A 236,832-nucleotide genomic window follows, 5' to 3' on the forward strand; every position below is an offset into this window, starting at 1 on the left:
GAGTCTCTCTCAGCCGCTCGGCTGTAAGGTTTATTCTACGCATGAACCTGCAGCACTGTGCAGCATTGTGCTGCTTAACCCGACTTCTGATTTATGTTACATACGACCAGCACTTTGCACATGGGAAACGGATGACTGTTTACAAGGAGGTGGAAGCTAAGGGTCATCAAGTTATAGAATAGTTTGCTTAAATATTATAGGTCCAGAGCAACGAACAGAGATAGCGCTTACCCAGTTTGGCTCTTGACTCGTCCAGTCTCTGGATCTGGTTCTCTATCAGGAGCATGACCACTCCGAACGCCAGGACGGCTAGCAGCTGGATCTTGGGCGGCATCGTGCTCCTCAGCAGCCCCATCGAACAAGCAGCTGAATCATTCCGCGGACACGGCGAGCTGCTCAGGAGCTCATTGAATCACTGCTACCACCAACAAAGAGTCTCTGCTGCTGGCAGCTTTCCACGGCCGATGCCGCTTTTATTGTACTGGCTTCTGCAACTAAAAGCAAAAAACCGCAGAGCGCCACTAACTAAGAGAGCAGCTACACAATACAACAGTTACTGTAACTCATTGTTAGCAAAACAAACCAACACGGGCTAGCTTTGAGCTAAAGATAACCAGCATCAGGGAGCCCGTGCCAGCCTAAAATTTTAAAAAACGAGGTGTTTTTATTCTAGTTCATGTCTTGTTCAACAGCACAAAAATCCGTCCTGATAACCCCAACATGGTTTGTGATAGTTCAAATAAATTTCGTTAAAATAAAACAAACTATTATCTCAGCAACATGCAGCAGCTTACAAGCTCGGAGCAGAAACTACTTCTTCTACTATCTCTATTAAAGTTGTATGCCGCCACCTGCTGGACAGCAATATATTCCTCTAAGCAAGAAGAAAGCTTAATCTTTCCACCAATAAATAATAATACTTGAAAATATTTGAATATTTGTAAGAATTTCGCATGGAAATGTTACTGTGCTTGAGCCAAAGAGGCTTAGTCATGTTGATTAACAATTTAATGGAATAAATGTTCCCAAATATTTATTGAAAATGTTTTTCTATAAAGGGAAATGCTTTGAAGAGGCTGGGCGCTGCTAGTTGCAAAGCTACCATCAAGTTTAACATTGTTTTATGCTGGACGTATAGTTCAGAATCATCTTCTGACAGATCACATACAACAAATACATTTTTATTCTCATGTTTTTTGCGGTGATCTACAAAACTATCACAAACTCAATGGCTGCAATGTAGCAAAAACAATGCAGCCTGTTCTGCCTACTAAAACTTCTTAGTATTTTTTTTAAATATTACAAACTTAATTAGGGTATTTACACTGAGGAGAAAATTACTGAATAATTTGTTTGTGTTTGACTATTTATATCATATTTATTTATATCATTACTTCTCACCTGTGTGTATCTTAGTTTTTTGCAGTGTTTTCTTTCCATTGCACTTTAATTTGTTTTCATTTTATCATTAAATCTTGATGGAAGACACATGGTGTTGCTTCGCATATTAAATGTGCCTCACGAAGAAAGCTTTTAGGTTGTTTGACTGGAAGACACTAACAAACCTCAACAGCGAACTGGGATCAGTAATGCACATCTTACCCAGCAGATGGCGGCAGCGTTTCACGAATAAAGCTTTGTTAGCTCTGACACATGAACCAAGTTGTTTCATTCCATGTAAATTTGTTAGAACTCGAAGTCTGAGGGCCAGATATAACTAGTATTAACATGTGTCATACACATATCAGAAATTTTTAACAACTCCCAGTGTGACATAAAAAAACGACAGTTAACTGGCAATAAACTATGCTTCATTTCTACCACCTCTAACAATAGAATCTAAATTTGACATCAAATTCATCCATCCTGTTCATTTTTCAAATGAATAAATATAAACATCAAATAAGCAGTGCAGATATATTTTCATCCATGTTGATGTTTATTATTTTATTTTCTGTTTTGGCATAATGTAAAAACAATCTGAAAGATTTTTTTGAAATATATTAATCTTTGTTGCTTGATTAAAAACAATGTATTTTCAGTTTTCATTAGCGCCTATGTCAAATGGTTGTTAGTCTTTTTTCAAATTTTTTCTGCACATAAAAAAATTGACAAAAAATGTAAGAAACTATTTATACTGTCTGAAAACAAAAACAACAGGAAGCAAGAACAAAACAGGAAGCAGATCTCTGCAGTACCGTACAAAGAGGGGAATTTTTCTGAATTAAAACCTTTTCATATTTAATCTCCAGAAAAGCAGGGATTTACAAACCTTCACTTAGGATTTAAATAAAACAACTGGTAAACGTCACATGACCAGTATTAATTCTATCAGTTCGTCCAATTTAGCTTATAGTTTTAGAGATAACCTTTGACCTCTCGCTAAACAAGCACAGAAGCTCTGTATTTCTGTGGCCTTGGTCTGACAGGAACTATTAGCTTTATTAAATTATGCTAAAACAAAGTGGCAATTATTTTATTTATCATGTGGACCTGCAGGGCTGCAGATAACAGCTATCTAACGATGATAAACCGTTGACCACTGCATTTATAGTAGATAACGCTAACAAGGATAAACAACAACAACAACCATCCATCCATCCACACATCTGCTTATCTTTGCAGGGGACTGCTGCGTTTCTCTAGGCAGGAGAAGCTGCACCCTGGAAGGGTTGCCTGTAACAACAAATATATATTCTGTATAGACTTCTTTTAAAATATTTTCTAATCACAAAAAATAGACTAACATTTTTCTTTCTCTTTAAAATAATACTTGAAGGTATTTTGTTTGGGGTCATGGAACTTCACTATAGAAACGTACAAGAAAATAATGATGGAAAGCTTATTTTCAAACTGTTTACAGACAGAGTCACACTGTTAAACTGTTTATTATGCTAAAATGACTTCACATATTTATTACTGATTATGTGATATGAAGACTTTCAGTATTGTAGGTTCTAAGTAATTAAAATAGAGTTAAATAATGTTTTTAAAGGCCCTCGATGTGGGAAGTAGTACCACCCAGTGGCAATATTGGAGACTACATGATACTAAATACCCACAGTCGCATCCTTTAAAAAACACTCTGAAAAAAAAAAAAAAAAAAAAAAAAAAAAAAATAATAATAATAATAATAGTGTTTTTGTACCTTTATTCATGTTTCATTGAGATCAAAAATCTCTTACAAGGGAGACCTGGATAACTATATTATTGTTCAATCAATCAATCAATCAAACTTTATTTGTATAGCACATTTCAGCAGCAAGGCATTTCAAAGTGCTTTACATCAAATCAAACACAAAAATACAATGCAACATAGAATCAACAATAAAAACACAACATAGTCAGATTCCGTCAATAAATTTGCAATTGATTACGTTTCGAATACAACTCTAAACAAGTGGGTTTTTAGTTGAGATTTAAAGGAAGTTGGTGTTTCAGCTGTTTTACAGTTTTCTGGAAGTTTGTTCCAGATTTTTGGTGCATAGATGCTAAATGCCACTTCTCCTCATTTGGTTCTGGTTCTGGGGATGCAGAGCAGACCAGAACCAGAAGACCTGAGAGGTCTGGAAGGTTGATACAACAGCAGCAGATCTTTAATGTATTGTGTAGTGATGGTGAGATGAAGCCTCATGAGGCATTGAACCACTTGAGCCAACTGGTTCGAGAAAGGGTTCATTTCTTGAGGCTTCATGTGTACACGAAACCACCTACTGGCCAGGTGTATAATCACAACCAGCTGTATCTTAACACGTGTGATGAATTGAATGTTTGTCTATTATGGCTCTTGGGAATGACTTCACAAAAGGTGAAGAAAAAAAGAGACAAAGAGAGAGAGAAAGAGATATATAGAGATAGAGATAGAGAGAAATATATATACAAAAAAATCCTATCCTGTCCCACAGCTATCTTAAAAATCCTAATATAAAAATTAAGAACTTTAAAACTAACTAACCAATCCTATTTATAATAGTGAGATTATTAGTAAAAAGCTCAAATTAAATAAATAACCCAATTATAACTAATAAATAGTAAAGTCTAAAAACATTAAATATTAATCCCAGAAAAATAAATAAAGGGGAAGGGGGAAAAAATTAATTTAGATCAATACCTTGCTTATTCCAGAGCAAATCTGCTTATGATGTGTGTGATGATGGTATTGGAGTTCAAGGTAACTCAAGTTAAATCAAGTGGTGAAAACTCACGTATCCTTAATATTAGAATTAAAATTAAAATTAAAAATAGGATAGCTGTGGGACAGGATAGGATTTTCTCTTTTTTCCTTTCTCTGTGTCTCCCTCTCTGTCTATATATATATATATATATATATATATATATATATTTCTCTCTCTCTTTCTCTCTCTTTGTCTCTGTTTTTTCTCTTTCTCTCTCTTTTTCTGTCTGTATGTATCTATCTCTTTCTCTCTGTAAATATCTATTTTTTATTTTTCTGTTTCTCTCTATTTCTAGATCTATATATCTTTCTCTCTCTCTTTGCCTGTGTCTTTTTTCTCTCCCTCTTTCTGTATCTGTGTCTCTCTGTCTCTGTATTCTCTCTCTCTCTCTCTCTCTCTCTCTCTCTCTCTCTCTCTCTCTCTCTCAGAGGACGAAGAGTTGTGGACGACGTGCGGCGGCCCGTGCTTTCGACTTCCTAGTGAAACTGCCCTATTGGGTGGGGGAAGTTGTAGTGTTTATATATATATATATATATATATATATATATATATATATATATATATATATATATATATATATATATATATATATATATATATATATATATATATATATTCTCCCTACCTGTCTCAAACTAAATAACCACAATCCAAACTATCAAAACTCTATCCACTCTCTCAACTGACCGCAACTCGCCTACAACAACCCACATTTTGAATGAAGCCTGTGGGGTTTCCAAACCCCGCGCCAAAATCTGAGCCACTTCCCGAAGCAGTCACGTGGTACAGCCGGGCAGCGAGGCTTCGGATGTCATCGTTTTCGGCTCCTCCCCTAAATGAAGCAAGCCTCGATACGCGCTTTACGGAAACGCCCCCTCCATTACTCGACACACGCCTCGAAGCCTCGGCTCATCACGTAACATCACTAGTATTGTGGTGCTAAACCATTCAGTGATTTATAAACTAACAACAGTATTTTAAAGTCTATTCTTTGAGCGACAGGGAGCCAGTGGAGGGACTTTAAAACTGGTGTTATGTGCTCTATCTTCCTGGTTTTAGTGAGAACACGAGCAACAGCAATCTGGATCAGCTGCAGCTGTTTGATTGATTTGTTGGACAGACCTGTGAAGACGCCGTTACAATAATCAATACGACTGAAGATGTTGTTACCATTTAAGACACAGAACAGATACTTAAGTCTTCCCATTGCATTGAAAATCATGACCAAAAAGTTGATCTTACCACTGGTGGAATCCTCACTCAACAAAAATATAAACGCAACAATTTTGTTTTTGCTCCCATTTTCCATGAGATGGACTCAGAGATCTAAAATTCATTCCAGATAAACAATATTACCATTTCTTTCAAATGTTGTCCACAAATCTGTCTAAATGTTTGATAGTGAGCACTTCTACTTTACTGAGATAATCCATCCCACCTCACAGGTGTGCCACATCAAGATGCTGATCTGACATCATGATTAGTGTACAGGTGTACCTTATACTGCCCACAATAAATTTGTGGGCAGTATAAGGTAAATTTGAAACATTTAGACAGATTTGTGGACAACATATGAAAGAAATGGTAATATTGTTTATCTGGAATGAATTTTAGATCTTTGAGTCCATCTCATGGAAAATGGGAGCAAAAACAAAAATGTTGCATTTATATTTTTGTTGAGTGTAAATCAGATGAATGTGAGCTCAATTTTGAGTGTAATAGTGCATGAATACTTATGTACAGATTATGTCGGAATGTTTATGTTTTATGTTTTAGATAAATCTGAAGAAATGCTCTTTGTCAAAACTACCAATCAGAGCCAGGAGGACGGTCTTAGCGCTGTCAGTCATCCTTATGTACTTGCTGCGAAATGTGCTAAAGGTGGAGAAATAACTTACTGTTACAGGAAATGTTTATCCACAGTCAGTGGTGACCATGCTATCCAACCTGAGCATATCAGAGAATAAGGGGGGATCGAGTGGAGGATGAGCAACAGCGCACGAGATTGACCCGCCTCCTGGTTCTGATTGGTTGTTTCGAGTTAGCACTGGGAAAAGGGGAGGAGCTAAATTCCTTTCACAGATTATGTCTCCTACCACACAGTTACAACATAGTGACAATTTCAACATATGTGTAAAAAAAAAATATATAAGTGACATACTGCAGCTTTAAAAATATATATAGACAAATCGTTTTTCAGAGTAACTCCCTGATATTACAGTACACATTCTTTGTCTTATGCTAAGACAATTCCACTTAAACTCTTAGTATAATTTATGAAACTCCACCTGATTTTTGTTCTATGTCTGATGAACAACCAGTTGGCAGGTGGATTTTATTTTTCCTAATGGAGAGTGTCTTGGGGAATGAGTACTCACAAAGGGTACCCGCTGCAGTTCTCTAACTGTAGGACCTTTGACGCGATTAAATAGCAGAATTGTGAAAATTGAAGGTTGATTACAAAGTCATTGTTAGCTTATACAGCTGCAAATGTAACACATTTATTCCAGGGCATCCACTAAATGTGTGACGCTTTATAGGTGAACAGTTTTCTTTGGAGACCCAATTCAATGCATGTGAAATTATTTGATAGTTCCAAGAATGCTGAATTGAAAACCAGATCTTTCCAATAAGTGTGCAAGTTGACAGTAGTTAAGAAATCTGAACCCAAGCAGCGTTGATTTCAATTAAAGTTAAAACTGTTAAAGAAAAACTACGTTTCTGTAGCTATTTCCTAACAGCTGCGATGTGCAAACCTCCTAAGTCAAAGCAGCATGTGGTGAAACATCCCATTTTTCAGTGTCCTGAGATAGCGTACCTGTTTTTAAGCCTTTAAACCCTCACACACAATATGCTCTACACCACATTCAGCTGTTAAGCACTGCGTGTGGAAATGTACTTTACATTGTGTGACACTCTAGTAAAGCTTGTGCTTGCTCAGCTAAGCTTCGGATGTCTCATCAAATTTCCATTTGATTCCGGAGAGACACCATCTTTTCTGCAGTCGACGGCATTTTTATGTGACGGGGGGCAGAGAGGTGTGTGGGGTGTAGAAACGGAGAAAATCTGCCCTGAACCTCACGAATATTCTAAAGTACCCTCCAAAACATACTTTGGAAAAATGTTCTCCCTAATCCGACATGTGGAGAAATGTTTGATAAATGTCTACTTTTCTCATCCTCCATGTGTAAAAAGCCTTTACCTGGCAGTCCCTGTGTGAGGAAAAGGGCCTGCATTGGTTGGTGCTGTATGCTGTACCAACGCTTTCCACCACAAACCCAGATTTACTTTGTCACTGCTGTAAGATATTGCTGCACAAATCGGTTGAAGTCCTTTCCCAACGTTTCCTACCACGCCACATATGCTGATGGTTTCAAAAACTCATGCTACGTGGGTCTAGATGAGGATAGGTAAAAGGGATTTTAGCGAAACATCAAGTCGTTTCTGAACTGTACATCATTTTGTGATGTACTTCTGTTCTACACCAGCTTTCAACACGTCAAATGAAAGACTTTAAAAGGCCTTTTTATTGCCATTTTGAATTAACTTTAACTGTAAATATCAGGGGTGGTTGGGGGAACTTGATGCATTACAATCAAAAATAGCAAAACTGGGAACCTGATTTCCAACCATAACCCCCATAGTGTCAAGCTTAAAAGTTGTTTTGTGCCTAGCCTCGTTTGGGTTGTGCAGCAGAAATCAGCCAGTGGCAAAAATGAACGACCATAAATTAGCACTCAACCATAACAGAGGGGGAAAAAAAGCTAACTACCTAGCTATGTAACAATGGTCATTGCTAATTCAAATCTTGCTTTGACAGTAAACAAGCTTTCTCCTCTGGTAGATTTTCAACCCAGCTCAGCTATCAACACAATTCATTATATTGACACAATTATACGGCATCATTTTGCCATTTCAACATTTTGTTTCATCCTGTGGAAGGGGTTCAGTTCACCTCAGTAGGTTATTGCAAAATTCAAAATGGTGGTCAAGTTTAAACAATGTGTCTGCCCAGTTGATTTTTTTTTTTCTTTTTGGGGGGGATTTTATTGTAATACGTAGGGGGGCCCAGAAGAACATTTTTGCAACCAAACCTCTGTACCAGCAGCACTAACTCAACATTTTCTTTTAAAGAACTGACCTGGCAATGTGTCATATGTAGCTGGCAACATTTTTTATTTAGCCTTGGCGGTGGTCAGTGAAACAACTCAAAACAAATTCTTGGTGTCATTGTTGCACCTGAGAAACATTGCCAGATGCACATCAAATTCTGCCTGTACTGCTATAGACCTGGACTGACCCAATTATTTCCACTGTATGTTGAAATTGAAACCTTGGAACAACTAATTATATGGTTTTTAAAAAAGAAATCATCAGAGAATATAAAATTTCATCTAGCACTATGGCATAAAAGAAAATCAAAGGAACTAGAGGAATCCATTACCCTTTTAAATCATAAATATTTCTTGATAATGTAGCAAATCTCTACAAAAGTTGGTAGAAAGTCTAATAATGCAGTCCCACATGTCATATAGCGGGTAGCATAATCTGCTGTCATTTTCTCTGAGTTTTGCTGGAGCAAAAAAAAAAAGAAAAAAAGGGGGAAAAAAGTTGGTGTGACAGAGCTTGAAAGAAAATTTCCCCAGCTTCTATTTAGAACTCCATTCAGGAGCTTCCATTACTACTCAGGCAACAATGTGAAAACACTAGAAAGAGGTGTGCTGAAATGATGAAAGGCTGTCCTGGAAAATGGTAGAAAAATGGCCCATTTACTTTCTTGAACCTTTTGGGGAGTCTAAATGGATTTTACTGAGTAATCACCGCAATACCTCCTGAAGCCCGCTAGAGGGCAGAGTGAGCGCACGGAACAATTTTTTATTTTTTATTTATTTTTAAAAATTTATTTATTTATTTGCCGCCGCCGCAAGCAGGAAGCAGAATTGCCAGGAGGATGATAAGGAGCCCTTTGACTCGGTGGGAATGTTTGTGCACTTTCTTTGCACTTTTCACAAAAAGTAAGCATGACAGGAAGAAGACAATCACAAACGTGGCTAAAATAAAAGTACCATTTTTATCTTTATTTATCAATTTTTTTTAAAAAAGAGGCTTAACATGAGGTAAAGTACAGGCCCGGTTCAGCAGCAGTAAATGAATCACCGAACCTCGAAACAATGAGCCCTACCTGGGCAGCCAGGGAGACGTCGGCCACAAATCTGCCTGGGCTTGAAGAATGAGGGGAAAACTTCAAAAATCCCCGAGCAATTAACCAATCACAGCCCAACAGGACAGCGTGATAGAGTGCGCACATCACCGGCCGACAGGCCCGCATCCGTTATGCTTTCAGTGGGGCGAGATCTAAATTAGAGAGCCAATTAACTCTGCTAATAGCCCCTCTCCTATTTAATCTGGAAGACAATGGGGATTGAAGAGGAAGCTTTTACAATATCCTCTTTCTGCCACGATTCCGAGGGTCTGCGCTTGCCTTCTTGTTTTCACTTCAATTAGCCCAGCGCTTTCTATGATTAAGTACCTATAATTATTTTTCAATTAAGGCTTTGATCTGCTGTGTACCGTATACAGCTCCTCGGCGCCGGGAAGAATGAGGATGAAACAGTAAATTTGTTCCCTTCTGTGTCGCACTGATGAGGGTGCAAGCTAGATTAAGCTGCTGGGGGTGGGGGGGGGAGAGACGTGCAGCCAGAGAACTTGTTTTGAAATCTGTGTGTTCTTTGGAAAACTCATTCGTGCCTTTGGAGTTTCTTTTGCATCGACCCATTAAACTGTAGAAAAGAATATCAATAATGTTGGTGTGTTTAAACTAGGGATGCACCGATACGAAAATTTGGGCCGATATTTTCATTTTACATTTGTATTGATGTTATGGCAATAGTTACCTTTATTATATGTATTTTCATGATCATTTTCACCTTTGGGGGGAAAAAAACCAACCAGAAACACACTGCAACGAGACAAAAAAAATTTATCAGTTGTTCGATACCGATATGTTAAAAAATGACTAATATTGGCCGATATCGATTTCAGTGCTGATGTATCAAGGTACCTCACTGAAATTTTGAAAAACAAAGAGGAGGTACTCTCATTTTAAAAAGATATCAAAACAAAACACAAATAAACAATGTGTGGCGTCAAAAAAACTTTGGGAAACAAGAAAATATTTATATGTATTTTTTGCCCTGGCAAACCTTTGTCTTTTGTTTCGAATGTTGCGGTAACTTTTGGTATCTGTTTTGTTTTTTTTCTTACGTGCTTACTTCCTCGTAAAAATATTCATACCCCTCAAAATCCTTTGAACAATTTTCAAACGATTTCATATCTGATGAGGATGTTATGAGAAAGACCAACCGAAAACTGTGGATCGCAGTAAAAAAGGGGAAATGATACAAAGCTTTGAAATATTTTTTTTCCAAAACAAATATCTGAAAAGTGCGGTGTGCATTTATATATCTGAGTCAATACTTTGCAGAACCATCTTTTCTTCCAGTCGTGGAATATTTGAAAAATATTTCAAACCATCCTGGCTCAAACCATGAAGTAGACGACAGCAGGAAGTAGATGGAGGACCATGGCGTCACATATTTTTTAATGACAGGGTGCGTGAATAAACTTATTCATGTGTGTTTTTAATTGCTTATTTAATGGAAATACTGCAATTGTCATCCATACCCACCTGCTGTAGTAGAACAATTACAAACTGAATTCTGCAGCACATCAACCTGTAAAAATGTTCAAAGTCAACCTAGCATAACTGACCTACTACATTCTCTAGCCATTATTATTTGATTAATTGACCTGTGAAATGTGGTACCCTTCAACCTTGTTATCTAGTTTGTAAACAAACTAGATAATTATTAGCAAAGCACTGCGTCACATTTTCTTTTACATATTACACATAAATTTCAGATTTAGCTTGTTTTGTTGGCAACTTGACAGCTAAAACCAGTTGGAGTCATCCTTGATGACTTTTGCATGCGACGTCACATAGCAACGTGTTTATAATCCCACAAACTCAAATAATGCTCTTAAAAAAACATACCCATTCATAATGTGTAAAGAAGTGTGACTTGTATCACTAAATTGCACATAGTTAGTGTATTTTCAAAATCATTGTTATTTGTTGACGCTTTCACTGAGCAAACAGCGGCAAGCAGAAATCTATCTTGACAATTGGGACAGTTTAAAGGGGTTATAAACATCACTATCTGGAATTTATCATGACAACAATAAATCAAAATTGTTATGACAAACGAGGAGAAGCAGCATTTAGCATCTATGCACCACAAATCTGGAACAAACTTCCAGAAAACTGTAAAACAGCTGAAACACCAACTTCCTTTAAATCTAAACTAAAAACCCACTTGTTTAGAGTTGTATTTGAAACGTAGTCAATTGCAAATTTATTGACGGAACCTGACTTAATGTTGTGTTTTGATTGTTGATTCTATGTTGCATTGTGTTTTTGTGTTTGATTTGATGTAAAGCACTTTGAAATGCCTTGCTGCTGAAATGTCCTATACAAATAAAATTTGATTGATTGATTGAAGACATTTGTCAGGATAAATGATAAACAGTACATGCCTACCTCATGTGAGTGTCATTAATGCAATTACTGTGAAATAAACATTGTTTACATTTTCTAAAATGGTTAGAAGTACACATTCGTACACAAGAATCCTTTGACGGTCCCTCTGCATACTTGGCTGCATATTCAGGTTTGTTGCTGAAAGGACATTCTAAAGTGTTGGCCACCTAAGCAGGGCTTCTTCCAGAACTGATCTATATTATCTTCAGTTCGAAGCAACTTCTCTTTACCTTCTGAAGAGAAGCCTCCCGTGCAAAACAGCTGGGGAAACTTGGAGCAAAGTTCCTCCTCAAAACTCCAGATTCCAAGATTCCAAGCTTCAGCCTCACAGAGCGGCCCTCCCCCACTCAGCTCCTTCAGACTAGCCAGAAGCAATTAGCAAACACCTGGTGGAACAGCATGTCTGCTGAGCTCATTATACAAGTTACATTTCAGTGAAACGCAAAGGGTTAATAGAGGAGCCATGTTGTGATGACTTCCTAAAGGCGGAGTTTCAGAAAGAGCAGAAGGTTTTAAAGAGACGGATGCCCAATTTGAAGGTGTTAAATTACAAAGTTAAATTTCTTATAAGTTGAATTATGTATATATATAGAATTTTATAACATCTGAAGTTAACATAGTCACTTGATTGTGGTATAAAATGGCACTATGTGGCTGAAATACACATAATACTGCCCATTTAGACTGTATAGCTCCAGTCAGGTAGCCAGTCCAGTGCAGGTAAAAAAAAAGTTCACTTTTGCAAGGCCTCACATCTGCATAATTACTAATGACTCATAACACTAACTTGTCAGTGAGTAAATCTTGACCTAAATCCCGAATGTCAGCTCTGAGGTCCAACATGACGCTGGAATACAATGAGATGCAACGCATGAGCTGTTGGTGAAGGCCTCCACCAGCTGAATATTAACTTAGTCATCAGCAGCATTGCAGCCTTTCTGCCTCGCAGAGCTCGCTTCATTCACAACGAGAGGCTCTCTCGTTTCACAGCCAGTCCTTCAGTCCGTGAAGTGCCTCCCCTACCACCCATTGTCGCCGCATTAACCGTAGGCTAGCATAAAAGTAATTGGAAAGTGATGCCGAGCCAAAGCTTCAATTAATGCCCCACCAAAAGTCCCCCGTTCTGTGTAATCGGCAATAATGGTTTCATGTTTGGGAGGGCGTCTGGTCACTCGCATTCAGCGCTCACCTCCTTGACAGAGAGCGCTAAAACCCCTGCTCAGAATCCCCACTCCACAGTAATCTTCATTTCACTCATTTTCCTTCTTTTTCCATCTCAGATGACAGCTCCAGTGTCTTCGTTTCGCTCGCAGTCAGATCGTGCGCCCGAGTGAACGGGAGGTGTAATTGACTACTGACAACTCGGCGACAGGATTCTTAATTATTACTCTAGGGTATGGCGGCTGGCTGGCCTGAGTTCAGCTCTCTTCCAGAGTATGCTAAGAGTCTTCTTTTTTTTTTCTTTTTTTTTTTTGCTCCAATATTGAAATGCAGTTTTTGCTTGCTGCATCTCCGTGCCAGACCCAGACACTTTGAATTTAGGCAATGATTGCAAATGAAATGCATGTGCTTCCTGGTTTAATGCTTAACATATTTTACACAACAGCACTGCAGGCTACGAAACGGCTAACGCATCCGATTGTTATTAACTAGATATTACAGCTGTCCGTAGAGAATTACCACCCAAATATACATATTTTATTAGTGGATGTTGTCAAAAAAAATACAACCTTCCTGCAAAAATGAGAAAACAAAATGCCTTTTGTTTTCCTTTGCTTTTGTATGGCAGCAGTTCATGTTACCCTTAAAGTGATAAGATATTACACTGAGGCTGCTGCTGCTGGTGCTGCAGCAGAGCATAATTCCTCTGGTCGTTGCGTGTTTGTGTCTGCTCCGGGCCTGCTCGACGAGATAGAGAGGAGGAAAGAGGGTGAGCTTCGCTTTGTGCTGCAGTCGCTATCTTTTGTGCGGGCGGATATGGAAGAGGGTGTGAAACAATTGGACAAAATGGCCCTAATGTGCTTAAAGAATCTTCTGTCTTTAATCAAAGCTCACACACATGCACGACAAAAGCAGACAGAGCGAACCTGATTCTCCGCTGCCTCTGCCGAGCGGCTGCTCTCTTCCCTCTCCTCCTGGCTCCCTGCACCAGCAGTCGGAGTCAGGTCGGCTTTGTTTGGTGTTCGTCTTTGGCTGTTCATCCCTTCGCTTGTTCTTACAGATACGTTGCCTCATCTCATAAGTGAGGGGCAACAAGGTTCGGCTTGGATACGGCGCGGAAAACTTTGTCAATGTTGTTGCGATTGTGTCGTAATAAGATTATGAAGAGAAAAGAACAAAATTTATGGTTTTCATTTCTTTTCTTTTTTTTTGTCTGAAAGGTGTAGCATGCATTTGTATTTAGTCTCGTTTTCTTTCATACCCCATTTTAAAATTTGGAACCAGTTGTTTTAAAGCTGCAGTGTGTAACTTTTGTAAAAAAAAAATATATATGTGTATTTGTTAAAACTGACACTATATCCTGACAGACAAATAAACTGTGAAAAAAAATTCAAACTCCTCTGCCTCTTTCTGTGATCCTTCTGCCATCTGCAGAAATACAGCACTGAAGCTGTGGCCAAAATAAACCTGAACTTAAAGGGACAGTGTTATGTAACAACAAGTTTAAATTAGAAAGTCTAATTTCTTCTAGGTCTTATCATTTTTAAAACAACTCAAGGAAACAAAAACATTCATTGTGCTATAAAATGCCAAAATTTGCCTGGAAAATACATAATACTGCCCCTTTAAAAAGCAAAGGTCAACTTTCTGCAGTGATATGTTTGGGTTCATGACTCTGAACCCAAACCTGTGTTGTGTATTTTCCAGGAACATATGTCATGTTACAGCGCCATCAAGTAACTATGCTAACTTCAATTGTTGAAATTGGGCCTCTGTCTCTTTAAAAACGTCTCTTTCTGAAACTCCGCTTTCAGGAAGTCATTGCGACATGGCTCCTCTATTAACCCTTTTTAGAAACGTTGCACTGAGAAGTAGCTCCTATAATGAGCTCAACAGATAATTTCTTCTGGCTAGTCTGACATGATGATGTAAAGTTCAAAAAAAGTTCATTTTACACAATACTGCCCCTTTAAGGCCACACAGATAGTTTCAGTAGGCTGGATTTGGCCCGGAGGCCTTGAGTTCGACATGTACTCCACCTACGTCTAGCTAAAGCAAGTTTTGAAGTTACTTTTAAAGGTATTCAGCTTTTGTTTATTACCGGGTCCGGCATTTTCAGTGGTCCCTCCTCCCCCGTGTCCCACTGGGCTCCAACTTCTCTCCTCCCCGGTCTGCATATCTGTCACAGTTAAGAGATCAAGAGAGTGATCAGAAAAGGCAGCTCATCTCATCTGTAATTTGATGGTGAAATGGATGGGGATGAAAAGCGGGGTGCGTACCTGGGAGCGTCGAGAGTGTGACGGTTGCTTCATGACCGCTCCTCTTGCCCTTAGTGTAACATTCAGGGAAGAGTGTCCCTTTGTTATCGCCCCCCTTTTTCCCTGGCAATTATCACAAACTCCACTTCCCCTTGCCCTGCGGATGCCGGAGAACTGAGCGGCCGGAGCGGGAGACTAGCTACATTTATAATTTTTTTTTCTTCTTCTTCTTTTTCCATAGATTAATTTTCTAGGAAGCCCTGTCACTTCTGTACAGGAAAGCGGACGGAGGAGAAGAAGGGGGGAGTCGGGGGGGAATGAGTGTAAAAGGAGAGAAATGGGCGAAGGGAGGTGGAGATTGGGGCTACAGTGCCCAAGCCTTCTCGCTTTTCTCGCTCTCAACCCCCCTCCCACCCCCCTTTTTTTTCTTTCTTGACAGATCATTTTCCATGCAGAGGTATCAGGGGGTCTGGCCGATAATTGGCATGCAGATTGCAGCTGATGGCGTCCCGCTGCAGAAGAAAAGAACTGGCTAGTTAGAATAATGAGCCAGCCTGCCTGATGGATGGGCGAGAGAGGAGGTCACGCAAAATATTTCAGACACAATTCCGAACCGCCCCCCCCACACGCCCTCACTCCCTCCCTCCCCGCTCGCTTACCTGCGCCTCCCCATTTTTTATTTTTCTGTTCCTCACAAAGCCCTGATATTGCATTATTTCCCTTCTAGGGTAATGAAACCATCCCATCTTCCTCTTTCTTCCCCGCTTCTTTTATTTCTAGGAATTTTCTTTTCTTCTTCCTCTTTTCACTTGCACTGTTGAGCTTCCTGCCTTTTCTTCAGGTAGCACAGGATGACAGTACAGTTTTTGATGTCACAGCTCATTAGGAGCTCGGCACCCTTTTGAGACTTGGAGTGTTTTAATTACAGTTAAAGGAGTTAATTACTGGCCTCTCAGCGGATTTCACTTCCTCTTTCTCTATTAGCTCCAAGACAAGTTTGAAACGCGGGGAAGGAGCTGAAAACAAAGAGTGTGACATGGTGGCAAATGTATTGCGGTACATACTTATATATAATTTATTTTAGTGTGAAACATTAAACAGAAAATAAATGTTCACATTACTCCTTCACCTGAAAGCCGACCATGATACGGAACAAAAACTGAGCGGTAACGAAGGACTGCGTAGAAATACAATGTTGGATAAAATATGGAAATATACGGAGCCAAAAACAAAAAGTACTGAAGAGAAAATGAGAACAAAAGAAACAGAAAGGCCCCTGAAATAGGACCTTGAGGAACACCTGAATGAAGTGAGCTTGAAAGAAACTGTAATTTGAAACAGCTACAGAAAGATATCTGTTCCATAAACATGAAGCAAGCCAACTGACAGAAGGTCCTTATGCTCTGACCCGGTACATCTGCCTATCGGACCGACAATCAATCAGTCAAGTTTAACTAAAGATAAAGGCAAGGATGAGTTTCTCTAGGCCTTTAATCCTGGAAATGTCCTTCAGGTGGTAGAAGGCCGACTTTGTAACTGTCTTTGTAATTGACCTTAACTTTATCAAATTTTTAGGATTTCCAGTGTGAAAGGGTAAAGGCCTCTGCATGACAGGACCAAAGTCCCAAAATCAATTCTTATCGTAGCAGTGGAATGATGAAGATTGGATTGGATCATTTTGTTTTCAGCCTTATGTTGTGGGTGTGTATATTTCTGTATTTTTTTTGTAGGTTTTAATGGGTCCAATAAACAGTCGTCCAGACTCTCTGGACGAAGTACGGCGTAGAATAAGGAGCTGTTTTTTAAGAAGCTTGTCTTCCCCAGATAAAAGCAAATACATTCCAGAAGAAGTCAGGAATCCCAGTCAAGGCAGGTTGCCCTACTTCACAGGCCAACAGTCAAAGCTGCAGCTGAGGAGTCAGGCCAAGCTAGTTTTGTCTATTCCTTTTTAAAGTTAAAAATACCTGAAGGAGCAACAATTCTCACATCTACAAAGGGGCTGTTTAAAACCTAATGCTACGAGACTTGTTTTACCACAAGGCACAGGGAAATTGCTCCTGGCACTTTTGTTCTATGCTCCTCTATACCTGAGCAGAAAGAATCCCTCAGCAGAGTTTTCACGTTTAAAATCGAAAGGCAGAAAGGGGTCGTGGAGTGTCTGAGCGCCCCGCTGTGAAAAAGGCGTCAGCTCCGCCATTTGCCCCTGCTCAGCATCTCTCAGATTCAAGCACATCCAGATTTTTATCACCCTCCGAATTAAACCTTGATTTTCTGTCCAGTCAGCAAAGCGAACTCCACATCATTTCGCAGTCTGGACAAGCAATCCGTAAAAAGGTGCGCAGACGAACACAAACCCACTTTCTTCTTCTTCTCGCCAGAGATGGACTCAGAATTGCAATAAAGGTTCCTGACACTGATTTAGATTTATTTCATTTTTTCTATTATTCCCAGGTACACCCTCGTTTTCTGCCCTCTTTTTTTTATTTTTCGCATCAACCTGGGTCTCTGTGGATCCAAGCTAGCAGGAAGAGAGGAGGGGGGGGAGAAAATTAAAATCCATCAGCTAATGTGTCGTCTAGTAATGAAATAAGAATCTGACACTCTCCAGTATTGAAATGCAAAAGAGGTGTCCTGGCCTTACCCTAGCAATTTATCATAAAAGCCAGTGAATTTCTACTTAATATACATGAGGTACAGTGAATTATTATAGGGCTTGCCACTATAACAAACTTCTCAAAGTGGACAGACAAAAGGGTCAAGTATATTATTTTCCCTTACATCACTCAGGCGGTCGATCTAAATGGCTTTCCGAAGTTGGAAATTTCATACTTTCTTTGAATATGTTTTATGATTTGTCCCGTTTTTGGGACAATGCGAACCTTTTTGCCCTCTGTTCCCTTTTTTTCAGCAGACAGAAAATGGGGAGAGTGAGTACAGAGAGGCAAGGCAAAAAAAAAAAAAAAAAAAAAAAAAGTCACCTGAGTGCTTTTCCTCAGCTCTACTTCATCTCTCTCCGCTTCGCTTTTCCTCCCAAACTGAACTCGAATGACTCTGATTTAACAAACCTGCAGCGACTTAAAAGAACAAAAACAAAAACCCAACGCTAAACAAAACAATTTCCTTAAGAACTCCCTCTCCGAACACGTCCGTGATTAATCATTAGCTCTTGATCTCCACGTTCCGCTCGGTTGAATTAATCGGCGGTTAACAATGCTTGTGATTGATATATGAGCCAACCACAATTAAAAAGTGGAGTCGTGGACGGGGACAATGGTGAATAATGCTTGATGGTATTAAATGTGCTTCACTGCATAGTGTGATTGATGACTTTTATCAAGCAGCAGCCTAAACAGTTTGCACACGTGTCACGTGTATATATGTATGATGGATGAAAAGGAAGTCTATTTTACTTTCGACAAGATCTGCGCTAATGTTAACTTTCACGATGCTGTCAACACGTCCGCTGCATAATGGCAAAAATAATGACGTGCTAAAGCTAAGTAAATTCTATGTGGACCTAGATAAAGTACGGCTATTTTTTAATTAGGTGTCATTTGGCTTATTGCTGCAGTGAGTGTATCATTAAAATTTTTAGTAGCCACATAATTAAAGATCACGCTTAAGCTTTAAAAGTTAATCTAACTAAAGGCAAAGTGAACGAGGAGGAATGAATTTTAAGTGACACAGTCGGGCGAGTTTCTTTGGCCCGGAGACTGTCCCGTCAGCCCCGGACGCATGTAGCCGCCTGACAGTGTGTGATTTATATGACAACGTTTATACTGAGGTGAGCATAATGTCATTATCATATTGGAGAATGTTTTGGGTTCTCCCTGGGGGAAGTGCGCACAATTTCACTGTGTCTCCACCTAACCAGGGCCAAAGATTAATGATAAACATGACAAGGACAAATTAGAATATGCAGAAGTGAACATGAGCCCGCCACACCAAATATCCCTGAGCGAAATAAATACGCCTCCGTTCGGATCCGTTTCTCCCCGCCCTGTTCTCCAGTTTTAGGGAAATTTCTTTTGACGTATCCATGGACTATTATAGCATGGGCTGTCATTTTAGACAATGGCATTAGCTTTCAGATGTAATAACAGCACACACACACAGCTGGACACTAGGTAGCCCAAGCCCTGTCTAGGATTAACATATTTTGTACACACACACACACAAATTCAGTCAAGAAATTGGTCAGATATTTTAAAAAGCTATTTATTTATATTATTCATATATTCAGTGTTTCTCTGACTCTGTACCCTCCCACACTTATGAATGCAGACTATCAACAGCAGGTCTCTAGAAATGGCTTAGAAGGGCCATTATCGTATCGTTTATCATTAATCATGATAAATCTTTTATCATAAGAAGTTTGATAAGAGATTCCAACTAAAGTTTAAAACCTCCCAAAACAGTCGGTATTGTTGGGATTGATTGTTTTACTCTTTTCACCACAGTTCATTCAATAAAAGCATCAATAAATAACAAAAACACAATTAAAGTTACTGTATAATTAATGATGCAAATCACACACTTCCTTTTGTGGCTGCTGTCCTAAAAAAATCGCCTTAGAAATGGGAATGTTTTTTAAGAGCATTAATTGTGTTTGTGGGGCTATAATTTCCGTGACACACAGGCGGTCATACAGTTACCTGATAAAGAAGCGATAAATAGTTTGTAGCGTCACTTTTATCGTTATCACAATAGTACCACAACATATCACCCACCTCGAAGCCAAAGTCAAACTCTTACCCAGACACTATTTTTATAACCTCATGAGATTGTTAGGAAGTTTGTGATAAACATCGTCCGGTAGGGTGTGTGAGCATTTCACAGAAACCCAGACAGGAGTTTTATTCAGATTAATTATCCATTTCGCTTCTAATGAAACATAAACGTCAGTATTGATAATTGTCAAATTCGAATTTCATTATTCAATGAAATGATCACATGCTTCAGAGAACAAGACGACGACTGAATGTGGGAACGCCAGATGTCATGTTGTTATTACAGTTAAGGTAAAATACAGCTACGGCCCAATTTATTCAGATTTAGAGTTGGAGTAAATACTTTTACCATCACCTTTCTTCTGACTGGAAATCAATTTAAGCCTCTTTTGATCAGTAGTAGGCCACGCACCCACCTCCCTACCGATATTTTGAGTAAATGTTTTGTAAATTCATCACAGGATAAGTTCTGCCAGTGTGTTGAAAGTTTAAACAATCAATGAAAAATGGATTAAATACATTCCCTGATGAATTTGAACCATTTAATGCCAGCTTACCCTGGATATTGAGTGCAGTATTGCTTCGGATTGTGGGCTTCAACCTTGAGAGTAAAATTAGCCAAAATACACCTCAAGGCAACATGGGGTCATGATGCTTGTATTGTGGGTCCGATACGACCTAATGGTCCATTGGGTTGTGAATTCACAGAGTAGGACATTAAAAGCCAGCCGAACAGCAGGAGTTTATTGAAATAAACATCTGCAACCTCTAAGACGGAGGTGTGGGCAGTGAACCAGCTGAGGCCAAGATGTTTGCTCCAAAACAAAGTGAAAGAAGGTAAAGGACACTATAGCATACTATATTAATTTAATTTGAGCCGACACATTAAAGTAGCTCCATCAACTCCACCTCTTTCCTCTTCCAAACTTTCCCATTTGTGTCGGTAATTTAGAACTCCTAATTATTCATAAATATATAAAAAGATTTGCTTGCAGAAGCATTGAAGCGCTTCCATCAATATGAGTCAGCATTCTAGCAGTTTGTAACAAAAAAAGGTTTGGGAACCGACAGTCTATTCTGAAAATGCTGAAAAAAACACAATTTCACAACTGCAATGTTTCAATTAAACAAGACGTTCAATTTCAAATCACATGTCAATACGTCTGTTCATTAACAATCATGGCAGCGTAAACGGCTACATGAGAAAGATTCAAAATTCAGCCAAGGCGCTAGCACTCATCATCTATCAGCCAATCAGAGGAGACGTCTTATTCAGCTCCTTATATGTGGTAGTGGCAACATGTCGTTTCGGGGAAATTGTGATCTGCGACTTTACATCATAGCGATGGACTCCACATGTTGGAATGACACACAACTTTTTATGAACTGTGCGATGCTGTGAGATCTGGTGGAGCCAGATGGACGCTGTCCAAGGAGGCATGTGTGTAGAAATAAAAGAGTTGTTGTTGTGTACAAACTGGCCTGATGAGAAATAAGTGCACTGCAGTTTTGCGAAATACACCAATTTTGATACGGCTGAAAAAAACTCGACCTCATCCTACTGCAAAAAACATTTGACTGAAAAATGTGAGTATTTCTGAAATTGGCGTGTTTCCATTAACTCAGTTTATTTCCGTCATTCCAGTTTGGTCAGTGGAAACGCAGACAGTGACGGACTAACGGGCACTAAAGTTGATATCTCCTTCTCCTATTTGCTCCAAACTAAAGGAACATTTCATACTTTCTGTTTCACTTACCTTCAAGATCTAGAATACTTTGATCAAAGTTGAACTGGAAAACTGAACCTTGAAAAGATCAGAGTGTGAGATTCTTGAATCTATCAGACAAAAAAAGTCGCATTTTCAAGTTTCTTTTGAATTACAGAAGCGTAAAAAAGCAAAATAAAGGAATGAAAAATTCTACTCTGAGAACAGCTTGAGAATCATGACTCCATCGCGTTCTCGTGAACACAGTGTCGCATATCAGCAGTGTCTTTAATACAATAAGAGTGCATTACTTTTTTTATGAAAAAAAAAAAAAAGCACCATGGCTTTTTTCTAGTAGTTACAGACAGGTAGCCTTATTGTTTCTGATAGAGAACATAAATCCTAATAGCCAGCAGTAAGGACAACTGAGCCATTAGGTCCCATGAGTGACTGTCACATCCGATGGTGAAGCCTCTCCTCCATCCCCGAGCCGAAGCCCCGGAGATGGATGGGCCGCCGCAGAAGTCGGCGCTGATTAAAATATCCACCCTGACTCCTTATTTTCTATTACAAACCCACTCAGGCAGGCCTAGACCCTCTCAATTAAAGAGCTCGGTCCCGGATGAATGGTGATGAGGGGGTGAACGGTGGCTGACACAACGCCACACTCACTATTTATCCTCCTGACAATTAGGGAGCAATTTGTTTCATGCCAACTCATGCTTAAGGTTTTTCAGAAGGTCTCATTTGATACCAACAGGACTGGCAGCGGCTGACACAACCCACTAAAGTGCTGCCCTCTGTTTTGATTATGCGCAGATGACTTCACCTCACTGTAACACTCCGTCGTTCGCCATAATTAGATCGCTCGGAATCTTGTTTCAGAAGTTGTTTCACCGGATGTAGGGGATCGTACCACGACTTGGCCTCAGGGACGCGGATTTAATCTTAACGCCTCTGCTTTGATTCACAAAAGTAATTATTATAGGAGTTTAAAAGATCCTAATGTAAGCATTTACAACAAGCCCTTTAACCGCAGCTTAGGAAAACAAAAAAATAAAAATAAAAAAAGGGGGAAAAAAGTGAGAAACGGTGGTGAGTTTTCGGAGAGGATGTCTTAGGCTCCGGGCACAATGCGCGACAGCTCTCAGCGACTGAGCCACGCTCTCCGGCGGCAGCGGCTAAAACTTCTGTGGCGATATTCCCCCATTGTGCTTTGAAAAGGGGCTTTTGAAATGCATTAGCCCTACACACTTTCAGAAGAAAGAGTGAGCACGGATTTGAAACACAGCGACGGCGCGCAGAATGAGGAAGAAAATAAGAAATAAATGCGTTTTTAAAAAGACAGGAACGCAATCGCTTTTCAAAGATCCGCCCCGGCCCTTTCAGATCTCTCTTTCATTGTTCGCTGACGACTTGATGCTTGCAAAGTTCTAAATAAATAAATATATATATATTTCCATTCTTCTTCTTCTTCTGTTTTTTTCTCTTCTGCCGTTGCAAATTTGTTTTCAGGCCGCATAAAACAGCCTTTTCTCATTTCAAGCAGCAGTGTATGCAGTGGAAAATCTTTCACATAATATATCCTTAAAAGCACATTACTGTGTCCCATACACCGTAAAGAGTTAAGAACACAGTTAATATTTACAGTTGGAGAAGGAAAAGAAAAAAAAAGAGAAGGAAACGGAAGAAAAGGAACGGATTTTGCCGGGGAATAAAACACCCCCACCCACGTATACACACTCACTCTTGAGTGCAGCACTTGAACAATTGCTATTCACAATCCTATCCTTAATGCCTAAGACCAACATAAAAGAGGGGAGTTTAAGAATATAGGGATAAGCCCTTTCAGCTTTTCTAAGTCTTAAGGCTGGTTTATGCTCCATGAATACTGAGCATCGGCAGCCAGTGCTGTTGCCACTCTAAATAGATATTACAATGATTTGGGAACAATGCGTTCCACTGATTCCCTCAGACACAAAAATACATATATGTGTATATATAGTGAATAGGAGGCAAAACATTAGCGCTCCATGACAATACAAGCATTTTTTGATGTCGAACGGCAGAGCAAGATTAATGTCTGAGCGAGAGAAAAGGCGAGATACCACTTTGGGTGTTTGCTGGGAAAGCTGCGGCGAGAAGATGCTTTGAGAGCCTAAATCCCCCCCGGAGTACAATGCAGGGCTGCTGATACAACCAACAGACACGGGGTCACCTCCCCTCAGGGAGACAATGCAGGCACAACAACAAGCCGGAGTGAGGAAGCACCGGGGACTGCGGCGGGCACAAAGGCATCCAGAAGAAAGGGGAAGAAGTGTGTGTGTGTGTGTGTGTGTGTGTGTGTGTGGAAAATGAAAATGCAATTTGCCTTCGTTTTTCCATCATGATTATTATTGCTAAGAAACGTCAAGGGCTGCCCAATGTCAACGGAGGACAGTGACCCACCGTTCTCTGCGATGTACAAGAGCTCCATGAGCTTCGTTACAAATGCGCCAAAAACTTTGTCGATAATCCGCCAATGTGGAAAAAAACAAGTTCACGATTGGGTTGTTTCCCTTAAATAAGAAACTCAATTAACAGTCACACATGAATATTGTTCATGCAAAAAGTTATTGAAAAGAACTTATTTTGGACATACACCATTATGTGAAATATGTTCGTATGTCAGTCACGGCTCTAGCCTTCATCAGCAGCCATCAGAGGAAATGGCGGCGTCTTTTTGAAAAGTTGGAGCGACAAACTCCTACTTGGTGGCCATGTTTACAAGTTTGATGTCATTAAAAACCATGGCATGTTGTTGTCCCCCTACATCTTCCTATCATATTCTTCGTTTTTTCCACCAGTTGTCGATCACGTGACTCGTGTGATGTGAAGCGTTTTTTCATCACAGTATGGCGAAATAAACTTCATTTGCATACAGACAAAACACCATCTTATCTTTGCGGGAAAAACTTTTGATCAAAAAAGCGAGTTTTTCCAAGATGTTTGTGCTTCCATTAGGGGTGGGCACTTATCATTTATCAAGATGCATTTTTGGTCAAAATAAATTCCAATTAATGATGTTTCAACCCCCTCTGATCTGTCCATATTATCAGGAGACATTGTTTTACTATTTTCCTCACAGTTTGTTCAATGAAAGCATCAATAAATACCAATAGATTTGAAAATACACTTATGCTTTTAAGTAATGCGAAGAACACTTTTTCACTCACTAGAAATGAAAGGTTTCCCAAGAGTATTTTTAGTGTTTGTGGAACTATAAAAAGGAAGTAATAATCAGTTTGTATTGTGACTTTTATTGTTATCACAATACTGCGGGCAAAATTTTGCGATAAAACTTGAAGTCCATATCGCTCCCCCTGATTCAAGCAAATTTGTTTCCAGAATCCCTGTTTGTACCGTTTTATGGTCAACGCAGCGAGAATTTCAAATTCTAAAAGATGCATTGCTTGATTTAGATTTTAGAAGGAGGCCGTCTCACAGCACAAGAGAAGTACGGATAAGCAGTTTTTTTCTCTCTCTCTCTCTTTTTGCCACTTAAGCTTTCCAACCGGCCTCAGGGCTCCGGAACAACTCCGACCCTTGTGTCTCCTTTCCCAATCCAAGATTAGCCTGTCTTCTTGTCTTAATCCAGCAGAAACGCTGCATCCTGACTCCAACACCTCTCCACAATTACTGCACTCCATAATCCCCTGCCTGCCTCCATTTTCCCTACTGCTTTAAGAGGGGGTAAAGATCAGGGGTGAGCACTCATCCCCGAGCCCTCCCCTGCCTCTCACCATGGCAGTTAAGTGTCTGTGGAAATCATAGAATGAGTAAGCCTTGTGACAGCTTATTAATACTCCTCTCTTCTCCGAGGGTTTACCAGTGGTCAGTCCTTAAGTACACTGTACTGGATTAGAAGGATTTGCTTGTATCGTAGGTTGGCGCCGGCGAAGAGGTAACCCCCCGCCACAGTTCTGCCGTTCTAAGGTGTCACTCGAAGGGTCTGCGGGTTGCATTGTGAGCCAGGCCGATGGCTCGCGAGATATAACGCGGAAACACCAGGCCAGGGTCTTCGAGAGCCCCCTTGATCCGCTTTCAGGAGCCGCGGCATTGAGCTCAGGTCTGGAGAGGGTTTTTGAAAACAGTCATTTTTATTTCAACTTTGAGAGTTTCTGCCCGTTCCAAACGGTGACCACCACAGTTTTCCCCTTCACTCCGAGGCGCTCTTCGTCGCAACAATGGCTGCGTCGATCACAGAGAGACGAGCTTAAATGAATCATCCTGCTGGCTTAGCATAGCTTGGCTGCCTCTGTGCTTCTGGATGCCTTTAATGCGTTTGTTTGCCTGCGGGCCCTCTTTCTGATTCTTTCTCTCCCTTTGCTTTCCAGCCCGGATAGATTATGCGTTTCTATATATTTATTTCAAACCCTAAATGGACTCGAATCGATCAATACCTTTATTGTGCGTGTGACGAAAGCGGCGCAGGAGGGGCGGTGGGGGGGCGCCCAATGTGACAGATGTTACAATTCAGATTCTCTTTTCAATCTTTTGCGAGTAAACACAATGGCATATCGAAAGGCATTTCAAAAGCTGTTCAAATTGATTTAAGTTAGCTCCTTGTCATAAAGCTGTGTGTTCACAAGTATCACAGAGATGACTGGGAACGGGGGAAAGAGAGTAAAAGAAAAGCAGCCTCCTCCGAGGAGTCTAAGCCATTGTAGGCTTCTACCCAAGCCTTAGATTTAAAAAAGGGACCAGGCCTAGACAGATTTGCTCAGAAGTCTTTTCAGAAGATTTTTTATTTTTTTCCCTGAGATAGAGATAGTCATCACGGAGAATAAACAACTTACTTTCAGGGAAGAAGGGACATGAAAGAATACGGAGGCAAAAATGTCCCACTGGTAACGAAATCAAGGAAACTAGAAGGGCATCGGAATCCTCTGAGCCTCCATATCAAATGTCCCACACGATGTGGAATACACAATAAAAAATAAATGTAAAAAAAGACAACACTTGTGCATAATATACCGATTGACATGACACATCAGTACGACAGAGGAAGTAAGAAAGAAAAAAACAGGGCGAGAAAGGAGCCTGAAAACGATATGATTGGGATTTTGTCATACAGGAAATCACAGCCCCGTTTTCCTCCACAGCAGTAAAAGGTGAGATCTTAAACATGTCTGGTCCAAAGACATATCTTCAAAAATATTACTGCAGCTCAACTATATTAAGCGATGGAAGTAGGGCTGGGCATTTATCGTATCGTTTATCGTTTAAAATTGATCATGATACAAATTTAGATTTATCGCTGCCTTGATAAATTTCAGGTAACCTTAAAAAAACTCGACTCAAATGCCATTTTTACTATTTAGTCCGCTGCTTTTTTTCCACAAGAGCAACAATAAACATCTGTAAATTCAAATATATGATTAAATGATTTGATATGAATCACACATATTTAAGCAAGTAGCCTCCAAATGAAGCATATTTCAAATATGGATGTGTTTCTAAGAGCAGTTTTTGGGTTTGTGGATAATGAATGATGCGTCATACAGTCACAGCCGTACAGTTACCTACAAACGACGTGATACACAGTTCTTATGGTCACTTTAGCATTATCGCAATAGATTGCAAAATTTTGTGACAAAATTCGAAGTCCTTGTCACCCACCTTTTGATAAAAATACAACTGAGTTGGATCCTCTGCTGCCTCGGTTTCATTCACAATCATCTGTTCTGTTTATGGGTTGCTGTTTTTTTTGTTTGTTTGTTTTGTTTTGTTTTGGAGCTGCTGATCTGCCCACGCGTCTTTCAGACAGAGTTGACCACAAGTGTGCAGCAGCATGCTACCAGCTGTGATGGATGGGTGAGGATGAGGAGGAATGAGTTTCTCCGAGAGGGGATGAAGGGTAGAGCTGGGTTCCACTCCGAGTCGGCAGAGAGCCTCCTGAAGAACAAAACAGGCAATTAGAGCCGCGGCACACTGTGAAGTGGTCATTACTAGAGCTAATGAGCGCCGCTATCTGTCCGCACATTAAAGTGCTCGCTAACGAGGGCTTGTTCATCATCGGGCGAACACAAGTCATCGCATAATCCTATCTTCTGTCCTCTCATCCCCCAGAGCAGGCCGGCGGGGGGGTTTGGAGCGCGAGGCTCGTTCTGAACAAAAAGACCCAAACAAGCTTTTGGCTCTGGACTCGTCAAAACTTGAGTTTCTTCTTCTTGTCACTTCTGCTGCTTTTTATACTTATTCCTATTATTATTACTGCAAAGGAAGCTTTTTTGCTCTTTAAGTGTACTTCCATCTTGCACTTGTGCTTCATTAATTATTTTTTTTTATAGCTTAGCACCACTACATGCCCGGACACTCCTCAGAGGAACTTACAGGACTTGATCCTGTTTGAACTCAGAACTTGGCAGTCACCACAAGAGGGCACTGCAGCCAAGCATTTTCCTCAGCGGTTTCTGCTGTGTGGCATACCGAGCTGTGTAAAACATGGAGAAAAGACAACCGATGGTTGCGTGAGATAAAAGGAGAGGGAGTGGGGTTCAGAGATTCTTAAAGACTTGTTATCAGTTTGATTCATTCCTGATTAGAAAATATTTAAAATCTTCCCGGAGGGCGAGCAACCTCTGGCTGCTTTCGCATTGCAGGAAGAGGAAGAACGAAAACGAGCCCCTAAACCTTTCGTGACCTTCCGTCTGCCTGAAGGAGGGAGTGGCAGAAATAGGGGAAAAAAAGTTTGGTCTGTCTCCATTTGATCAAAGGAGAAATGAAATTTTTGGCACCTGAAACAGGAAGAAGAACCTCCATGCTTAAAAACAAAAATCATCAAGTGGGTGTGTTGAGAAGACAGACTGAAATCTTGTGAATAAAGAAAGTGAAGACATAAAGAGTTGAGTTTGGATTTATTTTCCCCTCCATGCGTTTGTTTCCCTTCAGCGTCTCCACCGGGCGATGTTCTGGCAGTCGCGATCGGATGAACAAGTTTTCTTCTTTTGTCGTTGTGGAATCTGAAAAGCTCCGCCATGTCTCATCTCGTACTCTGTAATTATGTTGGGCGGAAAACAGACTTTAATTCTCTTTAATTGTTTAAGGCTTTCGCAACAGAACGCAGCTGGCTGACAAAATGTTTCACCTTGGGCTGGTAACACACCAAGATTAAAAGTGTCAAACAAGGCTTTTATATAAAAGATTGAAAAGTTGACAGAATTGGTTCTGATCAGTGAAAGCGCCATTTGTTAGTCCCGTTAATTCCTCAGACTACACTGTTCAAGAGAAAAAATCAACTTGGCCACTTAGGAAAACGGTGGGCAAATCCAATCAAAACATTAATAATATCAATACATTTTTTTTTTATTGGTACTGGATCAATGCATTGCAAGTTTGATACTTTCAAATTCCCTTGACATTTTCTTATTTTTATGCTGTAGTTTCTCAACTGTACATCAAAAAAGATTTTGTTTTAATTTGCTCTCAAATTATAATTTTTTGCACTTTTTTTAAAAGATAAAATACACACAAATGAGTTTTTTCTATTGTTTCCATTCATCTTATTAAAATGTCAAAGCATTTTGTAGACATCTATAAACTTTGAACAAATTCTGTACTTGGCTTTTAACAAAACAATTCAAAGGAAAAAAGCACAAAAACATGAAAGGTTAGAAGTTTGATAATTTCTTGAACTGAAATCAGCAGAGGTGTCAGTATTGGTGATTCTGGCCCTGTATTTGTTTGATACGTGATCAATACTAAAATAAGTTCGACTCCACGCCTCTATTTTCCACGACATCCTGAGACATATCTGCTCATTCAGACTGCGAGAGGAAAACAGGAAAGCCGAATAAAGTACGGTGAAGTTTGGGAGTTATTTCTTATTTTGAGCTATCAACCTTTGTCTGCACTGCAAAAGGACAAAATCAAACAAACAAAAGTATTTTTGTTTAGTTTCTAGCACAAATATCAGGCTGCACTTAAAGTAAGACCAAACTAACTTGTTTTAAGTTAATAATTCCTTAATCTTGATGAAACAATACTAGTTCCAATGGTGGATTATTTCACTCAAAAGACATTTTCAAATAAGTAAAATAATCTGCCTGGGGTGATGGTATGTTTTCATCAAGATTAAGGAATTATTAACTTAAAAAGCCAGGTATTTATCTCGCTGAAATGTTACTTGTGAGTCAGTTTTGCCTTATTTCATGTATACTTAGATATTTACGCTTGAAACTAGACCTAAAACACTTATTAAGATTTTTCTTTTATTGCAGTTTGTTTCAGAACGTCAGCAATCGTTTGGAAACTGGTGGGTTTTCTTTGACATAAATAACTCAGAGAGAGTAATGCTATCTGTGCTAACCTCACCAGCTGCACTGCTAGCAAATATAAGTAGCTGAAAACTGCTTAAAACGTGAACTCTGGAAAAATGTTTGTCCCGGTTTCAAAATAACACTAAAACCGTCTTTTATTGCTCTCACTCACAGGTGGCCTGACTTCTTTGCCTGTAATATAAACAACTCATTACTGCTATTTATAGCCAAAAGCACTTTAATTGTTGTTCGTATTATCTTGCACCTAATATCTGCTGATTTTAAAGGCAATGAGCTGAACAGAAGACTGTCGATTCATCTGGGCTTCTTTTCCCTGACATATTACGTTTTAATAAGAAGATGGCAACTAATAAACTAATTGTTATAAAGGACTGTGGTGGACCCTGTGGAGAGGGGAAGCATATCTGCTGTGCATCTCAAGAGCACTTGTGATTACTTCCTCTCTATTCATCATTTTGTCGCCTGGCCCCGAGGCGTCAATAAACTACTGTCATGGATCCAAGTGATGGCAAATCAGTCAACATTTCCCAGCACGAAGCAACTAATGCACTTCTATTGTTCAACGCTTTATGAAGACACTCTACTGAAGTACCAGAACGGGACGCCCCGCGTTAGATCACCTGAGGTGAATGTGTGTTCCTGCAAAGCAGATTATCATCTCCACTAAAACCTGCTCCTATCTCGGTCTGGTATATTTTTAACGCCCACCGTTCAGGTATCAACCGTACCGGAACCATGAGTCCACGGTTTGAATGCTTCCACGCCTAGATAGATAGACGCACAAACAGATGCATGGACTGATGTGCTCATCAGAAGCATCAGAGGGCTTAGCTGCAAGCAAGTAAGGCCCCCCTCCCTTTGGCCCCTGAGGGACCGCCGATGTTTGCCTGTGCAAACATGTGGACATCACTCTGCCACCTGGGAGCGCCAAGAGGGGAAGACAATCAAGATTAGCTGGCCAGATAATCTTTGTTTAGGACACTACAAGCGTTCGGGCAGAAATGTGAGACTGCACAGGAGTTTGGGGTTTTTTTGTGTTTTTTTTTCATATGAAGATGTTTGTTCAGTGTCTAAACCAGGCGGGCGGTGGATACCGGCGGAGGAAGAAGTCTGGAATGTCGGTGCAAACAGAAGGAAGACATTTTCGAAGTGAGATCACGCGCTTTTGCTCATATTGAGTTTTAATGAATTTACTATTTAATGGGACAAAGGCCGCATGCAGAAGCAATTTCAAAGCGTTCCTATTTCGCAGGTCGGCCTCATCTCAGCTGCGCTCGCCGGCAATTGCGCTGCGAGCGCACAAGCGACGCTTAACCACAATTAACCCAGAGGGTCCACCACGCACACTGACACCATTCAATCTCACTTTGATATCGCCAACAAGTTAGAAGTTGGGAGATTGTCTTGGCCCCCACCCTCATCAGGCATCAATAATTGATTGAGGCCTCTGGGACGCATTGCGTATTGTGTCATTCGGCGCTGATCAGGATATGGACACTTCGGGTGGGAGGAGAGGGCACCCAACTGGTGCTGCGCTTGACCCAACCCATCCTCTATTATTTATTACAGAAAAAAGGATCCTGGTGGCTGGGTTAAGGAGGTCAGTCCACATTTAGTGCTTCCTCAAGCGACGTCCCTACGGTTTAGATTGAGCATTTCGCGCTACACTGCCTCTGATTTGATATTAATAACAATCTTCTTTTTACCACTCTCTTCATTGAGATTAGCACCTTTTTTCTCCCCTTACCTCCTTTTGGGTCTAAAACAGGCGTATTATTATCCTCTCAAATGACAAAAGCCGAGGTGTCGTCGAGACAACTGAGGTCATCGCAGATAAATCGCTTTGAAAAATATTCATACCTCTCGATCTTTTTCACCTTTTTCTTCCAATGAAGACCACAAACCTCAGTGTATTAAATAGATTTTCTTATGTGATCTGCCAAGATAAAGAAATGCATATTTGCAAAGTGTAAATATTCATTTGTACATAGTCAATGCTTTGTAGAATCAACCCCCATGACTAGGTTTTTTGCACATTGTTTTTTGCAGAATAGTTTAACTTCAGTCAGAAAGGATGGGAAGCATTTTGGAACAATGATGTTGAAGCCTTACCACAGATTCTGAATTGGATTTATGTGTGGACTTTGATTAATCCTCTCTAAAACCTTAATATACTTTGATCTAAAGCTGTTTGTTTAGGGTTTTTCCCCTGTTTGAAGGACAACTTTCAAACCAGTCTCAGGTATTTCCATGCCTAATTGATTTTATCCCGTTGCGTTCACTAGTTATTGCAGTGACCGAGTGATTGACAAGCAAAATGGTGACCAGATGGACATTTTCAACATGTAATGACCTTATCGTGGCTTTTCAACTATGGCTTAATCTATGAAACTCTTTCATAAAGGCCAGCCTGGGCCTCTGAGTATTGCTGTCCTAACCCACACTGTCACTTACGGTAGCCAGTCATTTAATGCTCAGTTTACAGTTTATGTCATAATTTCTCTTTTTTCAGATGATTGATTGAACATTACTTTGTGAGATATTCAGAGATTATTTAAAATCTAACCTTACTATAATCTTCGTCCTCCCTGATCTGTCTCTTGTGTTCCTTGGTCTTCATGATGCTGTTTGTTCTGTAATGTTGCGAACTGTAGTTACTATCACAGTACCAGTGCGGGCAGTATCACAATCACAAAGGAATATTTGGATGCAGTAATTTAAGTGCAAGGAATTCATATGGTATATTTCCATCATGTAATTTTCAGTACTGATACTTTGTTTATGTGTCTTTCGTAATAAAACGGTCTAATATTATTAAACATACATTGAAAGTTTCCATATAGACTACAATCACTGTACAACATCATAAAAATCAAAATGTATTTTTCAATGCTATCACTGTTGGTCTTCATGACGCCGTTGTTACAATGTAGTTGTAATGGTAACTAAAGTGAATATGTTCAACCTTACCATGACCTGCTATCAACTTTTTGATTCCCAGATGTGCATGTGTGCAAGTCAGAAGTTATCTTTGGCATTCAGTTAACTTAGGACTGAATGAAAATGGGGTAAGAGCAGCTTTTAGCTAAAGGTTTATTATGCTAGTAGCACTGCTGACCAGAGGTTGGACCATGTGCTGTGGGGCAAAAGCTTCGACCACAACATATACAGGTCTATGGCGTCATCCCTCCATTGTTCCGGGCTGACACTGGCAACCCGCTCAGACATGAACAAGGTCAAAGTTCCAATCCCTAACACTCGCTAACAAATCACATCTAAACATGACCCCGGGCCCCGGGGCTCCAACAATGAGGCGATACAACACGGTTCCTTGAACCCATTGTGCCTGAGTGTGGTGATAATTCCACATGAAAAAGTTGGACCTGGGAAATAATGACATGAAGTCATCAATCAAAGGCTAACAAAGCCGAGGCCAAAGCACTCGGAGGAAATCTGAGAGAACAAACCTTTAAGTCTCTTATCAGCTGATGAAGGAAATTACACGGCTGCAACCCTGAAACATTTAATTAGCAATTTATGTACAATCGTGCTGTATCACATCTCTTCCACCGCTTCTCCGCCGTCGCTCTCAATGCCTGTAGCAATTTACTGTTGCCGAACACTTCTCTCAGCTCTTTTGTTTCTGTTGGTATCTCCCTTCTGCCGCTGTCTCATTGTCAACTCCAACCAAAAGTTCCTCTGTCAGATATCCTTATTCCAGAGTACAACAGAACTCATAACAACTGCAACAACTGAGGGCACTCAGCAAATTAACCTCAACGACGTAACAGATTTAGGAGATTTTCCAAAGGGAAGATCCCATCTTCACAGCACAGCTTCCCCCCCACTCCTCCCAGTGATCACAATCGGAGTTGTGTGTTCATTGCGGCTGAGCGTGCACGCTCAGTGCGCGGCTGCTAAATTTGTCTTGCCGGGTCACCTTGAGCGTTGCGGCGCACATGGCATGAGGGTCCCGACGCTCTCTCTGGCGCGCTTCGCTGAGTACTTCCTCAAGCGCGACACTCCCACTCCAGCAGGGATTTCCACACACCAACACTCGAATCTCCCTTTTGGAGCCCATTGCTAACCATTAGCGGTGGATTAGGAGAGCTGGTAAACGGAGGAGGAACAGCCCTGGGGGTCCGGCTATCAGGTGGCTCTAATAACTGATTTCCTCACATGACCATCCAGGGTTGGAGACTAGATAAGTTGTGGATTTAAACTTGCTCGTATCTGCCTCCATTTCGACAAAATGTTGGATGAAACATGGCAAAGAACAGATTGTGGCTTTTATGTCTTTCAAAGAAAAGTCTTAACCTCCCATCATGAGAGGGAACCAGTTGACTGTTTTATTAAGTGATTGTCCTTACACTCCTAAAAATATCTTGACATTAAGGCATGTGCAGACTGACAAGACAGAGTAGGTGGCAGTTGATGATTATGATGATTATCGTACTTTGCGTTTCCCCAAAGTACGATAATACAAAAACTAAGCTAAACAAAAGACCATGAGATAAAATGTGTTTTTAAAAGAGACTTAAAAACAGGATGCAAACACGCCAGTCTAATATTTAATGGCAATGTACGCCAACATATCAGAGCAACAACTGTCTACGTTTCCGCCTAGTTTGTAGGAGTTTATGGCCTAATGAGTTTCATTACAAGAGTAAATACCTCACAGGGTGTTCTGAAAACAGACTTCTTCTTACCCCGTCTGAGTTTGCCGTTGTGTCTTTGGGTAAATCCCTGCACTGCTTTGCCTGTTGGTGGTGGTCAGAGGGCCCAGTGGGGCCGACCGAGTGGCAGCTTCGCTTCCATCAAACTGCCCCAGGGCAGATGTGGCTGCAAAGTAGCTCAAGGCAATCACTGAGTGAATGGATGAATAACTGATTGTTGTGTAAAGCGCTTTGGAGTCCTCTGACTTAAATCGCTGTACAAGTGCAGGTCATTTACTATTTATGGCAGTAAGTTAACAAATTGTACAGAAAAACTGTTTACATGCTTTTGTTATCTTCTGAGAGGCATATCTGTCATTTCCTTTTAAGACAAAAGAAGTGACTGAATTTTGTTCATTCAGCAAAATTATTTGTTGACTGAAAATAATCTTCAATCAAAATGTGCCAGGGTGTGAATGATTGTGAGTTTAACTGTTGTCTCGGTTAAAAGAAAAACATCTGACTAAGACGTATGAGTGGGTTCCTCTGAAGTAGATCACTTTCCTTTGCCCTTTTAATCATTAGTGTATAATTAAGTCTGTCAAACATGCAGTGTTGTAAAACTTCTTAGTGAAGAGGTTGCTAGAATGTAGAATGTTATTTGCTTTTTTTATTTTTTTAAACTTGATATACATAAAGCAAATCCACCGTGTCGAAGGCAGTGAAAGAGTTTATACTCCACTAATGTTGAAAGAAACGTAATTTGGCAATTTCAGTGTTTCCATTAAGGGAGAAACGCATTTAAATCACACATGAATAGGTTTGTTCAAGTGATAAGTAATTTAAAAAAATATCATCTTCCATCTACTTCCTGTCGTCTTCTTCGTCTTTTCCACCAGAGTAAAACATTGCAATAAATTCTGCCCATAAAGACTACTAATTAGGGACACACAATATTGGATTTTTGGTCGATATCAGACATGCCAATATATTAAAACCCAATAATAATGATACCAATGCAGATTTTTATCCAAAACTTGTAGAATGGACGACTTTTTGCCACTCCTTTTTGTATCATTGATGTTGAGCAGTCATTGCAAATAGCAGTTCTGCTATCAGTTTCCGACACTTTAAAAAGAACTTCCACACCACTAACATTTTCACGTCATGACGTTGTGCTGTGCTGCAGGTTTGCCTTTTACATCGGTGACTTATTTTGACAGAATGGCCAATGTCTAATATAAAATTTTATAGCTGATATCGTCCGATACCGACACCATGCCCATAATTTTGTGGATCCCTACTGCTACCTTTTTATTGCTTAAGTCTATCAGCCTATATAAAACACATTCATTTATTTATTTATTGAATTCACTGTCCTAGTCAAACTAAGCAAGTTTTCTTTGAATTTACGTTTTAGGATTTGAACTTTTTAGCTTCCATTTTTACTACAATAATTGTGTTTTTCTCTTAGCAAATAAAACTTTAGGAGTGCTTCGGGCTTTACGTTGGTTTCTGACCAATTTATCTCCAATATTTTCAGATCTTTTTCGGTTGCCACATGCTGGAACATGTTGCTGTTCCAGCATGACTCCATCGTACTGTTAGCAGGCTACACAACCGCTGTCGCAAAAAGAAAAAAAAAGAAAGAAAAAACTGTAGAGTTAAGTGGCAAATGTCTTACTCTAATAAGAGGGTAAACATGTTTTAAGATAAGAAAAAACGAGTTAGATATGCTTTAGATTTTTGGCTCAAAAATCAAGGTCAGAAAGCAAAGCTGTCACTCAAGCGTCTTCCAGAGGCTGCTACATTGTGACGGCATCAGGAGCCCGCAGGCCCCGAAACCAGGGACCACTGAGGTGTAACCGAGTGAATCCAAACGTTAGCCTCCATTTGTCAGGAAGACAAAGGCCTGAATTTCACACCGAGGTCACAGTTGCATGGAGAAGAAAGCCAGACCCCGCCAGGTAAATAGGATGTCATTGTGTCATGACAAAGGCATAGTCTTAACCCTGTGACCTCATCAGCTTCGGGGGAACGCTCCTCTATTCACAGGCAGCCATCAGAAGAGGGAGCCTTGCTCCTTTCACAAGTATTAGTCCCCTCAGGCCAGACCGCTGCACTTACAGGACACAAGTACTGCAACCTGTGAGAACAGCAGCTTTTCCCTTAACGGGTTAATGGGACACAGGCAAAATGCTAGAGGGGAGAAAATATTTTAGCATTCAGCTTGTTGTACATCTTAGATTTCAAGCCACACTTCAAGAAAAACTGTTCACAAGTAATAGGAGTGGCTCCCTGTTTCTTTCTTTTTTTCTTGTTTCTTTGCTGCCCCACATTTTAAAATGTAGCATCACTTGTTCTCTGATCACACTAATCGGAGCGCCTTAGCAGACGGGAAGCTTTGAAAGCAGCAGCAACTCAAGCTAAAAAGGCTTTTTTTTTTTTTTTTCTTCCTTCATACAGCCTGCAGCCAAATGGCACTTGTGTTCTGACACGGCACATAAACACGCACAAAGGAAGTTATTAGCGTAGATGCAAATCAAATTACTAGCAGTGTAAACTGCTATTCCTCCCTGCACTTGGGCCTGTAATTACTCCCGCTTATAGGACTTTAATGAATGCTAATGACACGCCACTGCAAGGCCATCAGCTAACTCTTATGCGAGGTTGGGTGATTTTCACTTAAGTTATGAAAGCTTTCGTTTTCGTCCCGCCGGCGCCTGTGTGTGAGACTGCGGCGCACGAGAAAAAATATAAAATCAAAAAATCTTCTTAGCACGTAAGACTTCACCTCCATTACGTCTCAACAGCAAATTGTTTCAAAATTAAAGGCCGTAATTGCATGCAATCAAGCATATCATATATAAAGCGCGTTTTTGCATTTCAAAAGGGATTACACATTCAGCTACACAAAGACTCGCTTGTGGGAATGACAACGGTTGCATGTGCCTTGGAACCAGCGTCTGTCTTTGTTTCTTATTTCTCTGGCTGATTTTGAGTCAGATCCTAGCAACTAAACAAAACGATGTACATGTCTAACAAAATAAGTACTCTTATTACACAAGGTTTTTCTTTTAAAGAGAATTTTTAGTGTAATTACCAGCACTACATGGGTACAGGAGAGCAAAAAAATTCAAATATGTCTCCAGTTGCAACCAAAAAAAAAAAGGGAATTCATATTCAACTTAAAAAATTGTGTTGATTGGTCACAAGTAATTGAATATAGTTTATCATACTAACTTTATGTACATTTGTTCACCTTGACGGCTTAATAAACTTCATAAATTTGATTACTTGTGACCAGTTAAAGCATTTTTTTTTTAAAGTTGGAGCTACATTTTCTTTTTTTGGTGTATAAACTCAAAACACATACTTTGGATCAGAGTTAAATTCATGTTCAACCTCAGGCAACTATTTAGTTTTACTTAGTAAGAAAAATATGAAGTAATAAATAGATATTTTAATTAACCAGCTAGACATATTGACATTTTAAAAAAATTGATAAAATGTAACATATATTTTATAATTATTTAATACAATTTTTTCAGATCAAGGGAAAAAAAATAGAGTTTTTGTCTCTTTTGCACTTTTGAAAACATGCGCACAAATCTAATAGTGCTAGAGAGACACGCATTTAAAAAAAGGGAGTTACTGCAGAACATAAAGAGCTGCTGCATCAGGCCAAGTGGCAGAACAAATGGCCCAACCAGAGAGGTCAGGGGGAAGAGAACTTTAAAACACAGAACGGTGTTGTTGGCTCCCAGCTGCTGCGTCTAAAACCTGAAACAAGTACAAACAGAACAGGGAGGCCGTGAAAAAGGAAGTGTCCAGGTGGCCAAGGGAGATATCAAAGCCTCAGGACAGGGAACTCCAAAGCGACTTACAAACAGAAAATGCACAACAAATGGAAAACAAACAGAAGTCGACGTGTTTGAGGGAACTGTAAGAGACAAACTGCAGAAAATGGGATTTACAAACAGAAAAGCCGGATTGGAGTCGCCGTTTACACCAAAATGTACGGTGGAGCATTTCATAAAAGATGTACGACAAATTTTCATCCTCCTCTGTCAACTACTGCTGGAGAATTTTAGGACCTGATGAAAAAGGAATACTGTTTTGATGTTTTATTTAACCTTTATTTTACCAGGAAAATCCAATTAAAAATCCTGAATCCTGACCAAGACTGGCCGCAAAAGGTTACAGAACCTCAACGAGGAAACGCTGCCAGAAAACCAAGAGAAGCCATTACAACGTGTTATTGTTGTCTTTTTTAGATCATACTTTTCTAATACAGTTTTCCAGGAAATGTACGTTGTATCTCTATTTAGCAGCAAGTACATGAGCATGATGGACAGCATTAACACCCTCCTCCTGGCTCTGATTGGTTGTTTCTGATGGTGAGCGGTGAATTGGTTTTTTTGCCGATAAGGTGACAAATGAATATAAAATCATAGATTGGTCATCATTGGCTAGAGGACCTGTTTTGTCCTAATTTAACATATTTTCTTATATATTTCGATGTGAAAACTTTTCAGTTTGCATTTTGTTTACCTGCTTTCTTCTGCAAATATTAATACAAAGGGAAAAAAACTGTCATACTGAACAAAACTAAAATACATTTCCACAGAGACAGTAAAGCTTTAGAGGCCATAATTAACACTGATCACCTGAGTTTGAGAAACCTGTAGCCTATAATAGTACCGTGCTGCCGTAGCAACGGTGTACTTATCGATGTAGTATTGTACATGTCATGTTTCCTTCTCGTTCCGCCTTCTTTATTAATATTTATGTTTTTTTGCATCGCCTGCAAGTGCAATTCTTTGTCATGTCTCACATCACATGTTATTTATCGGCCCAACTGAGACATCACAGGGAACACCAGAGCCGTGAAAACACCTCCTGTCCCCGCTCTCGTTAGGAGACCCGTCGCCCGTGGCGAGGGGAAGTCCAGATATGTCCTGACAGGATCCTCTGGGAAGGGATACTGGAGGTGGTTGGGAACATAAAAGAGATCAGCAGCGGGTCAGGAGAAGAGACTTCAACAAACAGCAGTTCAAGATCAACTAGATCATTGGTTTACACTGACTTAGAAAAAGGTAAGACTGCAAAGATAATATACAGACCAAAAATAATAATAATACGCTCCTTAAAAATATTCAGAAATTGTTTACGGAAAGAAATGAAAGATATGAGCTAAGATCAACAGTGTCAAAATAAGACTGAAATAATAAAACAAAATTGTTGAATGTAAGAAGAAAAATAAAGAAAACTACTGACCATCTTTGGTGATATAGTTAATCAATCAATCAACCCTGCTAACTCTAAATACCTTTACCAATCAAAACTGTATTTTTTTATGTTGGCACATAATACGAGAAAGTGGCAATTAATGAAAAAGTAACCTAGGGTTACTATTAAAGGGGTAATGTTATGTGAAATCAACATTCTTGGTTTTTACATCATAAACATACTTGGAGTGTTAACCTCGATTCTTTCACGCATGTTTGAGAAATCCTTTCATCTCCATGGCAACCATTCAGCTGTTCAACCTGGGTGGTGGTCGCCCCGCCTTCAAGGAGCTGCAGTTTCTATGTTTCCAAGCTTCCACCTCACAGAGCCCCACGACTCCCCCACTCAGCTCCTGCAGACTAGCCAGAAGCAATTAGCAAACACCCAGTAGACCTGTGCGTCTGCTGAGCTCATTATATGAGCAGCTTCTCAGTGCAATGCTTGTACAATCTTTGCTAAAGGTTAAATAGAGGAGCCAAGTTGTGTGATGACTTCCTGAAGATAGTATACTCAGAAAGAGCTGGAGGTTTTAAAGAGACAGAGGCCTGATTTCAAGATGTGAAATTACAATGTAAATTTTCTTTTAAGTCATATTTGATATACGTAGCCTTTTTATAACAACTGAACATAACATACTTGGTCATATTATAGAATGGCACTGTGTTCCTGGAAAACATAATACTGGCCCTTTAAGAGTTCTATGAATCGGAGTGTTGGGATCCCAATTTAAACCTGCTAGGTTTCTAGCAACTACAAGTTTGTTCCCACAGACGCAAAATATATATTTTTTAATTTTCTCAAAGATTTCACACCAGTCACCTGTAGATTCTGTATCTATTTCCATGACGGTGGAGAACCGGCAGCCTGGTAGTGAAACAACCTGTCAATGAAAAAAACTCAGATCTTCAAACAAATCTGGATCAGTTGCCATGTGGGAAATATCCTCTGCAACAAGAACAATAATCCTTTTGAAACAAAATAGATCTGAGTCAAACACTGAGAACAATGTTAAAAGCGATGAGTAAAACCACCTATTTAATCCTCTTTTTTTCCCTGAAAAATGAATCTTTTCTCTGTTAAAAAAGAAACTATATTTAACATCTAAGAAGCTTAATGCAGAACGCCTTGAATCACATTCGGTATTTATTCACTCCGCACGTCTTTATGTGTAAGTGGCAGATTGGATTTAAATCAGCAGAAAGATGCTGACATGCTGGTCTGATGAAAAACGATGGTGCTGACTTACATCCCAGCCGGCCGCCACCTCTCTACGTTTAGTTCAACCTAAAGACTCGGGGTACAGTCACGCCTGTCAAACTTTGATGGCATCACGTGTGTTTTCAGCTGGTCCTCCACTCTGAAAACATTACAGGAGGTGATGACACTGGACCTGTCAAGAGCTGTGCTTTTCCAGCAGTTGCTGTTCATCCGCATTCCTTTTAATGGTAACACCCACACCTGCAGAATGCCTTTCCTCTGTCAGACGGCAGTATACTCCGTGTTTGTAGCTGCCACTTAATGTGTTCCTTTATTAAACTGTAGTAAACAGTTGACGAAAGACACGTTTTATCCTCACTGAAAAACTTCTTTTGTTTTAGGCCAGTTAAAAACGATTTCTATTTGCAAAATGCCACAGCAGTGAGAGAAATAACCTGTTGCAGCTTTGCGGTCTGAAACGATTCGGGTCACAGTGTTATCCTTAAAGGGTCAGTGTTGTGTTTCCCAGGCACATAGTGTCATTTTAAAGCACAATCAAGTAACTATAAAAGCAAATATAACTTAAAAGGAATTTGACTTTGCAATTTCACACCTCGAAATTGGGCCTCTGTCTCTTTAAAATCTCCTGCTCTTTCTGAAACTCCTCCTTCAGGTGTCATGAAATGAGGTGGTGATGTGGTGAGGCAGACGCTTGAGACCCAGGTAAAGATGATTAATAACGTTTTTCCATGAAGAAATAATCCAGAATAGTCCAAAAACCAAGGCAGCCCTGCTGAGCAGAATCCAGGGCTCAACGCAGGTAGCAACAAGGCACAAGAATGGACTGAGAAACATCAGACGACAGTTAGACAAGGACCAGACAAGGAACAAAGGACACAGAGGGTAATCAAGGAACGAGTTACACCTGGGAACTAATCAAGGGGAGACCGGACGACACAGCGACAGAGACACAGACACTCAAAATAAACACAGAGAAACTCAAATCACAACATCAGGAAGTCATCAATCACAACATGGCTCCTCTATAAACCCTTCAACAACATTTTTAAATGTGCACTGAGAAGGAGCTCCTATAATGAGCTCAGCTGATGTGCAGGTCCACCAGGTGTTTGCTAATTGCAGGTGGCTAGTCTGAAGGACCTGAGTGGGGGAGTTATGGGAGAGAGCTGCTCTGTGAGGTGGAAGCTTAAAATCTGCAGCTCTGAGGAGGAGCTGCGTCTCGAAGGCGGAGCTAGGCCCACCCAGGCATTTTGCACAACTGAATGGTTTCCATGGAAGATTAAAGGAATTCTCAAACATGCATGAAAGCATCAGGGCATGTTTCTGATAAGGGGATAACATTAAAACATGATGTAAAGCTCAGAAAAGTAGATTTGACATGATACTGCCCCTTCAAAATAAATAAGAAAATTGGAATTTGTTTGAATTTGAAATGTTGAAACCCAACATTGGCTGTGACTCATTCTGGCCTAACGTACAAAAATAACTTAAAGGTAATGTTACCAGTCTTTAAAAAAACAACAACAGAGGGTTTATTTGGACTGTGAAAGTGTTGAGGACTTCTGAAGAGGCGGCAGCGTGGTCAGCACCGGCCTGTAGCAGGGTGCTGTACAAGCCTCTTTTGTCTCTGTGGAAAATGTCAAGGTGTAATTGATATTTCTCGCCGGGTCCTTTATCTTTGTAGCATGTTTCAGGTTCTCTGATCTGGGTTTACGCTGACTTTTACCGGTGCACTCTTTTTCTCTGGCTTTTTTCTGAGGGGGGCTCGCACTGAAAATAGCTCAATAGGATTTCAATAGGGTGTCTTTCATTTGAGACAATCTTCTCTTCCTTCCCCCAGCAGCAGCCCTCTTTGGCGGCAGCCATTCAAGCTGAGACCCAACTTTTTCAGGATGTTGTTTGATCCGAGATTTGCTGCGGATTCTTTGTCTGCTGCGTTTCAAAATGTGTCCCTCGACAGTGGCAACATGGGCGTGTTCCTGCTGTTTTCTCCGGCCACTCATCTGCATTTTACCTCACTTTAGAATTCCTGCTCCTCATTTGTGTTTAATATTATCGCACTGGTCAACCGCCAAAGAAATTGTCTGGGGTTTTTCCAACTGTTTTTGGGGTCATTTTGAAAAATCACATTGGCTTTGCTCCATCAGGTAAACTTTCTGAACTATGAATGCAACATGAGCAGGGTTCCACCCCCACCGTTGTATCATAAGCCTGGCGGGAACCAGGCTTTACTTGTTCCCCCCACCAGGCTAAACATTACTTATTTATTTATGTCTTTTTAAAATGTTTGCATTTTTTAAGACTTTATAGTTGGTGTTTAGATATTAATCTTCCAATCTTCCAATAACAAATAATTATCAAGTGATATTTTCAAATTTCATGTCAACTTTAAACCTTTTTTTAACTCAAAAACATGACGGACCACTGGATGAATGACTGCCAGGCTTGGCAGGTTTTCAGGGGAAAACCTTGATGAGCATCAAAATGCACATCTGCATCAGTTTCCTGAGAACCTGGGATCAATGAGTGATGAGCAGGAGGAGAGATTTCATCAGGACAGAAAAGAGACGGAGAATTTTACACAATGAAGACGTCATGTTCCATTCACATGCACTTACCCTTATCAGTGTTTATTATTCAATTTACAGAAATCCAACTTTGTGACATTTAATTAATACAATCTGTTAGAAAGCATTTTTCTTTTCTCCTACAACTTTTTTTGGGGATGATAAATATCAAATGAACTGATAATGTCACAAAAATGTCATCAATTTAGTCAGAAGATTGGATTTCTCTAAATCAAATTAGGATAAAAGCCTGACCTGGAGGAGAAAAATCACTTTTGGATTCAGCGGTGAAAAATAATCCTAATTCGGTTCAAAAAGCATAGACGACTTCCAGAAAGTATTCTTTTTGACACCCAGTGTTATCCTTGTACTTTATGGCAGGAAGCTGCAAAACGAAACCTTACGCAGTTCATTAGTAAACACCAGCAGCAGCTCGCAGCAGCAGTGCTGCTGCTGTAGAGCCAGTTTTCCTCATCAAATGCTGAGCTTCAGACTCAGCAGTGGATGTATTAGCAGGACAGCTTTCACGGCTAACAAGCTTTTTTCTAAATATATTTTTTTAAACTGTATTCGAATCTCTGTGTCTTTGCCGTTTATGTTCACTCGTTCACGGCTTTCATTCGGATTTTTGTTACACTGGTTTTAATCCCGAGTTTAACCGCCGCCGTACTCCGCGTGTTCCTCACTTATCTGTTTCAGGATTCATGGCACTCTTTCGCCGCGCTCTGACAACCCCGATTTGTTCAGCTTTATTTAAAGGATGCGACTTGTTTACTGTTGCCCCGAGCTCGGAGAAGGAAAATGTTTCATTTTCGTTACATCAGAAAGTATACTGTACTTTCAGGAAGCGTTAAGAATCAGATTCTCTAACTGTATTTACACACTGGTAAAGCAAGATAGATTGGGATATGTTGCATTCTGACATTTTTCTGTTACATCTTTTCTAATAAAAAGTTTAAAACAAAGCTAATTCAGCCATTCAACTTGTTCGCCATGTGCAGAGAGGCACCTGAGTCGCACCTTATTCAACAATGTGTTGAACCGAGCTCCTCTACAAGGCTGATAATCTCATTCATCTGCTGCTCTGCGCTGCTTTCTGCGTTTGCTGGGATAATTAGTTGGCATAATCAACTCTGTTCGGCTTTGTGTTGATAACCGTGTCATGTGACGCATATCGTTTCCTTTTGCGATCGCTAAATTAACAGTGAAGGGGGCACCGCTCATTCAGGGGCTAGGTAAATCTGTACTGTAAACCAAAGAGTGTGTGTTTTTGTGTGTGTGGGGTTGTGCCTGTGTTTTAAACCACACATCTTGCAAACACCGTGAAAAGCATTTTGATTCATTTCTAGAGTATTAATTTATCTTTAATGTTAACATCCATCCATCCATCCATCCATTTTCTGTTCACCCTTGTCCCTAATGGGGTCAGGAGGATTGCTGGTGTCTATCTCCAGCCACATTCCGGGTGAGAGGTGGGGTACACGCTGGACAGGTCGCCAGTCTGTTGCAGGGCAACACAGAAACATACAGGACACACAACCATTCACACACACACTCACACTTAGGGAGAATTTAGAGAGCCCAATTAAGTCATGTTTTTGGACTGTGGGAGGAAGCCGGAGAACGCGGAGAGAACCCACCATGCACAGGGAGAACATGCAAACTCCATGCAGAAAGACCCCCGGCAGGGAATCGAACCCAGGACCTTCTTTCTGCAAGGCAACAGCTCTACAAACTGCACCACTGTGCAGCCCGCAGTGTTTTGTGTTGGTCTAAAAGATGAAATACCTTTGAAATGCATTGAGGTCGTTGATGTTATCAGTTTGCATCTGTTGGCATTTCTGCAGTGTAGCTGTTTGAGTTGCCCTACAGCAACACCTACTGTTTCAGGATCAGTGAAACCACTGAAAAAGCAGCTATGCTACCGATAACAGCAGACCTGGTACACCAGCAGCCTTAAGAACCAGTATAAAACTCCAAAATGTGGTCAGTTGGTCAAGAACGTAACTTACACTAGTCTAACACACAGCGTACTAGTGTGTTAGTCCCCTATTTTGTTGACCAAACAATCCTTACTCATGTCAGTGTAGAGTCCACTAGACCACTGAAGGTGTGCTGGAGTATCTAGTGCTAACATTTTAGAAGCAGATCCAAGTCCTGAAGGTCATGACTTAGGATCTCCACAGATCAGATTTACTTGTCAAACACTCCCAATGGATGCTTCACAGGACAGATCAAATCAATACCCCCAATTTTGTTGATTGCTGCATTCTCCTGCAGACAGAGGCCACAGCTATCAGTTAGCAGTTTCCAAGAAAGGGAGTGCATGCAACAGTACCTGGAAATGTACCATGCATAAAAAGTAACTCACAGACAGATGGAAGAACAAAAGATTTCCTAGAAGAACATTTCTCTTACGCCTCACACTGGCTCTGCTGGTGTGCTTGCTTCCCATGATGCATCTTGGTGAGACACACCCAGTCATCTGAGTTACGCAAATAAAAACAATCAGACCAGACATGTTCTTCTATTGGTCGATGATCCACTTTCTAATGCTCATGATCTCAATGTGGGTTTTTACCAGGATGTTAAATGATTTGCTTAGTCTGAATTCTCCAAGTGTTTTACACTACAATCAGTCATTCATGCACTCATACACATTGTAGTAAGGCTACCATTCAACCAGGTCCTCTGACTGTCACCACCAGGCAAGGCGGGTGAAGTGTCTTTGCCCAATACTATGACAAAGTGACTGTGATGGACAGAGCAGGGGTTCAAACCAGCAACCCACCAGTTACAGGATGAACCCTTATCTCCCTAGCCACTGTAGCCCCTTGTCCGGATCAACAGGGGGTCAGCATGGGTAGCATCAGAACCAGCATTAACCTCTTCAACAACTTCTTGGAACTTACCCAAGTGGGAGAGCCTCCCCTCATCCATCACCAAGTCTTGGTCATCCATGATCCATTTGCCAGTTCACCATTGTTCCTTCCTCTGACTACCTTTGATAGAGAATGGCAGCTGCAGGCAGAGACCAACCCCACAAGAGGTACTGGTGTGCAGATGTTCTGGTCCAGTAATGTAACCGTCACAGTTTGGCCCTTTGTGTCAAACTTGCTTGAATCCTTAGACTTGGAACATTATTTTCTGCTGCTAGTACATTGACTTTGAGAACAACATGTATATTTGCTACCCAACATATTTCATCAACCATCAGGTGTAATAAAATTATTACATAATTATCATTGGATCATCGGGGCGTAAAAGATCTTTGAGAGCTAGGACTTCAAAAACGCTGGATGGAGTTGAAACCAGAAGTTTACATGCACTGAATACAAAAGACACACACCACTTTTAAATCAGATAAAACTTTTCTTGTTTGGTCTGACGACTAGTGTTAGGTCAGTTAGAATTACCAACATTATCACATATTTGAGCAATTCCACTATAATGATAGAAAAAAAAATATGTCAAAGGTTTAAATATTAGTGTACGAACAAGCATTTTCAGAGTCTTCTCAGGGAGCTCCTATCTTGGCCTGAAGACGTCATGGCTTTGGAAACTTCTGATTGGACACATTTGAGTTAATTGTATTTTTAAGGAGCTTTTTGGCTTTAATGGCCTTCATTTTGATGGAGAGCGGAGACAAGAAGTAAGGTTTTGCAGCCTTTTTGTTTTTGTTTTTGCACCATTTTATATTTTCGCAACCTATTTCGGCTATTTTGTCAATCTGGCATCTTAAGCTTCAAGGTTAAATTTATTTTGTTTTCTCTAGAGAATAAGAGATAAACACAAGTCAGCCATCAAGTATCCCTCCTAGAAACGGAGATTAATTTTGAAGGTAATCATAAGTGTGAAAATTGCTGCTATCTTTCTGGTATTGCCTTGAATGCTAACGGCAGTCAAGCTCTGAAGCCCCTCCCCCTTTCCCTCTGTAATAAATATTCATTTACCTTTCAGGCTCTTTGTTATTCTGACTACCTTCCATCAGCCTGATCTGTTGTGGCGCGAGAAACAACAAATGGTGGAAATAAATTAGGAAAAATAATGGTGGTAAATATATAAATATTAAAGACAATGAGTGAAGTGGGGGTGGGGTTATGTTTGGAACATCAAAGGCTCCTCTATCTTTGCAGCTTGTAAACAGTTCATGCCTTCAGTGAGTGGAAGAGCCCTCTTTCCTTAATGATCCCATGGAAGATTGCCACGTCGACAAGAATCCTGTAATGAATCAAATTAACAAACATTTCTGTAGGGTCTGTTCAAAGCAATAGAGAGCCTGATGTTGTGTTTGGCTTTTTTTTTTTTCTTCAGATAAGTGGTCCATACATCCCCTGCTCCTTTCTGATTAGTCTAATCCAGTGAGAAGTGCATGCAGGGTTTTGATTGAGTCAGCCGTCGGAGGAGCCCAGGGGGAACCCGCCTGATAAGTGCCTTTACCTTTCACCTCCTGGAACCCCACGCACGTCGTTTTTTTTTGGTTTTTTTTGCCGTATCCCACTCCCTCTAATCTCATTTGGCCCAGGAAGACACGCTCAGGCACAAAACGCTCCTGATTAACGTCCCATTTACCGAGGGATTCCATCGGCTCGGACTGCCCTCAACCTGGGCTGCTGGAGGCGCTGCATCAGCCAGGTAGCAGTACGAGTGAGTATGGGTGTGTGGGCGTGTGTGTGTCGGCATCCACTCTTTCCAGAACTGTGTTCACAGAATGGTATTTGAGGTTTTTCTTCATTTACTTCTACACAAGGCCTGGAATGTTCAGTACATTAGGACTAGAAAAGTAGACAGATTTTTAGACATAACGAGGCTTAGAAAGCAGAAATCTTTGATCTCAGGGGTGAAAATTTGCTGAAAACGACACCAAAAAGTAAACAAGAATTTTTGTCTAAATATAAAATTGTAATTATAAAGCAGAATGATGAAAACACGGCGACCTAGAGATGTCTGTTGGTATCTAAATATCAGGGATGCACCATATATCGGCACTAACATTGGGATCAGTTAATCATTTTTTAAGTATATCATATCGGTCTGATGGATACATTTAGGCCAATATCAACAACCAATTTTTATTGATTGTCAAAAATTGACAATTGAAAAAAATTGTAAAATCTGACTCAGTTTTCACCAACTTGACTTCATTCGTTTTGTCATTAAAAAGATCTTGTTGGTGTTTATTTCTGGAGCGGGAGGGAAAGTAGGTTTTTGTTTGGTGATGTGACAATGAAAGTGAAAATTAAGGTAATGCAGCGCAGGAACATGGCTAGCTTAAAGCTTAAAGCAGTAGTCAGCGGTGTGTATATATATAAATTTTTTTTAAGTTTTCAAAATGGTGGTAAAATACATTTAATATCGGTAAATATCAGTTATCAGCATCATATCGGTGCATCCCTACTAAATAGGTTTGAATGGTGATTGGAATTGATCAAACTTGTCTCTATTCTGAAAAAGTAGTGTTTTGAGGAAGTTTCCCAAAGCAAAATAAAGACTAAGGCATCCTAACATCAGAAAAGATGCCCAAACTCTGAACATGTGTAGCTGAAGAGCTTCACCAATCCTCTCAGATTTAGCTTGTATAATTTTTTTAACATCTTTTTTGATTCTGACTGTACCTAAACCTTCCAAATCCCCGGCAACTGCTGGCCAGTGACAGGTCGAATTCAGACCGGTTCAGAATTCCCCTTTAAAAGCTGTAGCCCAACACGAGGCTCCTCTTTGCAAAAATGCGATTACATTCATCTCTCAGTTCAACACACGGCAGCAACTGCAGCCTTCACTCCGGCAGGAGTTTGTGTGCGGCGTGACATACGGGCCGAGGCTTTCCTTTTTTCTTTTTTTTTTTATCCACCGGGGGTATTTCGGTGGAGATAATTGGAAGGGATTGTTTGGTTAAGGAACCAAGACCTGATTAAAGAAGGAAAGTCATGTGAGCTGATGCAGCAAAAACCGTCTGGTGATTACCAATCAGACTCTGTCAATGGAACGTGTGACGTGTGCAGAACCCAGAATTTGCCTGACATGTAAACACAAAATGTCAAGTTTAGTTAGGAAAAAGAGAACTTTATTGTGAAATGATGGATAAATTAACCCTGGAGGATTCTACTTGAGAGACATTTTTTTGTTGGGGAATCAAAATTGAACATGTCCCTCATAAATGTAGCATTTTATATTTGTATTTGTGTGAGGATCTAAAATAAAAGAAAAAGAACCTCTGCAATTTCATTGTACTATTTGATTTTTCAATATCTTTAGCCCTCCCGTCAAGTGACTACACACCAGTAATAAAATACTGATCATGTTGTAAAGTAAGGAGGTTCTGGTAAACAGTTTTAAGAATTCATGAGCTGTCTTTCTCAAACGCAACTGGACTCAACAGGCATTTTCAGTGTGTGTGAAGTTTCTCAAATGAACAAAAAAAAAGCTTGAGAAAATAGTCAAAACACCTCAATGAGCATCCATCTGCAAAAAAAAAAAAAAAAAAAAAAAACACAACCTATTCTGTTATTATTTAGAAGGCTAACAATTGTACGATCAGTGGTTGAAACTAACATTCTGACAATGAACCCGTCAAATCTTAAAGAAAAGACATAAAGTAAATCGATGCTGCTTAATGATGCATGAAATAAATTAAGCAAAAATGATGTCAAATCTAAAAATGTGATTTAAAACTTTGATTGTTGCCTGGGAATCCTCACCCTGAAGGCCAAAAAATAAACCCAAAGGGTTTGCAAAGATAGGAAAGGGAAGAAAAGCTAAATTAAATATATTTCTTATGAGGAGGAGGAGCAGGGGGGAAATTCATCTTGCAGAATTTTTTTAAGCCTTTGTGGCTCTCTCTTTTGATGACATAGAAAAAAATTAATAACCCACATCTACTTAAAATGGGTCAATAGTTGAAAAGATTGAAAGCACAGACATCAGATCAGGGATAATTGTCAAACAGATGCATAAAAAAACAACAACATATATCTCTGTTTCCAATTGTCACCAACTTGACTTCTTTTTTTTTTTTTGTCAGAAAATAGATATTCTGTGATTTGATAAATGTTGCAATGAAATCCATTGGAAATGTGCAACCAGACATCTGTCGCTAGCAGGAAGTTACATGCTAGTAGTTTTGATGCATGTGATGAACTAAGGCAAAGGGAGGGATATTTTCAGGCCAATCACCAATCAGAACAAATCCAGGAAAATTGGCCTGATTCCGATCTCGTGCGTCGGTGCATTTTTCATCTACACATTTACAGTAAATTGTTTTCTGGTTACTTTCTGAGTATTAGTCAGCACTGTTGGTCAAAGACTGGATTTATTCCCACTGAGAATATTTGAAAATGCTCTACTGTGAAATACACAAACAAACCAACAATTAAAAGTCAGGTGACTGTGATTCGCTGCAGCTCTGGACTGATGGAGCGCAGTGTGAAGTCTGCGACTCCAAAATGAAGCATCACATCAACAGCGATGCCTCACAATCGTCCGACAAATAGCAAAAGAAAAGAAAAAAGAAATGAAAACAGATGATTTTTTTTTCTTTTTACTTGCATCAGTCCGGGGGGAAATAAAGACTTTGTCTAAATCACATTTCCGACCGATGCGGGGCTTTAAACCACCGCAGCCTCCTTCCTTCCCTCTGCTTTCTGCCCCTCAATCTGTTTTATTTTATTTCTTTATCAGCATCATTTCTTTCAAATGAGAATTCAGGGACCCCCAAAAATTCAAGCCCCCCGTCCCCCGCACCCCTTCTTCTCCGTGTCTTCAAACAACAGGAACTGTACGGTTCTACTTTTCCTCCCGTCAAAATGGTATCCCAGATTCAATTTTAGATAGAGCAGGATTTAGCCAGTGATGATTTTTTTTTTGAGGGGGGGAGTGGGTGTTTGGGCGGGGGGGGAGGGGGGTACCCACCCAAACACCGCTGAATATTTAATATTCTCTGAAATGAGAACACCCCCCAGTCCCTACTTTTATATATTAGGACTAATCTGGCGCGAGCCGACATCGTTTTTGTTTACAAAACTTTTTTTTTTTTTTTTTTTTTGGGATTCAGGTAACACTGATCATTATTTCACAATACTAGAAACACACACACTGCCCTCCTCTTCTATTTTATACCATCTGATTTATTCTAATTAGGTATGTAAGAGTAAATAAAAACTTATATATATATATATATATATATATATATATATATATATATATATATATATATATATATATATAGTGGGCTGTATCCCTCCTCCTCCTCTTCGTTGACTTTTATCGCTAAATGAAGCATATAAATGACCTGAAAGCGGCGGCTGTCGCGTTAAATGAAATAAAATAAAGAACAATTATCCTCTCCTTTTTCTCCCCTCTCTGATCTGACGCTGAAAAGGAGTCCTGGAGAGATAAGGCGGATTGAATTCTCTCTGTTGTGCGGCAATAAAAAACGTCGAAGAGGAGGGGGCGGTGGGGGGTTTAGAGGGAGGGGGGCGTTAAACGCACCCCCCCACCCCCACCCCACCGCTATAATTTAAAATCATAATTTCCCTCCCCATTATATTCCTCTCAGATGCCGGGGTTTGTTTTGTGTGTGTGTGTGTTTTTACCAGTATTTATTCCAGAGAGTTTGTAACCGCAGTCAATTTCCGTGACTAAGTTGGATAATTACAGGTTGTCGCGAACAAACCTGAAAGCTGAAACAAAAGATTTGATTTGATATGAACGAATGTTTTTTTTCTTTTCTTTTCTTTTTTTTTTTCTCCTTAAATATATGACCGACTGCGCGGCTCCAGCTCTGAAAGTAATTATAAAAGCGTCGGTTCGGAGCTGAATTGGGACGCTTCAGGGGGCTGATGTAAAACTTGGGTTCAATGAGGTATCATCCTAATTTACAGCTACAGATAAGGGGGCTGAGTTTGTCATAAAATTTTAAAACATGAATTTAAAAAAGCCCCCCCCCCCCCCGCGCCCCCACCCCACACACACTTCCCTCCCCTACCACCATACTCCCGCCTCCTCCCTCCCTCCCCAGGACTGGATTGCACCCCGGGCAGAATAGCAGAGAACTGGAGCCGCTCCGCCATATGTTCTTGGCAGATAAGTAAATAATTTGAATGCACCATGTTTCTTTCTTTTAATTAATGCCACACTGCGAATGGGAGCCAAACTATTTGAGCCTCCACGAAGAAGGCTGAGCTGTCATCCAAATTGAACAAAAGAATCATAACAAACGCATTGACAATTAAAAAAAATAAATAAAAATAAACGCGGGTTCGATTCCCTCTCAAGTCCTGCTGTAAAATCCAAACTCCCGCACAAAAAAGGAAGAAGCGGGGGAAAAAAAGAAGTGGGGTTATTTAGCGCTGCACGCACGACGCGGACATGTTGAAAGGGAAAGTTAAGGAGAAAACACTCACACACACAGAGAGAAAGAAAGACAGAAATCCCATCGCATTCAGCTCGTGCCATTAAAGCTATAATTAAGCGGCTCCTTGAAGTGATTAAGCAGTCAAACGGGTCGGACGGGGCGGAATCCCTCCAGGGGGAGGCCTGTTGTTGTGAACTGTCAAACATCAAGAAAAAAAAAAACGGTTCATCCCAGGTGGGGTCACGTAAAAAAAAAAAAAAAAAAAAACCTTCACCGTTTACAGGCTGCAGAGCGCAACACGCCCGGACCTCGCTTCTGTAACAACACGAATCAGTATTAATGGAAAAAAAGAGAGAAAGAGAGAGAGAGGAGGTAGCAGGTAAATGCGGAGGTAATTAAGCCTTATTGAGAAAATGATTAGAGCTGCAGAAGCTGGACAGCTTAAACAACAGACAGAAACTGGAGAGGGACTGATCCTAATGCTGTTCTCACACCAACAAAGGGAATTTCGAAAAGTGGCTAATATTTAGGCATCAAATATTTTTACGACCGGTTAAACTCGAACAACATTAGCTAATATATTTTGATGAGATGTCCGACTTCAACCTTTCTGGAACTCAACAAATCAGTTCAGTCAGATAAGATCCCACAGTCCAACAGAGGATGAATGTACATATTTTATATAATGGCTAAAATGTGACTTTGATCAAAGTTAGGAACTGTCGGAAGACTTGGAAAAGTTTAGTGTCAAAACCTGCCGCCGCTTCTTAAGCTGACAGTCAAAGATCAGCGCATCTTAGCAGTGGTTGTGACACAGTTCGAATAAGTGTCATAAATTGTTCGATTTTAATTCTGTTCGGGGATTATAAATCTGTTTGTTGTTTCTTTTAAAGTGAAGGGTGAAATGAGCATATTTCGCAATTAGTCAGATTTGTATCTAATGTACTTGAAAAAATGAATTTCTATATTTTTCATTGAACTATGAAACGTGCATAATTCAAAGACAGGGATATTAATAATAAAAAGAATCCTCCACGCCCCACAAAAAAAAGAAGAGATTTCTGCAAATCACTATAAAAATTGCATTGGTTTGATTTTATCAGTCCATTGACAAACTTTCAATCATGTATCATAAAAAATATATATGCAGTCTTATGTTACATTGTATGTTATAATCTTATATATTTTTTTATTCCAATCTGGTAAGTGGTGTTTTTGTGTGTGTGTGTGTTTTATTTATTTATTTAAATTTTTTTTATTTTTTTTTTTCTGTAGTTGCCAACTTGATAATTATCTTACTTATTGTCTGAATAACCTACAAATGCAGGGCATTGACCTGGTTGAAGACAGATTGTCTTTATTCAAAAAGTCTTTGCTCAGCACTTGAACAAAGAGCCGGGGGTATCAACCTTTCAGATACAGGATCCTTTCCATAACATGACAGCTTTTAAATTACCATCTCAGATAGAAAATACACATAGAACTCCTTGAATTCAATTAGAAGATATCCTTAAAATGAAAAAAATAATTTAAAAATGAACTAAACCAATTTAAAAAAAAAACCAACTCCAATGAAATGATGTTTGGGACTATATTAGCACAGAAACACGTGGAGAATGTAAAAATTAAACATTTTGATCCCCCCATCTTAGTGTTTTGTCATCTTAAATTAGACCGTCTACTTTTATGTTTTGTTATTATTATTAATAATATTATTATTATTATAAAATATAAATAATAACGCCTGTATAAAAATCAGCCTATGAGTCTGGACTCATTCTAACTTTGCAAAAAAAAAAAAAAAAAAAAAAAAAAAGAAAGAAAAGAAAAGAAAAGAAAAAAGAAAAAGAAAAATTGGACTATTTAGGCCTATACAGGTATTTGATCTCTAATTGTGCCAGCCAATTTTTTTCTTTAAAAAAAAAAGAAAGTAGTAGCCTATATCAGAATCATCAACACAAATCAGCATATCATTGAAATGTACATAATAAATAAAGTTAAAGGCCTCCCTTTCTGGTTGCCATAAACGTTATAACATTTACATTTCTTACAGTTCTCTGCGCTCCGTCCTTCACATCCAACTCCAGCTCCTCTGCCCGGACAGGAACTTGTTGGATTTTTTTTTTTTTTTTTTTGATTTTTTTAAAAGTTTTTCGTCTTTTCCCCCATTTTTGCCACAAGTCCCCTTCGGATAACACTGTTCGTGCCTTTGTTTTGTAACTGGCCGCGCTGTCCGTAACATATTTACATGCATTTCTGTATTCAAATGACATTAAAAACATGGGTTGTGTGAGTGTGGGGTGTGTGGGCGTGTGTGTGTGTGTGTGTGTGGTTGGGGGGGTTGTGGGGGGGAGAAGAGTCTTGAGGGTTACATGGCGGTGGCGTGTGCGGATGAGTAGGGGTCTATCCCAGTCTTGGTCATACCTGGAAACAGTATGTAAGCCACCGGGGGCTGTAAACTGGACGCCGACCAGGCCGTGCAGTTGCACGGCACGACGTAGCCCGGGTTCGTGGGCGACGGGTGGGTGTGGGTGTGCTGGCTGGGGCACCCGAGGGTGCCAAACGCGCCGTTCTGGTATCCCAGCGAGGAGGCGTATGGCAAAGTGCTGGTGCTCAACGTGTGGGGCATCTCCTGGGTCATCTTCTGGATGGCGCTGGAGCTGAACTGGCTCGGGTCGAGGAAGGAGTAAGGGGCGGAGGTCGGGGGCAGGAACGCCCGGGCTTTCTCCGAGGAGCCCAGGAGAGAGTCGGCGGCCGACACGGGCAGTCCCTTCAAGTGGTCGGTGTCCCCGAGGTAAGGCAGCGGGAAGACGTAGCGGTCCTTCTTCAGCAGGTTCTTGGGCTTGCGCCTGGGTCGGTACTTGTAGTCGGGGTGTTCCTTCATGTGTTGCGCCCGCAGCCTCTTGGCCTCGTCGATGTACGGTCTCTTCTCAGACTCGGACAGCAGCTTCCACTCGGCTCCCAGCCTCTTGCTGATCTCAGAGTTGTGCATTTTGGGGTTTTCCTGAGCCATTTTCCTCCGCTGGCCCCGGGACCAGACCATGAACGCGTTCATGGGTCTCTTGATGTGATCAGCGGGTTTCGACATCTTTAAACTTCACTTCTTTCTCTGCTTTTTTTTTTCCTTTCCTTTTTTTTTATCCCCAGCGGTAATGACAAGGAAAAGTTCTTATGGGAAAGGAAGGGAAAGATGTTCACCTGCGTAAAAGCCAGGTAGCGGTCATGCCAGGATGTTCAGCGTCTCGGGGACGGATAAAGAGAAACGGAGCAAAAAAGAAAAAAAAAAAAAAAAAAAAAAAAGTACAAGAAAGATCCAGCGCCCGATCGGTTCTTCCCGAGGTGAAACACAGAAGCGGGATCTCTGCAGTCCGCTCAAAACTCTGTCAGACCTGCGGCATGGAGGAGGAAAAAACAGAAAGGGAAAAAGAAAACAACGTGCATGCAAGATGCGCACACGTTAAAAATCCACAAAGGTAACAGCAGCGTTCCGCATTCGGTTTGCACGAGTCATAAAAAAAAAAGTGTCCAGCCGTAATATTGTTGTTATTAGTAATAATAATATACACTTTTTCCCCGCTTTGCCCTCTATCACAGACTTTCTCTCTCTCTCTCTCTCCCTCTGTGAGGTTCGTCGTCAAGCACCTGGCTTGGAAATGAGCGGAAGAGCGTGAATACGAGCCAAAAGCGGTGAAGTTCAAAGGCTGGGCTGGTTTGCTTTCTGCACGCAATCTGACATAATCTGCAGGGCGTTCACTCACCAACCTGAACGCCCAATCAGCACCGAGACCGGCTCTTAGAGTACCTTCAGCAAAGAAAAGGGAGAAAATATAGGCTATGTACATTACAACATAAACAAAGACAGGGTGGTTGTAGAAGACAAAAAAAGGGGGGGCGGGGGGTATTGTACGTGGGGAGAGAGTGTGTGTGTGTGTGTGGGTGTGTGTGTGTGTGCAGGTTGTGAACACACACACACACACACACACACTGTGGGGGGTGAGGGGATGCTTCCTTGCTTCCATTTCTGGCAAACAGACATGAGCTTTCAGCACCTTTTCTAGTTAAAACACAACTTCAATCCGAAGAGGTGATGAGACTTTATAATTACGCGCTGACGTAATCAGTACAGTAAAAATAAAAGTTTTTCATTCCAAATTACACCGACATAGATCTGCCATCATGAAGTGCTGTCTCCTGTTTTCTAAGAACATTTTAAGTTATATATATATATATATATATATATATATATATATATATATATATATATATATATATATATATATATATATATATATATATATATATATATATATATATATATATATATATATGTATATCGCATTTCAATTGGACTGAGTTGGATTTATTACGTATGATTGGGGTGGGATTAACTGGACTAAATCAAATACTTGTGGATTTCACATTGTTTTATTTTAATGTAATAATTTGTGAAGGGTGAGGTTAGCTGAAGAAATAAAAATAACAATAGTAAAATAAATAAATAATGATAAAAAAACACCGATAAAATAAATTGAAAAGAAAAATCCGTGGGCTGTATTTTACCTTTAGGGCACTTAAGTTCAACTTGTACCTTTGCTCTCTTTTTCCTCACTGGGAAAGGCCGTTTTCACAAAATCTCTCAACTAAAGAAAAAAAAAATCTTCACACATATATATATATGACATATTTGCCTTCGAGAAAAACATTCCACATAAAGCTACTAGGAAAGGAGAATAGCATTTCTTTGTAGTTTCTAAAATACGGCGTGCCCAACAAACAAGCGCGTGCTTGCAGGTGATAAATAGGCCCGGCTGGACATCACGCGCTCCCCCCTCATTCCGCGTGTACTTCTAGACACTGGGAAAGTTCGAGTGACGGAACTACGAACAGCCAGAAAGTGTGACGTCAAAATCACAGCGCCGTCAGAAAAGGCACCGTGGTGTGTTTAATTGTTGCATCTTTGACGTCCCGCGTTGACAGTGTGGTTTTAAGCAGGAGGGAGGGAAGAGAGGGAGGGGGTCGTTTTAACATGCTAATTTTTAAACGAGGGTAGTTGCCTAATAGCCCCCCGGCTAATGTGGGCCTGTGTGATGTATGATTATTTCAGCTGTGATTATTAAACGACGAAGAACCTTTTTTTGCCTCCCTCCATCGCCCTTACACATATGTTAAGAGAGTTATTAAAATGAGAAAGTTGTTCTTACAGTACGATACTTTTGTTCATTTATTTAAGGCGGTCTTTGGTCCATTTTTTTCCTTTGGTAATGCGATTTACCGGAGCATTCTGTCCGAAGACAAAAAAAAAAAAAAAAAAAAAAAAAAAAGAAAAAATAGCTCAAACAGCGTTTGTCCAGATAACAATTCTAAAATTCCCATTTACAAATCTATATAAAAATGTGGCAGAAAAGGTTTTACAAAGTTGCGTATATATTTTCATTTATTGCACTATAAAACATCATTTTAAAGGGTGTTAAATATTAACAATTAAAATTATTCAAATGTTAATCAGACACTAGCTTATTTTAATCCTAATATTAGTGACTGATACATCCTAACTAACGTTTTGAATCTGGGTTAAAATGTTGGTTGGATCACCTGAGATTTGCAGAGTTCACCGGAGAATGAGAAGGCAGACATGTTTATGTATGGAGCTATAAATTTATTAATAATGTAAAAATAAATAAATGAATAAATAAATTTTGGCATTATGAGTATGGTTTAGTGTTTAACAACAGCGCTAATGCTATAGTCAATAATGCTATTGAGTTGGACGTTGTTGGCAGTGGATGGACCATCTTGGCTTGACAGGGAAAATGTTCACATGCCACACTGTTGCAATAGATATTTAAAAAGTTGCTACTTGAGTAATATTTTCTAACTTTATTATTATTATTATTATTATTATTATTATTATTATTATTATTATTTTAGTTTTTACACGAGAGGACGAATCAGGCAAGAAAACGTGATCTTAATAATTAGCAAGAATTATAGCTACAGTCACAGCCTTTCTGATGTGCAGATACGTGTTAACGGTTTTTACACGTATTTTATTGGTTAAATCCTACATGTCCGTTTTGTCAGTGTACCTCATCATTAATAACATTCTCTTATTAACATTGTTGTCTTAAGGTCCCGATTTTATTTTTTTTTGTGTGTGTTTTGTTTTTGATGTTGGACCGAATGATACCTGCCTAATTGTTCAGTATTTTTCTTCTGGTTCTTTAACCTCCTTCTGGTGTTGCTATTATCTCCGTATTTTAAGCCCATCTGTGTCTCTTTCTCACGCCCTCTCCCTCTACATCTCTTCTCATGCGCATGCGTCAGTCGGCAGCTGCTTGCAGGAAGATTTCCATCATATTTGTTGTGGCAAAACCTTGAAACAGGTCTAATTGTGGAAAAAAAAAGCCAGCGGAAAAAGAGGGGAAAAATGATCCTCTTCATCCAGACTCACAGAACAATCAGCTGAGGATACCTCTATTTTATTTTATTTTTTAATTTTTTGTCTGCCAAAAGCAAATTAAACATCTCCTCCAGTCCTACCAATCGGCTGTCGCTATGTTCATCTGCAACCACGAGGTAGTATATGTATATATGCTGCATGTTTTGCACTGTAAATTCCGAGTCGCCTTGAAGTTTTAAATTGCGTTATGCTATCTTACGCAGACATGTGGCGTTCGGGCGCGCGCATACCCACACCGGCTTATAGACTTCATTTGAGATGGGTGAGTCAGATAACGGGGGAATTATTTTAGGGGCTCAGCCTCCCCACTCACGGGGGAGCAGTCGGCTATGTTTCTTATTCAAACACTGATTGTCTCATAAACGCGCGCCTGAAAGTTCCCTCGACAATTTAACGGGGTAATGAGAAATGCAATAGGTTTTGATTTTCGTCGAGGAGCGAGATGATTATTGGCTACCGCATTTTCTCTCTTTGGCGTCGCCCGGGTTTCACATGCGCTCAGTTATAGTCTGCAGTAAACACGTGGGAAAATATAATGACCGAGCTAGCTGCGTCGTTTAACAATACCCACCTGCAGTGTCCAAACTTGAGGTCATTTGAAATTTGTTCACCGTCGGAGGGAAAAGAAATAAGAAAAGTATCAGTTTTAGGCCCATAAAGTAGTTTGGGAACATAGGATTTGTTGGCTGTCTGTAACCAATGTATTACTGATATAAACAGCCGTTTTAAGTTACACACTAAAGAGCGCGCGGGAAAGACGGGGAAACGTGCGCGCGCATGGTCGTAGAAAAACAAACAAACAAACAAAAAAAATCCCCTCGCGATTATCTCCGGACACTTGTCCGTCCATCAGGAGAGAGAGCGGGGAGCGGCCTGACACGAAGAGCCTGTTAGTCGACTCGGGCCCCCGCAGAGCTCCGAGGTAAGCTCCGGCTGCTGGAGCTGGCCATGGTGCTGAAGCGGTAAGATAGTTTCTTCACTGCGATCCCGCGTTGTCCCCCTTTATAAATAAATAAATAAATAAATAAATAAATAAATAAATAAAAATAATAATAATAATAATAATAATAATAATAATAATAATAATAATAATAATAACTCCAGCTAAAAGCTCCGGTTGACATTTCAATGCCTTTCATTGGACTTTCATCCTGTTTGGCGGTTCACTGTCACGAAAATAAATAAAATGTCATAAGCGGGGACAACATGAGTGATGTACAACTTTCCATTCTCGAAGAGCTACTTTCGAATGTACAGTGTTTTATGCTATTAGAATTAAGTTGGAAGCACTAAAACATTCACACACCTTTTTTTTTTTTTTTTTTTTTTTCTGGTTCTGGCTTTTTCGGGTTCTGTGAGAACAAAAGTGGATTGCAAATGTGAAGAAGAGTAAGAATTCTTCCCTTTCTTTTAACAAAATAAAAAAATGTCAAAGATTCTTCCCCTGGTTTTATGTGTAAATACAGAGTTTGTATCCACACCGTTTCACTGTAACATCGTCCTGCTTTAAGGTAAGCCGTCAAGTCAGCATCACGTGCTTTGGAGGTTTTCTTCCAACTTACCCAGAATCCCTGTTGAAGATCCCCGTAGCATGATGCTACCACCGTCTTTCTATGTGCTCTAATTCTCTCTCTGTCTCTCTCTCTCTCTCTCTAACACACACACCCACGCCCAACCACGCACACACACACACACACACAGTGTTTTGTAGACCAAAATGACGCATTTTGGTCAGATCTCTGTCTGGTTATTTATGTCAAATTTTAAACATGATGTGTCCTTTAACAATGGACACTGGTTTTCAGTGTCACTCTCCTACACTGAAAAAGGAGAACAGCTGATCCGACTTAAACATATTGTGTTAATATGCTACAAGGAACCCAATGAAGTTCATGTAAGTTACTATATGACGTTTATTAAGTTGTCGAGTAAAATTGACATTAATAAAGTAAGTTTGACAAACTTCATTGAATTACTTGGGACCAAGTTGGAGTTCAAGCCCAAGTTTTTCAGGAGCCAAACATAAATGCTGAGCATTAAGAATTGTTGTTCAATTGAGATCTTTTCCCACCTCAGCCGATTCCGTGAGGGTTGGATGCTTATCGTATCGTTTATCATTTATCGCGATACATTTCCTGTCAGAATTTTGATTTACTGTCGTCACAATAAATTCCAATCAATGATGTTTAAAACTTGGGGGTGCTGTGGTGGCGCAGGGGCAAAGCACGACCCACGTATTGATGCCTTAGTCCTTGTGGCGGTGGTTGCAGGTTCAATTCCCAGCCAGTCTTTCCCCTCTCTCATTACCCTGTTTCTTGTCAAACTACTTCCAAATAAAGGCCACTAGAGCCAACAAAACCTTTTGAAAAAAGATGTTTAAAATTGTCTCTGTTTTTGAGACAGTTTTACTATTTTTCTCCACTGTTTTCCCAATAAAAGTGTCAATAAGTCAGAAAACACAGTTACCGTGCGCAACTCCATGACACAAATCTCACTTCTTTACGCAGTAGGAATGGGAATGTTTCTCAAGAGCATTGTTTGTGTTTATGGGACTATAATTGCTGTGACACACAGTCACAGTCATACAGTTACCTAAAGAAGATGAAATAAATAGTTCTTATCACTTTTATCACAACAGTACTGCAAAACATTGTGATAAAACTGAATGTTAAAAAGCCAAACAATCTGATGTTAGCTTGCTTTGACATGCTATATGGAGTACCAGTTAATTTGTCAGTGCCATTAAAGCATTTGATTGAACCAGTATTAAGCAATACACAGTATCTACAGGTTTTCATTTAATGGTTTCTGTGAAATTATTAAATGAAGTAAAACATGCAAACAGTTTGTGAGCTTTAGCATAAACCTCTAGTCTTTATTCAACAGAAACTCTTATGGTAAATTCATTTGTTGCTTCCTAAAACAAATGAAACAGTGAAGTGAGAGGAAAGCTCAAGGTGAAGTTACCCATATGCGTATGTGGGCGTGGGTGTGTGTGGGTGTGTGTGTGTGTGTGCGCGTGTGTGTGTGTGTGTGAGTATGTGTGTGTGGGCAGAGCTCAGTCAGACTCATCTCTGTTGTTCTAATAGTGTTTAACACAAACATGCTCCCCTTTTCTCTGGAAGCAATTAGAAAACCCATATTCTGCTCACAATGCCGCAGACCTTCTGACAGGATCCCTTTTCAGGCTCCATTCACCGACACCGAGAAGCAATCAGAAACAGCAATAAGCCGCTTCCGAGCCGCATTTCCAACACGTGGCACTATATTATACCAGGGATTCGTGTGCATCGCATCTTTGTGATTGGAACGCTTTTCCTCAGCATGATAGTGAAATCAGACCTGAATAAAATTAAAAAAATAAATAAATAAAAAAAATTAAAAAAATTGGCTTAACTTGAGCTGCTCTCCCTTTTCTTCCACAGCGCCGGATAACAGAGCAGAGAGCGAGCGGGAGAAGAAAAGTAAGCAGAGGTTCAAGGCATCAGGTAATAATGAAAGGAGCAGGCCAGCGCTTCAAAGACCGCGAGGTCCGCGTCGCCACAATTATACAATACAATTAGGATTAAAGGGGCCAAAACAGAGATAACAGAAGATGGGGATAAATTATCACACAAGGAAAGATGTGACTCTCTCCTGACCTTCATTAAGACAGGGGAGGGGGGGGGGGGAAATCTCATTTACAGCCCGCCTTTCCTTGCAGGGGGATTTCAGCTTTACACATGAGACCGACTCAGAAGATAACATTTGTTTAATGTGAAGTTAAGCTGGAGCCGCTATCAAACGCCAACCAAACAGGTGCGTTGAAAATGCGCCGGACGTACCGAGAATATTACCGTCATTCGTAAACGTGCTGAAACTCACTCGGCAGCAACAACCACGTTGTTTTTTTATCCAGATTTTAACGGATTGCTGTGAGATCTATGAACGTAGCTCTATGACGTTTCCTAGTGGCCACATTCAGTCACAAGACGATCCGGCGTTCAAGACGGGGTGTTTTCTGTTTCATCTACAGCTGAAGTCTGATTTTAAACTCCATCCTCTTTACTTCAGAATACTCATACAGAGCACACAGATGAGCTTCAGCTGCTTTTACACGTTAAACTCCCAAAAACAGATGACATCAAATCAAATTAGCATGAAATTAAACTAAATGACAGCAGTAATGAAAGTGCAAAACTCTAACTCTGGGTTGAAAGGGAGATCATGAGCAAGACAAAAACAAAAAGTGCAAGTAAAGTTATTCAATTAAGATTCAAACATACTTTATTAATGACGAAGAGAAATAAAATGGTATAGCTCATTTTATCCAAGGTTCTAAAAATAGTCATGATAGATTCGGATGGTTGTAAGCGGGAAGGATATTTCCTGTAGCAGTCTGTATTACAGTGGCCCTGTAGAATCCTCTGCCTGAAGACACTGTCGTAAAGCAGTTTCATGAAGAGGATGCTCAGAGTTGTTTGCAATTTCCCAGCCTACTTTCTCCCATTATCTGGTCCCTGGTTTTGATTCTGCTGCCCCCAAAAAGTGAAGGCTGAAAATATTACAGTCTCCATGACAGCAGATGTATCTAAGATGATACATCTGCTGTATCTAAGTATACAGCAGGTATCTAAGTAGATATAAGGACAATATCAAATGAAGGCGTAATCAAACTTCATATATCCTGTGTATTGGTCTACTGAGGATGAGACACAATTTGTTTCTTATATTTTGAGAAATATTTTGTAATTACTCTGGTTTTCACAGAGTAAAGATTTCACCAATCACAACCTGGGTTTAATCAGCTTAGAGAATTTCATTCAAGGTTGGACTAATCCTCGTGCTGCAGTAGCATATTACTGTGACATGCAAAACGGACACTGAAATGATCAACGTTTGTGTTTTCAGAAACAGAATAAACCTCAAACTGTGTAGAAATATCCACTGCAGGTTAGATCAGCTGAAATATTTCAGATTTTTAAGTAGATATAATAAATGTGATTCAGATTCATTAGAAAAAAAAAATAAAGAAGACAATAAACAAACACAATAAAGAAGAATTTCATGTTAGAGCCAATAAGCAGAAGCCGATAGTAGGATCCTAACTGTGACTCTGAAATGCTGACACACACACAAACACACCCCAACACACACTCAGGGTTTAAAGTGATGAAAGCTTCACTGCTTTTCCAACAAAGTGTTCCTGGTGAGTTCAACAACCTGCCTTTGTGTCCAACTGCATCAAAACAACAAGGGAACTCAAGAACTACTTCCGCTCTTACTTCAAATTAAGAGCATCACAAATAAACACAGAGTGAAGCTTAAAGCACATTTAAAGAGGCAGTGTTATTTGTTTTCCAGGCACTTACTGCCATTTCCAGCACAATTATGTAACTATGTTACTTTCATTTGTTATAAAAAAAAAAGCGCTACATATATCAAATACAACAAAATTAATTGGACTTTGTAGTTGAACACCTTGAAATTTGTCTCTTTAAAAACTTTCTGAAACTCCGCCTTGAGGAAGTCATAACAACATCACTTCTTTATCAACCTTTTAAGAACAATTTTAACAGAGTTGCTCTGAGCAGTAGCTCCTACAATGAGCTCAGCAGTTCCACCAAGTGTTTGCTAACTGCTGCTGGCTAGTCTGAAGGATCTCAGTGGGGGAGCTGCAGGACAGTTCTGCACGGTGAGGAAGAAGTTTGGGAACTTGGAAACTGCACCTATGTCCTTGAAGGCGGAGCTACCTCCACCCAGGTGCTCTGCACAGCTGATTGTTTCAAACATGCATGTAGGAATCAAAGCAACACTCCAGGAATGTTTTTGATGAAGTCTGCCTCCAGGATGAAGAGAAGCCCACAGCATGCTGCTGCCACCAACATGTCTTGCTTAGAGGATGTCGTACATCCTTTTTCTGCGTGGAACAACAAAGCTGAGTTTTGGTCTCTTCTGCTGTGTCGTGTTTTGAAGGAAAGTGTAAACCCGACTTCTCGTCTCTGTCCTTAAACAAAAACTTTTTCTCTCTGCTCTTCTGGAAAAGGTTTTGAATGTTGCATCATCACCTGAGCCTGGATCCCTGTTACCATGGATCTCTCCTCTGACTGCTGCTCTGATGAAGTCAAGTTTATTTGTGTCACGATTCAGCAACAAGGCAGCTCAAAGTGCTTTACACCCCAAAAACGTCAGTTATGAGTTATGAAACAAGCAAGAAACATTACATTCTCTCAAATGCCATCATCAAAATCATCGAGCAAATACACATCAAATGTATTCATCGATGTTCCAGTTAGGGTTTTTAGACTTGATTTAAATGAACTCAGTGTTTCAGCAGCTTTGCAGTTTCCTGGAAGTTTGTTTCAGATTAGAGGAGCATGAAAACTGAAAGCTGATTCATTTAACTTTCTTCTCCTTCAGTCTGGTTGGTCATGTTTTAGTAGTTCTAATAGGTTTATCAAACACCTCCATCTTTACCGAGGGAAAATGAAAGACTTTTTTTTTTTTTTTAGTTTTGCTGTATTACATCCGAATAAAGGAAGCATAATAACACAAACACGGCACACCTTTCAGATTTTTATTTGCTTGTAAAAACTTGAAAACCATCTATTTTCCTTATTCACCCTCCCAACTATGTACTCTTTCTGTGTGGGTGTGTCTAAGAAATCACATTTTAATACAGTGAATTTATTTTTTAGTGGAAGTGTAAAAAAAAAAGTCAGAGGACTACACATATATTTTTTAAAACACCTGATCTGCCAGATTCTCTGTGTCAGGCCTGAGTAGAAATATGCTCATAAAAATAAAACAACAAGTGTGGTTTATTCCAGTGTTACTATTAATATTGGTGTGAGGATGTTTAAGACCGTCTTTGAGGCTCTTTTATGGGGAGATCAATACAAAAATAATTTAATCTTCATTAAATATGAGCTTCCACGCCCTGGAAACCAATTCAGTCCAATTATTAAAAACATTGTCCTTCATAAAAAGGTCCGCATAAAAACTTTTCCCTGTAATTAAGGAGGACCACCAGAGCCTGGCCACGCAGCTCCACAGACAAATTACATCCGCTGATGAGAAACGGCTCCCAGCTGTAATGAGTCCATGTAAACGTGTCAGAAGTGTTATCACCAACGTTTGAGTTAGAAGGTTGTAAACAGGAGCTGCTTAATGTGACAGAGTCCGCGGACCTAACACCGCTTCCTGGGAGCTTTTTACTCATCCTAAATAAACGTGACACGACCTCAGAATGACGGTTTTCATGCTGGAATCGGCTCGCCGTCATCATGAAGCAGGTTTGCTGCTGATCTGAAAAAGAATTCTCACTTCTCTTCAATGTTGGGTTTTTTTACAAAGCGGGGTTCTGCGGAGAGATTGTGAGCAGCCAATATGTTTTCTCCACAGGTTATTAGGGCTGAAACAAGGTTATTAGTCACCACTTCTTATCAAAGTGAAAGAAGTGGTGCCCTACATAACTGCTGCCAGCTGGTGATTAATCAGGTAAATTATTATCAGCCCGAGATATAAAGTAAATCATTTAAAGGAGCAGTAATATGTAAAATCAACGTATTTTTTAATTTTTAAATATTTTTTACAGCTTTACATCATGCTATAATGTTATTCCCTCATCAAACACATACCTGGAGTGTTGCCTTTGAGAAATCCTTTAATCTCCCATGGCAACCATTCAGTTGTGCAAAAAGCCTGGGTGGACCTAGCTCCGCCTTCAATGTGCAGCTCCTCCTCTGAGCTCCAGTTTTCAAGCCTCCTTCTCACAGAGCAGCCCCTCCCCCTCGACTCCTTCAGACTAGCCAACAGCAATTGGCAAACGGCATCTGCATCTCATTACAGGAGCTACTTCACTGGTAAAAACGTTGCTATTGGTTAAAAAGGGGGCATGTTGTGATGACTTCCTGAAGGCGGAGTTTCAGAAAGAGAGCAGGAGTTTTTAAAGCGACAGAGGCCCAATTAAAATTAATTAAGTAAAATTTATTTTAAGTCATGTGATTTATACAGCATTTTATAACAACATAAGTAAGCACTTGATTGTGCTATAAAATGATTCTATGTGCCTGGATAATACATGACACCGCCCCTTTAAAATCCAAAATCAAATGTGAAAAAAAAGAAGCGATTTTTTTCTTTTAGGCTGCACCGCTAGGCTCTCGGTCTGGTGACTGTTTGGTCCACTTTCTATTAGTCGTATTTGCAAACCCTAACAACGTGAGTTGTGAAAGACGGATGCCAAAACGTCAAGTCAGTGCAGATTGAGCCACACAAATGGGCCGTAATGAAGAGAAGATACTCCATGTGTCAGAATGAAGAAGAGGGAGGGAAAATAAAATACAATTTCACTAATCTGCAGCAGTGACTGATTAATTTCAGTCAAATGATCAGTTTTTTTAACCGAGTGTCTCATGAGGGAGGCGGGTCAAACGGCCCCTCCTCTCTGAGCGCCCGCTGGAGACGACTTCAGGAAGTCTTCACCGTACATCCGGCTTTGATGTGTCTAAAGTGTCCTAATCGGAAAATAAATGTCTTCGAGTGTTCTTTCTTTTCCTCCCTCCCTCCCCTCATCCTCCTCATCATCTTCTTCTTCCTCACATTTCATTTAAACCACATCACACATTTGATTATCTTCCCTGACATTTCATCCTGGAAGCTTTTAATTGATTCAGAGTTACAGGATGCATTTGTTTTATGTTTTTTTTCTTAACTTTCCTACAAGTTCCAACCACCTGCTTCTGTCTTCCTCACCTTCCTGCTGAGCAAAAGTCTCTCTCTCTCTCTCTCTCTCTCTCTGCTTCTCTCGGGTTTTGTGCATTCTCCTGTGAGATGTGCGATAGCTGTTTATTCACAAGCAAACAAAACTTGAAAAGAGGGTTATAGCCTCGAGCTGAAACTCTGCAGGGGTGGACGGAGATTGAAATTGGTCCGACTCTTCTCTCTCTCCCTCGCTCTCTCTCGAGTTGAGGGTCCATTGTCGAGTGTCAAACAAAAGGGTTTTTATCAGAGGCTCCTAATGTAACCCCCTCCCTTCACCCTCTTGGCCACCAACTCGTTCTTCTCTTCCTCTCTTTTCTCATTCATTTATTCCACTGTGTGTGGAAATAGGCTGGGCAACAATTAATTTCAGAGCGAATTCAGCCAGGATCTATTACCCCCCCTTCACCCCCCCACCCCTGCCTCTATTGCTCTAATGGAAATCTATTTCACTTCTCTTTTGTGTCCAATATAATTTAATGCCCATTTTATTAATGGCCTGAAATAATTACGGGAGGCTTTTGTGATTCTTGAGTATGTTTCATTTAATTGTGTAATAAATGTCTAATCAGAGCTCCCATCTGAAGCCATTATGGCATTAAAATTAACAATTACGCCACAAATGTCTTGGTGAATGCGTCGGGGTCTATAGAAATCGTCGCTGATAACAAGACACATATAAATCATTCATGAGAATTTCTTTCTTTCTTTTTTTCCCCCCTTTTTCTTTTTGCAGAGAAAAGCGGCGCGAGAGATAGCGGGATGGGAGGGAGAGAAAGTAGAAAAAAAGATGGGAGAAGAAAAGAGGAGAAGAAAGAGGCTGAGTTTTCTTTATTCCATTGAAAAACGGGGATGGCCAGAAGATAGGGCATTCTAAAACTGTGTCACCCTCTCCAGTGCCTTTCTCTTCCCCTCCACCCCCTTCTCCCCTTTTTCTCTCTCTATCTCCCTTTAATTTGCCTCCCTCTTTATTTTTGAAGTGACAGATTTCACTTTGGGAATTCATTAACCGTTAACTTGAGCGATAAAGTATCTATCAGGCCCCCTCGGCCCGGTTCCCCTCGCTAAGCCGCGTGGCGCTCCGGTTCGACGTTGTGGGTGACCGAAGGCAATTAAAGAGGCTTCACACTCCCTCACTCACCCGACGACACTCTTCTGCGCGAGAACGGGTGGGGGGAAGGCAGAAAGGCTGCTCAACGCACCAGCGAGAATTGTTTTCTTAGTGGCCAAGTATACAAATTTCATGGTATGGGGGGGAGAAACTCCGTCTACCACAAAGACCCCCTTGTCAGTTCCTCTGTGTCATCTTCATGCTAACGTAGCACAATTGGTTTTGGTGAATCTAATCGAATAGTGTAAAGTTTTGACCCTCTTTGTTCTCTACTGTGATGGACCTTAGTGCAGCCAGTGCCTTACTAGGCATTTGACGTGTAACCTTAATGAGAGTCTAGATTCATCAGAACAACCGATGGTCTTCTGAGAGCCGTAGCAAAAATCCACAGCATCCAAAACCAGAGGGAATAGTTGAGAAAACATGCAGGGCCTTGACCAGAAATGTCTGATGTAACAGCAAATGAAGAACCTATTTCTTTCAACTTTTTACAAAAACAAGGCTTCAGAACCTTAAAGTTGATTTGGAACTATTTCCATCTGTTAAAGAAACGTGTGTGAGCAGAGCAACAAAACTGGTTCTGTCCCAGGGATCCACATCCTGCCGAACTAAACTGGTTTAGTGCAGATTAACTCAATGTAGTCACTAGACAGATTTTATAAAACAGTTAAATCATTTAAAAAATAAAAAAAAAAGGCACTGGCTGACACAAAGTCAAAGAATGCTAACAGCTGAATGTGAAAGATGCTGAAGAAAGAGACACTGAAGAATGAAATCTCTCCGTTCTGAGTCACGCAAATGAAAATGGGACAAGACAGAAACCGTCCACCACCACCATCCTCTACATCCTGAAGGCAGCTGGTAAGGTCCTCACCATGCCATTAAGACATAAAAACACTCAATTAATTTCATTATCTGAAGGTATTCAACAAATTTCAGTCTTCACAAATTCTCCAGAAGCACGGTTTGGAGAGACAAAAACAGAGGCCGTCGGAAACATTTTTGTGAAGTAAAGGATGCCATCATTGTGGATGTAAGAGCCATTACACCTCAGAGTGAATGAAAGACCCGACGGAGTTAGCAAATAAACCGATTCACTGCAAAGGGCTCAGTTAGAAAGAAGCGCTTTGTTGGAAAGCATGCCAAAGATTTCTTTTACCAATAAAAGAAACAGTTCTGGATCTTTCTTTGAAGAAAAATAACACAAGGCACAGTTTTCAAAACTTCTCGCAACCTTGACAAACCAAAGGCAAAGCTTTTCGCTTTGATTGGTAAAATGTCTCAGTCAAATTTCAAGTGACTTGAATTATGTTGTCGCATTGATATTGCAGCAGAAATGTCGAATAAAAGCCAGAAACAAGTGGTAAAAATGTGTTTCTTGGAGATTTGCCAATCTAAAAACAATGATATACCTGTTAAAAGCTACATAGCTGCACATACAAAACCATTACACTGAACCCCAAAGAAAACCTCCTGATTATCCCACCAGATATTGATTTCTGAACTCATCCTGAGTTAAAACATTAGTATTGCTGTTCCTAAAAGAATATGAACTTGTTTGATTTGCATTATTTGAGGACTGAAAGCTCTGCATCTTTTTTTTTTTTTTTTTTTTTGTTCTTTTGACCATTTCTCATTTTCTGCCAATAAATACTTAATCTTTGCTCTGTATTTCAGAGACATGTTGTCAGTAGTTCATAGAATAAAAGAACAATGTTCATTTTATTCAAACATTAACCTATAAAAAGTCAAATCAGATAAACTGATCATGTTACGTGGTCTCTTAATGTTTTCCAGAGCTGGATGTAAAGTTATACGTAGCTTGACAGATAGCTAACTAGCTACATAGATAGCTAGCTTATAGCTTCTCTGCAGAAAATATATCTGTGACGTACTGCAGATCTAAAACATGAAAACTGATTTGAACAATTGTAGTTTTAATAAAACAGGCATACTGTTTTCAAATTTTTGGGGGATATTGTTTTTATTTTTTGGGTTAGAAAATGTATTTAAGTCTAAGCTCAGTGACATGAATGGGACAGATCAGTCTCTGTTCTGCAGGGTTTGCTGTACTAATCAATGGGGAAGAGGCAGATACATGTGGACTTCAGTCAAAGTTCAAAGTTCCTGGATGTTTGTGGTTCTGTACATTATGAAATTCAGGTGAATGCACAAACCTGGTTAATAAAGGAGAAATTACGCTTCAGAATTTTTAATTTTTGGAATTTTAAGAAGATTTTATTTGTTGCCCTAAAAGACAAACAAGAGTAAATCTGGTCAGAAGTGGCTCTTGTGTTTGAACTCTCCTGTGAGTCATGACCTTTACCCTTTACTGAAACAGGCCAGACCTGCAGTGCTTTAGATGTTCTAGAACTTCTAGAGAAAAAGTCTGTAAAAAACTAACATCCTTAAAACTATATTAGAAAAGCCTGAAGTTCAAATGGGCTTTCTTCTACCATGACATTGTCTGTCTGAACAGAAATACAACACTGAAGTTATAAGATATAAGACTTTGTAAATTGCTTGCACAACCCGATCTTTTCACGACACAAGAGAGAAGAACACAGAAACCCGCTTTAAGACGAGCGGTGGAGGGGAAATGCCAAACTGTGCAGAAATCGCTCCATCCAGCTCAGCTCTTTTCTGCTTCCCTTTGACCAAAACCATTTGAATATTCCTTTTAACTGTGCCGCAAATTAACCTTGGCATTTTCACAAAGACACAGGCGTCTTTGTGATCATGCCTCGCACCTTTTACCCCTCCTCTTCTTCCAGTCCATTTAACTCCGAGCTCCAGATTTCATGGTCAATTTTATCTCACTTTCTCTCAAAGAGACGATCATCAATTCTTCACAAGTTTCCATGTCCCCTTTCTCTGCAGATCCACTGCGAAATTGTCCATTCAGCTTATTAAATAACTGTGACTGCTATAAATTTCCGGCAACAACCGGGCCTTTAAAACTGCGTTTGAAAAGCTGACGCCCCCCAGCAGTAATTAGTCTTCATCTTTTGTTTATGGCTGCTTTATCCGCAAATCACACACTTCTTTTCATTCTTTATTTATCCTCCCTGATTCGTCGCCTTCATCACGGGGAAACAGAAACAGGTGAGACAGTGTATGGACACAGCCGCCACACTTTTTGAGCTCCGACAGACTAACTGTGGTCTGGATGCTAACCTTAGAAAAACAGTGTTTTTTTACAGTGTTTTTTTGTGTGCGTGTGTTTATTTTATTTTAATGTTCTTACTCAGAGTACGCCTTTGATGCCAGTTACAAAAATAGTGTCTTCAGTCAGAGACGTCTTAAAATTCGCAGTAGCACAGACTGCTACAGGAGAGCCTTCATGTCCACAGCCATCTACAAATAACTCTGAAGAATCTTTTTGAAACGTTCAATCTGATTTATGAACAGACAGTGAGATATAATGTGACTTTAAATCATCTGGGATCAAAAGTGCATTGTGTGGATCACTTCTAAGTTTTTGTGCGCATCAAAAGGCGGGTTTTGGATGCTTTTAGAGTTCTTACTCTTTAATAGTGGACAGAGTAATTAAGATAAAAGGGAGGTCTTTATGACATTTAGACACAGTCTAAGTCTTTTTCTTTGTCTTGTAAGACACCATGAGCTCTAACTGGAGACCAGTGCACATCATCCGTCGGCTGAGAGGCTAAATGAGGGATCCCTAGACTCCAGGATTACCCTATTATTGAGGAGACGTTCCGCTAAGCCTCCACCGCTGACACATATTCCTGTTCTGTGGCCTATTCACTTTGAAATATGTCTTGTCAGGGAGGCTTACGGAAATCTACATAATCCTTTATCATCACAATTAAAGATACCACTGAACAATAAAATTGCTTGCTCTCTGGTTTGTTTCATTTTGCTTTGAAAAAAAAAAACACAACAAAAACGGGGCGAGGGAAATGTTGCTACTGAAGGTTGCAGAAGGTTGGGAGAAAAGAAATAATAATAATAATAATAACATTGCTTATTTTACGTTTTCAGAGGTTAAAGAGAAACTAAAGTGGAAACACCCCAGTCATTTGTTTTTACACTTAGAACAGAAAATATCATTAGAAGGTTTATTTTACTAAATACTGTCTATTGGTTGGGTAAATAACTTCATTCCAACCCCGGTTGACATGATGTTAATTTATCTGACCTGGTTTTATAACCACAGAATGACCCAGTCAGACACTGGACATGCAGTATTTCACTGTTCAGCTCCCCATCAGTCCGGTCCAAACAAAGCACAGAAATTCATCTACAGGACATAAAACTCACCCAGTGCTTTCTGTCAGTGGTGAAGAACTGCAGTCTGTGTTTATGTTTTGCTTGAAGTAGATTTTAAAAGAGCAGCTCATCATGTTTTTTTTAATGCTGTTCTGCTCTGTTATGAATCCGACGTAATTTAAAATCTCTTAGAAATGTCATTAAACTAAAACAAACAAACAAAAAAAGTAGCTTTATTAACAGTCTGTGGTTATTAATATTCTGCATCACAGTATGAAGTGGTGCGCTATGAATTGTTTTCCTTGCAAAGCATAATAAAGCTTTAGTAAAGAAGCTGAACTAACGTTGGGTTGGACTGATCCAAAATGTTTTCCTCTTTGGATCCAAAGATTCAAACAACAAAACAATTTAAAGCTCACCAGCAAGTCCCATTCTGAATGACTAACAACAACCCCCCCCCCCAAAAAAAAAACAAAAAAAACAGGAAATTGGAGTGGCATAGTCAAAGTCTGGATGTAAATTCTATTGATAGGTTATGGAATTAAAACAATTCTGCAAGGAAGAGTTTTTTAACATCCCTTCTAACTGGTGGAAGGGCTCATTCACAGCAGCCCTGTTTAATCCGCTTTAATGGAACTCTGTTTGCTTTGGAAGGTGTGAATGAATCGAACTCTGGTCCACCTACAGACCCAGGTATCAGTTCAGTTAAAATGAGCTCTGGTGCTTTTTGAATGCATACGTGAGCGTCAAACCGAGTGGAGACTGCTCCACCAGCAGGAAGTGGACTACAGCACAGGGCATTCTGGGTAAATGCAACCAAAACAACCAAAACAAACACACTAGTCCAGCGCTAGTGGGACAAATGACTCGTGGTTTTTTACCACAGACAAAAGAGAAATGCTAAAAACTCACACAGCTGCTTTTGTGTTTACATTTTGTGAAGATGGAGGACGTACTCAGTGTCTTCCTCTGAGGTTTTTGTGTCAATTTCCTCTGTGGTTCCTGTTGCAGCACCACCTCAGGCGAGGGGTTGAACAGGCAGGTTAGTTTCACAGTGCAGCATGAAAGAGAATCACATCAGCTGAAAATGGAACAAATGTTGCCCTAAAAGACTCTTATTGCAAATGCATGATGGCTGTTTCAGAGTCACTACCAGTTATTAGAAGTGATACAATGTTGGTGGTGATATGTAAAAACGTTTTACATATCCATCCAGGTTGGAATGTGCAACCTTTTTCCCTTAATGGAATAAATCCTTGTTTTAAAACTGCTTTTCATGTTTTGCACTCAGGTTAAAACCTTCACACTAAATGGATGCTTTGTTTTCATCACAGCATCTATTACAGTTCTGTATTTGATAGAATAAAATTTAAATGAATTCTCCCTGCATAATATTCCATTTTTTATGATGATTTGAAAAATGGAAGCATGGTTAAAAAGAAAAAGAAAAACCTGAAGATTTCTGTGGATGGAATAATATTTGTTTTTAAGTCGAGCTAAATTGTTACAAATATATAACTATAACACATTAGATCTTTACCATGGATTGTTTTAAATACAGATCTGTGGTCAGTGGTGTTAGTTAGTCGGTTAGTGCTTCACATCACAGTGAAAGAACCAACGACAAAACAGCGACTGGTGGCCCTGAAGCGTTGTGGTCTGTTGTGCAGAGCCACTAATATTTCCTCCTCCCTGTGTGACCTGTGAGTGTGTGAGGAAATCCTTGCTCCTGGATTCGACGGGCCTGACACCAAACCACGGCGTTCGGCTCCCTCATTCGCCTGGATGCCTGTGACCCGGTATGAAAATGTCAAAATCTTCCAGTGTCGTCCCAGTTCATTCACAAGCAGGCTGCGCCGCCGCCGCCCCTTCTCTGAGTTTTTGACCTTTCTGAAGGAGTAGCGGCAGTAAAGTTAACAAGTGAAGCACATTCCACAGTCTCCTGCAGGAGCATTTGAAGTACGGTGCAGAGAGGAGGGCACGGAGAGAAGGGCAAACATAATCTTGTTCAGAATGTCCAAAAGCCCCGGGTTTTACATCCGCCGCGTCTTTCATCTCCTGGATCCTCATTCTCCAAGTCCTTAGCCAGAGCTGGAGGTCAGCTTGAGTCATGGCGGACGTACAGAACGCACACGGCCTGCCCCGTCGCTCGCTCATTGTCGGCGTGCCTCCCACGCGACCTCAGCACAGCTGCAAGTCTGTTTGAATGTCTGTTTGTAGGTCATTGTCTGAAAATAGAAGGAAAATATGAGGCTCCCAAGTTTCATTTTGAGATTTAGCCTGAAGGGAACTGAAGCAAATTGGACAGTTCTTTTTGTGATTTGAATGAAAAAAATTTTATATATATATATTTCGCTAATTTATACAACTGTAAAACGATCATGCATGGAATGCATAGAGTCATCTGTGAGCAACTAGGAAACATTTTGTCACCTTTCTAAAATAATGGCTAAAGTCGTTTCTAGCGGAAAGTAATTTTGTAAAAACAAACAAAAAAAAAAAGATTCAAAAATAAAATTACCACCTGTTCCTTTCCAAAGACTGATCTAAGCAAAAAATAAGTGAACAAATAAAAATCAGTTTTGAAAAAAAAAAAAAAAACTTAGGAAAGTAACAATTTGTAGTTTTTGACCCATAAATTGTAAAAAATCATATATTTTGGTTACAAACCAGATTGAAATATAGAGGCTTAAGAAAAATCTTCCAATCATCATCAGTTCTGAATTTAATCACATGCACACTAAGGGCTGATGTCACCGTAATGGTAAATAAGCCAAAATGATAGAACAAAAACTAAAACGCCCAAACTTAAACAAAAAAAAAAAAACGTGAACAAACTGAAACATAGTTATGCGTCTACCTGAGGAAGCTAGCAATACTTGCTGCAGTCTGGCTCCACTTACTGAGGGTCATGCCGGGGTCAGTCGTCCCTGTTGTTCATCGAGGCACTTTTACAGGATAAACATGAAATAAACAAGCCGTCTGTATTTAAAGTGGCATCACAAAGCCGGTTTTCTACACTTAAAGTGAATATCCTAACTCCAACCAGTAGAATGTAAACTTCTTTTGAACAGTGAGAATTACAGAGGAGAAAACAAAATGCATAGAAATCTGTAGTGACCAGATAAACACAACAGAATCATTTAGAAGGTTAGCTGACGATTAGATCAATTAATTCCACTGCATTTCAAGGTAATAATAATAATAACAATAGTAATACATTTTATTTGTATAGCACTTTTATAAACACTCAGATTTGAAAGGGATCAAGTAAGACTGCAAAAAGAACATTGAGCACATCAAAATAATTCAGAAAAGGAGAACATTTAAATACATAACGTAAAAAAAAAAAAAAAAAGAGAAGGAACTTTCAAAAAAATTTATATTATTATTAAATAAGTAGGAGGCCATTTCCTGGGCATTTAGCTAACTTTTTTTTTTATTCTTCACCTGATGAATAAACTGTGAATAAACATGTTTTCTATCTGCCGCAACCTGCATAAAACACAAGTAGGTGGCCTTGACATCCAGCCGCTACATAAACACTCGCCTCATTTCGCTGCTCTCGTTTAACATAATTTTGTAGACTTCAATTGAAATGGAATCAAAATACTTCTGCTAGATCATGGATTTCCTTTCACCTTTTCAAAGTCGCAGAAGTGGCATTTAATGAAAAGTAACTTCTGAATAAATATATATATATATATATATATATATATATATATATATATATATATATATTTTTTTTTTTTTTGATGACTGTTTTGTTGTTGTTTTTTTTAAAGCAACATTTACCAAAGTAACATTTGTTCAGCAGCGTTTCAAACTGTCTGTTTTGCTGCACACAAATCCAGTTGATGAGACGAGAAATCCTGTTAACTCCTCACCAACCAATGTCGTTGGCATGACAAAATCAAATCCTTTCTGCTGCTGACACAAAGACTCCCAGAAGTTTGAGAGACTCTCAGAATAACCTAACATACTGATTTCAGTTCCCCTTTTTTTTTTTTTTTTGCCATTTTCGTCAGGCATAAGGACATAAAACTACATTTAGGATTACAGTGTCACGTAAAATTGAGATGGAAATAGTCATATTTTAACAATTGAAGGTAACATAGTTATTTGATTGTGTTATAAAATGGCTCCATGTGCCTGGGAAACACATGACATTGTCCCTTTAAACAAGTTTTTTGCAAGTTGCTTTAGTATTTCCATTTTCCAAACAGTCACGGTGCAGAAGAGAATCAAAAAAACAGGTTAAATCCTTTTTGAACACATCTTAAATGATTATCGTTCCCCAAACTAGTCTAACTTTTCTTTCCATAATGTTAAATAGCACAAAGTTTGATTTTGCGGTATTACTGGCTGCCGTCTTCGACCCTCACGCCTTGAAAAATATGCAGTTCCAGCTTTGTAGCAGGCAGTGTAATCCTTGAAAGTAAAGCTAATTATATTCCAAACACCAATTTGTAAGTGGCTGTGCAAGCTGGGGGTTGTATAGTATGGGTACAGGAGATTTTGTTGGTAATCTCCATTCTCACTGCTCCCTGAAAGGCTCTTGGTGGCTTTAGTTCACAGTGGATCTGACACCAAAGGGAGGGGGGGAAAAATACTTTTATTTATCTGCCAGGCGCAGGGAGAAGCAGATGTCAAGGTGTCACTGGCGCCGGGGTGCTCAAAGTGACTCATGACTTCCTGGCATTGCAGCAAAGATGAGTCACAAGTGTGATTAAATTGGACAAGTGGAGTAAAAGACCCTCTAATTTCTCACTCAGTGAAGTGTCTTGCAGTTTTTACGGGAAGATCATTTTCCATAAAATGTAAATCATGTCGGAACCACTAAGATAACCAACCCAAGAAGTCAAAGTTTTGTGGGATGTTGGATGCTAAGGTTAAGCATGCTAATAGAAAACTACAGATCTAACCCACACTTTAGTGAATCTCTATAGATGTCACAAGATTTGGCGAGAGCTCCTATTCAGTCTATTGACTTGACCTAATCTGTTGTGCCTTCCAATAACTACTAATCTCTGATTGCTATTGAACAGGCAAAAGCATGCTGAAACCCTGCCAAGGCAAAAAAAAAAAAAAAGATCCAGTAGTGACTCAGAGGAGAGTGTGCACATTTGTAATATTTTGTGCTAAAGACCATCGAAAAAAATTGGATTATGGAAGCGTCATAATCAAGACCAAATCAATGCAAGAATGGATTCTAATGATTTAACATGCAGGCTTGAAGAACCAGCTGTGGGTTTCATCAAGAACAGGGGTCTCAAACTTCAGTCCTCGAGGGCCGCAGTCCTGCAACTTTTAGATGTGCCTTTGCTGCACCACACCTGAATAGAATAATTAAGGCTCTGGAGAACTGGTCTACACAAGGTGGAGGTAATTAAGCCATTTCATTCCAGTGTTTTGTACCTGTGGCACATCTAAAAACTGCAGGACTGGAGTTTGAGAACCCTGATCAAGAACAAGTTTAGTCCAATGCTTCTCCACATTCAGTTGAAGTTATTCTGGGGTCTCATCAGGTTTTCTGGTTATGACCCCTCAGAAAAGATCCCAGGGCAGAGTCAGGTCTAACTGGAGGGACGATATCGGTTCCAGTTTTGCAATCCTCCAACAAGAGAGAAAGATTCCAAGATTCTGTTCGATTGGGGACCAAAATTGCAACATTCTTTACATTTTCAGTTGGCGCAGTGGCACTGCACCAAGAACGCTGAAAACTAGTCATCATCATCCACTGCTTGAGACTGAAGTGTTGTGTCAACAGTCATGCTCTGCATTATGAGAGGAAGCCGGAGAACCTGGAGAAGACCCATGCATGTATTGGAAGAACATGCAAACTCAGCGCAGAAAGAGTTCTGGCTTGGATTTCAACCTTGAACCTTCTTGCTGCACAGCATGATGATGATGATGTTAACTATTGTGCAGTCCATTAAAATAGGAATTAATCATCAATCAAATAACAATAGCAACAAAACAAAGACTGGTATACACGAAAAGTCATAAGGTATCCTGTTTTTGGAACTTATCTAATGAAGTTGCTGCTTGATTAATCAGGAGGTCCAGAGTTTGAGCCCAGCTAATTCTTCTTCTCCTTTCCTCGTCTTGTCAATGTTGGATCAAACAAGTCAACATTTAACATATGTCTACAATCACAGCAAAAACAATCACTTTCAGACCTTGTCTATCCAATATTATGGATGATTTAGAGCTTGTTCAGATGTATTTTCAACAAAGCATGGTCTCTGTGTGATGCTAGCAAATCTCCCCAACTGTTTATAGTGTGTATTTATTAACATTTTGTCTTTGCCATGAAGTCGCTTTTTTCTTCACTTTTAATGATGCCTTGATCATGAAAGTAACATGGTTCAGTCCTTCATACTGTCTCTGAGTGTGTGCAAGTGGTCAAATATCTATTAGCTGAACTGATCATAAAGTTTGTTAAATGGGGGGAGCCCATGCTGAGGTAAACAGATTTTCATCAGTGCAGACAGAATGTCTGCATAGTGTAAAATGAGCAATGCTATTACTGGGTCATTTTTTAAAATGTAGTAGCAGCGATTCCTGTGTGCTGGGTGTGAGGTATCCCAGAGTTATGATCAAACATTATGTCACAATAGAAATACAACATGCAAGCTTTAGTCACTTACAGCCACTGGGTGAGTTCCCTTCCACATCTGAGTGGTTCACATTTCTAAAAGCTGCTCTCACAAACACAATTTGAAATGGAATTCTGATCTAAGAATGGAAAACAGTCTTTCATTCCTGCTCTGTTACACATGTTGTTGTGCAACCCATGACATGGCATAGCATGGCCAGATTCTATCATTATATCAACAAAATCTCAGAGTCGTTTGTTGACTTTTCTCAGCTGTAAATGCAGGAGGAACAGCAGAAGACCTTGATACTCATTGTCTGTGTAGCACAGTGGCTCGAAGCCAATCAAACCGAACTGATGACTTCTGACCTTGATAAAGGAACGCCGAACCCCTACGGTCTCAAACGCTTTGTGTTAATGGGTCAGAGCAAGCGCTTGCTTAGCATATAATTAATGCTTAATAACCCCTGGTTGTTTGTCAACACTTCTCCCACTGTCTTTTTTTTTTTTTTCCTCCACGCCTTATAATCTTCAGAGAGCCTGCAGGCACTGCATTCTCTGATAGCATCTTAAGCCTCTTGTTCCAATACCCTGGCCTGGCAGTAACAACACTGGCCAGTCACTCATTTACAAGCAAAGATAAATGCACAGTCCTTAATCTGTCTCCAGTTAGGGCTGTAGTAACACTACGCAGGCCAGACCCACGCCTTCAGCTCCTCCTTAGGCTTAGCTGCTCCATCAGTCCTGCTTCTGCCACGTAAAGCCGCCTCCACTTTCACCTCTATCACCTGCCACACAGGTACCTCCTGATAAGCACACACACAGCAGACGGCGTGCGTGGGTGTGTGTGTGTGTGTGAAAGAGAGAGAGAGTACTTGCTCAATAATTAGGATGAATTCGAAATTTAGCTCTTTTTCTAGATTTGTGTATTTTTAGTCCAGAACCTAAAACATTTACGCTATTTAGCTAAATGGTAATATATGATAAATAATCATTTGGAAACAAATATATTTTGCCTTACCTTCATGAACATTACTTGGATCTTGTTGGGTTTAGTGTGTATATACAAGTAGGAACAAAATTACTGTTTATGAGATTTGATGCAATATTAATTTCACCAAAAGGTTTTTGGTTTCTGTTTGGGAATGGTACAGTTACCCCCCAAAAAACAATAATGACAAGTATGTCACACTGGCTGCACTTTCATTACAAATGTGTAAAACTCTGTCGATATTCTGCTGATGTCAAAAATACACAATTTTGCAACACTGCGGTGTGTCCATTAAATAAGAAATTAAATTAAAATTACATGTGAATAAGCTTGTTTAAGTCATTAAAAGTCATAGCAGTGACAGATGTAAACAATTTGTGTTAGTACTTATCATCTATCAGCCGTCAGAGGAGACGTCTGTGTCTCATTCAGCCTCTTATATTTTGTGCGAGTGAAATTTTGAGCCCTTACACACAGACGTGCAAATGCAGGATAGTGACACAAGAAAGTTGAGAATTTGCCGCCGGCGCAGCTTCGATTCCCCATGTGTTGGGTTCCCCCAGAGTGCCGTAAACCTTCCCTTTTCGCTTCAATCCGTCGCCCCCCGTGTGTCGAGCCCGCAACTGTCAATGTTTGACAGTGGCTTCGTTGATCTAATGACAACGGTTGCTTTTGTTCCTGGAACAGTTATATTTGTTCCTGCAGCTAAGTTGGATTTTTTTTTTTCTTCGGTTTTGATTAAGATGGTCTTCGACGATGATCGGAAGATTATGGATTGCTTTTTGTTGCATTTAAAAATGCACCAAATGGGTCAGGACTTGGTGATATAAGTTCAGGTAGCAGTGCCTCTAGATAATCATGGCTTAGTAGTGATCTCCAGGAAAAAAGTACATCTCTGTTTTCTCCAATTAATCATCTGAATTTAGTTTAATGTCGTCACAGGCTGGAGGCCAACACTGTTCTAGCTACAAAACAACCACTGCTACAAAACCGACATAAGAGTGGTGAATGTCTGAGTTAAACCTGAAGAACCTCCTTTTGCAAGAGATCTCTCTACACATGTTTCGATGGTATCCTCAGGACATAAAAATTAATTTAATTTCAGCATACATTTTTGATATACATGAATATAAACACTTTTGTGTAGGTATGGAAAGTCTAAAGCAGTTTCAATTATGAAAGTGTTATTTCACATGTATACCCTACAGCGGTCGCCACAAAAGTTTGGCTGTTTTTCTCTCCTGTCTGGTTAATATATATATATATATATATATATATATATATATGTTCAAAAACCATTTCTGAGTCTTGATTGTTAATATTTCTATCACATACTCCTTTGCCCAAGCAAATCACACTGTTATGGAAGCACAACAAAAATCCCTCTCACTGCTGTCTAATTGCATGAGAAGCCAAAGAATTAAGTGAGTCTGTTACACAAGCTCATTAAACTTTATGCTATCCACTCTATTTCCTTTTGGTCTGAATGAGACAAAGGAAGAACAATATCCCATTAAAGGCTGTTTCCTCGCCCTATTCATTCCTGCCGTTGGTGAAGTGTCGGTGTTTTTTTCTGTGGATTAAAGTCTGATAGCGCTCGCGGGAAGAATGACTCCTCCGTTTGAAGACTTGTGAGTACGCCAAGGCGAGAGGCAGAGGGAGAAGAGACTAAAAGCGAGGCAGAAATGAGTGTGAGACATAATGGAAGAGCGCGTCTTATGCACTGTCGTGCAGCGGGTGAATTAGAAGGCAAATAGCATGATTATTGTGTGATGTGCTGGTGGTAGCGGCGGGAACTCGGCCAGCCCCAGGATGCAGATAGAAACCACCAGGGGTGCAGGAGAGGAGGCAAGGTGGTTGTGATTTATGGGTAGCAGCGGGGCAGATAAGGCGGCTTCCTTCATTTAAAGCCTTATCGGCTGCGTTAAAGAAAGGCCACAATTTGCAGCATTCTTAAAAGCCCCAGATGTAACTAATCTCTGCAACCTTCCAGACGATCTGTCTCAGGGAAAAACTATACATCACTCACTTGTCTAACTGATCCCAGACTCTCCTCCTTTTGGTGAACCAACTGGAAACTGGTGGAGAATTATTGTAGACAATGGAAAGTTGGGATGATCCTCTACGCTTTTATTACAAGAGCAATTCTAATTCCTACACTGGAAATATTTTGTTTTCTCTCATAATTTCTGCAATTTTCCTTCAGTAGAAACATCTACATGGCTGCTACCTGCTTTATGTTACTGGTTGGTGAGTTAGTTGGTTGTTTGGTGAGTTGGGTGGTTGTTTGATGATTTGGTTGGTTGTTTGGTGAGTTGGTGAGTTGTTCGGTTGTTTGATGAGTTGGTTGGTTGGTTGTTTGGTTGGATAGAAAATGGACATCTGTGATGATGTAGAATTTTTTCCAGCCCTTTTTCAGACTGATGCCTTTATACAATATTGTTGTATATAATGTTATTTGTAACCCGACTACAAACTTTTGCTGTAGCTAAAGGATGAATAAACAAGGACTGATACATTTTATTGACAGCTAATGAAATTGATAATTGACAGCCGGTGTGTATTTAAGAAGACTGAATGCTAAACAATATTTAATGCTTTTTTCACATTCTCCTTTGTTCACATCACAATAACTTGGAGTTCTAACAGGTGTGTGTAGACATTTTACATTCAGTGTTTAAAAATGAACAAAACTGGTTAGCATGCTATTAGTGAAAATAATGTAGTGTAGTTAATAAACCCTTTGACATGAAACAGGGACATGACAAAATTTCCTGACTTGATAAACTGGATGGAAATGGGTAGAAGAAAAGAAAAAAAAACTTGGTTTGAGTAGATTTAATATTAAACTTATCAAAGTCATATGTAAAAGGTACAGACTGAAATTAATTTGTGAACACACACATGGGCCCCATAACGTCCAACAGCCTTCAGAAGGTTAGAGAATGTACCAAAGCAGGTTCTAAATAGAATAGCTTAGCAAACATATACACATAAACACAGTCAGGTGTCTCTGCACTGGTTTATCAATAAACTGGGAACTTGACACAGCCACACCACACCACTGATCAATACTAATCACTGGAATAATTACTCACCAAAGCTTATGTATGCTATTGATTTTATAGGCCAGCTGTTTGCATTACTGTCATATCTGATTGGAATAATCTTAAAGGGTTTTTTTTCTCTCTGTTGAAGTTTAGTCAAGTTCTATAAAATGTACGAATGTCACTGCAAGGTCTAATCAATGCTACTGATGTGTGGAGGAGCAGCTCTAGAGCCTTTCATGTTTCTCGGCTACAGCTGTGCATGATAAGCAACTCTGAACATTAATACATGTGTCTTGGGAAGAAACACTTAATTTCTAAAATATGGCACTAACTATTGGTCTGATTAGGGGTGTGTGGAAGATTCATAGGATGGTCCTCAATATTTAGGAACATTTTGTGTGGTACGCACTTGAATGCTGCTGATAAAAAAAAAAGGGGGGGTTTTATTCAAAATGTTTGCCTAACGTGACAGTTCAAAGATAAAGAAACATTGAGAGCAGAGGAAGACTCAAGAACAGATCCTTGTTTTCTCTGGTCTTAGCTATTTCACCCCGCTCAAATCAAAAATGTTATCAAAGGGACAAAACATTTTGTTGCTGTACATTACGTTTCTACACCTTTACAACAGAGCGTTGTTAATTCTGTTGCTGTTCTCTCAGCAGTACAGCTGCTGTATTGCTATAGTAAAGTTACCTCGGTGGACGGCAGCAGCTTTATCGGTCCGGCTGAGTGGAGCAAACTTGGGGATTTTGGTTCAGGCTGTCAGCTGTGGCGAGGCGTTAGAGGTGGTATGTTTCTGTGTTTTCCCAGATCTCACAGTTGTTTGAAGGTAATCCCTGCGGACACGAGATGAGCTGATCAATCAGGCGTATCGATGCAACCTGCAGTCCCAAGATGTGGAACTTTAGCCTAACTCAGGGAAAAACTCAAACAATGGTGTCGTGTGGAAGGGTGGATCTCTAATATCAACTCATATGTTGTCAGTTCTGAGGATATCTTCCTTTTTCTGCACACAGGCTCTGATATAACATTCAGTGCTACAGATTATTGGGACTGTTGCTGATACTAACTAAATGGGGCCTCACACACCAAATGTGTCGGCTATCAGTAAATATCAAAATTCAAATAGGAAATAAATATAGGCAATGATACAAAAAACATGTCTATAATTCTTCAGGCAGCATTAGGGCTGAAACAACAGAGTACATTTTGCTTTAAGTTTTGGTGTAAACAATGTAAAATTACACAATTTGATGGTATTTTTATTTGAGATGATCCAATCCCCATTATATCCTTTACCAGTATGGTATACAAGCAGCTGCAGGAAGAAGTGCATTGTAATTTTCTGCATGTGTCTTTGTGTCACACCTTCTCTGAATTAACTGCGACCTCACTCATTTTTCTGCTCTGTTCTGTTGATAGTTGGGTGGAAATATGTAAAAAGAAGAGCAGAAATGTTCATCTTCAGGTCAATCATCTGCAACGGGCCCCCATCTGGTAATCCCTCCTGCTCCGTCATTCACCTCTGCGGTTAGCATGAGTAGCTACAATCCTCCAAAGCTATTGCCATTTTTGAATTTTAAGCTTCTTTTTTTTTTCCTCTTTAAATTGAGCATATATATTCATTTTTATATGCTTTGCTGTGTTCTACAAGTGTAATTAGTCTGGGATACTCAGCAGTTGATATTTCACCCGCCCGCCCCGCTTCCATTCTTAAGTATTCATGAAAGCCAGTGATCTGACAAATGGAATTTTTCAGCACGGCAGCATCTTGCATCTCAGACCTCATTCCGACGGATAATCCTGTTTAAATATCCCGGCCCGGTTTTTGCAGCCCAGGTAGGGAAATCTTAGCATTTAAAATGCTTATACTTACATACCTTCATAAAGTGCCTGCAGTGTAAACAATGATGCATAGTGCACGGGCCAGAATGGGATATTTACATTGTTAAAACGTAAAGCAAAAATTAGGGATGCGCCAATATGAATATTGGGCCGATATTAATATTTATGTAAGAGATATTTGACAATAATGTACATTTTTAACTAGCATTCCGTCGCCTTTAGGAACAAAAGAAAAAAAAAAAAAAACAGATGGACAAAAATATTGGTTGTTCATATTGGCCCAAAACTGATACGGCCAATCCGATGTTAGTGCCGACATGTTGTGCACTCCTAGTAAAAATACTTTTTTTTTTTTTTTTTTTACTGTATCACAATTTAGAACCAAAATATTTAATGCGATCTAATTGCCTTGTTTAAAACGGAAAAGCAACAATGTACATGCTATGTATCACATTTATTAAAATATTAAGTAAACAATTAATAGCATCTACCAGCTCTATATTATGGCTATCAAATAACTTCACAAGAAAGCTTTGCTATAGCAACCTCCATGATGCTAAGGCTAAACTTGTCGGCTGGATCAACCTGTCTGATCAGTCATGACCTTCTAAACGGCCACCAATAGTGGAATAAACTTTTAGATTTTGCAACAGCTTCACCTGTGCAACATTCTCCAAGTGGCGTGATTTAAGGCAGATTGATGATCACCTGCTGTGGTGGGTGGATACACCAGGCACCACATGATGTCAACAGGGACATGGCAGGTGTTAACTGAAAAAAACTTAGTAAGAAACAATGTTTCTTACTGTTGTGAACATTTTCTCTAAATCCTCTAACACATCGATTAGTTTCAGGAGTTTTTTCACTTGCTGTAATACGACATGTGCCTACTAATTTTAACTTCACAGAACATCACTTCAAAACTCTGAACTAACCGTTTGAGTCAAAACCTGAAGATCAAAATAACAATCAAAGAGCTGTTTCACGGAGCAACGCCAGTATAAACGTTGTTGAAGGGCCAATAGAGGAGCCGTGTTGTGGTGACTTCCTGAAGGCGGAGTTTCAGAGAAAGCAGCAGCTTCTTAAAGACACAGACGTAAAATGTCAAGGCGTTGAACATCTTTTAAGTCATATTTGATATATAAAGGCTTTTTATAACAACTGAAGGTAACAGTTACTTGATTGTGCAACAAAATAGCCCCATGCGTCATTTTAAAACACATAAAACTGCCCCTTCAATGCATTAGTGTTGCTTAATACTAACTGATGCATCTCAATATGTATAGCAAAGTGTGTGATTCATTCTCTAAAGAGGAACAAATAGAATATTCCTCCAGTGTTTTTTTCTTTTCTGAAATCAGCCGACCTCCTCGCCTCTTTAATCTGCAACGTCCTCCCGGCTACCAGTATCTGCCTCAGGGCCGCCGCAGCCTTGACTTTACTGCGCCGGCCTATTCTCAGTTCACCAGGCTAATTCATCACAAGCACTCCACTAACACCAAGGTCACCCACATAATGAGGGGAGGGTTATTGTGATAAAGGGGTAAAAGCTACGATTGGATCTGAGCCAAATGGCCAAAGACGATCGCTTTCCGGGTCTCTTGTTTATCCCGCAACCTCCGCGACTCAAGCGGTCCACACACCCAGCGGTGGCCGCTCCAATGCTGTGTTGGCAGCTTGCTTACCCTCCTCTCTCTATTGTTGTCACGGCCCACTGGGGAGCGTCCCTACAAGTCAGCTGGCATTTGACGGGGTGTGGGAGGTGGCCGGGGTGTGTTGGGAGTCACCTATTTCCTCTGGAGGCAGGGCCTTTTTGGTCCGTTTGCCCACCACCGGGTGCACCCCATCCTCTCTGCCTCCCCACCAACCCTCCTCTGTCTCCGTCTCCCGTGCGTTCCCCTCACCGCTCCAGCCCGCCTGCACGCCTGACAGACAGACAGATGCTATCTGCCGTGCATCTCCAGCTCTGGGCCTCTATCACTCTCCACAAACAGCCCCATTGCTCGCACACAGGCTGCAAATTTCGTCTGCCTCTCTCCCCCGCAGATAAGGGCCGATATCAGTGACAGAACATATTTTATGTATGAAATGTAGCTCACAACAAGCAGTCAAGCATTAGGTTTGTTTAAATAGATGATCCTTATCTCCGTTCTTTCAACGCCGACTTTCGACATTGTTCTCCGTTTATTTTCTCTTTGCCCAACAATTCTTCTCAAGCTATCTGCCCCCCCATCCCCCAGACAATTGCCTTTTAAAGAGCCTCCTGTCCAGGGGCCAAATTCATTGCTATTTTAATTATAGCCGCCGCTCTGGTGCGAGCAGGACAGAGGAATATTTCCAGTCGCACACTGCCTCCCTCCCGAACCCATCCAGTCGACATTCCGGCGGATTATTTGCCGGGGATTTCTCATGTCAAAGAAGCAACACTTTCCACCCCCCTACTCCCAGCCCCCTACTGTTGGCTGTTGTTAGCATCAGATATTGGATGATTTCCATTTAGTGCTTAGGTTATGCTTGTCAGTTTGTGCCCAGCATTTTTGTAATGATAGAAATAAGATCTCACATATGCCAGGAGTCTGGCTGACATAATAGTTTGGCTTGTGCACGTGTCTGTGTGTGTTCGAGCAACTACAAAAAAAAAATATTCCTTCTCTACTTTTTCAATACAGAAAGTTGCTAGAAATCACATTTTCAGGGTTGCTTTTCAAAGGAAACAATGAACATGCTCTACATGTGTATTTGACGGGACGTCTTTTCAGAGTATTTCAAGAGTTTTTCAACCCCTTGTTCTGACACAACAAGCCATGCCCTGGTACATTGTGCGTTGGTTGACCCCTCCTACTCTCCCCCAAACCCCCAAAAAAAGCAAGGCCTCACCCCCACGGCACACGCAAAATGGAGGCGGAGGCGGTGATATGCAGGTCATTACCATAACAAGCTGGCGTGTTTCTGAAGATACACTTGTTCAAAACAGACAGGGGGCAAGAGTGGAAAGGGGTATGAGGGGGATAGTCCGGGGTGGCAACGCCAGCCCAGTTTATTTCAATAACAACAGCCAGACACACGGCCTATCTGGTGAGACTTTGAATGAAACACTTGGACCCCGATGGAGAGATAAGACACAGACGCTAAAAAGGGAGATGGCTGAACTGGCCTCTTGACCCTCGCTTTGCTTTTTTTGTTTGTAGCCAATGAAGTCAATCAGAGTCAACATCGTTTAAGATCCGGGTTAGACTTGATTTTCTTTTTTCTTTTGACTTTCATCAATATTACTTCAAAATATCAATATAACGTGAGGTGTTAAAAATAAAAAAGCCGGCTCTGCTCATATCCATTTACTCTTGTGTAAACCTGCGTTGTTAATTAAAGTGCGATCGTTTTCACATGAATGGCTCCGTATTTACCGCGGGGCGACTGATGTATCCCTTGGGAAGACGGAGTCAAGTGCTTTACACATTAACAGATGTGTGCTCAGCTGGCAGCAGCCGCTGCCAGTTATCAAGCAACAGTGAGGTTTTAAAAATTGCTTCAAAACCACATAAAGTTTCTGTCATGCTGTTTGTACAGTTTGAATTTCTGTTGTTAGGACCCTAATATCTCTGCTGCTGAGCACTGCTGGTCAGCTGACAAACTGCAACACTAACAACTCATCACTCCTACTTAAGGTAGCGCTGCTAACCAGTAGTCAGACTGGTGTTATTACTTTTACACAATTATGCAATTAACGGTTTCTAAATTTAGAAAGAATTTGTATTTTTAAGTCTTTGCATAAAAATCAAAATAGCAGTAAATGCTACAAATAATTAATTCTCTCTTACAGAATTAACTACATACTAAGCTACAGTTATAAATAGGCATAGATAATGGTATAAAAGGATATAAAAGTTCAGAAAATGTAAAGTTCTTATTATTTTTCATCCCATCATGCCTACGGTTTAAGCTACTGTAAGAAGAAACGCCAAAAAAAGAGTCTGTGTGAAGTACAGACTAAGACAGGATTGTCCCTCCCTTCCCCATTACTGCCAATCAGCTGGCTGAAAAGAGGTTGCCTCACTTTTCTTTTGTTTACTAAGAAGACAAATTCTGTTTAAAAGTATTTCTGATAGCCAAAAACACAGACAGTCATTGTGTGGAAACAAACAGTGCATAAAGGTAACAGTCTGAAGCTAAAGCTAATAGCCTACCACTGGCATGTAATCATAAACTAAGCTAATAGCATAGAAAAGAAATGTCCTCTATTGTCCCACAGAAGAGAAATGCAGGTATAACAGGATGTAGGCTCACAAAGAGATAAAGTATTTAAAAAGTATAAGAAACAAAAATACAAACTAGAACTTCAAGCAGTTACCATCAGTCCCAAGCCCAACCAGCAAGTCTGGCCGTAGGAACAGCAGACTGTACAGTCAGGACAAAATGACATGAAAATACCATTGATTGAAAATTAAGTCAAAAGTTTTTAAAAGTCAAATGATAAATAATTTCCTGTATTGACTTTTACCTAATCGTTCATTACTAAAGCTCGTTGTGTCAGTTAGTTTAACTGTTAATTTTCCAAAAACCAACCTGTCCAAACATAGGCAACATTTAAGCTAACAGCCCTCGGCTTTCCAAGGCATGCGGCAAAGTTATTTGAGATTTATGTGGAAAAAAGGCAAATTATGACTTTTGTTAACAGAGAAATAGCTTAAATGATAATAATTATCCCAAAATGCTATAATTATTTTAGGTCACCAACTAGTTTCACATGATATTCCTCCAACATATCAATCACACAGACATACAGATAGCTTGATGCTGTCCCGACTGCTTCAGCAGCGGCGCATATACCGTGAGAATCTCCTGCCTAACACCCACCACCACCACCAACAACAACAACACCACTTTTCATAAACACAGCTAATCCTTTATGGTAAATCGGAACTAAAAAAAACCCAACAAAACTCAATAGTGAAAAGCAGGCAGGCCTGCGCTTTAATATTTGCGCAAATACAGCAGATATAGATTCAGGAGGAGATGTCCTAAATCTCAGCTTGATTTACCAACGTTAACCTCGGCTTAGCCGCGGCTGAGGGGTGTCGCGTGCAGGAGAGCCTGTTGAGAGTTGGTGGAGTAGTTGTAAATATGTGGTAACACTTTCAGCGGTAATCCTCCAGCACAAAGAATTGCCAGAGATTATGGGCCGGTTGTCTGACAGAGAGAATCCTCCGGCACAATCAAATTCCTATGGCTGCTGAGATTTGGAGAGGGCACAATATCGTACGGCTCGGCTCTCCCGGTAATGTGAGGGCGAGCCGTTCCCTCGATGAAGAGCTAAGAAGCACATATAGCATGAAGTGCATATTAGGTAAATAGTGGTTTGCTTAGCATTATAGTAGGAAAAAAGTAGCCATGTTTGGCTTAATTTTTTTTTTTTTCCACTTCCTTCTGTGCCTGTTGATACCGTTGATTCCACGCTGACCTGAGCCACGGAGACGTGAGAACCGGCACATCCCCCCCTCCCCTCCTCCTCGGGGCACAACGCAGTCGCCCTCGCTGACACGTTTTGAGTGGGGTTTAAGGAAGTGATGTGAAGAGAGAGTGTGAGGGAGCGAGAAAGCCCACCGCAGCCCCGCAGCCCCGAGGATGAATAGAAGATAGAATCCGTTTTCATTTCAAAAATCGGCCTCTGCACTTGGCTGAACCTACAATAAAAGTTGATAATTGAGAAGTGAAAGAGCAGGATCAATATGACTGTAGAGAGAGAGAGAGAGAGAGAGAGAGAGAGAGAGAGAGAGAAACGAGGCTTGGGCTTATGTTTAATGCAGTTTAACTGATATTTAATATTTTCCGCTTTCTCTCTCTTCTTCTCCTTTTGTCCACGTTAAAATACTTCAAAAAGAATTCTAATAAAGTGGAAATTAAAAGGAGCGTAGATTGGGGTTGGAAAGAGAGGCCTCTAATCCTGCTATCTCTTAATAATTCAAAGTCTCTTTTATTTTCTGAATAAAAAGTGGAATTAATCTGGCACTGTGAAGCTGTCCTCTCTTCTCACTGTTTAAATAAATCCCCGTTCGTACATTAGACGCGAGGAGGCCGGCTCTGGCTCCTCGCCAAGCTCTGTGTCAATTCCCTCCTGCCTCCTTCCTTTCTCTCCCAGCCCCTCTTTATTCCCTTTCTTTTGCTTTCTGCCAGGGAGGGACCTGAGAGGGAAGCCGTGCCACCAGAGAGCCGCTATCTCCAGAACCTGCTCGGCACACAGGCCTATCACAGGCAGCTAAGACCACTCAGCTCAGGCAGCCAAAAAGGCACCCTTATGAAACTTTACCCAGATATTAGGGGCACTGTGAAGCCAACTGATATGTTACAAAGACACTGTGTAGAGGAGGGGTGCAGGGGAGGTGACCATTTCTAGTATTTATATGAAGCTTCACCAGCTGGAAGAATAAGTAGTGTTACTATTTTGGCCTTTAGCTGAAATGGAGCAGTGGGGCTTTGGGAGGTTTTATTCTTTTGCAACGTTTTTTTTTTTTTTTTTTAAACAAGATAGCAAAAAGAAATATGTCACTACTGGAAGAGCACAGCACTGCCGTGATCGAAAGGGGCTGTTTTTGTGAAACATTTGATAAGCAGTTATGTTTTAAAAGCGGAGTCTATGCATGGAAGTGTTATATTTGGCCAGTTGGATAAACTGTAAGAGTCCTTCAAATTCAACTCAATTTGGGTCAAATGTCAGTGTTGCTTTGGGCCGCAATCATTCTAAAGATGTTAAGAAATGTATCCAGAGTTGTTTTTTTTGTTTTCTCCTATGCCTCCAGATGAGCTCCAAACAAACTTGGTAAAGTCGTTTCATTTCATTTGAAGAAGGTTGGCACCTTTACTCAGGTACAAATGCGCAATAGATTTCAATGGCAGGTCAAGGAGCTAAAGCTAACGCTGATAATTAAAGAGATGAGAGAGAAGAAAAATGTGGATTAATCTCAAATAATACTGAATAATATTACAATGTAGGTTCTTTTATTCTCATTTGCAGCTGTATTGATTAGGTTCTTCGCTTTCCACTAGGAAACATTTTAGTCAGTGTTTTTACACAATTTCTATAATTTGTGCACAAATGGACGGCATAAACCTTTAGCTTTTTTTTTTTGTACAGAACAAAAGGCAAATCTTTGAGACTGACACTATGAAATAAAAGGAGCTTAAGCTCTATGTGTAAATGCAGGGAACTGAGTCGTGGGGGTGGGGAGGATACAGGAAGAGGCCTGAGCACAAGGGGGACACCGGCTCCCTGATTAGCTCTGGACTCTCTATCAGGGTCCCTGAACTCCCCCTGCAGCTCTGCTAAAGGCTACAGGAAGCTGATACTGTCTGTACGCCATTGACTGGTGATGAACGCCGACCTTCTGACTAACTTTGACTTTTATTCTACAGCCTCTCATCTGGTCAGATATTCCATTTTATATTGTGGGCATTTATCGTGCTTATCATGATATATTTCTTGTCATACGAATGTTTATTTATCGTTGTCACTATGATCTCCAGTTTCAAACCTGCCTAAATAGTCCCTATTATCGGGGGTAGGTAATGTTAGTGTTGTTAGTCCACTGTTGGTTCAATGGAAGCATCAACACAGTTACTGTGGGCAATTTGGAGACACAAATCTTACGTCTTACAAATGGCTGTGTTTCTCAAAGACATAATTTGTGTTTGTGGGGCTGTAATTGCTGTGGCACACAGGTACAATCATATAGTTACCTAAGAGAGATGTAATAAATAGTTCTCATCATTTTTATCGTTGTCACAATAGTAGTATAAAATATTGTGATAGAACTTTAAGTCCATATCGCCAACCCTTATTCTGCTTGATAAGCCAAACTGAAGCATTGATAAGGCTTTGAAGTAATTTTAATTCATAGAAAACATGCTGAGAACTCACAGGGTTAAACATGCCACCTTCTTCAATCGCCAACACACACATCTGATTTCACGTGTCGGCAACACCTTGATTTATTTTTTTTTTTTTTGCTGGTGAAAAATTACACACTTTGTCCAGATCCCAGTCTTCCTTAAATCTGGCACCATTTTATTTTTTTTTTTCAGCGTGATATTGCTCTGCACTGAAATCTTGACTTTATATGTTATCAGAGATAAAAATATATAAATATATCAAAGGAAGAAGGAAATAGGAGGAGGCCCTGAGGGGGACGGGGAGGGGAACTGCAAAAAAAAAAAAAAAAAAAAAAAGGTGTGTCTTTAAGTTCCCTGAAGGCAACAAAAAGTCATTTTCACTGAGGTGTGGTCTATTTTTATTTATATATCTCCTCCGCTCTGTTTCTTCATACATACTGTTTGTGGGGCTATCATTATACCAGACGCAGAGGTGGGGGTAAAAACCATTTGCATTAGTATCACTGTCTGACTCCAGGCTCTAAGCAATGATACTTTATTCCATACCATTCAGAGTGCCATTATCACTTCACCCCCTCTGTCCCCTCTTCCAGCTGGAAGCTCACACACACACACACACACATACACACACACACAATTACACGACGCGCCGCTCGCGCTATTCCCATCCGCTGCGATCGGCAGATAGCATCTCGCGCAACACCGGCGCAGAGGTACAGGACGGGCGCGGGGGGGAGCGGAGGGGAGGGGGGACATTTCCGGAGGGGGGGTCCTGGCATGTAATTGTCCTGGTGAGCACTCAATAGCACCTTAAACCAAGCAGGCAATCTACAAAGCTGTGTGGTGAAGGAGGGAAAGGCCCCGTGGCTACAGGGACCCTAATAGGAACTTCTTTCTCACAGAGATAAATGGAGAAAGTTCCCTTTTATTTATCGGTAGCTGCTGTTTGGGACTGGGGCTATCAAAGCGCAGCGGTGCTATTTATCCCTTCCAAAAAGGATTCGTCCAACACAGGGCTGAGGGCAAAAAGAGGAAAGAGAAGGCTGATGGAGGAGGAGGAGGAGGAGGAAGAGGGGGGCGCTGGAAATTGGCAGAAACAGAAGGTCAAACTGTTTATCGTTTTTATTCCCATGTCTCTCCCTCTCCTTCATTCTTCCACAACTCTCACTTCACCTGTTGTGGTAAGAGACTGAGCGGCAGCGGGGAAAACTCTTTGGATGGCTGTCACGGTCCAAATCAACAAGGAAACTTAAAAGTGTTGTAGAGGAAGTCAAACAATGAACGGTTCTACTTTTGCTAATAAGTTTTATAAAGGATGAAATGAATAGTAAAAGGAGAGACGAAGGAAAGTGATTCATGGTTTTCAACTCTTTACACCAATAAAAATGTTAATCCTGAAGCCGTTGCATTTGGTAGTCTTTACTCGGATACTGCTAAATAAAACCAGCTAATTAGTAAATCGATTAGTTATTTATGTAGATTATTTATGTGTGTAATTTAAAGCTGTAGCCTTAGCGCTGTCAATCAATGCTCCTCAATGTGCTTATGGCAGAGAAACAACTTGCAGTTCCAGGAAAACCGTTTATCAGCCATCATCAATGGCTGATAAACGGTTATGCTAAAGCTAGGTAGCTTTAGCTATATGCTGTGGTGACCCAGCTGAAGCTTAGAATGAGGGGTTCACCATGAGAGTGATTGTCAGCGGTAAGACTCCTCAGAACACAACATGAGAATGACTGAAAATACTAAACTAAAAGGTGACAAAGAAACTAACACTGAAGAACCCAAAACTATTATTCCAACCTTGCAGAGAACCCAAACCCGGAGAGAACATGGCAACCCAGGACTTTCTTTTCTGCAAGACAACAATCCTACTGCAGCACCCGTACGTAGAAAGAAAAAAGTGAAACACAAACTTTAACAAAGCTGTATTTCATACTTTCAATAGAACCTACAAAACAATCTGACCTGTCAAGGAAGCGGTCCTTCTACAATTACGGCTCATTCAGCTTATTTCCAATTAATATAATGACCTCTCAGTTTCATCTGCAGCCTTTGCCGTGACAATGGGAGCCCGCTGGACAACTCTCTTTGAAGCCCGATGTGGTTTAGGAGGTGAAGGAGGACTGAGCAAACCACACACTTGTGATGAATGACTTCGCTGATCCATTACTGTCTATTTCGGTCTGGTAATCCAAATGGGAATGCCCACATCAAAGCCTGGCTCCTTCCTTAGAGGAATTCCCCTCATACTTGGACATGCAAATGAGCAGCGCCTCCTCCAGGCCCCCACACCTGATTGAGGCGTGCAACGCCATTGCCAGCGATGCTCCATGGGAATTACATACCAAGGGATGGCATCCAATTGGACCAAACTTCCCCTAAGTAATTTGCTTTGGCATTATTCGCTGGCATAGTCGGGCGTTGGAAGCACTTCCCTTTATTTCACGGCCATGCCGCGAGATTTCTGGCCGGACCTCGCTTGGAAGCCACATTATGGCTGAGCATGGAGAGAAAGAAGGATTTGGTTTTTACAAAAGAAAAGAACACGGATCTGTGTCGAGTGTCTGCACTCATTCAGGTTTTGGAGGATGTTTGCACTTGTTGCCTGAGCTTATGGCGAGATGTTGCCGATTCCTTGGCTCTTCCCGATTCCTGTTTCGAGTCAGACGATTGTCTCCGCACCGCCAGACAAGTTTTCACATCCCGGCAACAAAAAGACTGTTAATCTAAAGCTACAACTACAATACTAATTCATAGGCGTAATGCAGAATTGGAAAAACAAGAAGGAACGTATTAAATGTACGCGTGTCCTTTGGTGTCTTACGAAACGTTTACATAGAAAACGTCTGGACAAAATAGGAAGAGTATTGGGAAAATAGACAAATGTTATGGTTCCAATCCATGGTTTCCCATAGGGACCACAAGTGGAAGACAGGCAAGGGAATTCTTATTGAATTTCTTGTTCAAGAATTCATAATTGTTTTACATTTTTCTCAAAATTCAGCTCAACCTATTGAGATGAAGGTACGAGGGGGCATGGAAGAGATTATCATAGTTTAAGAGGTAAATACTGATTAGTATGGTGTGAATTTGTATTCACCCCCTTCTTAAGTCTAATACCTGTAAATAAAAATCAATGCAACTTTTGCTCTTACATAACAGTGGAACCAAACTTTTAAAGAGGGAGAGGGGAATTATGTAAAATCAGCATTTGGGCTTTATGTTATGTAATTGCTACTCCCTCATCAAAAACTAAGATTGAGTTGATTCTTTAATGCTCCCCTGCGTCTCCTCCGCTCAGCTGGATCTGTGCATCTGCTGAGCTAATTATAGGAGATACAAAGTGAAACGGTGGTAAAAATGTTGTTAAAGGGTTAATGAAGAAATGTTGTGATGACTTCCTCAAGGTGGAGCGTTGGAAAGAGACAGAGGCCCAATTTCACGGCGTTAAATCGTGAAGTCTACTTTTTTTAAGTTATATTTGATTTATACTGCATTTTTATAATAGCTGAAAGTGACATAAATTACTTGTGCAATAAAATGCCATTAGAAAGATTCATGTCTACCACTCTAATTATAAGGGTTATATGTATCACTTTATTCAAACTGAGGTCTTAGATTTTAGGTCAATAATCCAAAAGGTTTCCTCGTGGATAACAACATAGCAACAGCAGTGTTTAAAAGGCAGGGCGCCGTTATGCGACTCCATCACTGCTGTGAGTTCATAGTTACGCTGGGCCGAGTCCTCGCCCCCTCCGCCTCCCACCATAATTAATTTGTCTTAATTGCCCTGCTGCTCTGGTCGCTGTCCCAACATTATTCCTGCGCTCTCGGCAGAGTTAACATTTTTAAAAAAAATCTGCGGGATCAGTCAGCGGGGGCACCGGAGGAACAGCGAGCCTTTTGTGTCCCAAACAAAGTCGACAAAACAACCACAGCATGGGCCTTTGTGCTGCCATCACAGGAATAGTGTTTATTAGTTTTAGAGAAGAAAGGAGAGCGCCATCCAATTAATAGAAAATCAGCGGAACATTTAATAAGTTCGGCTTTCTTTGTTGGTACTACCATGACATTGCACAGAGAAATGTTGGATTTGTGCTTCACAGCTATAAAAACCATACTGTCTCTTTAAAATGTTGATCACATAGCTGCTATATTTAATTGTTATTCATGAAAAGAGACCAAAAACCATTTGTATATATTTTTAATCAAAGATAAATTAATGTCTTGTAAAGGTATTAGTAGCTTTTAAACCACATTTTGCTCTGTTATAACCTCCAATATTGTGTTTTAATGTGATTTAATGTTGCATAAATGTGAAGTTGAATGAAAGGACAGTGGACACCTGCATTTTCACAGTTCAGTATTCACAAATTCACCTATTTGCTAGTTTCCCTGTGGCTCTTAAGTGCAAAATATCCATGAAAATTTTTCTTATTCACAGGTTATTTTAATAGGGCATTCCTAAAATATTCAAACGAATTAGGAATCTGAAATACCCAACGCAATGCTGCTTGACACGTTTCTGGTTGGTGCATGAAAAACAACCAATCCAAGAAGGCCATTCATTTTCGTCTTAGCTTCTGTGGTAGTGAGTTGCTCTATTAGCTCTACATATATACATCATATATGACAAAATAAATGTTACTTTCTGATTTAACACCTCAAAACTGGGCCTCTGCCTCTTTAAAAACTCTTCCTCTTTCTGAAACTGTGCCGCCAGGAAGTCATCGCAAGGAGGAGCTTCGTCCTCAAAGGTGGGGCTAGCTCCACTCAGGCGTTTTCCACAGCTGAATGGTTGCCATGGAGACTCAAGGATTTCTCAAACATGCATGAGAATTCACTGCAACACTCCCAGTGTGTTTTTGATGAAGGAATAACATTGTAACATGATGTGAGACATTTTAAATATTCAAAATAAATAAACAAAACAGAAACAACAAACAAAATGAATTATGAACAAAACTGTCCTAAAAAGAAGCAAGATGAAAAACAGCATGAAGACTTTAGTGCTCCAGTATTTGGTGGAAAGCGAGAACAGGAAAAAAAAATGCAAATGGAAAGTATTGAGTTTGTTTTAATTTATCATGTAATTGGTTGATTTATTGCTTACTGTGACAGGCCTAATTGCACATTGAGAGGACAAAAATGTCTTTTAGAAACACGGTTTAATAATATAAACTTTTTTTCCCGTCCCATCAGAAGCCAACCTCCACACCTCTTTCAGCAGCAGAACGCCCTTCTTCTATCCTCCGTTAGGCCTCAGAAAGCCCCGTTCTCTGGATTTGTGCCTTTCTTGTGTTCCTTTCATAGAGCACAGAATGAAGCTGAAAGGCAGGGCAAACTTCCTCGCCGCCCCAGGACTGGTCCAAATTGTAATCCTATTCCTCTGTTTATCAAAAAAAAAGAGGGGGAGAGCAGAGAGAGGGAGGCATTGAGCTGACAGCTTGATTGTGATGCTCCTGTCTGATAACTCAGCTAACCTTATCCATCTATTTCACCTCAACCTTGCAGCCATGCTTCATCCTCTATCCTGAAACACACACATCCACGCAGGCTTACCTCTCTCTCTCACACACACACTGTCTTTCTATCATTCCCGTAACACACACGCACGCACGCACACAAATAATCACTGCACACCTCTGACCCCTTTATCGAGTGTCGGTGTTAATCCTCATCTCCCCGCTCAATGCAGAGCACAATCACAGGGACCCGCAGGACCTGCAGTTAGCGCCGCGGTTAAGTAGCCCACGGTGAAGAAGTCTGTGATAAAAGTGGCACAAAGGGTCAGAAGGCGCCAGGAGCCCGCGACCGGCCGCGGCCCGGAGTCGGGACAAGGAGGCGGGGTGAGGAGGAAGTCACGGGGCAATGGAGGGACTGAAGAGGAAGTGGAGGACAAAGGGGAGAGCGTCTATAGCTGGGGTGAAGCTAACACTGATGAAATAGGAGAGTGCATGAAAAGCCGCCTTCTGTCTCTCCAGTTATTTATTAAAGCTCTGAGTCTTTACTGGGTTCCTCATGAAGGAGGAAACAAAGAGTTTTGTGATATTCTGTTCAGATGCTGATATTGCACAGCAGTAAGACTGCATTTCGCTGCATTTGCACAAACCAGAAAATTGCGCAAACTCAAATTGCAAAAATAATTTTTTTTAATGGAAACACAACAATTTTAAAAAAAGAAAATTTTAATAAAACTCTGATGTTCCAATAAAAACGTTTTTGAGCTAGGATATGAGGTTGTTTTTCAGCTGATTTGAGATAGTTGCATTTAGCAAAACCAGAACAGAAACACTTCTTGCACATTACGCAAGTCACAGGATCAACAGTCGGATGTTGCTACTGGCAAAAACCAACAAAGAAGAAGACAGGAAGTAGTAGGAGGATGTTGATGGACCTGGCTCCATCAGAGCTCTCACAGCATCACACAGGTCATAAAAAAGGGTCACGTCAACGTGCTGAATCCATAACTCCTCTGTAAACTAGCCAATTACAATTTTCCAAAAACACAGCATACATAGCCGCTACCGGGGTAGTAAAGCTAGACAAGCTAAATGTGTTAGTCAGTGGTGAAATGTTAGCCTGGGAAAAACTAGCCAATTGTCCTACGTTATTTACAAAGGGTCTAGGCTCTTGGCTGTTGAGAAACAATTACTTCCTGGAGGCGGGGTCTCTGTTGAAGTTTTAAATTTTACCCAATCGCTAACATTTGTCCGTGATGTATGTAATGCGGCAGTTCAGAGCTGTGAGGCTTATGGGAAACTGCCTAAGTACCCGTCCTCCACTGCTTGGAGAGAAATGCCAATCCAAAAGAGGCGGCTATTAATGTTGATTAAATATGTGTAGGCGTGCCCAACACGGATTGACTGCTTCGTTCACTTCCTGCACTGCCGTTGCTAAAACTACAAGCAATCTACAATTCTAACGAGGAGAATCGACGTCATTGTTCACAACTCTCGTCTCTGGTCAAAAATCTACTGGAGACAGTTGGAGTCTTTTTTTATTTTCCGAGTGGAGTTGCACAGGAAGGCAATGGCCAAGCTAGTAAAATGTCAACACTGATCATTTTGTCCCACTTTTAAAATGGTAAAATCCTTTTCACAGTGACTCGCACATACGGTGTAAACTTGCTTCTGCTCCTAATGTGAAGAATTAAACAGTGTTCAAAGAAGGAAGACCAGACATGAAATCAATACTATTCCTATATGTTTTATTCTTAGAGATCACTGGAAGCCACAGGTTTAAACTTGTTAAAAGCCCACAAAAGTCTGATCTTTGGGTCTCCACACTCATCCCATAATACATTGCTCTTTTACATCAATAGGTTGCTACGGAAATACAGTAACAGAAATTAAGTTTGCCTGAAGAAATGTCCAATGCAAGAGTCAAATTATTTATCCTTTCAACAGAAACACTGAACTCATGAGTTTACTTTAAATTTCTAAATTTACTGTGACTGTGCATCGAATCTGTGACTTGAGATTATTGGATTGAAATATGGCTCCAAACGATCAATTCTGATGCTAATTGGAGTTCTTGTTTTGTAGGGACTCTTGCATATGAGCCAAGTGCTACACCTTTCTCCCTCCATTCATCATGTCAACAGGCCAGCCAAAAATCAACAGGCCAAGATGCATTAACCAACAATCCACCTCCCTCACTCATCACTTCCACTCCTCCCTCATTACTGGGTGCCTGCACATTAAAGCCCCGAGTCCTCTTTTAGTGAAGTGAAGTTGACCAAGCGCGAACATTACCCGGCCTGGCAGTCATCAGACGTCTGCTCAGCTGAGAAATCTTTTATAATTAATGGTGCCTAATTGCTCTGCACTGAAAAATGACTTATTTTTCCCATTAAAGCGTACTTCCACAAGATTTTACATTGATGCACTGTGGAGTGTTGATAAGTAAAATATTCAAATTGGAGTCATTTGCAGGTTCTATGTTAACACCTGGCCACTGAGGAACGGAAAATCAATCAAGCACAGTGCAGGTAGCTTTAATGATACTGTTCTATGTTCGGAAAACATTCATCAACTGGTTCTGGAACACGTCCTGAGACACAGGAAGTGCTCTGACATGTACAGCGCCGGTCAGAAGCTTACACACACTCAGTATTGGGATGGATGTTACGTTAGTTCTAATTATGCATTTTAACCATTTCTTTTGGGATTGGCTGGTATGAATATACAACAAACTTCAAGGGATTTTTGGTGTACAAGTTTGAATTTGCTGTGGATTCTTTTAAACCCAATCCCATCCATCCATCCATTTTCTAACATCCGTATCCCTAGAGTTAATTAACCTGACAGTCATGTTTTTGGACTGTGGGAGGAAGCCAGAGAACCCGGAGAGAACCCACCATGCACAGGGAGAACATGCAAACTCCATGCAGAAAGACCCCGGGCCGGGAATCGAACCCAGGACCTTCTTGCTGCAAGGCAACAGCTCTACCAACTGAGCCACTGTACAGCCCAAAATCCAATCCCAAGCAAGGTTATTATAGTTAACTAAAACAAAATAAAAACTGAAACTGAAAAAACTTTATAGCTAACTGATATAAATAAAAATGGTAATTAATGGGAAAAAGCTACAACTGGAACTACACAGTGTTTAAAAAACTAACCAAAGCATGCTGAAATTATATATATATATATATATATATATATATATATATATATATATATATATATATATATATATATATATATATATATATATATATATGCGATACCCTTTGTTTTCATGTTTCTGAATATATTTATGAGGCTTTCAAACTGATGGCAGCCCTCCATACGTTTCTGTTTACCTTTCAATCAATGTTGTTTTACTGTAGACAGTGGTACTGATCTTCCAGCATCTTCTGCTATATAACAGGCAGGAGGCTCTGTGATTACCCAATTGCTTTTTGAACATCCTAACAAATTCATTCACGTGGGCAGGACAGAATAAATCAGAAGTGTGAAACATTGAACACCTGAGTTTTCCAAAAGAACAATATCAAAACTGGTAGTCTGATATTAGGACTCTTAAATAAGCCCATACCTGGTTTATTGTGTTTTTGGTGCAGCGCCACCACAGGTGAGTTGGAGGGGGACAGGTTTTTCAAAGGCTTTGAAAAGTGCAGTGTGAAAGCAAACTGCATCAAATGAAAATGTAACAATTATTGCAATTTTGTTCCCTAATCAAACTGAGTCTACCGTTCACAACAGAATGATTCAAATCCCAAAATAGATATGACGTTTATGTCCAACACATACAAAACGTGTGTGTAAATTCTTACACACTTTCTCTCTTTCTCTCTCTCTCTCTTTCTCTTCCTCTCTCTACACAGCATCCCTGTCAGATATAAATGACGCCTGACACTGTGGCCTGGAGGAGAGGGCTGACAGAGCAGCAGTGAGATGAAGATACTTCTCACAAAGCCAGTAGTGTCCCCGGAAGACCTGGACGCCAGCCTCTGCTGCTCCGGGGCCACGTGTCAGTCAAAGCGTCCTCCAAACAGCCACTCTGAAAGCTGACAAACTTTATCACCCACACACAAACTTGTAGATTGACAACTTAATGCCGGGACATCTTCAGTGTGGGTTCAAAAAAAAAAAAAAAAAGGAAAAAATCTGGGATGCCTTTCAAAAACAAATCAGGAATTGTGCATCAATAGACTCATCACCGCATGTCTCATGAATATTTCTTCATTTCCAATTGCCAGGGCCGTCGGTGGCTTTTGATTCTTCTTGTTGACGGGGACTAATGCGAGTTTCATGGCGACACGGAGGACTTTTGACGTGATGTCTGTCCTTTGTGCCCAGAAACAATGGCGGCTGCGGCTCTGGGGGCTTTTCAGTGTTGAGGAAGTCCCAGACGCAGACAGGAAGAGAAGGCGACGCACAATGTTCGGAGATTTCCTATCCCCTTCAGGACAGTCGGATCAGTCAGTCAAAGGGCCCCTCCGTGGGCCCCGGGGTCAGGGGGCCACGCCACTCACACGACACGTTACAGAAGCTCAGTGTCTCCGATTCATGATTGTGTTAAAAAGGGCAGAGAAGAAACGGAAAGGAGGAGAGAAAGAAGGAAGGAAAGGAAGGGAGATTTGATTGTTTTTCTTTTTTGGTTTAATACATTTATTTTTTAATGAACGTGCATTATGACATCACCATTTAACACCCTAAGAAAAATTCATATTAACAGAGTTATGAAAGAACCCCAGAAACTCAACTTTTACTTTGTTTTAAACCATCAAAGCAAACAGTGTCAGTGTTTTCAACTGCAACATTGTTTATATTGTTTCTTCTGCTAGATTAAATGGAAAATGTTGCTTGTCCTCTCCGAAAATGTTATTTCAATGTACTTGTTTCTTTCCAGGATCATATACAATAGAAATTATAGACTAATTAAATACACATTTTTTTCTTTATTTCAAACAAGTTTAAAAAAAAAAAACAAACAAAAAAAAAAAAAACAATGATACCGATCTCGTATAGTCAAGAAACGCCTGAAGAGAAAGAGTAAAAAAAAAAACATTTTTATATAGTTCATTTATTTTCAGTGAATGAGCGACATATATCTTGTGACACCTGGTATCAAGATATAAAACCAAAATAAAAAATAAAACATATTATATAATAAATTACATTAACAGCCATCCAAAGATGAGTTCTCCTTCTACCACAATAAAAAATAGCTACTCCAAAACTCCAGACCTGACAAAATGTATCCAGGTCTGATTTATAGAAATTAAATTCAAAACGAAAAGAAGAGTAAGAAAGGAAGAAAAGGAGGATCTGTGTAAAACTGCTGCGAGTGCTTTCTTGCTAAAAATATCTACATGGAGGGAGGGTAAAAGAGTGAGAGCAAAAGGAAACAGGCCTTTTACAACTTTGAAGAGAAAGAGGCTGCGGAGGGAGAATGGAGAAAATATTTACTCAGGGAATTAGTTCAGGATCATTGTGTGCGTGCAGGGCTTTAGTTCCCTGGCTCCATTTCAAGGCCCAAGTGGCTCAACTGGAGCTCCCTCCAGGGCAGGCCTAATTATCACAGGGCTAGGGCCATTAAAATGCTTAACTAACCTCGTTTCTCCAAAACGCACAGATTAACGCCAGCCTCCAGCAAAGTGTCGGGAATAACCCCGCTGCCTAATACCCTCTTTGATTTTTTTTTTTTTTTTTTCCCTCTAATGTGGAGAGGCGAGGCAGAGGACTGGTGTGGTAATATTTGTGGATGGATAAGAATGCAGCAATGTAAGATCCCACCACACCAGCCCCTATACTCTGTAAATAGAGTAGAAATTACAGTCGGTGTGTTTGGAACCACAGGTGACGCCCAACAGCAACTGGCGGCTTCTTCCTCAGAGCGATCCGTGGAGATTTCTCTGAACCGCGCATTTAATTTGATTTGATTTCCTTATAAATCCAGATGTTTTGTGAAGGGGTCAGAGGTCTGTGAGCGGACATAAAAACGAGAAACATCGTGAAGGCCAAGGAACCACAGCAGAGATATCAGGGATTCTTTACCCAGAACCCATCCAATCACTGAACAGATGCTTAGAACAGATAAATGTGTGGATGTGCCAAAACTTTCTCAAGCTGAACAAAAACAAAACTGAAGTTATTATTTTTGGACCTAAAGAGGAACGATCTAGAGTCAGTGCACAGCTTCAGTTATTACAACTAAAAACCAGTGATCAGGCCCGAAACCTGGGAGTAGTGATGGACTCTGACCTGAACATTCAGAGCCACATAAAGACAGTTACAAAGTCGGCCTTCTATCACCTGAAGAACATTTCCAGGATTAAAGGACTAATGTATCAGCCAGATCTAGAGAAACTCATCCATGCGTTCATCTTCAGTCGTATTGATTATTGGAACGACGTCTTCACAGGTCTGTCCAACAAATCAATCAAACAGCTACAGCTGATCCAGAATGCTGCTGCTCGTGTTCTCACTAAAACCAGGAAGATAGAGCACATAACACCAGTTTTAAAGTCCCTCGACTGGCTCCCTGTAGCTCAAAGAATAGAGTTTAAAATACTGTTGTTAGTTTATAAATCACTGAATGGTTTAGCACCACAATACATTAAAGGTTTGCTGCTGTTGTATCAACCTTCCAGAACCTCTCAGGTCTTCTGGTTCTGGTCTGCTCTGCATCTCCAGAACCAGAACCAAATGAGGAGAAGCGGCATTTAGCATCTATGCACCACAAATCTGGAACAAACTTCCAAAAAACTGTAAAACAGCTGAAACACTGACTTCCTTTAAATCTCAACTAAAAACCCACTTGTTTAGAGTTGTATTTGAAACGTAATAAAATACAAATTTATTGATGGAACCTGACTTAATGTTGTGTTTTTATTGTTGATTCTACGTTGCACTGTGTTTTTGTGTTTGATTTGATGTAAAGCACTTTGAAATGCCTTGCTGCCCTTGCAAAAAAATCCCATGAAAATCACATGTGATCACATGTGGTTCACACAAATTTTACATGTGAATGATGTGAATCACATGTGAAAGCACATGAATACGTGTGATTTTGGAACGTTTCGTGGTAAAATCACATATGAATCACACATTTCCACATGTGATTCACACATTTCCACATGTGATCACATGAAAATCACATGTGAAAACGTGTTTTTTTGTGTGATTTTCACATGTGAAAATCTCATGTGATCACAGGTGATTTTATCACGAAACGTTCCAAAATCACACGTATTCATGTGCTTTCACATGTGATTCACATCATTCATATGTAAAATTTGTGTGAACCACATGTGATCACATGTGATTTTCATGGGATTTTTTGTAAGGGTGCTGAAATGTGCTATACAAATAAAATTAGATTGATTGATTGATTGATTTATGATTTTGATGATTTCATTTGACAAAGAGTCATGTTTAATGCTTGTTTCATGATGGAGAAAAACAAATCTGCAGCAGTTCCCTAGTGAACATGCCGAGTTGAGACCAGGAGATGCTGTGTGTTTGTTTGTTACAGCCATTATGGTCAATGATTTGGGATTGTGTCGGATTCCAAAAGGTTCACTGTCTAAACCTTTTAAATTCTATCTTTCTATGTATTTTGCCAATTTATGTAGGCTCACTTATGTTATCTACAAATATTTCAATGCATCGTTGCTTAATAATGATGTGGAATCATCATTATTAACAGAGTTTCTTGTAACTGTGATGTGTGGTTTTAGACACTTGAAGTTGGATCTCAATACTTTTAGAACCTGTTAAAAACCCCATCCTTTGTACATTAGAACCTTAGAAAAAGCAGAGAGTGTGATTTTGTATAATCTTCCACCTTAACATATCAAATGCTTACTCTTGGATGATGCTCAGTCAGCTTTTTTTTTTTTTGCTTGGTCACAACAAAGTGCATATTACTCTTAGAAAAATGTCAAACTCTTATCTTCATTTACTACTCCAAGAGAAGTAAATGAACCAATTTGTTCCAGCATGTGAAGACACTCAATCAGAGTTTCCAGATTTTTTTTCTGGATGTAACGTGGACCTTGACAGGGTATCCGCACATTTTATTCAGCGATCTTGACCTTTATTTCTTTTCTTGTAACTCTGTCTTCACTTCACAATGTGTTGATGGCCAGTGCAGGTAGGGCAGTGTGTGTGTTTTTGTGTTATCGAGCGTCATAAAAGGAGGACTGAAAACCGCAGCTGAAGGACAAAATTAATGTTATTAACTATCGCAGCAGAGGTAAAGAAACTCCAAAGGAAAGAAAAAACCTGACAGGATCTTTACAACAGAATGAAGTGAAAAGCAAGGAGGGCAAATTTAACGAAAAAGAGCCATGATCTGAAAGGAATGATGACGGAATAGTAATAGAAAGGAATCAGAACCAAACGTGAGGCTCGATTTCTGAGCAACACAGCAGGAATGTTAATATGGAAGACATAGAAGTAAATAAACACATAAGAGTAAAACTAAATCAATGATTTAAAAAAAAAAAGCTAACAGAAACTGAAGAGCAAAATACAAACAGAGCAAAATCTATTGATGATGTCAGTTTTATATAGTTTCTGAAATTTTTCTTTGACCCATTAAAAAGGTTTTAATAGTTTCACTTTACAAACATCTTATGTTTGGTTTGTGCTTGACGCCTGTACATTGCGGCAACAATTTTCACCCTATTTAAACTCTGTGTCTCCGTGTACTATGATGTGTTGTGTTGCCAAACATTCTTACTTGGTCTCATCTGTCCAAAGTTCAATCCAAGGTTTGCAGAACCTGAATTTGTGCCCATGTTCATTTTTTGTTCAAACTGGGGGATTTTATTTCTGATTGCAATCTGACCTTGGGGTCATTTTGCTGGGATAGTATGTTTGAATATTGGCGACCTCTTTAAATTGTACTGTATGATGAACTTCAAGTTGTATAAAGGGACAGTCTTGTGCTTTTTCCAGCCACAAACAAGCATTTATGATACCCTCAGTTATAAAATGCTGTATGCATCAAATACGACTTAAAAGAAAATTAAGGCCTTGAAATTGGCCCTCTGTCTCTTTAAATCTCCTGCTCTTTCTGAAACTCCGCCTTCAGGAAGTCATCACAACATGGTTCCTCTATTAACCCTTTAGCAACAGTTTTACTAGCACTGTACTGACAAGTAGCTCCTATATTGAGCTCAGCAGATATGTAGCTCCCCCAGGTGTTTGCTAATTGCTGCTGGCTAGTCTGAAGGAGCTGAGAGGAGGAGTCGCAGGGCAGAGCTGATTTGTGAGGCAGAAGCTTGGAGGTCTGGAAACTGCAGGAGAAGCTTCGTCCTCAAAGGCAGGGCTAGGTCCATCCAGGCATTCTGCACAGCTGAATGGTTGCCACGGGAGACCAAAAGATTTCTCAAAAATCCATGAAAGAATCAAGGCAACACTCTGGGTGTGTTTTTGATGATAGAATAAAAAATGATAATATTATGATGCAAAGCTCAAAAACATTAATTTTGCTGCCCCTTAAGCATCCCCTCATAACAATATGCAATGCAATAACACCAGTAGATTATGCTTTTAAAAATTAGAGGCTGCAATAGACACTCACTTTAAGTTTCAGGATTTATGCATTGAAAATGAACCAAGGTCATTTGTATGCAGTGCACTGTGTCATGAATATAATTAAAGTTGGCAAAAAAGACCCCACGCCTATACAGATGCCGATCATGTTTTAGAACTGCTCAAAATGAATTTGTTGTGCTACCCACTTTGTCTTTCAGGCATTGAGAAGACATGAATGAAGAGTCTGATAGCAGGATCACGGTCTTTGTTCACGATAACAGCCGGATTCATTGGTTCATTTAAACAAGTGTCTAAAAATCCGTGCAACGCACCATGATTAATTTTCGCTCTGTGTTTTTCTTCTCTTTTTTTTTTTTCCTTTAAGGGGGCGGTTTGTTGATCTTAAGGAAATCAAATTAACCTCGATTCCAATCAAGATGGCAGGAAGGATGAGATCTATCCTCACATAGGAATTCGAAGCAACAATGTTTCGTAGATCTTAACCCGGGGTTGTGTTAACTGCAGTTTTATCATTCAAGTGTGGTGTGTATACAGGTATGGTCACAGGAATAGCAGTGTGCTACAAAGAAAAAGTCAGAAAAGATAAAAATTCTTATAGCTTGTTTACTTAATATAAAAATTCTTGGCAGTCTCAACTACAGGAGTCCAGAACAGCAAACGTAACCAGTGAGCATAACACAATTATGAATTATGCAAATATACCTGGTTAGCTGGTTGTCTCTTAAAAATGTGTAAAAACTGTCGTTATTCCATTAATGTAAAAAAAATTCAAATTCAAATTCATTCAAGTCATTAAAATACATGCAGTGCCATCATCTTCCTACTACTTCCTGTCGTCTAGTGCGTGGTTTATGTCAGTGGCAACGTCCTGTTGTTGATCATGTGACTTGTGATGCAAAAAAAACTGTCTCCATCGCAGTTTTGCGCAATAAACTGATTTCAATATAGCAGAAAAAAGTTCCTTCATCTTAGCGCCACAACTTTATTAAAAATATGATTTTTGATTATTTTTTTTAAATTGTCATGTTTTCATTCATTTCATTTTTTTGCAGTTCCACTTTAATTATATTGAATGGAAACGTAGCTACTGTTCTTTACCTGGACAATTGCTGGTCTAGTTCACAATTTATGTAACGGATTCCATCCTAACAGTTACCACATTTATGGTCCAAATATTATTACTGCTACTTTGCAATTTAAATTTTACAATTTAAAAAGAGTATCAATTTTGGAAGAAATTGAGCAACCCTCCTGGACAACGCCCCCTCTCAGCTCCTTCAGACTAGCCAGAAGCAATTAGCAAACACCTGGTGGAACTGAGCATCTGCTGAGCTCATTACAGGAGCCGCTGCTCGGCGCAACGCTGGTAGAAATGTTGCTAAAGGGTTAATAGAAGAGCCATGTTGTGAAGACTTCCTGAAGGCGGAGTTACTGGAAGAGCAGGAGTTTTTAAAGAGACAGAGGCCCAATTTCACAGTGTTAAATCACAAAGTTTCTTTAAAGTCATGTTTGATCTATGTAGCATTTGGCCAAAACCTGAAATTAACAGTCACTTAATTGTGCCATAAAGTGCATTATGTGCCTGGAAAACACTTAATACTGCCTCTGTAAACTACAAAACAAAATACTGCAAATACAGTAAGTATAGTCTCAGATGCCTGTTGAAATTGAATTCTTTTAATTTCTAACATTTGTTTATTTCACCCACCCATTAACCCAGAAAGTCTGCCGTCTTCTTTTCTGCCCTCTTGTCAGTTCCGCCTTTTGTCCCTTTGTCCTAAAACTACAGTATGCTAATGGTTCTGCAAGAACTCAAAAAAAAAAAAAAAAAGGCGCTCAGTCTGTCTGAATTAAACAGGCGAGCGAGAGCATTGCTAATTGTTGCAGTCATTCCACATATAATCCTTTTAGCGTTATTTTGCTGCGGAATAGGGGGGAGAAAAATGTGTTAATAAATAAATAAGAAAGCAAATAAATAGGGATTGATTTGAATGCGGTGTCCAGGGAGATGTAGTGCGAGGAGGCGATAATAGCTAAGCTAGCTTATAACATCTTTGTTTTCACCGAGCACTGCGCCGCGCTCTTAGGGCGCCACAAGAGGATTTTTGGCAAAGCCGTTCTTCTCAAGGTCCACACTTTGCAAAGCACTCAAGGAGGCTTCTGTGCTATCAGTGAATCAGGATCCATTCGGTCTCTCTTGGTAAAGAAGCTGGAGGAGGCTACTCACAATCAATGGCTACCCCCCTGTGGATGAGTGTTAGTGTATCTGACACTTGGGGAAGGCTAAACTTAAAAAAAAACCCAAAAAAACAACAAAGACGCCAAATAGTAGTCCTTTTGGAGGAGATTAGTTCCACATGTTAAGGCCAAGAATGGAGAGCTGCGTCTGGATATTATTCTGTTCCACAAACAAACAGCACTCGCTGCTAAGAAGCAGAGAATTTATTGTGATTTCTTACATCCGCAGTGAATTTATTGTTGTTTCTCAGAATTCCTCTCAGCGTCCACTTTGACACAAATAAATGACTTTGGGACCTTGAAGGTTTAATTTGAAAGAGCACATGTCTTGCAGTCGAGGCCCCCGCAGTGAAACAATTGCTTTTTTTTTTTTTTTTTGCCTGGTAAGGAAGACTCGGTGTGACACGGCAGAGGAGAAGTGTGGCACAATATTTATCTCCCTGCCCTTCGAGGTGAGGCCCGCACTTCCAATTCATCCACGTTTCCCCCCACGCCCTCCCACCCCTCCGTCAGAGCAGAATGAAAGCACGACAACAAGAAAAGAGAGACCTTTTCATTACGGCAACATGGATCATTTATCTTGCTGAGTTTGCTCTGTCGCATGTCATCGATTGCAGGAGTTTTCTGGAAACAGTGAGACAACTGAGCTTAGATCACAGGCAGGAGGGTGGAATGCGACAACTCATCATCCAAACGGAGAGGACGATTTCACAACTTTAGACAGAGAAAGACAATAATGGAAGGGGAAATAGTTGATGTTGGAAAATTTGATTCGCACACTCTCAAGCCAATCCTTGTAAAAGTACTCCTACCTATTCATTTTACACATTTGCTGTCATGACAACCTAAAACTTCGACATATTTTTGTGGATTTAATGTGATAAACTAACATAAAGTGAGATTAACTGAAGCAGAAGTTATCTGTGAAGGCCTTAGAGGTCTGTTACAGAACATCTGGGAGCATACGTCATCACTAAGACCAATGAACGCAGCATACAGGTCACGGAGAAAGGTGTGGAGACGGCTTAAAGCAAAGCAAGGGTTTAAAACAACATTCCAAGGTTTGGCCAGCTCACAGAGCTCTGTTCAATCCATCATCTGAAAATGGAAAGATGAAACCACAACTACAAGCCTACCAAGACACGGTTCTCCACCTAATCTGACAGACCAGGGAAGGAGACCATGGCCTACATACTAAATCTTGGGTGGTACAAAACTAACAGGACATCAGAGTGAAAACACCCTTCCATCTGTGACATGGGAAGATGGACGGTGCTAAATAATCCTGGAAACTATAGACACATTTCACAAATCAGTAAAAAGTTTTAATTAAAAAATATGAGAGAGGGAAGTAGGTCAGTTATGCTAGCTTGACTTTGACAACCTTAATATGTAGACATGCTGTGGAATTGGGTGCTTTTTGGTTCAGGCAATTTCTGGTAAGCATCATAGTGTTGAACTGGAATGTTGCATATGTCAAGGACAAACGTAAGTGATTGGGTAAAGCTTCAAACTTCAGCAGTCTACGCCTCAAGAAATCAATCGCTTCTTAACAGCCGAGACTTCAGACCCTGTGTACGAAACGAGGCGTAGAACAAAGGGCTGGTTTTCACCAGACTATATTCGCCTTAAAGCAGGGGTGTCAAAGTCAAATGGACGGAGGGCCAAATAAAAAATTTAGCTACAAGCCGAGGGCCGGACTGATCGAATGTTCATTGAGATTTTTTTAAATGACGCATTTGGTCTAGTGCAGCGGACCGGCCCAAGCCTTCGTAAATTTCCTGAAGTGGCGTTGTGAGGATCGAATGGGGGGGGGGAGGTGCGCGCGTTGTGAGGATCGATCGAACGAAGTGCGCGTTGTGAAGATCGAACGAGGGGGGGTGCATCTCGCATTTTTTCAGACGGGGTGCCGGCTTGCTGCGGGCAGTTCTAATAATAAATCAAGATCATCCCAGGGGCCGTAGAAAATCTTCTCGCGGGCCGGATGTGGCCCGCGGGCCTTGACTCTGACATATGTGCCTTAAAGCATGTCAACTGTTAATGCATCTGTATGTGTTAGATTGGCCAATCTGATGTGTAGCCCTAGAATAATTTGTAAAATGTTTAGAGATGTACAATGTTTAGAGATGCTCTCCATCTGTTGTGATAAGACCGAGTTATTTTGCAAAAATGACTGGGTATAATTTCAATCTCTATCTGGTATACCCCTTTTGGGGCAACATTTACCATAATACAAAGTTCAGGTGAATGTGAAAAAAACTTGAGTAAAATGCCCTTTGTACTCTTCTGTCTGCTGCTTTTCCCACAATAGAAACAATAAATATCTGTATATTCAAAAATGTGATTAAATGAAGTGTGTGGTTTAGTGATATCAATCATGTTGATTTAAGTAAGTTGTATCGTGGAGAAGCTTATTTCAAATAGGCATGTTTTTCAAGAGCAGTATTTGTGTTTGTGGTGCTATGAATGCTGCATCCTGCAGCCACAGCCGTACAGTTACCTAAAAAGAGACGTGATAAATGGTTCTAATGGTCGCTCTTATTGTTATCACATTAGTATCACAAAATAGAATGAGAAAATTCTAAGTCCATGTTGTCCACCCCTAGTACTGATTGAAACTTACCCCAAAACACTTCTATCAATAAAACCAGCCAAAGGTTATTCAACTAATTGAATAAAAATGCATTCCTCCACCTTATTTGTACAACAATCCTCATTCTCTTGACGTCTGTATCTGTAACGTGATAAATTGTGTATAAGGGTGTGGAATCTTTTCACTCAGTGTTCCCAGAAACCCACATTAGAGAAGCGAAAACCATCAGCCGTCCATCTCGCCCTGTTTAGTATTCTCCCCATGAAACAGTTTAAACCTCATCCTCCATCAATCTATCTGGCAAAAGATATGAGATAACTTTTTTTTCTTCTCAACAGATGATATTAAGTGCCTCCTATTATCTCCGTAGGTCTGTATCGTATTAGAATCTGCAATCGCGGGTCAAAAAGTATACGCCGCTCTTGTCTCGGCCAGTGCAGCAGAATTACTTTCCTGCGCACAATGGCTGAATGGGTTGAGGCTTTGTCATTTAAACTGCATAAAGAGGCCAGAAATTGATTTTTATTGTAGATCTTCATATCTAATAAAGCTCTGAGGATCTCCTTTCTTCATTGTCTGAATGGCCGCTGAATGCTTTCAATCTGCCTCTGTTTCATGCATAAAAGTGGAGGCCGTGATGATAGGGGCAGATGGAGGGAGGAGAGGGGCTGCAACGCAAGTCAAAAGCATCCCTTTTCTCTTTTTTCCTCCTCTCCTTGGAAACTAGACTTGGGGAGGGTGGGAGAGGTGAAGGAGCTGGGGGTAATTGAAAAGTGAAATGTTTTTTTTTTTTTCTTCCCCTACCTCTTTGGAAAGAGTGTGTCTTTCTCAAACAGAAAACACAGCCAGGACTTGCTTCTGCTAAAAGAAATCCCCTTATGTTGCATCCACAGAACACAGCCAACAAAGATATCAGTCCTGTTGCATTTGGAGGGCAGCCTACTTTGTCACTGCTGTTTTACATGCACAAATAATAAATCTTCTTCCATTGTACGGAAAATTTGATTTTCTTTTTTTTTTTTTTTTCCTATTTAAATGCGACTCCCTTTGCAAGCGCTCCCTGTTGCAACTTAGAGAACATAAATAGGCTTTACACTGAATTTTCTTGGAGGATTACATCCACTCATCAATATAATTTCATGTTAATTATGAGCTTTTAATGATTTATTATTATTTCCAGGTTGCAGAGATAATACACACAGATTCAGTAGTTTAAAAAAAGGTTGGTTACTAATTTATTGCAGTTTTTCTGTTGTCAACATAAGGTCAAAGCTTGTCCTTGGCATTTTGCACCTCGTCTGCATGCTTTTTGTAGCCATCAACAAAGACTCGGGCATGGTTTTGGCCACCTATATGACCACTAGAGCTTATTTAAAACTGGGTTGTGTCCTTGGATTGACCCTGCTTTTCAGCAAAGTCCATAAGGAGGTCATCCTATTACTCCCATGTCACTTTGGTGCATCCATTCCAAAACCTGTTTTGTTTGTTGTGTATTTTTCAGTCATGTCTGCCATGTGACAATAACAAAGGACTGCTTGCAAGCAGCGTTTGGTAGGTTATCATATTTAAAATGTCAGACAATCAAGTTATGTATGTTGCTAATATATATCTGGAGTCTAACTGCTCTTAAAGTTGTAGTACGTAACTTTTTTTTTTCTCCACCAGGGGGTCTTTTGTGGGCTCTAGTGTCCCTTATTCAAAAGTAGGCTGACAGGAAAGGGGGAAGGAGAGGAGGGAAGACATGCGGCAAACGTCAGCCGGGTCTGGGAATCGAACCCGCGACAGCCGCATCGAGGACTGTAGGCCTCCAAATCTGGGTCGCGCTATCCCCTACGCCACCACAGCACGCCCGCAGTACGTAACATTTATACAAAAAAAAAGGAAAAATGTCCGTATCTGTTGGAACTGACGCTAGGTTCTGACAGTATATTGTGAGGCACATAACTGGTGAAAAAAATCTGCTCTGCCTTCTATCTAGAAACAACCAATCACAGCCAGGAGAAGTGACTTAGCGCTGTCAATCATGCTTGTGTGTGTGTGTGTGTGCGCGGCTTCGACAACCTTGACTTGTAGATGCACTGCTTCGGTTCAGTTTTTTTTTAAAAAGGCAATCCATGCACATCCTCAGTAGAGCGGGTGTTTGAATTACTGAACTATTGAAACACCATAGCTGTGTTCAGACGGTCACTTGTTAATGATAGCAAAATAAGCAACAAACCTGAAAACATAACAGCGAAACAGACTGAATGTTCTGTTCGTTGTGTGGAAAATTCTTCAGTGTTTTTTTTTTTTTGAATCCTGATGCACTAGTGGACCTGTTGTCAGTTTCTATGGCAACAAGTCTGTGTGTAGCGTAGCTGACAGAGAGTGAGAAAAAGGTAGAATATGAGGGGTTTTAAGTTGTTCTTCAATGGTTTTTCTGTGTTAATTTTGTCTCTGCTGCATTACATTGAATGAATAATACCGACATCTTCAAGTTTTATTTTCCTAACGTCATTGTTCTACCGTCACAGTGCAGCTATGGATGGCAAGTAAAAGAATCGCATTTTTGCCCCAAGTGTTGTGCAGTTGCACAACTTTTCCAGATGTAAACAATAACATGCAACGTGTCGATCGAAAATCAATGGATGGATGGACTATCCTATCGTGGGGGTTAATAATAATATGTCCAGATAGCAACTGCCATTGATAGCAACTTGCTAAACTTGCTTTGACGAGAAGCATCCTTCTGTTTTAACAGCTCCAGATCTCATTACACAACCCTTAAAATTACACTTCACTTGAAAAGTACCAACTCCAAACCACTGGCTCCGAATGTGTGATTTAGCAGATTACGTTTGCCAACTTTCAGAGGAACACTTCAGAGTTTCTGTTCTATCCACCCAGTCAGGCGACGAGCGAAGCCGCTGACAGGAGTTTAGCTCTAATATTTACACAGCCCGTTGTGAGGAACATAAGTGTCAGGAAATGTTCCGATCCGAATGTAATTTGAATGAAAAACGCAAGGAACACATGCCCTCTGTTCCTCTCAGTGGCTCTCCAAACAAATCCGTCTCCGCTCGCTTGTTTCAACTGAATGTTATGCAAATGGCACGCCTCACCTAGCCCCTCACAGGGGCTGCGCACTCCTCCCCTCGTCTCCCTCATTTTAGGTGATGGCAAATTTGTAAACAAAATTTGTTTTCATGCATTTGAATATGATTAATTATCGCAGAGTAATCCAGCCGCACTTGTAAAGACTTTTCACGAGAGATTAGAATTTCAAAGTGACAACCATGATAGATGGCAGCATTCTGTAAGTGGCAGATTAAAGGTCACAGCGATGAACTGGGGGAACTCGCACGGCATGCTTTTTTTTTTTGTTTGTTTGTTTTTTGGGGGGTTTTTTTAAAGTTGAGGCAGATGCAATCAGAGCCGCGCAGCGAACAGACAGGCGCCTCAAACAGGCAAGAGTGATTATGGAAATGGGTATCTGCTCGCGACGAAACATATGGCAAGCGCCTAATGCCGTGTAACACTAGGGGCTGGGTTTAATCAAACTTCGCCAATTAAAAACACAAATGATATGCAAACATCTGAAAGTCTAAGGAGAAAATACGGAGGATTGTTATTAATGATAGGGAAGGAATCCGTCTCCGCTAATTCTCCGACTGTTTCCTCCACTGATCTCCTTTCTGCTGATAAGACTGATCATCAACGCCGGCGCTGCCTAAATAAACACGCTATTTGGAAGAAAAAATAAAAACAAGACAGGAAATCCATGAGGAGTTTACGACAGCAGGATTTAGATCATCCCTCTACTCGCAATTTTGTTTTTAAATAAATAAAAAAAATCAAACAGATATGAAGACAGAAGTGAGCATTGTTTTAGAATAAGGTTAGACAATGAGTTGTGTTCCTTTCACATCATGCTTTTAGATGATTAGCTGAAGAACACACCCTCTTTATTGGCCATCATCACCCTTCTTTTCTAAAACAGTAGTTCCTGCAGTCACACGAGAAAATCAGGAAACCCTGTTAAACATTCTGAGGGGTAAATTAGTTTACTTCTACCTAAATTTAACCTTGTTATGTAGTCAGTAAGCAAAAGATAACAAAAGAGGTTAGAATATTCTAAAACCTAATTCCTACATTTGTGCTATCTGGAATTAAGAAAATAAATATGCTTAATGGAAACACAACCTTTTCGAATAAAAAACGTCTTTTGAAAGGATGAAATGGTTTCTCTGCCATATTGAAATTAGGAAACAGGTTTTGCATTACATGAGGCGTGTGATCAACAACTGGATGTTACTATGTTACATTTTGCGACTTAAAAGTATTACTGACAGTTTTACACACAATTGTAATGGAAACGCAGCTACTGCGATACTTTTTATAGCCGTCTCCATGTGACATGTGTCTGAAGACATGTTGCCCCCACATGTTCGGCCCTTAGTTTTTCTACCTCAGCCTGTTTCACTCCAACCCCCACAGCATCTCAATCAGATCAAGAGCCAAAGTCATTTCTAAGAAAGTTTTGCATCTATAAAGGTCAAGTTGTAAAAGCAGATCGGTCGGGCTTCTGTTTAGCATTCAGAATTGTCCGAGTGCTACACTGCCTGACTGGACACATGAAAATTAACCAATCAATCAATCAAGTTTGCTTGCAAAGCAGCAAGGTGGTTCAAATTGCTTCACATCATAAAAACACAACAATATAAAGTCATAGAAGACACCACACAGTCAACAACTGTGAAAAGCAGTAAACATTACATTTTGCCAAGTGCCATCATTACACATCAAAATGTTGGTCAATGTTTATTGACCAATGTATTAATGTATATTGTGGTTCAAAAGCAACTAAACAGGTGGGCCTTTAATCCAGATTTAAAAGAACTCAGTATTTCTGCTGTTTTGCTTCGAATATGGTCAGAACTTTCTATTTCTGAGTGTCTCGCCAACCTGCAAAACCTTTGGTGGATTTACAGGTTAGTTTTTCTGCAATTGTGGCATCTGGTTTATGCCAAACATCTTTTCTGCTGTGGTCTCAAAATAAAAACATTTAAGACTAATTTGTTCAAAAATGCCTGGTCATTGTCTATGTTGTCTGATAATTATTGGTGTTTCGACAACCTGTGTCTATGCTGAGACTCTTATTTTGAAGTACAAGATTAAGGAAGTCAATCTTTCTTATGTATTTAGACTAATAATAAGGTTTATAAGGTTGACTAAAATCTGTTTGACAGACTAAGACTCACAACAGTTTTGTAAAAAAGGCATTGAAGAACTTTTGGTTACCCAGTAGGAAAAAAAAACCTAAGTGACAAACTACTTATGATTGACTTGATGACACTGTGAGAGGCTAAAACAGGAAATGTGCTTCAGAGCGTCTTAGGGGTGGTACACTAAAGGGCTATTTCACAGTTTTTAATGAGCCTGGACTACATCTGATCATCTCTAGTTAGAAATCTGAAATATTTGCACTAATAAAAGTGAACTGGATAAATCTCACAGAACAAAGATGCTTTAAACTGTTTGAAGTTTATGAACCTTTTGTTCCATTTGTGAATGCTACTGAGAATTTTTTTTTTTTTTTTCTGCTTTAACTTAAAGATAAGAACAAAACAAACACAAAATACAGACTTACAACCCTCGACCCTAACCGATCGCTGTTTATGGAAATCCCTTTAAGAAGGGGTGTTAAAACCAAAACTGGACCAAAACTGTTGACTCAAAAGTAGTCATGGGCAAAAAGGAAACAAGCAAAAAAAAAAATAAATAAATGCAGGTAAGGTAGCCTGATTTCTTCCAAAGGGATATTTTTTTGTAGAAAGGGATGTTTTTATTAGACCCACTGTAGACCCACTAAAAGTTCTTTTTAGTATATTTCCTACCAAAAAAACTCACATTTTAAGATTAATCTCAGAAAAATTGCAACCTGAAATGTTCAACATTTTTCTAGAAAATTTCTGAGTTTCAAAAGTAAAAATTTTTCAACATTTGAAATGAGGAAATTTCCACAATCTTTCTATAAAATTTTTTAAACAAACATTTATTTTTAGTAATGAGACCAGAATTTATAGTAGTTTCCTGAAAACTTAATCAGTTTTTATTCAACTGATTAGGTTAAATCAGTTGAAAAAAAGCTGATTTGGGTGCATCAAAGTCGCCTTTTCAGTAAACGTTTATGGATTAAAATGAGTTTTACTTTTTGTTAACGCTGGGTTATAGAAAGACAAATATTTTGTGTTGTACTTTACATTTTTCATTGTGAAAAATTTATGTTGGTAATAATTGCACCTATATTACAAATGAAAAGCCTACATCTTTGGGCCAAATTTGTATCAGATTTGCAGTGCAGTTAGTTGGGGGCCACACAAAATCAATCCTACCTTTACAAATGACCCCTGGGCCACATTTTGGACACCCCGACCTTAAAGGGATAGTTCAGTCTTTATTTTTTAGCATGGATCTTTTAAGATGTAATTACCAATCAGCACTTATCTGAACTAACTCTGTATAAGAAACAACTTCCCCTCTAAATGATAGATTTACCGCGCGTCTACTGTCCTGCTGATGCACAGAGCCTTTAGTTTCGCCGCTACGTGAGACTCCAATGAAAAACTCAAACCCGAGCTGATACTGCAGCTTCCAGTTGCAGCGACAGAGCGTGTCAGCAAGGAGTTATGGGTACTGGTGAAGAATTTGGGTCCCATAATGACATGCGACTTGATTCAGGTGTCTGCTGCCATATCTGTACTGATGTCAGTATTACTCCAGCAAAAGCACACGCACACACACGCACACGCACACACACACACGGCCCCCTTCTCTGGCTCACACCCACACACGCTCACACTGTATCAAGCTCAATCATTCCTCACTGAATAAACAGTGTTATTCCATCAGCTGGTACAGTCTGCACACAAACCAGATCCATTTAGACTGCAGCCATACTGTCACCAAAGCTTTGCTGCATCTGCTTTATGGTCACACAGGTTAAGTGAAATACATATGCTCTTTATTGCATAGGTCTGTGTGTTTTTGGGGGACTTTTTTTTTCTTATAAACTTATGATTAGGACCCCCAACAAATAAAAAAGTGGGGTTTTCTGCATAGGATTAGATTTGTGTTCATGGAAATGCAATTATGGTGGAAAGATGGTTCTAATTTAAGGAGTCGTGCTGAATAAATGAGATTCGTTTGTTAGGTTAAAAGTAACTTTTGAAAATATCTTACTTTTTTATAAAGTCTATATTTCTGTATTTTAAAAAATTGTACTGGTCTCTTGTCACATTTTAATTTCACGTGTGATTTTATTAGCCGTAAGCAAAGAAAATATCATTAAAAGAAATATGAAAAAAAATGATGTAGCGTACACCTCAAAAAGCCTTGACACAAAACACAAAACCATAAAATATACAATGTCTTTTCACTGTTAATGGGTTAAAAAACTTGACTTATTTAAGAATAAAAGAGTACAACAACTCACGGTTTTGAAAACCTGACATGAACTGTGATGATAATGTGATGACTGGATTTTTTAAATATATATATTTGAGACAACACTGAACACCACTGAACCCTGCCCTCCTTCACATGTGCTGATGCTCAGAGCTCTAGTAAAAAAAAGCATTTCATAAATACAGGAGTCTACTCACTCAAAGTATTGAATTGGGATGTGATCTTTTTATAAGTCTATAACTCAGCGTTCACTGACACTTTTCAAGTGTGGATGATTATCATTTTCCAGCTCTTAAATGTTTTTTAATGGCAGTAGGTGAATTCACGCAGACCCTGTTCAGTCTGTTTTAATCAAACTTTAGTTCGTTTGATAAGTAAGTCCAGTTTGTTTGGGAAGGTGTGAATACGTAATCGAACTCTGATGCAGACCATAAACGCAAACTCTGGTCTTCCTAAAAATCTTGATCTCAGCATGTATTTACACAAGCGGGCCGGAAAACGTTCAAAACGAAGTAAGCGGACTTCAGTGCATGGCATTCTGGGTAGATGCAAGCAAAACAAACGCGTAGGTATAGCGCTAGCAAAAGAAACGCCTCGTTGCTGCTCCAACTCTGTTTACATTTCATAAAGAAGGAAGTTGCACTCTGAGTCTTCTTCAGTGATTTTCTATGTCATTTTCTTCTGTGGTTGTTGGTACAGCGCCACCACAGGTGAGGAGGACAACAGGTTTCTCAATTGGTTTGGATCGTTTGACGCAGCAGTGTGAAAGTGAACCGGAGCAACATTAACAGTAACAAATGCTAACAAACTTTAGTCCGCACAGAAACAGAATCCACTGACTATCAGCTGTGGAAACACCCTATGTTTCCATCACATGTAGGACTAACAGTTCAGTGATCTCATCTAACAAAGAATCAAACACATTTACAATGGAAGGGCAAAGTCTTTCTGTAGGCTAGGATCTGACTAAAGAAAAACAATTACAAATCACCAAAAGTTTTAGGAATCATGAATCATTTGTGGCTGATTTTTGTCTAGACGGGGAAAACATGACAGGTTTATTTGAATTAGTTAAGTTTGTTCATCATAAAGGACATTTGCCTATTCTGGTATTTTTCAGCCTCAGAATATTTCATGGAAGATGAAAACAAAAAAAAAGTACCGGTACAAAAAAATTGAATCTCAAATTCTTTTACTGGAACTTTTTCCATCATAATTTCATAATTTTAGTTGTTCTGTTTTCAATCATTTAAAAAATAAAATAAAATAAAAGACAAGTTAAAATAATTGATTTAAATGCTATTTCTGATGCTTGTTTTCTGATTGGCTGCTAGTCAAATTCATCAAGCTGCTTTGCTCCTCAAGCTGGCGTAGCCAGCAAGAAATGGAAAAGCTTGACAAGACAAAGACCAAAGAACCCATTCATAAGAACTGTGGGAATAAAGTAAAATTTGATGTCAATAGAAAATATTACATATGTTCTTGTAATCAAAAGAGAGGATTGTGATGACAAATTAACTTGCATTAAAGCCATAATATATTATCTGACAATAACATTGTCATGTCCATCTAAAATCAGGTGACACGAGGCAGCATTTGTACTCAATGAATGCAATAATTCTAGAATAGTGAATAAAAATCATTCTAAAAGTTGATGTTTCCTTACATATTTTGTAGTAATATCTGTGGGTGTTCCAAAGAGGGTCAGAGGTTAATGCTAGTTGGGGGGCCTTGGTCCCCCCCCAATACCCTCCATCAGCATCCTGGTCTCCGTCACCCAGTAGAAGGTAAGGAGGATGTAGGAGGCGGTGGTGGTGGGGTTGGGGGGTGGGAGACGATTCTTTATGCAGCTCTGTGTGTTGCTTTCATGTTGTCCAGCCGGTAACTAAGTTGGGTTGCCGGGGGGCGATGGCTAATTCACACCCTTAGATCACGAGCATGAAATGAGAGAGCAGGGAGCGCTAAAGCCCTGAGGTTAATGATAGCTCCATGGCACCACCACACACACACACACACACGCACACACACGCACACACACCACTCCATACAAATCTGGTCAAATGGTTTCATTTTAGATGATCCCCAGAATCTCCTAGCATGGGGGGTGGAGGTGGTGGAGGTGGAGGGCTTGAGCAATGAACACCTGAGATAGTTGGCCTGATTTTAGAGACAGGAAAGGAAAACAGGAGCGTTCACTCTGTCCAGTTTTTCTTTCCCTCCACCCCACTCTTTAAATTTTGCCCCTTTGTAAACAAGCATCTGTGTCTTTGTGTGGGCGTGTGTGTGTGTGTGTGTGAATGGACACAGCAGGGGAGCCCACACACACACACACACACACACACACACGCACACACAATATATTCCGTCATGATAGAGGTTGTTTTGTTTTTTTTCCACAGAGATCAGCAAAAAGGAAAGACATTTTTTTTTAAAAAAAGGAAGAATACAAGTGTGAAGGACTTAAAAAAATCTTTTACTCCCCTACTGAACAAGCATGTTGATGAAGACTCCCTCCTTTCCCCGCTTCCTTCTCTCTTTTTTTTTTCTTCATACCCCAACCCCTTTATTTTTTTTTTTCAAAGTTATTTCAAATACCCCACCATGGCTTTGTGAAATCTGTTTGTTTGAGGGCAGCATTAGATGTGACCAGCGTTTTATTGTGACATAAAAACCGCATTTCTTCCTTGGCAGATTAAAAATAAAATCGGTTAATAAGAAAAGCTGTCAGCAGCAGAAAATGGCTGACATAATCCGTTTATCCTCCAAGCAATAAAGATACTGGTCCTCGGGAGTCTATCTTTCCTCTTATGTTATTTCGCCCAAAACATTATCTTCTGTGCATTCAGATGGATTAAGAAGTCATAAGGGAGATAGAAAGAAAAATGACGGGATACAAAAAAAATTATATATATATATATATATATTATATCCCCTTTCATTCTGCATCAAACACGTTCACAGGAGGGAATGCGCATGATCCTTAAGTTAATGAATAAACAAGCAGAAAACAGAAAGGAGGGAAGAAAAGAAAAGAGAATAAGCTCTCAGAAAATACGATGAAAAGAGATTAAAAAAAACTAGAGGGGTCATCAGAGCCAGGCAGTGGAGCAGATTGACCCCAACTCACAATAAGATGGCACTATCTTTACCTAACCCTCTGCTGTGATGTGATGTGCTGATAGAAATTAAATGTCTACTTTCAGCACACAGTAGATTACATGAATACAGCCGTGAAAGGAGGAAACACTAAAACTGCCGACACTCCGTTTCCTTCCCTGGCGTTTTGTAAAATACGGCTTACGTGGGTCTAAATGTGAAAAGAGTAAAAGATATTTTTGTGCATCCTTATGGTCTGCAGGGACTTTGATGTATGTGTCACTTCTGGTGCACTTCAGTTTCTGAAGACTGCATGTATGTTAGGATCAATGTTGTGGAGTTCACAGCTCCATTATGGCAACAAACCTTACCTTTTGAGTGAAGTCACTTCATTGTTTTATATATATATATATATAAAAATTAAATTGCTCACATTGAAGTGAAATTATAATGTCCTTTAAAGGGGCAGTTCTATGTCAAATCCTCTTTGAGCTTTACATCATATTAAAATGTTATTCCTTTATCAAAAGCATTCCTGGAATGTTGCCTTGATTCTATCATGCACGATTGAGAGATCATTTAATCATTTTAAACAGCAACCATTCAGATGTTCAAAATGCTCCGACCTCGCTCCACCTTCGAGGCACAGCTACTCCTCAGAGTTGCAGCCTCATAGAGCAGAAGTCCTCTACTGGTTGTTTCAGAGTAAAACCAGAAAGAAAACCTTTGCTACAATCGTAAACATAAACATGTAGAGTGTGCTAAAAAACTTTAAATAATATATATGTTAGTACATGTGGGGCCTGACTCTTTTTCAAAGATCCTGGGAACCTCGTTAGAGTGTGGCATTAAACTCCACAAAACTCCAAAACATATTAAATCAAAACCTGATTAATTCAGCCAGAACAGCAGATAGATCATAAATAACTGTAGAATATGTTAAAATAATTTTGACCAAATCCGTGGTCTTGTTGCTCCCCAGAACTAAATCCTTGAGTAAAACAGTGTGGCCCCTGAACTGATCGTATTTTTTTTTTTCTTTAGCTTTTTTAGTTATAACATCACATCATGTTGTAATGACATTCCCTCATCAAAAACATACCTGGAGTCTTGCTTTGATTCTTTCATGCATGTCAGAGAAATCATTTCATCTCCATGGCAACCATTCATCTGAAGGGGCCGAGCGCCGCCTTCGAGGACAAAACTCCTCCTCTGAGCTGCAGTGGAGAAGCTTCCAAGCACAGAACATCAATCCTCCGCGACTCCCCAACTGAGCTCCTTCAGACTAGCCAGAAACAATTAGCAAACACCTAGAACTGCCACATCTGCTGAGCTCATTACAGAAGCTACTTCTCAGTGAAACGCTTGTGAAAAACTTTACCAGCGTTAATAGAGGAGTTATGTTGTGATGACTTCCTGAAGGACTTTCAGAAAGACCAGGAACTTCTTAAAGAGACAGAAGCCCAATTTCAAGGTGTATAATTTATTTTAAGTCAAATTTCACATAAACAAGATTTTTATAACTGAAGCTAATAATTACTTAACTGCTACAAAACGGCACTATGTGGCTGTAAAACACATACTGCCCCTTTAAATCTAATCAAGCTAAAAGATGGATTCAACTTGTTTTGTAAAGTGGAATTAAGAGAATATTTCAGCGATTTTGCCGCATCCTCACAAACTGTAATGATAAAACGTGGTTGGTACTTTAACACTGCATCAGTGTGTGAGAGGCATGATCCACCACTGTCTCTTTATTCGGCCCGAGAGAAAGCAGAACTCCACTGGGGTTCACTCAGAGATGAACCGCTCCTCTGGGATCCACATGACTGACAGATAAAGGCGCCCGCAGAGCCGGCGTGCGGTCAGAGACGGCGGGCCGGCGGTGAAACGCTGATCTGGATCGGTGTGTGAATGATTAAAGGGGCGGAGTCGCCTGTGAGTGGCAACCAGCGTGTGCCGCAGTGCCGGGGCTCTGAACCCGGCCCGTGTTCTGTTTAATCACGTCGCCTCGGCTGGTAATGAAATTTGATTACGCCTCTAAAGGCAGCAACGTCGGGTCGGAGGCTCGGTCGGAGGGGGGTGGGGTGAAATATTAATATCTTCCCAGATTATGCATGGAACCTGTGTGTGAACCTGTGTGTATGATACCCCCCTCCCCCATATCCTCTTGTCCACCAGCAAATTGTTAGTAGTTCATCATTAGTGGGGAACTTTTTGCATTTCCATTTGTCTTTTTCATGAAAGCCGTGCTGTGATTAATGCGGGCCTTGATTCATTAGTTCATCATCAGTGTGGTTTTAACTGATCGCTGCAGATACATCAGCGCTCTCCGCCGCAGTGGAGATAAACAGTCGGCGGGCTCCCGAGGACTATCTGATGATCTATTTAGCTTGGCTCTTACGGGGGGGCGGAAGCCACATAACTCACGATGCTAAGCGCCCCAACCCACCGCACTCAATGAACAGCTTTTGTCCGTATCCGTCTGAGAACACCCGGCTATTAAACTGCCATCCCATTTATTTGTAAAGAAGAGGGGGGGGGGGGGAAGGGAAAAAAGAATCATGCAGCTATCGCTCCCTTCCCAAAAATGTGTTTGCATAGAAAAGGAAAAAAAAGAGAGTGGGCATAATTAAGTAGTTATGATCCAAAGACGTAAAGCCCTTCTGCGGGGCTTCATAGGAATAATTGGGACGCTATAAGAATTGCAAGCATCAGCTCAGGGCTACTTGAGCTCCTCAGAAGGGAAGGAAACACGAAACTGAGACAGACTTTGCTCGAGTAACAAATACTTAGGAGTGACAGACTGACAACGCCGTGGCTCCGACGTTGGAGCGGTGATGTCAGCGCATGTTGTTCGACGCTGCAAACAGGCCACTCAACAAGGCAGCGCCGTTAATGCGCCATTTTGTTGACTTTAGCAATCAACAAAACATCTTCGTTGCTCAGTCGAAGTGGAGCAACTGAAGTTTCTGTCAGCATGTGAGCTGATGGAGTCAATTTAAGGTGTTATGAACTGTAACTAGGAAGGAGAGTGCCTGCGGTATGTAACATTCATAAAGAATATGTTTTTCTACATATTTGTTAAAGTGTCACCATGTTGTGACAATTTGAGACGTAATCTGGAAAAAGACCGAACTCCTCCACATCAGAGCCAGGAGGACGGTCTGGCTCTGATCAATCAACCTCGTGTACTCGCTGCTAAATGCGCCAACGGAGGAGAAACAACTCACCCTTACAGCAGAACTGTTATCTGCCGGTGACTATGTTAGCTAGCCTTAGCATTTATGACAGGCTCTTGACGGGGAGAAGCTGTAGGCAGCAGAGAGTAACGAGCGGTGAGCAGCGCCACACGAGATTGTGATTGGCAGCGCTGATCACAGCAACTTTCCAGAAGTTGGGACACTATAAGAATTGCAAGCACATCATCCAACAACCAGAGGGAATAATTATTCAGACCTCATCAACAAAAGTCCAAGAAAAGGTCAAACCAGAACTAGCATACCGGAGCTGGATGCTGTCACCATGTGCAGTCACATTTTTTCTCTTTTAAACCAATGCAAAAATGTAAAAAAAAGAAACATTTAATAAGCTGAAATAACAAACATTTATCACCGAATTTCAGAGAAATTCTCTGTAACTTCTAAAAGGATCACAATAAAAATAAATTCATGACCTGAATGCATTTCAAGAGGCAATTCACATACCGAAAGGCGGCATGTGTCGTGAAAATGCGTCAAAGAATTCTGATGTATTCCAGTGTGTAGGAAGAATTATACAACCAAGAGAAAACCACACAGAGCGAAAACGTCAAGAGGCTAATGGTCGGCTGCGGATCACAGTCAGATCGGTTATGATCAAAAGTATAATTAACGGCTTCTACTAAAAGGTCAGAGTTGAAATATAAGCAGTCAAAGCCAGATTCTTTCAGAGTGTTTTGAAACCCGCTCACAGGATAAAAGGAAACCTTCAAAAGGTGCCGACTGTCCTGAGGAGAAATGATTTCATTGTATAGGGAATTTTACGGAATGCATTAAAGTCACTGCCTGTAGATTTGCTTTTAAAGGAAGAATCAAGGGGCAAACAAAACAGGACTAATGGACTAATTTACCTCTAGCCTCACCTGTAAAACCAAGAAAAATAGGAGAAATTCAGCGGTGCTAATTTAATTGGCCATTATGAGGAGACCTTGGGTAATTTGTTTGAAAAGCTCACCAAATGAATGCGGAGCCTTGAATTAAGGGTCCAGTCTGGTTCATGTCACCCAATTGATTTTAGAAGCCAGTATTTTTTAAGATAAATTTCTATACAAACTAAATGTGACTTATTAAAGAGATCATGCCATTTGAACTTTTCATGCTTTGTCAGGATTAAATGTGTTTTATTGTGATTATTTTTATGACGAACCAATGCAAAGTAGCAAATAACTGTTGAAGAGTGGAAGATATAATATAGAATAGAATAGAATAGAATAGAATAGAATAGAATAGAATAGAATAGAATAGAATAGAATAGAATAGAATAGAATAGAATAGAAGTACTTTATTCATCCCAGCAGGGAAATTACTTCGCAGTTGCAGCATAAAGACAAAACACAGTAACAACTAGTTGTAGATAAAATAAAATAAATATAAAATGCTACAAATTGTAAAATTATAAAGAACTATCATAAGAACCCACGTTGCAAAAAGACAATCTTACCAAGTACTTTTGCTCTAATGCAAATATCTCAGTACACTTAAAATAAAACAAAACCAACTTACAAGTGACTTTTCAGCAGTTTGTTTTAAATCAATAATTTCCTATTATTGCTTTTTCAAAAGCAATAATAAGTTTAATTGGCAGATTATTTCAGCTATAACAGGACTTTTTCCCATACATCATGCAAATCATAACATGGTGGAAAAGCAGCAAAAAGAAAGCCAATACAAATCATATTAACAGTTTGTCACAATCTGTTTGGGGGGAAAATGGCAAAAATAGAAGAACAATGTTCAGGTAATATTAAAATTCAAAAGTTCAGTCCATATGCCAAGTTTTCCTACTCAGGAAATATTTCACATAAATGCAGGGCAATACTGAAAACAAAACTTCTTAGACGTGTCAAAAGACTTGAGGTCAGGACAGAGCTCCAACTCGAATTTCAATTAATTGATTCTAAGGTTTTTGGTAACAAGTCCCAGTTTAGTAAATGCCAGATTCTCCAAGTAACACCATCGGCAACGGCTAATGGGGATATTAATGAACAATTTATCCTTTAGCTTCTACTTTACAAACCAAAATAAAATACTGTGTGTCATATGACAACATGTATAATAGTGTCTGAGGCCCTGCAGTGAGAATGGCATGTTGACAGGTTCATGGGGAAAACTGGAAAAGCAAATCAACACAAAGGCAAACAGCTGACCATGTTTAGTGCTTTCACCACGGCCTGTGTGTTTGCAGAGGGAAAAAAAGTGTCTTATCGAGTGAAAACGTTCCACATGAAAACACAGGCAGGCAGGGAGGGCTTAATGTGAAATTCAAATACCGTCAATCGGTTCACAGCGGTGGCGACGTCAGCGCCGGGCGTCGCATTAACCGGCAAGCTCTGATAAAACGGGTCTAAGTCCGGCGCAAATCCACCCCGGCTCGCTCACTGTGGCCCAGCGGCGCGTATCAGCCCGGACCGGAGCAGACACACTCTCAGGGCATCAGAAACTTAATAAGCACTTGGTCCCACTTAACACTAAGTGCTACCAGATATGTGTTTAATATCCGCTAGTCCAGGTAGTCGGGAGTTTAAGCTATAAAAATGTCATTTCACGTCCGTAATCCTGTCTATTACTCAGAGGTTTTAGGGGTCTGGTTTTCAGGAGAACGCTGTCACATTAAGCGGGCAGAGAAAACCTTTCACTATGGCTGTTCATGGATACATCTTTTTATTTCACAACTAAAAGGAAAGCAAGGAAAGGAAAGCTGGTAAGCAACAGAGGACGTGCCTTCCTCTGTCAATCTTCCCTCGGCCGTTCAGTTTTAACCACGGACGATAACAGGAATGTATCTTTAAGTTTAAAAAAGTAAAGCTTGATACAATAATTCTGATTTTGTTTTACACCAATGTACAACATGCAGCATATTTAAGATGATGCGCAATCTGGGGGAGTCAGACAAAGGAGAAGTACACGAATCTGTCCAAAAATGTGAAAAGAACTTATTAAAAGTCATTCTTCACCGTAATTACATTTATTCTATTGATTCTATTAATTCTTAAAGTTGGACAAGGACAAAAGTTGTTGGCATCAAGGACAAGATGCCTGAAAAAAAAATGAGAAGCTAAGTGATAAATAACCTCAAAGTGAGTCATTTACTGTGGGCTAGTTTTAGCCTAGCACCTCAGGAAACATTTCCTTGTGCAAAGATCCTCAGCAGAGTGAGACGTGCCATACTGAAGACCTTTTATGGCCATACTGTATGTGTCGAATCAGAACATCTCATTAACTTTCCATGGCTAATACTGCTTTTTGTGGCAAAAGCAACAACTTTAACACTAACTTTTCATTTGAGTTGTTTTGCCTCAACCTTTCCTGACTGTTTTTATTTGCACTTCAAATATAAGCTTTAGAAGTTAACACCTTGAAGAAAATAGTAAAGAGTGTGAAAGAAACCAGGAGCTTCAACATTTTAGGAGAATCTTTATCTAGCACTGCTTTAGCCATCTTTAGGATGAGAAATAGTTACCCTAGATTTTTTTAAGTGATGTTCTGTGAAGTCTTTGCAGAAAATTGATCCTTTCCCCAGTAGTAAAAGTCATCTATACGAGATATTTGGTAAGTAAGTTGTTGAAGTAGTGGAGGTTAACGAGCTAGTCATCAGCACACCATCTGTATTAGCTAACGTTAGCATTTTAGAACTGAAGCTGAAAATATTAACATGAGTCATATAACAGTTTGTTAGCGCATATTACCAGTCAAATATAATATTCCAAGTGACCATTTTTATGTTTGGTGGTGTTTTATTAAACTGAACAACGCTCCCATTTCTCCACAGAGCTACTTTGGTTTAGCCTGTCCGCTGTATCAATCTGCCAAATTTGCTTAAAAAAAAAGAAAAAAAAAAAGGATGTAAAATTGTGTACTTCGCATGACAAATATAAGTTCTTGTGCTTTTTTCCAGGTGTCATAGTAATTTTAAAAACTATCCTGGTGTGTATCTGACCAGCTTGCTAGCTCCTAGCACTCTTTGGATGTACTTATTTTTCTGACGAGCCCTGTGACATCTTTCTATAACAGGTAATACAAATTAAATATATATGTATGTGCACAGAACCTCACTTCAAAAAATGCGAACTAACATTTTAATGTCGAAGTGATCACCGCCTGCTGGCAAGGGATAGGCGTTGCAACGCTTTTATTTGAAATCCTCTGGATCAGACAGGTCAGTGAGAGTAGATTATACCTTTTCTCCTTGAAGAGGTGACCAGTCCATCACAGGGCAACACAAAGAATGAAAAAAAATATGCTTAAAAATATTCGTAGTTTTAGGCCCTGGGGCATCGTTGACCCTCAGAGACAGGAACCAGTTTTGAACAGGATTAGGTAGGTTCAGAAAATTTATGGAATTTTTTTTTTTTACACTTTTTTGCATTAATAAGACAACGCAGTAAAAAAAAAAAAAAACACCAACAATTTTTCACACAGAAGCGATTGGTAATTATTTAAATCTCAACCTCAGAGCATCAGCATTAAATTCCACTTCCCACCCCACCAGAATAATAGTGAGAGTAATAATAGAGTGTCGGCTGATGAAGCTGTAAATCTAATCAGGATCTCTTATTAATAGTTTGTGGTTCAAATATGACTGATAATCGAGCTCAGATATTAAAAATGAAGCCATCTGCTTTCTGAACAAATTGGGCTGACATTGTCTTAAACAAAAACTCCCCGCTTTCCCTTTGGTTTCCGACAGATAGAGGGGCTGAAAATCCCTTTTTCCTCTCAGCCGAGACAGACACAAACGGCGCCTCTCTCCTCTTCTCCGAGCATGCCTCTAATGCGTCCTAATCCCGGCTGAAGACAGACGCCGGTTGTGTGTGTAAGAAATATCTCTTTGCTTTTTCTGCCTCAGTTCATTATTTTTCTTTCTTGTCACTTAGTGTGATAGGTTGGACAGAGGCGCACAGATGAGCACTGAAGACACAGTCACAAGGCCTTAATCTAGTCTTTAATGCGTGACTTCAGAGATGTCATTTATCTTGTGACTGCAGCAGGCGTCCACAAAACTTTATCTCTAATAATATATTGATGGATTAAAGGGGTCAGGCAGGAGACCAGGCAAGAAAAATTGCTTATTGACATCAAAATACAGTGCCCCAAAACCTGATAAACATAGGGACAGGAGAGTGGAAGTCAGAGAGAGAAGGAAAAGAGAGAGATGAGGGAGGGCGGGGGGCATCCAGGGATGGGGGGGGGTATTGAGTTGGGGTATTGTGAATGTTTGCACCCGGTAATTTCCTTCCTTCACAAGAGCCTCTGGTGGTCTGAGCCCTCGGCTTGATAAAAAAGCCCCCAGCCTCTCCTGCTCTCGAGCGAGGCACTGTGCAGTTGCCGAAAGGGAAAAAGCCAGCGACTGCTAGGTCATTTCCACGTTTATCTTGACATAAACTCCCCCCGCCATACCGCCACCTCAACACCAACCCTCCTTCACACACACACACACACACACACACGTGCACGTGGCACACACAACCCCGCACCTTATTAATCACACTTAAGTGCCGTGTGAGACTGGAGCACTCGTGCGAAGGCGACTGAAAGCGGGAACCCTGAATGTGTGGCATTATCAGGAAAAGCACCGCTGTACAAACTTGGGAGGCTACCGGTTTGTCTCCTCCATTTTGCCATTTCCTCACAGCTTAGAGAGGAGTGGATGGTGTTCCTTTATCTGAGCAAATAGGACACTCTTTAGTCAGCTTGATGTTAGAATCCACATAAAACCCCTCCAAATATCTATTTATAGGTAGAGCGCGGACAAATGTGGTCAACTTTGATGAACAAGTTTTGGATTAAATCTATCGGGAAGGTGTGTTTCTTTTTAGTTTAGTTTTTTTTTTTTTTTGATAGCCGCACATAATTCTGGAAAAAGAAAGTAAATCATTTTGGCGGGCCTGTTTATTGGTTCGTTCTGTTCATTCGAAATGCCGCTGGCAGAGAGGACTGAGGTGTAAATTACCAAAAGAATTAATGTGGCATGCAATTATCCCCGTTTTGTCACGATGCCATCACAAACTTGAATGTATTTTATTAGGATGATATGTGGTGGACAATCAGGAAGTCTTGTATAGTTGTAGAGAGACAATGGTTTTTGAGTGGCGTGTTTTTCTAACCACCTTTCTGACCTTATTTGACTTTCTTTAAACACAGATGTTCTTTTTGCCACTCTGCAATAAAGACCAGATTAGTGGAGATTAATTCTTGTGCCGTCAGATTTTCCACCTGAGCTTAACTCTGCAGCTCCTCCAGAGTTGCCCTGGACATACTTTCAGGTCATGTGCTGTTTTATATTTTCTGCCACACAAAACATTTGGGATATTGGCCCAAAATTTCAGTTTTGGTATCGTATGTAAATATATTTCCATATTGTGGCAAATTGCTCGAGAGAGTCTAAGTCAGTCCTCCATGTAGACTAAATTTGTTGATTACATTACTCAAATGCTTGAGACCGCTGTCGGTGTCCAAGCCTGTCGTAAGTTAACAGTTTCAAAGCCTCAAAGATGTTGCACTCAGGGGTTTTTCTTGAAGTAAGTTGAGACCAGAGCTGCAACATCCAATTTTACTGCAATGTAACTCCTGACTGCATTAAAGTCTGAACAATGAAGCATTTTACTTCCAGTACTTAACTGGTTTCAATCTTCCCTAAAGAACATGTGTCTGAAGGTAGATTAGTGCTGTCGGTCATCGGTTTCATGTAAAAGTCACATTTCAAGAAACACTAAGTTCCTTTCCATCAAAGGTAAAAGTCCGCCTCATTAGAGCTGCCTTTGATTCATAATAACTAGAAAATGTATCAATATATTTGATGGTAAGTGCTTGATGGTTTTGATGATGGCATTTGAAAGAGTTTATTGTTTGTTCCATAATTAGTTACTGAATTGTGTTTTTATGGTGAAAAGCACTATGAACTGCCTCCTTACTGAAATATCCTATAATAAACCTGACAATTTAAATGCTGCCACATATGAACCTAAGAGAAGATGAATAGAATAAGAAAACCTCTTCTAATGCAGAAATAAAAATAATTTTCTTTCTGTACAACACTGAAAAAAATTGCTGAGTTAGGTTTTCAGCACCCCTTTCCACTTGCAGCTACAGCTAAAGTCAGTTAGCAAGACGTTTTGCACACAACAAAACATTAGCGTATTCAACGCCATGTTGCTTCATCATAATGATTTTCAAAAATAAAAATTTTAAATGCAAAAGATTGCGTTTTATCCCACTGTAAAGATTGTTCCAGGAAACTGACAACTTTCATTGAAACAAATCTTTTCACGGTCGTCTGAAATCTTTTGAAAATCTCAGTTTACATGAAAAACATGAATGAAAATTTGTTTTTAAAAGTACTCCAGGAAACGTCCGGGGCCTCCACACAACAGCTGGAGATTAAATTCCACACGAAATGAATTTTTTTTTTCTCATTTTGTCTCTTCTGAAGGCAACTAGTTGCAGTAGAGAATATATTTATGGGAATTAGAGTAAATGTGGTCGTATTTTTTTAAAATACAACAACTTCAAACAATTACAAATAACATAGTTTTGGTCTATCACACAGAATCCTACTAAAATGCACCTCTATTTGTGGTCGTGGTGTGACAAGACAGCGGTTTGAACATATTTTTTTTTTCCTTTTTCTGGAAAGGCACTGTAACGAACACGCTGACCTACTGAATGCCTCACAGCCTCCCCTCACTGTGCTGTAAATTAGGATGAAGCTCCACTTCTGAGGTGACCATGCTAAGTGGAGTTTGAATTCCAATTCCAAGAATGCCACTCTCGGAAAACTCTGTAATTACCGACTCGCCACTCCTCGCGATGGATTGTGATAAACCGGTGGGGCTTACTCAAGAAATCCACCGACTGAAAGCACTTCTTTTTTTTCTTTTTTTTGTTGCCTCCCCACCACCTGCTTCATCTTCCGCTGCGTGAAAGCCATGTTTGGAGCGCGTGGCAAGTCACTGCAATCCCCAAAATAGAGTCGATTCTTCCCCATTCACGCGCACCCCTTCCAGTCTGGGAAAAATTAATACACTTTACTATTACAAGATAAAGCTGTAGGGACATATTACACCGGGCATATCTGCAAGCCTGTAATACTACAGAGTCAGCATTCAATAAAAGACATTTGCAACCAGGCATTTCTCACAACAACACTTGCGACAGATTTAAAAGCTTCTAAATTAGGTGCAGCTCACGGCACGAAAGGTGCCTGGTAAGCAGGGTGATGCTTACTTAAAATGACAGAGTTGTTTATGGGGAGGAGGGTTGTGGGTGAAGAAGAGGTGGTGGTGGGGTTTCCCTCCCTCGCTTCGAGGGTGGCGCGCGGGAAGCACGGTTTACGATGCCCACGCCGGCCGGGTTATTTAGCCTCAAACTGTGTGCATAATGTCGGGTAACAATCAGAGCGCGTAACTCAAAGAGATCTCCCACTTCATAACATCGCCGGCAGAATACTGATCCCCGTCTCGCCACGCCGTTTATAGCTCTGTGAAAAAAAAAGTAAAAAAAAAAAAGAATTCGCCCTCATAGATTTCCTCCTCTTTCTTTTTTTTTTTTAAGCACAAATGTTTTACAAACATCAAATAAACATCAACATCAGACAAAGATATTTGCAGTTACCAAATGATGCCCACAATTTATTAAAGAAACAAATTTATGCAAACTTACCGGGCCCAAAGTGAGCAAGTAAAACACCCGGTTCTGCAGCTCTGGTTAGCCATCAAAGTAGTAAAATAACTGGTAATGAGTTTTTATGATCAATGTTTGACCTGTTCCTGTTTGCAGGATTGATTTAAAGAGGCAGTATTGTGTATTCTGTAGGCATATTGTGCTATAAAATTGCATTATCAAGTAACTATGTTACCTTCAATTGTTATAAAAATGATGTAGATATCAAATATGACTTAAAAGACATTTGACTTTACCTTGAATTTGGGCCACTGTCTAAGACACATATGTCAGAGTCAAGGGGCCTATCCGGCCCAGAAGATTTCTACGGCCCTGGGATGATCTTGATTTATTATTAGAACCGTTCGATCCTCTGGCACCACCCCCCCCACCCCCCCACCCCACCCCCCGTTCGATCTCGCGCACCACCCCCACCCCGTTCGATCCTCTGGCCTCCCCAACCCCGTTCGATCCTCACAACGGCCCCCCGGTCCGCAGTAAATTAAATTCTGAAGGCTTGGGCGATCCGCTGCACTAGGCGTGTCGTCATTTAAAAAAATCTCAATGAACATTCGATCAGTCCGGCCCTCGGCTTGTAGCTAAATTTTTAATTTGGCCCTCCGTCCATTTGACTTTGACACCCCTGGTCTAAGAAGCTTCTGATATTTCTGAAACTCCGCCTTCAGGAAGTCATCACAACATGGCTCCTCTATTAACCCTTTCATGTTTTTACCAGTGTTTCACTGAGAAGGAGCTCCTATAATGAGCTCAGCAGATGCACAGTTCTACCAAGTGTTTGCTAATTGCTGCTGGCTAGTCTGAAGGAGCCGAGTGGAGGAGTCACAGGCCGACCTGCGAGCAGCAGCTTTGTGGAAGGCGGCGCTCAGCTCCACCAAATGTTTCCTGTACCCTGAATGGCAATTCAAGCATTTCTCAAACATGAATGAAAGAATCAAGGCAACACTCCAGGTTTGTTTTTGATGAGGGAATAACATTAAAACATGATGTAAAGCTTGAAAAAGTCAGTTTTACTTAACACTGCTCCTTTAATACGGACACACTGAAGGCTTTTCAAGCATGAACATTCTGTGTAAGGTTCCTTTACAGCTTCTCAATGGAAAGGTTACAGAGGAGGAGTTGATGGTTTCCTTCAGATCACTGTCCTCCTGCATAACCCAAACGAACCTAAGAACATGAAGGTTAAGCAGCAGAACGATGTGGCAAAGCACTGAAGGTCAAAACGGTACCACCATGTTTGAGGATGATTGACAGCGCTAAGACCCTCCTCTTAGCTCTGATTGGTTGTTTTTGCATTTCTTCAGATGGTAATAGCAACACAGGAAGCACAGATTGATCTCATCACAGATTATCTGTCTCATTCTGTCCTGACATAGTGACAATTTAAACAAATACGGAAAAAACATTTTTTTCCATAGAAGTTATGTACTGCACATTGACAAAAAAGCAAAAACAGAAGAGTTAAATTTTCAAAGGTCATCTGTTGCCACGTCTGCGCTCTAATTTTCAGCTGTGTTGGAAAGTTGGGTCAACTCCAGTGGCAAAAGGCTGCTTAATAATCCTATGTGTATTTGCCAATGCCCTATTTTATTGTAGTTTTTTTTTAAATTATTTATAAAACAGCCAGGACTGCCCTCACAGCCGTTAAAAAATTTAATCCAGCCAGCGTGTGCACATGTAACATATCGCCCATTGTAACGGCCGCCGTCCGTGCCAGACAGGAGGGCTGGCAAAAAAAGACCCAGAGAGAACGTGGCCATTTTTCATCTGGTAGCAAAATCCCAAAGCATGGTGGCTTCTCATTGTTCTGATACTTTTAAGAGAATGCCAGTGTTTGTGTTTCAGATTGAAATCACCTTTTTTTTTTTATGCTCAGATGAGGGAAAACCTCATCAGTCTCTCTTGTATTTGCTGACAGAAAAGCTATAAAATGGGATATTAGTTTGGACGGAACAGCGTGTGAGACCTGAAGGACAGGCGAAGCTCATCTGTTAATCCCCAACCCTTCTCCGCCCTGACACACAAAAAAAAGGCGAAGAAAAAAAAAAGGGAGGCTGTAAAAAGAAAGGTTTACAAGCAAACTAAAATCGCCCGCATTAGACCTGGTAAATCTGTCACCTGCTGCACACAATGGCAGTAAAACAGTGGAGTTTACAGAACAGGCTCAAGGTTGCGCCACGCCTGGCATACTCCATATTCAACGGCGACAATAACGGCGAAGAAGCCCGAGCTCCTGGAGTCGCACGGTCATTGTGAGATGATTACATTTCTGACTGGAAAAATCACACGGCTCTGCGTCTTCGCTGCAATCATCTCCCGCTTTCCGAGGCGCGTCGCCGCCAAAGACTCCCGCGCTGAGTTACGCGAAGTGAAACGCGTCAAAAAATGAGATCGTAAAAGCCAAAAAATAAAACGGCGTAATATATCTTAAATGAATTCCACAAGGCGAAATGGGAGGAAAAGACAGGAAAGCATGGTGGAAACGGTCACCAAAGTGTAATCTAGCTTTGGGCGTTGGAATATTAATTCTATTTTTATGCATTCACCCCCCCAACCCTTCTTTAGCTAAACAAACCCCCTCAGCTCTTCAACAGCCAGCGAGTGGGAGGCCCGGGCTAGACCGGGGCCCAGGTATACCCCAGAGTCCGGACGCCGGTGCCACATAATTCCACCCTGCCTCATTATTTAGCATGTCACCGCTATTTTACATGTTAAAGCCCCCTGCATTGCCACCTAATTTATTATAAGAATACAGAATAGGCTCGCCTGGAATGGGGTCACTTGCTTTCACGCGGCACAGGAAATAAATTCCTAACAAAAAGTCAGGCGAGTCAAGGTGAAAACCTGTGTCAGTGAGACGCGTTCTGGCATTCTTTGGGTTTCTCTGCCATCGGAGAGCAGAGAGACCTTTTCCTCGGCCGGGTCGCTGCTCCCCCCCACCCGTGTTTCCTCCTCGGTGTTCAACTACTTTAATCTTCACTTTCATACAGGGTGAAAACTCAGGTTCCTCTCTGAGAGGGGAGACAAATAAATGGAAAAAATAGAGAGAGAAAACAGAGCCGAGCCCTGCCAAGAGTTGAATTGGCTTTGATGAGATTCAGCTGTAATTATTTCTCAGCAATAACAATAAGGACAACAACAACAGAAGACTTAATCCGCCAGTGAGAGGGCCTGATTCTGCTTCCTGGTGACAGTGATTAGGCCTAATCTAGGGCTTTTGGTGTGTTCATTGGAGAAATGCGATTTTAAATGGCTGTGTGTTTTGTTTTCAGAGAGTTTTGTTTGCACTGAATATGTACAGTTAGAGTGTGGCGAAGTGAAAGTGCAATCCATCTTTTGTGGCACTGACATTGAATGAGTGGGACAGCAGAGCTGAATGCCAGAGTTACTTCACCGCCCTTAGCATGTTGATTACTTTCTCCAATGAACAGATTTTTACAGAAAACCAGGCGAGGATGTCGGAGAAATGTAGCACTTGCCTCGTTTTGCCTGATAAGTAGCATGAACCTTTAAAACTTAAAGATGCGTCTAGTTTATTAAATTACACGCAACACCAGATTCATAAGTCAGACGTTTCAATGATATTTTTTGCAAAACCTAAAAGTATTATCGCTAGTGTTCACAAATACAGTGAAAGTTTCATCAGCTTGTAATCAAGGCGATACATTTCAGTCCAGGACTGATCGCTCTATATATTGCTATTCTTATATTTTCCTTAAGTGGTCCAGAAGCTAAACCACATTCAAAATGCCCTCTTTTGTGCGCGTTTGTACAAATAAAATAAAGATTTCATAAATATCTGTGTAAAAGGAATTTTTGTTCAGGTTTGATCAGATAAGTAGTTTACATTTCAAGCTAAACTAGCGCTAAAGAGTCTTTAGCATACGGTAATTAGCAGCTAACGCTTAGTCAGTTATACAGGGCTCATCAGTTATGCTAATCTTATTTTCTTTTTATGCCCAAAATGTTGCAAAATTGTTAGTAAATACTGCTCTGGACAGAATGTTTAACTGCCAGAGCTAGGAAATAATGCAGAAGCAGATTGTTGTTATAAGGTATGAGTTAACAAATTATAACAAGTTTTACAATCATACGTTTTTATACGTTGCGATAACGAGTTTGATATGTCATTAAAACGACAATATGTTCTTTATGTTTAAATGAGAACGGTTTTAGTTAAAAGGGCAAAACCTCGTGGGATGTTTGAACGCAAGGAGTCAATCTGTCAGAAGAAGGTGTTTTTGTATCTTGCTGGAACAACAAACTGTCTTGTGTTAAGTTTTGCAACTCGTTATAATGAGAAAATATCTTTTAAAGTGATGCTTCCCAAATAATTTTTTTTAGCTCTGTCAGCTAAATGCTTCCATATCTAAGAGGTTAAAGATGTTAACGGGCTTCTTCTTATTTTCAAAGGGAATAATTTTAGTGTAAGCTAATTTTACCAGATGTCAGGCGTCTCCTTAATGAGAAATATTGTGTTGTTTTAATATTGTGAGATATTATGGAACAAAATCTTGAACTACTATGATGATTATCCATCAAAAACAATAACCACTTTAATGCTTTTGAAACCAACAACAGTTTAAGAAATTGAATAAAATAATGAAATGATCAACTACTGCGGCTTTTTCTGCCCTCTTTATTGAACTGTAGTTCTATGATCAAATATTTAGTTACATTAGTTGAAAAGTAGCTTGATAATAACCAAAATGTCAGTAAAAATCTCATAAATCTTCATCTTTCCAGATAAATGTGACACTATATGTACTAAGCACGTTATAAAGGTTTTAGTCAGTAGCAAAACATGTTGCACTTCCTTGAGAGAGCGCATCATAAACAGAGCTAGTATTCATAACACGTATCTCTTTTTTTCACTAGTACTTGATTCACAAAAAGTTGAATTACTCTAAAAAAAAAATGACACCACCTTTCAGTCTCTTGTTTTCTGGATGAATTCATTATGGCAGCAAAATATTTGAAAAAATTAGGCAGTGGGTTTTACTATTCATACCAGCTGCAATTACAAAATCAGTTCTAATAAAATATTGTCCTTCATCCTCTCTTTTTCCAACTCTGCTTCCAACTCAGCGACGTTTAGCATCGTTATCAGGCTGATTATCTCATTAGCGTGCAAATTGTGTTCTGACCATACTTCCAATATTAATAAACTGATGCATGCCAGTGAGACTACTGTGATATTATTACTGCACACAGTGATATCACTCTGACAATACTATAGAAATGATACATTCTAAACCAATTATCTTTTAAATGGGAAAAAAATATTCACATCTATGATGTTTAAGATATTTTTGAGGATTCTCTTTTTATAGTTTCTATGAGTTACTCCTTATTTTGTTCTTTGCTGATAAATGCATTGTCAGGTGTTTTGCTAACATTCTTTGTGAGCACAATTCTAAGACCAATTTATTTTCTCTTGTAATATTCTAATTGATTTCTGGTGAAATATCACTTCTCTTTCTGAATTATTTCGCTGCCAACAGAGAAAAATCAATCAGTGTGATAATTACTAGCCGAGTAACTGGAGGTCTGCTGCTCTGATCTCTTTTGTTTATGCTTCAGACTATATGGGAAATCATTAGCTGATCAACTGATCGGCAAGAAAATAATTTGTTGACATTTTTATTTTTAGAAATATTATTATTCGAGTCTCTTTTGAAGCAAACCCACTGAATGCTTCAGCTGAAATGTTCTGTTTTCTCTGACTTCTGGCTCCCTTTGGTCCAGTTTGTCAGACAAAACTAATGGACTCACCTTTTGTAATGGGTAAACAAGCAAAATAATCTCCTGAATATTCAAACAGGAGATGTAATTTTTTAAATGCTGCGACAGGAAGGAGCGGCGATAATTTGCTTCCCCCCCGGTGCCTCAGGTAGCCGCTGCCACTGCCGGTTCCCCCACAGACGGAGCGCCAGGCGCAGAGGATGGAGTGGAAGTGGGAGAAGGGGAGAAGGAGAAAGGCCAGATGTCAGGGCGCTCCAGGAAGAGGATTGCTAAGCGGTGTGAACATTTTTCAAAAACGATGTTTTGTGCCTCAAACATCTTGCTTACAGCAGCAGGGTCTGATCCAAGCATTATGTGCGAATACATCAGTAGCCTTGGACCCCTTCGCTCCCTCTCCCCCCAACTCTTCAGAGGCATGCACACACACACGCCTGCACGTAAACACACACATTTCCTGGTAAGTGAAGCTCAGTGCCCTGCTCCCATCCTCCCGCCTGCCTCCTCCTCCTTCTTCTTCTTCTACAGAAGTAAATTATCAAAACTGTGTTTGAAAGTGAATGAAGGGTGACTCGCTCTCTCTCTCCCTTTCTCTCGCTCTCTCTCCCCTTCCCGCTTTGACATCTCAGTTTTTTTTTTCTTCTTCTTCTTTTTTTTTTTCCCTTACTTGCCACCGTTTCTGGGCTAGGTGATAACTGCCGGTAATAGGATTAACATTGATTTCTTTTTGCAAGAACAGAGATGTGCCAGTTCCAGCTATTTATTGAACTGCCAGCTTTGAACTATGAAAACTGACTGCAGGAAAAGACCTAATGCAGCATTTTAAAGAAAAGAAAAGCCTCTGTGCAATTCTTTCTCTCTCTCTCTCTCTTTTTTGTTATTTCTCCCTCTGTCATCTTCTTTTTGTTGTAGCAGGATAAAAGAGCAAATCGGGTGGCTGTGTTCTAAGCTCTGGTAATGACTTTATTTATTTACTTTGTTGTTGCTTATATATATATATATATATATATAAATCCCTGCTCCAGTACAATGGTTATGATTTGATCTATAAATCCTCAAAGCGTTTCACTTGCCTTTTACTTTGAAATAAAGATCAGTCCATGCATTTTCTTAGTGCTATCCCATGAAAAGGTTTTTCTTTTCCACCAGTGTATGAAAAATAAAACTAAATCTAGCCGTTTTATTTTAAGTGAGAAATGATGAACGAATTGTGTTTATTTTTAGTCTTCGGAGGCTTACGTAGCGATAACTCCACTCATTTTTGAGGAATGTTTCTAATTGAGCATGGCTCTCTTCATTAGCTCTGAATGGGCTCATTGATTACTAATCCATGTGTATTGATGACACCACTTAAGCAGTCAACAGCTGACGGTTCTGCTGTCTCATTAAAACATAAAGTATTCTTTTTCCGCCAGCCAGACGTCAACTACAGCAGTAACATCTTGGGTTAATAAAGTGGTGTCATTTCAGGATTTTGATGTAAAGTAGACCAACACATATATGCTCTAGTAGATAGAAATCTTAAATCATAAGAATTATGAATGAGCTACTGAAAGATTTAGGAAACATCGGCACTTTAATCATGTTGGTCTAAAAAACTTGTTGGCATGCAGTCATCCTCTGTGTTTACGTTGAGGAGAGTGTAGGACATGGAGGACATGAAGAGATTGAGTGAGGCTTGGCAGCAGCCACGCCACACACGTCTCCCGCTATCAGCTCAGCTGAAACATAAAACAACTACCACTGTCACTACAAATGCACCCCCCGTCCAAACCAGACGCTTGTCAGCCGCCTAATGTCCCCTGACGAAACGCTGCGAATTAAAATAGCCACAAACAGCGTGCGTGTGAGAAAGAGAGCGACAGAAACAGAGGGAGGTGAAGGAAGGAACTCATCTGTGTCACAGTTTATCCCCTCGAGCAATCAAGAGAGGTGGAGGGAAAAAAAAAAAGAAAAAAAAAACACAGTCATTAGCAACTGGTGGTGCTTCCTCCAGCAAATCGCCGTTTGAGTCAAGATTTATGCAGGCTCCTGCCTGGAAATGATTTATTTATTTTAGCGGGGGCTGAGAGATCATTAACCTCCGGCGTGTCTCTGGGGAATGGCATCTGCGGCCCCCCACACTGCACACACAAAAGCTCCCCCCCACCCCAACCCCACCCGCACGCGTCCCCTGGCTTCAAGACTCAAGAGGAGGAGGCGGCGGCGCGGGTAACTGTGGGGCCGGACACAGACCCGGCAGCTAGCATGCTAACGACTTCTTTAAGAAAGACTCTCTGTCACTTGTTGAAACCTACATGAAACATACGTACTTATAGGAATGAAACTGTTAGTTAACATGCTAACAGCGATGTAAGCACACACACAAAAAAAAAAAAAAATTTGACAGTGAACTGTCAGTAATATTTTTTAGTCATTTGCTTTGATTTGAAAACAATCTTTGAGCCATTAAAATTTTAAAAGTAGTTGTATTTTGTGAATTTACAACTGGCAAAGAAAAGCTTTTTGAAAATGTTTGAGTCCTGCCTAGATTCAGTAAGAAACCGAACAAGAATTCCCCACGTCCGGCTATCTAGCGACTAATGCTAAGTAAGCTAACTTTTAGCCAGGTGGTTGTTGAGTGTTCAGAGCTTCTTAGGTATCAAGGTTAAAGATTTTAGCTCAGTTTTGTCCACACATTTTGTCACATGAGCCAAAAGTATAAAGTGGAAAGTGCTCTGATGCACAAAGTAATTTAAAATACTTTGTGCATCAGAACTCCTACTTATATGGTGCTATAAGAAAGCAGAATTTATTATTTTTTTTTTTTATCCAAGTCCAGTTTTGGTCGGAGGACCAAAAATCTGCATCTACACCATCGGAGGCCACGTATACACACCAAACACAAACAAGTAAAATGTTACAATTTCTCTTAAATACGTATCAAGCTCACCTCTGCTGAAAACGGCTGAACAAGACATCTCTCTTACATTAAGTGTAAGCGTAAACGGGCCAATGCATATTTTAACGCGACAATTTACACAGTTAAACTGTGTGATATCTTAACAGTCGCGCCGCTACGGATGTGTTGGTCTCTTGATGACATCACAGTCCCAGCGCTGCAGCCACACACTCTTAATGGCATGTACCCCTGTATTCGTGTCCATCCAATTAGAAAATTTGAGGACTTGTGCAACATCAAACCTATTCCTGGTGGCGGTGGAAATCAGAAGGCTGAAGCGCGACAGTATAGATCGGAAATTAATCATTACCCAAATCAAACCGGAGAGGCAATGGTGCTGCCTGTTTAACTGAATGTAATTGAACACTAATGGCAATCTAAAGCTGCAGCATTGATGATTTGCATTAACCCCATTGCACCTGGAATAGAGAAGGTCAAATTATATGTATGTAATATTTTTTTTTTCTCCCCCCCCCCTCCTCTCCACAGTCATCCCCATTCTCTGGTCGTTTAATTTCATTTAATGTTATCAGCTTGGACTATTAAAACTGAGCTTTCTTTGGAAGACAAGTACAGAAACGGCCATGGGGGACCAGAGGGAGGGAGGGAGGCGCAGGTCCTGAAAGTGATGATTGTGCTGCAGTCTTATCAAGCAAACACTCGAGCGCACAACAAATCAGGAGTTTTATTAGGGGTTATAAACTCCAGCATCCAATTGGAGATGAAGGGGATAAATTTATGAGAAATGTTAACGGTGGCATAATTTCTCTTCCATATGGCAGGATTTTTTTTCTTCTTTTTTTTTCATTTTAAAAGGTTATTTTACTGTTTAAATATGAGCTTCTTTTTAATCATTTACAACATCGTTGTCCATACTTGTTTTTAAAGTTATTTATTAAACATTTAAAAATCTTTTTTTTTTTACTTGTGATTGGTATTTTCCTTTGTTACATAATAAAAGAACATGTATGCTTGTATGTGGATACAGAAATTTCAATTTTATGGTGTTTACTTCTTGTAAATGTTTCTCAATAAAGTCCATTTTCCACCACAGTTCTTCATCTTTGGATTGTTGTCATATTAGAATGCATATAAATATCTCCATGTTCTGTAAACCTAAAAATCTCTCTTCATAAGCAGAGTGATGCTCTTTTTGTCATAAAATCAGACTTGTCAAATACAAATTAAGAGGAAAAAAGTAGAAGTTTTTGTCTCTTTTTCCCTGTGAGTATTAATACTATTAATTTGGACTAATTTTGATTTGTTGTTCGGCGGGAAAAACACGAAAAGAATGGAAACAAAGTGGACGCATGTTTCGAATTCAGACATTCTTCTAATTTAATATATGAAGTTGGAAAATGTGTGGAATAAGTTAGAAAAAAGAGAACGGGGCCTGGATGTAGAATAATTTGGCATGGTCTGAAACAATATTGTTTGCTGTGAGTGGGGGCAGGGGGTGGCGGGGTTCTGGAGGGGGGTCACGGATAAACAAACAAACCTCGACAAGGGCAGCGGTGGGAGCGACGCGGCCTGCGGTCGGGTGCAGACAGCCCCCCGCCCCGTTTGAGAGGGGGGCTTGCCAAGTAGCGACCCTGAACTGCGGCGCTCGGTTGCTGCCTGGCTGCACTAAGCGGCGGCTGCCAGCGACGCGCTGATTTATCAGGGGGGCAACGCCAGCCGCCACCTCGCTCTCCCCCGTGCCCTCCCTTTATAAAGAACCTCCCTGACGGCTCTGATAGCGCAATCAGGGCTACGGCAGAGCCAAGGCAATTTCTCCTTCACTCTTTGATAACCCTGTGCCTTATTGAAAGCCAATAGCAATGGCAGCAACAACAGCTCAATTGGAAAGTGTTGCTGCATTTTGAAGGGGGCGAGCGGGGGGGAAAGGTTACGCCTTGACAGAATGAGGAGGGAGCAGGGGAGGTCTGTCTCACTTTTATGTAAAAGCCACATTGTCCTCCAACAGGTGGCGTGATTCCTCGGTGGCTGCCGTCCCTCAGCTAACTCTGTCTTGTTTTTGTTTTTTTTGTTCGTTTTGTTTTTGTTTTTTTTTAAGCTGGAATTTTGACAAAACATTTGGAGTGCAACTTTGACTTTTGTCCACAACGAGCTTCGACAGTCACGCAGGCTGCTTTGTTGGGTCACAATAAGAGCTGAACAGTGCTCTCATCTTAGTGCTAATCCTAGCTTGCTAATGTTTCTTTACAAAAACAATGGTAAAGTTTGACATCTGAGTAAAATCTATGCTTTGCATTAAGTTGGAGGATATGTGGAATAAGTTAGAAAACACTGTGGGGGTGGGGGGCTGTAGAGTTGTTTGGCATGAGCTGAAACAATATTGTTTACTGTGACAATACTAGAATGACGTTAGCATGCTAGTTTTTCAGAATTACTAAATGAGGCTAATAGAGGAATTTTTGCATCATACACTTTCTATGGTTTGCTGCATAAATTGCTCATTTACTCAGTTAACACTTTTCCCAGCCATGCTGAGGCCACATGAGAACCTGAATCAACAACCTGAACCAAAGGAGTTGTTTTCTCTAAAACAACTGATCTTGGCCCAACATGAGTTGATTGTGCTCCAAATGAGAGCAGATACATCTAGCTGGAATTCAACTAACAAATATTTTGTCAGTCCACTTATGAACTCAGAGGTTATGCTGGACCTTTTTGTTCACCGTCATTAAGGCTGACTGGGTCAGAACAAATTCCATCATACTCTACTTTTATTTCTATCATCAGTTTTTAAAATGATGACATTCAGTTGCATTACATTTTCAATCAGTTTAAAGAAAAATACAATCACACATCAACCAGATGAATGTGTGGATATTTTTCTCCGCAGTGAGAAATGCCACTGACTGTGGGCCCAGGATCTACATGTGAACAACTAAACTAAGCAGTTACACTTAAATTATAAATGGTCTGAATGCGTACTGTTTTGCTACTTCCTGCTGGTTAGCGTTGTGGGTAATCAAATGCCTCAGGGTTTCGATGTTGATCTGGTGGATGAATCTTTGCTCCACTGCCACAATGTAGGCTGGAATTACAAGCACCGTTTCAGTCAAAGTTTTGGAATCAGGGAACATTTATCCAATTGAAGGGATTTCTGAACACAAGCACTTGATTTGTCTCCACCAGATACTCTCCAAAACCTCCTGTCCATAACTTTTCAACATGCCAGCTGCCAGATTTGTGAGACACATCGACTCCATGTCAGAGATGATACTCAGATGGAAATTTTTTCGATTACGGTAATTTAGTTACCCGCGGGACGTACTCCGTTTGTAAATCTGAAAATGTTTGCGCCAATAGGTCGGGATGTGCATTGTAATCTGTCAAAATGACAGACTGCAATTCAGATTTTTCTACCACCATTTAAAAACAAACTATCAACCAGAAAATACTCAGGTAAGTGACTCATAATTTATTTTTTTGACCAAACTTGTTTACTTTGGTATCAACGTGTGGTGATGACCTCTTACTATTTTTTCAAGTTGTCCAAATTCCTTTTCTTGGCACAAGAATAACAATTGACGTTCAATAAATGATTGAACGTCAAATGTTCATCATGAATTGAAACTGTCAATCAAGGTTGGTTGTGACTGAAAAATAATGGACATGTATGGGCTGTTATGCGATTCTCTGTGAAACCGTCTGATCACAAGAATGTAAAACAAATTTAACTACCATGATTATAATCAATTTTTACACTGAAACAATTGCCCATACTGTTGTCCAAATAATGACTATTACGATGATGTGCTCCGTAGGTATAAGATTAATGTGCTTAGTGTGAAGAATGTTGCATTTTATTATTTTGAAACATTAATTTTGTAGGACTAACAAAGGCTCCTTTATCTGCAACACAACGTCCCTGTATGTTTGCAGTGAACAAAAGCTTTCTTAAAAAAAAAATTCTGAATTTCTCTTTGTAAGCAAAGAAAAAATTATATTAGGCTGCTTTCAGCAAGCTGTTGGAAAAAAAAAATGAAAAAGAAAAACATCAACTGCATCAGGATAAACATGATGTGAGCCGCGCTGAAGGATGACCTGTGTCATCGTGTTTCATCCTTTCAGTTGATTCAGTTCTTCTCATATTATACAGTTTCAATGGTTGAATGACGCTGCAAGCAATTTTAATTCATAACCTTGTAATACATTATTTTGGTCCTTGGGCGGAATTGAGTCTCAAAGAAAGAAACAAAGGCCGCATTCTCAGAACAGAAATATATTGATTTTGAATTCTTAACACTTTGAGACACAATTTAAAATCCATCCTCTAGTGAGGTAAAAGTTTGCATTCATCTTGCCAATGAGTAAATGAGTAGGTGTGCAAGACGCTATTTGCATAGCGCCTTTCAAGACATGGATCTGAAATGCTGCTCAAAAGAAAAACTAAAATCCTTGAAATCTAGTACATCCATATAGTTAAGCAAAAGATATTTTAAAAAGATTTGATCTGTAGTTGCTTCCTCAGAACTCAAACTCGAAAGGTAATGCAGGGCCTGGTCACATGACCTCAGGAACCTGCTAGGGACTCTTGGATTTAAAGGTTCTGAGATGTGCCCACATGTATCTCCATTCAAAATCGTGTAACTATGAACATGTTTTTTAACATATTCTAAAGTGAACGGGGAGCCAATGTAGCAGGACTAAGAGCCGTGTGACAAGAGATAAACTTTGGCGCTTTCTCTGGTCAGAAGTGTTTGATCTGGCAGGTGTATCATGACTACAACAATCCATAATCTTAAAGAAACAGAGGCCTAAATAACAAGCAATAACAGTGCTTGTGATGTTCTGTGATCTTTTGTGAAACTGAGCTTAAAAGTTTAGATAAATCATGTAGTTTATGATTTTAAAAAAATAATAATTATTAGTTTTATTATATAAAATCAACTTTTCTATCATGTTTTAATGTTATTCTCTCAACAGAAACATACCTGCTGTTGCTTTGATTCTTTCATCTATGTTTGAGGATTCCTGACAAAAATGTTGTTGTGACAATATGCTGAAGGCGGAGTCTCAGAAAGAGCAGGAGTTTCTTAAAGAGACAGAGGCCCGATTTCAAGGATAAAATTGCAAAGTCAAATTTCTTTATGTTTGATAAATACCTTCAGTTGTTATGAAAATGCTGTAAAATGTGCTATAAAATGACACTATGTGCCTGGAAAATATATAACACCACCCCGTTAGCAAATATCATTTAAGGATATTTGACACAGGATCAGGTTGACTTTGAAGACTTAAATGTGAATTATAACTGCATCTTATACATGCTTTGGATGACTGATATTAAATTTTGTTTAAAGATCTCAAACATTTGAGTTTGAGATCTTGAGAAAAAAAAAAAAGAAACAAAAGACACCTTTAAGGAGGAGAGGGTGATTAAAACCTTTTGACCGCATTGTACAAACTCACAAAATGACAACGGACTGAGCAGAAAAGCCGTACTTCCCTTGAATTAATGTAGGATTACATTCAAGAGCTATGCAGGGGGGAAAAAAACTTAAAGGCAAAAGTATATTTCAGCAAGGCTGTTTTTTGTGGTCTGAAGTAAAAGATTTCTAAAAGGGTAAAACAGACTGAAGAGATGCGACCACCGAGGGGCAAGGGTTGCACAGCATCAAGTGGATGTAGGAAGAGGCTGCAGCGTGTCAAAGATGTGAAATGATGAGGGAATTACATATTTCTGAGATGCTGTGGAGGTGACGGGTTCAAAGCCAGCTGCCATTACCAGGTTGCAACGGTTCAGAAAAGGTTTCGATGTGAAGATATTTTAAAAGATCATTTATACAAGAGGACTGGTGGAGGGTGAAGGATTGAATGAATGACTCTGACCCACAGTGCTGATGTCTGACCTTATCAACAAGAGTCAAGTTAGGTGTTACGCTCTTACAATCGCTGGATGCCACTTTTATACAAAAAATGTAGAGTTCCTTTAAAATATAGATGACCCCCAGATTCCTCCTTACTATACGAGTTTGGTAAAAAAAAAATAAAAAATGTTTACTCTTAAGTAAACTTGGGCAGTCATGTAAACATGACCGTATATATGAGAAAGGCTGCAGAACTTTGAGGGATTCTGTCCCTGAGATGGTTGACAGTGCAAAGAGTGAGAAGAGTTCAGGAGGTCAGTTCAAAGTGCTTTCCATCCTGAAAACATAAACAATTATCATACAGTCAACAGAAGTGAAAACAGACATCACATTTTGTCAAGTGCCATCATCAACATCATCAACACATAAATATATTGCTTGGTGTTGCAGTTACTATGGCTCAAAAGCAAAAGAAACATGTGGGTGTTTAGTCTTAATTTAAAAGAACTCAGTGTTCCTTTAAATGAAGGAACACTGAGTTCCTTCATTGTTCCTTCAGGGTTATCGCCTCCACACCTGGGCTACTGTCTTTTTACTCTCTATCTAAAGTATAGACCAGCACATTACAAATGATTTAGCTTCATAAAAGAAAATAAAGCGTGTTTATGGTGTATGTGAAACTGTCTGCCTGACTGAGAGATTCGTAGAGGACCCTAATCCTAAAATGGAAATTTAAAAAATAACTTTGAGGCTGCTTGTGGAAAAAAAATGAAGTGAGACATGCATCACTTATTGAGCCTGATCTAATTGCAGCAACATCTGAACTTGTACAATAAATCAAACTCCTCTGACAGAGTTCCTCTCCACTTGTAGTTCTCATCCTCCCATTCCTATTAGTCTTTCCTAAACGATCGTGACATGCAACGCGCGTTTCTGTGATGAGGAGAGGCTTCTTCAAATGTGAAAGAAAGATCATTAAGAATGGCGAACAGATGTGACCCTATTGTTGGAAGGTGCTAGTTATCAGCCTCATCTCTGCCTGAAATCACAGGAAGTAGAAAGCACGGTGAACCATGCGAACACTTATTAGAAACAACGGAGGAACGAGACCTCAATTTGCAAATCGGATTTAAATTCCGGGGGGTTTATCTCCTATTCATCCTATAAATAGTTTCAAATCGATCTTCACAAAGCTATTGATGAATCCATTTATTTTTGTGTCCCGTGGCAGATTGAATTTGCAGAGAGAAAATTGTGGCAGTTTGTATTTATTTCATCACACATTATCTCAGAGAAATCTCTGACGGAGCTATAATAGACCTGGTAATTACAAATTCACCAGGGATATTTCCAGTATTCGAATGATACTGTACATGCACCAAATACATTATCATACTTCAATGTGAAAAATAAATAAATACATATCAGGACACCCCCTTTCAATAGCCGTTTCTGTCGAAATGGAGTGTTCACAAACTGATGATGAACAATTTGATGGCATGTTTGGCCATAAAAGAGAAAGTCTTTTAATTAGTGTCAAAAACAGGAATATTGTTTTACTATTTAAACATATGTGAGTAGTAAAGGCAAAAAAACAATAAGACACTTGTAGCTATAGGTAAGACTAAAGTTCGCTCCACTCTAGGGTCGTAATAGTTTTGGGTTTTTCATTACAACTTAGTTTTATTTAGTTGTGACTCTTTGTTTGTCTAAGTTTAAATGAGTTGTTAGACTGCATTTGATAGTTTATATTAGCTAAATATCGTTTAGTCTTAGTTTATATTAGTTCTAGTAATAGTTGTACTTTTTTTTAATACTTCGATCATGTTTTAGGTGCAGAATTCTGAAAGGTCAAAGTATTGTATTGTGATTATGTATTCATCACTTGGGTATTCAACACTCAAAAGAACACGCCGTTCTCAGAAAATGGATTCAATGGTTGTTGAACAACCAACTGACTGCGGCGTTTCCTCACGACTTTTGCCTTCACCATTTGTGGACCAGCATAAGAAACTATAATCTTACTGTAAAGATGCGATAGGATGTGAAAAATGTACAATTTTCCATAAGTCACACATGGAATTATTATTTATTTGACAAAGTATAAACATTTGATTCTTAAAACAAAATTGAACATAATCCATTGACTTACATATGGCAGTGCTAATATTTTTCTCTGACTAAATTGTACAAATGAGAAAAGCTGCTGTGTCCCTTAACATAAAATTCCATCAGCTGCACGTTGCAATGAAAAGATCGTCTGCTCTAGTATTCATATCAAAGAAGATTTCTGCTTACTTATTGCCTTGAGGCCAGACAAGGCCCTTTAAAGAGAAATCATATAGTTTTCACAAAGGGGAGCTCTTCTTTATGTTTTCACAAAGAAAGTCTTTACTGATTTAACAAGCGGCCACAATGAGTTTCATTGGATGCAACATTATTTCCCTGCATTCGAAAATTTTTCTCCATTTAGCAGGATATAGACACTTATTCAATCATTTGTATTTATCCTCTTGTTACATGATATTTATATGGATATGGGTGGGCATGAGACTTTAGGAGGATAATTGTGAAAACTCCATGATTTCACATTCTGGCAGCTAATTAATAATGCATAACAAGCTTTAACAATTCATTTAAATCAGTTCACCTTATTTGTATAGCAACAAAATAAATGTGATCTCAGTGCACTTTACACAAATGCATATAATTCATCCAAAGTCTGCATTTTTGCAGCAATTCCTCCTGGGTAAGCATGGGGTGACAGCAGAAAGGAACAACTCAGACTAAACATCCAGAAAAAACAAGGCTCAGTATATGACAAACTAAGGGTTGTTTATTACATCAAATATATTTATTCATTTGTTGCACCAGCAAACTCCAATTAGGAGTTCTATGGTCCAAATATCAGCTGGGACGTAAAAATATATATGTTTACAGTTTTAAAAACTTAAATATCTAATACAGATCCTTTAATTTTAAAGTCTTTACATAAGAAAATACATAGAGTGAACACTCACTAAATTTAGTCATTTTAAACAGCAAGCTGATTTTCGCTAGTTATTTAGTCCGATAATGTGGTTGGGTAACTAGCCTGCTTAGCAGAGGTGCTGCTGGTAGCTTAGCAACTGTAATTTTAAAACAGAGTTAATGTGAAGGTAATGTAAGTGTTCTTCAGTTTCAACATTACAGTTTGTGTTTTTAATGACTAAAAATCTTTTCGAATAAACGGAGATGTCTATATTGTAAGCGAGGTAAAAGTGTTTGAAGCCGTTGTTAGCTAGGTAACCGGCTAGCTAACGTTATTCTTTGCAAAAAGTTGGAGAGTTGCAGCAGAAAGTTATGCTATCCTCCACACACCAGAAAAATGAAACTTCTGCCACTAGTATTAGCACTAGCATTGTGTTACGTTGTGCTAATTTACCTGTTCAGTTTAATACAATTTTTGAAGAGAAATTTACATATGTTGCACAAGCACTTTGTTCATGGAAAGGGTTACTGGTTACAACGAGGTGGAAACTTGGGGTCAAAAGTGCAAGTCGTTCAACAACTTGCTAAAGTCACAGCAGCATCTACTGGCCCGGCATGACAATTACAGTGGATTCCAGACGCCTCGGCGGTGCCATTTCTGCCATCATTTCTGCTTAGTCTGTGCATTTTCCATGCAGTTGTCTGCATTTCCATGTAGGGTTAGGGTGGATAATTGTTTGCTTTTGACTGTTTGTTTTTATTAATTTGTACAGCACTTTGAGCTGCTTTTTGTATGAAGGATGCTTTATAAATAAAATTGATTGATTGATTGATTGATTGATTGATTGATTGATTGATTGATTGATTGATTGATTGATTGATTGATTGATTGATTGATTGATTGATTGATTGATTGATTGATTGATTGATTGATTGATTGATTGATTGATTGATTGATTGATTGATTGATTGATTGATTGATTGATTGATTGATTGATTGATTGATTGATTGATTGATTGATTGATTGATTGATTGATTGATTGATTGATTGATTGATTGATTGATTGATTGATTGATTGATTGATTGATTGATTGATTGATTGATTGATTGATTGATTGATTGATTGATTGATTGGATTGATTGATTGATTGATTGATTGATTGATTGATTGATTGATTGATTGATTGATTGATTGATTGATTGATTGATTGATTGATTGATTGATTGATTGATTGATTGATTGATTGATTGATTGATTTAAACAAGGACTTTTTTCCCAATAAATATTCTGAAAATAAGGGCAGTTTCCAGTTAGCAGTCTCATGTAAATGTAGCCTAAAACAACTTTGAATCATAGGAACACTATGATTTAATGTTATGAACTTTTGAAAGTATTACTTTTTAAAACCTTGATGCACCGTGGACACCAATAGTCACCCCAATGTCATATTTGCTGACAATTGTACAACACAATTTTTGAAGAACCTAAAGTAGAATTTTTATGTCTTATAAAGGTTGCTAACCAAACTTTAACCAATAGAAACGTAAATGAAAAGCACATAAGAGGTCAGTGAGATGTTTGGGCATGACATCAGAACGATATGGCACAAAGTTACAGGGGCAGCCAGTCTGCTTTTTGTGGCTGTCCGACCTAAATAATTCCCCATGTTGTCTGGCTTCGCCTCACCAGGTTCCAGCCTAAGCACTGATCCTTCCTTATTCCCCATCTCTCTGAACCTGGCTGTCCTGTGGTGGAGCAGCTGTTATACCGGTTTGATCGACTTCAGGGGGGGTCTGAAGGTCGGTGCACAATGCAATCCGAAGGTAGAAATCCTCAGCCTTATCAGTCTGACCTTCAGGACCGCTGATACCACTGATGACACAAATACTACAATCTGTCACTTCTAATGTGCCGCCGTGGCGCATTACTCTGTAGGGCTCTTGATAAACAACACTGCTGCGATAGATGTAATTAGCCTTTTCTTTTTTAAGTTTAGTTGTGTTGTACTGTCTCTGTGAGGCAAGTAAATGTGCTTACCTCAAATTTCCAAATAAGAAACATTTGAGACATCTCCATAAATCAATGCTTAGCCCCCACCCCTCCCCCCTTCTGACAACATTAAATGGATTATGCAATAGTGTGGTTGAATAAATCTGATTACTTACAAATACCATGCCTTACACTTCACAGTACTGACATTTATATTCATCAGCAATAATATTGGTGACAGTGGTAGCTGTAGTCTGGCATGAGTCTCATTCATGCTCAAGGTTCGATCTGTTGAAAAGAGGACGACAGCGATGGCGGCGCGTTCCCACGTCAACCAGCGTCTCCGTCCTTCAGTCGCAATGGATGCTTTGCCTCGAATTTGTATCACGCAACTTTGTGTTTATGACAGGGTTGGCTTGTCATTAAAAAAGGGAAAAATGTCCTTTCTGTGTTGATGTGCGATATCTGTTGGTGTGAATTAATCCCTCTGTAAACATTTCAAAGACTTCCACAACATTAACACAAACTCCAGCGGAGGATAAGAACACTTCCTGGGGGTTGGCACTTCATCTCCACTGAGAATGCTATGTCACCTCTACAGGTGGTTGGCTAGATTAGCCGAGTTCCCACAGTTCAACACAAGAAACATGCGATGGATGCACACAGCAGACACCCTCTCTGTTTATGTGGGAGATTAGCTTCAAGGAACGAGCAGGAGGGAAAAAAAACAAACTACTGTTTCTTTTGGTTTCACTGACCTGAGATGGAAAAAAATATGGCTTTGAGTTTTACTAGGAAAATATGTTTACATCTTTAATTTCATATGTCTGATATAACGTCAGACCTACAGCCACATCTACAACGGAATGCTTTGAATCAAAGCAAATTCATGAGCTAAAATGGTCCTGTTAAAGTCCAGACTCGAATCTGCTAAAAAAAAAATAAAAAATAAAAAAGTGTGTGGTACCAACTTGAAAACTGATGTTTAAAGAAAAGAGAATGAAAAACACAACAAAAAAAACAGAAAACTGATGTTCACAGACACTCTTCATACAATTTGACTGAGCTTAAGATAATCTGTGAGGAAGAATAGACCCAAATTTCAGTGAGTACAGGTGCAAACCTAGCCAAAATGATATTTCAAAAGATTTTCTGCTTTAATAGCAACGAAAGGTGATTCTATAAGGTATTGCCTGAAATCAAACTTTCAGATTTTTGCTTGTAAAAACCTTTGAAAACATTTGACTTTCCATCCACACTGCCATTGCAATCATCTGCTTCTTTTTGTTCTTCTATTACACAAACGCCCCAAGATAGTACAGTAAGGGCCAGTACTAAGTGTTTTCCAGGCACATAGTGCCATTTTATAGCAGACTAGAGCAGAGGAGGAGCTTCATCTCGAAGGTGGAGCTAGGTCAACCCAGGTGAATGCTTTCCATGGAGATTAGAGGATTTCTCAAACATGCATTGAATAATTGAGGCAACACTGCAGGTATGTTTTTTATGAGGAAATATAACATGACAAAAAGCTCAAAAAAGTATATTTTACATAAAATTTCCCCTTTGGATTAACATTTGTGAGGTGGCAGCCTTTTACGAAGTTTAAATACTTTAGCAGAACATCTTTATATTATTGTCTGAAGCACCAGTTAGTTCCCATCACAGCAGTACATGTGCTGTGTATGTTTGCGGGTTGCATGTCATAAAGCCCAACCGTCATAAAGCTCTATAAATATTCATGGAGTCAAACATTCCCCTCAAAATCGTTCAACGAGCTAAAAAGAAAACAAGCAAAAAAGTATTTTGAGCGTCGCTGAACTTCCTCGCAAATTTCCAATAATTGATGAAGCCTCTTAAAAAGTAATTAGGGTGTTCACGGCGCCGCGTACGGGAGTGGACAGGCCTTGATGACTGCGGAGCAGACCTAATCCAGGGCGGCAGTTTGGCTGTTGATTTGCAGACTGTGGGCCTTGCATTGTGAGGGCTTTATGGTCCCTTTATGGTACGCCAGGAGACACCTGCATGGGCGATATGTTGCCTGAGACATTTTTCTCTCTCCTTCTGTGTGGCTCCTTTGCTTTTGTATCATTAGCAGAGCAAAGGGGCCGTGAATCACTCGTCTCCCCCCTACCTACCCTCCCCTTTCCTTCCATCTTTTTCAACCTCTCTCTTCTCCCCCCGAACAGCCCGACCACGCCGGCCTCCCTCCCCTCTCCTCGGGTGCTAAACGGCTTGACAGAAGGGTGCCCAGACCGTTGGCAGTAGCCATCGACTGGAAGGGGAGAAGCTGCCAGGAGTCCTTGATGGATAGGCTCATTTTCCAGCCGGCAGCAAGTCTCGGCGAAGCATCCGTGTCATTTGTAATGTCAGCCAACAAAATGTAATCAAACATTCCAGCGGTTTAATCACAGAGGGCTGCTCGAGAGATGATTGTAGTGTCAATATAATGCTATTTCATTATCTGTTTGTATTTTATATTGACAGTGTCAGATAAACAGTGTGGAAAATTAAGATTAAAAATATGGTAATTTCATTTCAATCACCCCGGCTACAGTTGCTGGCCCATTATGCGATTGATTACTTCTGAATTAAATTTGGGGCTGAATGTAAAGTTTAATCTTCTTTCTTCTCTGCAATTCAGCTTCCCAAAGGCCTCTTAGTAAGTAAGTACCCATTTCATTTGATGTTTAATGAAAAGTAATGGCCCAAATGAATTGTATAAATCAGCTGTCGCGTGTACCTAGTCGACGTTCCATTTCTTTTTCCTTTCATTTTTAATTCCCCTCTTTCAGCGTCATGACCCAAAACTTAAGGCCGTAGTCCTTTAAAAAAAAAAAAAGAAAAAGAAAAGAACGACTGTACCGTGACAAAGTGATTTCTTCTGTTTGCTTTTTGTCCCATTTAAAGGAGAGATTTTAATGTCAGACAAAATATGCACCGTGTAAATAGAAGATGTAGTTTACAAATCAAAGTTTCATTTACAAGAGGTAATAGCTGTCCAAACTGATATGTTTCTCTAAATTGAAAATAATAAAATAATAACTTTTGCAGTGATTTAGTCACTGATTATTGGAATCAAGAAATCACTTGAATAGAACCTGTTTGACAACATGAAGTAGACCAAAAGATCAGAAAAAGCCACACAGTATGCCACACTCTACAAAAATTCAGGAATAGATTAGAAACAAAATTGTTACCTTTTATATACACATATCAATCTGGAATGGGTTGAAAAGCAATTTCAAAGGTTGTGGGCCTCAAGTGTAGCATACACTGAAAAAAGAAAATGGGCTTCCAATTAACAGATACAGAGTTCATTTGTCACATGGAATCGAATTAAGTTATTTATGTTTGTCTTTAAGTTATTTATGTTTGTCTAACATGACTAACTTAATACAGTTACGTGGAGAAACTTCATTTGATTTCTTGTGACCAGTTACCATAATATATTTAAGTTGGAGCATCTGTTTTCTTTTGTCAGTGTGGAGAGAGAGCTGCGATACAAAAATGAAATTTAAAAAAAAACATGGAACAGCACTGCTGTTTTGCAGGACGGTCCTCCACAGAATGATCTCCATGAATTTTGGGAAGATATTCTATGATCAAAGATGAACTTCCTAGAGAGAGATCATCATCACCATCCTTTGGTCAAACATGGAGGTGGTCGGGTGGCAGTCTGCTTCAGGTCAAGTCGTCATTATTGACAGAACCATGAATTCTGCTCACCTGCTGTTTGGCCATCAGTTCATGACCTTAAACTCAAGTGGGTTTTGTTTTTTTGTTTGTTTTTTGACAGCAGGACATTGATCTGATTCACACCAGCACTCCTCGTGGCTCAAAATAAACAAAACGGAGGTTTTGGAGTGAAAGTTTGTCCTTAAATATGAGTGAGATGCGCCTGTATCCATCCAGGCTGAGATAAACCATTTCTGGGCCAGAAGTTCCTCCACAGAAATGTCGAAGCCTTATTGTCGATTTTCACAAACACTCCACGAAGGGAGGGAACGCCACCAGTTATTAGGTTAAAGGGCCGATTACTTCCTCACAATGACTTCCTAGGTGCGCTCGAATTAATGAGGTCATTGGTTTTATTAAGGGCATTTTTTCTGTTTTATGTTATTTGAAAATGTTTAAAATGACAAAAGAAGAAGCAAAAATAAAAGAAACCTACAACTTTTTGTGCCTTTTTCTTAAGTAAAGAAAATAGATTTGTGTAGCTGCAGCAAATGAGATATTTATGAGAGCAGAAAATAAGGTCAAACATATGTACCCTGCAAGGTGCTTAACAAAGTAATTAAGAGGGAATACTTCTCAGCCTGGAGAGCCACTTTTAGGAGAAACTCCAACCTCTAAACCCGCCGACGGGTGACAGACATTTTAATTACATGGTAAATTTTGAATTTTTTTTTCTTCTCTCTCCCTCTCTGTGTGTCTGGGCCTGAACTCTTAAGCGCTGCCATGTAGTCAAGATTTAGCTACAAAACTTCTCCTCCTCCCCCCCTGCCCCCCCCCCGTTTTCGGCGGCCGTGCGTGAAGTGACACGACCGTTAACGAGAGCTCGGCGGAAGAAGGAGACGGGGGTTGAAGAAAGGAGCTCTTCTTTGTGAGTTCCCATTCAGCGCGATTTGTCCCCCTTTGTAGTCCTAATTATGTGCCAAAGTAGGATAACAGAAGTTCTCAACTCGGCCATTATGCCAGCACAAAAAAAGAGACGCATACAAGGAGCTGATCACTTTGGAATTAGCAAACATGATACTATATGAGGAGGGAGAGAGAGAAGAAAAAAAAACATTAATACCGTCAGGGATTAGAGGTTCTGATTAAAGTGTAGCTTCTACCATATGCAAATTAGTGATAGGCATTTATCAGCGCCTGGGCAAGCTGTCTTAGCTGCAAAGCCACATATGTTTTTTAGCTGATTAAAAAGCTGCTTGAAGTTGCAAGCTTTTTAATGGCAGAGAGAGAGAGACACACAGAGAAACAGAGAGAGAGAGAGAGAGAGAAAAAGAGGTTGTGAGGCAACTCATTTCCTTTTGGCCAATTTCCCACAATTGCTCAGAGCGTTTGCCTTAATTCCCTCCTTTATTAGCTGCATTCTTTTGTATATAATTAAAACATTTCTCAAGTGAGCATGTGTGTGCTTGTGTTATTTTATTTTTTTGTCCTCTATTTTTCATCAGCGAACATATTGTATTCTCTTTTTTTTTTTTTTTTTTACTGTATCGCCGTAGCCTGGACGCCCCTCCTGAAAAGGAGCCCAAGTTTGGGCACGGCGACCGTAAAGGCAGAATTAGGTGAGAATTTGTCAGCGGTCTGCCATTGTGCGAGGGTCTCGGCGTTATTATATTTCCCTTTTCACATGGAGGTGACCCCCTTTGTGTTAACAAAGAACATGAGGATGAAACTGAGCTCTGTGTGCTCCTCACCCAGCACTGATAATGCCTCGGTAACCCAGCAGCACCTCCCCACTGCCGCCTCCCCTCCTCCTCTCCTTGAGGGAGCACTTTAATTTATGCTTTTTCATCTCCCTGGGCGCAGCACTGTTAACCTGCTCTGTGCACTACTGATTCTGGGAAGGGAAACCTCTTATCCACACCAGACTGCTGCGTCAAGTCTCTCCTCTCGCTACTTCGCCGGTGGAAAGTTAGTTCTTGATGCAAACGGCAAAACATCCCGGCAAAATGTACGGCCGGGGAATAAAGAGATTTACACGAGTTCAAATGGGTAACCTGCTTACTGTCAGCTACAGCGTGTGCAGAGTTTTTCCAGCTTACTACATTAATGTGATTTTTTATTTTTTTTTTAACATCCCTTATTAGGACTGTACTTATTTTGTTAGGTGAGTTTTAGTTCGAGAAAAACTTAACTATAGTGTAGTAGACTGCTAAACTATAATGTGGTATTCTCTAGTATACTGTGGTACTGTAAACTGAACTATTGTATAATGTACTATAGAGTATAAGGCTGAGTATTGAAACTATCCAGGACTATATTATTCTATAGTATAATATGCTGTACTATAATCTGCTATTTGAAGGTAGCAGAAAGTATAGTTACTATGCCAGAGTTTTGTTGCTATCAGGGGTAAGCAGCTGCTTAGGGCCCCCTCACCACCAGGGGTCCCCCAAGAGTACCAAGCTAGCCTGACAAAAAAATACACATATATATTTAAAAAAACATTAAAAAATACAAACTAAATAATATTACACATGGAAAAGTGTTTTCTATAATGCTGCTGCTATCACTGTTGGGAAAATATAAGATATCAAACTTAACTTGTTTACTGTTCATTCAGTGTTCATCAGCTGATGTTACTTTCAAGTAGTTAAAGTAATATGGCACACATACATATTTTCAGTTAGTCCCTCCTCTGAGGTCAAAATCAACAGCCATAATGACATCCGTTAATGTAAGCTAATTACAAATGATGCTATACTATACCCTGCATACTGGGTATAGTATAAATTATAGTATGCTGTCACACAAAACTAGACTATGTTATAGTACACTACTGATCCTCACATTCTTCAGAACGACCTATGCACTCCTAATGTTAGCCTAATATTGCTTTTATTTAGTTAATGTCACTTTAAAAATGGTCATGGGGTGATGTGCAGTCGGCTGCACAAACAGACAAGGATCCAAACCAAATTTGTCATTGTACTGTGTAACTTTTACTGAGGTGATACAGTACAACACAATACAAGTACAGTGATGGACAGCAGCCGACAATCATAAGGACTCTTACATGTTGCATGTTCCTCTTTACATCTGGAAATTTTGCACAGGAACAACTTTAATATTCTTAGCCTATTTTTCCAACAGTCCATATTATAAATTTTGATGTTTAGGTAAAAAGGTAGGCATGCTGTATACGCAGAATTGTATTGTTTTTATCACAATGTTTGTGATTTTATTTCATTTTTTTAAATGGAGTTATTGAACCATAGAAAAATTTCAGCTTCATTTCCTTCCATGAAAAACACAAAAAACACTGGAGTTTCTGTGCTCAGCGAAACCTTCCCAGAAACATAGCAGACCAATAATACTCCACAAACCAGTGATTCAATAAATTACATTGTGGCAAAGAAGCCATGTAATTGAAATATCTAGATAAGAATGAGAGTGACTCTAAATGATATAAAATGATGGAGACAATAAAAGGAGCGGTCCGGAGATGGGCCGTGGTTGCCTTGAACAGTCTGGAAGGGGCGGCCTAAGTAGCGAAGCCATAGAAACATGTTGAAAAGAGCTATTGTTGCTTTTGAAGGCAACCTCTATCTCTCAAGGACATCTAATTAACAGACAACAGCTGAGTCCATTTCAAATGGTAATATATTTTCCATTAAATGCATCATTTTCAAAGCTTTATTGCTTACTTCAACAGACCTTTCTTTATTAATATTATTTTGCAGGAAAGTATTTAATGCTTTATTTACTACACTCAATACATTGTTTGCAGTTGTACAGGCATTTCTCTTTGACCTCTTCAACATATAATAGTGAATTGGTGGTTAATGAAAGGTAAGCATTTTAAAATGTTTTCATCTCTGATTCAATATGTCATTTCAATGAACCGCTTTCACACTGTTTCAATCACATCTAATTTAATAATGAAGTAAACGGCCACGAAGGTCCCGGTTCATGAAATGAAGATCGCAGAGATGCGTTAAGGTTTATACAAGCCACTCTGACCAGAACCAGAACCGCAGCGACGCGAAATTCAAAGAAATTGTTTTCTTTCTAAACATTTCTCAAAGCACAAAACCTTCATTCTATGTTTCTATATGCTATTGACACACTTGCAGCAATTCAGACTGGATTGTTTTGTGAGTCTGAACTGAGTGAGAATTTTGATGCTGGACCTTAAAAAGGCTGATCCCCGACAACCTGAAAGAACAGTTCAGCAAAGAAGAATTGGGGTAGTTCAAGTCTTACTGAGACCTATCCACACAGAGCCCATATAATGCCGTAATTTAAGTTAGGATAAATATTTTTATGTCACTTTCATTATTTTGTAGAAACCAGTTTCCACTTTGATTTTGAAGGGGTTTTTATGGTTATTTTTTTCTCAACAAAGTTGCATTTTGTTGATCTTGACAGTAGGGGGTAATACTTTATACAGGCACTGTAAATACACACTAAGATTTATTAAGAAATGAAGTTTCTGTTTTATACAAAAAACCTGGAAAAAGATTGGTGGAAATATTTTGGCTAGAAAATCAGAGCTTTGTTAGCTTAGCATGTTTTTCCCCTTTGTTTATGGTTCCATACCATGTTTCTCCACAAAATCTATTCTGTTTCTGCAACTATTCTGTTACAAAAAAAAAACATTAACGCACTAACATCACTGGATATGAATTAAGATGTTTATTTGATGATTTCTAACTTATCTGTGGCTCTTCATTTCATGCACTTGATGCTACTGCGTATCCAACAAAATAACATTGACTAGCTAGCATTAGCTATCCATGCCATGGGTGAAGCTATTACTACCCCTTTTCACTGTTGAGTGTCTGCATCACCTTTCCAAGTTGTATAAAAGATATGCATCTTTAAGTAAAGCATGTAGAGTTTTCTGTGACACAATGCATGGTGTGATCTCTGGCTAAATCTGGGTATCATGGATTTATTTTTTGTTTAACAAAAAACATCAGTAGTTTAAATGTCACAACTCTGAAACAGCACATATATTTTCTATAATGAACCACTTGCATATTTACGCAAGTGCCAGGTCTGAAAGCAATGAATTGATTACAACTTCACCTAATGTCCTGCTATGCTATGCATACGCTCTGTCTGCTATGACAAAGTCTCGCTCACCTTTACGCGATGAGGGCATGGAGTTGTCCGTATGGATCCTTGATCACTCATTCAGAAGAGTTAAGGAGATCTTTCCTCCCAAAAGCCATCACTATCTACATTAATTATGAAGAATTTGAATTAATATGAGTTAGAACAACATTTAATTTGCCTTTGTGATCAAGAAAGTATTTTTGAATTTAATTTGGAATAGATGTCCATTATTAACAGCAATATGAGAAATAAAACATAGTACAAAATGTCTCATATGTTAAGATTAGATCAGTGTTTCCTTACTACATACTTTTCCTGCCAAAAGCATGGTTCTTTTTCTTAAAAACTAATCTTTAACCTAATCTGACAATAATGCAATCAAAAATGCAGATAAGAATATCTTCTTGAAATCTCATTTTATTTATTGGGAGAATTTTATTGTCTGAATTAATAACCTGCAGCATTGTTTTGAATAGGGCAGGTTGTTCACCTGATGCACTCAATGCGCTCCTTACTGTTACCCTCCCACGCTCATGCAGAGTAGCTAACTGTGTCTCCCGTGGGGGAAAAGGAGAGGGGGATCTAAAATCAATACCCGCTAAGTTAAAGATGCAGCTTGCCATTTGACCTGTCCTCCTCTTGTCTTCATCACTGTCTTTTCAGTTTTCTCCTCTCACCACCCGTCACCCCGCCTCGTTTACTACCCTAAATGACACGCTGACATGCTCCTAACGAGATACAAATTGTTTAAGTCAGTCTAGGCTGAAGCGAGTCCCGTGTCGGTGGGGCTGCCGGCGATTATCTGCAGAGGAACACTAGGTCAGAGGTTCGGACAAAAGACTCGATGCAACCTCTGGCTGGCGAGGAGGAGGACCGAGTGCGCTTAAATGTCCTGGGAGTCGTTTGCCTCTTGATTTTGGAATCAATGAAGGGGATAAAAAGAGGAGGGGCAGAAGGTTTCTCTCCAGCAGAAAATGGCATTAGAGTTAATGACCAAGTTGTTCCCAGAGGGGTAGTCCATATTAAAGCTATTTCAGCAGCGACAGCTTTCACCACATGACCTGGCTGATTAATGACAAAGTGGTTCTAAAATAGGAGTAACAATAACTGTCAGTCAGTATGAAAGAAAAATAATTATTCAGAAGCAATCTGCTGTTTGTTTTTGCTCTTTTCTGGATTTTATTGCCTTAAGAAGGCACAGAAACTCTGCTTTCTGGCACAATAATCCGTCCATTTGTTTCCACTTAGATGTGACAAATTGTCACATGTAAGAAACATATAAGATAAAAAACTGATAAGATCAACAGAGTGGGGGCTAGTTTTAACTGTGTGTGTGTGTGTGTGTGTGTGTGTATATATATATATACATGCCTTTGTTACATTATTAGGACTTTTCACAACACAATTGATTACCACGTGAGGATTGGTCCGAAGTCTGACTGTAGTGTGCTAAAAGGCTCTTTTTGGGTTGCATTACGCCAAGGGAAAGGTGATGGTTTGGGTCAGGCTGCTTGAAAGAGAGGAAACTTGTAAGGATGGAAATGAAAAAAATAAAAATAAATTACTTCAGCATCCAAAATAAATCCATGATAAAAATAATTCACAAACATTTGGAACAAAGAGAAATTCATGTTGTGGTCTACATCAAAGTGTTTTTTTTTTATTTTTTTACAGTCACAAGAAGTTGGATTTTGAGAAATTATGAAACTAAACTTGAGATACCTTCATATGTTGCACAGACACTTTTTCATGTCCAAGACTTGAAAGTTATTTTCATCAATGCACATTATCTTGGAATAAATTTGTCTTTTCCCTGACATTTAAATGCATTTTTGTGCTATTTACAATGACCTTAAAAAGTTAAGATTTTTATAAAATGGGAAGGATTTTAACATGTTAATTTTGATTAATTACATAGATTTCAACATGTTAAAACTTTAAACACAATTTATTTATCAGTGATTCTTGAGAAGTGGGGCAAAATGGGAGGATTTTTTTTTAATTATTGCTTAAGCTTATGTGTACAAATATGACAAATGATGTTTTGGAAATGTAGAGATGCTAAGGTGCAGGCACTCAGTTGCAACATGCTTTTAAAAAATTAAATTTTTAATGGACCTGACCCAGAACTTTGTCATCACCATTTGACAAAAATAAATAGAATAAAATAAAACAGAAAACAAAAACTAAAGAATAACAAATGCTTACTATAGCTGCCTAGCCCTTTTAGCAAAGGAAGAGAAAGGAAGAGGTCATGGGGTCCTCAGAAGTCCTGATGCCCCCCAATAATGCCTGATGGTTTTTTTTTACATTCTTTATATCTGACGGTGTTGACAAAATCTTGGGTCAAATTTAAATTGAGTTGAAAAATATATATAAAAGTAAAATTTATATATATATATATATATATATATATATATATATATATATATATATATATATATATATATATGATTTTTATTTCAATTTATTGATATTTTTATAATTATTTATTTCAATACTTATACTTAATTGTCATATAATATTATCTTAGCATTCTTTCAATTGTTTTAAACTATTATAATGTATTGAGTTCTGCTCCAGAACAAGGGATTTTAAAGACACCATCCACCTACTACAATGTTTAAAATAAAAAATATTCAGTGAACACCAGGAAAACATCCATTGTTGTGCTCACATGGCCCAGTTTAGTTCAGTCAGATATTTGAAAAAAATATATTTTGTGTATATTTTATTCAAATTTTGTGCTTTATCCATATGAACTGTTTTGTCCCTCTTCCCAAGAATCACTGTTGTGCATTTAAAAAAAAAAATGTATCTAAAAATGTTCTGGCCAGAACCTTGTATTCTCATGTTTCTGTGACACCTGTAACTCTGACGCACAAGGTACATCTGCTAAACAACAACGATGAACGACAAATCTGCTTCTCTTGTCCACTGGGTGTTAATTATTACTTAAAATAATTATCTGATGGGACTCTGGGAAACACTATGTTGTGTGCAGGTTATGCTGAAAGGAGTTAGCCTATTAGCCTAAAATAGCATCCCAATGCTAAGCATGTAGCAGTACCACAGACGTCCCCAACGTTAAAGTCAGCGTCCACAGTCAACATTTCTAACAAAGAAAAAAACTAGATTTTTTTTTTCTAACTTGAATGTTTAGCAGAAGTTCAGTCAATATATTCCACTGCATAAATGAAAGCAACAGATTTCTTTTTCCCTATGATTCATTGCTATGTCTGTAGGGTAAGAATGGTCCTTCAGCCCATTTTAGGACTGTAGACACCAGTTGAAAAACTCTTATTGTGCTTGGGAATTGTTCTGAATGCTGATTGTATCGAGCCTGAGCGGACGGCAGGGGCCCTATCTGATATTTACCGCCTGGAGTCTACTGGGGATGTAGGAGGGCAAGGCCGCGTCCCACGTGTCCGACTAGAGAGCAGATTAAAGCGTTCTGAAAAGCTGAACACTGCTGGACGCAACGAGAAAAATAATAATGTGGACATGGCCTTCCCTTTATGACAACACATTCTCCAGGGACCAATCTTTTTTTATCAATACCGAAGAGTGACAAACAAGCGCACACCCAAAGCCAGGATTGTGTGAGACGATGTATGGAGTATTTATGATGCTTGCGTATCTTGAAGGTGGGGATGACAAAAGCAGTCAAACAAACTTTTATTGCCATCTGCCATATATTTTTAACCAAAAAGGTACATTGTATGTCATTACTTCTTTCAGACTGAAAGAGGCACTAACTTTACATCCCCCTCCCACGATAAAGTCCTTGAACGGGCAGAACACTGAAAAGCAAAAACAGACTAAGAAAAAAAAGCAGGGGAGATGCATTAAAATGAAAAAGCATGTTTGTTATTTGGAGAAAGGAAACAGTTGGCATTCACTTGAATAAAAAGAACAAACTTGAATGTATTTTTGGAATTATAACCAGAATTAAGAACATCCTTACAGGGACAGGCTTTCACCTAAACACTAAGTAACAGTTTTGTACTTAACTATTTGATCAATTAAATCAGTTTTATTCAAATGCCTGAACTAAAATGCACTTCAAAAGTCCTAGTTTTAACTTAGGTCAACTTCTTGAAATCCTCTACTTGCTCCAAATGAAAGAAACCCACATTTTTGTAGATTGTTTGGCTAGCATATTCTGAAGAAAATGCAACTTATGAAGCTAAGACACCTAGCAGCAATGCTGTTGGTTGGCATTTGCATAGCAGCCAATCTGTGACTGGTGCCGATTGGTTGCACCCTTAAAACTAGAAATAAGGAAGACAGTAGATATTAGCTTATGTGATAGTGGTAAGATTGCCTCCAGTCTTCATCCATATTAATGTGTATTTGGTATTGGAACTATTAAAATAGGTAGTTATTAGCCGTTTTAGAGGGGGGCTCAAGTATCTGCAGAATTTAACAGTTCACGGTGGGAAATGTTCCCTGACCAAATACTTAATATACCACAAATATGCATCATTGCTATAGTAATGGCTCAAATGTAACGGCAATGCCTCAATAATAAACTTAGTTACAATCATTCTATGCACTGCAGCTTCACCACATAGATTGAGAAGTATTAACTCAACTCAGCATGCCAAGTGCTTGACTCCAGCTGGATGACCTACTTTCCAATTGATTTAACTCAATTATTTGACCATTTTCTATTAAACTCTCAACCCCACATGGTCAATTGATCCTAAAACAAAAAAACACTAAATAAAACTGAAATGCTATCGCAAAACAAAATGAAGGAATAATACTCAAAATACTCAGAATTTAGAAATGATAGTGCAGCACAAGCCACAACTATTTACATATATAGTATGATAGGAAACTGTCAGCAGCTGAAATATTAAACTAGTAAAATGAAAAAAATAAAAATAAATCACCATCCAAACTCAACTGAAGCGAGTCCATGTTCTAAAATGAAACATTTCTATTTTCACTAAAGAATGCTGAAGGTCTGATGAGCACACACCATCTTACTGTAGATCCCAAAACAATAAAGAAAAAAGCTTTCGATCCATGTAAGATCTCTACGCTCATAACACAATAGCACTTTATCCATTTTCTCAGATCTCATAGAACTCCACAGAAAGAACGGAGAAAAGAGGAAAAGCCAACAAAAAGAGGAGGTATAAATAGATGCCGTTATTCTGAACAATCTAATGAAACAACATTTCTCCCGACAATGCTTCACAGCTCTTTTTAAACCAAACGCATACAAGCTTTTGTTTCCTCCGACTCGCCGCGCCATTGTGGTGGAGAATTATTTCCGTACATCTACAGAGGAACTCACATGATCGAGATTAAACCGGTCACCGTAATCAGGCTGCAGATTTTAATTGTGAGCGCCTCGGCTGGCACTGTTTTCTCCCCTATTCTGTCCCGGTTGACAAAAATCTGACAGTGGCTTTGCATGGCAAACCTGTTTAATGAACAACTAATCCAGGAAGAGCGCATTATGGCAAACTGTCACACACACATTGTACCAATATTAACTTGAATTTACATTATCATCCTCTGGTAATGCTGGAATATTTGGATTTCCATTAATGCATGGCCTTTCTGTGAGAAAAGCACACAGCAGTGAACTAAATCTGTTTCTCCCACCACCGCCACCTCTTTTGACTGGGTGTTGGTCTTAACACAGTGCAGAAGAGCTTTCTTTATTGGGATGACAGCTCCAAGGCTTCTTCACTCCTCACAATCAGGCTCGCAAACAAAAGACTTGCAAACCTCTTCTGGAGCAGCCGAGCCAAACTCCTATTACACCATTGTAACGGCCCTGTAAATCAACAAGAACAATGAAGGGGAGCACAATGGCGCGGGGCCGGCACCAGCGCTCTTAGAAAAATATGAACCCGACGCACAATAAGTCAGTCACTCGTGTGAAATGCGTTTTACTTCTCAAGTTATTTGTTATGTTTATGCTTCCTCTCCCATTGTTCAGTCGATATGTTCAAACTGTAATATTTCTGACGCTTGATTTCAATCCAGAAGGAAATCCCGACTGCACTGTTTTTGCTCCTTTAGGTGGCGATGTCTTGATCACACAGACGTTTGACATTAAAGTACGAAACATCCATTTCACGCATCAAATCTGCGGCAAGACTTGATTGATATTCACAGTATGGGTTTAGCTTGACCTGATTAGAGGGATTTGGGGAGTTTAGAGGTTAGCGGATAAATCAAAAGTATCAATAATATCAAAACAAAGTATCATATCAATGCTAAATTGGTAAGATCAATACATTTTTTTCAAATTTTGAAGTTTAATTCTATTTGTGTCATAGGTTCTCAACGTTTTCTCTAAAAAGATTGTTTCAATTTGCTCTCAAACTGTAATTTTTACCAACTTTATTTAGAAAACTATGCACACAAAATTATTTTTTTCTGTTCAAAACATTAATATATCAAAGTATTTTTGTAGACACCTATAAACTTTGTCCAAAATGCTTCCTAGCTTTTAATAAAATAATTGAATGAAAAAAAATAAATAAAAAATACTGTCAGAAGTTTGATAATCAGGTATTAACCCTCTCCAAGGAGAAGTAGAGAAGAAAAAAGGAGGTAGAGGAATCTGTGCAACAACAATATCAAACTTAAAAAATAAAAAGGTATTAAGGTATCGGTACTGATATCGTGATACCGGCCCTGTGTTTGCTTGTTAGCAATCCAGTACCAATACATACAGTATTGCACACCTCAGGTAGACGTGGAAAGATGGTTGGGAATTCACTGAAAAGACCTGCAGTTGTGATTCCATTGATAGGTTGCTCACAAGTACAAGTCCAGACTTTTATTTGTAAAAGAAAAAATAATAATAATCATGTAATCTTTTTTGTTTTACTTAACATCCACGCACTGCTTTGTACTCCATGACAAAACATAGAAAGTTCAAGGCACTTTAAATGAGATACAAGCATTTTATTACCTACAGTTAAAGGCAAGCTGTGAGTAGAAACAGTTTGTATCATAGCCGGTGGTGGCACTAAATTATAAATATAAATATTTGTCACCCTCAGCTTGGACTACTTGGTTAATAATGTTTACACTTAGTTAAGTATAGTGGCAGTTCTTCCATCAGTCGCACATAATGGCCGACGGACCAGGTTGGGAAAGGACATCTATAAGGCCGAGACAAGCAGAGTTGTGCCGGGAAGATGGAAGAGCAAAGCAGCAAATTTTTAATATTACTGACCCAGCACTTGGGAAAAGGCAGTGCACAACAAGACGAAAAATGAATGCTTTTTAGTCTGGAAATCCTTTCACCCTCTCACATTCAGCAGATCAGATTAAGAGAGAGGTTTAAGAAGATTTTGACACACAAAAAAAACAAACTTCTGAGCCTCGGTAGGGGGTGGGCTGGGGAAGGTGGTAGGGAGCAGTTTGTAATTCACTGGCTTCAGGCAATTCATCACAGAAATTGAGTTTCTAATGCAGCATCTTGTGAATCCCTTTTGCCCTGTCAACGTTTTAATACATTACATTGGGAATGTAAATCGTGTTTGAATTTTTGGCACAAACCACACGGCTTCCTCCGAGCTCACTGTACCCGCGCCACGTTACTGTACGGCATGCGGAAAGTGACATGTGTTCCAATGTATGCATCATATACAATCATATGGAACATTCATCCTAACGCTGGGGGTGAACAGAGGCAGGACAGGGAAAACTGTTCCTCTGAAATAAAATCAAAGAATTAAAGTATATAATTTTAACACAAAACAACGAAAATGTCCAGTTCCTTTAATTATTAGTGAGGGAGAATAAAAGTAGTTCAACATTTGTAATATGACCTGAGACCAGAAAACAATGCAATAACTAATTAAAAGAGTTACATTTAATTTCCTTTGGGATTAATAAAGTACTTTTGTTAAAATAATTTGTGCTGTTGCTAATATGCTATTACAAGAACGTCCAAGTTAAATATTATTTCCTTGCCTTCAATATTTTACATGTGGGACATTTCATTTTTAAGTCTGTTCATTTCCTACTACTGTTAAACCAGATCACAAACTGAAGCTAAACTCCAGTCACACTGATGTTACACTACACTATTAGCACATATCATAACTAAAGGGGAAGTTCTGGGTTTTTGAAGCAAGGTTCTGTTGGAAAAAATATTTTAAAAACAGTAGTTAGTTTACCTGCAGTGGAAAACTCCTTCAGCGTCTTCCTTAGCATAAATCCAGACAAGCTAGTTTCGGCGGCTAATGCTGACAGCTAGTCCAAGATGAACAGGCTCAAAGTTTAACCAAATGCTACCTCGTTAGCTTTCAAATCATCATCGTTTTTGCACAAAGTGGTTATTTAAATGGGAACCAGATTAGTTCTTCATACAGAAAATGCAGGCAAGACATCGTTACATGAGAATTATATGAGAAGTGTTAAACATCGCGAGAACAGGACTTGGCATCCAGGCTCTTATTGACTGTGTTGTACTGTTTCACCCTCATCAAAAATTACTTTTGTTTCATCCACATCATTAAAACTGAAATAATCGATGGTCATCGATTACCACCTAAACAATCTAAACCGAGATCAGTCTCAATATGATATCTAAATCTTTTATCAATCAAAAGGTCTGTACATTTAGATATTGACTTCTGTCAGCTTTTTTACAGTTGTATCATTTTCTACTTGGTTTACTGAACAAGAGTTATGCGTAGGAGAAAAACTACACAAAGAAAAATTGTTAACCAATATAACTATTATATCTGCCAGAGTTAATTTCCATTTGCAGTCCCTGACACCCACATAAAAACCACACAATACACCAATACCAGAAAACGATGCATAGCACACACGGGTACAATTAGGGCCGGACGATGTATATTGTATACTGGACGTTTGGCGAGTTTTTCAATTTACGATGGTTATAATGGCTATATCGCAACCATCGAGCATAAATTGTCGTTCAAATAATAAGCTTTTGCCATCAAATTCACTGTGAGTATGGTTTATCCGACACCCTTCGAATGCATCACTAGTCGTTCTCCCCTCCCAACCTGAAAATCAGATTCACTAGTTTAGTTCTGAAGAGAAACAGCGCTGGATCAATAATTTGACAGTTCAGATTTGATATGGAGGATGTCAAACAAAAAGAAGTCATTTGCAAAACATGTTCTAAAACTATCGCCACAAAAGGTTATACCACAAAGTGATTATTCTCTTATGTGCCTTTTTTTATTTTTAAGCCGAACCAAAACACACCTCATTCCACATCTATATATTAAGTTTGTCAAAGTCAAGCAAGCAACTGACCAACTTCCCTCTCCCTCGCTAATTTATTTCTTAATTAAAACTTTTTTCTGATTTTGTTATCTAGTCATAGTGTCAAAAATTCATAACAAAGCTCTGCATCCCTTTTTCTTTCATTTTTATCGAGCTTACATTTAAGTCTAGCAGGAAAATGGGGGTGAGACCCTGTGTGGGTGACATCATGCACCCACACAATGTTACTCCAATGTTATTAGGAACTCAAATAACTCAATAAATACATCGTAACATATATAGTGTACTGTGATATAGCAAAAATATATCAGGATATTAGATTTTCCTCATATCACCCAGCTGTAGGTACAATCATAAAAACTATGCATGACATGGTAAAAGTTCAAGTGAAAAATTAAATACATGACAGCCAGAATTCTGGTTTGTTCCCTGTTATGTTCCCTGTATCCACTGAGACTGCATTTTCAAATACCAATGGAAACATGCAAGCAGCTGGTGAGCAATTATACGAGTTTGATTGCTGCAATGATTACAAAAAAGAAAATAATTTTTGTCATTCCATTTATTTTTTAAATATATACCAAAATATTTTTCCTATTTGATGCTACTTTAAAATTATTTTTATTACATATTGGGATATGTCCTTTAGTATTTGCACATCTGCTCTACACTGTAAAAAAAAAAAAAGAGAGATTTGTTAAAAGATGCTAGATGTTACAGCTGTACATCCACAGTAGGTCACATTCAGGACAGATTATTGAGTGTTTAACTGTATGGGTCATTTTTAGAGAGAAACACTGCTTGAATAATCAAGGCTCATTCTAAAAGTTTTGATGAAAATTAATCAGGTCAACAGTCACAGTGTACGTTTCACTGGTTATTATTGTTAGTGGGCTTCAAGTTCTCATTGTCAGCAGGACATGGTGTACAGATACCGTAATCACCTGATCTAATGTTTCTTAAACACAAGTGCATCGTTTTTGTCCCTTGTTTTTGTAAGCACTCCATTTAAGATATTAGTTGTTCCTCATGTAATCCCCCCAGCTCTGGCTGTGGAATATCATATAGACAAGAAGGTATCCAGTTAATGAAGTCAATAGATCTTCGCCAAAGATGGATTAGCCAGTAGTTGTTGCAGTGTGTGCTTGCCATATTTTGTCCTCCAGATACAAAACACTGCAGTTTCTCAAAGTCCTTACAGAGGCTAAATTATGCATTTTTTTATCAGCAAATGATTCTGCAACATTATATAATTATAATAGGTAATTAAATAAACCTCCTTTACTCTGATCAATAAATAAAATCCAGTTCAACCACCTGACTTCAGAAGTTGTCTAATCTGTATAATGTCTCCAAATGTGGAGCATCTCAGAATGCATCAAGCTGCTCTGTGAAGGCTTTAGAGGTTTGTTAGAAAACTAAAAAAGAAAAAAAAACAGAGGGAGAGAGAGAAACTCTATGAAGACTCAGAAACACAATGTGTAGGTCAATTTAAAGCAGGATTAGGTTCTAAAACAATGTCTCCAAATGCGGAAATGTCATGGAGTGGTGTAAAATACATCATCTGACAATGGAAAAAGGAGTAGGACACAACAGCAAACTTTTAAAGATAAAGCCATCCACCTGAATTAGTGGGCTGTGCAAGGGAAGCATTGATCAGTGAAGCAGCCAAGGGGCCCATGGTGGGCCAGGCAGGGGAGCCCAACTACTCATCCAGAAATCTGGCCTTTACAGAACTGTGGCAGGAAGAAAGCCACAAGAAGGGAATTAAAACTGGGGTATGTTACTTTTACGTAACATGAATAAAATGCTTTTTTCATATTTGTTAAAACTGCTACCATGCCGTGACAGCACAGTATGAATGAGAAAGATGACCTGTGAAAAGATCAATCTCCTTAACCTGGACGATTGGACTCAACTGGAACCGGGAGAAAACTGCATTGCGTTGCCTCAGAGTTATTGACAGAAGCACAAATATATGATATAAACAAACTTTGTCCATGCGTATTATCACTTCCAGGAAACAACTGACATCCATGTCACGTCTGCATCGGGGCTCCACATTGGAGCAATCCTCCCCCAATCATTCCAGGAAGATGGCGTCTAACCATCAGTAACCATGGAAACAATGCCACGCTGTCTGCCATATAGTCTAGCAGGTATGAAAAAAAATAACTGTTTATGACACAGTGACATAAATCATGTGGTGTGAATTCAGGCAAAGCTGGTAATTTCATCAACACGTCAGGAGGAAGTTCGGGTCGGTTTCTAAGCCAGCTGTTTCAGGCTTCTGTAAATACGGCCGTCTATGAGCCCCAACCAGGTGTGTTACGTTCACAGACAAATTTGCTTGATTCCAGCAAGTAGAAACCATGAATAAACTGACTAAAACAACTTTAGCCGCTCAGTTCAATAGTCCCGATTCTCACTTTCGATCTACATCATGGCGCTTTGAATGATTAAATCATTCATACTGTGATCAAGCTACCAGTAGCTTCACTGAAGAGAAGAAGAGTTACAACTAATATAGTTGCAGTTCTAGACATGTCTTAATGTTGCAGAGTTGCACAGTTTATACAAGCAATTCAAAGATTAAACTGGCATTGTGCATCTTACATGTATTATTATTATTATTATTATTATTATTATTATTATTATATTTTAAACACAAAATTGCAAAAGTCCAAAGAGGACAACAAATAAGAATTAGACCCTTATTAGGTAAGTACATAATGGTGAGTACAGTAGAGATTTACTGTACTCACTCTACTGTGATATTTGTCCCTTACCAAACAATTCACCAAGTTCAAAGTTTGCATCTGGCTATTAGATAAATAATTTCCACAACTATTAAGCGATGTGTGCAACAGAAGGTTTATTATCCTCATTTCTAAGTTGTTAATTAAAAACCTTGCTTTGTTAAATCAAGGTCTCTAGCTTTAAATGGTTCATTTAAAAAAAAAAAGAGACGTAACGTAAAGAGCTGGAATATTTTAACAGAAAAGAAAAAAGTGGTATTCACAACTTGAAATGGGTCAACAATGGTTTGTTAAGCTTTTCTTTAAGTAAGCGACTAGAGGAATTTTAGAAAAGCCTGAATGTTCAATAAGTTCAAGCAGCAGGAAGAGTCAACAACTGATCACAGATGAGAGCTGGCCTCGGAGGATCCTCCTGCTCAGCAAGGATCAATACCTACAATAGGTTTCTTCCTCACATACTTGATTAAAGCCACAAAAATACATTGTGTTTCTCTTTCCTGTCAAGACTTTCATCTAAAAGTTTTTTTTTTTCCCTTTGCAATACTGCTTAATTGAGTAAAGAAATGTAAATACAAAGAGGGATAGACAGAATTATGAGGGGGGAAAAAATGGCTTTTTTCTTCATAATTCTCTTAAATAAAACGCTTAAATCCAAAATGTTTCTCCAGAAAGTTCATTTGTTATTAAAGTCGGTTCCTCCAAGGTGTCCGTCTGCACCAAAGCCAGAATTTTATTTTCCCCAGCGGCCCTAATCCTTTTCCGGCCCTAATCCTATTCTGCATGTGAAATATTTACTTAAAAATACATCAAAATGTGTTTTGTTGCTTTTACGTGAACCCAATATCTCATCTCCTCATTTGAATGCATCACTAGATTACGACCGGTTTTCTATCTTTTGCAAACCGTTCTGTAAGTATCGCAACATACGGCGTTAATACATTAACATTTCGCACGCTTACAAGACAAATAAGTTGAGTTAACAGAAATAAAGCTCCTTAGTCTAAATCAAGACATTGAACTGTTATGATAACTCATCTAAATATATTTTATGTGGGTCAAAATGTGAAGAAGCAAAGCACCAACTTCTGCTTATCGTTTATGACGAGTCCTAATGTCATTATTACATCTTACTTTTTAACATCTGATGCTCAACCGACCATGTTGGGAGTAAAGTGTGATGATATAAACACAGGACTGATTGGGTGCGTCCAACGACTACGATTCAAGAATGACAGAAATATGCCAGGCCCTCGCATGCAGATGGAGACGTTTTAGTTTTAATCAGTAAACTTTGAAATCTTACTATAGAAATTTTTGGCTACAACAAAGTATTCAAACCCAGGCTGCTTATATGCTATTGCGAGAGCCACATCTTTCCTGTAGGCGTTGATCCACCAAGATCAGCGTTTGATGAATTTATTCAACTTGGCTTTTCAAACTTTTCAATAAAAGTGACCTAAATTTAGTTTTTATTGCTCAGAATTGAATTTTGGATTATCAACACACATGTCCTTCCAACAACAACAAAAAATTACTTAACTCATTTAATCTGTTGTAGCTTAGTTTATTGTTGACCAGGTTATTTTTTGTTTTTTGTTTTTTTCCCCGCCCACGAATATTATCAACTTGACGATTTTGGCCTATATGATAAAACGTTTGGACAGCCCTGGTGTACATGGCTCACATTAACTCTCCAACCACGGTTCTGGTTGAGAAACTGGGACCTAAAGCCTGCCTTGCTACTCTAAAGATTACCACAACCTCTTTTAAACTCACGCTCAACATTTGCGTCTCCAACACTGGATTTCTCAGAAGAGTCCAAGTTCATAATCTTTTTTTTTTTTTTTTTCTTCCCCAGGAGTAGTTGTGAAAGTAACCGCAGTGCAAAGCATGTCTTCTGCGGTGCAGTGTGACACTCAGACTGCTCCAGAAGGTAAAGTGCACAACGAGCACATTTGCTTCAAATGCAGCGCTATCATTTTCAGAGTGGTGGTGGTGGAGGGGAGGGGATCATAATATTCAAATCCGTATTTAACCTTTCAAGGCAGGAGGATTATGCAGCAAAGTCTCCATTCCGAGTGGTTTCCTCGCCCCCTACTCCCCTGCCATAATAATGATCATTATCATCATTGTGTGGAAAGAGGATTATCGTATCATAATATAAACCCAGGAACACCCTCACTATTATGAAGTAATTTAACTCTCATCAGCGGACCAGCACTTTGTGTGACAGTCAGCTGAGCTGTCGTAGGTGACCCTGGCTGCCTTCCGTCACTCCCGGAGCCGGCAGCATGCTGAGGAGGAGGAGGAGGATGAAGAGGAGGAAGAGGAGCACAGTGAAGCTGAGTCTCATCTGAACCACAAAGCATCTCATGGACATGCTGTGACTCCTGACCTTCCTATTGGTTTAAATGTAGCTGACAAAAGAAACCTGTCCAATAGTAAATTGTTATTTACCACCGTTCTTGTTATTAGACGTTACATTATTAATAACTGGGCTACCATCCATTTTACTACCACAGCATGGGTCGTTTGAATATGTGGTCAGTTAAAACTGCAGTATACAACTTATTAAAAATATATTTACATATTTATTAAGATTATTATGTGATAATATAATAGAAGACAGCTCATTTGTGAGGGGATGCAGGGAGGAGGGGGTGTTGACCTCCTCTACTTTCTCCCAGTGCTAGATGCAGAAATAAACCACTCAGTCAGAAACAACCGATCAGAGCCAGGAGGAGGGGCTTAGCGCTGTCAATCACTCTCATTCTCTCCTCTCTGGATTGCTCAGTGCTACGCTACAGCTGGTTCATCGCAACATAGCCAGCCACGAATGATAAGGCTAGTTAGCAGATGATGGCAGATAAACAGTTTTCCTGTAATTTTATGTTGTTTTTCCACTATTAACTCCATTAAACTGACAGAATGGTTTTACATGCATTTACCCCTTCATTAACTTTCGGTAAATTTTCATATCGTACTAAAATACAACTTTTTTTAAGTAACTCCACAACCCTGCTTCTAACTCTAAGGTCTAGTTCTGCGTTTCTATATCCACTTCTCTTCTTCTCTTGCCCAGTTTTCCACCATGAGTCTAATATCATTCAGGAACATTGCTGCTCCGTTCTGGAAAGCCCCTCTGGACACTCTCATCACATAACGCACATGTTTGGACTGGCCCATCCTGATGGGTATTTTTCCTATATACCTAAATAAAAGAACTACAGACACGTAATATGAATTTTATGAAAAAGCTTTAGCAAAAGGAGAAGTCTCCGAAACAGCTTCTCCAAGCTGCTTACAAAGAGAGTTCTGATTTCCTTTTACGCGAGCTCCTGTTTTATTGTCAAAGAAAAACAGTCAAAACAGTCAAAGGGGCAGAGGTCGTAAAAAGAACAGAGGTTGTAAACGTGTAGCCTAATCAACATGTAACCTAATCAACTAGAAAACTACTCAACTGCTCACATGAAGATAAACAGACATCCTGACCTCCACGTCAGAAAATACACATAAGGAAAGAGAACACTTTAATTAGACTGAATTTCACCTAAAGTAAAAACAAAATGATAATTCCGAAAATTCTCTAACACATCCCATCTGATCATTATGTCCTACTAGGAGTCATGCAGCATGACATCATTACTATAAGAGCTTAGATTATCTTAACACACACATTTGACAAATGCAGGTTAACAAGCAGCCGACAAATCAGCTGAGTTAATGTTCTTTTTCTTGCTATCATATTGTTGAACAGCACAGAACTGGTTAAAGCATAATTAAAGACTTTAGAGCAACTACATGTTTCAATTAAATTAAAGGTCAAAGTAAAAATGAGCTTCTGGTTTGGGTTTTATATATTTCTACATCCGACTGCAGAGGAGTCAAAGCCTCACAGCGCGTCGTTGAGGTGAATGTCTCAGACAAGAACAACCAATCAACTTACCACACTAAAAATACACACATTCCAAAAATACGTCATATACCCAATGTCTAAAAAGTAAAATAAATAAATCCAATAGGGTAAAATGTATTTGTGTAAGTTCATGTCTAGCAAACAAGAGGTTTATTGCAACTTTCTTCTGTGTTATTTCATCATAAAACACTGCAAGCTTCACATTTTGATTGTAAATTGATATATTTTTTTTTGTCTTTACACATAGAAGACCTGATAAATATGACACAGACTATAATGTTTCTTGTCAACATGAATCCCATCCGGTTGCTGTCAGGATGTGACTCTGGACGTGTGACAGGAAGTAGTTTTTGAGTTGTCCCGTTGCGTTGACAGCGTCACTTAACGAAGGCTCTCTGCTGTGGCAGGTTGACAACACTCACTCACTAACGCACTGAGCAAGCATCTACCACATTATGAACTATTTCTGTGGTGGCATTTAGCATTCCCGGTATAGAAATATAGGAAGGAAGACGAGATCCAAGTAATTATGAGAATATCTAATGGATTTAAAGTCATATAGGAGCAAAACTAAAAAGCATCGCCACTTTTTATCCCGTTTGGGGGACAGTTGGGGAAAAAAAGGAAATTTTTTTGAACAAACCTGAACTTTTTCATTTTTAAATTGAGCAGAAATATGACACTGTGTGAAAACACATCATGTTTTGGGGGCATTAGGAAATACAGAAGCATAAAAATGTCAACGTTATGGCCTAGTCAAACTATTGATTTAGAATCAATCCAGATAATTCTGGACTGATTCTAAACTCTTTAAAACACAGAGTGTGGTTTCTGGAACATTTCTTTGTGGAGAATAGAAATTATGATAGAAATTACTTAGAGATCCACTTTTTTTCACTCCCAATACCAATACTGATATCTGAGATTCAGTGTCACTGTCAGCTGATACCAATAAGATACAGAGGAACTGCTGAATTGACGTTTCTTTTCTTTTTTTAACAGAGACATAAATGCATTGAATTATACATTTAGTTGATAACTGCACCAGTACGGCACCAAAAGCTTCACAAGCTTGGTCAAACATGCAAAAACAACTTTAATTTGTTCAGTAAATTAGGAGCATAGCAAGGTGAACTAATTAATGAGACTGATAAAAACAATAGGTTGGTCAAATATGTAAAAAATTAACTGCAACAAACCTTCTTTCAAATGGTTCAGAAAGTGCAATTAGCTAGTTATATTACTAAATATAATGTAAAATAAACAAAGCATAGAATTAGACTGATTAGATCTGCCCTTATGAATCAGGCTCATTGTCACCGATACTTTTCGTCAATATTGGGGCCAATACAGATATTAATATCTGATCGGTGCATCTCTCTTAATTTTCCTAAGAATATTCCTAAAATCTTCACCTTATTTCTTTTTTCTATCGTGTCAAAATCTGAAACGTTCCAAAACGTTTGGAGGAATTTATTTCCTTTAGCCTCTGAAACCTAAACTGCTGGCAACGTGAGCTTCCTGTAGCGCACCTGGTTTGCATATGAAAGCTGTGTCTTCCCTTGAAGGGACACTAGCACCATATTGTGGATGGAGTCAGCATTACTGGACACTGACTCTAAACCACCCAAGTGAAGAAAAGAAGAAAAAAAAAAAAAAACACACACACACCTTATTCAAAGACTGCTTTTCTTTTACTTCTCTCAGCTAATTATTTACTCTGTGGCTCATGCTGTCGTTTTGACACTCAATAGCAAGGTCAGTCCTGTCGCTGCCAACAACCCCAATGTTTCCACATCTCCGCCGGAACAGTCTTAAACATATGGACTCTTAATTAAATCATACTTTGACTCAGTCCTCCTCAGTCTTACTGACAGCAAGGTCATTAAACTATTAAAGGGAGTCACAGGCAAAATTGTTGTGAGCAGATTGAAGCGGGAAAGGTTAATTAAATGACCATTGCTTCTCCTTACCTCAAGCGAAGCGGCATTCTTCCAGCCGAGACGGGGGCCCAATACGTGAGACTGTAGCTTTTTTTTTTTTTCCCTTCATTCTGTTCAAGATGTGTGAGCATGCACACTTTTTCTCTCTCTCTCTCTCTCTTGCTCTGATGAAAAGGAGAAAGAAAAAAAGGTTTATCTTTCAAATAATATTTTTTCTCCTTCCATAAAACCGATACAAAAGTGTGACCTCTCCCTGTGAACTGTGCAGTGCAGTAAGACTGAAAAAAAACAAAAGGCGGCGACAGACCCCTGTGTTTGGCGCGGTTAAGGACAAATCATCTGAAAAGTGTTCTGGAGATAATGGCTAAACATTCAAATAATGTATTGCCTTTTGTGTGCGTGTGTGTGTGTGGGTGGGTGTGTGTGTGGGAGGAAGGGGGTCACGTCTCGCCATCATCAGACTCATTTCAGATAATTAACTTTCTGTTAAACGGCGGCCTGCACGTTACGTTGAGGAAAAAAACGGGCCTTATTTTCACTTTGGCGTGTCCTTGCGAATACTATAAAAAACATACGCACAAAACAGCTTTCCTGTGTCAAAGGTAGCGTTAAAACAACCTTGTTGTGTAGTTTTGTCCAAAGATTTGCATGGAACGTTGAACTTAATATACATTCAAGCAGGAGATAACAGATAGTACTGTACAACTTGGACGCTGGCCTCATTTTCCTAAAACAGACAGAGGAGATTAAGAAAAAAAAAAAAAAAGTAATCTTAGCGTTTTTCTTCATCCTGCTTCTTCAAGCCCCTCCAGGTAGCGTTAAAAGGTTTCGTGGTAGATTACAGACGAGATGGAATCTGTATTGTGGCTACAGTCACCGGCCTCCATTATAACATGCTCTGCATCAGACAATACGGCGGTTTGACCGCAGACGGCTCTGATGGGTTTAGCAACAGCTGCAAGTGATACTTTTAAGATCGCGGGAATGTGATCTTCCGAACAACGACGTGGGCCGGTGTTTTGTCTGGGAGAGGGCTTCAAAAGCTCGCCACTCTTTGTGAGGAATCTAAAAACGTGCCATAGATGTTTTCTACAAATAGATAAAACAGGTAGAGCCGCAACAGGTGAATGAGTTTAACGGTCCAGAACATGTCAAACAAGCCGTCAATAAAACGGCGGAAACACGTTAAGACATTTAAACCAAAAAGTATTGACACCACAATCAGAAGTGATACTTTCACTTGAATCTGATAGAGAATCTGTGGAAGGAGCTAAAGATTAGGGTGATGAAAAGGGGGATTTTCAAACAAAACCTGCAATAGTCATAAAAAATATGAGGAAAAAAAAAGAAAAAACAAGCTGGTTATAAGTTATAATGAGAGTCTGATTATATCAAAAGTGGTACTCCTTTTATCTTGTTTGGATATCATTTCATTTCAGGACCAAGCTTCTTAAAAACGTCAACTACAAATATTCTAAAGTGTATCTCGTCACTTTTTCTATTAGTTAGGCTTCTTGGAACCATTTATATGTTCTTCAAGTAAGCAAAAACAAAAAAGAAGAATGAATATTTTGTATTGATATAAAACACTGTTCATACTCTCTTACTTATGTATTTTATTTTATTCTGTGACCGTGACACAAAATATTGGGTGAGTTAAAAAAAAAAAAGAAGAAAATTGTGCACAAATGCCTTAATATTATGATTTTTTTTCTCAATAAAATCTGAAAATGTGCAAAAAGGATACATTTACCATTAATAATAAATCACTCATGAATAGTTTTCTTTGTGTGCTGGTAAGAAAGTCACCAGTGGCTTTGTTTTATTACGTTATATGTTTGTTTAAACTTAAAAAAATAACTTAAAAAATATATCTCCACAAAATGCGGTTGTTTTTTGTTTGTTTTTTTTGAGTAAAAATGCAAGCATCATTCATGGTACGTAAGACTGATTGTCAATATTAATAAACCTGATAACTGCCTGTAATTAAACAATATCTGGGTTGAATTACATTCTGCAGGCTGTGCACAAACTGCATCCAATGTTCAGATTATTCTTTGTAATAATTCCAGAAGCTGGTTAAACAGCTTCAGCTTTTTTATACATTATTAAAACTTATTGTGAAGGGTTGAAGAAAGCTGCAGGTACACCTCAGGTGTCCAAACCTCTAGACCAAAATTATATGGAAAGCACTTTTTTAATACGAAAACACAAAACTTTATGGTGAATAAATTTTATTTGACCAGCAATATTATGCAATGCTTTAATTAAACCAATAAAGAAGTGAGATTTTTTTGTAGCAAATAAAAGAATAGGTGATTGAAAACCTATTCTAGTTCTTGTATCTAGAACTTTTCTGCAGTAAACATTTTCCATGATAAGAAGATTCTTTTTTTGTTTAATTCCAGTTGGGAGTCCCACAGAATCCCCGTAGGGGCGGGCCTTATTGCTTATGCATCATTTGATCACATGACTCAGGTGATGCGAGTCACAAAATTAACAAAATACACAGATTTTAATACAGGCGAAAGACCTCCTCGTAATCGTGCAAAAATGTTTTATCAAAAAAACTGAGTTTTATTTTATGTTTTTATTGCCGTGTTTCCATTAACCAAATTTATTTTGAAATTGCACTTTGCATAATTTTAAGGTCAATGGACCTGAAACTTATGTTGGGTGGTTGCCACTAAATGAACTTTTTTTTTTTTATTTGTACCAAATACTTTTCAGTGATGATGTGGTCATTGTCATATATCCATATTTTTTTTCTGTCTTTCTGCAGGTTTAGTAGCAGGCTAATAGGGTAGTTTGTATTCTCTTCATGCTTCTTTTGCTCCTCTACTTTTCTCTCCTTCTTTTCCTTTAAACCATTTTTCCCTTTCTCTATTTTTCCATTTCTTTTCCATCTGTGTGTTCATTACATTTGACATAAAACCAAAGCAATTTTAATAAAGTCTAAAACAAGGCCAAAAAAAAGACAAAGGCATAAATCTATTCACTGCACAAACACTCGCTAAATGAGTTTTTGTCCAGCTCATTACACTGAACATACAGAAACTGATTGCTTACGCTTACATATAAGAGCATATATTAGAAAAGCTACCATCTGGAGTGGGAAGAGTTTACATAAAGACCAGCATCACTGTCCCAGTTACAGAGTAAGACCTTACTGGTACATGGCATCATTAAAGACAGGGAAGGACAGACCCATGTGAGGCGTTACAGTTTGTGCCAGAGTAATTTTTAAAGAAAAAAAAAAAAAAAAGAGAACAGAAAAATGCTGGAGCGAGTCATGAAGTGCAGGTCATTCTTTTGAGACACAGTGTGACAGTCTGCCAGAGCCACATTCACCAGATGAAGTTAGCATGGTCTCATCCTTTGTGTTCACATGGCAACATGCTGTCATGACCAGTAATTTACTTCTTCAGGTGGAGGTCCCAAGTGAGTGAAGAGCTGGAGCCTACTTTTGTTATTCCTCATGCATTGAGGCAACACTTTGTTTTTATCCATCTTTCAAGAAATTCAGGCAGGAAAAAAAAAATTACTATTGCAAAAACAATGTTGTTTTTTTTTTTTTTACAAAAACACATTTAATGTTAATGTGGAAACTGATTTCTACAAAATAATCATAAATAAAAACATGACACAAAAAACTGCCAGCATAGTGACTGACCTAAGTCAACAGAGGTCCAGCCAATTGGAGCTGGAAGTCTTACAGTGAGAGAAACAGAGATGGGAAAAACTCTGAATGTAACGACTGTTCAACAACCCAGGTTCTTCAAAGCTTGATGGGAGACTAGCAATGAAAAAAAAGAAATAAAATAAAACACTTGAAGAAAACTCATATCCAGGCTCAGCTAGAGTTTGCCAAAACACACAAGGAAAACTCAATGGCCAATGGAAGAAAGTTCCTTTATCTGATGAGACCAAAATGGAGCCTTTTGGCCATCAGACAAGACACTATGCTTGGACGACACCAAGGTGGATGTTCTAGAGTGGCCCAGTTAAAGCTCAGACTTCAGTCCAATAGAGAATATGTGGAGGGACTTGAAAAGTTGCTGTTCACAGCCGATGCCCAGGCAACCTGACGATTTTAAATATTTTCAATTTGCACAATTTATAAGGCTAATGGAAACACAGCTACAGTCTCCAGTTATTAATTGTTGCCTTCACTGTAGTGTACATGTCCTGCTGGAGTTTTTTTCTTCCCCTTCTCCTGACTAGTACCTCCGTACAATCAGCTCCTTGATTCTGTCTCACCTGTCTGCAAACTAAGAATCAAACGGAGCTGTAACGATGCAAAGAAACAGTTTTACATGTTTTCCCTTTGTATTGTAGAGAATGTTTATTACAACAAAGGGAATCAAACTTTGGATATTACTTATTGATATCTTATTTCTTAGAAAATCAGAGCTTTAGTAGGGCTGTGCAGACATTTTCAGAGGGATTGCGAAGGTTTATTTAATCCTTTCTAACACCGATCAAGATCATCCTATCCCCCAAAATGCAACGAAATGACCTTTACAGTTATGAATTACAACAGACTCTTTGTGTGTGCTCACCCCGTAATGCGTTAACACTTTGATTACTAAGAGCATTTGCAGCATTTCCCTTTGTAGCCCTGGCAGGCCTTTAAAAGATCTAAAAACAGTGAGCGTACAAAAAACCAGCAAAGCTCAGCACAAGCTGCCAGTAAGGCGAGAATTAAAGCCTGAAACTTCGCCGCGCTTTGCCGCTCATAATTATACACAATAAAAACCTGCCACCCACCTCTTTCTTCACCGAGGGGACAGCGGTCAGATGGAGGAAGCCGGGTTAACTGCGAAGAAGCAAAATTGCTTTCATTGCTGGCCTGGCATTACCCATGCAGATCTTTATCAGAAAGGCCACGGACTCTATTGTGGCTATTTTGCGAGCGTTACAATGGTTTTCCGTGCATCCATGCTACCGGGAGATTGGGTGAAATTATATTCTCTTCATGCTTGGCTAGGTTGCAGCTTAGAAACAAGCTGCTTATGGAAGCTAAGGGAAGATTGCTGATAATAGGAGCTTCACATCCAGCTGACCTTTTTCTTACTTTTTTCCCCAACACACACACACACACCTCCTTTGCAATAGCTCAATTGCATTGACAGGAGGAAAGGAAATCTTTCTTTCTTTTTTTTTTTTTTTGCTAAACGCATCATCTAAGGTGTGGAGCAGGGATGGAAAATGACAAGGTCTTCACTGCTCACATGTAAATCTAAGGTTTCACTCGAGTCTTACTGACTATTTAGGTTCCACATGCATGTGCTTCTTATGGCCTAACAGAGAGGATTCCAAACATCTGGCTGGAAGAGCCTCACAGCTTCAGGACATTGTGAATAATCGCAAAACTAAATAATGAAAAAATTAAAATCACAGTATGGGTCACAAAGGTACGATGCAGCATTAGGTAATATTAATGAAATAACACAATTAAATTATGAGAATAAAGTAATAAAAGTACAAGAATAAAGCTGTAGCACTAAGAGAGTAAAGTCATAAAATTCTGATAATTCTGACGTATTATGACAGTAGAGTCATAATATGAGAATAAAGTCGAAACATTACATGAATAAAGTCTTTATATTACAAGAATGAAGTTATAATATTAGGTGAATAAAGTCGTGTGACAATAAAGAGATCTGTAAAGAGATCAAATTACACATAAAATACATTGAAGTTAAAATGGTTCAAGGTGTTCAATTCTTTTGTATGTAGAGTTTCATACTGTAGCTATAAGCTATTGGTAATTAAATAGATCAGCGTTCGCTCCTTTTCCATTTTTCTTTGGTTTGTTTGTTTATGTTTATGTTTTTGTTGTTCAGAACAAAAACACTCTTCTTCTTCTTTTGTGTGACCATGATTCTATCCCCGTTTTTTGGAAGCATGATGTGTTCATAGCAGACTTTCATTCTGTTTGGCACAAATGTTCAATTGTCCCTCAAAGAAGAAGCTCCTTTTATGCCGCTTGGTCAGAGGTGAATGATCTCACGAGCTGCAGCTTCTGACCGCAACTCGACACTTTTCACTCTTATAATAAGAAATTTCCACAGCGTTTCTAACAGCAAGTGCTGATGTAAAAAATCTGAGTAAAGTGTCATCATGTGCTGTGACATAAAGGACGTTTTAGTCCAGCAAAAAGCGTTTATTTTATTTATTTTTTGGAAATCCTAAATCGGCGGAGCCTGAGCAGAGGCAGACGGAGCCAATGTGAGCAGGAGCAGGAGACGCCACCGTTACTCGTCACACTTTGTCCTGCAGCTGGCAACAAGACGCTGGATTCTTACATTTTTCCAAGAGAGTGCGTCTTTTGTTTGCTCCGTACCTGTGTAACTCTTTCAGAATCAAAGCTAAATAATTAAGACACTGCAGACATTCACTGATCCCCCTGACACCCTCAGAGACTGTACAGATGATGGACGGGTGAATGTTGAGAGTCATGGAAGAACGTAACATGACCTTGACCTTTGAGGTTCCAATAAAGACAGTCTGAGTCGAGCATTAACTAGAACTGGAACTGGAATCAAATCTAAGTTATCAGATTCAAAGTCATGAGCAGCTAAATCCATCTCTGCTTAAATAATTCTTTTAGTGCATTAAGGAGCACTATTACGTATTTCCCAGTCACACAGTGCCATTTTATAGCACAATCAAGAAGCTATGTTACCTTCAATTATGAAAATGTTATACATATCAAATATTATTTAAAAAGACATTTGACTTCCTAATTGAATGTCTTGAAAGAGTGCCCCTGTCTCTTTAAGAAACTCCTGCTCTTTCTGAAACGTCAAGAAGTCACAACATGGCTCCTCTATTAACCCTTTCATAACGTTTTTGCTAGAGTTTCACTAAGAAGCAGCTCATATAATGTGAAAAGTTCCACAGCCAGCAGCAATTAGGTACTACCTAGGTACTAATTGCTGCTGGCTAGTCTGAAGGAGCTGAGTGGGGGAGTCTCCAGGTGGGGCTGCTCTCTGAGATGGAAGCTCAGAACCTTGGAAAGTGGAGCTCAGAAGAGGAGCTGTGTCTCCTGGGAGGAGCTACATCCAACCAGGAGTTTTGCACAGATGAATGGTTGCTATGGGAGATTAAAGGATTTCTCAAACATGCATAAAGAATCAAGGCAACACTCCAGATATGCTTTTGATGAGGGGATAACATTATAACATGATGTAAAGCAAAAAAAAAAAAAAAAAAAGTAAGTTTTACATAATACTGCCCCTTTAATTTTGAAAAGCGAATACATAGATTTTAACACAATAAAAGTTGTAACGCAATTAATTGCATTTCATATTTTTACAAAAAGTCCCGAGGTGGAACCTTTGTGTTGCGTTTCTGGTACACCCATAAATCTGACACATCTCAACAACAACAATCCGCTTCTCTTGGCCCAACTATGGGTGGTGGTATATTTTTGCTTTAAAAAAAAAAACAACTTTCTAATTGGACGTTGGAAAACGCTATTGTCGTGTGCAAGTTGTCCTAGAAGGAATTAGCCTGTCAGCCTAGAAGAACATCTCAGTGCTAAAGATGTAGCAGCAGCACAGACAGCTCTCCGCACCGATCTGATGGTTGAATGATCTGAATAACAGATTAAAAAAACAACAAAAGTGTTTGTTGTTAAGCTCATGTGTTCTGTACTTGATCAGTATTTTGGCAGCAAAGAAGGCCTTTTGTCAATATATGGTTTTCAATTAATCTCAGACCCTGCAATTAAAATTGCTTGAAATTTTAAACTGAGACCCAACACCACTTTATACACATTGTCGCTGACAAACCTTGGGAAAACTCTGTCAAGTCGTTGCATTACGCTTTACTTATTATATTGTCCAAGTATTTACAAAGGGATTGTTTAGAAATATTTCTTTAAATCTATATTTCCTGTTCAACATTGTAGAATTTCCTTGAAACTTATCTTTCTCTAACTGTAGGCAGAGTGCACAGATTCCTAAAAGAGTTAAACTGAAGTCTCACATTTTTTCACCTTTGCAGATAAAAAAAGGCAGAAGAAGGAGAAGAAAAAAAAATCAAGAATAAAGGTGATCCAAAAGATAGATCTTGCCCTCATGTGGGGGGCAGTGGTTGCAGGGGATATGTATATCTGCAGATAAAGCCTTCTGTTCCGAAACAGTATTTACCAGGCCTTTTTAGATACACATCAGCTGTGAAGCCATGGGTCCAGCCTTCATTATGCTGTGTGAATCTTCCCTCATTTAGTCCGGATAGCATCTCCTTTCTTCCACCTCCAAATACCCCTATCCACATTCCCATTCGCTCTGCACAGCTAACAAGCAAGATGCTACTGTTGATGGTGGCAATGTAGCTGGAAACAAATGTCTTTGTTCACTCTTTGTCTGAGACCCCCGTGGTTATGTGTGTGTGTGTGTGGATTTTTTTTTTCATCCTTCTTTTAGCAAATCTCGAAAGAGCTCATCGCCCCCCCCCCCAAAAAAAAAAAAAATCAAAAGGTGTTCCAATAGACGATACAAAACCCGATGAGAAGAAGCGGTGCAAAGACCATCAGCAGATATAACATCGAGATAACCTTCAGGACTTTTAGAAAGGAAGAAAAAAAAAACACACACACACAATTGGTGGTAGAATATTCTGAATTGTTTATAAAGTATTCTGCTTTATAAGCTTAAATTTTACTTTGGAATGCCTGATCCTTAAATAACCCCATGTTTCTTGGATGTGAATGCAGATGATGTATGATACGCTGTCAGATGACATTTAATAACCACGTTGTAGTGGTTGGACACAGAAACATTGATTTCATCTCCCCATAGAAACACCCAGATACGCCGATGAAACAAACTGTTACATTTAAGCCAGTGTTTCTCAAACTTTTTCAGGAGAGTAATGCTTAACACATTTAACAAACACTCACGGACCGCCTCGCTTGAAATCGCCCCAGGAATTACACAACATCTTAATATATATGCAACCTGAAATAAAAATATTAGTCGCTTAATGAGCTTATTGTTAATGAGAAGTGTTCTGTTTTGCAAATGTGACAAAAATGTGAATAAATCTACTGAAAGTGTGAATTCTAGCTTTGTTAGGTGCAAAGAAGGATTTTATTTTAGGTGTACTATATGCAGTTAGTCAGCAGGGGGCGTGCAGCAGGACCCGATATTTTGGTAAGCTAATTGCACACTTTGAGCTCACGTCACGGTAAATACACGATTGTCTACATGCAATACCTTGTGGACCACCAGGGGGCGCCCGCGGATCACCAGGTTGATTTAAACCAATAAAACTGATAATTTTTATACTTGATATTTGGGTAAATTTCAAGTCAGATTTCTGAGTCAAAATTAGTTAAATGTCTGTGACTTAAATAAGTAAAATTCCAAGCAATGTTTAGACTGCACTCACTCAACAAAATATTGTTCAATTTAAATTTTTAGAATAGGTTCATTCAAATTAAATCATTTATTTACTTTAACAACTTAGATTCAAGATGTTTAGTAAGTTAAACTAACTGTACATCTGGACAGTTTGTCCTATTAGCTTAAGGGTATATCCACTTTTACATAGACATTTCAGAACCGACAGGGAAATGGCTTGTACTTTCATAACTCAGAATGATCTTCTTTATTGTACATTTAAACTCTGGTTGATGAATGTCATACACACTGAAGGACACGGTTTGACAGCTGCAATCATTAGAGCATTCAAACAAGATTTATGGAGACTAAGGATCCCCTCTGTCATCTTTGCTGAGACCTTCTTGGCTGCATAATCGGGTCTGTAACGGGCCAGAAACTAGCATTAATGTTTAAAAAGTTACAGTTTCAAAATCACTCCTCCGTCCAGCCATTTCGTCTTTTTAAAGTTGTATAACAGAGATACCAGAGAAAGCACCGGGTTGATGAGAGTTGTCTCAAGATGTAATAAATGTGGTCAGTAATTCACAGGAGTTACTGACTGAAAAAGTGGTATTTTTACAGAAGGTCATCAGAAAGTGACAGTCACGTAGTAGTCCACAGCTTGTCTTGCCTGCTATTCCAATGTTTGTTACTGAATGGTTTGCGATGAAACAAAAGGATACTGAAATAGTACCAAACATTTAACGTGTATTTAAACAAGGTGTCATACAATTTATACCTTGTTAAATTGTCAAATTTATCTTCCGTTAGCAACAAAAGAGTGAAGAAGCTCAGCTTGCTAGCATGTTTATGTTTAGTGTTAGCGCTGTCGCCACAGTAGCGAATTCTCATTATAAGCTCAAATTTGTTGCTCCCACAAAGAAACTTTCTCAACAAGTCTTATAAAATTTCTTGGCTTTTTCCAAGTTGATAAATTCAGTCACTATTAAGATACTCGCCTTACCATTTTCTTCTACACAGTGCACTTTCAAAAAAAAAATCCTTAAAGTTCTGTAAGTTTGACTTCTGCATTAGCTTTCAATAAACTGGTTATACCTAGATACAAACTTTTATTCTTCCTCCATCACACACTTTCTAAGCCATACATTTTTTGACTGATCTTAACTTTCACTACGTTTACAGATTGATTTATACTACAACCCATATACAGTATCAGCCATAGCATTTCTGCTGAAAACCACATGACAGATCCAAAATAACAAGCAAGTTGCCAAGTCCTCAAGAAGAAAAGCATCTACTGGTTTTCTCAAAGTTTGCTACCTTTGAGAAAACCAGTAGATTGCCTCAATCTACTGGTCTGTTCTCTTATATTAGTGTGAATAAAGCCACTCTAATTTATATAGTTATCCATGTGTATGTAATTATAATGGATTATGCACAAGAAAAGAATAAGTGAGAAAAAACACCAAATACGCTTAGGGTTTTTAAAAATAGTTTCTCATTTTTATTGGATTAAATTTACTTTTTATCCCGGTGGTCCATTTATGAACATACCACAAGTCACAGTTAATTATTACAAAACGTATTGTTTTGAATATTTTTCGAGGGATACAAGTTCCAGTGACCAACGTACTAAAAGGAGACAACAGAAATCCAGGGGTTATTTTTAGGCAGTCATTTATAATAGTCAAAGAATATTTGTATATTTTAATTCCTTCCCTACCTGTAAGGGAATCGGCTCATTGCCGCTTCGCATACATACATGATTTATTAGCAGTCTTCGTGCCGAGGGAGCTAGTCTGGCTCCACCTTGGAGGGACTGCTGTTTAAATCTCTTAAAGGCTCTGATAATATCAGAAAAAAAATGAATACATGTATACTTTTGAAAAAGGAGTTGCTAAAGGGGCCTGAAAACCCGCTAATTACTATAAAAGCAGCTCAGTTGGCTACAGCTGTAGCTGTTCAAGAACATTTGCAAACTAGTTTTTCAAAATTCCTTTTTAGAGTGGAAGGAAGGTTTTACTTCAGAACGTCTTATCTTGAAATCCTCCTGTTTTTGTGAAGTAAATGCATGAGATGCTACACATTCCTGCAAGCTGACCCCCATCATATCTCCGTCAGAAACAATAAATACAGGAAAATACTTCTTTTTTTTCATTCTGCATTCAAAGACAGACTCAGCTTCCTACAAAGGATCAAATCTGGGCCTTTTTCATGTGTAGTTTACATAATTAAACAAAGGTTAGGCTTAAATCTACCTCCAGCAACAGTTTCCTCACTTTTTTTTATGGGTAAGCACTGGTTACGTGATGCTCTGCAAACTCATAAAACCCCTGCAAAGGTAAGGAGAAGAAGAAAACCTCCTCTCATTGGCAAGATGTTCCTTTTGACACTATTGACATTTTTGCCTTGCGAACATAAGGCCAGGGAAGCATAAACATTGGCTTGCTAGGCGTGCTCTCGCGCTGATGTTAAGATGGGACCGTACCCACATCAGATTTCCGTCATATTTCACCGGCTGACTAGACTAAGCACAAGTCAGAGGTATGAGCCGATAAAGGGTGTCTTTCACACAGCAACAACACGTACCAGTGTGCTTATCGCCTCAGTCCCTAACATGCAATCACAAGGAGGACAGGAGGAAGATTGTTACATTTGTTGATTTGTTTTTTTTTTTCCTTCTTCTTCTTCTTGGGCTGATAAAGAATGTGGAATCTGAGAAAAAAAAATGCTTTTTTTTTTTGCAGGCATGACATGAGCCAGCGCTAAGGCAGGCCTAGATTTGCTCCCATGTGTCTTAATGTGGATAAATATTTTTTGTTGTATGTGTCTTTTTTTTTTTTTTTTTTAAGAAAGGATTTTAATTCTACTTTTCAATTGCATGCTTTTACTTTGGAATATGAAGTAAAATATTTATGGTATCACGTTTAATTTCCATAAAAATGGCTCCGTTCTGTGCGGGCTTCGTCCCAGACTTCCATTTATTCCCTCAGTTGTAATGACAGGAATTTAAAAAAATAAAATATCTAAGTGCAACTTTTAAAAATCCTTTTCTCCGGCGTGAAAAACTCACAGTTGTAAGGCGCTAATAACGTATTCATCCGTAGGTAAACATCCCTGCCATGTCCTTTATAAACAACGGCGATGAACAAAATGAAAGTGATAATTTCTCTGCCTTTGAGAATTCTCTTATTTAATTCTGACAGTAAACTCGTGGCTGTTACGGGGTGTTAAGTAGGATTTAAAACTTGTCAGACAAGACATGTTTGAAATTGCTTTAAATAAGTGCACTGTGTTGCTGTCAACCACGGGCTTAGAGGAAAATATCCCCACAATTGAAGCACTCATCTGAGCTCAGAGAGCTCTGCCCCGGCAACCAGCGCCAGAGCCTTCCTCCTGCTCTCACACGCCACAGCCCTGCTTGGACCCTCAGCACCCCCTGCTGGGCAAACGAGTCCCTTTCTCACTACTCTTATTTGAGCAGTTAGCTGTAATTTTCTGTGTCATACATTTAAAACCGGCGTTGACACGTGTAATGATTGGGGAAAGAAGCGACTCTTGTTGATTGACACTTAGGACCACGTCTTTCCGGTTGTTGATTCCTGCATAAATTGAGCGGAGAAGCGAAGGAAAAATAAAGGCTCTGTTCTAGGGGGCAACGAAGTAATCTTGGTTCAACTTCCTTCTTTCACTTTTCCCTTTTAGTAAACGTTCAAAATATTGTCTAACGTGTTTCCAGTGAAGCTACTGCAGAGTAGAGCTGATCAGGTTTATATATCAGTGACTTGAAATTAACAGGAGTCACCAAGCAGAAGCTGTTGAACCAAACAAATGTATGGATGAATTTGTATTTATTAATATAGAGAGTGCATTTGCTTTTCCTTGCAGTGGAACTTTTCCACATTACAGCCATAAACTTGTGATAGACCAACGCAAAGTAGCACATGGTTGTGTAGTAGAAAGAGTTTCAATATGTGGTTTTCTGAATATTGTTACAAACATAATTCTTTCCTTCTGATGACAATTGGTTGTGCCTTGATTTTATTTAGGGGCATTCGAGTAAAAAAGGCTTAACACAAGTGAATGTCACACTTTTTGGATTTATATTTGTAGAAGATGTTTAGTAAGACATATAAAGGAAAGGATGCAGGATTAAAATAAGTTTATGCTTCTGCCTTCCTCCCTTTTTACACAAAGTTATTAAAGGTTTTTATTAAATAAACTAAACTAAACTAAAAGCATGCCATACCTGTTTTGTTCTACTTTATTGGCCTATTTCAAAGAATCCCCCCAAAAAAGTAAGTGAAAGTTTGTGTTTGTGGAAAAATGTGAATGTTACTAGAATTAATTACTAGCACAAGGCTTTGACCTGAATATGTCTATGAATGCATCTGCATAAAAGGTAGTTATTGATTATTGTGTTTCTGAATGTGCAGTTCTAATACCAAACCCATCTGGACCCCCAGAGTTTTCTCTGCTATTCTGTCAAACTCCAACTTCACAGTATGGAGTTTTGTATGATAGAACAGAACAGGACAGAAAGAAACAGTCATGAAGGGGAAAAAACAACAGAAAAAAGCTGGAACTTGCGAGGGACAACTAGTTGGTTGTCCTGGATTTTATTAGCGTGTGAAGAGGAAAGTGGGTTGGAGGCAAATGCACGCCACAAGTTTACAGATTTTAGTTTTATTTTTACTAAAAATTGTTGAAAGCCATTTCACTTCGTACTGTACTGCCACATAAATCCCAGCAAAGTAGATGAAAATTTGTGAAATGTGACAAACTGGTAAAAAAAAAAAAAATCTACTTATATCAATCTCTAATAATAAAGAAGCGTCGTAACATTTTGATAACATGCCTGTAATACTAACTATGGTCACGGTGTAGATTATGACCACTCTTCTTTGGTTTATTTTATGCACGGTTCTCTACAGGAAAAAAAAACCTGCAGTAAAATCATTTGAAGACAAACAACTCTTACAATTCACCAGCCTGAGCCTTTATTGCTGATTCTGCATTTAACCTGCCTAGCGGTAATGTTGGTCAGATTCTCTGACTTGATTCTCTGATTTGAGAGCTTATTTTACAGTTTTATCTATTTTGCCTAGAGAAAATACATATTTTTTTTCTGTGTGTTGACAAGGTAACAGACCTTAAATAAAAATCTAAGCATTTTTTTATTATTATTTTTCTAACATTAGATTACTCAAGATGCCAAATGTTTTGGGTGGGTTTTTTTTTTATAGGTTCATTGTTAAAATAAAAGAAAATCCTATAATTCTCCCTTATTTATTTATGTAACATTGTGTAATCTTCTATGCCAGCGTTAAGGAGGCCCCAGAGTAATGTCACCTTTCCTCTCCAGACCAGAGGATAAGGACTGAAACCAGCTGTTGTCGTGTTCTTCGCACAACTTCATGCGTCGGTGCCGGATCTCGCTCTGTCTCCGAGAAAAGACGAGGGAGAGCAAGAGCCTAGTCGTGATTTAGGGGACTAAACCTCGGCGGCACCTTGTCCTGTGATCTGCCGCACTCTCCTGCCAAGATGAGTCTTTATCATACAAAGGGATTAGATTGCCCAGTGTAAGTGCCTTCAAGTTATTAGCACCTTCTTATACAAAGTATAACAGCAAACCCAAAGACATTGATTGCAGGGAACAGTTCAAATATGATTTCCTTATAGCTATTAATATGTATGCCTTAAATAGAAGCACACCGCTAAGCAGCTTATGATATTATGAAAAGAATGTTCCCTCAGGGGCATAATATGCCAGCAGTGACAGCAAGGAGAGATTCGTATTTACCCAGATTGGCTGTACTTACGTCAAGCATTCTCAGAAGCTTGTGGGAGGGAAGATGGGGCAGTGGCAACAGCTCGCTCTCGATAAGCACTTACCGTGAATAAAAGACAAGCATGAAAGTGAGGTTTAGCCTCTTTAAAGATTCCCGACCAAATGTAGAGGCAGATAGGGCAGGTGCCTTTGGTTCCGGACGTGATTAGCTGTCTGCGCCGCACTGTTCCCACAGAAATGAGACACAGCGGAGACATTGTCCAAGCTTGTCCAGGTGGGGGACCTGTCATCCCGAACCAGAGCTTAGCACGGCAGCGCTCGGAGCGAAAGATTAGGACCCAGAAATTCAGATTTTTTTTTTTTCTATGAATGCTTAAGTCAAAAGTACTTTTTTTTTCCTCCCCTCCCTTTGCTCCTTCCTCTTGCCTAACATCAGCTTTCATTTTATTTGCTCTCATATTATATTGAACATAAAGACCTGTTTTTTGTGTCTTGTGATTGCTTTATAAGCCCTTTTTTTTTTTCCTTAGATGCAAATGTTGGAAGGCATCACCAAACAAACGGGGAAATCTGCTTACTTTGCTTAAAAATATGCAATGTGTTCAAAATTAACACCGCTCTATTATAGATCAATACAACAAGGAAATAATCTGCAGAGGGGCATTAAAAACAGATCTGATAATTACTGATGCGCTGTGTGATTGCAGAAACAACCGGCACACGTTAATTGAAATATATATACATCTATATATATATTGATACATATTATATATATTTATAAAGAGAAAATAGGGCAGTAGAATTTGATACAAGGCTGTTTTTCTGTGCTCAGTTTCTCCGAAACGCTCCATGGACCAGGTGAGCAGCCAAGCATGAAGGGCAATACATAAGTCAGGGGCTTGTATGGTTCAATGTGTGAAAATAAACTCGATATCAGCTATAAAATAAAATAAAAAGAGATAAATGCAATTTTGGTTTAAAATTTAACACCATGAACTCAAAAGATTTAAATATTTTCAAACAGCTAAAAAGTAGAAGTTTTTGTTTTGCCTAAAATAAGTTTATTTCTGTAAAATGATCCCTTTGAGGGGCTTTGAGGGTCAATAAGTCAGATTTACTGCTCCAGTGAGAAGATATCTGTGATGGATTGGTGGGATTATTGGTCAGTGCCAATGACTCAGACTGTGTTGTGGGGGGGTTTCACCCCTCTCCCTTTCAAACTAGCTCTACAGCACATACAAGGAGAAATAAAAACAAGTGGACTCTGCCAGCATACTGTATTTGGCTTGTATTTTTATTTTTAAGAAAGAATGTGAAAATCCCATTTTTAGACTGAGTAATCTATATTTCCTTTCATTTATAGTTATTGTAAAGCACATTTCTACTGTGAGTACGGCGTAGTCACTGCATTACTCACAAGATTTGTAATGCATCATAACATTAATGACAGCATTGGTGTTAAAAAAAACAAAACCATCACATTAAGAGTCCTTGCTGGAAGCATCATATAAACTGATAGGTTTGCAGCGCTGAGCTAAGTGGGTCAGTATAAATCTAAGTAAGAAATCCTGCTTTCTGCTGTAATCTTAAATACTATAACTAAATAATTGCATAAAAACAACATATTTCAATTTAATTGGACATTTGGATTCAGTTAAATTACTGGCGTAAATGTAGTAAATATGTCAGCAGCATTTAAAATGAAAAACAGGTTATATTAGACTTTCATGTAAGGCGGGTTGATCTATTACTTCCACAAGATATTCCTGTTTAACTGAGAATTACATACTTAATTTGACCTACTTGTCTTTAAAATAACATTTAAAACACTCGCTGTCTCCCAAGAAATAACAGCATCAAACCTAGAGAGTGAGTGGTGTGTTGGATTTTGAAGACTATTATGGTTTGAAATAAGCATGTCTGTAACATTTTTTGCTTAGTATTCTAAGTTTATCACTGTTTATCTTGCCATACAGGCTGAAATTTTGAAAAATGTGTTAATTGGCCTAAACGTGAATGAAGGGAATTTGTAGAAAATCAAGTCCTGTCACCTCTTTGCAATATGTGCTGCTTTTAACGTCTTCCTGTTGTGAATAGTACATGTATGCTGAGATAAATACGGTGGAGTTCACCAAGTTAGCCATCTACTAAGAAGTTAGCCATCCACCTCAAAATGAAATTTAAATCCTCTATTTGTTCAACTATGGGGATGCATTTGTAAAATTACACAGTCGAAAATGAACAGCAATAATTTGGGTTTTTTGGGTTAACATTCATTTTTTCTGTCATAACAGAAAAAAAAATAGGGTGGAGGAGGATTCATTTCTCAAACATTTTCACCATGTTATTCATTCATTTATAAATATCACAATTTCAAACTAAACTTTAGAAAGCTAAACATTTAGCTTGCAAGCTAGATACTTAGCATCCAAGCTAATTACTTTTGCTTTATACATGCATAACAAACATTTAGCATTAAGCTAAATATTTAGCTCAGAGGTACATTTGATCAAATATCCAAATTCACTTGCTAATAGCTGGAAGTGGACTATAAAAATAAGAGCTAGGTTTACCAAACTTCTAAATAAACTCCTGCTGGTGAGAGTGGTTGGCTTCAATTTTTCTCCCAACATGTACAACATTTCAGATTCATAGAATGAGCCGTTTTAGCGACAATACAGATGTTTACCAGTGGATCCACAGCAACAGTGACTGTAGCAGTGATCCAGTCTCACCAGCAGGAGCTTATACAGAGGTATGAAAGCTCCAGTTTTTACTTTAATAGTCCACTTCCAGTTATTTTCAAGTGAATTTGCATATTAGCTAAATATTTAGCTCTGAGCTAAACATTTACCTCACTAACAGTTTGCTAGCCTCAGATTTACTCACCTCAGCATGCTGAGTTTGTTTAAGTGACTCCTAACAGGAAGGTAGTCAGAATCCATTTTTTAAGTGTTAGCTAACTGACACAAGCCAAGTGTTTGTGTGGCTGAGCTCTTCACAAAGGACACCCATACTTTATGGACATGACAGGACTTCATGTTTCACAAAATGCGATTCCTTTCTTCACATTTACGCCTACTGAAGCTGTGTTTAGACAGGCCAACGTGCATCATAAGAAACACTGACAGCAGCTTAACCGCTTTACTTACTGATGTCCTTCATTCTAATGTGCTTTATCAAAATCTCACAACAGCATAGCAGCAGAAAGTGCTCATATTGTTAGTCTGAACTATTACAAGACTTGTGTGGGCAGAAAGTGTTGGCCCCAACCAGCACCGTTAATGGCAGTGAGCAATTGTAACTCTGTTTGAACAAGGCAACAGAATCATTCTGTAATTTTTATTATGCTAAAGATAATTTTTGAGGTAAAAATGCATATGAGGTTTCAATCTAATAGAACAAGCTAGTCGATGCTCGACAAGGTAGCAATGTTGAACATATAAATGAATCAAGAATGAAATGTCTTATTGCACAGAAAGAGGCAGAAGAATAACTTTCCAGGGACAATTCTCTTGTGTGGGTAGCAAAACTAATGAGAAGGTTATCAAACAGAAAGGTGACAATTTTAGGCAGTCTGAATGTAAAATAGTGGTAAACAGTTTTGGAAATGTATTTCATATCTTTTGTATTTTTGTTCAACTTAAAAATGCAAACTGTCATCAGAAATGTTATCAAGTTTACAATAATACATTGTAAAAAAGTACTTATTTAGAAGTCTCTGAGTGATGTAATGATTGCCAACCAAGATACAAACCCTTAATAAGAGACAATCTTAACATTCAGCGTCATAATTTGGCAAAAAAAAACAAACAAAAAAACTTCAATTTTTCATTGAGTATTCTTTTTTTTTCAGAAATTATTTCATCCACATGTTAAATTTATGTGAAGCTAAATGGAATAAGTAACGTTTGAATACTCTACAAATAAAATAAAATTAAGTGGTTAGATAAAGAGGATGTTGAGATGTAAGAAAACTCTTTGAGGTGGACAAATAAGTGGATAAATAACTATTTAGTGGATAGTTTACAACAGGCACAAAATGCTTCGATGCTAGTGTTACTCACATTACAGCACTGTTGGAAACAGGTTGAAAAATCCCACCCTTTACTCATATTATTGAGAAATTAAAAGCTATACAGTGTTTACAGAAGAAACATATACATTATCACATTAGAATAGTCTAAAAGCCTGTAGTAATACTTCCACAACTTTCTAGCAAGGTGTGATAATGGCAGCTAACATGTTAACAACTACAGCTACATGCTATATTGTCATCATAGGCTCAGCAGAGCATCACCTTAAAGTCATTTTTAGTATTTAAAACTGAAGCTAAGTACCACAAGCTGGCAAAAATGTAATGCATAAATATGAAGAAGGACCTCTGTAACACTAATCCTTTTACTCCAAAACAACATGTAAGAATATTTACCTGATGCTGCCTTTGACTGAATTCAGCTCTGGCTAGCTAACACGACACACATTCCAGATAGAAACAGCAGCAACAGCACTGATAACGCGAACAAAGCCGACACAAAAACAACCATGCTAATCAGAGCAGAAATGAACCATGGGTGTAAAAAATTAACTAAGCCCCCTGTTAATATTACATCATTAGCAAACTATATTTAAAGAATCAGCATGGAAATACTGTTATGCTCACAGTTATTGTCTTTATCGTTAGCCCAGGTAAGAACCCTGCTTATTCTTCACAGTACTCCAGATATTGGGTATATATAACAACTATTTAACGCATTATCAGATGACTCCATTGAATGTGGTGGAGGGGAGGATTTTCTACCCGTCTTAGCCTCGGTAAAAGGTTCAGTAATGAAGCGTGTCCCATGAAAGATTGTAATTTTGAGCTCCATTTAAATGAAGACCACAGTATTCTGAGGTTATCAGACTGGTGAGCAAAGGTTCAATCAACAAATCCTGAAAAATACCAGCAATGTTTAAACATATTCAATGACAACTTACGTCCAAATTGAGTTGAGATACAGTATTCTTAGAACACTTGTATAATTGTATTTTAATGTACATGATGTAAGTAAATGAATACAATTTTTAGTAGAAACTATTTTAATATCAAGAGTTTGTTCTTTTAAAATCTACCTAGACTCACGTTGAGCCCGTCTGACCATGGAACTCCAAGAGTTTACAACAAATTTTACCACTTGAACGTGACTGACATCACTTTTAAAAGTAAGTTCAATTTTCATGTAGAGATCATTTCTGATGTAAGTAAACACATGCTGAAGGGGTAGAAATTAGATTTCATTACATACTAATGATATGATAGCATGACATTTTTGCATGTCTCGGTCAAAACCCACAGCTACTCAATCAACATGGAGGACATGGCTGTTGAGAGAGGATCTGCCGAGGGTTCTGTTGCTATACATTTCGAAAAAAATAAATAAATAAAAATCACACACACACTTCCAGGACATGAAACAGCAATTAGCATGTCACTGTCACCCATCCACACACGCCCACTTCAATTTGAACAATTTATTCATGCATTTATCGTACCGAAGCGTGTAAAAGAACACTTCGTAGTTACAGTATGTTCGCTGTTTAACCTTTCAATTTTTGGGGGGGGCTGAGGGGTAAACTGTGGAACAATTTCTCTGTCAGCACTATCGCTCAAGTGTTTTGCATATACTGTTATGGCTGCCTGCCGAGTGCGGGTGACCAACAGCAAAGAGCTCCGGGGCGTTCAGGCTGATGTGCGTGCTTGCATCCAATCACATCTGTCACAGTCGCAGCATTCTCTGGGGGTCAGATCGAGACGCGCTGATATTTCACGCGGCCCGTTTCTACTGAGCATGTTGCAAATTATAGAAATTTTCACATCATAAATGTAGTCTATGGCAGAATTAGATCAGTCATATTTCTTCAATTTCTCATCTCAGATATCAAAATAAATTGCGCAGCGGCCGGACGACGCATTAGAAACGCGGCGATACAGAAAATGCTACAGTGGGCAAGGCAGCCACAGAGAGAGACCCGGTCGGTCGGTGCTGTTAGCTATCCACACAATCACAGTTTTGCAAAGTAGCCCTCGCTGGGTCAATTTGCTCTGTTGTGGCAAATAACAAAAATATGGTAATATGCGTATTGGTATTGCACTAAAGACCTCCTGAACAGGCTCCAACAATGATCACACCATGACCCTAATATTTATTGACTCAATTATCCTTCTATCTCCACATTTTGACCGTACACTTGGACTACTTATTTGTCCTGTGTAAAAGATGAAAGCAGGTGAAAAGTGCAGTGTGGAGCAAAAAGAAAAAAGAAAAAATGAGAGAGCGAGAGAGTGTCAAAGAGTTTCATTTAGAGGAGGAGGAGGGTATTATGAGCACATTTATCCAAAATTGGAAAATAATGAAGAAAGATTAAAGCCCTCCCAGTATTTTTTGCTCTTCCCAAATGGACAACCAGTCCTGTAGTTGACAATGGGCCGCGGAGAGTTCCAGACACCATTATGTGCCACAAATGAGAGAGTGACAATGTAAAAGCCTCTTTTGGGGAGATAGAGGGAAGGAAAGTTGAATGTGGCATACTCGTGCACATCTCCTTTTGTAGTTTTTCCATGTATTTTTTCTGTTGTGGCGCGACAAGACGGGAGATAAGCACTCACACTGTCTTAAATGAAGCAAAAAAAAAAGGGATGGAGGGTTTTTCACATCCTCCATTATGGCTGTTATTAGACTACGCATTTGCAAGTGTGTTAGCTCCACCTAGACTTGCCATCCTGACCTCAACTTTTCTGTTTCGCCCAGAAGAGAGGAAAAAAAAAGTGCCGCTAACACAAACAAACACATGCACCTGCTCATTCAGTACCCGCTGGCCCCTGATTGGCTTATCAAAAGACCCAAAAATATTCTTTATTAACTGTTTGTATTACATTTTTCCGGAATAAATCAATTCGTTTGAACTGTGGGCGCAGTTTAAGGTGCACATGACGGCTTGAGCATTATGTTCAGATGGGATTGGGGGGGGAGCGAGATGAGAACTACAGCCCCCCATCACCTCAACCTAAGCTGAGAAAATACAGACAACCAGGTCACAGAAATTCTGTCACAAGTTATTGGGCACCTAAGAGTGTGGGAAATCCTATGGTGCAATATTATTCTCTGTAAATCTCAGACTGTGAATAACACAAGCCAAGCAATTTAAGCAGGAAGGTCATAGCAAAGTAAAGCAGGAAAATTGCCAGAAGAAGAAAAAAAAAAAACAGGCTTTCTGAGAGAGTGAAATAGACGAGAGATGAAGGGAGATGAAAAGTTGACGAGCTACCCGGGCAGGTCTACAAAAAGTAATGAATATCCCTCGGTGTGGAGCGATTTTGAGGAACTGTCATTCTGAATGAAGTGAGATAAAAATTATATTTCTCCTAGATAAAAAAAAAAAAAAAAAATCTCAAACCATTACAAAAGTAGAAAGGACATATGTCTGCCTGATGCTGCCCTTAATCCAAGACAAGGCCTGACAGCCGGCACCATCAAATGTCAGAGCGCCTGAAGCATCAAAACACAGTGATTATACAACACATATGAGAGAAATGAAAATAGACTATTCAGTGGGGATGGATGGGGGGGGGGCTCTATATTGGAATATAATATAAATATGAACTTTGTATTTAAAATATATCTCCATTAAATGTTAATAATCTTGCCAGTTCCATACTTTTTCTTAAAAATGAGAAAAAAAATTGTGATTAATACGCAATAGTTCAGTGGATGTCAAAACTTTATATAGCGTGTATTCTCAGTGTGCTATGCCTGACAGTAAGCATAAACAGACCGGCGAGGCATTGAATGGCTGATTGAAGTGTTATTATGTGTTCCGTTTTATAATCGAAAGTGGAAATTTCCTATTTTTAAGATGGAAAATTTCACAGAAAGCTCTCTAGAACCAGATTCTGAGTCTGTGACTTGGTTTTTGGGTGGGCCACCCACTTTCCCCATTGACCGCTGGAGACACCAGTCACCAACTAATATGCATAAAAGTAAACTAGTGATGGAGCAACTAGGAGATTATGTGTTAGCGTCCTTTAAGAAATGCTAAAAACTAACAATTTCCTCTGTGTTTTCAATAACTAATTCAAAACACAGTGAACTGACCCAGAACTAGGAATGGACTGATGTAAATTTTTGGACCAATATAAATATTTGACATTAGTACTGCGAAAACCGATATTTGTTGATATTGTATATATCAATCAATTAAGTTTGTTTGTTTATCATATTTCAGCAACACAGCAGTTCAAAGTGCTTTGTTATCATGAAAACATAAACACATCATGAACACATCACACAGTCAGCAGTCGTGAAAACCAATAACAGACGTTACATTTTGACAAGAGCCATCATTAAAATCATTATCACCTCAAATATGTTGGTCAATGTTACATATTTTAAAAGCAACTCTAGAAACAGATTTAAAGGAACTCAGTGTTTCAACCTTTTGAGATTCATGAAACTAGTTTGTGAAATTATAAACAGTCTGCATTTTCTTCGCTTTTTGCCATCAAGACCAGATTAATATGCTATGAACTTGAAAACCGCATTTTATGTACTGTTAAAATACTGTTTTTACCGCAACCCACCCACTCAGCTCCTTCAGACTAGCAAGCAGCAATTAGCAAATAGCTGGTGGAACTGAACATCTGCTGAGCTCAGTATGTGAGCTACTTTGCAGTGAAACGCTGGTAAAAACGTTGTTAAAGGGTTAATAGAGGAGCGATGTTGTGCTGACTTCCCTTAGGCGAAGTTTCAGGAAAAGTAGGAGGTTTTTTTAAAGAGACAGAGACCCAATTTCAAGGCATTAAATTGCAAAATCAAATTTCTTTTAAGTCATATGAAACAAATAGCCTTTTTACTCAATACTGGCCCTTTAAAACAGTGGTCTCAAACTCCAGTCCTTGAGAGCCGGAGTCCTTCAACTTTTAGATGTGTCCCTTATCCTACACACTGGAATTAAATGGTGACAGTGTGTTACTAGCATGCCGCCAAGCTCTACGGAGCTCTGCTAATGAGTTAATACTGGAGCCAGTGGTGAACAATTGAACTAGTTCTTCCGTCCAGCATGCCATTGTATTCATCGCACATAAAACCCTTGAAGAATATCTGAATCAGCGTCAATGCTACGAAGCAATAAGCTCTATGGTCTGCATTACATCCACAACCAACCAAACATGGGAGTGGGGGAGGCTAACTTTTTCCTCCCACCCTTTCCACTTTATATGTATATATATATATTTATCAGTTCAATCTCTTTTATGTAGTGACGAATGAATTGAGCAGCCATAGATTTCGCCTTGTGTCGCACAAAACAAGGTGTCCTTCGTGGGAGAATACAGTCATGCTTCTCATTCCAAAGTCTTAGTGCTTTTTCCTTGAATAAATCATCCACCTCTATTGAATCCTTTTCATTCTCCTACACAGGCCCCACCATTCAGAGAGAAAAGAAAAGGACTCTGAATTACTTCAAGCTGGAGAGTTACCTTGCATAGAGGGGAATTAAGGACCATTTGCCAATATTGTGGATCAACTATGCGGGGAAGAAAAGCGGCATTCTTGTGTTACCTGGCTGGGGAATAAAGCCACAATGGACTTCAAACAAGAAACCAGTGCACAATCTGCCGACTGATTTTTTTACCTGAGGGACCTTGGACTTTTTTTTTCTACAACAAACAGTTTGCAGCAACGACGAGCATAAAAGAGAGCGTCTGAATAGTTGTATTACCCTCCTGGCCTTTGTCAGGAAGAATGCGGGCCATTCATTGCACGTCAATGGGTGACCCCCAGACTCATAATTCGTCAGCGTTGAGCAGCGGAGTAAACAGCTGCCTTCAGAGGCTGTTGATTTTTTGAGAGCTGTTTAGGTGAGGTTTATAATTTGGAAAGTTTTTGCACATATTTTGGGAGCTATAAGCTCCTTCATGCGCCCTTGTCTGTTGAACACTGGTTGAACCCATTGGAACAATGCCGCGAATCGCAGAAATCAACACGCACGCACATCTTCCTGTTGAAGCGACAGAAAATCAGAGGTGGCAATACAAAACATCCAGCCGGTAAAATCAAATAATCTTTCAGAAGAGGCTTCAAAGTGAATATGCAGGTGTGATGTGTGAGTCGGCTGACTAACCCCGGCTTGCTCTTCTGGGTGCCCGCACTCTCCCCCCCCCACCTGAGTGACACTCTCTTGAGCTCTGCTCCAGTTTCCAGGCCCTCTAACAGTGAGATAAGACTCTTATCACCGCCAGGAGTGAAGATTTGGCCTCAATCCAAGGGGAACCAACGGAGCAGCAAAACCACTGTCTAGACACTTAAAGTGAACTAAAAGCAACAATGCTCCGTTTGACAGGAAACACTAAAGGGCTGTCGCTGCGGCACGGCAAGTCGTGGAGGCTGTAGTTCAGACAATGTCATTGTGCGAGAGCGCCTCAGCAGATCCCTTCCTTTTTCCCTGGACTACCCCTCTTCCCCCACCCATCGCCAGCTAGCATGAAACCTCTGCAGTTCCAGAGGAAGAGACGCTGGAGAGATCTGATAAAGTACAGAACCAATACTTGGCTTATGACACACATGAAGTTATATGAAGATATATATAGTTTTTTTAATTTTTATTTTTTTATTTATTTCTCGGAACACATTCGATACGTCGACATACAAAGTAATAATTCCACTCGAGCTAAATACGTTCAGGCAACAGGCAAAGGACGTTTAGATTAACAAGTTTCAGGTGAAAACCACAGGTGGTATCTGTACGTTAGATAGCAGAGGTGAAGATTTGCCTTAGAAACAAAGCTAAACGACAAGAAATGGCAGCTAGCTAGCTAACTAGCTAGCGGGCGGTGGCCGGAGCGTGCAGGAACACGAGGCTCTGCGTGTCATCTAACGCCTCTCCAAGCAGGAACTCAACTGGAGGTTTTCCCACAATATGTGGTTTTAAGAGGTAAAACAAAAACCCAGATGTGTTTGAGATCTAGAGATTGCTTTAGATGATGACACAAAAACGCAGCAGCCAGAAGCAAAATTCTGCCTTCAGCCCTGTGATCCTGATGCTTAAATTACTGATCTGTAAGGCTTGATGTTTAGAACCCATTTTGCATCTCTTAAAGGAGTAAATATCACAGGGACTGATTAGCGTATGTGATTGCAATCTGGTCTGCATGCTCCACAGAAACTGAATGATAATGTAGAGAAACCGTCAAAATAACGTGAGCTAAGCATGAGGAATTTTGATTGAGTCGATGGGAAACGTTTTGTTGACATTTTTCTTGTAAGAATGAACTATAAGAAAGGGAATGGAATAAATTATTGGCCACATGTGACCCCTGCTGGTCACTCGGCTGGATTTCCCTGCTCCTTTCTAACCACTCAAGTGCTGACAAAGTCAAAAGATTGCCACAGCAATGTGGGGGTGAAGATTCTCCCTTTGGTGCTGGAAACCCGGGCAATCGGCATTTTACTCTGTAACATGTCAAGTGTTGCAATTTTGGAAGTAATTAGAGGTGCATTGTGTCATCAGCCCATTGTGCTGCGATTAAAAGCATGACTTTACTGTAATAATGATCCGTAAGAGGCTGTGGAAATGTGTGCGTGCGCTACATCACTGATTAAATTAGACCTGAAAGTGGAAAACAAGGTTGCCGAGTGGTTCAGGAAAAATGTTCACAGCAGCCTATTATTAAACAGTATATCAACACATAGTCTAATTATGTTTATCAGGAATTGTTGACATCACTGGCAACAAGCATACAATCACCGATGATATCAGTTACAGCTGATGTAAAGGCAGCAGTAAAGCAGATTCACTGAAAGTGAACACATCTCCATTAAGATAAAGAGATTTTACACTGCAAAAACTCAAATAATTTTGGTCTAGTTTCTAGTGGAAGTATCTCGGTACACTTCAAACAAGACAAAGCCAACTTATAAGTAACTTTTCAGCAACAAACAGGAGCTTGTTTTAAGTCAATAATTCCTTAGTATTGCTGAAAAATTACTAGTTTCATACACTTATAACATTTTTCTTATAGGTGAAATAATCTACCAATGGAACTGATACTTTTTCATCAACATGAAGGATTTGTTCACTTAAAACAAGATCCTGTATCTTGCTGAAAAGTTACTTATAAGTTAGGTTTGTCTTATTTCAAGTGTACTAAGATACTTGCACCAGAAACTAGACCAAATCTTATCAAAATCTTACTTGATAAGATTTTGTGTTTATGCTTTTTTTTCTCTGCATTAGCATCCTTTTGTTAAATCTACTGTTGGAAGGCAGGTTTAAAATAATTGAAAGGAAGTTATTATACAAAGGTGTAGGTCAGTAGAAACCAATGTGAACACAAGACAGAAACCAGTAAGGGAGGCTGCCAAGAGGCTGATAGTAACACTGAAGAAGCTTCAGTAATTGCCAATAAGTACTAGTTGCTGTCTATGTGTAGAACAATCTGGTGAATCCTTCAAATGTTTCGGCTAAGAACTAGAGTGGCAAGATGGACGCATTTTCTTCTAAAGAAAAAAAAAAACATCCAGGGAAAAAAATCTCAAAATAAAATCCAACTGAAGTCTTTGAGCAAAGATTTTGTTGGTTCTGTTTGTGACAGAACCAACACACAAAGAAATGTGGTATTTCCAACATCATGCTAGCCTGGTAAAAACTGTGCTGAGGTTCATACAGAAGGTCTGGACCCTCGGTTATTTAGAAACTATTGCTTGATGGAGGCATAGACTAAAATCTTACCCAATAGCTGACATTTGGCCTCGATTTATTTAGTGCACCAGTTTGACAAAATGAAGGTTACAAATCCCCCACTATGATATTTTAATATTTTTGGAAGCGTGGCCAATATGCCCAGAGCGACTTTGTTCACTTCTTCCAATGCCATTGATAAAACTACAGGCAGACTACAATTCTGAAACAAAGATCATCATTATCATTCACAACTTCTCCTCCTGTTCGCTAATTGGCCCGGTTGAAATTCTACCGCAGGAATCCAACTTAATGGGAGATGTTCCGGACGGAGCAGCAAAGGGAGATGAGAATCATCAAAGTGGATGAAATTGTGAATAGTTCCAAGTATCAGTCAATTTTGATCCAAAACTTTTGGGAGTCTGCTTGACAGCTGAAAATGAACTTGAATTTCTGTTTTCAGTATCATAGAAAGTCCAGCCAAATCAACAAAAGAAGAACTGTACCTGAAGAAAAGCAATGTTTTGAAATGAATCTGCCACAACTCTGGCAAAGACCTGATGGTCATTTTTACAACTTCTTTCATCAGAACTGGTGGAATGTAGTAGACCGGTTCCAATAGCAGCAAGAGATCATCAGCTTGATGCTACCTACTGTACTTGAGCGTTGACAAAGTTGGTAATTAGTGAGACCAAATAACTCTTTCTAGGAGGAAGGATAGAAGATAGCCATGAAATGTCTTTACTTTATCATCCTACATGGATTATATTTGCAACATATTAAGACTCACTCAAGCTAACTGAGAATTACTAATGTCTGGTTAATTCTGAGGATATTCAGTCAGAAATCTTAGTAAACTAAATAAACTCAATATCTGGTTTAAACCACTTCTCTCTCCGGTGTTTATCATAGCGAATGACTACATTTACTTTTTACAACTTGCAATCAACATTTGACATAACAGAAGAAAAACAGAACTTTTTCAAAATAAAAGTATAGTTTGTGTTTAATTTATTTGTGTATTTTCTTTTTTTAAATGGAAGGCTTTCACATAATATTGTATTTGTTTATGCTTTCTATGTCACTTTGTACATCTTGATCACTACAAAAGGCTATGAACTTAATAGATGTAATTTATTGAATAAATCTATTTTATAATAGGTTTGGGGTTTTAATGCTCTTAACAAAGTCACTGACTGGGCTTAAAAGCAATATTTGTTTGTTTGGTTATTTGTTTTTACTTGTGAATGTGTTTGAAAAAGGAATTTTTTTTCTGTTCAATAATTTGTGATTGGTGAAAACCAGCTTCTATCAAAATACCAGTTTGGATACAATAATAATTATGTAACAAAGATTTCCAAATAATAGTATTTCTTTATGTAACAGATGGCGGCCAATTTTTGTGACACATGTAGAGTTTGAGTTGTTCAGTTTTTAGGCTCCCTGCACAAATCAATGAGTGAGAAATCCCAGTCTGCCAACGCCATCTAGTGGATAGAGGTGTGTAATTGTTGCACCACATGAAAGTGTTGAGCATAACTTTTACTTTCTTGGATTTCTTCCTTAAATAAGTGGAAAATAAACTGGAGACAGAGTATATATTTGTATATGTATATATATAACAATTAAAATATCATCACAAATAAGCAAAAGAGCAAATTAAATGCTGAACTTATTACTGTTGAACTTCAGAGTAACCTCTAAATTCAGTAAAAGTACTGCCTAGCACTATTTTGCAATTATCTCCAGTGCTGTATTAAGTCAGGTGTACAACAAATTTGGAGTTTTATAAGGCAACTACCTTGTCTTTCTGAGATCAGGTTTGCCAGTCAGCTTGATGGTTTGGTGACAAGAAGCTCAACTTTTCACTCCTCAGAGTAAAAGGTCAGTTCCATCTGAATACCCAGTAGAGTTTAGAAAACTCCATGTCTTTACGTTTGTGATGGTGGGATGGAAAAGGTATCTACTAACATGAAGAAAATATTTCCAGGTACGTCATTTTTAAACCCCACAGAAAGTGAAAAGTCATGGATTCCTGCTTAGAACAATGGAGTCAATCTCAATCGCACAAGGTGCAACAACTTGAAACATGGTTGCAGGTCAAAGAACGATTAAATGGCCTACCATTGTATAGCACTCTATCAAGTCAGAGGAATCCAAAGCTGTTTTGCTCTTGCAGGAAAAAGACAGACTTGTCTCATTTTGACAGTAACACCATTTCAGCAAAAACATGTTTTGTTCTCCCTGGCTTTTTGTCAGCAGAGCCTGCTCATCATCCATTTCCAGAGTAAATTTCTGCCAAAAACTCTGAAATCTTTAGATTAATCTCAGAAAGTTAGAAAAAAAAAAACAGACAATTTGGAAATCTCTGAGTTTCAAATGTCGAAAATTTGACATTTGAAACTCAGAAAGTGTCAACGTTTTTGTAGAAGATTAATCTAAAAAATTTCTTCATTTTCTAGCATTTTAAACTTTTGGAGCTCATAAATTTCCCTTTTTTTTTTTCTAGGAAATGTCTGAGGTTAATATAGAAATTGACTTATTTATTTTTTTCCTCTCTACAAAGTCTTAAAAATACGCCGCCATAGGACTACCAAGCATGCAAACATGCATGTTTACAGGTTCTGGCTGCAGTTTAAAGTAATTATTATGCAGTTTGTTATGTAAAATCAACTCTTTTTTTTTTAGCTTTAGATTACATTGTAATGTCATCAAAAACATACCTGAAGTGTTGCTTTGATTCATATTTGAGAAGTCCCCTCGCGTCACCTGGTAGCCATTCGGTTTACAGAAAGAAGTGCAGCTTAACCGAGCGCTGCCTTTCCCACGAAGCTCCTCCTTGGTGCTGCGCTCTCCGAGCCGCCCTCACCCACAGCCTCCGCCACTCGGCTCCTTCAGACAAGCGGCAGCAGCAATTAGCAAACATGTGGCGGAAGTGTGGGTCTGCTTAACGCATTATTCGAGCTACTGCTCTGTGAAACGATGGTAAAAACGTTAATAGAGGAACGCTGTTGCGACGGCGAGTTGAAAGCGGACTGTCAGAAAGAGCGTGAGCCTCTTAAAGCGACAGAGGTCCAATTTGAAGACGTTACATTGCAAAGTCACGTTTCTTTTAAGTCCTGTTTGATATATACAACAATTTTATAAGAACAGAAAGTCATAATTACTTGGTTGTGCTATATTAAATTGCACTGTCTGGCTGGAAAATTCATAATATTACATAGCTTTGCTTATGTAACCACTATCTAACCAACTGGTGCAGCATTATTAATAGTTAGCTGTGTGGAATTGTGTCTTTGAAAGTCCTTGTCTCTTAAAAAACGGGTAGGTTCAAGGCATTAGTGTTCATTATTTTAAAAGAATTGTGATGTGAAATTTTCTTTAAAAAAAACATGAGTATGCAAACAGGAACTAGAATATTTCATAACGCTGCTCCATCTGTAACCCCAATAACAGTGTTTTTTTGTTGTTGTTGTTGTTGTTTTTGCCTCTAATTTTCATCTAGTGAGGTTCAAAGGCTCTAAGAATGCAAACACATTTCTAATACTGAAAAGAAAAAAATCTGCTCATCTAAAAAGAAATTGTTTAAATATACAGCTTGTATAAAGGAATCCGTCTTCTGGTGATGCACCAATCCTCTAAAAAAAGGAGGGTAATCTCATACAGTTCGTACTGAAGTTGAAGTTTGTTGTTGGTGTGCAAATAAAAGACAGAAAGAGGAGATACAAGAAAGTAAGGGAGAGAAGATAAGAAGCCACTCGACTCTTTCATGTTGCAAGATGCAGGAGCAGATCGGCAGCAGAAGGCGAGTAATATGGCGACAAAAAAAAAAAAAAAAACGCCCAAAGACACGAATCCAACTCTCAAATGTTTCTCTCTTTTCAGATTCAGAACTGCTTTGGCTTTCAAGGCAATCTCAATGGGCAGAGGGAATCCTGAGGCCACCTAGATCGCTCTCCAAACACTTAGCAGAGACACTTTCTCTTAAATCACCTGCTATCTTAATCTGACAGCCCGACTCGATTACAAGGCAGAAAAATTGCTTTCCTTGCCACCAGCAGTCGTTGGGAAATTATCTTAATTGTGTCGTGATTATGCCTCAGAGCTCCAGTGAGAGCTTTTCCAATGCTCCTTTCAAACACAAACTCAGCTCAGTCTCAGGAGGAGAAGGGATGGTTCATAATTCTGACCAAAATGGACAACAAACATGAAAGAAGGAGGATTTTAACAGAAAAGCTGCTTGGATAAATAACATTAACCCAATTTCTGCGTCAAAATTTAAGGAAGAAGTCAACTGGAGTGAAGTCAACTTTTCCAATATTTTGACATTCTCCAAATACAATCGCCTAGGTATTTTATTGGGAATTTATGCGAGAAGCTAATAATAATCGATTAGCAAAAAATAAAAATAAATCAATTCAAATTTGACCCAAAGGAAAATTCAATGCAACTCATTTCATCAAGTACCTCATTGTTGAAGGTGATGCTGTTAGCATGAAGCCTTCTCAGCTCCTCTGGGGTCATAGTTCAGGTGTGATTGGAGCATTTCAGATGTTAATTGGTTGCTTCCACTTGTAAAAATAACATCTCGTTGGCACTATATGTCGTGGCAACGAGAAAAAAGAAAAAACCTTCCAGTTGCCCAGCATCCAAAACCAGGTGGAATAATTGTCGTGTTCGGCTCCACTTAACAGAAACGAACTATACAAACTATATCTCCCAGCTTTCATTGTTCTGGAAATATAACGCGAACGAACCCGCTTTATAAAACACAGAACATATATATGTCTTTGAAGTCAGGAAAAGGACGTTTAGAAAAACGTAAACTAGAATGCATATCCATCTCTCATTTAAAGAGCCACGTGCAAAATCCTCTGACGTCAGCCGAAGCGGCCTCTGCATCCGTCGACGTAAGGTGCCTTTTAGGTTTTCAAACCAACTAGTGCAGGGCCGTCTGACTAAAAATTCGTATCACGTTTTTTAAAGATTCTGGCGGTTTCACAGTTTATCACGATAAATATAAATCTGACTTATGTTTTTTCCTGACTGCTTGTATATACGTTTGTGGCCTATTTTACTCGCAGGAGTACAAGGTAAATCAAGGCTGCAACAAAAGTATCAATTACTTTGTCCCAACAAAATTACACTGATGAGTCAATATGAAATTGTAGAAAGAGATGTAGAATGTAAACTGCTTTTATTGTGCAGAACGCAACATAAAAAATATGCCAATTTAATCACTTTTTATTTTTATTTATTCATCAAATTATTTAGAAAATAATTTGAGTTTATTCCATAATATCCACAATTTCACCTATAATACTCAGGATTTAAGTATTCAAGTGTTGCAAGTATGTACTGGAAGACAAATGCCATCCTTGAAGCCATGTTATTAAAGTATTATCGTCACACTAAATATTCCAAGCGTGAACCGCTTCTGTGTTTTCCATTAAATAAACATTTCACATTAAGACCAACAGTAAGAAAACCATTCGAAGTGAACAGCTTGATAAATGCAACATTAAGAACGTTATAGCAATCTGGCTAAAGTATTTTCGGTCCAGTAAGACATACCTCGAATCGTTTTAATCAATCCTCTGAACCAGGCTCTCTTTACCGTCTGTAGCGGCTTCACGTCCTTTAATTGGTTGATTGATAATGTCACGCTATCCCAGGCGTCGGAATTTTTAAAAACCCAATATATTTTATTTAATCGTGTGGCCTCGAATCTTTGCCACTTTTTTTCTTTTTATATCTCCCGTCTCTCTTTATCAGCCATCTGGTTTTTAATTATTCCAACGTGATTAGCTGTTAGCCAATAGACTGTTCCGCTACCTGGCTGAGCCAATCAGCGCTCTCCAGCGCTTCTAGTGGCGAACAATATTATATATTCAGTTTTCTCAACTATACCGCGGCGTGGCGGATTATGATGAATTCATACCGGATATACCGTTACACTGTAAAGAATCCATCAGCTAGGACTTCAGCTCATCTACCGCATCAGAACGAGTGTTTCCATTTCATCGTTTTTGCTTAACTTTTGGACATCGCTTTGAGCCGAGCAATGGAGATCACCACATAACCAGAGATCATTCTGTTGTTTGGGCCAAAATGCTGAAAATGATTTATTATGCTTAATGTTTTACTGAATAGATTCTTTGTTCAACATGTGATCCAAATTTTGTCATTTAATTTTTATAGTGACCTTCCACAATTTTCTATTTTTAGATATACTCATGAACTGCTAAATTCTCAAACATCCATCTTATCCAGTCACCTCACAGCTTTGTGTTGGTCAATCATGAATATTAATTTGTGATGAACCCAAAAATGACACCAGAGATTAAAAAGTGTTTTCAATTTTTTTATTGGCTTTTGGACAATTTTTTCCAGTGTCGCCCATAACCGTTCACTTCATGGTATTTGCATAATCTTTCGTTCAGTACTAGGAGGATATAAACCAAGGTAGGTAGATGCTAGACATTTACTTAGCAGCTAGTAGGCTAAACATACACGCCAAGTAAAACACACAACTGGGAAGAAATGTTTTTGAAAGAATGAGGAAACACCTTGCAGTTGTCTACTGAAAGCAACTCATCTCTACCTGGTTTGTATCTTTCTAGTTGTAAGGCTGAAATAAAAATAAAAACTAAAAAAGGGAGGGGCCATTGCAGATGGGATCTGCATAGCAACTGGAAGACAAAGGGACTGGACACTGACCCATTACAGAGGGCGAAGAACGCGGGACGTCGTTAAAGTTGGCACAAGATGGTCGACTTCCGTAGAGTGATCTACTTTATAATGTAACGAATCTATTTAAAACAGTTAGTGTGAGGTTTTGATGCTGTGGAGCTCTAGCCTAGTGTTGTAGAAAGTTTAGGTGTGGCATGATCTCCAAGCATCTGGCAGTTTGAGTTGGTGCCATTCTGTGGTGGCTGAAACTCAGCCAACACCCTCCCCTCTCGTTCCCTCCCCAACACCTTCCATCACAGCTCACCAATTCATAAGGCTACAAGGTGGGAGCCGAAGTTTGATCGTTCGCACAGCAGCACAGGTATGAGCACATGGAAGGACATGATTGGACGATCACTATAGTGTGGAAACGGATGACTACGTCATTTTCACTGGGCTACATGGATGAAGCAGGAAGGGACGTGGGAACCCTCTACGACTGATGTTTAAGTTTGAACACTAAAAATCAGTATCTCCCCACCCCCAGTGTTCCTGCAAAAGGCAACTAAGATCAGGGCAGCGCACGTAAAAAGTAGTGATGTCTTTGTCATCACGATTTGGTAGAACAGTTCAAACCACAATGAGGCGTCTGGTCTAAAACATTTAAAACATCGGTGTAGACGCGATGGCAACGCGGCCGGAACATTTAGGCTCGAGACCGTACGAGTGAACGCAGACACGAAGCTCACGATGGATTACAGTATCTGAAAGCTCTTATTGTGGACTGGTGACCGAGATGCAGGATGATATTCTGAGAACTAAAGACTTTGAGGGTCAGCGGTCAGTCCAGGTCCAGAGGTTTTTTGGGGGGGGGTTTAGGAGGGATGCAGATGGACTTGGTGGAGGGGAAGATTTGACTAATTACGTTTAAGCCAATGGCTTAAAAGCGTTTGGGTCCCCAGGGCGACGCCTTCGCTTGGACCGGAGCGCCAAAGCTTGGGAAGTCTTCTGAGCTGCTCATGTCAGGAGCCTGAAAGAAAAAGGAGCAAATGGATTCAGAAAAACTAGTGAGGCAGAGTGGAATAGCAGCAGGTTGGGCAAGTCTCACCTTCTCGTTGCCAGTGGCCCAGGGAGCCTCTCTAACCACGAAACCTTTGGAATGGCCACGCTGCTCGTCCGCAGCAGCAACGCTGCCACCAGGTGGCCTCATGTATGCCATCTTTGCTTCATTTTCCACAACATCGGACAACTGAAAATAAAATAAAAAAAAAAAGTGCATGAGCAAACATTTGGCATTTGATCGTGACTGGACAAAAAGAAAGAAAAAAATGTTCAGAGGAGCTTACATATTCCTCTTCCAGGTTCAGGAGGTGATCGATGGCTTCATCCACGTGTTCAGGACGACCTACTACTGTCACAAGGTTTGGGTCTGCAGCGCCACTCTGTGGAAACCTGAGGTCAATCTGAAAACATAGAGAAGTCACGTTAAACTTAATGTTTAAGTCATAATAAAAATAAAAAAAAGACATTTTCAATAAAATAATATGGCTAGAAATTTTCTAGAACCTGTTTTTGACTTAAAAGCTCTGTGAATTTACATGTTTAGCTCTTGCCTTACTGTAATTAAAAGTCTGTACATTTACAAGAACATTTAAATGGCATCTGAGGTTTTAGTTGAGTTCCTTTGTGCATGTTCTAGACAGGAGGATATTTCAGCTCTACTGAAGTTCACCTTAAACTCATCCATGATCTTGCGGATGCCCTTGCCCCGAGCGCCAATGATGCGGGCGTGAACCCTGCTGTCCAGGGTGATGTTCTCGGTGATCATCTCCTCCAGCTCGTCCACTATAGCCTGGATAGCCTCCCGTGCAGCTATAGCGTTCTGCTCGTACCCTGTAATCGTGATCTGATCCTTTGAAGAAGGAAGAAGAAAAAAAATAAGATTTGAGCCATTCTATTTAATAAATGTGTTAAGAAAAAATTACTTTAAGCATTGGTTTCCCATACTATACCTGGTTTTCATCATTCTTCTCTGGGAACTGGATGTTCACATCATGCTCTGTGCGGATGTTTGTGATGATGGCGCCCTTGCGGCCGATGATTTTTGGGTGATACTTTGGGTCCACAGTGATGGTCAGTTTGAAGCTCTTGAGTGCCTGCAGGTTCAGGAGAGATTTTTTGCACAAAACTTGTTTTATTGCCCAATTTTATGCATTTGAAACTTTTGTGCTGATGTGTTGTGCATGACCTTAACAAGGTGACCTATTATGATTCCTTGAGCAGGTTAAGACAGGCCAAAACATGTTTACATTTTTTTGTACCAATATTCTTAGATAACGAGATTTGAGTGTGATCAGTTCTGTGTATCCAGGTAATTTCACAATGAGTTGTTTTAGGGCTTCTGTCATTTTAAATCAAAATAAGCTGCTGCTGGCCACACCCCTGAACTCACTGTAGGCTGCAAACAGATGCTTGATTATACGACTTTATGTCTGAAAAGCAGAAGTGGAGCCTCCTGCACAACCAACAAGAATGAAGCAAGTGTATTCTGGATGGCAAGTCAACAACAAAACGCATATCTTTTCCAGTAGCCGTTGTACGGACCATACAGCAGTAAAACTAGACAACCAAATGTGCAGGAGCTCAGCTTGGGTTGCTAAGTAACAGCGCCGTGCCTGTCATTCGTGACTTTACAGTTGAGAGGTTTTTGAAACCAATCATTTTCCAAATATAAAAAAAAAAAGAAAACATGAATTTATTGCCAAAAAACCCCACCAGTTTTTAGAAGCAGTAGAAACCAAATGGAAGAACAGAATTTGAATTTTGCATAATAGTTCCCATTTGAGATAATATTAAAGTTTAAGAGCAGGACTAAGAAAATCATCCCAGTTTTGTGTTGCATCTTGTTAAAGAGGCTGAAGCAGAACAACTTGAAAGAACTACAAATACAAACCCGTTCCGCCTGCTCAGCCTGCAGCTCCTTGACCCGCTCGAAGAGGCCTTCTTTGGCACGGTCAAGGTGAGAGGCCAAGCCGGTGATGGCGATTTTATCAGACTGCTGGTCAGGAGGAGGCACTTGTATGTTTACCTGGAAGCACATTGAAGTCATGAGGAAGCTCCACTGAGCCCACATTGCATTTTAACTGATTTTAAAAGATGGTGTACCTCAAATTCATCCATCATCTTACGAATTCCACTTCCTTTTTGTCCAATAATGTATCGATGAAGCTCAAAAGGCACTTCCACCTCAATTGTGACGGGAACCAGGGCCTGCAGAGAGGAGAAGACTCTTAGATGTAGAAAAGCAACTGACCAAACTGAGGCGTGGCGTCAGCTCTGACCTTCAGCGCTTCCAAGGCAGCCTCACAGCGCTCTTTGCGACCAGAAATCAAAATCACATCACACTTTTTGGGAGCGTTTGGGTCGACAGGTTCTTTCACTTCACCATTGGCCTCTCCGTTCTCCTGAACGGGAGCTTCTGCAGGAGGTGCTGATAAACAAACACATATACACACCGTTAACTGTTTGAAGCCAGAAACGCTCCTTTTTGTTTAAAGTTTGGTCAGAAACACAATGAAGGCCTGCTTTTACCTTGTGGGTCCTCACGCTCTGGAAACTTAATCTGCACGTTGTGATCTCTGGTGATCTGCTGAATACGTGAGCCCTTGGGACCCATGATGGAACGGTGGAACTTTTGAGAGATCACACAATCGACGGTCACCTGAGCCTCCTGGGGGTGGGGGGAGACAAACAAACAAACAAAAAAAAAATCATCAAGTAAAAATCTTAGAAGAAAGAAACAAGAGTTAAAAAAAAACAAAAAAAAAAAACAACCAACACTTACCAGGTCCTCAACAATCTCCTGCATACGCTTCTTGGCTGCCTCCACACATTCTTTGGCTCCTTTGAGGGTGACCTTGTCGCTCTGGGAGGCGGTTCGAGGGAAGCTCACCATGACGCCACCGTACTCATCAGCAAGGTCCCTGAGGACCTGACCCCGGCGGGCCACAAAGTAGCGATGGTACTTGGGATCGACGTTCATTGTGTCCTCCACAATGTTGTCCTTAAACCACAAAGTGGACATCACTTTTTAGAAACCACAAATTAGTTCAAATTGGCTTCACAGAAACAGAATAATCTGCACCTTTCACCCACTCAAATTTAAGACCATTATGAATGGAATCTAAGACCTACATATCTACTGAAGTATAGTACTGGCATTAAATTTGTTCTTACCCATAATAGATGCAAACAAAGCTAGCAAGGTAGCTGCTAACATACTCTAGCTAGCAAGAGTGTTGGTGAGTTACCAGCAGCCTCAAAAGTCCACAGTCTCAGAACACAAAGATATTCGAGTGCAACTCAAACTTTTGCCTGACAAAAAATGTCCCACAAGAGGAAAAAAACATTACACCAGAAATATCAAATAGGCCTCAAGGTTTTCCCTTTGAACCCACATACCAGCGTATGCCTGTAACGGACTTTTTTTTTTTCATACCAAACTCTTGATGAGCTCCTCCAGCTCCTTCTGGGCTGTCCGAACCGCCTCCTCAGTCCCGACCACAGTGATGAGTTCTTGGTCTTTGTCCTCAGAGGTGGGGAAAATGATTCTGGCACCGGTGCTGTCGCGGACCTTCCGGATGTTTCCGCCGCCTTTCCCAATGAGAAACTTGTGGTATTCTGGTTTTGCGTGCAGCTCAGCAGTGAAGCTCTTTATTTGCTGTGAAAGATGGTTTACCAAATTTTAAATTTAGAGTTCAGTAGGACTTTTCAGAATAAATTTATGATAGTTGACAGCTATGAAGAGGTGGTAACCACCCTAAAGTGTAGGTGGCTTTAGGGTGGACGAGTGTTAAACATTTTCTCACTGGCAAACATCAATACGATAGTATAAACACACGGCAAAATAAAATGTTTGCAAATTTAGCAAGGAAGTTGAAAGACTTGTATGAACCTTTTCCTCTGCTAAAGCAAGCAGTTGCTGCTTTGCTTTCTCCACCTCCTCCACTGGGCCTCTGATGGTGACTTTATCGATCCCTGAGCCCTCAGTGGGGAAGTGGATGTGCACGCCGCCACACTCCTCCATGATGGAGCGCACCAGGCGGCCCTTTGAGCCAATCAGCGAATTGTGCAACTTGGAGGGGATGGACACGTCCATTTCTGTGATGTTGGCCTGAATGCAGAGAGACAAGAATTAATAAACTGCAGTTTTACTATCATACAATCAGATGAACAGGGTCTCACGAGTGTTTACCAGTTCTTTCTGAATAGCCAAAATGCGGTTCCTTGCAGCTTCACAGTTTGCCTTCTTCCCTGTAATGACGATCATTTCAGAGTTGCTGTTTTCGGCAGGGAGGTCGATTTTGGTGTTTGTTTCCTCTCGGATCTACAGCATTAAAGATCTTGTTTAAGGCTTCTTCTTGAATTGAGGGTGCAATACAGAAAGAAAAAAAAAGTTCAACATACAGCACCTTCTTGATGTTTGCTCCTCCTTTTCCAATTATGTTCCTATGAAACTGCTTGAAGATGGGGACGGACAGAGTCTGGCTGTTCTCCACCTAAACCAGCAAAAATGAAAATGTGAACGCACAGTTACTGAAGGGATTCACCAACTCAAATTCCATTCACAAAAGTCTTAAATTTAAGACCTATATCTCCACAGAAAAGTACAAACTTCCTTCAGCCAAGTGGAGATGATTGCACTTACCCATAATTGATGCAAAAAGAGAGCTAGCAAGTGTGTTAGTGAGGACCGTTGGCCTCAACCGCCTTGACACAGAACACAATAAAGTACTTTTGCCTGACAGTTTGAGTTATTTGTTTTTCTGACAAAAGTCTTACAAGAAAAACAAACTGAATATACAAGATTAAATAGTCCTGCCAAGAGAAAACCTAAGACCTGTAATGTTAGATAATGATAATCAGAGACCTAGTAATAATGGGCAAAAAAAAAATAAAATAAATAAAAATCAGTAAAATGAAGACATTTTAAGGCCTTAATTTTAGATACATGCATGCAATATTTTAAGGATGCACAGACATCGTGTGCTGCACCTCAAAATGTGTATCACAGTAGTAATAAAAAAGGGAAAAATTTATTTAAAAAAAACAACTGACAGTTTACCATTTCAGCCACCATCTTCTGCATGAACTTGGAGCATTTTTCCACCTCGTTCCGAGGCCCTCTAAGTTGAACGATGTCACTCTTCTGTGCTGGGTCGGGGAAATTGATGATGACCTGGAACAAACGTTACGGAGCCCTTCAGAGACCGCCAGTAGCTTCAGTACAGAGCAAATGCAAACCAATACGAGGAGTTAGAACTGACCTCTGGAAATTTGTCCCGCACTTCCTTTATCTTCTCCCCTTTTTGCCCGATGATGGCTCTGTGTAAACGATGTTCGATGATCAAGTCCTTTGTACGCTCGTTCTCCTGCAAGCCCCACAAGTTATTGAGCAACGCGAGGCTGTACGTTGAACTACATGTAGCTTCTCAGCGCTGTGTACCAACCATGCGTGACGCTAGCTCCAGCAGCTCTTTCTTGGCTTCCTGCACACCCTGGGGATCCCCCTCTATGCGAATCAGGTTGCTCTTCTCGTTGTCAGGGGGGATGCGGACTGTCACCTTGTGCAACTCTTTGATGCGGTTGACTAAAAGTTAAAAATCAGAAAACAGATTGTTTGTAAGCACAAAAATAATAATTTTTTTAAAATTTATTATGCAGTTTCAGGAGCACACTTACTGTTGACGCCTCCTTTTCCAATCAGGTGACGATGGAATTTGGGATCCACAGTGATCTCTGCATAGTCCATTCGACTTACCTGTTAAAAGGCAAAATAATAAATAAATGAATAAATAATGAGACGTGTGCCTTCCATGAGTAGAAATGCACCACGAATGGCCTCGGACCAAATCGGATGGTTTTTAACTTCATTAAGTCAGAAATCCTCTTTCACAGATGACTGAATTCATCATTCCTAAATTCTACCAAATCATGTCACTATTTGGTGTAGACATTGTCACAGAGAAGAAATCTTAAGTTTTTAGTATCAGCAGGTCAAAGATTTTCTTCAAGTACAGAAGATAATTCATTTGCTAGACTTCAGTGAAAATGAATCCTCACCAAATCCGTAACAATGGCCTCAATCTGACTCTGCACCATCTGCACGTCTTTGGTTGGTCCTTCCAAAGTGATTTTATCTTCTCCCTCGGTGAACTCAATGTGCACCTGAACAAACAATAAAAACATCAATTCATTTAGCACCACTAAACACTCAAACTTCTTCCACTCTAGACGACACTCACCTTGGGCATCTGTTGGGTGATCTTAGCCAAGTTCTGTCCCTTTTTGCCAATGATGAAACGATGAAGCCAAGAAGGAGCTGACACCGAGGAAACAGTATAACTGTTTGCCTGAAAACAGAAACAAAAAGTTAGTTTTACCTCCAACTCTCATGCCCTCAGGTTAGCATTTTCACTCGGCATCAGAAACGCCTGTACCTTGGCGTACACTTCGGTGAGGGCCTGCCCCAGGCGGTCAGGCTCTCCACGAAGGATGACTGTTTCTGAGCTGTTGTCTGAAGGTGGGATCTCAACCGAGACGCCAGTTCTATCCAGGATCTCCTGCAGGGTGTTTCCCTTGGGGCCGACGACATACTTGTGCTGAGACTTCTTCACCTCCACTGCAATCGTGGTGGTACTCTTCTTCTGCAGGAGACACAAAGACCAGATATTTGTACCTTTTGACAGGAACTAAACATTGTTCTATACAATCAGATTTTTGTTGCCTCCACCTCACCTTCTCCTCATGGATCTTCTTGATCAAAGCCACAGCAAGAGCCACCTGCTCCTTTTCCCCAGTGATGACAATCTCATTCTTATTCACGCTTGGAGGGGGGACATTAATGCGAGCACCAGTTTCCTGCATCATCTCTCCGACTATCTTATTGTAGGCACCGGTGATAAAGGGATGGTACACCTTATCAATGTTCACCCTCTCCACAGCACGCTTATCCTATTTTTTTAAAAAATGCATAAGAAAAGTTAAAAATGGCAAAACCGGGAAATAAAAATGAATGTGGAAATGCTTCCGCAGGGCATCAATATTACCTGCTCAGCAGAGATCAACAGGATCTCATGCTTTGCCTTTTCCAGACCCTCCTTGGTACCAGAGATCTTGATCTGGTTGCTGGGGTCGTCGGGTCGTGGGATCTGGATCTTGGTGGCAGTCTTGAGCTCTAGCTCCTGAAGCTTCTCCCCATTTTTGCCGATGACAAAGCGATGGTGTTCCTTCGGGATAGCGACAGTCGCTGAAGCCTGAAAAAAGCCGAAACAAAAAAAAACATTTCAGCCATCTTTGTCACAGACAATAAATGTTGAGCAATAGAAATTCCAAAGCGTCGTACTTGAGTCTGCAGTCGGGACACAATCTCCTTGCGGGCCTTCATCACAGCATCCAGCTTCCCAGACACCATGATGGAGAGACCCTGGTCTTTAGCCAAGGAGAGTTCCAGGTGGGCTCCGGTCCTGTGCATGATGTCCACACAGACCTTTGCTTGCTCCCCTTCCCCAAACTGGTTAATGTCCTTGTACTTGCGCTCCTCCAGCGGCACATGGAAAACCTGAGATGTATAAAAAATAAAAAAATAAAACAGATATTGCATTGAATTCATTAATGGGTGCCACAATAGCTGCAGTGAAACTCAATTCCATTGTTTAAAGCATACAAAGTCACGAGACGGAACTTTGTGTTGCATTTTTGGTATGCCCATAAATCTAATGTACAAACTACATTAATCTTTAATCAAGTCCCACCACTAAAACCATGGTCAAATTTAAGACTATTATTTAATGCCACATTGAAGTAAATTTAACACAGAAAAAAAACAGTACATCTATAGAATGATCAGAGGATGCTGATGCATTACAATCAAGCACAGGAAAAACCGACATTTCTGGGGTCCACTTGTGGCTCTTAGCAGCAGCCTTAACCTCCCTAGTGCCAAGTTTTTAGCAAGAAATAACCTAATATTTTAAGGATTAGCAACAGAAGTGATCCAGGAGCAAAGATGAACATCATCCAGCCAACTGGCGATACTTTATAGATGAAAAAAAAAAGAAAAAGAAAAGCTAACTAGGGAACATTAGCCGCTAGTTATTGGTAGCCTTAAGTCACAGAACACAAGGAAGATGTCTGCATATAAAACTTTTACCTGCAAATATTATAGGCAACAAAATGTACAAAATTATATAGTCATACCATGCCAAAATTTAAGACTTGTGATTAATGCATTTAAGGCCAATTTGCATTCAAGACATTAGGCAGGATGTAAGGAAAATGTAAAATTCTTATAAATTTGAGCAAAAGGAGACACAGGACCAGATGTAAAGCTAAAGTAGTAGTACTGGTGCACCTGGGTGATAATGGAGGACTTGAGAGGCCGAATCTTTGATGTCCAGGCATTGGCAGTTTCCTGCGTCCCCTCAGGTGTGGCCGCTTTCTCAGGGAGAGGTGGGAAGGCATCCTTGTAGGTAGGAAGTTCCTCCTCATCTTCTCCAGCACTGGGGCCTCCAGCAGCTGGAGGGGAGGGTGAAACTACTCGAATTACCAAAACATAAAGTGATAAAAATACATAAATGGTCAGAAACACTCACCACCACTTTGCTCTGGCAGAAGCCCACTGCGGTGCTCGATGAAGCTTTCCTGCGTAAGTACAGCGACTGAGCTCATGGTTAAGATCCCACGTCAAACACAGAGTCCGAGTGTGCCACTGGAAACAAAGCGCATGGTTTAGTACAGTTACAACCACAATGCAGCTAACAAGTAGAGGTTAAAGTAACAAATTATAGTTTGTTCATTTTTTGGAAAGGGGTAGAGTTCAGAAAAACGGTAGTCATACGAGACACACGTTATTACAATTTGAATTTTGGCTCAATTACATTCAAACAGGTCAGGAAACGTTTAAGCTCAAGAACTAAACACGGTTTTTTGGGGGGGGTTTTTAATAAATAAAATAAAGTCACATGATCATGAGTAAGCTTATTATAACTGAACTTTGGTTTTCCCTTTATCTAATCTACTTTTATCACAGAAAACCCCTGTTCCAGAGATCACGATCACCTTTATTAGCAATGCCAAATGCAGTGCACCATCTCTGGCTCTTCAAACAGCACTATTCCAAGAATTATAGTAGGGTGATGGCTAAGAGGATTTCACTCAGTGACCTCTCTCTATGTCCACAATGCAAGAGATTAAAGTTCATGAGCGGTCCGTGTCTTAGATCTTTTAGCCAACGGTTCAGTTCTAAGAGCAAATTTCAGAAGTGCTCACCTCCACCTTGTTGAATTTTATGTGTTAAGCTCCAACAGCAATCCTCATTAATGAGGGAATACAGTTTCTTGGAAAAAGGATATGCACCTTGTTTTAATTTGATCACATATAAAACAAAAACTCGATATCAACAGGGGAGTCTCTAGTTTGTGTGTTTTGGTCAAGAAACTCTTGCCAACAAAGAAAAGAATGAATAATATTAGGGTGGATTTTCCTCCAAGAAAAGCAGAAAAAGGTTATAAAAGCATGAACAATTTGAGTGTGTTACAAAAGAAATGTTAAATCTAGAGAACAGCTGTCGCAAATTGAGGCAGCAACAACAACCCATTTGTTCAACCAGAGGTTTTAATAACCATTACTGAAGTCATAATCTACAGAGTTAACTGTAATAATCTACGTTCACATCATGAATTTATGACCACACTCCTCTGCTTTAAAGGTGGGAACATGATAAAGAAATGTGCTGGTGTCAGTCCCGTCCACATGTGTGTGCAGGTGTGTGTGTACAAGGCGTGCTGTGTGCTCAAAATATGTGAACCATGTAGAAGTCCCAGCCACCTGGCTGCACAGGTGTCTTCACGTCTCCTCTTTCCGCCAAGCTAGTTCAATAAGAATGACACCAGAGTCTAAAAAGGCTAAATGATCATAACCATAAAGATGTGCAATGAAAGGAATACGCCTTTTAGAGATGACCCCCCAGTACATAGTCATAGTCATTTACTATTGGTCCAAGTTTATCCCACCTTTTGCTGCTTCAGCATAGTAAAGTGAAACTGACTGCACTGTTTTATAACTGGGATGAAACTGGAAAGCGCATTATCAACTTTGAACCCATCCTCTGTATACAACCGACGGACTCAACATTTGTTATGAAAAACTAAAGATTTATTCTATGTAAATGATTTAAAAACGCTGCATGTGTGCAAACAACTTACCAGCTAAATGGTCAGTTACCAGATAATCCGTCCTGTAAAATGCAAGTTCCCGTCAGCCTGCCAGCTTTTACCTGTTAAAAATAACAAATAGGATGAAGGTAAGGACTCCAAAAGGAATTATTCTTGTCTATGAAAAGCTTTAAGGTTTAAATTCCTGTACTGTTTTTTTGGTGAACAAGCAGATTTGCAATAAATACACCAGCAAATGACTCTTCAATGATAAATCAGACAGACCAATTATTGTTTTCCTAAAACAAACGATTCTGGTCTAGTCAAGATAAAACCTAAAAACTGAAAATTTTGGAGACTTTCCCACAAAAAGCAGTATGAACCAATATTGCAGTCTTTGTAGAATTGGGGGGGGGGGAATATAGTAAACTTTCACTTAAACAGGCTTTTACACACACGTAACAGTAACAAGAAAGACTGTTTAAGATGGGTTTAGTTGTCATTGATGGCTTAATTATGTATGAAGTGCAAAACAAGTTGAATTGCATTTCATCGTGCTTGCGTGTTTAAGACTATAATTTGAGCTTAAGTATTGTGAATAATGTCTTCTAATTACACCTTGTCATATTTTCACATTTCCTGTCAAATTATTATAATTTTTTATATAATATAATTTATAATATAAGTTTTCTGGGGGAAACTCTGGCAGGATTCACACAGATGAATCTCAGGAGTGATTTGAATTAGACTCAAGGTAAAAATATTTTAAAAACAATAAACAGGGCAGTGCTGTGCTCCACCACTGCACAACAAGAGTTTACTTGCATGCAGCATGCTGAGCTTTTTATGTACAACGGACCTTATCCAGTGAGAAGTTTCACTAGTTTTCTGTCTCTTACGGAGGCTTATTAACATAAGAGTCAAATCCTTTTAGTCAACAGTGTAATTCCCAGGTCATGAGTGACACGGTGAAGCTTTTGACTAAACATTGGGGAAGGGAAACATCTTTGCACTCCTGCAGCCAAAACATGATTTCTAGTTTGGCATGTTACCAATTATGTACTATTATGGGTTCCTTCTTTGTACCAATTACTGGCCATGCTCCCAAAAGAAAGTAAAGAGAAAAAAAAAAAGTGTATATCAAAGATAGATTTTTAAAAATTCACAAAAACAAATCCATACCCAGTGTTGTCGTTGCATAATAATGGACTGGATCCATTTGTCTTGAAAAAAGACTGACGAGTTTCAAGTTTAAAGTAAATACAGAAAGAAAAACTGTTGATAGGACGGCATATGCTTTGCTGGGTCTAGAAAAATCTGATTCAGACAACTCAGGCTGTCAAAGTATAATTATTCTGAACACTGAACACGTGGAAAATCTAAGTTATAACACTTTCATCTATATTTAACAGATCTTTGACATTGTTTAATGTAGACTGAAGATTATTAATTACCTCAAAATCATGTGCATCCAAAAAAATACTACTAAAAAATAAAAATCCATGCATACCCTCAGACATGAATTTGGCATCCAAAAGTTTTGTTTTTTTTCTGAATCAGGTTTTGAATTCTACTTCTGAATATATACTCATTTGAGAATTTAGCCAACATAATTTTGCAGTTTTATGAAACTTAAAATACAGTATAGTGATGCCAAGGAGAAGGGATATGCAACACGCCAGGTATTTATTAAAAAGCTACTAATAAGTCAGTGTCTTGTTACTCTGTACTTCATGATAAATTGCATTAATATTTCCTACAGCCTGCCAACATTCGAGCCTCGATAACATTATAGTCTAAATCCCAGCTTATAGACTTAAGAAGGCAGCTAACAGGATATCATGTTAACTAGCTGACAGCTGCCAACGACACTTTACAGCACAGTTAATGCTAGGTGCCTTCACATCGGCTAATATTGCCTAGCCGATAAAACATATAGTCTGCCTGACAAAAACTAATAATATCAAACGAGGACACGGAGATAACGTTAGGTACTCGGGTCATTGAGTAGAGGTGTGAGAGTCACAAGGACAAATAGAGAATAACTGAATATCAGCCCAGAAACCATAGCTTGTTAGCAAACTTGCTAAAAACTTTGACTGCGGCGTGTACGACTGTGACACGTAGCTCTTCGGCTAATAGGTAGCCTTAACTTAGCATGCCTCATTCTCACTTGGAAAACACAACTTAAGTCTGTCTGTTTTACAGTTGGTGACATTAGATTGTCAGATAGTTAAAAGCTAAAAACTTTGCAATAATCCCAACTGTACATTTAGACAGTGACCGTGACGTTTTATGCGGATTATCTAGCATTAGTACACTCAATAAAAGTACAAGTCCAACTATAGCCTAGCTAGCGAGCTAACGTTAGCTTCCATAACGTTCGACTAGAGAGCTAAGTCCACGTAGGCACAGCTGAGAGAGGGTTGAAATGACACGGAGTCAGGCCAGAACATAGTGTAATATATACAGCTCACCCCTTAAGTGGCCAAAGGACAAGTACCGCGGTGGTTTATTAGTGGTCAGTAGAAGTCACGGATGTCGGGAATACAGACGTATAGGACTGAAAACAAGCCAGTACTTACTTCTTTTATGTGTTCGTCTCCCCTGAAGGTGCAGGAGCTGAGCTGAAATTCCACTGGCGAGAAGGTGGGAGTGAAGCCTCACGGATATATAGAGGTCTCCGCCACCAATCATGTCCTAAAACGTCACGTCCAAGAGTCCGGTTACAAATAACTTATTTTCATTCCCCTCAAACATTGTGATTTGTGTTGTCATTTATTTTATTTTTCCTAAAAAATTAAGCGTTAGAGTGAGGCAACATTTGCAGTGGACAATGAACTAACTTACAATAGAATCAAGAAATTAACTTTTTCTATTATTTTAAGTTACAGATAATATTGACTGTACAGTAAGTACAGCGGTAATAAACAAGTAACGCAAGCAAAAAAGTGTTCAACAGAAATAAAGTTTCTAACTTTTTTTTATCATTGAATTGCATGGATATGTAGAAGAGACATAGCTACTGAGATTACAGCTAAAAGATCCCGAGTTTTTACTTTAAATGAATCTTCTAAATAGTTTTTCCTTTGCAATTTTTTAAAAACATACTTATCTTTTGGTTTTTAAAAAAGGGAAGCTTAAATATCAGCCTTCTCTTTCTTATTACAGCGTCAAACTTTAAAAGTTGTGGCAGATCATGCTTAATAAACTGCCTCCTTCTTTTGTACACCTTCAGTGTTTTTTTGTGTGACATGAAGGCATCCTGAAACCATGCATCATTGCAGGTTTCTTCCTCCTTGTATCACAAATAATCTCAGACAGCCATCTTCACCCCAGTTACAATCTCTTCATCACCACTGAATTCATTCACTTTCATTAACTCCACTCTAAGATTTTCATGATTTTGACTCAGATTGTAAGCAGTAAATAATCTCACATAAACTGATGACTAAACCTATTCTGTTTGGTTCTTTGGTACACTCAGTACAACTTCTTATTTTGTATACATTATTTTTGGGGAGGAAAAAACATGCAGAAGATTTTTTTTTTACAAAATCCCTGGCGGCGCAAATATTGTCAGTTATTACGCAAACCCATAGAATCACAGAACCTCCAACATACTCAGTTGTTGTACTTTTCCATAATGATTTCTGTTTTACTCCAGGCCCACCTGAGGCGGTTTTAGCTGACAAACTCCATGTTGGTCTCATCTAAGCAAATAAAACAGTTTCAGGTGAAACGTCCAGTGGAGCGTGGCAACCTGCAAACATTTGCTGTTGTGAGAAAGAGTCTGTTTCCTGACAGGCTCTCAAACAAACAGGTTGGATGTAGCTAGCAAGTTGCTATAGAAATTTGATGAAGCCAACATTTAGTTTTCAGTGAATTTGAGATTCATTAACCATCTTTTCCTTTTCATTCTTTCACATAGCGGTAAGATAAAGTTAGGTCCTCATCCATTGCTCTTGATCACAGTTCTAATTGGCTTAGGACAATTCATTATAACTCTAAATTCAGATTTAGTCCACATAAGGACAGAAGATAATGTCATCACTTTTTTTTAGTTATTGAATATAGTGTAGAACAACACATATTTGCTTTATGCCATGTTCTGTTGTCTTCCCCATTTTGAAATGTCACCATGCAACATCAAATAATAATAATAATAATAATAATAATAATAATAATAATAATAATAATAATAATAATAATAATAATAATAATGGGATCTGCAATCTCTTTTTCAATCTCCTGGTAAGATTGCTACACCATTTACAAATATCAACGTTTATATTCAACCAGAGAAATAGAATTAAATTCAATAGTTCAAATTCAAAAATATTTTATTGATTCCAAAGGAAAATTGAATCAACTATTATGGAATAATAATAAAAATTAATAATAATAAAAAATTGATATGAATATCTCCCAGAGGAGACATGGCCCAGGGAAACGGGCATTCATGTCTCACTAATTAGAAGTTTCTAATTCAATTCAAAGTCAACAAATACTTTATTTATCACAAAGCCAAATGAAATTTTGTGATGACTCATATGGAGTGGTAATTGTTAGTCTTGCAGCAAATCAGAAGACTCCCCTGACTGAAGTTGACTAATTTTCTGGGTAGCAGAGATGATGTTCCACAGTGACATGTCCTGTTGCATGTTCAGTTACTGGCAAGCACTGCTAATCCACCTCATTTGCTTTTGCCTCTTCTCTATATGGCTCTGTCTGCTTGTGTAGTTGGAAGCTGGACAGAGAGATGTAGGAGTAAGGGATCTGATCCTCGTCCATTCTGATCAGTATAGGAGATGGTGTGAACTTCCTCTTTCTCTCTCTGCTCTTTGGTCCTGCTCTGCATCAGCGAAGTCACCTTTTCCAACTTGTCTGGGATTTCCCACCATGCCTCACTGTAGGCAGGATGTTCCTTTTGCCATGTAAATTTAATGTGCAACTTAGTTTTCTACTGGTAAGTTTCTAGTCGCGTCTTTCAGAATTCAAAGTTGTACATTTTGTTCTATAAACGTTTGTTATGGTGTCCATCTGCCACAGGGTTTTATCAGCAGCTGCCAAATGGTTTGAAAATGAATCTTACTGCTCCTTCCAACCTGAGATTGTATCAAAATGATATTAAAATGCTTCCTGCTCAGAATAAAAACACAAGCCTAAACTACACAAGAGGTATGGAAAGCAATTTGAGTTAAAAATCATTTTGGAAAAAAATGCAGCATATGAAATAATGGTGGACCTTTCACAAGAAAGAAACTGCAGCAGCTTTTTCTATTGTGAGTCAGAACAGAAAGTATTCAAAGTAACATCTGGATAACCACAGAAGGCTTTTGGAGCTAATGCTAAAGGACAGAATAAGTTAAGAAACTGAAACTGAAATTTGGCTGCTCAGTCCACTAGAGCAAGCAAAATTAAAAACACATTTAAGAAAATGTTACAGAAATAACCTTTTTTAGGGGTCATAGGCATTTATTGCATAATTTTTCATGATAAATGATATGACAAATTTGTCACAATGCATTTCTTTTCATGATAAGAATTTTGATTTATCGCTGACATGATCAATTCCAGTTAATAATGTTTTAAAAAAAATGTCTGTAAAGTCAGGATTGTTATTTTTGCTATTTTCTCCACTGTTTCTGTTGCTAAACTATGTGGAGTTTAGCGATACAAATCACTTCTTTAAGCATATTACACATTGGAATGATTTTCAAGAGCAATGTTTTTGTTTATGGGGCTATGATTGCTGTGTCATGCAGACACACCCATACAGTTACCTTAAAAAAATAATATAAATAATGTAATGGTCGTGACATGACAAAATGTGAAATCACTTTTATAGTGTAGGAGTACTTTCTTACTGCTATCTTTACTAGATTTTTTTTAGATTTTTTAGCCCTTTTCTTCTGTATTGCAGTTTGCTTCCTGAAACTGCTATCAGTTGTTCAATCCTGGGAAGGCAGGTGGGATTTTATTTTTTGCACTGAGGCCCGCAGATAATATTCATGTTCATATTGCCATCATGATGCGGTAAACAGAGAATAATATAAATGAACAACAATATACTTCTTATTATTTCTACCACTTTCACCCTGGATTAAGTTGTAATATGTGCAATACATTAAGGAACACCATGGGCGACTGCCTCACGTTATTGCAGGACCATGTATCACGACTAACTTGATTACACAGAGACACCATCAGGAGGTCCTGGATTCACTGAGAATAATGACTACAGATCAAAAGATAGCCTGAAAACAGCCAAGTCAATCGACGGCTCTCTAGTGGCCGTCTTTATTTTGATGATCATCCACTAAAAACATCTAGATATTTGAAAACTAAAACTAGGAAGCATGAGTGAAACGTTTAGTCAGAAATAAAAACGAGGATAGAAAAAGTATGTGAGTACACTGCCAGATAGCTTAGTGAGAGATGAAGTGTTTGATCATTTTTAAAGATGACAAGACAAAGGCAGGGGTCGGTTAAAAACAGGGACAGGGACATGCATCTCAAACAGACACACAGCCCTGCTGCTGACCAGGCACTCTCAATGCATGCTGGGACTTCACTCCATGACCATCTGAATAAAGCAGCAGATCTAAAACCTTGAATGAGTGTCTGTAATTGTGGTTATTTAAGATTTGGTAGAACAAAACAAGGGTACCATAATCAGCTTATTTTACACTTACATATCCAGACCCTGATCAACAAACTGAACGGTCAGGTTAGAAAGGAGGGGGGCGGGGGGGGGGGGAACAAAACACCCTAGGATAGTTTACCCAGAATTAACCTTTCTAACATTCAAGCTCTACGGTCTGCATGCAGAAACCACCAAGGTTCTCAAAGAAACAACAGCAAAGAAAAGGACAACAGGACCCAAACCATGTACAAAAACACCACTTGAGGCACAGAAAGACACCCAAACCAGAGGGGACAGCCCTCATTTTACCAGTTGAGAAACATGGCTTCAGATGTAGAGAAGCTAATTTCTATTCTAGCCGTTTCACCCTAAGTAACTGGACTTGTTTTGTTGCATGGTAAAGGTACTGGGTCAAAGATGTCAATGAGAAGAACCTAATCACCCAGAATCAAAGACGCTGAGGTCCCAAAGCAGAAACCTTTCTCTTCATAAGTACAACTTAACATCCTGTCTCCGAATATCTTAAACAGGATCAGTGACAAACACCGTGCTGATGTCCCCATTACCGGAAACGGGAATGACTTTATTGGGTAAAAGCAACCCCATAATACCGCAGTGCCTCCCACAAAATAGCTACAGGAAGATTGCTATTGGTCTTCTAAGGTCCACAAAGCACATGACCATGTTGGAATGGTGTCTCATCATCCTCTTCACCATCGATAGGACCTCTGTGGTGTTCTGGTCAGGTTTGTTTCTGGCCAGTCAAGCACAGTACAGTAACACCATGGTCACTGAACCAGCTCTTGGTACCTTTGGCAATGCCTGCTGGAAAGCGAATTCAGCATTGTTATAGAGTTTGTCAGAATAACAAAATGTTCTAAAATGGTCTGTAAGATGGCTGCAATGACTGTGGTCTTTAAGAAACCCAGAGACATAACACTCCAAATCATCTCTGACATCGGAAACGTCACTCTGGACTTCAAGCAACGTTGATTCTGTGCCTCTCCACTGTTCCTCCAGACTCTGGAACCTTGCTTTCCAAATCAAAAGCAAGCTTTACTTTCAGAACAGAAGACTTTGGACCACTGAGCAACACTCCAGTGTCTGTTTCAGGAGAACCTTGGCATGAGGAATGTCATTTGTCTGTGTGTAGTGGCTCTTGATGCTTGAACGGATTTTGCTTGGCACTCCTCACAAAGCTGTGGTTATCCCTGTCCCTGGTGCAACATTTCACACCACGATTTCTCTTGCCATTTAATTTTCCATGAATGTGCTTGGATACGGCAATGACCTTTGTGACTTACTCTCACTGGGGAGTCAGCAGTCTTCCCCATGGTTGTGGAGTTTACTGACCCAGATTGAAACACTTTTCAAGGGCAAAGGAAAGTGTGAGAGAGTCAACTGAGAGGGTGCCACCATTATTTTACAATATTTAACTTTGTCCATAATACCCACATTTTCTGAGATTTTATATGGTAGATTTCCATTACATGTAATCCATAATCACCATAGATAAAAGAAATAAAGGTTTCAAAATATTTCACTCTGTCTACAAGTAGTCTGCACAATGAATGAGTTTCACTTTCTTAAACAAAGGATAAAAAATGTTGAACTTTGTTTTTCAGCATTATTAAATGTACCCATATTTATTGTGCTGCTCTCTTGTCCTCTTCTACTGCCACATATTTTAGATTTTGCTTGTCAGGTTTTCACAACAGAGCTGACCTTTCAGCATACTTCTTCTGCACAGGTTTTCATCCAATTCCGAGCTGATGGCACTGCTAATTATCTTCTTATTTAAAAGGAAGTAAACACAACATTTCTTTTATCCTCTGCTTTAAGTTACTTTGACCTGTCCCTCTGCCTACGATGCTCAAGATTTTCTATTTCTTTGTGCTCCTTCAGAGCCTCTTTGAAGCCTTTGTCTGGGAGGACAAATCTTGCCAATGCAGTCTGACCTGGTGTCTTGGTGCTGTGCTTATTTATACAACATAACACAGCCATTCGAAAG

General features: G+C 39.4%; 3 protein-coding genes and 1 long non-coding RNA gene across 8 annotated transcripts in view; all 4 read right to left on the reverse strand.

Moving 5' to 3' along the window:
* The window catches only part of hs2st1b (heparan sulfate 2-O-sulfotransferase 1b), a 9,287-nt gene extending 8,410 nt beyond the window's left edge, over window positions 1-877 (reverse strand). Inside the window, exon 1 of the mRNA XM_044128596.1 lies at window positions 232-877. Within this exon, the coding sequence (XP_043984531.1) occupies window positions 232-355 (124 nt within the window). The 5' untranslated portion in view covers window positions 356-877. The remainder of the gene's footprint in view (window positions 1-231) is intronic.
* Window positions 878-54,370: 53,493 nt separating this feature from the next.
* sox14 (SRY-box transcription factor 14) lies at window positions 54,371-56,855 on the reverse strand. The gene has a single exon (XM_044128603.1). It carries the CDS (start codon window positions 56,121-56,123, stop codon window positions 55,404-55,406), a length of 720 nt encoding a protein of 239 aa, XP_043984538.1. The 5' UTR covers window positions 56,124-56,855; the 3' UTR covers window positions 54,371-55,403.
* A 17,205-nt stretch (window positions 56,856-74,060) lies between these two features.
* On the reverse strand, window positions 74,061-215,948 carry LOC122838176. Of its 4 annotated transcripts, XR_006371852.1 has the most exons (8): window positions 215,862-215,948; window positions 213,011-213,179; window positions 187,191-187,239; window positions 182,451-182,584; window positions 99,174-99,344; window positions 84,917-85,059; window positions 76,442-76,529; window positions 74,061-75,809 (listed from the first exon to the last, which is right to left on the reverse strand). It is a non-coding gene; the product is annotated as an uncharacterized LOC122838176 (long non-coding RNA). The 4 variants fall into 4 exon arrangements; XR_006371851.1 differs by lacking the exons at window positions 99,174-99,344; window positions 187,191-187,239; XR_006371850.1 differs by lacking the exons at window positions 99,174-99,344; window positions 182,451-182,584; window positions 187,191-187,239.
* Window positions 215,949-216,638: 690 nt separating this feature from the next.
* hdlbpa (high density lipoprotein binding protein a) lies at window positions 216,639-230,851 on the reverse strand. 2 transcript variants are annotated; one of them, XM_044128599.1, is made up of 28 exons: window positions 230,758-230,851; window positions 228,224-228,294; window positions 226,613-226,728; window positions 226,372-226,535; window positions 225,364-225,579; window positions 225,068-225,274; window positions 224,757-224,972; window positions 224,459-224,665; window positions 224,264-224,371; window positions 224,082-224,186; window positions 223,701-223,779; window positions 223,469-223,608; window positions 223,286-223,390; window positions 223,084-223,197; window positions 222,431-222,517; window positions 222,214-222,345; window positions 221,914-222,132; window positions 221,458-221,679; window positions 220,804-221,022; window positions 220,551-220,689; window positions 220,301-220,449; window positions 220,125-220,229; window positions 219,913-220,047; window positions 218,972-219,115; window positions 218,692-218,871; window positions 218,306-218,422; window positions 218,068-218,208; window positions 216,639-217,989 (listed from the first exon to the last, which is right to left on the reverse strand). In XM_044128599.1, exons 3-28 carry the CDS (start codon window positions 226,686-226,688, stop codon window positions 217,900-217,902), a joined length of 3,816 nt encoding a protein of 1,271 aa, XP_043984534.1. In that variant the 5' UTR covers window positions 226,689-226,728; window positions 228,224-228,294; window positions 230,758-230,851; the 3' UTR covers window positions 216,639-217,899. The 2 variants fall into 2 exon arrangements, with proteins under 2 accessions (XP_043984534.1, XP_043984533.1); XM_044128598.1 differs by having other exon boundaries at window positions 226,372-226,553.
* Between the last annotated feature and the right edge of the window lie 5,981 nt (window positions 230,852-236,832).

The sequence above is a fragment of the Gambusia affinis genome, linkage group LG10 (genome assembly GCF_019740435.1).
Source record: "Gambusia affinis linkage group LG10, SWU_Gaff_1.0, whole genome shotgun sequence".
Classification (NCBI taxonomy): Eukaryota; Metazoa; Chordata; class Actinopteri; order Cyprinodontiformes; family Poeciliidae; genus Gambusia; species Gambusia affinis.

Excerpts from the sequence above, each read along its gene's own strand:
- sox14 (XM_044128603.1), bottom strand. The coding sequence starts at position 56,123 with ATGTCGAAACCCGCTGATCACATCAAGAGACCCATGAACGCGTTCATG.
- hdlbpa (XM_044128598.1), bottom strand. The coding sequence starts at position 226,688 with ATGAGCTCAGTCGCTGTACTTACGCAGGAAAGCTTCATCGAGCACCGC. Across the intron at positions 224,187-224,263 it reads TCACCCAACAGATGCCCAAG|GTGCACATTGAGTTCACCGA; the intron begins GTGAGTGTCGTC and ends TTGTTTGTTCAG. Across the intron at positions 218,209-218,305 it reads TGAACCTGGAAGAGGAATAT|TTGTCCGATGTTGTGGAAAA; the intron begins GTAAGCTCCTCT and ends TTTTATTTTCAG.